Here is a 243,793-nt window from a genome sequence, read left to right as displayed (position 1 = left end):
TTTGCTTCCCCATCTGTATAAAAAGCCTTGTCCCTTGCTTCTGCTGATGGAATGTTCCTAACCAATTGCAGTTTGGCACCACCTAGTTTAAACTGATGTTTGCCCAAATCACCATATTTTGCCACGTTATAATGCGCTCCTGTGTTTACTGTGCATCCACAGTTTTGGCCCAAACTTCCAGGGAAGATCTGGAAATCTTTTGTTTTCATTTTTTAATTCAATTTTTATTTATTTATTTATTTATTTATTTATTTATTTATTTATTTATTAATTATTTGGCCTACAGACATCATTATTGCTTTCTAGAGTTATACTTTTAACACATAAATAGAATTATAAACATTTATATAGATATGGAATCAGTACTGCCGAAGTATAACGTGCATCCTTATTTTTCCCTCAAAAATTTGGGCAAAAAATTGTGCCTTATACATGGCAAAAGACAGTAAATTAACTGTGCCTCAATTGATCTTTTAAGACTACACAGTGTCAGTGATATTAAAGGGACATGGAAGCCATCATGCACTACTAGTGAAAATACACTTAATGTTTTAGTGAGAAATCTGGCGTTACTTGGAGAGTGTTGTGAGCACTCCACTTGGACATGTAAAGATAAAAATGGGAATCAGTCCCTTCAGTCCAGGATCTTTCTTTTTTTTTATGGTTTTATTTTTTAATTAAAATTTTTTTTATTGATTATGCTGTTACAGTTGTTCTATTCCCCCCCTTCATTCCCCTCCACCCTACCCCCCCATCCGCACCGTTACTCCCCCTTTAGTTTATGACCATGTGTCTCAATTCCTTTAGATTCTATATTTCCCATGCTATTCTTGCCCCCCCATCTATTTTCTATCTACTGTCTATGCTACTTATTTTCTGTACCTTCTCCCCCCTTCTCCTCCTCCCACTCCCCCTGTTGCTAACCCTCCTTGAGATCTTCATTTCTATGTTTCCACTCCTGATCTAGCTGTCCTTTTAGTTTGCTTTTGTTTTAGGTGTGGTTGTTAATAACTGTGAGTTTGTTGTCCTTTCACTGTTCATGTTTCTTTAACTTCTTTTTCTTCAATAAGTCCCTTTAACATTTCATATAATAAGGGCTTGGTGATGATGAACTCCTTGAATTTGATCTTATCTGAGAAGCACTTTATCTGCCCTTCCATTCTAAATGAAAGTTTTGCTGGATAGAGCAATCTTGGTTGTAGGTCTTTGGATTTCATGACTTGGAATACCTCTTTCCAGCCCCTTCTTGCCTGTAAGGTCTCTTCTGAGAAATCTGCTGACAGTCTGATGGGGACACCTTTGTAGGTGACTGTCCCCTTAGCTCTTGCTGCTTCTAGGATTCTCTCCTTCATTTTAATCTTGGCGAATGTAATTATGATGTGCCTTGGTGTGTTCCATCTTGGGTCCAACTTCTTTGGGACTCTCTGAGCTTCCTGGATTTCCTGGAAGTGTATTTCCTTTGCCAGATTGGGGAAATTCTCCTTTATTATTTGTTCAAATAAGTTTTCCACTGGTGGCTGTGCCTTTCCCCCCTTCTGGTACCCCTATAATTCGGATGTTGGAGTGTTTCAAGATGTCCTGGAGGTTCCTAAGACTCTCCTCATTTCTTTGAATTCTTGCTTCTTGACTCTTTTCTGTTTGGCCATTATTTGCTTTCTTCTGGTTCACTCCATTGATTTGAGTCCCAGTTTCCTTTTCACTGCTATTGGTGTCCTGTTCAATTCCATTCATTTCAATTAGTTTTGCCTTCATATATTTGTCTAATTTGTGGGTATAATCAACCAGTTCTATGAGGATCCTGATGACCAGTGTTTTAAACTGTGCGTCTGAGAGTTTTGCTATTTCTTCATCGCTTAGATTTATAGGCTCTGGGGCTTTGAGATCTTCTTTAGCCATTTTTGGTCTGTTCTGGCCCTTTAAGTGTGAGGAGTGGAGGCTCGGACTCCCAGGTCGCTGGGTTGTGACGCTATATGTGGGGGCATGGTCAGAGCAGGGAAATGGCGGCCCCCTCTGCTGTTTCTCACAGCTGGGTGAGGAACAGAGGCTTAGGTGATTCACCTGGGTTGGGCCACTCAGAGTCGCTGAGTTATGACGCGGTATGTGGAGGTGGGGTCAGAACAGGGAAATGGCGGTGCCCTCCCTGCCGCTGGCTGCGGGGACCCGCTGGGTCCTGTCCAGTCACCCACTCCCTCGCTTGTCTATCCGCGCACAAATGTGCGACCACAGTCAACCTGCAGCCCTGCTCCTTCGCTGTTTCCCCGGGGTTGCTCGCTTGGTCGCTTGCTCGCTCGGTCGCTCACTAGGTCCAACCCTGCACCTGGATTTCGCGCACCTGAGTCCTCCGACCGAGTTTTCCTATGCAACCCCGCTCCACCAGCTGCTGGTTTCGCCCCTTACCAGTCAGGCTGAAGAATTTGTTGTTAACAGACTTCCGAAAGGGTCAATTTTCTGTGTTCTGGCTATGTTTTCTATTGCTAATATTTAGTTGTCTCTAAACTTGGTTGTGTGAGAAGGCACGGCTTATCCACCTATGCCTCCATCTTGGCGGAAGTCCTCCAGTCCAGGATCTTTCAAGTCAGCAAGGGACAAGAGATCTCTAACAACACGACTCCAGTACCAGATGACTGTAAGAAGTGCCCCATGTTCTCACGTTCCGCGGGACTCCCATAAACAGAGAGTAAGTGCATGACCTTCTCGCTGCTACTCTCTTGCTTTCTTCAACTGCTGTCTTTAGAAGTGAGGCTCATACCAAGAGGGTGGAAACTGAGACTCAGGGAAATGCCTTGGCTGGCTTTCACACACAAGCAGGAGCAACAGAGGCAGTAAGGGTTGTGACATATGTGAATGAAGTCCTTTCTGCTTTTGAAAAATGACCTCTTGTGGCCAGACTTTGCCTTTTGTCATCCGGAGGTTGTGGTGACGTGGCCACAGTCATCTCCTGAATCAGAGGAATTACAAGGGGCAAACAGTGGTTATAAACTTAGTCACAGCCATGGGAGACTCAACATGGCTGCTTGGTTCTTCCAAGCTGTGTGGCAAAACCCCTCTTCTGGTTTTCCCATTCACTGACTCACAGTGGTACAGTAAAGGTGACTCAAATTGGGAATGAATGTAGGTGTGGAGACTGTTACATCCCAAGTTCGCGAGAGAAGGGACGAAGACTTTCAGAGGGTCAAAGATGTTTATTGAGTCAAAGCTTTACCTGCGCAGGGGCGAGCTCTCGGGGTGTCCGAGGACACCGTGCCAAAAATAGCTGCAGATGAGAGTCGCGCCGAACGCCTACAGACTAGGGTTCTTATAGAGGCGAGCAAGCAAGTGATTTCCAGAAGCAAGAGGTGGCAGTTAGCCGTTGGCCAGGGGCTCATGCTAGGGGGTAAAAATTTCCAGGAGGCTATCTGCTTGACCAATTCTTATTGCTTCATGTTCTTTTCTTAACATCCTGGAGTATCTGCCTGGGGTGGGGTGTGCGGTTTCCCGCCTAAGCTTGAGCAAGCTGCTAAGGTCGAACAAACCACTTAGTTTTCTTAAGACTACTTCCCTAAAAACTACTTCCCTAAAGACTACTTCCCTTAGCTCCTATCAGAGACTTCTGTAAAATTGTAAAAACCAATGGCTACCTTTCGTTCTCATCATCCTGGAAAAACGATTTTTGTTTCCAGAGGCCTCAGCCTTCTCCTGGTGGATCATTTGAGCATCTGCAACTGGACTTCATTCAACTGCCACCTGGTATGGCTCACCAACATGTTCTTGTCGTTGCATGTTTTCTGGATTTGGTGAAGCTTTCCCTTGCTGCAAGGCTGACACCCTCACAGTGGCAAAGACACTGTTGGGAAGTGCTTCCCACTTGGGGTACACCCTCCCAAATATCTAGTGACCAAAGCACTCACTTCACTGGGAAAATCATATGAGCTTTAACTAAAAGCTTACTAACTTCTTGGAATTATCACTGATCCTTACCACCCTCAATCATCAGGCAAATTTGAAAGAATAAAGAGAATTCTTAAACTCAGTCTCCAGCCCTGGCTGGTGTAGCTCAGTGGATTGAGTGCCGGTGTGTAAACCAAAGGATCACAGGTTCTATTCCCAGCCAGTGCACATGTGTGTGTTGTGGGCAGGGTCCCCAGTAGAAGGTGTGGGAGAGGCAACCACACATTGATGTTTCTCTTCTTCTCTTCCCTCCTCTCTAAAAATAAATAAATAAAACTTAAAAAAAAAACAAACCCAAACCACCCCAGTCTCTAAAATCCCAGGAACTGCTGGATTTCCTTGACCTAAGGTAGTGCCTCTGGCATTTCTGACTGTCAGAGGACAAAATTCAAAGTTTAAAACTTGAAATTCAGTGATTCATAAAGTGGGCAACATTCAGTCTATCAGATAGAAAGGAGCTTCCAAATACTATACAAGGCAAGGGGCTTTACAGGCAGAAGGGAACAAAATCAAGGCAGTTAAACTAAGCAAAAAGGCAGGTCATTTATTACAAGGTTACTTTCCTTATATGAGATGGATGGCGAGTGTTGATCAGGCTGATTACGGAACTAATGCTCACCATTCCTGATTGATTTACGATTTTGTTTTGGGGACAGCCAGAACTGTAAGTTGAGTGTCAACTTGGTGGCATGGGGCTCAGCAGCTCTGGCGCCTATTGTCTTTAAGAAGTCATTCAAGACCCTGGCCGGGTTGCTCAGTAGGTTAGAGTTTCTGACAGATAAGGAAAGGTTGAGGGTTCCTTTTTTTTTTTTTAATTTTTTTTATTGATTAAGCTGTTACAGTTGTTCTATTCCCCCCTTCATTCCCCTCCACCCTACCCCCGGCATCCGCACCGTTACTCCCCCTTTAGTTTATGACCATGTGTCTCAATTCCTTTAGATTCTATATTTCCCATGCTATTCTTGCCCCCCCCCCATCTATTTTCTATCTACTGTCTATGCTACTTATTTTCTGTACCTTCTCCCCCCTTCTCCTCCTCCCACTCCCCTGTTGCTAACCCTCCTTGAGATCTTCATTTCTATGTTTCCACTCCTGATCTAGCTGTCCTTTTAGTTTGCTTTTGTTTTAGGTGTGGTTGTTAATAACTGTGAGTTTGTTGTCCTTTCACTGTTCATGTTTCTTTAACTTCTTTTTTCTTCAATAAGTCCCTTTAACATTTCATATAATAAGGGCTTGGTGATGATGAACTCCTTGAATTTGATCTTATCTGAGAAGCACTTTATCTGTCCTTCCATTCTAAATGAAAGTTTTGCTGGATAGAGCAATCTTGGTTGTAGGTCTTTGGATTTCATGACTTGGAATACCTCTTTCCAGCCCCTTCTTGCCTGTAAGGTCTCTTCTGAGAAATCTGCTGACAGTCTGATGGGGACACCTTTGTAGGTGACTGTCCCCTTAGCTCTTGCTGCTTCTAGGATTCTCTCCTTCATTTTAATTTTGGCTAATGTAATGATGATGTGCCTTGGTGTGTTCCTTCTTGGGTCCAACTTCTTTGGTACTCTCTGAGCTTCCTGGATTTCCTGGAAGTGTATTTCCTTTGCCAGATTGGGGAAATTCTCCTTTATTATTTGTTCAAATAAGTTTTCCACTGGTGGCTGTGCCTTTCCCCCTTCCGGTACCCCTATAATTCGGATGTTGGAGCGTTTCTAGATGTCCTGGAGGTTCCTAAGACTCTCCTCATTTCTTTGAATTCTTGCTTCTTGACTCTTTTCTGTTTGGCCATTATTTGCTTTCTTCTGGTCCACTCCATTGATTTGAGTCCCAGTTTCCTTTTCATTGCTATTGGTGTCCTGTTCAATTCCATTCATTTCAATTAGTTTCGCCTTCATATATTTGTCTAATTTGTGGGTATAATCAACCAGTTCTGTGAGGATCCTGATCACCAGTGTTTTAAACTGTGCGTCTGAGAGTTTTGCTATTTCTTCATCGCTTAGATCTATGGGCTCTGGGGATTTGAGATCTTGCGACATTTTTGGTCTGTTCTGGCCCTTTAAGTGTGAGGAGTGGAGGCTCGGACTCCCAGGTCGCTGCGTTGTGACGCTGTATGTGGGGGCGTGGTCAGAGGGGGAAATGGCAACCCCCTCTGCTGTTTCTCACAGCTGGGTGAGGAACAGAGGCTTAGGTGATTCACCTGGGCCGGGCCACTTAGAGTCGCTGGGTTATGACGCGGTATGTGGAGGTGGGGTCAGAGCAGGGAAATGGCGGCGCCCTCCACTGCCAACTTGCCGGGGACCCGCCGGGCCCTGGTCCAACGGCCCTCTCCCTCGCCTGTCTGCCCGCGCACAAATGTGCAACCACAGTCAACACACAGCACCACTCCCCCGCTGTCTCCCCCGCGGTCGCTGGCCTGGTGGCTCGCTCGGTCGCTCACTAGGTCCAACCCTGCGCCTGGATTCCGAGCCTGAGTCCGGCTGACCAAGACCTGTGCAATCCCGCTTCACCAGCCGCTGGTTTCGCCCCTTACCAGTCAGGCTGAAGAATTTGTCGTTAACAGACTTCCGAAAAGTTCAATTTTCCGTGTTCTGGCTGTGTTTTCTATTGCTAATATTAAGTTGTCTCTAAACTTGGTTGTGTGAGAAGGCACAGCTTATCCACCTATGCCTCCATCTTGGCGGAAGTTGAGGGTTCCTTTTATCTTCCACCAAGGCACGAACCAGGAGCAACCAATGAGTGCATAAATAATTGGAACTACACACTTCCTCTCCGTCTAAAATCAATTTAAAAACAATGTAATTAAAGAATTTCCTAGTTTGCATTAATTAGGTAATCTGCCTGAATAACACCTGCCATCCTCTATAAGATTTTTAAAATGTACTCAGTTTGTTAGAGGAAATTGGCAGCTATTTTAAAACATAGCACAGCACCCAGAGAATGACTAGGGTTTTTTTTTTTTTTTGCTTCCTACTTCTGTAAACTGCTTGTCGCCTGGGCGCCAGAGATAACTCTCTGCTCCTTATTCTTTAAAAGTACCTGCCTCCTGCTGTTGGGGGCCCAGAATTGGGACACTACCCCCTCTACGTCCGCATGCATCAATAAAGGATCCATTTCGCTTCCTCCGGTGTTCGTGTTCGGTCTGAGTCCTTCCCAGGACTCAGAAGTTTGTTCTTTAATAGGAGAAAACTGCTGGAGAGGTGCGAAGGTGAAGTTTCGCGTGCCACAGGCTGGGAAGAGAAAATACCTTTTCCCCCGCCCCCACGCCCCCCTACCCCCGTTTGTGGTGGTGATGAGGGAAGAAAGGCTAGTCCTGGAAACTAGCATCTGGTTCCCCTCGTTGAAGTGGTCCCCAGCGAGTTCTGAGTGACCCGTTAACAGCTCCTTCCTGCCATGACGGTTGGGCGGTCAGCTAGATCTTACTGATCCTTCCTTTGACCCTGGCTTTGGACCCTATTCTTCCCCGCGGCGGGGTGGTGAGCAGTGGGAGGCCAGGGCAGTCCTGCACACACATTGGGAGGGAAGCGGGAACACAGTCCAAGGCTGATAGAGCTTTGGGGCCCGAGTGGGAATCGGAGGGGCGCCGGCAGGCGTCTTGCGCGGGAGGTGGGGTGTGCAGGGGATGAGAACCCAATGGCCCAGGGGCGGGCCAGCCCTGCCCTGCAACGGGGGAGAAGCCGAGACGTTGGTCCTCCCAATTTCCTAGAGAGGCCGCAGAGGCCCGGGGCGGTGACGCGCATGCGCGACCCATTCGGCCTAGAGACTCGCGCGTGGTGTGCAGGCAGGCGGAGGGCCTAGAGGAGGCGGCGCGGGTGTGGGTGAGTGGCCGGGCCGGGCAAGGGGCGCGCCCGGGACCGCTGTGCGGCGCGGGTGCGGGAGGGCGGGGGCGGGGCGTGCGCGGGGTCGGGCCGCAGCCGGGGCGGGCGCTGGGTGGGCTGGCCCGCGATCCGGTCCCCGCCGCAGCACTGCCAGCCGATCTGGGAGCTGGGAGCGCTTCGCACGCCGCCCGGGGCGCCTGGTGGAGAGAATTTGGAGCAATGGTTTCCGAGTTCTTTCAATTACGCAAACAAAGCGTACTCATTACGGACGATTAGGTGACAACGGTGAGTATAAGAAAAGTAAAAGTAGCTGCAGTCTGCCGATGTTTTCTTCCGGAGGCTTTCTGCTATTTTAAAATTTACTCATAATTGTGCAAACATATACATAATATATCATGAGGTGGGATCATAACATTGCTTATAAAACGTATTGTGGTAAAACATTGCTGCGACGAAATATACATACAACATTTACCGTATGCTACATAAACATTTACTATTTTAACCATTTTAAAATGTATGATTCAGTGGTATTAAGTACATTTATACTGTTGCTTATTGGAATGTTATAATACCTTCAGTTTGCGAAATGCTGGTTAATTTTGGGTGGCATTAAGATACCACTAAAACGTATTTCCAAGTACAGTTAAAAGGAAACATTTGTTTGCTGTTTATTTCCCATTGTACCTATTGCAAGAGGCCATAAGTGCTCAACAAGTGCTGTTTGTGGAGGAAAATATAAAAATCTTGATTATTAGGTTGGTGGTTTTCAGAATGAAAGAGTAGCATGTAAAATGCAGTTTGTCAGACACGAGGTACATCTCTGATCTGACCCCTCTGCACTATCTTCCGATTTGCATAGGCTTCCGAAACCAAGAAGTTTCCTTCCGAAGTTACAAATGGTAGCTAGGAAAGAATACTGGATTTCAAACTGTATTTCAAAAGTGAAGACTCGTTAATATTAGTTGGTTGTTTTACAAGGAAATGTCAGGGAGGTTTTTTTTACTCGTTTTTTGATGAAAGGTTTCAGGGAATTTTCATCTGTTAATACACGCATGTGTCTGTATGCATTCAGGGACTGACCAGTGAAGCTGCTCTTACATGTTATGTTGATGCTGAAGGTATTAGACAAATTTTTGTTTAAAAAGTAATCCTTCCTGTAAGTGGAAAAGATGGGACTGTTTTGAAGATGAACTTCAGAGTGTACTTAAAAGAGGAACTAACAAAAGTATCAAATATACTAAGCTCTCTGTGGTTCCTGATATCCAGGAAGTAGTAGTGTGCAGGTGGTCTTGGACGTCCTAGGGTTGCGTGAGAGCGCAAGTGCATGCAGTGCAGGAAGCATGACTTACTTTACTTGGCAGTCCCCGGTGTTTGTCCATTGGAAACAATCTGAAAGCACTCCCTTGTTTTATTGTACAGGGTAACACCTGCCACCGTCTAACATACCAAACATGTTTGATTTATTTCAGTGTCTGTCTTCCCACTAGGTCCTCAAGGCAGTGCTTTATGTCTGCTGCATTCACTGCTCGGACCTTAGTGCCTGGTACATAGTAGTTGCTTATTAAATATTTGTTAGTGGAAGAATGAACCTCAGTTGAAGATAAGAATTCATTGTATTTAATGTCCTCCACTGCCAAATTAATCCTAAATATCTAAGATAGAAACCAGAAAAACACAGTAAGAACTCAAAATTTCTTCAGTTTTGAATAATTGTAGACTTTAACAGAGGGTTGCAGAACTGTACGGAGTTCGCTTATCCTCTTTACCCAGTTTGCCTTAGGTCAATACATTGTATAACCCCAGTGCAACACCAAACATGAGACGTTAACAGTGGTTCAGTGCCATTGATGAAACTGTGGCTTTAAGCAGAGTTTGTCAGTGTCTGACTGTTGACCCTAGTGTGCCAGGACTCAGTCTGGAGTCCCTCCTGTCCTTAGTTGTCATGTCTCTTTACTCTCCTTCCGTTTGTGCCTTGTTATACCCAGCTAGGAAAATTACAGCTAGGGCATTACCCAAACCTAAATCTGCAGTTCCTGGAACAGGGTAATGAACAAACATCCGGGAACAATTGGGTTTAAAATTCTAGCCAAATAAGGTAACTAACCCGGCCGCCAGAAAGTGCCCGCCAGCAGCAGCACCCACCAATCAGGGACCCTCGCCGTTTTTAAATAAGCCAATAGCTAACCGCCACCTCTGCTTCTGTATGCCTTTGCTTGCTTGCTAGAAAATATAAATACCCAGTAGTCTGTAAGCCAGGTGCGACTTCCATTTTGTAGCTCTGAGTAGCTACGTGACTCCGGTCACAGTTGGGGAAGTTCGCCCCTGCGCAGGAAAATCTTTGGCCATTAAATTTTTTATCAATTCGGTTCCGGACTCCGAGAGTGTGTATTTACCCGCCGATCGTCTACAACATGCCTGTTCCCCCACCGTCCTTGTTTTTCATAACATTGACACTTGGAAGTGTTTTCTATTTGTAGTTTTAGAGTGACCACCCATTTGTTTTTCTGTATGTTCTCTCCTGTTTGGATGGAGAATGATATTGAGTCTAATTACTGGTGATAATGACCTCATCTTGTGGTGTCTGCCAGGTGTCACACTGTAAAGACCGTGTCTTTACCTTTGTAATTGGTGAAGTGTTTTAGGGAAGATAGTTGGAGGCTTTGCATAGGAATATCCCGTGTCTCCCTGACCGCCACCAGTCCATCAGCATTCTGTGGTGGGTCTGGCCCGCAGCAGTTACTACTGCAGTGTTCCGTCCACTCTGATTCCCTGTGATTCTCTGTGAGGAAGAGTGGTGCCACCCCCCTTCATCTATCTGTTTGATTAGCTCTGTCTGTGTGTGATGTTGGACGTGTGATTCTTTCTTTGGCTTACAGTGTAGGGCTAATGTGGTTTATTTTGTTGCCTAATTTATTCTAGCTTTGGCCATTGGGGGCTCTTTGAGGTTGGCTGTGTCCCCGTGCAGTGCCCCCATCCCTTTTTGTGTCTTTCCCTGACTTTCTGGCCTCAGGAACTTCTCCTCTTGTGTCTTCTCCAGCCGGCCCTGGAATCGACCACTTCGCCACGGGCCCTGGTTCTGTTTATTGGAGAATGGTATTCAGGTGTCAAGTTTTGGGCACTAGGTTTAAGCTCCTTTCTCAATGGAGGTATATGTGTAACTGCTATTTTATGATTTTAGACATGTACTGGAAGGGAAATCTCTCTTTATTGGTTACTGAGAAACTTGTTTGCTTATCATCCATGTATAGGATCAACCTAGGTACCCTCACACTGGTAGGAAAACCATGAGGATAAGAAACTTTTTAATAAGGACTTTTAAAAGAAAACAAACAAAATTACATTGGGTGTGAGTTGAGGGAAAAAATGACAAAAAGAAGAAAATGTCCCTGAAAGGTGGCTATATATTGCTTGGGAATTTCTCTGTTTTTTTTCCAAAGCATTTTTTTTCAAGGTGGGAATGAGAGCGGGTTAAGACAGGGGTCTGCAACCTCGGGGCTGGACCGGTACTGGTCCAGGCCTGTTGAGACGATATGTGGTCGACTGTAATGCTCTTGCATCATCCCAAATCTATCCCTCCTGCCCCACAAGTCCGTGGAAAAATTGTCTGTCATGAAACCAGTCTCTGGTGCCAGAAAGGTTGGAGACCGCTGGGTTAAGGTGTGACTGTTGCAGAGGTGAGCCCCAACCCAGGTCACGTTTCCCCAGGTCACATTTCTCTTACAAATGTGGGCTCACATCTGTAAGAGGATCTCAGCACGTTCATCAAGGAAGCTTTTCTCCCGTTGTCCAAAGCTCGTTGGGACTCGAGGGGACCCTGTCACATCAGGATACCTGAATTTAACTGGACAAGTTCACTGGCTCCCATGTTTTTCCTACACTCTGGGTCTTTCATTCAGAGTTTGAAAGGCCCACTCGTGGGCCTTTTGTCCTTAGTTTTATCCAAGTTCACGGTTGTGGAGGGTGGGCTCCCCCTTTCTTTGAAGACCTGGCCTTCTGTGCCACATCAGTAGGTGGTCAGCCTTTCCTGTTTGTCAGTCTTCTGGTCAACAGATATTTCACCGACTTTCTACAGATTTAAACCTTTCTTCATCTGCTCAGGACAGGCCAGTCTGGAGCTTATTTTTGGTGCTAATTTCACTGTAGGTCTCAGTTTCCTGAGACTGGTCATTACCATGTACATTTCTTACTGGTTGCATTTCTTCAAAGTACTTGTCTGGCCTCAAGTTCTTGTCTTTTGCCTCACTGCCAGATTTCTCCTCACCTTTAGCATCACTCTGGGTCTTTTCATTCTTTAGTCTTCTTGGCGTTTCTAGTCTGCCCTGCAGGTTTGGCTGGGAACGTCAGCCTCCTCCTCCCTCTGATTCCAGCTTCCTTCTGAGCAGTGTTCCTGCTTCCTGTCTGTGAGGCTGGACCTCAGCGCGGCTGAGCCCGTCGCTCCTGCCCCAGAAGCACCCTTTCCTCTTCTGCCTGCTTTGGCCAGGGTGTGTCTTTGTGCCTCGTTTGTAGCCATTTACCCCATCATCCCTCTCATTTTCCTTCGCTTTGTTTTCTCTGAGTACTTCCTACCCCACCCCTTTTTTCTCAGGGCAAGGCTGCTTTCTCCTGCAGAGAACCCTTAATGTTCTCCCCTGAGCCCGGCCGGAGTGCAGGAGTTTCTGGTGGCAGCCGGTGGCCTGCTTTCTGGGCCAGCCTTCTTCCTGTCGCAGTTGCAGCCAGCTCTTCCTGGTGGGCCCTGGCAGCACTTGCTGAGTCCAGGGGCCGATGGCCACCTACCGTTTTATACTGAATGTACAAGGGGATGGCTTTTGTTTTGTAGCATGGGTGAAGGTCATGGTTTCTCTACGTTCGTGCCTCAGGGGTGAGGGATGGAGGGTCCCACTCTTTCAGGTGGGATGACCCTCATCTGAGACGTGCGGACTTTGGTGCAGGTGCCTGCTTGTCCATCTCACACTTTGCAGATTTTTGCTTTCTCTTAACATTTTATTTCTTTCTTTTTAAAAATTATTTATTTATATTTAGTGAGAGTGTAAGGGAGGGAGACAGGAAGGGAGAGAAACACCAATATGTGAGAGATAGGGTTGCCTCTCACGCGCCCCTAAGAAGGGACCCAGGCCACAGTCCAGGCGTGTGCCCTCACTGGGATCCCAGCTGGCGGCCCTTCAGTTTGTGGGCTGGCACTCAGTCCCTGAGCCACACTGGCCAGGGACCATAACTATAATTTCTAAAACTTGCCTTTTGCTTTAATTTTTATTTTAGGAAACTTGGAAATGACAAAAATACAGAGAAAATGACAAATATAAAATATGAGGAAAAATAACACAGGAGTAGCACTTCTAATATTTCGGTGTATTTTCATTCCTCATTTTTCTATCTGCACTTGAATAAAAAAAGAAAGGAGAGACCTGGAACATAAATTCCCTGTTAGAAAATTATTTTACTACTGCCCTGGCCTGTGTGGCTCGGTTGGTTGGAGTGTGGTCTTGTAAACTGACAGGTTGCGGGTTCGGTTTTAGTTGGGGCGCATGTGGGGGGCAACTGGTGTCTCTCTCTCTCTCTGTCTCTTCCCTTCCCCTCGCTCTGAAACCAGTAAGCATGTCCTCGGGTGAGGATAAAGATAAATAAATAAAAATAAATCACTACGGGGAAAGTAAAATCTGCTTTAACCGCTCTTCCCAGCCTCTGGCCCGCTGGTCAGTTTATGTGAACCCTTCCAGGCCACATTACATTCCTTTGAGAACTTCTGTGTCCATCAAACATATACACACATGGATGATTTTAGCGTTTTTTTCCCCTACAGTTGTATCTAGGAAGTTCTTTTGAACCCAGCACGCGGTGGTTATTGTTGGCAGAGGCAGTGGAGCGCAGCCTCCAGGGAGTGGCCTTGAGCGGGGAATTCCCTGCAGAGAGGTCAAGAGCCCCCTTGGCCTGTGCCAGCCTTTTCCTTGTGAGGGGACTGTGTTTCTCTGTCCGGTGCTTTTCGTAACCCCTTTGTAGTGCTTGCATGCCTTGCCAGTGGCCCCAGGCCCAGCCTTGCTTGGTGAATTCCAGCCCCACCTGCAGGGGGTCGAGGTCTTTCTAGGGCAGCTCGAATCCATACCACCCGCACTGCATGGGCTGTGAAGGGGATCCGTGCTCTCGGGGACTGTGGATTTCAAGGGGCTGAATCTTGCGTAGTCTTTCTCTCCTCTCTCCCTGCAAGTAAACGCTGTGCCCCGTGAGCCTGGTGCGCTTGTTTCCTGTCTCAACAGCCGTCATGCTCTGATCTCTTCTGTGGGTGGCACTTACCTGTTTGTGAACCTTGGCCTTGCAACCTGACCATTCAGGGAGCAGTGAGACTAGGTCCGCTTTAACTGTTGTGTCGGAGCCATCCTAGGAAGCCCTCCCTTTTGTTTAGCTATGTCGAGGGGAAAGTAGTTATGTCCAGTGTCGTGTTATTATAAAGAGTACTCTGAGGAACACCCACGTGAATGTCTGTGTACCTGTGCAAGTGTTTTTCCAGGGGGAGTCTTAGAAGTGAAACTCCTGGGGCCTAAGTCATGTGCCTTTTTAATTTCACTACACTTTCAAACTGTCCTTCCCGGTGGCTGTATACACTTAGACTTTTAACAGTGGTCCATGCTTTTGTCCTGTTTTGGTCAAGAGGTTTTTAAATACTGATGTAGTCAAGTATCATTCTTTCCTTTTTTTTTTTCTTAAGAAATCCTTGCTTACCCCAGGGTTTGTTCTCCCTCTCTCTCATTTTGAAGTGTTTAAGTGTAATTCATTTTTGTGTTATCTTTCATTTTTATTTGCCTCACCAGTTGTCTGTATGCGAGTTGCCGAATTATCTATTCTTTCCCACTGTCCTACAGTGCTGCCTCCGTCCTATGCCGGGTCTGTACGTGTGCATGAGACTTTGTTAGTGTCCCGTACTGTCCTCTTCATCTGCTGTTTGTTCCTTCAATAATACTCACTGTTTTACTTGCTGTGTTTTTTATATAATAAGCTGTATTAACTGGGAGAACACATCTTGCCACCTTTAAAAAAACAGCCTTGGCTCTTGTTGGTCTTTTATTCATTTGTGTGAATGGTGGAATACGCTTACCTAGTCTGAAGAAAAGTTATATCGGGGTTTTGTTGGCCTTTGTAGACTTTCCGTGTTAGTTTAGGAAGAACTGACATCTTGAATATATGAGTCTTCCTATACTTAAGACTTACTCAGATCTGTTTTGTCTTGTACATTTTTTATTAGCTTTATTTCGGGTATTTTTATGGTTCTTGCTGCTGCTGCTGTTGTGTCGCTTCTTTTTCTCATTGGTCTTTGCTGGTGTATTGGAAAGTTATGGATTATACATTGATTGCCTACTCAGTGACTTCTTATATTAGTTTTTAAATTTATTCTCTTAGATTTTTTAGGTAGATATGTTCATATCTAATTCATGAATAATATTAGCTTTGACCCTTACATCTCTTCCAACAGTTCTCTGAATATTTCTTTTTTATTATTTAGTTGCATAGGCTAGGGTTACATTGTCTGACTGTTCCTGATTTTAATTGCAAGGCTTTTAATGTCTTCCCTGTTTAGTGTTACATTTGTTATAATTTCTTGGGTTTTGTTCCCATCTCAGGTTGGAGAGTTTCCCTTTATTCCTGGATTTCTAAGCATGTATACCAAAAAGGAGACAAAGCTATGGTTCTGGTAGACATTTCCTTCTTTAAAAAAGATTTTATTTATTTATTTTTAGAGAGAGGGGAAGGAAGGGAGACAAAGAGGGAGAGAAACATCATTGTGTGGTTGCCTCTCATGTGGCCCCCACTGGGGGCCTGGCCCACAACCCAGGCATGTGCCCTGACTGGCAATCAAAGCACGACCCTTTGGTTTGCAGCCCACACTCGATCCACTGAGCCACACCAGCCAGGGCAGCCATTTCTTTTGAACTTGAAGAGAGTACCAGTATGTGAAGAGCTGTATGTGAATACATTTGAAATCCTTGCTGAACACTTGGGTCGTTTCCTCCTTTTGACTTCCATGAATGCTGCTGCTGTGGACACTTGTGTACAGGTGTTTTTGTGAGTATTTCAGTTTCACTTTGAGACACACACGTGTGTGTGTGTAGAATTGTGAGCAGTCACAGTGTGTTTAACTGAGGAGGAATTGGCCGATTTACGAAGCGGTCGCACCGGTTTACACGCCCGTTGGCAGTGTGCGAGGGTTCCAGTGTTTCCTGAGTCTCACCAACATGTTGCTTTTCTCTGACTTTCTGATTCTAGCCATCCTAGTGGGTATGAAGTGCTATCACATCAAAACTACAACTAAATATAGAACAGCCATCACTCAGAACTGTCACAAATCGAGTTGAACGGAAGTCTGACAACTATGGAATTAAACCACATCCGTCCAGACTGATAAGAGGGGTGCAGAGTCAGAAAGGGCTGGTCTCACTCCCACGTGTCATGGATAAAAAAATTTGGGAGGGATATCTCAGGAGCGAGGAGTCCCCGCCCCACACTGGGACCCCCAGCCCAGGGTTCCAGTGGCAGGAAGATAAGTCCCCACAACTTCACGGATTGAGTTGGTAGCAGAAACTGCCGGGGCCACAAGTAGTTCCTCTTAAAGAACCCACACATGGTCTCACCCACTGAGACTCACTCCCTCTGAGCCCCAGCAACACCAGGGTAGCAGCTTGAAAGGCGCCAGTGGCGTACAGGGGAAAACTGGAGTGTCTGGCATCATGGTGAGCAGAGCCCGTTGTCTCTTTGCTAAACCGTCCTCCCACAGAACCAGAAAGCTGGTGCCATATCTGAGACTCCATCCACCGGGCTAACACTGTTTGACCTGCCTTTGAGATCCCCAGAGACTCTGCCCCACCCAACTGATAGGCCCATTGAAGCTGCTTTGCCATATGAATGACTGGTCTTGGTGCATGCTTCACAACTTCCTTTTTTTTTTTTTTTTTAAAAAAAAAGATCTTATTTATTTTTAGAGAGAGGGGAAGGGAAGGAGAAAGAGAGGAAGAGAAACATCAGTGTGTGGTTGCCTCTTACACAACCCCCAACTGGGGACCTGGTCCACAACCCAGGCATGTGCCCTGACTGGTAATCAAACCAGTTACCCTTTGGTTCACAGGCCAGCACTCAGTCCGCTGAGCCACACCAGCCAGAGCACAGCTTTCTAAATTCTATCAAACAAAACAACAGCTGGCTTCAGTGAGCCCCAGGCCCAGCACTAGCAACAGCCAGCCTAGATTCACAGCTTGGCTTTGCCTGGGAATCTCCAAGCCCAGCACAAGTAGCAGCCATCTCAGATTGCTTTATAGCTTGGACAGGTGCCCTGGGCAAAACACAGGTGGGGGCTGACTTTCGCACGTACCACCGGGAAACCCTAGGGCCAGCACACCCAGTGGACAGCTACAGACCACGGCAGAGCCCCACCACCCTGCCCCTGCACAGCTGATCCTCCATGGAGGGTGGAGATTGGTGGTGAATGGTCACAGTCCTTGCAGCTGACTGGCCTGCATAAATCTCTCCCATTGATCTGCCAACAGCAATTCAGGCTCAACTACAAGAAGAGGGTGTACTCGGCCCACATGAAGGGTGCACCTTGAGTTCTCGGCTTGGGTGATTGGGGAGGCTGTGTTACAGGAAAACGAAGCAGCCAGACACTGAGGGATTCTGGAGTACGAGGTTTATTAACGTGCATGGGTCCAGAGGAGTCAGCCTCCAAATCTGAGCCCCAAACAAAGGATTCTTGGGGTTTATATAGCCTACGGGGTCTTCCTGTCTACATAGCAAAGCAGGATACAGAAGTGGAATGTGGAAGTCAGTTCTAGCTACGGGGCAGAAGCAGAGTACAAAGGCTAAATGTGAAAGTTAGTTCTATCTGCGGGGGTGCTAGTCCTAGCCCTTGTGAATATCCTGCTGTTTGCTTTTCCCAGATGGCCTTATCGCTCTTCCTAGGGTGCTTGGGGTTTGGGTAAATAAAGGTTCTTTAAAGCTTCCCATATCATTAAAGCTTCCTATATCATTCCCCCCTTTTATGCTAAAGAATACTAGTGCTTGTTTTAGCGTAACAATATTCTTCTTGTAGGAATAAACAAGTCCCCCCTTTTGATGCTTGACAGTGCTGTCGACAGCTCTAGCATCACTTCATGGTTATTCTTGTACGTCAGGGGCTGTTGTAATATCTGATAACGGTATCACTGGAGGGACAGGATCCTGGCAGTTGCCCTGCGGGTAACTGTTCCTTCTAAGTTCTGGACTATGATCCGCAGGATACAGGGGCCGAAGCTTAAACCTAAGAAGATAATAACTAGGGGTCCTAGAAAGGGAAATAGCTACTGGAGCCAGGCTTGAGGATTTATTCCTCAATTTCTCTAATTTTAACTTTCTGTTTCTTTGTTGTGGTGGTTTATATTCTCTCTGACTTCTTTAACTTTCTTAGCTATGATCCTTGACTGATTTACATAGTAGCGACATTCCTCTCCTAGGAACGTACAGGACCCACCTTTCCCTGGATTCAGAGTATTAATGAGGTTTCTTTCCCTTCTGGAATTATATACAGGACAGTGGATGAAGGTCTCATCTTCTTGTAACTGCTTTAGAAATGGATGCTGTCCTACCTACCCCTGGGTCAGGGGTGCCCTGAAAGGGGCGGGGGGGGGGGCATCACGGAGGGAGTCCTCCCTGTAAGGGGAAAGACCTTACAGGGTCCTGGTCAGTTGGCTGTCACCTGGATGTCGCAGGCTTGGTGTCCAAAGGCTGGCATTACTGGACCGTTGGCATTCTGGTCAGGTCATATTCTGGAGGTGACAGATTAGGCAAGAAATTGGAAGCTCAGTTAAATCATAACTATTAATTGACAAAGGCAGACACTTCAGTAAAGAATGGCTTATCTAGTGGAAGGTATACAAGGCATGCTACACCTATATAAAAACTTTTGTGCTTCACTAATTTCACTCAGGCTGAGGGGAATATACCAAGATTTCCCTCCTTTCAGATATCTGGGCCCTTACAGTCTAAGCCATCAAGACAGAAAAGGGAAAATCAGTTCTAAAGTGAAGCCCACAGACCGCCCCAGCCCTTCACCAACCCAACTACTTAGTTCAACCAAACCGTTGAGTCTCAGGGGGGCGATGACGAAGATGGGCTCCTTAAGTGAGGCCTATATTGCAGCTAATTACTCATAGACATAGGCAGGTCATAGGCGTACGCTCTATGAAAACAAAAGAACACACAGGTTAATTTATATAACAATCTCCAAACCAGTCTCTGCGCCTGTGAGACTGTCTTTTGGGAAGACATTTCATTGCAAGGTCCTCTGCACTGGTAAATTGTACATCTTTAGTGATATCACAAACCTGGTTTCAACTCTTTAATAAAAACAAACTTTCAAGACAGTTAGCTGCACCATTCTGATGTCCAGTACTGAGCGTAGTGATTTTCTCTGAACTACAATTTTTCTCCTTAAGATCACCCTTACTGTTATTACAGGGACTCGTTTGGGTCCCGCTTTTGATTTTGACTGTTCGTTTGCATAAACACACCAAGAGCAGCCTGGATCATTTGTGATCCTTAAGTCTGCTTTGCTGGAACTCACACAGGGAACCCTTAGATTGACTTCTCAGTCCGCCCCTCGGGGCACAGAAGCAGAGCCACACATCTGCCATCTGGCTTTGCCTGTACTAGTCATTTCACTCAAATCCTTGAGCCTCCATTGTGCCTACAGGTTCCCTTTTAGCCATCTTTCAGGAAAGCAACCTCCGTTCCTTCCCTGGAAAGACTGGCACGAACCGCACAACTAACCAGAGTACCAGGCTTTTCTTGTGGGCTTTTGCTAGCTTTACAGGTCAATCCCAGTTCCTCAGGGCTTTCTGGTAATGACCAGAACCCATACATGCCTCCTTCAGGCGTGACATTCCAGTCAAAGTCCTGGTTAACAAAACCACTATTAATGACTGGTCTTATTGGTTTTATGCAAAGAAACCTTATGTCATCATTCACTTCTTCAGAGTGCTAAATTCTGGAGGGATCAGGTAGGGAGAAAAATACAAAGCGTGATGGACAATCCTTTTCCTTCTGATACCTACTAAGATTGCATCAACATGCCATATACCTTCCATTACTAACTCCACATAATTCCTTTCCAAAACTTTTGCAAACTTTTACAACCTTTTACACACCCTTTTCTGTTTGCACAGCTTTCCACAGACCTTTAGCAACATCTAAAAAACTTTTACATCCTTTCATATACTTCTTTATTTATATATCTTATACTTTCCCTTATTCACTTTCTTATAGAGTATAAAGTTTCAAACTTTTCTGGAATCCTCAATTTCCTTTCTCAGAGTAGATACAGAGCCAAACCCGAAACACAGAGTTCTGAAACAATACACAGGTAGAGGCATTCTCTTGCATCAATGCATCCACTGGTGCTGGCAGAGACATGCTGCTTTGCCTCAGGCTGAAGTATTTATCAGCCCTAAATGACCCTTCCTGGGTCCCGGGTGGCAAAGGCATCCTCTCCAACCGGCTACAGTGACCTTTCCTAGGTCTTCAGGTACACAGGGTTTCTGATCAGAAACAACCAATGGCAGAGAAATTCGCTCTTTTCCCACAAAACCAGAAAACAAGTAGCTGAGGTTTTCTTTACTCTAGGTTTAAAACTTTCATATCCTTTATACATACATACATACATATATATATGTATATATTCATCTAGATTTAATTATTACTCTCTTTAATTTCAGTTCCTTTCCCACACTGGGAAGGACTATACTTAAACTCAGAGCTTAAACTCAGTATGTGGCAGCTAAAAGTCCCTAGCACTTTAGGTATCTTCTAGTAAAAGTCCCTAGATTCGCAGGGACATTTTGCACCTTTCTGAAGCTTAGACATTGTAAATACCCTATAAATCAGGTGGTCACTCTTGGACCTCAGTACTTGACCTTCAAAACCAGAGCCATTACTATTAGAACCACTTACACAGAGAACCTGACTGCTGCAGTGCCCACACAGCCCATAAATTAGAAGAGAAGCCTTATCTAGTTCCAAGATGGCAGTGCCCACGCCCGTGGGGTCATCCAAGATGGTGGCACCCATGCATGAAGGGCTGTCCAAGAAGGCAACACCCATCCATGCTCTGTCCTCCATGGTGGGGCACTCACGTGGCTCATCCATTTTACCCAAAATGGCAGTACTCCGACTCTGGTTCCACCCACCTGGGAAGGTCTCAGGACTCTGGTTTCAGGAGCCCAGGAAGCCCCCAAGGCCCTTTCCACCGCAGGCCTGGGGGCACCACAGAGCTGCCCTCCACCCACTGGGGGTGGTGCACTGAGGCTGCAGTCACCAGTGCAGGTGGAGAGCAGGCTCCGCCCACCTGTGAAGGTGGGGGCTCTGCAGCTCTGTTTTCGGGAGCCAAAGCAGCTCCTGGCAACCCCTGCTGCGGTGGGTGAGCAGAGCCCACTTGCAGAGGCTGTGAATCCGTGGTGGAGACTTCTCCCACTTGCAGGGCGGGAGAAGCCATAGTGGACCTCACCTCCCCAGAAAGCAGCGTCACCACCCAGAGTTCCTGCTGTCTGGGGTCCCCCATTGTCTATTCTGAGGATGGGAGGAGGTCTCCCAAAGACTAACCTATACGGGGTGTAGCCTGAAGGGTTAGGGGCATTCCTGACTCTAAGTAGTGCCAGCGGCAGCAAGTCAGTCTAAGGCAGTCCAGTCTCCTGGTGGAACTTTGTTAGAGTTTCCTTGAGAGTCTGGTTCGTGCGCTCCACTTTTCCCGAGCTCTGGGGTCAGCATGCAGTGTGCCCACCCTGCCCCGACCTGCGCCCCTTCTTCATGGACACCCAGCACCCTGTCTTCATTAGCAGTTCAAACAGCTGGCAAGGGCCCTCTCAACACCAGTCTCAGGTCGATGTGGCTGAAAGGAGGTTATCTACACACCGATAACACTGGGTCAGTCTCCTTCTCGGTAAATGATTTTAGGTCTCTGGCCAGGGCCTCTCCTAGGAGAGTGGGAGAGTTTCTGAAGCCCTGTGGCAGTCTGGTCTGGGTCTAAGCCAGCTAACGTGAGGACTGTAGGCGCTTGTAACCTTGGTCTTTGTCACCTACCATTTGGCTCCTTCTTTTTCCTTTTGGGGCACTCTCTAGTACCCCTTCTCTCTGTAGTAGGTGCACTGGTCTCTCAACCTTAAATGGCCTTTCTTTCCCTTTTCCTGGACATCTGTAGTTGGGGCTGTTAGGGCAGTTGCGCAGCTTCTGGCTGAGGCAAATCCTGGGGTGGACTATTCACTGTGGATGGAACGGACGGGGGTGGTGCGTCTGGGCCTATCGGCGCCGCTGGCGCCACAGGCAGAGGCCTGAGATATGGGGGAGGGAGCTGCGGTAAGTCATCCTCGGGGGCTGTCCCTGATATATGGGATCTTCGGTCCTTGGGCCACTAGGACACGGGTCTGGGGTCAGGAGGCTCCTTTCCCACAGCCCACTTTGGACTTCTCCTTCTGGCCTGCAGTTTATTTTCTCTTCTTAGGCAATCTGGTGGCTCCCTGCTCCCTGGAGGTATCTGGTTTCCTAAAGGACCCACTGCCAGGGCCGCCAGCACAGGTCCAGGAGGTCTTCACAGCTTGCTCCTGGCTCAATCATGGGGCTTGGCTGGGATAGCCCTGCTTGTCTTCCTGGCAACCCCTTTAGCAGGACTAGGTGCAGGGGGCCATGTGGGCCTCAGTCACCTCTTGTCCCTCCAGCGGAGGGGGCGGTCACTGCCTGCTGCCTCACTGCTCTGTTATACTGGGGCATATTTTAGAGAGGTCGACCCCTTTGAGCAGGGTCTCTACTCTGCCACCAGAGACCAGCAGGAGCCAGAATCTTGGTTGCAGATGAGGGTCTTTGCTTTCCCGGGTCTGGCTGAGAGTCTTAGGCTTCTGACTTGCACCCTGACAGCATGTCCTGCACTAATTCCTGCCAGTGGTCTATATAAACATCCTGGCTTGCCTGTTACTATGAGGTGGACTGCCCTAATTATACCTAAGTTCAGTGTTCCTTCAGGGGGCCAGCCTACTCCAAACGTTGGCTACTCAGAGGTGCAAAAGACCTCTAACTGACTGGCATCTATGCTCGGTTCCTGGCCCCGGAATCAGTCAGAGTTTTGCAGCATGCAATCTAACACAGTGGAAGGTCCCCCGCCCCTGGTGATCCTCCCAGAACGACGCAGACAAACAAAGGGAAGAACAAAGGGAAGGGGGTTTCATTTTGCCTGCCTGGCCTGCTCCCTCGAGGGACGAAGTCGGTCTTGGCTAAGGTTGCCCCAGCAGAATTCGGGGTTAGCTGCCAACCATTATGCCGTGTGACCTGACACAAGAACCGCAGCTTGGGGCCCACTCTTGCTCCGTAGGACCAGCCTGTGGAGCCACAAACACAGTCACTCACACTTTCACTCTCAAGCACTCCGAGTTTAAACAATCCCTCCCCGGGTGAGAGCCTGGCAGCCGGACTCTAACCGACCTAATTTCTGATTTGAGAGGTGATCAGTTTCTCTCTGGACGGTCTCAGGTCCGGTCCCCGAGGCACTTACCGATTTGGCGCCTTCTGTCAGGTCGTAGTCCAAAACCCTCGCTTCTTGCCTGGAGTGTGGGCCGGTGGCCGTCGCCCCAACCGGACAAGGTCTGAGAAATCTCAGGGCCCGTGCACCCCCCCCCCCTTCCCCAGTTGGACCTCCAGCTGCCTCCCTGCTTATCCAGTCGGCGGCAAGTCGTCCCGAATTTGTGTAAGGTCACTTCCCAGTCAGGGAACCAAATATTACAAGAGCTTCCTAGACAAGAAAAAACTAAAAGAGTTCATCAAAGGGGATTTATTTGAGAAAAAGAAGATCAAAAAATAAAATGGCAAAAAATATATATCTGTTAACAATTAATTGTTAAAAACAAAGTAGGCAAACAAGAACAGAGACAGAATCATGGATTTGGAGAGTGTTTTGATGGTTGCCAGATAGGAGGGAACTGGGGGGGGGGGGCGGATAGGTGAAGAGGTGAGGGGATTAAGAAGTACAAATAGCCCTGGCTGGTGTGGCTCAGTGGATTGAACACAGGCCTGCGAATCAAATAGCTGCAGTTCGATCCCCAGTCAGGGCACGTGCCTGGGTTGCAGGCCAGTTCCCAGTGGGGGACACATGAGAGTCAACTATACATTAATACTTCTCTCCCTCTCTCCTTCCCTTCCCTTCTAAGGATAAATAAATAAAATCTTTAAAAAAAAAGTACAAATAGCCTGGGTTGTAGGCCAGGTCCCCATTTAGGGGTGTGTGAGAGACAACCACATATTGATGTTTCTCTCCCTCTCTTACTCCCTCCCTTCTTTCTCTACATATAAGTAAATAAAATCTTTTTAAAAAAAGTACAAGCAGGTAGTTACAGAATGGCCATGGGGATGTGAAGTATAGTATAGGAAATGGAGCAGCCAAAGAATTTACACTGTGTGACCCATGGACATGAACAGTGGTGGGGGATTGCCTCAGGGAGTCAGGAAGACGTTTCCTCTTTCATTTCTGATTTATGTCATTTGAGTCTGTTTTTCCCTTTGTCACACTAGCTAAAGGTTTATCAGTTTTGTTGATTTTTTTTAATGAACCAACTTTTTATTTCATTGGTTTTTCTCTTTTTTAATCTCTCTTTCATTGATTTTCAGTCTGTTCTTGATGATTTCTTTCCTTCTGCTTGTTCTCAGTTTAGTTCCCTCTTTTCTCAATGTTTTAAGGTGGGAGGTTGGGCTCTTGACTTGAGATCTCTCTTTACATGTGTGTATATGAGAGGAGCCCTGGACGTATTTTGCTGTATTCTGGGGTATTTTCTCAGTTTACCCCAACACGTGACAGTGTAGCCCTACTGGATACTGGCTGGCACCACTGTGCAAGTGCTTGCGTGCCTTCCTGTCACATATCCAAAGATGATCTGAACTGATGGCGCCAGGCTCCACCCTTATCCTCACATCCCACCTAAACACTAATATTTGTCATTTCAGTCTCTTGCAGGTGACCTCTGATGTCCTAGCAAATGGCATTGTCCACTGTGGTGCTGAAAAGGTACTCCCGAGGCTCCGGCAGCGACTGGGATACCACAGGCTTGGTTCGCGCCCTGCTGGGTGGAGCCTGAGCGGCGGTGATGCCTCCAGGCAGGTGGTACGCTGTCCACCCAGCTCAGGCCCAGGCTTCCAGGGAGCGAGCGCGCCTTCAGGTGATAAAGAAAGAAGAGGAGGATGAAGGCTACACTTCAGTGCAGACTGCTAGGCCCCAGACACTCAACCGCCCTGGTCAGGAGCTGTTCCGCCAGCTTTTCAGGCAGCTTCGCTACCATGAGTCCTCCGGGCCCCTTGAGACGCTGAGCCGGCTGCGGGAGCTCTGCCGCTGGTGGCTGAGGCCGGACGTTCTCTCCAAGGAGCAGATCCTGGAGCTGCTGGTGCTGGAGCAGTTCCTGAGCATCCTGCCTTGCGAGCTCCGGACCTGGGTGCAGCTGCATCACCCCGAGAGTGGCGGAGAGGCTGCGGCCCTGCTGGAGGAACTGCAGAGAGACTCCCACGGGACACCATGGACGGTGAGTGTGGGCAAGTGTGCAGTGCCCAGTGAACTCCGTCTGTCTGCTGAGGGCCAGCTCTTCCGGGGCAGGCTTGGCCTCTGAGCCTTCAGCCTGGAGGAATGCAGGGGAAGCCTTCCCTTCCCATTCCCGTGACACCTGAGCAGCTGAGCACTAGGTCCCAGAGGACGATCGGCTACAGGAGGAGGGCCTGCCAGTATCCATAAATGACGGCACCACATGCCAGGACTCGGTGACTAAGAGTGTGCTGAGTCCATGGCACACACTATCTACTGGGAGTTGATGCTGGCCTTAAAGTGGGGGTGGTGTCTCTTGCTCAGAAGGGGGAGGATTAGAGTCTGGACCTGTGGCTTCTGTGTACATGTGAAGACCTGGAAGAGCAATCTAGTACCACTTTGCTTTTTCCTCAGTAAGCCTTTTGAGGATTTGTTCCATGAGGGATGAGACTTCCTCCCACAGCCTCGGTGTTCTCGCCTACATTGTCGTCCCTTTCAGAGGCTTTTCAGTTTATTGAAAAGAAAATGCAAAGCTGATCTAACAGTGAGAAATTGTTTGGTGTTTGAGCAGCGCCTACCACGCCCTTGGCCGCAGCCTAGGTGCTGTGTACGGAGCCACCAGCCCCAGCAGGAGAGCAGCGGGTGGGTCGCGGGCACCCTGCCGCTCCCTCGTCCACAGGCGAGCTGCTCAGTGCTTCCTGCATCTCATTTATCACTTGTGGTCTTTTTAAAATTGTTATTTCTATAAAATATGTGCAACTCTATGGATATGATTCATGCACAAATAAAAGTTACTTTTAAGATTTCTGAAACATACTTCCCTGCACATTTAATATAGAATTAAGTCAATCAACATCTGAACATGGCCTACCAGCTGTAAGTGGTAATAAATCAATATGAGGTGTGACTCTTGAAAAGAAAACCTCTTTGTTCATTGTTGGGTACTATTTATAAAAATCTAAAAGAGCAGTTACTATAATTTTTACATCACCATTGTGGCTTGGTGGTCATCAACTCATTTAGACCTAGATGTGAGGGTTTAAAATCCATGGCAACACCACACGAGCAGGACGGCCTAGGTGAAAGCCAGAAATGAGAGACCGGAAACCGGGCCGGGGGAAAGCCTCTCGGAACTGAAGTGCTCACGACGCACGTGAGGTTACGCAGTCACCCCGCGGTTCCTCCGAAGGACCAGAACGGGAGAGACCGGCGTCTGGGAAGGCTGGGCCTCATACCCGCCTGGCTGTGCTTCCGTGGTTGCTGCGTCTCCCTCTCCTCCCTTCGGCAGGTTTGGGAGGGACAGTGGCAGTTGGCCGTTGTTAGTCCGTAGCTTGGTGGCAGGTGCCTCACGGCCTCAGCCCGCGTCAGCGCCCGTGTGAGTGGGGATGTGGTGGCCCCAGGTCCGGGAAGCAGAGGTTCGTTGGCTGGAGTTGCCTGGGCTCATTTTTATACCGGGGTCGCCTTGTCTCGGACAGCAGCACTGTGTGAAGGCCCAGAGCCACGGTGCCTCCTTCGCCTTGGGGGGCACTGCCATTTTTTTTTTTTTGCAGCTGAGGCGTTTTCTTCCGTGGTCCGTGGCTGACCCTCTCTGCGCCGTGGCTTTGCCTCTCTGGTAGCATTACTGTTCCACTCAGACTGCTCTGGTCGGCTTGCGGCCTGGGAGCTGTGCTGCCTCTTTGGAGCCGCTTTGCGTGTGAGGGCGTAGAGCTTGGTAGACATTGTCTATCTGTATCTCTGCATAACTCTCAGGAGTGAATGTCTTTCATTTCTGAGTTCCGGGCCAGGGGTGGGGGCGGAGGGCTAGTGGAGCGGGTGTCACCGAGGCACCCGAGGCCTGACCACTTGCCAGGTACTTTCTGATGTCCAGCTGGACTCTGGCGGCACTGGTCACCCCGATGGCCCACACTGGAGCCCAGGGAGGCTGAGAGATCTGGGGTCCTTCCTGGGCTTCCCTCTCCTCCTCCCTGTAGCTAATGATAAAAGGCCTGGTTCTGAGTTGCGTTCTAATTCCCAAGGGATCCTCTCGCATTTTCTTCTCGCCAGGACCCAGCCCCTGCCCATAGCCCGGATGTGCACTGGATGGGCACAGGAGCCCTGCGCGCCGAGCAGTCATGGCCCTCCACACCGCCTCTCAGGAGCAGCTCCACTCTGGGGGACTGCCTGGAGCCTCCCTCTGAAACAGGAGTGCGTGACTTCCTGGCTGGGCAACCCGGTACTCACTGCCTGGCTCTGAGACCCCAGCCTTGTCCCAACTTCCCAGACTCCTGTGGTGCCCTCATTGCACTGTCTGTCCTCTCCCAAGACCCCCCTGCCCTTCCTTGCCCTTAGCTCTGTGTTTTTCCCTTCTCTTCTGTGACCCGTGTCCGCCCGGCCCCTCCTCCCGTTGTGCCCCCACGCCTCACTCTTCGGCCCCCAGCAAACACTGGGGAAATGTGAACTGGGCGTTTATTGCAGGCCACGCCTGCTCGTGGGTGCAGGAAGGCTCTTGGGGGGCAGAGGGGTTTTGCAGTGGGGGGCCAAGCACTGGCTGCCCTCTCTCATGGTTCTTTCTTCTTCAGATCCTCCAGCTGCCCAGGTGCCTGCCCTTTCCCAGGGAGAGGGGTGCCCAGAAGACAGGGGGGCAGCCCAGCCTCAGGTGAGCCACCGGACCTGCAGTCCTTCTTCACACCCCACTGTGGCTGCCTGATGGAGCCGCCGTGGCGCCCCGGGTCCTGTGTCTGTCCAGTGGCCTCACGCCCGGAGACCAGGCTGTCCCCCGTGGGCCCGGTGCTCTTCTGTGTGATGGTCTTCCCTGTCACCCGTGCCAGATCCCTCCCGGCCCCTCCGAGTGCCAGCCTCACCCCTGCCTCCTGCTGGGTGCTGGGAGGGAGCAGTGCACTGGCTGAGTGTGGGACTGTTTTTTTTTTTTCAGGAGGCTCTGACTTTCAAGGATGTGGAGGTGACCTTCTCTCAGGATGAGTGGGGGTGGCTGGCCCCTGCTCAGAGGAACCTGTACAGGGACGTGATGCTGGAGAACTACGGGAACCTGGCTTCTCTGGGTAAGGCCTTGCTGGCCCCATGCTCCCGCCCACCTTTGCTCCTGCCTCCTCAGCTTTCCTTCCGGTGGCCACGCACCGAGGGCCTGACCGGGGCGGAGATTCCTGCTCTGTGATCTAATGACCAAGCCACTTAATCTGTCATCCAGTCTCTCCTCTTGGAAAAAGGGGGTAAGGGTGCCCAGCATGCTGGGTTGTTAAAGATGAAAAGTCCCATGCATCAAGTTCCTAGTCTGTTTAGGCACCTGAAGTGCATCAGTATGTTTCCCTGAGGGTGTTGTCGCGTGGTTCTCACCTCCAGAGAAGCCCAGTGACCCTTTCGGCTGTGACTCCTCTCAGCCCCTTGTCGCTGCTCAGGGCCGTTGGGAGTGGCTGTCTGGGCCTCCTGCCTCAGCCTCCTCTCCTGCCTCCCCGGCCTTCCCTTCTCCCTCCCAAACCCCAGGCCCAGACGGCCCCGGGGAGGGGTTCTGTGTGATGCCCCTGCCCTCCTCCTCTGCAGTGGGGCCGCTCGCCAAGCCTGCGCTGATCTCCTGGTTGGAGACAAGGGAACCGTGGGGCCTGAACATCCAGGGAGTGCAGCCTAAGGGCGACCCAGGGGCTGCCCCTGCAGGTGAGTCCCAGAGAACCTGCCAGATCCTGCTGCCCTGGCATCTGGTCTTCTCTTTCTATGATCTTTCCCACTGAGAAAATCGTGGGGAGCTCACTCCATGGTTGGCTGGAAGGAAGGTCCTTGTTGGTGTGGCTGAGGAGTGCGGAGCCCTGGGCGTCTCCCATCCAGACTGGCCTGTTTACTGGACACTCGTTTCTGGCCCTGCCCCTTCCCCAGATGGCCTTTCAGTGACATTCTTGTCCATGGGAGGGCCTCGCTGTGCCTCCTCTTTCCATCCATGGGGCTCCTCAGTGCTGTGCTGCCCTCCTGTTGAACCCCCACTGCCTGCTCCTTCCTGCTCTTAGGAGCCCTCCTTCCAGTCCTGCTCCCCTTCTCCAGTCCTGACAGGGCAGCCCACCCTCCTCAAGCCCCACCCGGCGCTGTCTTGTGCTGTGGTTCCTTTCCCCTCTCTCGCACTGAAGTTTCACACTGGCCTTTCCACCCTTTTTCTTTTGTAAAACTGCATGTGATTTCTAGCTTCTCTGCCCTTCTTGCTTCTCCTCCCTCTTCTTTGCCATCTGGGACACCCTTCCATGCTTTGCCTTGTCGCTGTTTTGTAAAGGTGTCGGCAGTCAGGCAAAGGCCACACCATCTAAGTTCATGCCCAGTTTTTGTCCCTCAGTGCTTTCGGCAGCTTCAAGGGTGGGAAAAGAGTACATTCTCTTGTGTTTTATTTTGTGTCAGGAGGTGAGCTCCAGATTAAAACAAACAAGCTCATCTTAAATCAGGAGCCTGTGGAAGAAGCAGAAACCTCGGCTGTGTCGTCAGGATGTCACATGGTGAGGGTGTCGGAGGAGACCGGGCCAGGAGAGCCTTTGGAAGTGCAGAGCAGCCTGCAGGAGCGGTGTGGTGACCCCACGCCAGTGAGTGTTAAGAAAAAGGAGACCAGCTTCAGTCTCAAGACAGAAGAATCGGGGGAACCGGAAGGCAGCAGTGGCCTTGATCTCAAACACGTGGTGTATTTGCGAGTTCCCAGGAGAAAGCGAGCCCTGAAGCGTGGCTGCGGCTGGCACTTCCGGGGTGGCGCCTACCAGCTAGACTGCAGGGAGTACGGCAGGGGCCTCAGGCGCCTGATCGGCGTGTTGGGCCTGCGCCAGAGGCTGCACGCCACGCTGAAGGGGGTTGCGAAGGACATGCACGCGAAGGACTTCCTGAGCTCCTGTCTCCAGTGGAGTCTGCACGGGGTGGGGATGCTGTACAAGTGCAGCGACTGTGGCAGGACCTTCGGTCACCGCTCCCACCTTGCGCACCACCAGAGGCTCCACACGCAGGAGAAGCCCTTTAAGTGTCGGGTGTGTGGGAAAGCCTTCAGGTGGAGCTCGAACCGCGCGCGACACGAGAGAATTCACACTGGGCTGAAGCCTTATAAGTGCGGTTTGTGTGACAAGGCCTTCCAACGTGTGTATGCCTACCATCTGCACCAGGAGACCCATGCGAGTCAGAAACTTCTGGAATCTCCACAGTGTGAGGAAGTGCGCCCGTACGGCTCAAGGTTGGATCATGTGCAGGAGCAGAGCAGGGAGAGTCTCTTCGACTGCAGCCAGTGTCGGAAGTCCTTCCACTGCAAGTCATATATCCTTCAGCATCAAAGGATCCACACCCAGGAGAAACCCTACAAATGCACCAAATGCAGGAAAACCTTTAGGTGGAGGTCCAACTTTTCTCGCCATAAGAGGATGCACCAGGAAGACAAGTTCTGTAACAAAGATACCCGCGGAGAAGACCCCCGGGAGCCCCCTCTTGGCAGCCAGCCCCCGAGCGCCCCCGCGGTGGAGAAAGCGTTCCTCTGTCAGCAGTGCGGGCGAACCTTCCCAGGGAAGAAGTCTCTCCTCAACCACCAGCGGGTCCACGCGGGCCGGGAGCCCTACCGCTGCGGCGAGTGTGCCAAAGACTTCGCCCACAGGTCGGCCTTCCTCGTGCACAAGAAGCAGCACACCCTGAAGAGAGAAGCCACCCTGAAGAGAGAAGCCGAGGCTGCGCCCCCCCTCGCCCCTGAGGGGGGGCTCCTAGGCCATCCCAGCAGCCAGGCCGCAGAGGAGCGCTTCAAGTGCAGCCACTGCGGCAAAGCCTTCCGCAACCACTCGTTCCTCCTCATCCACCAGCGGGTGCACACACGCGAGAAGCCGTACAAGTGCCAGGAGTGCGGGAAGGCCTTCCGGTGGAGCTCCAACCTGTCCCGCCACCAGCGGAGCCACTCGCTGGGCAAGCTGTTCGTGTACCATAACAGCGGTGGCGCCGTGGACGTGCAGCAGCAGGTCCTCATCGGCGAGAAGCCCTTCTGGTGCCAGGAGTGTGGGAAAACCTTCACCCGCAAGAGGAGCCTCATGGACCACAAGGGCATCCACAGTGGGGAGAAGCGCTACAAGTGCAACCTGTGCGAGAAGTCCTACGACAGGAACTACCGCCTCGTCAACCATCAGAGGATCCACACCAAGGAGAAGCCCTTCAAGTGCCAGTGGTGCGGGAAGGACTTCATCGGAAGGCACACCCTCTCCATCCACCAGAGAAAACACACCCGGGCGGCCGAGGCACCACCCTCCCAGGACACAGGGGCGACTTCGCAGGAGTTGAAGCCGAGTGAGGAGACGCCCCTGGAGGCCCGAGAGGGAGTGTGCGAGAGGAGCACCAGTCCTGCCGGCCCCCAGGACACGCCCACGGGGAAGAAGAGTCACAGATGCAGCACCTGTGGGAAGACTTTCAGCAAGACCTCACAGCTCATCAGCCACAAGAGGTTTCACACGCGCGAGAGGCCCTTCAAGTGCTCAGAGTGTGGGAAGACCTTCAGGTGGTCTTCCAATTTGGCCCGGCACATGAAAAGGCACATTGGTGATTAGCCGGGAGCCTGGCGATGGGAGGAAGTTGGCAGGGGAAGCCGCAGTTGTAGGAGGTGCGGGCACAACCTTCACAGAGTGCCCGGCCCTGCCTGTTTCAGAAGTGAGTCACAGAGCCTCTTGAGGGTTCAGAAACTCGGGGTGGCCCCCATCCTACCCACTGGGCGGTGAGATTCTCCTTAGTGACCTTCTAGAGACTCGGGCCCTCGGTAGCGGCCTTCGTTCAATGGCCTGCCCGGAGCTCCCCAAGCTGGGTCTTCTTCCATAGCTGTACCGGGAGAGACCGGCACCCTTTCATCTGACACGGTGTGTGTGGCATGGTGGGAAGGGGCCGGTGGGGTCCTAGGCTCCCCCTGGGTCTGACCTGTTGGCACGGTGCCTGTTCTGTTTGACCTTGTAAGCGTGAAGCAGCTCTAACTCCTGCCAGTGTGGCCCAGGAGCCTCCTGCGGAGTTCTGCCCGTGGCCTCCGCCCTCACAGCCAGCTTTGGATGTCTGCTGTGGGCGGCATGCGGAGGGGAGCAGCGTCCGGGCCTCCTCCCTGCAGAAGGGAGCGTGCTGTGCCTCCTTACCACCTCCCTGCCTCGGGCAGGGCTGTGCCAAGCCCCCCACACTCCAGGGTGTCCTGTGAGCCAGAGGCCCAGCAGGACCAGGACAGAGAAAAAAATTGTGGTCTGGGGTCATGACAGACGATAAACATGTGAGATACATAGAGTGGTTGGTATGTGTGTTGTGGACACATGAACCAGAGGAGAGGGTGTGCTGGATTTTGAGGCGGGTTGCAATTTTAAGTAGTCTGGTTGTGAAGGGCCTCAAAAGAGAAGGTGTAATTGGAGCAAAGACCTGCAGGAGGTCAGGGAGGGAGCCCTGTAGGTGTTAGAACCAGGCACAGGAGGTGGGCTCTTGGCTGGTGTCCTTGGGAGTGACAGGAGGCCCCTGCACCAGGGTGGGGTGAGCCGAGCCGGCCGGGGGAGAGGGGCCCAGGGAGGTGCTGGCCAAGCCTCGTGAGTGTCAGGTGCACTTGAACAGTTTGAGTTGAGGAGTGATGTGCTCCGAATGCGAGTTACCTTTTACAAGAGTTAGCCACAGACCCAAGGACTCGGTGAAATGACAGAGCTGAAAATTTCGTGTGCTGCCAGTTTCCGAGAGTAGACTCCCCGCCCCACCAAGTGTCTGGATGTTCTGCCAGTGCCGCAGCTCTCAGCAGATGTGAGCAGCTGTGGACCGCAGCCTCACGCCCCAGCCCAGGCCCCAGCCCGTCTTTCCCTGAGCCTCCTCTCTGTAAGCCCTCTCCCCCGGCCCCACCTCTCCTGGTACCTGTGTTGTTTGGGTTTGCAAACATTTCACCCCCCACTGCAGTCAGCGAGGCCAGGGTCCAGCGCTTGTTTGTCTGGCTGCCACACAGAAGAGGTTTTGCACAGTTGCCTCTGTGAAGGACTCCAGAGCTGAATTTAGTTTATAGGTAAGTCTTGATTGGAAGTTTTTGAAAGGGCCCCCTACTCCCCAGTGAAATGATGATGGGAGGGTGCCAGTGGATAGTGTCGGGCTGCCCCAGCCTCACTTCTCACCTTGCACCCCACTCTGGTTGGGGGACACCCCTTTTTTCAACCTGCTCCACCTTCTCTCACTCTCAGGAGGAACTGGAGTTTGGGCTGAAGAGAGCCAGGTGGGCGGGGACTGCACTGGGAGCGGGGCGGGCACAGGCCTGTCAGTCAGCTCCTCCCTGCGCGCTCAGCCCCGCCCCTGCTGACCGGGACCAGCTGCTCCGGCCAGTCGCGGTTGCAGGCAGAGGAGAAAGCACAGGAAATGTAAGTTCATACGACCTTCTCACACTCATCCACTTGGCAGATTTTTAAAAGCCCTAGTGTGGGTGTGCACCAGTGGGAACTCATAGCGGTGGGAGTGGAGATTGTGACAATCTTTGTGTGAAGCAATTTGCAAAATCCTGTGAAGTTCTGTGCACTCTGTAACCCAGTGATTCTGCTCCTGGATAAACCATGTGCAGAAAAACTCCATGTGAAGAAGGGGATGTGTGTTAAGGCTCTGTGCGTTGCACTGTTGTTCACTGCAGTATTGTGGAGATTGGGAAAAGCTTCAGTTTCCATCAACAGAAGAACAGAAAAGTGGGCTATTTTTGCTACTTTAAAAAGTGAATATAAAAGCTAGAATTACATCTTTCATGGATCAAAAATGGTGCTGAGAAAGTGGCGGAAGTTACACACAAACACCATTTCTATGAATTTAAACACTGTGTCTCTGGGTTGGTTGTTTCCTTATGTTTCCCTTTTTCTCTAAAATGAACTTGAAGTGCCAGCCTCACGGGGTGACTAGGGGTGGAGGATGGCTGAAGAGGTCATGTGTGTACAGTGATTAGACTAGTGGCTGGCACGCGAGCATTGTTGTTGGCATATAGTAAACCGTGTCGTTACCGTTGGGCGCAGTAATGTATTTCCTGTGGATTCGAGTTACACGACGTCAGCGTGTAGCATCACGTGGTGGAATGATGAGTGAAAGTCCTGCTCTGCTGACGAAGTCGGGGCGGGGGCCTGGAAGCCACAGTCGTGCGATAGGTCTTTTTAAAATAGATGCAGACGGTTCGGCATGTTGATTTATTAACAGCACTGTGTGGTGGGTTCTTTTTTTTTTTAACTGTTTGCTTTAAACACTTAAAAATAAAAACTTTTAAAGCATGAGCTCTGACATCTGATTTTATAGGAATCCTGGACCTGCCTTCTATGTGACGCGACTTAGAATGAGTCACAGTCTCTCCAGGCTCCTCCCTTGCAGAAATTGGGAGCAACACAAACAGCCTGGGTAATGGAAGGGCTAAGCCAGGCCGATACGTATAGATGGAGTACCATGTGCCTTAGACATGGTGTCCCCCACGTGTTGACATGTGATCTCCACAATGTGCAGCTCACAGGAAGGTGTAAGCTCTCTTTCCTTCGTTCCTCCTTTCCCTATAGTAACCAGGAAAGCCAGAAGCCACCGACTCGTTTTAGTGACGAGATGGGCTCTGGACAGAGATGCACAGTCATTCATTCCGCCCTGTTAGGGAAGTGAGGAAAGGTTCGAGTACCCACTACCACAGCTCTTAAGTGTCAGCCAGGTTCTTGTCAGGAGCCAGAAACCATAGCGATAATTTTAAAAGCGTGTACAGAGTTCTTTGTTAGATGCATGTAACTAAAAGGCAGGAAGTGCGAAGGTGGCAGGAGGGTAGTGACTGCGAGAAGCAGCTGGGTGAGCTCATTTTTGATGTTTGACCGTTGGTAACTTTGGTTAACTTTCGAGCGCTGTTCCTTACACCTGGGCAAGCTGATAGAAAGCCAGGTGCTCCTTCTCAGCTCCTGAGAGGGGGTTTATGCAAACTCCAGGACCCCTCCCCTTAACCACAGTGAATACCAGACCTGCTCACCCCTCCTTTCATTCAAGGTAAACCAGCTGGTGTGGGTGTCTGTCCCTTCCCCAGAGAGCCTGGTTATGGGAATAATTCACTTTTCTGTAACCTCTTGATGTGTGTGATGGCCGTAGTCTTGACATCTGAACCAGTCCAGGTGGTGATGGAGTATTCACCCCACCACTACCGTGCAAGCTATAAAGCTTGATAGAAGGGGATAGAAGGAGTTAGAATTGTTCGAAGGTGAGATGTGGGAAGAGAACCCCTGCAGATGCAGACCTGTGAGGAGGAGGGCCTGCCCAAACCTGCAGGGTGGGGCTGGAGGCTTGGGAGAGCCTCTGCTCCAGTCTGAAGCCCGTCTGGGGGAGGCGGCTTTGTCTGGGAGGGCCGGTCTTTTTGTTCTATTCAGGCCTTCAACTGATTGGATGAGGCCCATCCAGATTATGGAGAGTGATGTGCTTTATTCACAGTCCATGAGTTTTAAACATTAATCCAAAAACACCCAGAGAAAAACCCTAACGTCAGGCAGCTCCTGTGGGGGTTTACGGCCCAGGCAAATAGAGGTGAAATTAATTGTTACACTCCCCCAGCATCATAGGCGTCCTCTCCTGTTCTTGGATCACAGCACCATTGGCGCCGCCCAGAGGTGTGTTGCCCAGAGATTTCCAGCCCATCACAGGCACCCACAGAAGGGCACACATTTCAGGCTCTGGAGAGAAGCGGCAGGTGGTGCGGGAGGCTCTGTGCTCCACGTGGGTGGAGGTTTGCTGGGATGTCATGTACCCACACAAACGAAGGTAGAGGCCTGTTGCTTGACTCCAGCTGACTTGTCCACATCTAAAGCAGAGGTGAAGACCTAGGAGAGTTCTCCATCCACCCCTCACCCAGCATGGGTTTCAGGAAACCCCACGGGTGGGCTGCAGTCAACTGGCCCACCTGCCCCGTGGGGGCACAGCTTCCCACAGACACCAGCTTTTCCAGGGCCACGAGAGGCGTAATCTGTCGCAACTTAATTTCAGTAAGAAACACACAGGACATCTCCAAGTGGTCCACTCCCCATGCTCTATGAACTCAGGGGTTCTGCTTCTCTCATAGGTGTGAAGTGATGACCCTGCTGGGTGCGCTCTGGCAGCCCTTGCCTTCTGGCTTAGGGTAGGGTTCAAGGTTTGATACCGGGTGGAGAAGGTGGGTCTGACGGAGCAGCCGAGGGAAGGGTGTGTGCCCCAAGGCCGTGCTCAGTGGATTGAGGAGGGAAGAAGCCGGGTTCACTGGGCTGTGAAGGGAGGAAGCACCAGGAGGAGTGTGTGTGTGTGGGGGGGGGGGCGGCTGCCTGCGCCCTCTCCTTTCATTCTCTGGCAACACCCCCGGCCTTTATGACATCAAAGTCCCCGGCCAATCACAGTGCCTACCCTTGGCTGTCACAGTGGGCCCGCCAAGCAGTGAGTGGACAGAAGTACCTTCCTCACCAGTATAAGAAAGTAGGTCTTGGCTTGTGCCAGTCGGCATGTCTGGGTGGGGGCAGAAGTGGTCTCTATTTTAGTGGTGAATTTACTCCTGGGATATCATTTCAAAACATGCACAAATAAAATTAGGAGCTATCCACGTCGTTAACAAAGCAATTTAAGAGCATACCCGAAGTACTGAGTTAACAACTTAATGACTGAAAGGAACTTTTACTAATTTGGGCATAAAAAAGCCGTTTCCCAGGAGAGACTGCTGGTGTTCCCGACTGGGATGCTGGTCAAGGTAGAAAGGCAGGCGCGGGCGGCAGTTAGCGTCACAGGAGAGGACTCGGGGAGCGGGGAGCGGGTGCCTGGTCTGAAAGAGGTGGCCTCTTAGGTGGGAGGAGCCCGAGACGCTGCCACCGAGAGTCAGGCTGGTACCCGTGTGACTTGGGAGCTTGTCAAAGGCCTGTCGTCATCTGTGGAGTTTTCAGATGGGGGAAAGACAAATCCCTTAGAGCACATTTTTCAAGAGCCTGGGGACACAGCAAGCCGAGTTTCCAGGGTCAGGTGGGACGAAGTGATGGAATGAGGTGATGTTTCATTCCTGGGGACAGAGGTGAAGGTGCTGGGGCAGGGGACCTAGACAAGTAGCAAGGAGGGCCGAACAGAGCCACGCAGGGCGGGACAGAGAGCTTTGCTCTTTGCTCTGTCCTCCGCGGTGGCCTTGTGCTGGGTGGGCACAGGCCCACAGCAGCCCCTGGGAGCTTCAAGGCCACGGGTGCCAGTGGTGGACAGTGGCAGGGAGCAGGCTGCTAGGTGAACAGCAGGGGGCGTGGCGGAGTCCAAAGTGGTACCACCTCGGTGGGCAGTACCGGGCCGGCGAGAACAGCCTCGTCGGATGACCTGGGGCCAATCCAAGAGGATGACCTTTCCATCTCCTGTCAGCACGAGGGGCCAGAACCTCGTGACAGCCGGCAGCTGCTGGGTCTGTACAGGGACCGAGGTGGCCAGGCGGGGAGCCGGTCTGTGAGACTCTCGTCCCCCGAGCCCCGCCCCCCCCTCCGGCCCCCTGCGTCCACCGTGCGGCCGGCCCCTGGTTCGTGCCCCTGGTTCGTGGTTTACCTCCTAGAAAGAGCAGACGCCGCCTGGGAGCCCTGCAGCGAGATGGGCAGAATGAACTGCGGGCAGGGGGGTGCTGCCGGCAGAGACGCAGGCTGTCACGTGCCGTGACTGGCGGCTGCAGGGGGTGGGGGCGGGGCTGTGCCGAGAGGCACTTTGCACAACAAAGGCCAGGTTGCTAGGGGACGCCCCCTCCGCGCCCCGCCCCCTCCCAAGGCCCCTCTGTGAAGCTCCCTCCAATGACTCCCCACCCTAGACCTTCCAGACAGGTGAGCTTCACACTCCTGGTACTTTTCCACCCTCTAACTCCTGGCCGCCTGTTGAATCCGCCGTGCCCTTGCTGGCGCTACCCCAATTGTGGGCATCCCTGCAGGGTGTGCTGACTTCCTCATGACCTTGTGGACCACCAGCGGAGGGTGGGCAGTTTATTTCCTTCTCCTGGCTTGCCCTTGGCCCCTGCCGTCTTCACCAGCAATGGCAGAAGCCTCCTCACACTTAGAAAGGACCTTTCTCATTCCTTCTGCCGTGGCTCGCGGACCCGAGCCTGGGAACGCTCTGTTTCCAGGGCTGAAGCGCTTATATTGGGGCACCGGCTAATGGAGGCTAGTGTCTCTAGTCGAAGTTCTGTGATTTTAATCACATCTGCAAAGTGCCCCTGCCGTGTGATGAAACAGTCCCAGCTTCCGAGGGTGAGGGCATGGCCATTGCTGCCCGCATGCCGTCATGTTTTTGTAAAATTTACAAGAGCGATTTTTTTTTTGGTAAGAAGGCCCAGAATTCCCCATTCTCCTCTTAACCTAAGAAGGGGATTTTCCAGCTGTAGGTCATTACTCATTGTTGCTTCCTTTACAAAATGACTTTGAGGTGTGGCAACCAACATTTGCTTCATGGATGTAGAATTGAACTGCATAGAAAATGTTGCAGTAACCATTTGTGTTCCATGAACTTGTTAGCACCCCTCCCCTGCCCTCAGAATTAGGTCCAGTTGTTAAGTATGCTTCTTAGTCCACTTAAGATTTAAAAATCTGAGAAGGCATTAAGACCCTAGAATTCATATGGAGCCTCCAGTTAGGCATGTGCCTGGTCCTGGGAAGAATTTTTTTAAAAAGATTAATTTATTGATTTTTTTTTTTTAGGGAGAAAGGAAGGAGGCAGAAAGAGGGAGGCACATTGATTTGTTGTTCCACCTATTTATGCATTCCTTAGTTGTTTTTTAAAAAGATTTTATTTTTAGAGAGGGGGGAGGGGAGGGAGAAAGTGGAAACATCAATGTGTGGTTGCCTCTCACATGCCCCCTACTGGGGAACTGGCCTGCAACCCAAGAATGTGCCCTGATTGGGCATCAAACCAGCAACCCTTTGGTTCGCAGGCCGGGCATCCAACCCACTGAGCTACACCAGCCAGGGCTCCTTGGGTGTTTTTTATATGTGCCCTAACTGGGGATCAAACCCACAACCTTGGCATATCCAGATGATGCTCAAACCAACTGAGCCCCCACCCCCGGTCAGGGCTTCTGGAAAGACTTGTGGTGCATCTGGGAGGGGTCTCCCTGACAGAGCCTGAGTGCCCGTGGCTTACAGAAGCCCAGGGGCTGGGGTGGCTCCCTTCCCCGGGCGGTGTAGGTGGAACTGCCGAAGGTGCACCTGTGCAGTCAGTCTTCTCTCTTGTAGCGATGTCTGCGAGCCACTTTGAACAGGGGAGGAAACCTCTGAGTACGTTCTTCTGGGTAAACGAGGTAACTGGAGAAGTCACCTACCCGCCACTGACGGCAGCTGAACCCGCGGCTCCTCTTGAGCAGCCCGGAGAGAATCTTGGTGTGGGAGCACTCACGGGGCTCCGCCAGGGCCTCTCCAGCCCTCCTGAGCCTTGGGCTGACTCTCCATCCCTTCTGACGGCTTCACTGAGATACAGTGGCTCAAGAAACTCCCTCCCACCTACACTGACCCACCACCAGCTGGCTGAAGCTGCAGCCAGGAGCCCCTCGTTGGTCTCCGCGACCCCTGTTACCATCTCACCGCCAGGAGGCGCCCTGTCAACATTAGACCCCGGTGGACATGCCCCTCCACCACTAGCCTCTGCCTTTCCTTCCAGCCCTTCTGTCCTCTGGGCCTACACCTGTAAGCTGAGAAATACCCTTACTGGGAGTAACTGATTTTCCTTTTGAGCTGGAGAGCATTTGCCTGGCCACGCCCCTTAAGAGCCCTGCTGAGCCAGAGGGGCCGGTGGCCTGCACACCAGCATGCCCTGGGAGGACGTGACTGCTTACCGTGCATGCCCGCCTGCAGGCTCTCCGCTACTGTCTTATAGGAATGTGCCGGATGCTTCCAAACTCAATATAAATCTCACTTAGATTTGGACACGCAACGTTTTTTAGACTTCCTTTGCCTCTGAGCCTATTTGGCATTTTACTCCGAACTCCTCAGGGGTTGATAATTCGGCTCCGGTGTTGGTGTCACGGCAGTGTGTCTGGTTCCCCGCTGGGCCCGAGGGGGCCTGAGGGGGCTTTCGTGGTTGAGACACAACAAGCGCAAGCCCAGGTTGCTGCCTGTGCCTCTGACCTACCAGCCACAGGTCAGAGGGTCTCACCCCCCCCCACCTTGGGTTCCATAAATTCACCGGAGTGGCTCACAGAACTCCAAAACATTTTACTTGCGAGACCCCTGGTTCATATAAAAGCACACGACTCAGGAGCAGCCAGACGGAAGAGATGCGCAGGGCGAGGTATGGGGAAGGGGCTCAGGGCTTCCCTGCTCTGAGCGCTCCGCACAGGATCACAGCCCTCCATGTCTCAGAAGCCCCCGTGGGCTTCAGCCTACCTTCCCATTCCTCATTCTGCACCCCCCACCCCGTGGCTTCATGGTGCCCGCCCTCATGTAGCCTGATCAGCCCTCACCTGCCAGTTTGTCCTTAGGCCGGTCCATACTGCGAAGCCCCAACCATGCAGGTAACAGGACCACGGGGCCTCTTCCCTCCAGAACACACCCAGGCTGCCCCGAACAAGGCAGGAGTGGGTCCCAAAGCCTGTGCACTTTACTTTGGGGAAGAGGCAGGCTGCTACCTAGGTTCTAAGGATGGATGCTGCAGTAACTTTTGTGTTTTAAATGAACAAGCGGTTTGCTAGCTTGGGACTCAGCCGGCTGCAGCTCCCAGGGGCCAGCCTGGTCTCTTGCCCTTGCTGGGGGGGGGGCCCTGCTGGGTTGAAGCCTCGGCCTGGGTCCCAGCAGAGGTCAGAAACCATGCAGCAATTTAAATGGGATGCTTAGCATATAAAAACTGGCAAACTTGGGTGAAAGGATGACCATAGGATGGAATAAAGCTTTATGGTACTCTAGGGAGGAGGGCAAACCCCCAAGGAAGAGAAGGCTTGTCAGGGAGTCACCTCCAGAGGACTGGTGGTCAGGCCTCAGTGGAAAAGGGGTGGCTGTGCCCCCTGGATGGCAGGGGAGTCGGCAGTTGCCCTGGCTCCCCCGTCACTGGGTCAGCAGGAAGCAACCCCGGGGCACAAGTGGGGTGCAGGCAGGTCAGTGGAGGGTGGGTCCTGTGGACAAGACCAGTAGCCAGGGTGCTCATGCAGCAGAAGGCCTGAGCTTGAGCGAGTCCAGAGGGCCACCAGGCCCAGCCAGGGCCATGTGTTCTGCACCCACACCTGGAGTGGGTTCCCACTGGAACCGCCACACCCACCCTCTGCCCAACACAGAAGCTTCAGACAGACCGGTAGGGGACCCTCCTCCCACAGGGTCATTGTCGCGCCCTCTCCCGAGAAAGCTTACCATGGGGCTCGCTGGCTCTCGCTGTTCACAGCCGGTGGGCAGGGCAGGTCTGCAGCTCTCATCCTCGGGAGGCTTGGTAGCAGTTCGAGGGCCTGATCCCGTCTGTCTTCCAGGCTGGGGCGGGATGTTCTCTTTTAGGTAAGATTGGGAGAGGAAGTCAGACAAGAATGCACAGGCTGCCCATTTCCTACAATCTCTTATTACGTTGAAATAGTTGTACAACTATTAATAACTGAATAAAGAGAAAACAATAATTTGATTGACATATTATTTATTATGTAACAATCAGTACTGAGACAAATTTCAAAATGTATTACTGAGGGTCTTATATTAGTTGATTTTAGAAATGGCATAATCCAAATGCATTTTTCCAATAAATTTTCTTACGTAACCTGTAAGGAACTTTTTACTCCCGTCATTTGACTCTGGGAACATCTGTTACATTAGAAAAAATGTTAAGTACCACTATTAGGCACGCGCACACACGCACTGTACTAATTACAAAATCAGTATTTCTTTGGAACACACATTTAAAGTTTAAATAATCAGTGTTTTAGACTGATGTAAAACACACATCAAGAATGGTTTTAAACATCTTTCTTCTCTAACAGGCTGGGGCAAGTCCCTGTCTGTTTCAGGACTAAGAGCCGTGGGAATGGTGCCCCACATTAGGACACAGCGTGTCCCCTTCAGAAACAAGCTGAAGGGGTTTCTAACCAGATCCTGCAGAGAGAGGAGTCCTCGCCCCTCCGGGCCGGGCTGTGTGGTGGTGGCCCGCAGGGTTTAACCACTCCGGACGGTGGCGGGCACAGGAAGACAGGCTGAGAGGGGTGACGGAAAACCCGAGTGTTTGGAATCATGTTGCACTTGACCCCATTTGCTGGAACTCTTCGGGAAACAAGAATTTTCCAGTTAGCGTCTTCCATGGCAAGAAACGAGTCACCTCAGGAAATGACTCTGAAAGCCCGCTGTCCCTTGGTTCCATGCTGCAGCCGCACCGCTCCCGTGGGAGGGAGACTTACGGGCTTAACACCAGGTCCTGCCGCTGGAGATGTTTCAACCAACTGGTATCTGACTGCTGAATTCATTGTCAATACCACATACCGTTCGATTGCTTTTTCCCTCTATCTGTTAGGCAACATTCGGTCATCTAGTTTTCGCTGCCCATCAGTCCTCTATCTTGGGCACCAGCTCTCCACGGTGGCTGCAAAGTGCACGTATGTGCTCATGCACGAGATTCCACGTGAGGAATTGACTGAGGATCCATGTGGAATTGGGTCACACACTTACCCACATTTGCTCATATAAAAATAGACATTGTTAGCTCTGTAATTCCTCACATACCGCAAAATGTGTATTTTCCCAACAGCTTTTTACCCAGTCTTGCCAATCCGATAAGACCAGGAGTTAAAACCTTTTGAAAGCAAGTTTCCCAGCAGAAATTAATTTTTTAAAAAAGGTCTACTTTACAGCAGCAGTTAGATGCTTCGTTCTTGGAGTAGGTGAATAATATCGACACAGTGAATCGTGGGTTTAAATACGTTTAACAGTTTCTTATCTCTCTGAAAATAATACAGACTTCTGGGTTATTTGGTGGCTTTTCCATTTTTCCAGTTCCAAGGGATGCAGAGGTCGCCATCCTGCAGGACAGAGTAGAAACTGGAGACACAGAGGCGCATGCCCCGCAGGCAGGGCAGTGGCCGGTCCAGGAGTCTCCTGCAGCAGTCCACCATTTGGACACTTGAGACACTGGGGTCCTTATACAACTTTTCCAGGGCAAACTGCTTCGTGGAAGCCTGTATCAGTTCACTTTCAATAACCTTCAACCTGTTATATTGAAAATAAAAATTTAAATTGCCACAAGCAAATAGAAGAATGTAAAACGTAAATGTATTTTCAGATACGGGGGGCTACACCTTTCTGCTCACAACACTGAAAATGGCGTCCACGAGAGCCAGACCGTATGGTTTGAGAGACACACCTGTGGTTATCATGCAGGACCTGCTATTTCCACACGTATCTCTGAGAGCATTTGTTAAATCTTCTGTAGTGGTAATGGGGTAAAAGTAATTAACACATAATTTAAAAAGCTCTTATCATGTCTCACCTAGCAGCTGTTAGCAACTGAAGAAAGCAGGAAGCTCACTGTGTACCAGACCCGGAGTCTGACCCTCGGGCAGTAACAACTCATAGAGATTCCGGAGTAAGCGCAGGCTCACATCCATCGGCACCTGAGGCCAGGCCCTCTTCACGCTCCCTCTGCTAGGCCCGCCCTCCCAACCCCCATGGCCTTCGCTGGAGGCTGGAGTGTCCGTTCCATCGAGGGCTTGACCTCAAGCCTAGAAAGCGAACAACTCAGGTGGGAGGAGCCCGGTCCACCCTCACCTGCGGACAGCACGCAGAAGCCACGTGGCAGGTGAGTGGAGCCAAGCTGTCAGGGCTCCCGAACTGGTCTAATTTAGGTCCTGTGCTGGCTGAAAAGACCGAACATCCACTTTTACCTGATCTTAAATTCTAATGAAAGAGCAGCCTACGTGTAGTAAAATACCCATAAGCTAGGAAATGTATGGAAACAAGTGGTCGCTGTGGTTGGTCTGCAGTTAGTGGTGCTGGTCTGTGTCACTGAGTCCCTTTCTGCAACAACATCCAGGGCACTTTGGCAGACGCTGCTCCTTTTTTCCGTGAGATGCCTGTTAGACCAGGCTTCCAAAGGTTCCGGAAGGTGGACAGGGTCAGGGCTGGTGGGGCTTTCGGGCTGTCTGCTCTGGGCAGGATTAGATGGGAAAGGTCTCGGGCACCGTCGACAGCAGGGGCGCCGGACATTTCTGCCAGGGCCTTTCTCGAGAGACCCAGTCTGGCTAAGGAACAAACAGCCTGGCAGCACAGCCGTGGCGCTGAGAGGCTCAGCACTGCCCTCCGCATGCTCTGCACAGGGCCCCGGGTCCCCACTGCTTCCCCGAGAAGCCTCTGGCCGCGTCCCAGGGTTTCCCTGACCTCCGGGCCCTGGGGCCCTGAGGGGGTGGCCCTTGCCAAGCTCTCTCTGGGGCTGTGCCTGGGTGCCTCTACTGTTTGTAGCAGACTAATTTTAAACACATTTAAACAATTCTTTTGCCTTTCCTTGTAGTTCTCTGCTTTATTATACTCATGCCGAAAGGAAAAAAACAGGAAAGGGAGGCACCGTACAACTGGGGGGAGCACCCTGCCCTGACTGGTGAGTCTGGCTGGTGGGACATTCGCTCCCTTCTCTAATGCCGAGAAATGGCTGACAGGGCCTGCCTTTGACACAGATTATGTCTATTTTTTAAAATCCTCACCTGAGGGTATCTTGTAATTGGTTTTAGAGAGACAGGAAGTGGGGCAGACGGAGAGAAACATCAGTGTGAAGAGAAACTTCGACTGGCTGCCCCCTCGTGTGCCCTGACCTGGGACTGAACCCACAGCCTTCTGGTGTACAGGACGACACTCCAGCGAACGGGCACCCAGTCAGGGCCCCCAGTCAGGGCCCCCAGTTATTTTTAACAAGCCCTTCTTTTCAAATTGAGGTCCATGGTGTAAATGTAATTTGGGTTATTAGGAATCAGCCAGAGCTAACCCCTGGCAGAACAAGGTGGGGAATAAGTAACTATGGAGCATCCACCCACCAGTCCATTTCCTAAGTTAAGTACAGTGTTACTGTTCCATATTTATGAGTTCTGAATACCTGCATTTTTTAAAAAAGATTTTATTTATTTTTAGAGAGGGAGAGAAACATCAGTGTGTGGTTGCCTCTCACGTGCCCCCCACTGGGGACCTGGCCCGTAACCCAGGCATGTGCCTTGCCTAGGAATTGAACCTGCGACCCGTTGGTTGGCAGGCTGGCACTCAGTCCACTGAGCCACACCAGCCAGGGCTGAATTACCTGCATCGTTAAAAGTTAGACTGAATGACAAGACCTCCCAGAGGGCCGACAGCACTCACTCATCTTTCCTCTTCATGTTCTCTCTTGCCTGCTGGGCTTTGGTGAGAATGAACCACTGTAGGTTTGCGAGATCACAGAGGGTCGGGATGTTAAAATGCCCGAGATCATGCAGGCTTGGAGCGTATCTGTCACTGTAATGAAACACACGGAAGGAAAACCATGGGTCCCCCCCACCCCCCGCTCCACTCCAAGGGAAAACACTGTATGAGGCTGATTAACGGAAGAGGAATTGATCATGGAGACCCACCCTAAAGGTGCAGCTAAACTGACACAGTCTCGCTGCCTCCAAGGAGGCACACTTTACCAGGACGACCACACGCTCCCCAGCCCTGTGACTGTCCCCATCTGTAAAGCGGGGACTGGAACCCGTTTCATGGCGAAGGGGTGGGAGTGAAGGAGAATGCACTTATGCTGCAAGCACAGTGCCTGGGAAACACTGTATGTAGCACATGCGCAGAAAATGCTGGCTACTGATTTAGCATCAGTCTAACCCTGTCATGTTTTCTCAGGATTGACTCACCCTGTAAATGGCCACATATTTATGGAATGTTCTAGAGAGTCAATCCTTCGGTTCTCTCTTGTCAGCTTTTCTAACGTGTAAGGAGCGCTGCTAACAGGGGTAGTGACATTCTTCTCTGTAATTCCTAAGAACCACATGCTGAAATACAAAGCGACTGCATCGGCTGACCTACACAGCCCACCTCAGTGAACAGGTAAGAGTCCTGCTTGTGTTCGGTGTTTACCTGTGGAGGATCATTTGTAAACCACGCAGACTTCGAGGGTGGAAAGGTATTCTGCTCTTCAGTAGTCGGTTATAGAACACATCAAGAAGAGAGTAGTATTCTTCCAGTGTCAATACTGGCTGTAATTCTTCAATATAAACAACTTGTATGCCGCCTAGCAGATAGCTTATTTGGTCTTCTAAAAACATCAGCTTCCTCTGAAGGTCAAAGTAACTTGGTAATCTTTCAAAAAGCTACAGGATTTTTTAAAAAAGGGAAGATATATTTAGTTTTGCATTATAACAACTCAATTTTAGGTTTCCAGAAAAATGGTATTGAGATATTTTAACAAGATAATCTTTTCCTAGAAGGAAAATTCAAGTAAGCAATAACCAAGAGACTTAATGTAATGCCAGCAATATTAATATTCAAGACAAGCCACATTAGAATCTTAGGAATGTGTAGATAGGAAGACATTGCAGAAAAGAACTACGTTCTAAATAAAAGTAAATCCTATGTACTAATAGATATTCAGGAAGAATCTCAGCTTGGTTTAGAGCAGGGGTGTCAAACTCATTTTCACTGGGGGCCACATCAGCCTCGCCTTCAAAGGGCCGAATGTAATGTTAGGATTAAATACAGGTAACTGCTCCTTAACCAGGCAAGGAGCTCGGGGCTGCAGCCAGGTAGAAACAAGGCGCCGGGCGGATAAAACAAGGTTGAAGGCTGGATGCGGCTGCGGGCCTTGTGGTTGCCACCTGTGGTTTAGAGTGGTTAAATGGTATAATGAAGGTTTCATTTCATCTCCAAGTCTATGTCTTCAGAATTTACTTTAACCCACCTAAATGATCACAGTCGGGGGGGACAAGGAGAACAATAAAAATCTGAATTCAGTGCATGAGGTGCCTCAGCAGGATGAAGCAGAGGTTTCTCAGGAGTCCGATGGGGCCAATCAGCCATGAGAAACAGGACTGAGAAAGGACAGAAGTGTACGGGGTGTTAAGGGAAGTCAGAAGGGCCTGGGCAAGCATGGATGCAGGACGGGGCGGCACGCTCACACGTGAGGAGTCTGGTGTGGCCGGACTGTGGCTGCCTGCGAGCGGACAGACAGCGGAAGAGGCAGCGGCGCGAGGTCAGGGGCGTCCTCGTGGGCCATGTTAAGGACTTAGATTTTGGACAGAAAGCTGTGGTACTGCAGCTGTGGAAATGCATCGAACTCTCTGCTATAGTAACAACAACGGCAGAATAAAATCCCCACAAATAATTTATAATGTACTTCTAACACTTTGTGAAAAATAATTTTACTACTTTTTCAATTTTCTTCTGAAGGGGTTATTTACAGATGGTAACGACACTGTAAAAACTTTTTATTCGGAGCTCACTGTAGATTCATAGATCTCTCACCCCACTTCCCCCAGGGTGGCATCTTGGGGAATGGGAATATCCTGTCACAGCCAGGAAACTAAAGTGACACAAGCCACTGACCTCATCAGGTGTCCTCAGTCTCACTGGGACTCGCTGTGTGTTTAACTGCATGCAGTTTCAGGTGGCAGAGCCCCAGTGAAGACACCAAGGAGTCCCACGGCAGGGCCCTTCATGCTGCGCTTGTGTAGTTGCAGACACCTCTTGACTCGACCACCACAGACCTGCTCTTTCTCTAATTTTGTTACTTGAAGACTTATAGATACGGAAACGTGCAGCATGTGACCCTTCGAGGCTGGCTTTCCCACTCAGCACGCGCGTCAGCAGCTCAGGCCCCTCCTTCCTGAGCAGCGCTCCGTGGTGTGGACCTGCCGCGCTTTGTTCACCCAGGCAAACGCTGCGGGGCACCAGGGTTTTCCCCTAGTTGGTCATCACGAACATCTGTGTGCAGGTTTCTGCGTGAACATAATTGTTCATTTCTCTAGTGTAAGTGTCCAAAGGCGCCATGGCTGGGCCCAGTGGGAAGCCTGTGCTGAAGGTGTAAGCGGCTGCCATGCTCTTTCCCAGGGGCTGTGCACCGTTTCACACTCCTGCCAGCAATGACGGAGGGAGGCTGTTTCCTGCATCCCCGTGAACATTTGGTGGAGTCGTTACTTTTCACATTAGCCATGCGTGCAGCGTGACGAGGTGTGCAGCGTGACGGGGTGTGCGGTGACATCTCATCGTAGTTCTAATCTGCGTTCCCCCGGGGCTCGTCGGTTCTGGCATGTGCTTATGTGGCACCCATCTGTCCACCTCTGCGACACGTCTGTTCGTGGCTTCTGCCCATTTTCTAGTTGGATTCTTTCTTTTTTCAGTGTTGAGTTTGGAGAGTTCTTTACATATTTAGATACAATGACCTCGTCAGATAATGCGGTTTGTAGATATTTTCTACTAAATATTTGATCTGAACAGACACTTCACAAAGAAGATACATGGGTGGCAAATAAGCACACGGAAAGACGCTCCCTGTCACTTGTCACTAGTGAACGCCCATTAAACCCACGAGGGGACAGTCCCGCACACGCACGAGAACGGCTCAAATGAGAAAGGTGCTGTGGCGAGTGCCAGCAGCTTCTTCCCAAGTTAAACCACGCCACCTTATTCAGCTGTTCTACTTTCGGGCGTTCATCCAAGAGCGAGGGACATAGATGTCCCGAGAAACATTTGTAGATAATGTTCATAGAAGCTTTATTTCTAACAGCTAAAACCTGATACAACCTAATGTCTGTCAACAGGTGGGCAGATAAACAAGCAGTGGTGGTACATCCACAGGACGAAGTAACACCTGGCAATAAGAAAAAGTCATTTTCTTGATACACCCAATGGCGTGGATGAACCTCAGCATGGTTATGTTAAAGGAAAGAAACCGGACCCCCCCACCCCCAAAACCCTGTACTCTGTGATTCCAATTAGAGGAAACTCCAGAAATACGAGCTATCTACAGTGGCAAAAGCAGACCAGCGCTGGCGGGAAGGTGTGCTGGGACGGGGCGGGTTGATGCAGGGCCAAGAGCACACTTTTGTGGGTGACGACCATGTTCACTATCTTAACTGGTAACAGTTTCACAGATATTCACATATGCCAAATCTCATCAAATTACACACTATATATGCACGGATTATTGTATGTCAATTATTCCACAAGAAATCTGTTAAAGTAAAAAACGACAGATACAGGCCTTTAGGTGATGTTTTGGGAAAGACCATAAAATTTCCAAATAAAAACTGAGTTAGAAATCCAGTCTTCTAAGTAGTATTTTGATTACATGATATTAAGCATCTGAGCTGAACAGACCTGCAACTATGATTAAAAACTTTATTTCACTGACATAACAGCATAGTTTGAAATGAAAGTACATGGAGGACAAATGAGGCTTTTTGCATCTAAGCCCCTCCTTACCTTGGTCCAGTGGTGGTGGACGTCCATCGTCCCCAGCATCACGTGGCCCACTGCGCTCATCCCGGAGCGGTCTGTAAACATCACCGTGCGTCCTGATGGGGAAACACAGACCCTGGGTCACTGCCAGAGCCGCCTCCTTCTGTCAGCACTGCACAGTTACTTTAGTGTGTAAATTCAGGGTGAAATTCAGTAGAAGTCCAAAGGCCAATTTTATGTTGCTGATTTACTCAAAAGAATGGATTTAAAAATTCAGCTGTGATAAAGTCACTTCTGCAAAGACTTCTAACATTTAGTTTTCCTCTACACTTACAGACGTGTATAGCAGCTAAGTAATATTTTAAAAGAAAAGGGAAATTGCTTACCTTTTGCATTTTTAAGTGTTTCCAGGTTCTGCTGTGCCAAGCGGCCCAAACTCTGCAGCTGGCTACAGCGGTGGGCGACGCCCCAGCTCCGTTGCCACCTGGTTGGTGAGAGCACAGCGGCACATCAACACCAGGCACCCTGGAGGTGGGGCACGCGGCTCACCCCCAATGCTCAAGTACGCACACTTTTCCAAACTAGCTCAGTTTTCAAGAAGCAACCAAATGGAAAATGGATTGTTTACTTGGTAAAAATATTACTACCCACGTTCAGGTATCTAAAGATTTAAAACAAGTAAGTAAGTTTCTGTTTTAAAATAAGGTGAAATGGGAAACACTTTGGAAAGATTTTTTTTTCTCCACATTGTTCAACGGTGATGATTTTGCTTTCAATTCAAGTTCCAATTAGGAATTCCAGGTGGGTGTATCAGATCCTTTTTTCTTATTGTTGAAAAAGTGATTTTTATGACACCACGTAATCTGCTCCTTTTATACGTGAACGTTGGATCTTAGTGACCCAGTGGAACCTGACGTTCACGTGATGTCACAGTGGTGCCGCTCTGTAAGAGTAAAGAGGACCAGCCTCATGCAGCACCTCTGAACTCTACTCTGGCATGTACTAGCTCTAGTACAACTAGCTCTACTGACCTTGAACTAGTTGCAAGTTCCTCTAGCCTTCCTATGGTGTCTCTTTCATACACCCAAGTGCGGCCCTGACCTGCACCCTGTGGTCTAACTCAGAGGCGAGCGTAGGATTAAGGCGCTCTGGGAAATGCAGATTCCTCCTTCAGCTGAACACTGAATCCGAGGAATGCCGTTTGTGATCAAGTGAAATTGGTTTAAATTCTTTTTCCTTTAACCCACAAATGAAAAACTTAGATATAATTTTAAAGGATGAACATTGTGATGAAGCTGCTAAATGCTGTTCTTACTAACGAAGGGTCTTTCACACCGGCTGTCTGGCTTTGGAGACCGTGGCATTGGTCACGCGAGGCCTCCGTTTCTGGGAGACTGGCTGGCCTTCCAGGAGGCGGGGAAGCAGCCCCGTCCACGGGCCTCCAACGCTTCGGTCCCCGGGCCTGGCTCTCAGACCCCACGAACCCCAGTGGGTCTCCGTGTGGGGGTGGTGCCTGTCGACATTTACTGCAGTGGGAGTTAAAGCCCAGGAATTTCTTCACAGCATCGTACGATAAAGCTTATTCTTTTTCTGTTTAAGAAATCCTTTCATTTTACTAATCCCAGGCTGCCCTGGCAAACCTTTTAAAACTTCCACTAGGAAGTTATTTTCATGGACACAGAACCAACAATACAACATTCATTTCCTTTCTCCTTTCCTGTTTTAAACTCGAATACCAACCTCACATGATGAAGGGATAATTATTTTTTACATATTATGAGTATATGAAAAAGGGTATTTTTCTTATAAACCCATTATGTAAAAAAGTTCAAACAGCTACAGCTACATCAGTATCTAGATCTGACTTCACTGTTTTAAACAAGAAATTGATAGTAGTTTTCTTACACACCTGAATACTTACTTTCATAAAAAGGTAATAGAGGAATATTTAGTTATCTGAATAATTAGAGTAAGAGATGGAAATATTTAACTGCTGGAAAACTCTGCCGCTAGGTAACGCGTGCTCATTATAACCTGTCAGCTAGGTTCTCTGTGGTACCTGATGTCTGAGAGCTGCAGCTGATGAGAGAGTTCGTCTTTCAGACGATCTAGTTCTTTTCTAAGTGGCAAACTGTTCTCCAGCTTTTTAACTGCACGTTTCCCATTGTTATCTAACCAGGATCTAGAGAGAAGAAAACAGATGTACATATGATAACTGCGATGCGAACACGCCTACTATTAACAGACATATGCATTCTTTTGAAGTAGCCCCATGTTAAACTCCAGTCAAACCTTTACCAAATTACAAGTGAAAAAATAAAGTGTAGACGGAAGTGGCTGAGATGAGACTTCAGCTGGGCACTCAGCTGAGGGGCAGGGAGTGGAGGTGGAGGGGGCTAAGCCTGTCTACACTAAGGTGGCAGACAGCAGCCTGCCAGACGCGGTGGTCTTGGGGACTCGGTGGTAAAGAGACGAGACCGCTAAGGTCTGCTGGACGCAGTGACCTGGATGGACACAAGGGAATACAGGTTGAGAGCTCTGGGCACTCCCGAGCCAGATTAAAATAAAGGAAGAAGCTGGGGTCCACCCAGCTAGAACCCATACAGCAGCCACTGCGAGCTCCTGCCTCAGGACCAGCTGCCCTTTCCGTGTGGCCTGCACCACCAGACGGGCTCCTTTGATGGCCACCCGTGGTCAGGAGTGTTTTAAATGGTGACTCAGTGCACACCCACGCACGCTTACTTATATACAGAAATATAACGGAAACAAGCGTTCTGAAAACAGTATTTAAACTTCTGACAACATATATTCAAGAAATTTTATAAAGGAACAAAGCAAAATGACTTTGCTGGCCCCATGTCAATAAAGTGTGTTATGATTTGCAATTTGAAAAACACTGACTTAGCCTATAATCACGGGGAAAAGCAACCAAATGCATGTATGAGGTAAATTGCGAGTTCCCGAACATGCTACAGAGATCGTTCCAATGGGTGGTTGTCCAGCCCGGCCTTCTGTGGACACCAAGATGGATTCAGAACCTAAGACACTGAAGGCAAAATAGAACTACTTGAGCGAAATTCAAATAGAAAAAATGGAGGCCTCACAGCCACTGGCAGTAGCCACCAGAACAGCATTTCAGTGGGTTTCTGTAGTTCACGGCAAAGACAGAACACACAGGTGATTTTGTTTAGACACAAATGGAGCTTGTTGGCTCCAAATTCAATTTTATATAATTAAAATAGTTTCTGTTATATTATTTGATAATCAGAGAATATTAAAAAAATAAGCAAATGCTAAAATTTATAACATAGAGTAGCATTTACTAATTTTATAAAGACTGGTAAATTCCTTTTATTATAGTATATAATTTAAAAAATTCCTCAGGTATTAACATTTTCATTATATCCTTTTTATACAGTATATAGTAAACTAATTTTGAAGTAAGATAAAGAACAATTTGCTGAGAAATTCAAAATTGCACAGCATGTTAAAAATGTAGATTGGAATGTAATTACCAGATGTATTATGAAAATAGATTAAATTGAGCTTTTGATAATTCTTCTGTTTTGTGTTTTAAGAAATCCAACTGATTTTCAATTTTTTTGTGTTTTATTTCACAATAAGAGACTATTTCAGCTTGCATTTCTCAAAAAGAAAATTATTTAAAAAATTAAAAGTCCACACTAAATAATACTGTTGTTATATTTTCTCACATTGTGTCCTGAAATATTAGAAATACCTTAACAAACTTTCAAGAATAAATTTTGATCAGGTGCATGCAATTTACAAATCATGTAAAGAGCAGTTTGAAGGAAATTTGCAGAATTGTTTTAATACCACTTCTGAAATGTATAATTCAGCACGTGTTCCTTCCTCTTCTATAACCTACATATATAATGAAGATGAATTAAGCAATACAAGAATAAAAATAAAAGCTTAAACTGTATACAGCCAAAATGACCACAGTGGCCACCAAGTGCTGGCCGCGTGGCAGAAACCTTAAACCTCCCGGCTGGGCCGCAGACACCCCTCGGCCTCATTTGGGATTAGTCTAGACATGTGGAGTTCCTGCGTCAGCACAGACAACCCACAGAGTGAATGCTCTGCCAGCATGTAGCTGAGGGGGACTGACCACACTGCAGTGGGCAAGGGTCCCCGGTAAGCCACAGACTCTGTAAGGGCAACTGTGGGGACACATCAGGTGGCTGATCTTCACAGCGTGCCATAAGGACTTACTCAATACACTAAAGACAGTTAATTACAGACAAGACAAACGACAGAGAAATGTTTTACGTGGTTTTTATCATTAAAATTTTTATCAATCTGTTCCGCATAGTGTTTTCAAATGTTGACACCATGTATTTTTACTACGCATTGATTATTACAGCAAAGGACCTTACTACTGAACTCTTCAAAGAAACTGAAAATGACTAACATATGAAGAAGCTTACATTAAAAGTATATAGATATGTTCTTTCTTTATGTGCTAGGGGTAACTTGAGGATAGAGTTTTAAAAACTTAAAATGATCTCCTGTATGTGTTTGGTATGAAAATATAAAAAATTTAATATAATTGGAAGTATTCTGTCAACTTTAAGATCCTTGCAACATCTTTTTCACATCACTACTGTGTTAACTGTACTGATAGAATTATTCTTCCTAAAAAAATAGGACTTTAATATTAAATAGGAACTTCAAACTTATACATACGTTAGGGTGGTTTCCGCTCTCGAGACTTGTTCGAGGTCTTCATCCGGGTCCTTGAATCCAGTAAAGGAGTAATAAGACTTGTCCCATTTGATGGGCCTGTCAGGCACCCTTTTCGCCTCTTTGAGAGGCTGGGGATGCGCACTGCTATTCAAGCTTTGGACATGTTCAACTGACAAACTGCAGGAGTTGAGAATATATAATACTGTGCTTAGCAGATCTCTGGTGTGCAAAGTAAATTTGACTGCTCGAAATCCTAGAGAATATAATTCCCCCAAACAATGAAGATGGTTGATTATTTGATTTATTTTAAATTTTTTTCATACAAAATTCAAAATCAAAACCTTCTAAAACATTCCATCACCGATTCAAATCTATCCACCTGTTGATGGAACACTACTTCCCTCTCCAGATCTGCGCCAGCACCATCTTTACCTCCACTGATCTCTGGGCCAGTTCCCTTCACTGGTTTAGCACCAGTGCCTAGACCCCCCCCCCCCCCCCAGCCCAAGAAGGGGATTTGGAGCATTCCAATGCTGCCCATAAATTTGGTGTCTGGGGTCTAAGAGATGTAACACTTTCACATGAGCAAGGGTCCCCTAAAGGTACTTTCTAAGAAGAAGTGGGAGGGAGGTGGTTGGGCCCCCCCCCCCCCCCGTGACTGGTTCAGAAGAGGAGAGGAGTCAGACAGCCTAGTCTCAGTGGTGACAGAAACCCATCTAGAGTTTTCTCTGTGATTGAAAGAGCTCATCCTCATACTTGCTCACCCACTGGCCCATAACTAGGTATTTTCAGATTGATTTAAAATTCCCTCACTGTTTACTTGTGCTTCACAGTCTGATTCTGATACTGGGTAGTCATTGGGCTAAGGTTCGTCATCTAACTGGTTAAGTCATCAACAGGAAATCCACTGTTCAGCATTTTCCCCCTCCTTTATTGGCGTGGTGCTTAAATGATGTAACTTATGTAACTTTTCAACCATCACTCCCACCAACTGCACCACTGTTCTCTCTCCCTCCAAATAGGAACAAAGACTCGAGGTTGGAAAGGCTGCAGTGAGGGCTTAAATCTAAGCTGACACCAACTCAAATATTTTCTCCACTGCAACATGTTTTTTCTCTTTTAAAGAACTATTGTAATTGGTTTTGAAAACTACATCAGTATTATGTAAGTGCATCCTCACCGTGAAATGAGGGCCACGTATTAGTGCAGACACAGAGCACTCGCACCACGGCAGGAAGCTCTGAGACAGCCCTGCTCTGTGTACTTGTGAGTGTGCAAGTGTGTTTACACAAACACGCCCCTACCATGTGAACTGTCACGCAGCCCTGGTGACCTTTCATCTCTACACAGTTAGAGCAAACTCCTTTGTAGTAGCTCTACACAGGTCCATATAATGAAGGTAGCGTAAGTTACTGAACACTTCTGAAACTGATGGACATAAAAGTTGTAATTAATTTTTCACATTCCGTAAAAAGCTGAAATGTATTTTCTTGTCTTTGCCAATGATGACAGTTATCACAATTTAAATCATTCTTAGGGATACGTATTCTCTTGCCATATACACTTAAGGAATTCAGAACATGCAAACTAAGAAGGATTTTTTTAGTGTAGTCATTCGATGCTATAGTGAGGAGTACAACCATGACCCTAATCAGTGAAGAGGAAAGGAAAACCCAAATGCCTGCGTTCGAGGTTAGGAAGAGACGGTTTATCCTTAGAGGAGCCAAGTCAAGAAATGAATCTGTCTGTATCTTGTCAATTCCATTAGTTATTTCATCCAGTGTCGGGGCTGCTCTGCAGTGAGGAGTGCCCGTATCGGATGGCGCATATTCCTCACTGGAAAACAGTACCTAATTGATTTAGTTTGCGCTTGATTCCTAAAGGAAAATAATTTATGTGTTTATTAGCTATTTATATGCATCATTTCCTGAAGTGTTTAGTCATTGTCTCTGCCCATTTTTGTAACAGAGCTACTGTTTTCTTTTTGACTTCTAAGAACTTTTTATATATTAACTTTATCTTTCTGCCATGTATGCTGTACATTTTCTCCCATTTCCAGTTTTGTTTTTCTAAAATCTATTTTTGTTTAGTGAAGGGTTCAGTTAAACATTAATTGAAAGTAGAATTTTTGTTTTTACTCAGACATAGCTGACTACAACTATTTATTTATGCATTAACTCACAGAAAGCTCTTAGTAAATCTTTAACTTGTTTTACAATTTATTATAATAAAGTTTATTTCTTCATAGACCACCAAAAAAATGGGATGAAGAAATGACTCAAGTCTTTAATTTTAGTAATCAATATCACTAGTAAACATTTTACTTTACTACCATCTCAATTATCAATGAAAAGGTGACTGATAATTTCTAATGTTCTAAAAATGAAAATGTGGAAAGAACCTGGTCTTAATTTTATAATCAGATAAAAAGATTAAAGACATAAAAATATTTTAAATCTTTGTCAAGAGTGCCAATCTTTGTCATAAAGGTAAAGGCAATGATCAATAACAATATTTTAAAAGAAGAAGTAATAGAAAATGTGGTGCACAAACCCAAGCATCAGACTAGGAATTTCTAGTACCAGCTATTATTTCTAGTACCAGCTCTATGCTTAATTTTCTGAGTGAAACTTTCCAAGTTTCCCTGTCTGTTCCTTCCTTCACAAAGCAACTTGGGTTATCCTTGAACTCCACGTGTATTCTGTACTTCAGACAAAGCCAGCTGATGTGGTAGGGAAGTAGCAGCTGAAGCTGTAGAAATGAGCTCAAGTCTCCCAAACATAAAAATAGAAACAGACTAGTGATATTTTTACTTTAAAAATGGTGAAGGGTTTACTTTGCTTTTATAAATCTGTCATGGAAAAATCATAAAATCCCTGTGTAAGCAGGATTTGGTTTTCAATTCCCAGCCTGACCTTGACCCTGAGTATAAGAGAAACATGGGTCTACTTTATGGTACTTACACGTCTTTGGCCTTACCCCAGCGAATGACAGCACCTCGGCTGCTCACGCGATTCTCAGGGCCAAGACCAGCACGGCCAGCATGGTCACTTACACTCTCACACAGAACTGTGCCACTTAGTGATAAAGACGGGTACTCATAATGGTTACTATGAGCATGTACAGCCTTCTCCAGTGGCGCTGTTCCTTTCCTTCACAACAGGGTTGTGAGTTGACGTTTTGTCTCTGAATACTGAAGAACAGGGTCTATTTTAAATAAAACTCCAAATCAGACGGAGATGGAGGAACAGCCGAGGAGAGGACCTTGCGATTCCTGATCTCCCACCTTCAGTCATGGGGGGTAGGCGGTGAGAGGCAGGAGAAGACGTGCTACCAGACTCACGTCCCTGGGAGACTGGGTGGGACGCTGTCTCGGACATAAAGACCCCGTTTTAGTGCTTTTCAGACCGAGCTCCCCGTCACGCCATCCAAGCATGAGGAGTGAGTCAGAGTGTCGGTACTCACACACAGCACTTCACCTCTTTCATTTTAATAGCGAAGGACCGGAAGTGAAGGTCGCACAGCTAGTCGCTGGAAGAGCTAGAAACGGATTGGAGATCTTAAAAGGCCTATCAACGTTTGACTTTCATTAATAGTTTGTTTTTGAAAAATTTTGTGTATTTTCTTTTTTGTCCCTTTTTAAAAAATCCTCACCCAAAGCCACTTTGTTTTTTTAATTGACTTTTTAGGGGGTGAGAGAAACAGATGTGAGAGAGAAGTGTCAATTGGTTGCCTCCTGTACCTGCCCAGACCAGGAATCGAACCCACAAGCTAAGTATGTGCTCTGACTACAGGGATCGAACCTGCAATCCCCCAGCTACGGGATGATGCTCCAATGAACTGAGCCACATGGGCCAGGGCTACTGTGTATTTTCCAATTGTTTTAGTCTTAACTCACCAAAGCTCTTACCAACTCTTTAGGTTGTTTTAAAGTTCACTCTAACAATAAAGTTATTTCCTCAAGGATAACTGAAAAGCTATATATTTGGAGTAATAACAGAACCATATTTGCCCTTAATTTTAAGTATTACTGGTTCATGGATGGCTAAAGCAGTGACAAAGGACCAAAAAGAGGCTGTATATTAGGAATGATTACACTAAAAAAAAACCAGCTTCAGGCTAGAGTTAGAAGACCTGGCTGGTCCCCGACCCAGGTTCTGTCTCCATAGCCCTGGGGATGGCACGGGACGTCGCTAGGTTACAGCCAGGCAAACACTGCCCGCTTGGCAGGGAACACGGAGGAATGAATAAGAGAATGGAAGCTGCATTTTTAAAAAATATGAATTGTTACCTAGTTTGACACTTAAAATAGCACTAAAATAGAAGGGGACAAATAGGAATACTTCAATTTTAAAGACAAAAAAAGCTTACACACACACAAAAATGGCTTATTAAAACACATGTGGCCAGGAATAGAATCTAATTCTGGGAAAACCAATCAATTAAATGGTACCATTTTTCTATGGCCACGGCTTCAATCCAGAGGTATTCTGGCACCATCAGACTGAGTGAGCCTATTTAACACGAAGCTTGCAAAGGACAAACCAGCAACAGGAAAACGTACCGACAGGACTGAAGGTTTCCTGGCCATCAGAGGAATTTTGATCTGTTTCTCTCACATAAAACGTGAGCTGAGTCGGTTTCAAAGACTTGAAGCCCGGTTTCTGGAGGTTTTCTAAGTAGACACTTAGTTTCTGAAGAGAGTTCTCATTAACTTTCTGGAAAAAAAATTATCAAGGGGTATTTACACATAAAATAGAACAAGGAAACAACCTTCTGAACACATGTTGGGAACATTAAGTGAGTCAGTATTAAAAGATGCTGTGGTTTCACAGCCCTGCTAGAGGAAGAAAAAGCATCGCCTACGACTAGGCTTAATGTTTCCATACACACTGGATTTAAAAACTTTAGCCAACGTCGACCAGATATCACAATCAGAGTATTTTCCAAAAGCAAAGAAGCAAAACTGATCTGTTTTTGATTGCACCTGGAAAAATAGTGATGTTCTAATTCTCAAGAGTTTTAAATTCCTTTTCATGTTAAATCAGGCATCAGGGTTAATGAAAAGAAAAGGAACCAATGAAACAATTCCAAAGCATTTAGCTTGGTGACACGTCATCTGATGTCAGGGGCTACTGGCCTTTGTAACTGGGTCCCCAGGGGTTTTCTCGCCAGGCTGCGTTCTCTGAGCGCATGTGCAGCAGCGTGGCAGGGACATGCACTGGTGGGAGGCAACTGGAGGGACAACGGGGCCTTCAGTGTTTTTTCACACCTTCAACTGGACTCGAAATAGAAAAACTGGTATAGGAAACACAATAAAAAATACTCTAAGGAGTTTATAGCTTTATTGCCTGCATAAAGAATGTCAGATTTCATAAAAAACGTTTTCATTTGGTAGTATCTATATTTCAAATGGGCTCAGAGCACCGATTATGTATCACCGTAATAGAACTGCGAATGTATAGAACCCTCTGTATTTCACTGCGACCATGGTAAATAATCTAAACAGAAACGCGGGCTAATGGCTAAGAAAATACTTACCCTTTCTCTGGGGTGCTGGCCAAAGAAATCTGGATGCACTGCAAAATAGAATGGCCTCAAAGCATTGACGGCTTCGGCTCCTGAGAAAGCTCTTGAGTAGGAAAACCAGTGTGGAAATACCTTCTCCAGACATAAGCTTTCAAAGAGATGTGAATTGATTAATTGTGAGGCCCCGATGTACAAGCAGATCCCCAGTGTACAAAGTGAGGGCAACATTAAAGTTACTCTGCACGGAAAACACCACAGAAACAAGATAGCAACCAAAACCCAAGACTTTGTGGTTTTCTGAAATCTACCAAGTTTTAACAAGTAGTGAGTGCCTTGTAGTTTCTAAAAACGGTGAGTATAAATTCCTTTGATACAATATGGGAATATTAATTAAGAATAATACAATTTCCCCTCAAAACCCCACTGAGAAATGTTAACTGGTTTTGCTGCAAATGATGATGATTTTCTGAATCATCTTTTTCTTCAGACGGGTTAAAAGAACCACCAATATCCAACAGTGTCATCTTTTTATAGTGAAAAATACTTTGAGAATTGTAAGTTTAGAAAAGAGATACAGATCTCTCTCCGTTCATTTTCTCATTGCTGGCATACTAATATTATTCTAATTGGATAACTTGACATTTCATTCCTAAAATTTGGCATAACTCATCTGAGAGTGTTTTTTTAAGTATTGTTTTAAATAAAATCATTTGTAATTTTAAAAATATTTTATTTACTTATTTTTAGAGCATTGGGAAAGCAAAAGAAAGAGAGGGAGAGAAATATCAATGTGTGGTTGCCTCTTGTGTGACCCTAGTTGGGGACCTGGCCTGCAACCCAGGCATGTGCCCTGACTGGGAATCGAACTGGTGACCCTTTGGTTCACAGGCCTGTGTTCAATCCACTGAGCTACACAAGCCAGGGCTAATTTGTAATTTTAAGCAAGCACTCCCCTGACATCTTTTTTTGCATGTTATATTTACCTTTTCCATTCTATAACAGACTACATAAAGGAGTTTTTAAATATTGGACACATTTTTATCTCATATGCTATGTATACTGAGTCCTTTGAAGAGCTTTCTATTTTTAAAATGGTAGGACTAGAGAATCATTTCTGCAGATTTTTTCCAACAATCTAAAGACCACCAACCTATTTTCAGATCGCCTTTGGTTTGGTTTGGTTTTGGATATATTTGATAAAGTCAACCAACACACAGGTTGAGCATTAAGGATTAGAATAGGAGTTTGGACAGTGAAGGAAACCATAAGCCCGGTGTAAAGACCCTCAGTGGGAGGCAGTGCAGGTGAATGTGAGTGACAACTCCATTCATTCCCCGTCTGAACTTCGACAGACACTCTGCTATCCGGCCAGCTGCTCAAATTTTATAAATCCTTTAAAAAAAGAAGTAGTGGTCATTATTTTCCTTCTACACTCAGCCTGGATATCGAAGGCGAGGAAGCTGTCAGACACTGCACCCCAGGATTATTTCTGTTACTGGGGTCCCACCTTCCCTGCGCTGCCAGAGCACAAAGCCTCAGACCTACTTGCGCCCGAGCTAGCTCACCCTCCCTGGCCTGTTTTCAGTTAGTCTTGTTTCTTCTCGCCTACAGCGTCCCCTGAAATCATTCCTTCTGCTTCCTGCTACCAAATATCCCCACATAACTGGACGCCATCACCTCATAATCAGTCTACTTTTCCCTAATGATGAATATAGATTAATGTTCCTAAAGTCCCACTATTACCGTATCCCCTACTAAAACACTACTATGGTCTCGCAATTCCTGCGGAATAAAATTCATTCCTCAGTCTAGTGCAGTAAGTCCTCTCTAATCGTTTCCAATCTACCCCTCAAAGTTGATCTCCAAACAGTCCTCACAGAAACCCTCAGCCCAGTGCCCGATGATCCTCGCCTCTTCCTTCAACTTGATGTCTGAGCTCTAATGCATCCTCCCTGCCCTTCACTTCCGTCCGTCCAAACCGTATACCCACTACGTGCCAGGAAGCAAGGTCCCCCAGAACCTTCCCTTTTAAATCCTCATTATAAATAGTCTTTCCCTCTTGCAAATTCAAACAAACAAACAAGCAAACAAAAACCCCCAAACTATTTGGAACATAATACTGTTACATGTAAATAATATATTTTCATTTGTTCTTCTTTCCTTCCACCTACCCACCCTCCACTATTTCTGTATTCTTAAAGGCAGTAAATCCGTTTAGGTATGTCGTCATTTGCTGTGTTAGTTTGCGTTTGCTGAAAGCAGAGGCCAAGACAGGATCGGATGTGCAAGACAATTATTGGGAAAGGAAGGCAAAGGTCAGAGAGCTTTCAGACCCTGATTCAGGTCTGGCACCTGCAGGAGGAGAGCGGGAAGCAGGGGGTGTGGAGCAGGGGGTCTGGGGCGGTGGTGCAGTGCCAGGAAGGGCTCAGCCGTGCCTGGGGGGGGGGGGCGCGGCGGTCCTTGAGCCAAAGTCACCCACTGGAGAGTCCTGTGTCTTGCTGGAATGATTCTGACTTAGGATTTATATTATATACACATGAATAGCAAATATAGCAGTCAAATGACCTTAGTATACACTTTAATTGCAAAGGGTGGTTTTCCAGATGTTAACAGAAGGCTCTTCATACAAATTTGCTTTTTTTGCTCTTGCCCTCCACCACGATATAACTTTAGAATTTGAAAAATGACAACAAATTAAAATTAGCCAAATGCATAACAGATTCTCTTCCCCCACCCAATACTAACTATAGATTGGACCATAAAGCTTACCTCCTTACAGGTCTCAGGTGGCAAAACATTTCTGAATATATGTGTACGTCAACTTCCAGGCATCATTGATTGCTAAAACATTAAGCAGATTATCAGTAATGAACAAGTTAAAAACATTACCACTTACATTAGCCCTTGCCCAAATGAAATACTTAGCTATAAGTCTAACAAAATATGTACAAGATCTATATGAGAAAAACCACAAAACTCTGATAGGAGGAGTCAAAAAGGAACTAAATGGAGAGAAAGTCCATGTTCATGGATAGAAGAATCAACATTGTCAAGAGGTTTGTTCTTTCCAACCTGCTCTGTGGATTCAATGAAGTTCCAATCAAAATCCCAGCAAGTCACATTCCAGGTACCGACAAACTCATTCTAAGGTTTGTGTGGAAAGCAAATGGCCAGACTGGCCAGCTCAGTGCTGGAGAAAAAGGGCTGTGGGGTCAACACCACCTGGCGCCAGGGTCACTGTAAAGCTACAGGGGTCCAGACAGCACGGGACTGGTGAAAGAATGGATACACCGAACTTCATTCAAATTAAAAACTTGTGCTCTCAGGAAGACACTGTAGAGAGAATGAGGGGGAAGGGCACAGACTGGAAGAGAAATATTCGCAGAAGACATGCATATCTGAAAGACTTAACAAATCAAAACCAGACTTAGTTAAGAGAGCACAGGTACAAGGCTCTGAGCTTGCAAAGAGACTGGAAGGACACACATACACGATCTCTAACTAGCTCTCTCTGGTTAGCTGGTGGTAGGATGCTAAGTGCTTTAATGTTTCCTTATTTCCTAGTTTATTAACAATGACCATGTGACATATGTTCTTAAACATTAAAAAACACACATGCTTTTAGCATACAAATTAAACAAAGCAAATGAACCTCACAAAAATGAGCGTCGTTCATTTGGTATGTAAGACAGGTCCCTGGACCAGGGACACCTGTTGGCCCAAAGAGAGTCCTGATATAGCTCAAGAACAGCTCTCCACACTCACACATAATGACAAGGACACTGACAAAGAGACCGGTAAGTGAGCTACAACTGTGGATAAGAAATGTATATAAGAATACTTGGGATGCACATGATCATCCAAGAATACGAGCAGGATGTAGATTAAATACCACGCAGCAAAGCTCCAACCAACATAAAATGATCCTAGAAGCAGCCTTGAAAAGCCAAAATTACTACACAATGCCAAGCACCCAGGCCTTGCAACAACACAACCTGTTTTAACTGTTTTTTTTTAAACAGTAGTATCTTAAAAGTGCATAATGTCAGAATGTCAGCATCTGATGAACAATGTAGGTGATCCAAATGACATGCTTTGTTTGTCATGTGCAAAAGCAAGCTAAATGAACCACTGAAAATAAAGTATTTTGAAATTTGAAAGTTAAAGCATAATAAAAAGATAGTAAGAATTTTGACACCAATTTAGGAAAGACTAGCTGCTTCAAATTTGATTCATCGAGAATTTCAGAGGCAGGCAGTCAAGCCCCTGTTCGGGAGTTCACACATTTGCACATTTAGAGTAGGAATCGATAGAAGCAGCGGCTGATTTAGCCATGAAAACAGCTTGAAGGGTTTGTTTAAAGAGTTCAGAATTAAGTCTTCAAAGAATTATAGCAAAATTGGAAAAACTGGAGAATGTATCCTTAGTGGCTTTCAAACATGGAATGGAGCACAGAGAGTTATTTAGCATGTTTTAGAAGTGTTTCCCTAAAAAATAATCAATGCAGAGCCCTGGCCAGGTGGCTCAGTTGGTTGGAGCCTGTACACCAAAAAGTTGTAGGTTCAATTCCTGGTCAGGGCACATCCCTATGTTGCGGGTTCAATCCCCAGTTGGGGACTATACAGGAGACAACTGATGTTTCTCTCACATCAATGTTTTTCTTTCTAAAATATCCTCAGATGAGAATTAAAAAAATAATAAAGCAGAAAAAAATGTTCCTGTACATAAAGTACTGGTCTTCAGTTGTCCTGAAAAATGATTCATTCACTGTTCCCTTTGTAATCGTAGGGTGTAACTGAACTACTACCGGGCAATGACTAACAAAGGACCTTAAAACTCGGAAATGGGACGGCAGGTTCTCACAATGAAAACAAAATGTTTTCAAATACAAGTATGAACATGAAATCAAAGTTTCTAGACTTAAAAAGCTTAACTCTTAATCACAGGTTAAGAGTTAGGCGTGTCCTGCCTGCTTTTTCTGTGAGTAGACTGTTTCTTAGAAAAGGTTCCCACTGCAGTAGCTTAGAATTATGACCTCGGCCTGTGCTGGATAATAGGGAGCCACTGGCTACATGTGGCTATTAAGCACCTGAAATGAGGTATCTGAAGTGTCCATTAGATTTTAAAGATTTAGTATAAAAAATGCAAAGCATTTCATCAATACTTGTTTATGTTGAGATAACACAGTAAAATTACCTTCACTTGTTTTTGCTTTTTTAAAAGCAAAACACGACCTGGTTTGAATTATTTCTTGCAATTTACTAACTAGAAATGTAAAATGACACCTGTGGCTCATGTTAACTTTCTCTTGGGCTGCGCTGCTCTAAGCCCAGGCAGGGCAGAGCCTCTGAAGTTAACACTCGCTATCAGAGGCGGCTGCCTGCTCGAGGGCTGGGGCTGGGGCAGAGGGCCTGAGATCTGCATTCAAATCCTGCCTGCAGCACTGAGTATCCGAGTGAACAAGGGCACGTTATTTCACCCTCCTGAGTCAACCAGTAAGTAACAGAGATGGTCCAAGATTGGCCTGTTCAGCTACAAAGAAGTTTCTTTGATGTGAATTAGATTAAGTGCAGTTGGTAAATCGGGAAAGATGTATCACATGCAGCTTTTTCCCAGCATGTTAATGATTTGGAGTAATCAGAGGTGGGCTTTCTACAATCATAAATGCTTTAGCTATATGGAAAGACTTAAGGAAAAACCTGAAAACCCCCCAGTAGCTCCTTTCTTTGGTTCAAGAAGCAGATGGTTAGTGGCTTCAGGAATCTCTACACTTCCCACATCAAGCAATCTGGGAAGCTGCTGATCCAGGTGAAAAAGCCAGAGATTTCCTCAGGTCTTGTTCTGAGTGGTATTTTTCCCCACAGACCCAGTTATTTCAGTGTATGTCCTGCAGCGTGTCCAGAGTTCCGAGAACCACAGTGAATGTCCTCTCAGTGGAAACACCTGTGTAACGTGCGTGTACTATCACTCCGAGCTGGCCTTCAGTTTGAAATTTACAAATTTTCATTACATGAGAGAATATACTCAGCTAACACAATGGGACAGTCTGCTGGGCAGGAATTTAGCCAGAAACTATCTTTGTTGTAGAACATGTTTGTACAGTTAGTGAATATTTTATGGAATTTTGTCTTTATTCAGTAGAAAAAGAAAAATTACAATCCTAACACTAGCAATAAGGACTAACAAGTTTAACATAAACGGAACAACAGTAAACATATGTATCATTGGCCCTTAGCTGATATTTCCTAGACTGAAGGCATCTTCACTGTGTGTTTAGGAAAAAATTGTAAAATGTTGAAAATATCCATTAAAGATTTTGTAAAAGGTGAAATGTAATCCAGAACATTATAATTATGTTTTAGCTCTCTGGATATGGAACTCCACATCTCCATGTACAACATAATTGTACATGTTTTTAGGAGTACATTACGTGTGAAAGTAGGGGATATAAGATTTTTGTGAAACTTAAATAATTATGTAGAACATCTGGCAAATAAAAATTCATAAAAGTGGCAAGTGTAATTAATATTATATAATTTCCTCCTAATAAAGGTTTACATGTTGCTAGAACATGCACTAAAATACATTTTTATTGGAAAATTCAGAATTATCAAAATAAAGGATCAATGCCCAAACGTCTTAAATACACTGTGAGGCTATGAAAAGTTTTGCTTGAATTAGTTCTTTGTTTCCTGTATGGTTTGCCCTCTTCTTGAGATAAAAAAAAAAAAATTAAGTGGAAGCGAGGGTAGAGCCCGCCTGGCTGGCAGGCCAAGCTGCTTGGCTCTTCCTGTGGCGCACATCTTGGGTCAGTCCTCATTTTTGCAAGACCAAGGTCCAATTTCATCACTTCTGCTGGAAACAAACAGGTCTTGGGAAAACAAAACTATAAGGGATCTGACTGCCAACTACAATGTCAACTCTTTAATTTACTATGAGAAGTTAATTGCTGAGAAGCCTAGGAGATTTGTATCTGCGGTTCTTTCCCTTGCAGGACTAGCCACACAGGAAATCAAAGACTGTCAGCACACTGAATATACACTGCTTCAGAGCAGAGCTGTGTGCGCTCATCTACTAGTGAGAAACAGCTGGAAAGCCTAGGCGCACCCAGGTCAACTGCAGGTTTCTTGTCTTCAGACAAGTTCTTACATGGGTGGTTCTTGCATGGACTCCATGGAGCCCACTATCCTTCCGTTGGGAAAAATCTCAAGCATGCTGCAAAATAACTAAAAAGCTTACGCTGTCTTATCAGACTTGGAAGGCACTCTGGGCCCCTAATTCACTCAATTCATCAACAGGCATTTACCAAGCACTTATGTGCCAGGTTCTGTGCAAAGTCTTGGGTACAAAAGAGCATTAAGACAATGCCACCTCTACAAAAACTGTATCATAGCCCTAGGAGAGAGGGGAGTGGAAAAACAGACACAAGCAGATAATTACAAAACAATGCAGTAATGAAATAACAGCAGTCTGCAGAGTATTATGGCAAACTCTCAAGTGCTACACCTGGAATTGGGGGCTGTGGAAGGTTTTTTCCAAGGAGATGGCGTCGTCCTCGGTGGCCAAGGGTGGAAGATGGGGAAGGACATGAGTCATTCAGAAAGCCATGCAAGCGTCCGCTATAATCCACTAATAGTGGTATTAGCTTCTATTTCATCAAAGGAAAAATTCTGATTTTAACCTAAATTCTGAGCTGTGATTTGAGGCATTAAATATTCTGTTCAAGTCAAATTTCGTAGAAAGAAATACCTAAGTTGGTGGGCAAGTCAAATTTGGGTGGTTTTAGGAAAACTTTGCTTAAATCGCTTTTGATACAGGAACAGCAACGTGTTTGTGAAAGAGGTCCTACCATGGGTCTTTGGCCATTTGGCACAACTTTTATTTGACAGTAATTTATTTTGACGAAGTTAATACCCCCAGGCTACTTTCATTTAAGCTGTGACTACCTTACTCAGTTTTTAAAAGCAGGTTTTTCCACCAAGGAGGGATAAAAGCAGACTTTTCATTGCTTTTCAGTTGAATGCTTCTTGGGAAAGAAGAAAAAGGGCAAAGAAAAAACAAAAGTGGTAAGTTAATAAACTGTGGTAAGAGCAAAGGATCTAGATTCCCAAGCTTCCTTTTCTAATCTTTTGCTATGAGATTAGAATTATCACAATTTCCTATGATAAGGCAAAGATTTCGGGTAAATAGTATAGTCGGAAACAATGAAGCCTAAATAAATCCTCTTTGGTTTCTCATTAGAAAACAAGTTAAAGCAGATGCGGTGCAGACTCTCCGGCCCCTAGCAATGCCTCAATTCGTGTTAGCACGTCGAGCTAAAGTGACTGCTCGGCCCACACCGACCCCCACCATCTGCCCCGAGTAGTCAGAAGGAACTGGAGCCCCTCCCCTCCTACTCCTTACAGTTCCGGCAAGGGTCCGCCGGGTGGGCTGTCTCCAAACTGTTTCACCTCCGACCCTTTTCACCTCCCACCCGGTACCAGGGGGCGGTGCGGGGGCGGTGCGGGGGCGGGCGCCGCCGGCCCGGGCGCATGCGCACTAGCACGCCGGCCCGGCTCTCTAGCGCGTGCTGGAGGGCCTGGCACTCCCACCCGCCCTCGCCCACTAGACCACAGCTCTGATAGGCTCCTACCCTCCGCAATCCCTGAGCCCCCGCCCTTAATATCTCAGCTGGGCGCGCCCTGCTCCACCCGGCCCAAGGCCTGCCGCTGCGCGTTCCTGGAGGTGAGAAGCAGCGAGGGACTAAGCTGCAGAACGCGCCCTCATTGGCTGAAGCTTGCCAGGCCTTCCAGCCAGGAGCGCCTGCGCGCAGCCGGAGACGTGGGTTCTTAGCCCAGCGGTACCCTGTCCCGCGCTGACGTCAGCGCCCAGGTGATGTCCCTGTCTTCCCCACCTCTTTCAGCACCCCCGCGCGTCTTCCTTCTTACCTGCCAGAGAGAGCCCCGCGCGCCCGCGGAGAGCTTAAGGACGCGCGAGCGAGCACTCCGAAATATGAAGGACCAGGCCGGAGGGAGTCGGATATGATTGGGCAGCAGGTGGCGGGGCCTGGCCCCCGGGTCGGTGGAGCAACTGAGCACGCGCTGGAAGGTGGGGGGGCAGGGCGCGCTGGAGGACGCGCGCATGCGTCCCCTCCCCCATAGTCCCCACCTTCCCAACCGCCAACCCCAGGCGCCCTAAGAGGGGGCGAGGCTGCCTCCGCAGATCCACCCGGGGAGCTTTCGGAGCTGACGGCTTGGGACTACTGTCAGTCCCAGATATAGCTAATTTAAAAAATTTTCTATTCTCCGGTTTGCATTTTCATTTCAGTTTGGTTCTTTCAGTATCTGGCTATTTTCAAACCTTAAGGACCCTGAACCGTCAGCTTGGCTTTTTCCTGTTAGCTGTATTTCGCTCCTATGACTTTGATTTCCCCCTGAAAGGGCCACAGATGAAATTAGGCAAATAACAATAACCCATCTTATTTCCTACCTTTTGGCATTGTTGACTGAAGGAAAGAAAAAAAAAGCCTCCATTTGTTCCAGCCCTAAGGGCTCTTATTAGAAATAATCTGGTCACTTGTGATTCTTTTTACACCCAATCTCATTTTTCTAAAAGCTTAATTTATCAACTCTCACGTCTTCATCCTTTCAAATGCTTCTTTGCTTCAGCATCTTAACAGTCTCATATTTAAATTCCTTTCTTTGGGTTTCAGTGACCTCTTATAGAAGAGACTAATTTATAATTGCCTGTTTACCACTCTTCGCTTGTCCTCAAAGACACTTCAAACTGATGGTAGTAATATCCAAACCTATTTTATTTCATTGGTGCCGCAATTAAATAGTGGCAGTTATAGTAGTCGCCCAGTTTGTTCTCGCTAGAGAACTCGCAGTCTTCGTTGACGTCTCCCATCTCGCTTCCAATACTTCATTCATATTACTATTTATTCATGCCGCATTTCGTCACGGCAGGCCATTATTTCTGAGTGCTAGGGTTTAACGGTTTTAGTTGTGTGAGGTTATAGATTTATCCCAAGGATGCTGCCATTACTATATTTTGGGAACTGCTTTAAGAAGAATTTTTCAGCTCCAGTAATCATGACTTGCTCTTTTATTACTCACCTTTTCAGACTTTTTCTCCGAAAGACTTTATGGTTTAAAGTATCAAATACAAAGTATCAAATTAAGGATTGAGGTGGTTAGGAAGGGACAGTCCTTGTTTAAAATTTTAAGTTCTGGTATATTAGTTTAAAATATTGTTTTCTTTAGTCATACTTAATGTATTTTCAAAATATGTGTAGTATTTTAAGATACACTAAAGGAAAACTACTCACAGGGTAATTTAAAATTTTTTGGTATGGGCTCTGGTCAGGTAGCTGAGTTGCTAGAGCATTGTCTAGATAACACCAAGGTTGTGGGTGTGGGTTCCATCCCGGGTCAGGGAACATACAAGAATCAACCAACAGCCCTGGCTGGTGTGGCTCAGTAGACTGAGCGCCAGCTTGCAAAATAAAGGGTTGCTGGTTGGAGTCCCAATCAGGGCACATGCCTGGGTTGCAGGCCAGGGGTCCAGGAGGGGTCACATGAGAGGAAACCACACATTGATGTTTCTCTCCCTCTCTTTCTCCCTTCCCCTCTCTAAAAATAAATAAAATCTTAAAAAAAAACCCAATCAACCAATGGATGTATCAGTAAGTGGAACAACAAGTTGAAGTTTCTCCCTCCCCCCACCTCTCCTCCTCTTCCTTCCTCTTTAAAATCAACCAATAAAAAAGTTTTGATGTAACTCGGAAAATACTCTGGAATATTAGTGTTTGAGTCACTTTTCAATATTACTTTACTATTGTATATTAGATTTAGAATAAGCTTTAGAAACTGGATTGAAGAAAAAGAAACTGGATTGAGTATATACTCAACCTACTTCATACCCCTGAAGGTTTTCCTGAATACTCCGGTTACCTGCCTGTGTATTTCCTCTTTTATGACTCCCTCTTATTAAATGCTGCACAACATCCAGTTTGTGATTTTTCAATGTTTGAATTTCAGAATAAACAGGGATTTGCCATACTTAGATTTACTTAAAAAGAAGTCAGAGTGATTTGAAAAATCACTTCACTGGGGGTAAAACCATTATATCTTGCATCCGTCAATCAAAATTTTTAGTGTTTGAAAACTAGTAATTTACTGTAAATAAAGGGCAAAGCTGACTATACTGAAAACCATCTTTATTTTTATTGCCTTTTATTTTCAACAATGATTACCTGAACTTAAAGTCCCTTAACTAATGGTTATTGAAAAGCCAAACCTTTCCAGCCCACTTCATGTTCTCTTTCAACCATTTCAGGGCAGAACAATATTCCAAACTGTACACCTGTTCCTTATTAACATTGACGGTCATGTGCTTAATGAAAAGCTTTGGATCTGATAAACGAGCAGCCATCATTAATCTTTCCACTGCAGCTTGATAATCGTCCTTGCTCCGAGATTTGTTTTCTTCACACCTACAAAGAAAAGACCGCACTAAAAAGTCAGAAACTCTAAAAAGAGGGGACTGATTTCTTCAAAAGATAATTACATTTGTTAGTACTAGTTATGACAAACTGTTTACTATATTCTTCTACCAGTGGCCTTCAAACTTTTTTGACCATGACACAGTAAACTATTTAGTATTGGGACCCAGTATGTACCCTCACACATAAAAACTGAAAAGTTTCAGAAAACGAGATGTACCCTATGACGATGTACTTTATTTTCCATTGTCTCATTTTTAGAAATGTGGTTGCAAGCCCCCTAAATTAATTTCACCACACAAATGGGCTATAACCCACAGTTTGGAAAACAGTGACAGAACATAGATAACAGCCTCAATTTTTGTATTTTCAAAGTTAATGATTGCATCATTTTATTATAATGCATAAAGACATACTGAATTTAATCAAGTTTGGGGTTACTTGATATTGGCTATTCTGAATTGTAAAAATATACTTACTGTGTAGGTAACATCTGGTAACAATTTGTAGCTTTATTCCTTTGCTATATTTTTTATTATTTTTCTTTGACTCTGACTTAAGGACTACACAAAGTGCTAGAATGTATTGTTTAATACCTTCTAATGGTCTGTACATTTTATAAAATTCACACCTAATGGCTGTTTTTCCTATGAGATAGGGAGTGGGAGGGCTTGAAATAGAGATGGGGCTGTTACATTAAGCATCACCCTTTCTTTTGTATTCAGTGCATCCTGCTCTTGGCATGTATAGGGTCCAGCAGCAAGGCCCAAGAATGGGCCCACCTGCATGAACAGCACAGTGTGGTCCATAGGGTGGTGGTAGCCAGGACTTCCACTTGGAATAGGAACCGGTGGTCACAGAGAGGAAAGATCAGTCAGGTGCCTTCTAGTACCTTCTGGCTTAGAAATTGGTGCCTAGAACCTGGTAGATTGGGTATGGGCCAACTATGTGCAATTTTTCAAACTGTAAGGATGAATAAAATTCTCTCTATAGAGGTTGTTATAACAAGATATTAGAATTTTTATTGAATGCTAGTAATTTGGTTTTCAGTCTCAGGTTACATTTGTTCTCGATTTAACTGCTACAAAAGTTTGCAAACGTGCACTACAGTATCATATAAATACTGTATACAACAATATTGTTATATAAACATATAAGCATATTTATACATATATAAACATAAATACTATATAAAACATTTACATCCTAGGGCAGGTGTAGGGAGGCATGACCGGCTTTCAGGAGGCAATTAGACATCGTCAACCAACCTTTTCAAAACGACCTGCAGCACCTGCGTGGGAGTGCCGGGACTCTGAATATTGCCAGCGTTCGATACCAGGAAGATTTCCATGGTTAAAAGCATTTCAATCTCAGATAAATAAGAAGGAATTCGTAGAAGTTTTCGATATAAATTTCCTTCTAATGGTGGATAGCAACCCAGTGAAAGAGCACCTGTAAATCAAATAATAGACCAAACTTTACTAAAACCCTAACAGGGGAAAACCTAGACTTCCAAAACATGTGTAAGTGATAATTACTTACAGTGCAGAATAATTCTTCACATTAGAAGCAGATTTATTAAATAAATTATATAGTAGCTTACCCTGGTACATTTAAAATTATTCTTTGTAAACTGTTTTTGGAACATTAAATATGAATTGAGAAATATGTTTAAACAACTATGAAAAATGACTTTGAGTCTCATCATGGCAACCACTTATTTGAAGTTATAGTCAATAGAACATAATATCAGAGTTACTGAAAAACCAGAATAGCTACTTGGATTTTGTTTTCATGGGCATAGCCTAATAGAAACTACATATATTTATAATTATAGCCTATCTTGAATCATGAACCTAAAGTGTAGAAATAAAATAGAAATTACAAGTAGAAGATTTTATTTTCTATCACATTTTTATAGTCTTTTTTATTTATTGGTTTTACAAAGAAAGAGAGAAACACTGATTTTGTTGTTTCATTTATGCATTCAGTGGTTGATTCTTGTATGTGCCCTGACTGCGGATTGAACCCACAACCTTGGCTTATTGGGATGACACTCTTACCAACTGAGCTATGTAACCAGGGTTCCTATTGTAGTACTTTTGAGTACCCTTATTTATAGTGCATTTATAGTAAAGTTTTTGGGGATCCAAAAGTTATCTATAGATTTTTAAAAATTTTGTGTGTGGGGTTGGCACCTCTAACCCCCAAGTTGTTTAAGGACCAACTGTAGTCAATGCAATAAATATTTACTGACATTGAACTAAACACTAGATATAAAAATGAATAAAATATATTTTTATCCTGCTCTGGCTGGTGTAGCTCAGTGGATTGAGCACGGGCCTGCGAACCACATGATCGCGGTTCGATTCCCAGTCAGGGCACATGCCTGGGTTGCAGGCCAGTTCTCAGCAGGGGACTCACCAGAGGCAACCATACATTGATATTTCTCTCCTTCCCTTCCTCTCTATAAATAAATAAGTAAATAAATAAATAAATAAATATCTTTAAAAACAGAATTTGTTTAAAAAAAATATATTTTTATCCTGCTGGTGCTCAGTGTGTTATAACAATCCTCACCAACTCAGGTTCCATACATTTTACGTAAATCAAAAGATGAGATTTAACTTTAAACTGTTTAGGTGCTCATTACAGTGACACAGACATATAGGGGAATCCAAACTGTATACAGACAATATTAATTATATTGCTCTCTCTGCCCAAAACCAACTTAAATCTGTCTGGACAATTTGTTTAAAATGTTTTTTTTTTAATTTTTTTAAATTTTATTTAGTTATTTTTCAAGTACAGTTTTTTGTCTATTTTTGTTTAAAATGTTAAGTTTAAGAAATCTTTCCAATGTGGATGATGGCTGATCTTTGAGAACCTACTACGTGCCAGGTACCTGTGCTGAAGATGTAGGCTTTATCTAATTTTAACCTGGCAGTTTACTACCGTTGAGGTATTGTACAAACACTCCCATATTATAGCTGAGGGGCTGTGGATAAGCACTCTGGCCTTCTGACTACAGATTTTGGATTTCTAACCACTAGGTAGTCTGCCTCCCTAGGTCATTTCCAGGACTAACAAACTATCCAGTGATTAGCTTTCAAAACGTTATTTTTTAAAATATTTATTTATTAGAGAGAGAGGAAGGGAGGGAGGAAGAGAGGGAGAGAAACACTGATGTGAGAGAGGAACATCGATCAGTTGTCCCTCTTACACACCCCAACCAGGGACCAAACTGGTGACTTTTTGCTTTGTAGGATGTTGCCCAACCAAGACACACCAGTCAGGGCCCAAAACTTTCTCTTATTGTAACCTACCATAAGAAATATATTTTACATATTAATGACCCAGTATATATGCATACATGTATATATGTGGCTGAAATGAAAATTTTATCAAATATACTTAAACTTCCTACTTGTAATGCACACTGATACTACATATTTTCTTACCCATTTCATTGGGGAAAAAAGTTACCACCTGCTAAGCTAGTAGTGTGAAAATATTTCCAAGTTCAGAGAGGTTTTTTGTGAAGGTGAGGGTGGCTGCCACAGTGCTGACAAATGTTGAGCATTCAAATGTTTGTTACATAGGTGACAGTGATAGAAATGGAAATATAAGACAAATCACTGCAGGAAGGCAGAAGAGAATTGTTTTCTAGATCTAGATGCTACCTGGAATTACTTTCTAACTGAAACACATGCAAGGTGGCTGGGACTAGAGGAAGCATTAGTTTTCTAGGCTTATTGGTTAGAGAGAAACAGCTACAAATAGATTAACAAAGTCTATTACTAGAAGCCATTTAAAACATGTTATGAATCATGTTCACTGCAATGGTAGCCCCTGGACTTCCTATACGGCCTGCCACAAAATATTGTAGGTTTTAAAAATCAGGGATGTAGCAGGGGTAAATAAAGTATGTAACTATTTCTTAAACTTCAGTCCCCAACTGTTTGACTCCTATATATTTTAAAGATATGCCTAACTGGTTCAAATTCTGTCACTTATTCCCTTTGCGTACCCTTCAGTGGACATACTGATAATGTGCCAAGAAATAAGAGATACGGTAATTGGAAACGAGAAATAACAAGTTTCAAAATGGAGCACAAATCTGTTTAGACCACTACCTTTGCATGTGCATCAACTGCTCTTTGTACGTATTTGAATGTCTAGTCGTAAATATCATACAAAGATTCAGGGTTAGAAAATCAGAGTCAAAACCAATATATCAAATTAAAAAAATTTAAATGTTAACTTACTTTTGTAGTGGACTCTGGCTTTGAGCCATAAACAACTCCTTCCTAAAGAAGTAATTAATCTTCTAAGAAAGGAAAAATCAATAGGGATGTTCTTTGAAATCATGAATTCTGCTACAGAGGATGAAATACCAAGACTGTTGCTTTCTATACAGGCATCTAGGAGTTTGTTAAAAAGGAGGCTATACTGTGAGACCTCCACAGTTTCTGAAAAGAAAAACACAATGGATACAATGAAGTGGCTCTACCTTGGCCCCTCAGACTTCTCTTACTACTTTCCTTCTCCCTCTGCTCCCCTTGGGCATGACTTTTGGAGTCATGGCCACTAAAATGCAATCGATCATCTCAGGTATTCTCTAGGTTAACAACCAAGAGCGAGCAACAGCAGCATATACTGGAGAACAGGAAAGGAAGCCTGGCGGCGATTTCAGAAGCTGCGTTAACACCTCTGTCCATGACCCCCGCCCCAGTGACTCCACTGCACGTCTGAACGGTGGCTCCGTGGGCGTCCTGCCTGTCGGTTATACCTCAAATATGTATTTCCCATGACTAATAAGAAATCATCGCCTCATAAATATTCACTTACAAATAAAAAAAATCCTTCATCAGGTATTTCTATTCCTTTCTATTCTTCACTTAGAAGAAAATGAAGTTACATTGGAGACTCCCAACTGTTTTGTGCCCTATATTTGGTCAGTTCAATCCATAACCCAGGCTTTAGGTTTTTAAAACATTTTTAGGATTTTTTAATGGTCCAGGTCTTATCAGGAAATTAATCTCCTTACCTGTAGTCTCTTCCTAAACATCACCACCAGAGGAAATTTCCCAGCGAACCAACTTTGACTGACAAAGCAATGAGGGGAGGCCCTCAGGTGTTAACCCAGCCCTTTGAACTCACCACCTTGCTTGTTTCCCTGAAGGGAGACTCCTGAGCTTCAGCACTCAAGATACTACCTGCCATTGCCCACATTAGTGATCTTTCCTTGAACTTGTCATCTGCTTAATTTCCTGTACTTAGTCCATGTTCACCTATGTTACAAGGTAGTGGAAACCCGGTTCTGTATTTAAGTAATAAAAAGTATTCACTATTCCAATGCAATGGATTCTCTTAAGGTATAAAGCTTGCTGGGGGCACATAACATCCTGTTGGCTGCTCACTTGACTGAGGGAGGGCAAGGGGAGTGACGAGAAGGCTTCCATTAGGAACCGCTGACAACCCAGAGAGAAGCATCTCTGCTTTTAAAAAAAGAAATCAAGAAAGCATATTCAATTTGTAGAAAACATATTTTACAGAAAACAATGTCTTTAAAAATCTATATTGGAATATAAAATTCAACCAACACAGGTGGAGCACTGTATCTTGTTCATAGTTAAATACCAGATGGGCAAGAGATAATTAAGCTAGACTTAAAAATCATACCTTGGGAATTTTGAAAACCTGGTAGATTTTGCAAAACTTCAAAAGTCTGTCTGTAAAGGCTCTTGGCTAAGATTTCGTGTGCGATTGTACAGAGCAGATTATGCCGATTGAGGACGTCCAGTCTTTCACATGGCCATAGCGGTGTACTGATGATCCACTCTGACTCTTTCAAAAAGAAAAAAGAACTAATACTTTACACTGTGAAAATTATACTCAGTATAATCTCAACTCATGTTTTTAAATATCTTTTGGAAAGGGACAAAACATAAGTATGTGTACTCAGAAAAAGTAACCATGGCTCAAATTTATTAGAGATGTACACAGTGATTATTATGATAACTTATTTCTAATTATTTATTTTTCTTAGCACACTGAACAGTTCTTGATTCAGAGGTTAATGTTTAGCCCTGGCTGCTTGAGATCGGCCACTGCCATGAACAACACAGTAACTATCCGGACCAGGAAGTTCATGGCCAACAGACGACTTCAGCAGAAACAAATGGTCACTGATGTCCTTCACAGAGAAGGCAACAGGACCCAAGACAGAAATTTGGGAAGAGCTAACCAAAATGTGTAAGACCACACCAGTTGTCACCCTCGTGTTCGGGTTCAGAACTCATTTTGGTGGTGCCAGATGCCTGGCTTTGGTGTGATTTATGATTCCCTGGATTATGCAAAGGAAAGTGAACCCAAACATAGACTTGTCAGACGCAGCTGTACGAGAAAAAGACCTCAAGAATACGGGGAGAGGAGCACAGGGTCAGGATGGAGACAGGGGACTGCGAAGGCCAGTGTTGGTGCTGCAAAAAGTCAGCTGGGGACGGACCACAGGAGGAGTCAAGATTCTTCAGTGACTTTATCTGCTGTGGCTGTGCAGATTTTTTTCCTGAGAAAGTTAATAAACTAAGAACTTTAAAAAAGAAGTTAATGTTTCTTTTATATGACAAAAAGGTTCAGATTATAACAAATACTCGTAATAGTGTAAAACAGTATTTGTGTGAACTTCAGTAATTTTACAATAAAGAATATACCATTAGTTTTGGTCTTCTTGAGGGACAGCTTTTCCTCTCAACTTTAAAAGCAATTTTTATTATAAAAATATCTGAGCCCTGGCTGGTGTGGCTCAGTGGATTGCGTACTGGCCTGTGAACCAAAGCCTGGTTCAATTCCCAGTCAGGGCACAAGCCTGGATTGTGGGCCTGGTCCCCAGTAGGGGGCATGTGAGAGGCAACCACACACTGATGTTTCTCTCCCTCTCTTTCTCCCTCCTTCCCTCCCCTACTATTAAAAGATAAATAAAATCTTTAAAAAATATATTTGATATGTAGAGGAGAATAACACATATAAGTTATAAAAATGCATAATAATGAAATGAACTCTGTGTGCCCATCACACAGCTTAAAAAAAGAAAATATTACCAATAATGCTGAAGTTCCTTATTTTTTGTTAGTCATACCTGGTGCATAAATAACACACAAAAATAAACTATGTGGTCATTTTTTTAACAGAAAATTGCATTGTTCTTCTTTATTTAGTACTCATTGTTTAGCATTAAGGTAAAATAATGCATTTTTGAAAGATATATATTTTAGGAGATTTATTTTGAAATTTTGCCCAATCATGTAGCTACATTAAAAATTTGAATAAGTTGATTGTTTTATGTATCAAAGTTAACTGAATCTAACAGTTGGGAGGTCATTTGGAAATTAATAAGCTCAATTCAACAAGTTTACAACTTTATCAACATAAATACTTTAATGAAAATTTTATAAGGACTCTCATTAAATTCTCACAAAGAAAAACCAGTTTACTATGTACTTAATACTAGTTCTATGGTGATAAGTTTTTTTAAATTTTTTAAAATATATTTTATTGATTATGCCATTACTGTTGTCCCATTTCCCCCCCTTCATTCCCCTCCACCCTGCACACCCTCTCCCTCCATTCCCCCTTAAGTTCATGTCCACATGTCACAAGTTCTTTAGCTTCTATATTTCCCATACTATTCTTGCCCTCCCCACTATTTTCTACCTACCAATCTATGCTACTTATTCTCTGTACCTTCTCCCCCCTTCTCCTCTTCCCACTCCCCTGTTGCTAACCCTCCATGTGATCTCCATTTCTATGGTTCTGCTCCTAATCTAGCTGTCCTCTTAGTTTGCTTTTGTTTTAGGTGTGGTTGTTAATAATTGTGAGTTTGCTGTCCTTTCACTGTTCATATTTTTTATCTTTTTTCTTAGATAGGTCCCTTTATTCTAATATATGATAAAAGTGGTGTTTCAAATAAGTAAAGGATAAGTTAGGATATTTGGGGGAAATAGATAATATTAGGTTTCTACCTCATATCAAAATTTTAAATAACAAAAAACCTGAAGACCATAATGGTGAACATATATTTTTGAGATAGCTAAAGGCTGCTGAAAGCAAGATACAAAACAAAAATTATTAAAGGTTTAAAAAGCAGTTTATATTAAACAGAAAATAATGTCAGTTGGGCAAAAGAAGAAAACAAACAAAATTACAATAAAAATTTTCCTAAGTGTGATATGTACATCATTGATAGTACCTGAACTAATTTTAGATGTTACATTATAATTTTAATTATAATGTAATTATAATTTTATCTGTGTATTATAAAATTTAAAAAAATAAAAGGATCAAGTTAAATATAAAAATCACCTCACACCTGTGATTTTATATATATTATTACTCAGGATGAGGCCAAGTTGGTTGACTTAAAATAATCAAGCAACTTTTATACTTTTAAATATAAACTATCACTAACAAATTCAAGCAAAACAGAAAAGCACAAAGAACAAATTAACAAAAATCTAATATTCCATCACTGAAAATGACCAGTGCTCACATTTGGTGAAAATTATTTGGGAAGGAGGTAGTAGCGACGGAAACAGCGGCCACACCTAGATAAAGCAGACAAGTGCAACTGTGGTGGGAAACAGGCTGAGGGTGGACTGGCCTATCGCAACCTTGTGCTGAGGAAAGCCACTTGCACTGACTGAAAACGAAGACAGTAGTTTTAGAAAATATTACAAGTGTTTCTATGCTTCTGTCAGTACTGTAGTGACAGTTGCCACAGTGCAGGTGTTCGAGCTAACCCTTCTATTAAATTTTCTAGTACAGAAAAGTTAACACACACTTAAAAAAACAAAACACACACACGCACGCTTTCAAAAACTCCAGCCTGAGACATGGATGGACTTTGAGAAACAGTATGCTAAGTAAAGTAAGTCAGAGAGAGAAAGACAAATATTATGTGATCTCACTTTTGTATGAACTCTGAATAACAAAACCAAACCAAAAACTCAAACATAAAAAGAGGTCAGATTTGTGGTTACCAGGGGTGGAGGAACTTGATAAATGTGGTCAAAGGCACGGATTCCCAGTCGTAAGATAAATCAGCCCTGGGGATGCGACGTACAACACGTTAATCCTGCTGTGTGGTCCCCCTGAACGTTGTGAAGAGGGGAGATCCTCAGAGTTCTCATCACAAGGGGAAAATGTGTTTTTTCTTTTACTTTTTTATTTTTATATGAAATGACAGATATTAACAAAGCTTACTGTGGTCATCATTTCACAATACATGTAAGTCAAGTCATTATGCTGTATACCTTGAACTTACTCAGTGTCGTATGTCAATTACATCTCACTAACACTACAAAATATAAAAATAAAAAATCCCTCCCTCAAACAGCAATTTCCTCCCTAGGAAAGTACAAAGATAGTTAAGTGAAGCAGATCTGCAGATAATCCGTAACAAAAAAACCCAAAATAAAAATGGTGATGTTTATAGCAGTGGCCAACAAACTGGGGGAGTGACTGGAGGATGCACGGTTTTGGGACACAGGTGAGGCGTGAGTCACTGAGCTGTAGATCAGTGGTCTTCACGGTGAGGTCCTCAGACCAGCAGCATCACTAGCCATGTCTGAGAACTTGTGAGAAATGCAGATTCTCAGGAGTCATCCCAGCTTAATGAATCTGAAAATCCTGGGGTGGTCCATGCAGTCTGTGTTTCCACAAGCCTCCCAGGGTATTCTGGTGGTCAAGTTTGAAAACAAGATCACAATCACCATTTTGCTTGGTAGTTGACTAGCTTAGTCTGAGTCTGTTCATGTGATTTGTGCTTTTGCTCTACTGCAATTTTTAAAAAAGATTTTATTTACTAATCTTTAGAGGAGAAGGGAAGGAGAGAAGGAGAGAAATATCAATGTATGGTTGTCTCTCATGCATCCCCTGCTGGGAACTGGCCTGCAACCCAGGCATGTGCCCTGACTGGGAATCAAACTGCAGTTGTTTGGTTTGCAGGCCCGAGCTCAAGCCACTGAGCTACACCAGCCAAGGGTGGCCTACGGCAATTTTATAAAGGTCATTTAAAGGAAAGACTAGGTAAATAATAATACTAGTATAGGGCTTAAGAATATGGACTTTGTAAATGGAAAGACCTCTACTGGAATTCTTATACCACCCTTACGTGCTGTGTGCTCTTCTCTGAACCTTAGTGTCCTTTCTGTGCAACACCATCATCCCTCTCAGGAGGTCGGTGTCATGTCAATGAGGGGACACAAGTAATAACCTTAGCACAATGCTTGGTGTGTAGTGCCACGTCCTCTTCCAACCATGTTGTCTGACAAGGTCCGGGCACGGAGGATTTGAGTTCAAGGAATTCATCTCCCCGGAGGAGAACGTGGCATCCAAAATGGGTTAACAATTGGCTGTTTTATTTTGATTATTTTACTCTTGCTACTGAATATAGACATTGTACTGTACTTACTTATTCCTGTGAAAATCACCCAGAGGAAGGACTAGTTCAGGGGAAAACATTAGTATTCCCTATGGAACTGCCTGAAAGCATGGAAAAATCTCCACAGATTCCCCTCTGCCTTATACAGGGGAGTACAACAGCCAGGTAATATAATTGTTAACCATAAGAGAAAACATGTCGAGTTGTATAAATTACCCTGGTTTGAGCAACTTAAAGCAATCAGGACCGCCATAGTGTGCCAGAAATAAGAAAAACAAGTTAGATCTCTTAAATCAACAGTTAAGGCCAGTTAATAAAGAACCAGGTTATTGTTGCGAACACAGGTTGTGCTGCCAACAGTTGAGGGAATGGAAGAACAGATTAGAAAGATTTTCCCATGACTGTTCCCTACCCACAGATACAAAAGGTCTTCCAAGAAGACAAGTAAAAACTATACAGGCCCCTACCCACAGCCCAGGGATACGGTCGGGATGGTTGAGATGCATCTGCAAGGCAGAGGCACCTGTGGCTGGATTTCCTGTCTATCTTTCCTTACATGTTTGTTTGGGTGATCAAAAGGTGGTGGGATTGTTAGACACCTGTATTTCAAATTCATTGATTCGCATAATTCCAATGAAGTTCTACAAAATAATTTCTTGACCAGAGAACAAAGTCCCTGTATGTCTAAAAGTTGTTGGAGTAACAGCCCCTCCTTTACCTTGAATAGGAATATGTATCAATTAGACAGGCAAAGAAATAGCTATTACAAACTAAACACGTAGAAACAGTTACTAAGGAGTCAGAGTTTATAGTACGCAGAGAAACATTTTAGACAGAAAAAATAGATAGCTAAGTTAGACATCACAAAGGCCTTATAATAAATTTCCTATTACCTCTACTCAATCTAGCGTATCCTTTTGCCCCATGACAAATTCTGAGAAACTTTAATATACAATAAGACATTCAAACTCTGTACATAGAGCTATTTCAAACTGTCTGATTAATGGCTCTCCTGGTCAAAACAACTTTTAACATAACTGAAACTATGGAAATTCTTGTACTTTTCCTTGTTACCTTTGTATTGATATATTTTTTTTTGCTTAAGTGATCATGCTATGCTGCTAATGTTAATCACTACCTAAAATGAAAATATAAAAACCTGCTTGTACTTGCAATAAACGGAACAGAGCTTCACTGTTTTTTGAGGCGTGTTGTCGTCTGTTACCCAGCGCCAATGCCTTACCCACCTTTGGGAATCCCTGGACCCTGCATGGCAGTGTAGCAAATGCTCACATTATTAAATCAATAATGAAAAGAAATACTATGATGTGGAAACAGACCAAGAAGATGAACTGATAATTCATAAAATAAGGGCAAATGAAAAAAATAGTTAAAATTTCTAATAAGCAATTAAATGCAAAGTAAAGCAGGGAATATCACTTTTGCCCTACAAACTTGCAGAGAGATAAAAAGTAATATTCGACGTTAGCCAGGGTATTTCATAACATGCATTTTCCTGTACTGGTAAGGGGACTATAATCAGTACAACCTTTCTAGAGGTGTATTTTGTTTCTATCCACAGAGACAGGACCTGGAATGGATTATATGGAATAATTGGATTAGGGCTTGCACAAACTGGAGGGCACCAGTCTGTTTACAACTGACGACCAGAAGATTAGACACTAACACTCGGACTGTGTCCATGCACCTCTGATCCCTAAAAGGACGATGTCTGTATGGGATATATACCTACGTACTATTTCACTAAAATTTTTCTCATAGAGAGGCTTTCTAATAAACTCAAAATAACTGTATGCAAATCTGAGTAAGGGCATATTTGCTAACCTTTACTAAAAAACTTTAAACTGCCCTTATCCATTAACCCAGCAATTCCATCAGAATTTATCCTAAGGACATAATAAAGATTTCTATAAAAGGATGTTTATCATGGACACTTGAAAATAAGCTGGTTTAAGAAAAATGGATTCATGGATATAGCTATGTATTTATATTTATATATATTTTATTTATTCATAAGATAGAAAATCATGCAGCCCATTAAGTGATGGTGCAGGGGAATATTCCTTTTCACAGAAGGATGTCCAGAGAAAGACTGTTCCCTGAAAAAAAAAATGCAGGGCACAAAAAGAGCCTGTATAATAGTAACAAATGGATAACAGTCATTTCTGGGTGACTGAATGAAGCATTTTTCATCAGTTTTGCTTATCTGCCTTTTTCTATTTCTTCTATAATGAACATATATTACTTAGATTAAGGCAATAAAAGATATTTTAAAATTCAAGGGCGGTTTCTCACTAAATGGAAGCATAACTTTTCACAAAATTCTAGCGAGTTATTTTTCAGCCTCCAAACTATGAGTTTAAGGCTTTTTGATGTTGGTAAAGGGAAGAAGGCAGGGGACTTTTTTGTTCATTTCCCAGGATACAAGCTACTGGTGCTGAAAGAGCTTTGAATGTCAAATTGAAAGACCAAAACAGTAGATTTCCCTTCATCATAAAGTCCGTCATCCCCCAAAACAGACTTGGGGGAAGCACCCTGGATTTCTGCCTCCCTTCCCTGTCCCCAAGCACTAAATTTCTGTTTCAGAAGCAACCACTGTTACTTGTTTCCTTCTGCAAACATTCTGAGGGTATATAAGCACATTTGTCTGCATCCATCTTGCTTTATTTTTACACAAACAGTATCACACTATATACACTGCTGTGCACATTCCTTTTTCACTTGACAAGAGAACCTGGAAATCATTCCAAATGAGTATCTACAGACCTGCCTCATTCTCCTGCAGCACACAGCTGTCACACAGTTTAATGACCTGCTATTCCCTTCACGAACACTTGAGTTATCCTGAATCCTTTGCTATCATCGGTGACTACATAAAAAAAGATTCCAGGTAACAAGCCATACCTACCCTTGGATACAGCTATACATGTTTGCAGGAGAAATTCCAAGACATGGAATTAATTGATTAAGGGAAATATACATTTTCAATTTTGACAGATATTTTGCCAAAAAACCCGTAAAGACAATGTATGTGAAGGCCCGTTTCTCTATACTCTCACAAAAATCAAATCACCAAACTCTGATCTTTCCTATTCTGACAGGTTTTAGTTATTTTAATGTATACTTAAAAAAAAGACTTTATTTATTTTTTAGACAGGGAAGGAGGGAGGGAGAAAGACAGGGAGAGAAATATCAATGTGTAGTTGCCTCTTGTGCTCCCTGCACAAGGAAACGTGGCCGGCAACCCAGGCATGTGCCCTGACTGGGAATCGAACTGGTGACCCTTTGGTTGGCGTTCAATCCACTGAGCCACACCAGCCAGTGCCTTAATGTTTACTTCTCTTGTGAATATTATTCTTACTACAAGTGGGGCTCAACCATATGTCTTTCCTTTGTTGAGAATGGCCTAGTCACTGTAGAACCCATTCAAGAAAAAAATTCTGGGGAGAATTTGAGTTAATACTTCTGTGGGCCCTTCTTTTGAAGAAATAAAATCTTACTTATGAAAATGACTTTCAATTGGAATGCTCACTGCAAAAGAATCCTGTGCTTATAACTTATAGAAATTTTAAAGATCATCTCAAAATTAAAACATCAAAATTGTAAAGATTTTCGATGTCCTCCGACCATTCCGCACCCGTCCTACAAACTTCCCCTCATTCTGTAAGTTGAGAAAGACTAGTTGTGCCGGACACTTTCAGGCAGAAGTTTCCTGTTAGACAACGACCCCAGCACTATTTTATCAACTATTTTCATCTTTCCACTTCTTGCCACATCACTCCTTTGTAACAGAGCTTGTGAATTCTGGCTTGCATTTTACTGTGTTGTATCTTGGTTATTCTTCCCCACTCAGCAAACCTCCCTGGTTAGGTTAGGCTGAAGAAAACCTTTTCCAACAAGCTTTTGATCACAAAGTCCACCCACAACATCTGTGTCCCACACACTCTCGCACTGAACAAATGCCACTATGAATATGTGTGTGTGTGCCAATACATGTGCCTGAGTGTTAAAGGTCATCTATCTGTGTTAGTTGTGCATATATTCTATCTTCCCATTTAAACTCTTGAGATTCTTGAGTTTTCTTCATTCATATCCCATTTTATCAAACAAAATCTGCCCGATGGTCCACATGGCCAGAGTTACTGTAGATACGGTGCTGTGCTAACACTGTGCTCTCTAAAGCTTCGTTTGCCTCGGACCAAACAAACCTTCGATGCTTCTGCTGACTTAATTTAACTTTTACTAAATGCACTGACTTACTAGGAAAAGTAAGCTTTACTTGTCTTTTTTTGAAGTCATGTTTGCCTATACATACAAATATGGAACTTATGCAGACTGCAATCAGAATTCCCCTGCCTCAGGTTGCAGCCGAAGCCTGGGCTCCAAACCTGTACTGTCTGGGTTTGAATCTGGCCCCCACTCCTTACTTGTTATGCATCTAGGGCAAATTGCTTATTGTCCCTGACAACATTTTTTTAAACCCATAAAATGGGGATGGTAGTAATTCCAAACTCACAGGACTTCTGCAAAGATAAATTGAGATAATCCAGGTAAAGAATTTAGTATGGTGCCTATGCCAAAGTAAGAACTAGCTTTTCAACAAAGTTTCATACAATTTCTTTTTTTTCCCAAAGATTTTATTTATTTATTTTTAGAGAGGGGAAGGGAGGGAGAAAGTGAGGGAGAGAAACATCAGTGTGTGGTTGCATCTCACACTCCTCTTACTGGGGACCTGACCCGCAACCCAGGCACATGCCCTGACTGGGAATTGAACCAGCGACCCTTTGGTTTGCAGGCCGGCACTCAATCCACTGAGCCACACCAACCACAGAAATTTCATACAATTTCTTTTTTTAAAGCTAGGTTAACTTTCTTCTTTCATTTTATACAACTATCTTTCCTACCCACATGACCACTAGGGTTTAGACCAAATTATCACCCACAATTCAATGTCAACTTAAGGCAGCAATTTTCAATGGGTGTGCTGCAAGAATTTTTTAAAAATGTAATACCTCACTATTTAGTCAGGGTCACTGACGTCTTTTCCTTTAGACTGTCAACTAAAAAAATGACAACACCCAATGCAACAAGAGCTGTCTGGTGTGACTGAATAGAAATTATACCTATTTTTGTCAGATCGGCAAACATCTAATATATTTTTTGGTGTGCCATGGAATTTTGGTAATTAGTTTATGTGTGCCATGAGATGAAAAGGTTGAGAATCACTGATTTAAGGTAATTCATTACACAGACAAGAATTTATAACACAAATTATTTTATGCATGCATATATCAGAACTTACCTCTTAATACCCAAATGGCACCATCTAGGCTTCCACTTTTTAGAAAAATTTCTACTGCAACGTTCACAATTTGACATCGTGGTGCTAACTTCTCAGGCCCTGTAAGTCCTTTTAAACTTGTAAAATGTATTTTTAATTCATAGAGTTTATCTAAGACCTTCCTTCCCTAGAGTAAAAATAAAGAGCAGTAATTGAGAATCAATCATGTTGAGTCATACAGAGATACAAAGTCACACTGATAATTACAGAGAAACCAACTATCCAATTGAATCATCATTCTGGATGGAAAGTTCTCAAACTGCTCCAAGAAGAGCAGGCAGGGCTTCACCTCAGGTCACCCGCCCACTCCACTGGGCCCCCTTTCAGCAGTTTCTCCTTCCATGTGTTTTATACATTGTGCTTCCCCTAAAGATTTCATGTGGCAAAAGAATTTCATGCTTTGGTGTGGAAAACTATTGGTTATAAGTTCTTGCACTTTTTCTGTTGATTACCCTGAGATCCAGGAAGGAGAGAAAGTGAAAATGAAGATAATTTAGGTAAAGAGTGACAGTGAAAAAAAGGATAAGACTGTTAGATGAAAACTGTTTCTCTGATTCAACAGATTATTTCATGTGCTTTACATAAAGACTGTCTCTAGTCTGGACATCAGAAATTGGACATATTATTTTACATCAAAGGTCAGCAAACTTTTTCTATAAACAGTCAGAAAGTAAACACGTTAGGCTTTGCAGGTCACATTTGGTCAGTTGAACATTCTTTTTTGATTGTTGTTTTTAATTTCTACCTCTTTAAAAACATAAAAAAACACTCTTAGCTCTTGAGATGTACAAAAACAGGCTGTGGGCAAGACTTGGGCCTTAGTTTGCAGACCTTTGTTTTATATCACATTTTATAGTATTTTGAGTTAGATGCATATAAATAGTGCATTTTCAAGAGTTCCTTTAGTTTAATTGCAATGATTTTATATTAAAAAAAGTAATAGGCTTCATTAAAAATACTGAGATAAAATATTCATTCTAAATAAGATAGTAAATTTTTTTTTATCTTCACCTGAGGACATTTTTTTCCATTGCGTCTAGAGAGTGAGGAAGGGAGAGAGAGAAACATCTGATGCGAGAGAGAAGCACTGACTGGTTGCCTGCTGTATGCACCGGACTGGGGACTGCATGTGCCCAGAGGGGGAGGGGGGATCGAGGATCAAACCTGCAGTGTAGGTATGTGCTTTGGCTGGGAAGTGAACCTACAACCTTTAGGTTACGGGAAATGCTCCAACCAACAGAGCCACACCAGCCAGGATGATAGAGAAAATTTTTAATTAAAATACAAACACAAATTCACCAGCATCTTAAGAAATAATAATAACCTAATAAAATTAAAATATACTCTAAAATTTGAGCAAATTCATCCTTGTTTTAAAAAGGGTCTTCCTGTTAGGTAGTCCTTAATTTCTCAAACATTAAATATCCAAGGTATTAATGCTATGACCAACCTCAAGCTAGATTGTAGGGCCAGGGACAGGGTGCCTTCTGCCCATTCCAGGCCTACCACCCAAAAAGTGCTAAACTCCTTGGAGACCTTAGAGACCAAGGACATTTTGTACAATAATTTTGTTGTTGTTTTTAATTTTAAAAAGTTAATGACTTTTTATGTGTATGAGTGACCATGTACTTAAATGAGTGACCATGTGACTGAATTCATTCAATTTTGAAATAATGCTTTATAAGAAAGTAACAAAAGATACATATTAATAGTTGATTCAATAGTGGCTACACTCTCAACTGTTCCATTTTCTATATTATTCCAGCACTTCCTCCTTATTTTGGATTTTCCTGTCCTCTACTTTACTAAATCCATAACCCCACCCACCACCTCTAAGGGAAATCTAAAGAACGATAGTATAACACGGTCTGGAATCACTAGACCACTTATATGGTGAGCTAAACCTCAAAGGTAGACATCAAGATATACGGTATGTAGTATTCCAGAGCACTTTAGGAAGTAGTGATTTTTTAGAGGGGTTCTATTAATTGTGAGTGTCCTGGATTCATTTTTAAAAAGGTTTCTTGAACTCCTGCAAAATTACAAGGCTACTGATTGATAGGAGCTGGTGAAATAAATTCTGATTTGAAATTTGCTTCAAATAAATATGACTTTTAGCACAGCTTCCTACACTGAAATTCTTCCTAGTAGCCAGTCTGATACCACTTCCTCTCCACATCTGCCTAATACACCACCTAATAATTCACTTACTAATCTGGGACTCATTTTGTCACTTGTGATGATTATTAGCAAATTCCTAACTTAACATATTCTGTTAAAAAATGTAACACTAACACTTTCTACACCAAGCCCAAAAGAAAACGTAATGACGTACCTTGGACCACTGCAACAGCCTATGGTAGAAGTACATAGCACTGATCCCGATCTTCCCCAGCAAAGTTTTATCCACTTCACTGTTCTGTGGGTCTTTGCTAACTGGAACACAAAGCAGGCATATGGAAGAAGGTGAAATGGTCACATAAAACGATGAAAAGGCAAGCTAATATGGAATTATTGATAAGCCATAGACACCAAGTATTGGCAAACTACAGCCCACAGGCCTGTTTTTAGATATAACCTGTGAACTATGATTTAAAAAAAAATTTAAAGGGTTGTTTGAAAAGAAGACAAAACTTTGTGACACAGAATATATGTGATGTGTGCAAAGCCTAAAATATCTAGTTCTTTACAGAAAAAGTTAGCTGACCCCCAATAAAGAATATAGCAGTGAAGAGCTCTTATCAAAAAAAGAAGTCTCAAAAATCCACCAAGTTTAGTGACTTGTAATAGTGAATATTATGGCAACTTTAGTGACTGAAAAATTCAAATGTTTTGGTATAATTTGCTAGCAATGGTTTTACCAATCTGAATAAAAAGAAAAATAAGAACATGAAACATTTGATATTAAAATACCAATATCTGACCTCATATCATTAGTCTAATTTAATAAATGGAAAAATTTAAAAATAGAAGAAGTATCTGCAACCTATAATATTAACTTATTCTCAACATGGAAAATATTAAGAGCTTCACATTCGTCAAGAGCATTATATCACCCTAACACGTAAGACTCAGACCAAAACAGTGTCACTTTACCTGTTTCAGCAAACTCACAAAATGGAACACCTGGTCTCTCTTCTTTATAGTCTTTTGTTAGCGTTTCAGCAATACAAGTACAAAATCTCTGGAAATCTGCAAATTTTTCACAGCCCATTTTTACCTGAAGGTACAAATTTCCCAATTTGGTCCAGTCACTTTTTTCTTTACAATGCTATCAGAATTATTAAAAACAAAACAGAAAGAAGAAAGCAAGCTGTCATTTATGCAAACATATCATGGAGCAGGCACGTGAAGTCATTAGATACACAGGAATTACTAAGACATAATCTCTGCAAAGCTCAGGAACTTATTGACAAGTGTTACATCAGTAACATGCTATTGGTACAGTTTGGTTTTCTGACTATTGCAGAGCAATAAGATCTAGATGGCAACGTAAATTTATTTTATCTAGTTCCTAATGTGCTTATGATGTTGCCCCTGGACCTGAACTAGACAGTGTGAGATAGACTTATGGAATTTCTTCTACAAAAGGGGTTACAAAGTAAATTTCAGTAAACTTACTATCATTTTCTATTATAAACTAAGCAATAGTTTTTCACACCAACCAACCAAAAATTGTTTAAAGGATATAAATACTAATTAAGATTAGAGCAACAAGTATTGTATGAGTATAAAAATGATCTTAGGTTAAAATGTAAAATCATTCTGAAAGTCCTGTATTTCTTACACTCTAAATGCTGGGCGAGTGCACGCTGACCTTGGCTTTCCCTATCATTTCACGTACCACAGCCATTGGTACATCATGAAAACTAAGTCAACTTTCTTGTGCACTGAGTTGAGTGAGTCTGTCCAGTGACAAGAGGTAACATTAATATAAGTTAATTTTGAAACTAACTAATTATTTCCAGAATTATTTTTAGGATAGTCAACAATTCTAGAAATTATGTTTATATTTCAAAGTATTAAAAAAAATTAGCTCTGGCTGGTGTGGCTCAGTGGATTGGGCGCTGGCCTGTGAATCAAAGGGTTGCTGATTCGATTCCCAGTCAGGGCACATGCCTGGGTTGTGGGCCAGGTCCCCAGGTGGGGGCGTGTGAGAGGCAACCACACATTGATGTTTCTCTCCCTTTCTTTCTCCCTCCTCTCCTCTCTGTCTAAAATAAATAAATAAAATCTTTTAAAAAACTAAACTTCTTTTCCTTGATGATTTTTTCTCTGTGTAACAGCCACATCTTTAAAACTTTTCTTAAGATGGATGTATTATTCAAAGTTTCTAAGCGAAGATGCCAGTAATTTGAAAAACAAGTGCCGTACCTCTACTTCATTCAAGGCTGAGTCTAAATCACAGGTCCAGTTCTTTTTAAATGGTCTCATTTGTAACCTTTAACAATAGGAAAGTGTTCATTAATTGAGCACCTCAAAAGTCATTATTGCTCCTAATTAATTTATTTTACAATTTATACCTAAGAGACTGGAGGGAAATGAATGCATTAATATACTATAAACATTCTTTAGAGCTAAAAAAGATAAACTTCTTAAGTACCTAACTCACATTATTTCCTCCCCAAACTATAGGCAACAAGGAGGAAAAAAAGCAAATTCCACACAAAACTGCAGCTTCAAATAATCGTGAATAAAAAGAGAAAAAATATTAAATCACAGCACTTGATCTCTAGTCCCCACTCCACCCTCACTGCTCCAACAAGCGAAGTCAGACCCAAACAAAAATGAAGCAATAAAAAAAGTACATGGGGAAGAACCACAAAAGGAAACTGCCGGAAGGAGCTAACAAAAAACCACTACCAAACTAAGTCCACACTAAGTTTGAAAATGCTAAAAAGAATAAAAGTTTCTGGGTAGGAAGAATGTAGACCACACAGAAGGAACTAAAAAGTTTGTATATTTAAAGAAGGCAATCTGACATGCAAGGCTTGTGGGAGAGAATAAAAGACAGAAATGAAAAAGAAATGCACCATTTGGCAACTGAAAAGAGGAAAAGAAGAAAGAAGGGAAAGAAGAGAGTATAACAGCCAACTACAGGGTCAGTTTTGGTAATTAGCCCCAATGTTCTACAAATTATTACAGATCATTAAAAAGGAAGAACCACTTCTTAATTCCTTTTGTAAAGCAAGTATAACATTGATACCTAAACTAGATAGAGACAGGACAAACTATAGAACAATATTACTCATAATGGTGATGCAAAAATATTGATAAAATATTAACAAACAGATCAGTTTTGTAAGATGTAAGAATTATAAGGATGGTTAATGGTGATAGTTGCAAAAACAATGTGAATGTATTTAATACCGCTGAACTGTACACTTAAAAATGGTTAAGATGGCTTTATCAACATTGTATCAGAAGTTATGAGCCAATGCAATTAGACAAATCATTTAAAGACTAATCATGAAGAGAACATGATGAAAGGATATAGAAACCAAGCTGAGGAATTCCAAAAGGTCAAATCTACAATTTGAGAAGCACGATGATTAATGGCAGTACTAAAATTATATATAATCCATAGAATAAAACATTATAAATACCTACGAGTTCATGCTGATATAGATAACTGAATAAGTAAATAAATGTAGGGCAAGGGACGACTCTTCTTTACTATTGAATTCCAACTAGTAAAATATACAAGAAATGGGGAAGATAAAGAATCACCACTGGGCAAATACCAGAGTAGCAACCTGCAGGAAGGATCCACTGATGAACAGTGAAATTAATGCATGAAGGAGTGATGAGAGGCAGGACACTGGGTAATGCTAAAGTCTCTTCCTTGAAATGCTTATTAACTACAAAGGGACAAACATTAACTGTACAGTGTAGAGACTGGCAGCTAACATTTTTAACTAAGTGTTCAAGGTAAGCTTAACCAGCAACAAGAGACAGTGATACCATGTACCCCTACTGTGATGCAATGAGATCTGTAGTTAATAGATTTGTACCAAAGTGAACTTCCTGGTTTTAATAAGTGCACTATAATAATATGGTGGGTGTTAACATGAAAGGAAGCTAGATGAAGGGTACAGGGGAAGTCTCTATACTAATTTTTGCAACATTTCTGTAAATCAAAAATTATTTTGAAATAAATTTTTAAGCCATTAAATGTATGTTAACAAGTTTTGTAGATTATAGACACACCTATATTCTCACTGATGTCCTCAATATAAATGTTAGAATTTTTTGTAGCAGCTTTATTACTGAGTGAAAGCTTTTCAAATGAACTATAAACTATTTAATTAAAAACTATAATAAAAATCAAAGTATGAGTGTTTATTAAATCTAATTTCCCTAGCCCAGAGAGGATATTTACTTCAAAGTGTGCCAGGGAAATTCAAATATAAAATAATAATACTTTTTTTTTTTTGCCTTGAGGCTGGGTCCACATCCTCAACCATAATCCATACCCTTTAACTAACTACTGTTATTTTCCTACTCTCACCTTCATCAACAGGTCACCAATGTTACTGCCTCTGAAAAAATACTAAACAACTGTTTTGAATCAGGAGCATAGGAAAGGGCAGAGCATATAAGGATACGATTTTCAAAACTAGGGGCTGTAAAATAAACCATAAAAATATTCGTGTGATTGTGTCACTGAAAATTTAAAAACAAAGGCTGGTTTGTTCTGGAGTCTTCCTACACCAAGTCAACCTTTTCCCAGTTACTGCATGAAGGGTGGAGTTATGTAGCTGTCTTGGTCACAAGGGTACTGCTGCTTCACTTCAACTGGGATGCATACAATTCCCTTGTGCCAGCTGCCACTGAATCTGGTAGGGGACTAAGGTCTACCAGTCACCCGAGCTCTCTGCCACAGCAGTCTATGGCTCAGGGGAAGAATAATATAATTTGGAGACTTTTCTCTATGTATGTGTAGTTTAACAAAATTCTTTTGTCAAACCATGGCTTTCCTTTTACTCAATACAGATATATTATGGTATTACTCTTACAATTATCATAGTTTTTTTGAAGGCCTTTGGAGGCCCATAAGTTGAATAGGAAAAGTAAGCAGTGATAGAAAAAATGGAAGGAGAGGAATTAAAATAATTTTAGCTAGCATGACAAAAGAGTGAGAGAGAAAAAAGAATTAAAGTAATTCATACACATAAGAGAATGCGTTAAATGGAATTAAGTTGTGAACCAGAGGATACGAGACATTCCTTTTAATATTGATGGGCACTGAGATGAAATCGGATACTGAGAAAGACACGGTGAGGCTGGCCAGGAGGGCTGGCTAGAGGCAGCCTGACGAACGACAATGTAACTAAGACACAGCCGAGAGATGAAGAGCTTACAGTGAGTAACCAGAGGTCTGGACATGTGAACAGTGATAAGTGCTTTGCCCTCATCCTTTATAAGTCCCCACCAAAAAAATATATTTTTAGCCTTAATTTTAATAACTTTTCTTACCTGGGCTTCATTTTTAGAACTGCAGTTATTTCTTGTTTGGAAGCCTGCACTTGGTACAAAAGCTTAACGATATAGTTAAAGTGTTCTGGGTCAAGTACCATCCCAGCTTTAACAAGCTGCAGAAGAGAAAAAACATTTTTTCTTTAGCCTTACAGTAGTCATTCTCATAAAAATATGAAAGAGTTGAAAACCAGTATGTGTGAAACAACTCATAGACTGATGGAAGTGAAACAGACGAGTAGAATTACAACTCCTTAAAAAATTCAGCTATATTTTCTTTAAAAATTTGAGCACTACAATAAGACACCCTACTTCAAGAATTTAAAGTAAAAATGAAAATAACAGTTTGAATATGAGACTCGAATATCCTTCCTGTTCTCCAAGTTACCCCAACAACTTTGTCACTCTACCTCCTGTTTGGCACTCATTCTGTCTGTTAGTACAGCACTGATGTGCACCTCATCCCTGAGTGAAAACTTCCTGAGAAGCGTACAACTCAGGTCTCTTACAACAAGTACAGGTCATCAGTAATCTCTGACTCAAAAAATTTTCCAGGCAAGTAATTCTGTCAAGTTTTGTCATGTGGAACTAGAGGTGTTCACTGAAATACTTCTTCAACTGCTAGAGTAGTTCCAATGTTGCTTCCTAAAGAAAATGAAGGGTTTTCTTTAGCAGAAACCCCTTTAGCAGGGGTTTACCTGCTATTAGGTTTATTCTGAAATGGATGGCTGGGTAGTACTGAATAACAGGAAGTATTTGACAAAAGTAAAAATTTTAATATTTTTTAGAGAGCCATAATTTTTTGTTTATGCCAAATATAAATTAATTCCTAGCCACCATTTCCTATTAACTTTCTTTGTTTTGGTCAAGGTTTTCTTTCTATTCATATATTTATTTGTGTATTTTTGTTAGAAATGACCTCAAATCTTTTTAAGAGGAAAATTTTCTGTAATCATCCTTAAAGTGTAGATATGAGGATAGTTCATGAATCAGAAAGAAGTCACCTGGAGTGCTTGGAACTATTTAGTTAAGGGAAAGGCCTGTCAGTCACTGGAGCCAGTTTATAAACTCTATTTCAGGAGAAAATAAACATTCCAGAAAATAGGATTCTTTGGTATCAAGAATGTGAATAAAAGGTAGTTTAAGAGTATAAGTGGAAATGATTATTTTCTTGAAAATCATTTCTTTCTAAATCATTATTTTCATTTCATTGATTATTCACTATGAGAGACTAAAAGAGATAAAATAAAATCATACCTTGCAAAGGATATCAATTAAAGCAGGTACAGCTTTCCTTAATTTCATAGTTGCCACATACTCAAATATTTCTAGTAATATTTTCACAGTAGGCTGGATAAAACAAAAAAAAATCACGCTCATTTTCATGTCTTATTTTGTACACTTGAGGTGTACTGCTGAAAACACAAGTGTCCTCTAGGAAGTATTCAACAAACATAGAAATTTAATGGCTAAATTATACAAACTAGAACTATAATCAAGGAATTAACTTAAAATATTGACAATGATACATAACAATGATGTATTTTGGGGTTACTTACCAGCATTTTAACCATTATGCTGAGGCTCACTACCTGAAACACTTCTTTCAATAAACAATGCTTGAGTAAGGAATTCAGAAGGCCATTCAGCACTTGTAAATCAAAGTGTATACCGGGAGGAAACATTTGGTAGTACTCCATAAATATGTTTACTGAAAGTGAAAAAAATATATACACATTAAAGACATTTACTAGTTTTAAGATATTCATCTTTTCTAAATTGGATAATTTTTCTCTATTTAAAGACTGAGTAGTAGAAATTCATTTTCTTAAGGGTACACTTGGATCAGAAATATCTGATGAAAATAATTTAAAGCCAAAGTTAATGACAATGACATTTGAAGTCAACCAGGCATGTTAGGAACTAGAGGGGGAGCTAACTCATGTGCTCTTCACAAAAAGTAGGTCCAAATTGCCTCCTACATCATGGTCTCAATATGAACTCCCAAGAGAGTTCCCTTCAGGCAGTGGCCCAGTCATGTGTGAGAAGCTATACAATTTGGGGATGGATGCAGACTATTTTGACATACATTCTTGTTTTAACCCCACCAACATAGGTATACGTATATATGTTTTATATATAAACTTTTACTGCCTAGGGTCCTATTGTTTCACCATGCAAGTAAATGAACCCTCTCAGCTTTTAGCTGTACTTATCCCTCATTTTTGAAGGGCAGTTTTGCTAGATACAGAGTTCTTTGATGACAGATATTTTCTTTTAGCATTTTGCACATTGACCTACTGCCTTCTGGCCTCCAAAGTTCTGTTGAGAAGCCTGCTTTAATCTTATTAAGGAGCTCTTAAATGTGATGATTTGCTTGTTTTTTTAAGAGTCTTTGCCTCTTAGTTGGTTTTAGTGAGTTTGATTATAATATGTCTCAGTGTGGGTTTCTTTGAGTTCATCTTACTTGGAGTTTAAGCTTGTTGGATATTTATATTCATGACTTTCATCAAATTTGGGACATTTTCAGCAGCTATTTATTCATATATTGTCCCCGCCCCCTTCTCTTTCTTTTCTCCTTCTGGAACTCTCACAATGTGTATATTGGTCTGTTTAATGGTGTCCCACAGATCCCTTAGGCTGTGATCACTTTTCTTCAATGTTTCTTCTTTCTGTTCTCCAGACTAGGTCATTTCCATTGTCTTACCTTCCTGTTTGTTGATTCTTCTGTCTGCTCAAATCCACCTTCAAATCCCTCTAATGACTTTTTCATTTCAATTATTGCACATTTCAGATCTATAATTTTCTTGTTTTCTTTTGGGTTTTTTAAATCTTTTGCTGATATTTCCATTTGGTTCATACTTTGTTTTCTTGACTCTCCATGTCTTCTTTAGTTCTTTAAGCATCTTTAAGACAGGTGTTTTATCTAATATATCTGTTATCAAATTTTTTACAGAGAAAATGCCTGTTGACTCAGGTTTTCCTTTGAATGGGCCACCCTTTTTCTGTTTCTTTGTATCCCTTGTGACTTTTTGTTGAAGTGGGCATTTGAATTTACTGTTCTGGTAACAATAGTGCTCAGATTTTTTTCCCTTCCTCAGGGTTTGCTGGGGTTTTTTTTTTGTTATTCTTTTTGAACTTGAAAAAAATTTTCCATCATTATTGTAGGCTGTCTCTGTAGGAGAATCTGCCTGAAATGTAAACTTAAGGTTTTCTCAGGTCTCTTCTGAGCTTTTCCCTGAGCATGTGTGATCACTTTAAAATTTTCCCCATATGTTCGATTGTTTTGAATGTCCTCATCTTTAACATCTGGTGCTCAAAGGTTAAAAAGAGAAAAATGAAGGGGAAAAAAAAGGTACTAGTTCTTTAAATCCTCTGGAAGTCACTTTAGCAAGTGGGGGAGGCATTTGGTTTTCACACTTAAAAATACTAAACTACTTTCAAACTGTAAGACATAATAGTACATTGTTTGAAACATATTAATGAATTTATAATAATCATTCCATTGTCTCATACCTGCACGTTGTAGCAAACACAGCTCATTGATACTTATGTATTTCTTAAACACATCCATGCAAATCTGCAAAAATGGCAAAAATTACCTTTCTTTCATAAAAATTACACAAATTTCAACCCTATCTTTATGCTTATACCAATTTTCTAAAGTGAACTTAAAGCAATAGACTAAAAAAGCTGATGTTAATTTGAAATGTATACTGAATTTATTACAAAAGCCCTAACTAGAGAAGCTCTGTCAAAGAAAGAGTCAAGGAAACAGAGTCAAAATTACATGCAATTGAAGAAGGGAGGAAAATCCTGGAACATTATAATAAAAACACCTTGCGTGGGCCTGCGAACCACAGTATCACAGTTCGATTCCCAGTCAGGGCACATGCCTGGGTTGCAGGCTAGTTCCCAGCAGGGGACACAAGAGAGGTAACCATACATTGATATTTCTCTCCCACTCCTTCTCCTTCCTTTCCCCTCTCTTGAAAAATAAATAAATAAAATATTTTAAAAAACACCTTATTTAGGTCATTTAAAAAATAACCATTTATTGACTCAAGGATAAACACACTTACCAGTGGGTTAGAACAGAGCAGCCAGAAGTAGATCTATTCATATATTATTGGCTGAATTTATGACATGGTGATACTTGAGGGGAAAAATGGTCTTTTTAGTAATGATGTTAGGTATTCTGGGGATCCACATGGGGAAAAATATTATCTTGACCTCTCATCACAAATAAAAATCACTTCTGAATGGCTTAGAGTAAATGCAAAACATAAAACAATAAAACTTTTATATGAAAAAGAAACATTTTGATGATCTTCGCAAAGATTTCTTCAATAGGATGGGAAAAGTTAACATCACAAAAGAAAAACTGACAAAATTGGGCAAAAAAATTAAGAAATTCTGCTTATCAAACATACCTTTAGGAGAGAGAAAAGGCAACCTTTAAAATAGTAACAGGTATCTTCAATATATTGTACACGTCCAACAAAGAACTTGTATCCAGAATATGTAAAGAATTCTTAAAAGGGTAAGAAAAAGACAATCCCATAGAATATGGGCAAAATATTTAGAATTTCCGAAAAGGGGATATCCACATGTTCAATAAAGATATTTTAATTCTTTAAATTATTTTTTTATCCTAACCCAATGACATTTTTTTCCATTGCTTTTAGAGAGAGAGGAAGGGAGGGAGAGAAATATCAGTGCAAGAGAGAAGCACTGACTGGTTGCCTCTAGTCCATGCCCTGACTGGGGATCAAACATGCCCTGACTGGGGATCAAACGTGCCCAGACTGGTACTGAACCTGCAATACTCTGGTTACAGGACTAGGCTCTGACCAGCTAAACCACACTGTCCAGGGCCAATAAAGATTTTGAAAGCTGCTCAGCTTCGTGGATGACCAGGGAAGGCATCACTTACCACTTATCAGAAAGGCTAAAATTAAAAGGTGGATAATACCAAGAGCTGAGGAGGACGTGAAGCAACCAGAACTCTCAGGCATTGCTAGTGGGAGTATAATCTGGTAAAGTACTCTAGAAATGTGTTGCATTATCTACTAGAGTTGAACCTATGCAGACCCTACAACCCAGCAATTCCAGCTTTAAGTATAAGCCATCACAATGTGTACATATGTACAAAAGACATGACATTGACAGCATTATTGTTGTAATTACCAAATTCAGAAACTGCCCAGATGCCCATCAAACATATATTTACCAACAGACATATTCTGATATACTCACATAACAGAACTTCAATATTATACAGCAATGAGCAAGAAAAGTCCACGATTAAGTTAAAAAAAGATGAATCTCAAAAACACCAAGGCAAAGAAATCAGATACAGCAGAATGCAGGTTGTATGATTTCATTTATGTTAGGCACGAAATCAGGCAAAGCTCCTCTACTAGGTGTCAATGAAAATCTAAATTAAAACATATGATTAGATGGTTATCAAAACATTCTCTACTTCAAAGACTCTACATACTGTACCTTTTCATCCCCTTGCTCAGGCACGTGAGCAAACTTACACTGTGGTCGCTCACAGCCACGTAATGTATTAAAATGAAATTTGCAATATCCAGGGGGTATGATCAACCCAAGGGGCTTCTGAAACACCTAGAAAATAATAAAAATTCCCTTTCTGTGTTAAATGTAAAACGCTTATTATACTCAAGTGAGAAAGCATTTGAGGCAAACAGAAATCTATACCTAAAACAGTATTAAGATAAATTGCTTGCTGACTTTATAAAAAAATAAAACTTCAAACAATTTACATTTTAAAAAATAATGAAGAAATCAAAGTGAGTTGTCTGAATTTTTGCAATTTTCGTTACTGTAAAAAATTCCATCAAAGTTATTATTGTTTGCTTGCATCTTTAACTTTTTTTTAAAAAAGCTTATATATTCCCCCTTCCTTCTGGTGTACCTGTGCCATTTGCTTTCATAAAAAGTTAATTCTGATGCATATTAAAACTTTCATATTTCAAATACATTTATTAGAACCAAAATTTTCCTTAGCTTTTCAAATTAATAGAAAAAGGCAAATGACAAAGTCAAAGATTTTTACAACAAACCTTTCCTACAAACTACTCTACACCACTATTCCCTTTTATCACAGGGAATATTCACCCTGTATTTCCTGTTTTGGATATCCAACCCCTCTTTTGCTTTTAACCTCTTATGTTATTTGTGAATATCCTCTGAATCACTATGTATTCTCTTCCTGTTACCACCCAGCTCAATTGAAAATCCACATAATGACTGAAACTGCTTAAAAACAATAGGGAAATGCAACCAGAAAGGCCCAAAGTATGTACTAAAATTATTATTTTTTTTAAATGGGGTCTTACCCTTACAGTCTTTTCCCTCTTAAATATTTCACAGGTTTCAGGATTCTGCAACTTTAGGACACAGTGTTTTCCTGGAAACCTGAAATCTATAAATGATTGAGAATGACATTACACACAATAGGTTACCACTCATTTCTTTCATACAATGAAACACATGACCACTACTATCTGCTTTAAAGTTTCACTTTGGACTATTTGTGCTCAGTTCACAGACTGTGCCATGGAGTGTTCCTGTGAACTACAGGATGATTAACATATTGGGCGCTCGCCTTAGGCAGTTCCAGTATTAGAAGCTAAGATACTGTCTGACAAGCCTTACACAGCAGCACTGATCACTGCATTCAAAGGACTGTCTGTAAGTTAAACCAACAAGTATTACACACAACAAGCTTTTCTAAGGGAAGAAGACCATGGACACAATCCCAGGTGCTTCGACTAGACTGTGCCCCCTCTTTCAAATTCCTATGTTCAAGCCCTAACCACTAATCTGACTTTATTTGGTAATAGGGTTTTAAAGGAAGTATTAAGGTTTAATGGGGTCACATGGGTGAGGCCCTGTCTGATAGAAAGAGTGTCTTTGTAAGAAGACACACCAGAAAGCTTGCTATGCACATGCATCAAAGGAAAGGCATTGTGAAGACTTAGCAAGAAGGCAACCAAATGCAGTCCAGAAAGAGAGCCAGAAACTGAACCCTGACAGAACTTGATCTTGGACTTCGACCTTCAAATCACGTGAAATAAATTTCTGTTGTTTAAGCACCCACGCCATGGTATTTTGTTATTGCAGCCTGACCTGATGAATATACCAGGTATCATACCCCTTAATGCTGGTCTTTTAAAATGAAAATTAGGACACTGAAACTTTTTTCTAAAGATAAAACAAACTTTTTAAGTAATTTCATTTTTACTTTGGCAGCATCAGATATAATTTGGAGCAAGCTAATGCTTTTGGCTGCATAGCTTTGCAGTCACTTTCATTATGGATTTTCAGGACGTGGCCACCATGGGTTTGCTGCTGTAGTACCCAACAACACCAGGTGGCACGAAGTCAGTGGTGGGGAGGCACAGAAGAGTTAGGTGTGAGCTACACAGAGAGGTTTTATTGTCTCTGAATTCATTCCCCAATCTAGCTTATTTTTATCAAAGCAGTATAGGTTATTAAAAGAACTGATACAAATTCTAAAATACATTCTAAGTACTCAACAAAGATATGAAGCTTTAGGTATAACCTGTAATTTACTTGTATTGTCATTATCACATAAACACAGATTTTCCATCAAAAGTACTAATAAAGGTGCAAAAACCTTTTAATTTTAACATATTCTATGCTTATTTTGATGTTTTTTTACTTTTTTGTTTTTGGTAGAAAAATCTCCTATATAGTTTCTATGTTATCAAAGTCCAACAGAATTTCATTTCATTTTATTTTTTACAAGGTTTTACTTATCTATTTTCAGAGAGGGGAAGGAAGGGAGAATGAGAGAAACACTGATGTATGAGACAAACATCCATTGCTTGCCTCTTGCACACCTGGAACTGGGGGCCTGGCCCGCAACCCAGGCGCGTGCCCTGAGCAGGAATTGAACCAGTGACCCTTTGATCCACAGACCTCTGCTCAATCCACTGAGCCACACTAACCAGGGCCAGAATTTTATTAATAAAACAGTACCATTCATCCACGGCTTCCGTAATGTGTTTTCTTGATAAGCACTTAGATTGAAGTGTGGCAACGATAAGCACAGAGGTTTCGGGCCCAGTGCTGCTAACTGCCATTCACCAACCATGACCTCTGCACTTTTAGAATCTCCGCTGTGTGAATAGAAAAATCAGAGTCAGAATTTAAATTTATTTGAAAAACATCAAAGTAAATGAGAATCAAATTGAGTAGAGACACAACCTAATGCTATGAATATGCTATCTCCTATGCTGTGCACTATGATCATTCTATGATTATTCAGTATTTTTAACAGGTTGCATCTGCCTACGTAACTAGAAAACCAAAGCTTGCTAAATGACTGGGGTATGGGTGGGAATGAAGTGATGGGATTAAAACTAGAGCAAAATATTTTTGAGCATGCCAGACAAAAAGTCTAAGGAATAATTGGCCTAGCATTCCAATTCAGAAAAGACCACTCAATTACTCTATTAATAATTCAATAAAAGAAGTAAATTATAAATTATTCTTTAGGACAAGTATATATAATAAATTTATACATGTACTTGAGAGCTTCCTTTGGGAAGAAGGTAAAAAAATGTATTGTTCTTGTTTGCTGATTTAAACAGCTTTGCCTATATTCTAACATGTGAGATTCTATACAACCAATTTTAGAAAAACTTTACCTGGCAGTTACTTATCTAGAAAAATAAGTAACTTAAGCAAGGGGGAGGATGGGAAGCATATCAGAACTGATAGATAGAAATGAATTTACTTCTTAGAAGATTACTCAGATACTATAATATTTTATCTTGAAAACAATTCTAATAAGCTTTTTCAGCAGGGGTTCCTCAGACCAAAAGAGAATAACAGTAAATAAGAAGAGGGGCCCACATTTAATTAAGCTGAAACTCAGCATCGATAAGAGTTTAATTTTTAAAAAACATACAAAATACTTTCTTTCTCTACCCAACTTGGGACATCACTGATATATGCAATCAACATAATGCTTCTTCAAATAAATCAAAAGCAGTAACATAAAACAAAGAAGTAGGAGTTATGAAATTTTATAGATGGTAAAATGTCTCTAGTCAAATTCTTTTATTTTTGATTGGATGACTGAAGCCCAGGGTAATATAGTGACTTGCCCCATGTCACATTCCTGGTCCTTATGGTAGAGCCAAAGTGAGGATGAAACTTTGTAGGCTCTAATGACGTTTTTTAGTTTGTAAGCAAAATGCTTTCCATAGAAAAAAAAAAAGTTAACCCTGTCACTTTTTCTTTAAGATCTGATCTCTCAATGGTCACGAACCATGCTGGCCTACTGGGCCAATCTAACTTTTACCTAGGCCTTTCCTTAATACAATGGTTCCCAAACTTCAGCATGTGTCCAGTCAGCTGGTGGTCTTGTTAAACACAGCTTCATGGGCCCCAACTCCAGAGTTCAGGATCTGGCAGGTTGGGAGTGAGACACAATAATCCACTTTTCTGACAAGTTCTCCCATGCTGCTGCTCTAAGGGTCACACTTTGAAAACCACTGGCTTAACACAAGACTTGCACACATTCATCACCTGATCTGAGTGTGCTTTGTCTCAACAGCAAAATGGGTGTGGAAGGTGGTTCAGATGGCCTCCACCGCTACATTTGGTATTTGTATATGTTCTAGTAAGTATGCTGGAACTCTCAGTACTGACCACTGCAGTCATGTAAAATACCTGCAAACTGTACTGTTCATCTGATTTCAGTCACTCTGACCTTTAAAAAGTTACATACACATTCTTTATTTTTTTATTTTATCATTATTCCTTATGCTTTCCTCAAAAATATTTTAAGGCCTCAAAAAACTTAGTGATGGCATTAAGATAACTTACAATATCCCTGATATCTAGGTATAATTAGCACATTAATCAAATAATGCCCATGAATGGCTAATGGCATGCTAATCCAGGCACATACAGCAGAGAATGAAAAACACACTCAAGACAAATTATATGAATAATTGTTTGAATGTTACATAAGTAAAATTATGTTACAGACCTTTTGAAAACTTCATGCATATTTTCTTTTTCATCTTTAGCACTCAATTTATCTGAAAATTTATACTGCAAAGATATGGTTAAAAAGTACAAGTGAAAAAATCTGTATTCCATATTAAGCTATTAGACTTACCAAATTTATTACAAGGTATTAAGCATTAATTAAACAACTGGCTTATGGCCAACCCAGAAAACAATTCTACCGTGCATTATTGAAAATACTGAATATTGATTTAAGAATTTCCACCGTTGCTTGAGAGAAAAACTAATATGAATTAATTTTCTCAGTTTTTGATACTGCCTTTAATTGTATAAGCCAACATTTCAAATTATTATGAACAATTCAACTCATGCTTCTTTTCATTAAGAAAAAAAGCTTTGAGTAATTTTTACTTTTAGGTGGTACTCATGAACATAAATTTATTTTTCATTAGAAGTATTTATACGTATTTAGGTCTTAGTTCTGCTTCTGGTCAGATGGAGGCATCTTTGCTGAGGGTCACAGTGAGCTGCAAGCAGCTTCAGGGGTATCTTTGGGAGTTGGCAACATGGTGGAAGATGTCATGACCAAAATCAAGTACTATCAGACCAGCCCTCTTGACAACTGCTTCCCCAACCAGAACCAGACAAGGAACTGTTGGCAGAATGACCTGGACTTCCACTGCTGTGAGCAGGCAATGCCTGCTAAAGGGGGTGAGGTCTCCATGTGCAAATGGTACCAGCATGTGTACAAATCCCTTTGCCCCATATCCTGGGTGTTGGCCTGGGATGATTGCCAGGCAGAAGCACATTTCCTGGGAAGATCTGAACTGGCTGCTGCTTCCCGCCAGTCCTCTATCCTCCATCCTTCTCCCAGGGAGGCGAAGGGAACCTGGGTATCTTCCACTCTGAGATCCTGAATTATGGCTTAACTAATAATAAATACTTGTTGGCAAAGTGTAAGACTATGCATGTAAAAGAGCTAGATGATTGGGCAGGAAGCTGAGTTGAAAACAGTACCTGCACCAGTAAGGACTTCAAAATGAGTTTTTGTCTTGTTTTTAATTTCTATCTTGTCAAAAAATGACCACCTTCTCTGTGTCAGACAGTAGAGTGAATGATTATATGAAATAGCCTCAAGCCCCTCCATGTGCTAAAATTTATCTGTGCTTTCCCTTAATTATCTGTACAATTTTTAAAACTTTTCCTAGGTAATTTCTGAGTCACATGAAAATAGTGCAATAAAAACACATAAAAATAAAAAAGAAATATTTATATGTATTTAAAACAATGCTATACTTGAACCATTTCAAATTAGTGTTTTGGGCATTGTGATTTTCTAACTGGGGTGGGGGAAGTAGTGGCAGGAAAATGGAGACAACTGTACTTGAGCGACAACAACAAAGAAGTTACACACACTCAAATGTTAAACTTTTGAAAAAACAGGTACCAAGAAAATGACCCCCCAAATCACCCATTACTTGAGTAGAGATAACCACTTAATATCTTACTTATATTTTTCTAAAGTCTTTTGAATTTTATTTTTTTACCAACATTTTTTATAGTTTTATTGAGAAACAATTGACACACATCACTGTGTAAGTTTAAGGTGTTCAGCGTCATGTTCTAATTTACATACTGGAGTTGGCAAAAGTAGGTTTATAGTTGTATGAGAAAGTTTATTATTGTATTATGGCTAATTATTGTATTGTTTTCCATATGAACAACTGTAAACCTACTTTTGCCAACCCCTGTGTATCGGGCAATGACTACAATAGGTTCAACTAATATCCATCTTTTGATATAGATACAATAAAAAGAGAAAAAAGGTTTCTCTTTGTGATGAGAATTCATAGGATTTATACTCTTAACAACTAGTCTTTTTTAAGGTACATAATCATATTTTACAATGGTGCATACTGTATATACTATTAGAACCCTTAGAAAAAACTATAAAAGTCATCTGAGAAATATAAATCATTAACAAACAGAAAGACATACCATGTTCCTGGATGAGAATATTAAATGTTAAGCTGTTAATTCCTCCCAAATTAGTTTATACATTTAAATAACTAGAATGAGAGCTTAAAGTACTCTTAGAATATCAGAACAGCCAAGAATATTTTAGATTTATAATACATCTTAGTATCTCTTAAAGTGATAGATCTGACTAAATAAACAGCTTCTTCAAGGTGAAAAGCTTCTAAACCAAGTCGAAACACAAATGAAAAACAGAAAAAAGTACTGCCACGTAAGACAAAGAATAAGTTTAATGAAAAGTTCCTATCAATAAAAAAAGATCATGATCTCAGAAGAAAAATGGGCAAAGGACATAAAAAGAAGTTCATAGAAAAAATATATAAATGGCTTTTAAATATACTAAAAGATACTTAACTAGACTCATTAAGAGGAAAGCAAATTAAAACAAAATCATTTGTAAAAGTAGAAATACAAACAAAACAATTTAACATGGAGTTGGGGAGTGTGCAGGAAGAAAACTGGCATTCTCATTCAATGTTGTTGCAAGTGTAAATCAGAGCAATCTACTGACAATCCTGCTTCCAAGAACTAACCCAAAAATGCTTGCACATATGCAAAACACCTTATGCTCAGAATGCATATTGCAGCAATATGTAAATAGCAAAAAATGGGAACAAACTAGTGTCCATCATGATATAGTGGGGCTTGTTGAATAGAGTAAATCCAAACAGTGGATAATTACGTTATTATACAAAGAAGGCATCATTACATACATTGAGAAAAACAATCCTTATTGTACATTAGGTTTCAAAAAGCAAGACAAAGAATGGTATGGCTAACTTTTGTATAAAATTAAAAATAATACACAATAGGTCCACTCTGAGAAATGGCAGAGTATCTCTTATTGGGCTAGTCCTCCTGAAGGTGACAACTATACACTCTGGATAAAACAGAAAAAAATCTGTCTGAAAAACCTGAAGAGATATGAAAACAGATACAATCTGAAGGGAGGTCTACACCTGGAAATAAGGAATGGCACTGGGTAAATGTTCTGTTTTTATGCCTTTACTCCTGAAGGCACGCCCTAGTTGGTACCATTTGGCAAGGCCAAAACTTTGCCCTACTGACACAAAGAGCCAGAAGACAGAGTTTAGGGCAAAGTCAGAAACTGGGAAGTGAAGCTGGGAATCTGGGAACGGATATAGGAAGCCCTAGAATCTGCTTACAAACTTAGTTCAAATCTCTAACTAACCCTTGAACTACACCCATGTGAGGGAGACTCCAAACAGCCCAGCTTAAAGAGCTGAGCAGATTTTTCAACCATCTGCTACCACAGGGGAGTCATCTGAAGGGTGCGTTCACCCCAGTTAAAACCTAAGCATGCAATTACCACACAGTCCAGCAACTGCAGACCTGGGCATTTATCCCAGAGAAATTAAAAATAAGGTTTACACAAAAAACTCGTACACAATTATTTATCAGTTTTATTTGTAATAGCCCCAAACTGGAAATAACTCAGATATCCTTCAATGAGTGTATAGCTAAATAAACTGTGGTAAGTCATATCACAGACTATTAAGCAATAAAGATGAACGAACTATTGATGCATGCAACAAACTTAATGTAATCTAGAGGATTACACTAGGTGAAAAAAAAAAAACAATCTACAGGTGTTCCATACTGTATGATTCCATTTATATAACATTCTTGAAATGACAAAATAATAGAAATGGAGAACAGATTAGTGGTTGTCAAAAATACCAAAATACCAAAATTACAGAGATGGAAAACATATTGATTAATGTTAGGCATGTAAGGGGTAGTGAGGGAGGTATAACTAAGGGGTAACCTATGGGAGATCTTTGTAATGATGGGATAATTCTCTTGATTGCAGTGGTGGCTACAAAAAATATGCACACTTAATAAAATACACAGAACTAGACATACATACACCCAGTGATTATACTATCAAATTCTTGTTTCTGGTATTATACTTTAAGATGTAATCATGAGGACTTCTGGCCAAGATGGAGGCATAGGTGGAAACACTGTGCCTCCTCACACAACCAAGTTTAAAGACAACAAAATTTTAGTAACAAAAACTCAACCAAAACACAGAAAATTGAACAGTATGGAAGTCTGACAACAATGAAATGTTCAGCCAGATGGGTAAGAGGGGTGAAGTCAGTGGCTGATGGAGTGGGGTTGGGGAGGAAAAATCAGCTGGACCGACCCAGGAACACAGGCGACGGTTGGCAGATCCCAGGCATGAGGTGGCAATGGTTAGACCCAGTGGGGGCGCAAGGTGGCTGGCTGACCGTGGTCACACATTCGCGTGCAGATAAACCAGGCGAAGGAGCGAGCAGTGAGACAGACTGCGCAGGCTAGGGCCCCAGCGAGGGGAATTAAAACCTAAAAGCACCAATTAGAGGTGCCGGGAGAAGCTCACAGGCTCACAGAGAGTTTGTTAGAGAGATCCACAGGGTCCTGGAGGATGCACAGGCCCACACACCCGGGCGCCAGCACCAGCGGGGCCAAGTTTGCTTGTGGGAAGCAGCAGAGGGGACCGAAATCCGAGAGAGAGCTGAACAAACGCCATTGCCCCTCTCTGATCCCACCTCCACATACAGTATCACAACCCAGCGACTTGGGTGGCCCTACCCTGGTGAACACCTGAGGCTCTGCTCCTTATACATAACAGGTACGAACAGACCAAAGCATTATGGCTCAAGGACACTTCAAAGCCCCACAGCCAATAATTCTAAGTGACCAAGAAATAGCCCACCTTTCAGATGCACAGTTCAAAACACTGGTGATCAGGATGCTCACAGAACTGGTTGATTTTAGTCACAAATTAGAGGAACATATGAAGGCTAAGCTAATTGAAATGAAGGGAATTGAACAGGAAACCAATAGTGATGTAAAGGAAACTGGGACTCAAATCAAGGGAGTGGACAAGAAGGAATAAAAAAAATGACCAAACAGAAAAGGATGAAGAAACAAGAATTCAAAAAAATGAGGAGAGACTTAGGAACCTCCAGGACATCTTTAAACGCTCCAACATCTGAATTATAGGGGTACCAGAAAGGGGAAGAGGAACAGCCACCAGTGGAAAACTTATTTGAACAAATAATAAAAGAGAATTTCCCCAATCTGGCAAAGGCAATAGACTTCCAGGAAATCCAGGAAGCTCAGAGAGTCCCAAAGAAGTTGGACCCAAGGAGGAACACACCAAGGCACATCATCGTTACATTAGCCAAGATTAAAATGAAGGAGAGACTCCTAGAAGCAGCAAGAGATAAGGGGACAGTCACCTACAAAGGAGTTCCCATCAGACTGTCAGCTGATTTCTCAAAAGAGACCTTACAGGCAAGAAGGGGCTGGAAAGAGGTATTCCAAGTCATGAAATCCAAAGACCTACAATCAAGATTACTCTATCCAGCAAAACTTTCATTTAGAATGGAAGGACAGATAAAGTGCTTCTCAGATAAGATCAAATTCAAGGAGTTCATCATCACTAAGCCCTTATTATATGAAATGTTAAAGGGACTTAGCTAAGAAAAAGAAGTTAAAGAAACATGAACAGTGAAAGGACAGCAAACTCACAGTTATTAACAACCACACCTAAAACAAAAGCAAACTAAAAGGACAGCTAGATCAGGAGTGGAAACATAGAAATGAAGATCTCAAGGAGGGTTAGCAACAGGGGAGTGGGAGGAGGAGAAGGGAGGAGAAAGTACAGAAAATAAGTAGCATAGATGGTAGGTAGAAAATAGACAGGGGGACAAGAATAGTATGGGAAATATAGAATCTAAAGAACTTGAGACATGGTTATAAACTAAAAGGGGGAATGTGGGGGCGGGGAGGTGCAGGGTGGAGGGGTATGAAGTGGGGAATAGAACAACTGTAATGGCATAGTCAATAAAATAAAAAATAAATAAATGCATATCTGGAAAAGTAAAAAATATTGTGCATTTATTTTTACATGTTTAAACTTCAGTTACTTTCAAGGTACTCTCCGTTTGATGCAATACACCCATCAAAACGTTTTCTTCCACTGATCGAAGCAGTTTTTGAACTCATTGATTTTGATGCCTTTTAGTACTTCTGCTGTTTTTGTTTCACCTCTTCCACATCGGCAAAACATTTCCCTTTGAGGATTTCTTTCATCGAGGAAACAAAAAAAGTCTTGGGGCAAGACTGGGTGAATAGGGAGGGTGGGGCATGGGGTTCATGACATTTTTGGTTAAAAACAGCCGAACAGCGCGGTTTGGGCAGGTGTTTTCATAAATCACCACCTATCATAAAATGGGCAAATGCTCTGAAAGTCTTCAAAAAAGCCAACACAGCCTCTCACAACAACGCCAGCTGACACACTGATACAGATGGGTTCCTTGAACACTCATGTAGCAGGGAAGCCTGTGCTACAAGGGATCCACTCCACAGAAGATAAGTCTGTTTTTTGGGGGGGTTCCCCCTCATATCCATACATAAATATAACACTGGTAAGAAAGCATTTCTAAAAATACACAGAAAACCATATAAAAGCAGAAAAGTAGTAGGTCAGGCCTATGTCCTGTAAATCAACCTATTTATCTTCTGAAGTTCCTAAAACCCTCTCACTGTGCTTATGTAAAACATTAAGCGATATATTTCCTGGCCAAAAGAATATGATTCTTTTAGTCAATAAAAAGCAGTTACACTTGTCATCTGATGACACTTTTAGATGAGTTTCTGTATTACCACTGTTTAAACCAAAAAATAAGAAATGCAAAATATTCCCTAGTACCTTTTCATCCAAGTCTGAACTTTTTATGTGTTCATTGACGTTTCCCAGTTTTTCATTTTGAGAGGTCTTATTAGTAACTTCTCCTAAGGAAATGTTTTCATCTTTAAAATCATATTTTATCTCATCTGCTGAAAAGAAATAATATTCAACTGTAGAAACTACTAACAACAAAATAACCAAGCCATTCAAAGATTATTTTACAAATGAGAAAGAATTCAGATAGTCTTTTAAAGTGCAATGTGAAAAATATGAAGCAAAGTTTTCAGCAAGTTACACAATTATTCCTCTTTATCAAATAACTCTTATTATAGGATATAAAAAGAAGTGGCAGTAAAACAAAATTGAGACATATCAAGATAAATTTAAGAATCCTTCTTGATCATGTCTAGCTATTCTTAATATATTTTTAAAACTTTAAAATCAAAGTAAAATTAACTTTCAAATTAATTATTTCCTTTAAAGACCTAGATATTTAAACTGATAATTAGTTGTTAATTATAAAATTTAAAAAAAACCTCAGATTTAAAATGTGATAAAACTTAAAATATATTTCAATTTCAAAATAAGACAACAAATAATTGCTAAGGTCAATTATTTGTATTTTGTAGATAATGCCTAACAAAGTTATTTATGAAATAATCAAATGAAACTTCTCAAAATCTGATCTGCCAACCAGACAACTAAAATGAGAAAATTTGACAAACTGTAAAACATGTTTTAACAGACTCTAAAATGCAAAGGTTCCTATTTTAATGAATATATTTTAACTAGACCTGAATGGAGGTATGAATAGATACTTCGATACTGAATATACTGAAGATGTGAAACTTTACCTGCTGGTAAGGCAGCACAGATCTCTGACTTTGTCAATCCAGGATCCAGTACAGGGAGTTCTCTATTATAAAGCAAACAGAGCTTAAACATTATAACATACTCTACGCAGAACTATCTACTTCTCCAAACAGGATGTAATACTAGCCTTAGCAGCTGGTGAACATCAGTTCTCCTCCAAGGACAGAGAACTATAGAGGGACTCAGAACCCAGCATTTTCAAGTAGATTCCTAATTTGGTCCTTTAACTCCATGAGCTTCAATTTTTAGGGATGCTGCCATTCAAACTCTGTTACTCAGAGAGAATTTGATGACATATACTAAGCATTTACGTTTTTTTTCAAGTATCACACCAATACAAGATAGTGTTTAACTTCTACTCTCAAGTATGTATATGTATGTCTTGTTGCCAGTATAAAAGGTACAGGGCATGAGAGCAGCTTCAAGTTTTTTTTGTTTGTTTATTATTTTTTTTTGTGGTCACTGAAGACAACATATGGTCCTAAGGTTAAAGCTGTGGAGATCAGAGTTAGACCAACCTGGGTTTAAATACTGTTCTACCACTTTCTGCTAACTGTGGTGAATTTATTTAACTTCTTTGAGTCTAATCATATGTGTAAAGTAAGAATACCATCTACCCGCGAGGTTATTGTGAGGATTAAATGAGATAAAATGTTCTTAAAGCCAAAAGCATAGGCTCAACAATGAAAACCAAATCTATAAGAGTCACTCAAAAACAAATGTCCAAATACCATTCCATTTTTTAAAATTTAGACTAAAATATATTAAATATATAATATATAGTATATAAATAAAATATAAAATATATATTAATACATACAAATATATTATATATTTATATCATACATTTATAAAATATAATATATAAATAAATAAAAAATACAATATGTATTTTACATATAGTAATTAATATACATTACATATTAATATATTTTATGTTATATATTTTATAAAATATATAACATATAAACATATAAATAAAACACATATAATATGCACAAAACATATCACATATTTTATATTATATTAAATAATTTATTATATTATATAATAAATACACAATATATATTATATACAAAAATATATAAAATATATAGAATAAGGTTTAATAGACACTCATAATCCCACCGTTTATTCATTTAATAAATGGGTTTTATTAAACTTATCCTAAATATCCCAGAAAAAGAAAAATTGAATATAACATTTTATATACACCATTCTTTGAGGTCTTTGGAAGACATGAAGTATTCTTCCCCCCAACATACCTTCTTTCCCAACTCGTATCTCCTCAGACTCATATGTCTACTAGAATATTTCCATTTTATTATTTCAAATGCCTTGACAACTCAACATGTCTTAATTTGACCCTGTGACTAGCAAGTACCCTTCCCCAATTCTGTCCCTTTGCATCAGAGAACTGTAATGCTCCTGTTTAAAATGAGAGAAACCAGGTTATCATCCCTAACCCCTATCTCTGGCCTCACTCCCATGTAATTAATCAATCTGTACTTTCTAAAGCTCTCAAATCCACTCTCACTTATGTTTGAAATGATCATGCCCTTTTGATATAAATATTACAATAGCTCCCTGCTAATTTATTCTCCACAGCAGAGCTGTGATTTTTAAAATGTAAATTTAATCAGATTCTCTTGCTACTTGAAAGTCCTTCAGTGAATCCCTATATCTCTCAGGATAAAGTTCAAAGTCCTGGTGAATTCTAGTTTATCTAGGATGGTCTATTCATGCCTGTTTCCTGGCATATTAATTATTAATACTCCCCATTTCCATCTCAAAAGTTTTCCAATTCAGAAGATAAATTCTATGGTCCCTCTATTTGTAAAGGCCTTCACGATGGAGATTTCTGCACATTCTTTAGCTTCAGTTTTTGTTATTTCTGCATTTCAGTTGTGACATGCTCTTCCTTGTGGGCTTTCATATAGGTTATTCCTTTTATGACAAAATTCTAATCACTGTTCTTCACCTATTGGCAAATTCCTACTCATCCTTTAGTGTTCCTCTTAAATGTCACTTTGCGCAGGACACCTTTAGTATCTTGCACTTTTATCATATTTTATTGTAGTTGCTTAATTATTTGCTTTCCTTGATAGACTAAAAGCACTGTGAGAACAAGGCCCATGTCTGTCCAGTTGCTCTGTATATACTCAGTACTTAACCTCCTCCTGGCCAGACATGAGGGACACCCAAATGAAGATGCCTCTCTCCTGTCTAGAAACTCCCAATATTAAGGGGGAGGTTCACATACAAGCAGACAAAATATACAAGAGGACTATTGGAACAAGTCCCTAGAAAAATATCTCAGATGTGATTTGAAGGATAACTGAATGAAGAGAAAGGGACTTCCAGAAAAAGAAACATGCAAAATGATTCAAGTACACTACATACTGTGGAAACAGTGAGCTTCTTGCTGTGTTTATTTTTCATTAGCCTTTCACTCCACTTTTTTTATCCCCACCAACAACTGTTGAAGAGCAAATGGACTCAGATCTACTAAAGAGCCTTAAAAAGCCATACCAAGCAATTTAGACTCTATCCACCAGTGGCTGAAAGCCACAGAAATACTGTGAGCAGTCACTGACAGATCAATATTTATTTCATAGTAACACCATGGAGAGGTTATACTAAAAGAGTTCAGGAAAATTAACCAGGAGCTCATCACAATAATTCAAGGGAAAGATGATTAAGACATCAGCAGTGAAAATTGAGATGAGGAAAAATCAGGAAATAAGGTGACAGCATGAACAGGATTAAGTGATTCAACAAAGAAGAACTAAGGGATGTTTCTGTGGTTTATAATTATCCTGAAAGTTACATTCATAATAGGTATGATCTTCAGACATAGAGGTGGTTATTCCTGGAAAAAAAATAAATAAGTACAGCAAGTGAATTGCTTTCATTTCAAAGTATTAGATTGTATTTTAGTATTGCTGATATAGTTTACAAGTGCAAGTGTGAGAAACTTTTTAGTATGAATAACTAATTTACAAGGAAAGTAAAATTGCATGTGCCACTCTTGTTATAAGCAATTTAATTTTGTTTCCAGTTTGAGAGACATAAGAGGTTAAATTCACCTAAATTAAAAAAATAATAAATTATGCAAAATTATAATCCGCATAAATATTTTACAGTTTTGCATTTGTGGAGTGGAAAGTTATAGCTCTGTCTTGATGGAATGAAAATGGAAACAAAGGGTAGAAGGAGCAAAAGAGGAGCAAACTGAGGTGGCTGAGGCTACAGAACAGAGAATCAAAAGAGAAGATTTGAGCAAACAGGAAAGAACAAGAGAGCCTTCTGAAGAACTACCCAGATTACATCACTTATCTTCTACCAGAGAATTTTTTAAGGGGATGATGAAATTTAATGGGTTACAACCAGGACTATTAAGAAAAAAAAGATTTTATTTACTTATTTTAGAGAGAGGGGAAGGGAGGGAGAAAGAGAGGGAGAGAAACATCAATATGTGGTTGCCTCTCTTGCTCCCCCTACTGGAGACCTAAGCTGGCCCACAACCCAGGCATGCACCCCCCCGACTGGGAATCAAACTGATGGCCCTTTGGGTCGCTGGCTGGCACTCAATCCACTGAGCCACAGCAGCCAGGGCCAGGACCATTGTTTTTTAAAATAAAACTGAATAAAGTACAAAATATGGTACATCACTGGAAGTAAGGAAAATACTGTTTTTGTAAATCTATTATTTCACACATTCATAAGTATGTACTGGATTGTAATGTAAAATGTATCTTTACTATAGGTAATTGACAACATTGTTTAAAGATGACTGCTCAAGAATTATTAGCAGAACAAGTTTGAAACTACTGCCCAAGAAAAGTTCAGAATGTTACTGCTTCTTTTCGAGATACTAAGTAGCTGATTGTGGTTAATGTTCATTTAGGTTCACATATGCTGTTTCCGAATAGGACTCTCAAAATTTATTGGGCAATTAAACATTAGAGTATCTATTTCATTAGGTCAGAGGTTCACTAGCCTGATGCCATGTTGTGAGGTGTTAGGTCTCCTAATATTACAAATACTCCATCAAGTACAATGCCATTTATTTCAGCAAAGACAAGAAACAATGGTATATGTGGCTCCAAAAAGAAAAAAATAAAAATCAGAATTATGCTTCTTTATATTGCCCCACTAGCTACTTTAAAGAGTAGGAAGAGATGAGGGAAAGGATCAAAAGTAAAATAACGTTCTGTGGCAGTCTGTAGAGCAATCAAGTCAAAGTCACAGAACCAAAAATGCCACTCTTTCAAGCATGCTCTTTTATGCAGGGCAGACAAACTTTGGAGCGGGTTGCTCTGGGTCTAGATCCCAGTTCTGACACTAGCTGTGTATCCTTTAGAAAGTTAATCTCTTTGACTCAATGTTAACTGTAGTAGGGCCAGTTTCAACATCCGAATTATCCCACCACATGAAAAAATATAAGTGATATATCTAGCACAGGGTAGACCCCAATCAAGTGTAAAATGTTGCACTATAGTTAAGAGTGCCTCAGAAATTTGGTGGCAAGAATGGAACAAAGTGAACTTCCTGAAAAGCAGGCCCAGGAGTCCAAATACAGGGGTGAGCAAAAGTAGATCTACAGTTGTTCATATGGAATGGCATGTAGGTTATGATTATAATAATATAAGAACAAACTATGTGCTTCATGTACTCACAACTGGCAAACCTACTTTTGCCCACCCCTGTAAATGAGGGAGACAAAGAATGACTTTTACTTCCGGTGGAAACTTTATTCTTGTCATTTGGTATAGTACAACTAGTGATTAGACTACTCTACAAGGCCAATCTCTTGGAGGACAAACTGAGGTTAAATCAGATTCTGAGAAAGCAAGTGGATTTGGTTACCTGGGATGATGTAATCTGCCCAGGATAGATCTATGCTAGGCATGGGTCTAATGGAACTCAAATATTTGGGTAAAAGTGATAGGCCTTTATTTTCTGTGCATTAGTGCTAGGTATTTCCAAAAGAACTTTGTGTTTATTATTTACCAGCTTTAGAAGGTACGATGACTCATTATGGATTTAAGTCTAAGTTGCAAAGGTGGTGTCACTGATCCTCATCAATCATCAGCATCAGTTCTGTACTGAGTTCAAATTTTGATGCCTAAATTTCGAACCTTCTTAATGTAACATCACCCCAGTTATCAAGTTTTATTTCTCACCATTCTTCAACATTTGCATAGAAAGAAAGAATTTGGTCTCAATTTATACGTATTTCAATGCTTGAGAAACAGCCTACAATATAGTAGGAACTGAAATCTTAATTCTCTCCTGTCCCTCAATGTATGAGTGACCGGGCCTATGAAGTTATATGAGACATGAACATTTTCTACCCCAAGAAGTCCAAAGGTTGAGCAGGTGAAAAAGATGTAAATTATATTATTGTGAAATCAGTACCATAAGTGAGGTAGCAAAAGTTGCTGTGGGATTAGAGAGGGGCTGCAACCTCTATCTGAAAAGTCAGGCAAGACTTCATAACCTTCCCATGCAACCATATACATACCTATCTATACCTTTTTGGTCCACATTTTCTTCATCATTTCTCTTCTCACACCAAACTTTTTTCCTTTGTCCCCTTCATTAAGCTAAATCAATCCAAACTTCCTAAGTCAGTACAAATTTTGACTTCCAAGATGTCCTTTCATTGCACTTTTCTAAACTACTAGTGTTCTTGTTACCTCAGTTGATACATCTTTGTTCCAAACATATTAGTTCCCCCCACTACTCTACCTATATAGTAATTCCCTTGACTACTTGGTGGATTCTTAAAATCTCAATAACCCACTGTATAATATCACTCAACTGGTATTTTAGTGCATAATATAATTGTGATTGAAGATAATCCTATGTTCTAGTACAAATTAACTTTCCATCACTGGCTATTACAGACATTCTCAGATCTCCAGCTATACTTACAGGCTAACACAAAAGTTTTACAAATCACATTTCCAAGCTCATCAGTTCAAGTTCTAATGAATTAATTCTAACATGCTTCTAATGCTTTGGGTTTTAATATGAACTTTCCCCACTGTGCTGACTGACAATGAATATGCATTCTAACATAACTTAAGTGTTTAACTTAAACACTTAAACATTCTCCCTAACCAGGTCTGAAAATACTTCTCCCAACAACAAAATCAACTCAAGTTTGTCTACCTGTTTTGCCAGTAACAGGCAGTCTAGATTTCTGAGGCTGTTTGGGCCAAGCCCTCCACCTTTAATTTCTATTTCTGTAAAATAGAAACCCATTCTAAGAGGCTTCAACCTCTTAGGTCTTAGAGTGAGGAAAAGGGAGTATATGAACTAGCAGCTGATTGCTAAAAGGGAGAGAGATACAATCTGGAACTATATTTTAAGCTTCATTTAGTTTTAGAACCATTAACAACTTTTTGCACAACTATTAGCAGACCCACTGGTTCTCATACCTCTATTTTTTTATGTTGAGGTTTATCCTGGAACTATGGTTGACTGTAAAACTCATATTTCCAGTGTAGAAGAAAAGAAAATATTAAAATAACTTCTAAGGAAATTTTCAAGTTTATTTAAAAACCAAAACATCAGAAGCAGATATGAAAGAAAAAGAGGAGCCAATAAAAGTATAATTGGTGTTTTTGAAGTAAAGAAACATGAAACGCTGATTCAAAAGAACATATGCACTCTATGTTCATTGCAATATTATTTACAATAGCCAAGATTTGGAAGCAGCCCCAGTACACATCGGTAGATGACTGGATTAAAAAAAACTGTGGTATCTTTATACAATGGAATACTATTTGGCCATAAAAAGAAGGAAATCTAACCTTTTGTAGTAGCATGGATAGACCTGAAGAATATTATGCTAAGTGAAATAAGCCAGCCAGAGAAAGACAAATACCATATGATTTCACTTACATGTGGAATCTAATGAAAATAGACAAATAAACAAAATAGAAACAGACTCGTAGATATAGAGAACAGACTCTCGGCTGTTAGAGTGGAGGGGGAGTTAGGGGACTGGGTGAAAAAGGTGAAGGGATTAAGCACAACAAAAAAACAAACAAACCCAAAACTAACAGATACAAGAAACAGTATGGTGATTACCAGAGGGAAAGGGGGTTAGGGGAGGTAGAAAAAAGACTTTGGGTAGTGAACACACAGTACAATATACAGATGATGTATTATAGAATTGTGCACCTGAAATCTATAGAATTTTATTAACTAATGTCACCCCAACAAATTCAATAAAAAACTTAAAAGTATATGAAAAAAGAAAAATGAAGTTCAAAGACAACAATAGAAAAATTATCTAAATTAAATTTGAATCAAGCCAAAATGGTTCACCTTGTCTAGGAAAGACCAACACATAATTAGCCATACAAAGAAAGAAGGCAGTTCAGAAAGGATGACAGGGAATTAGTTGGCCTCAGCTTTTCCACTACAATACTCAGAGCCAGAAAGAAAGAATGGCTACATAGTTGAGTAGGAAAAATGTAAACTAATAATTTTATACCCAATCTGCTCTTAGACAACAGTCATTCTATGTACCTAAGATCCTAAAGAACACAGCAAGCATGAACTCTTCTTAAAAGAAAATTGCTCTGAAATCTAGCCAACTAAGAAATGAATAAAAATAGTCAAGATTAGAGGAAAGCCAAAGGATTGGTGGTGAGGACTAAATCAGTTTCAGAGAACTAGGAGTAAGTGTCTTTGGAAACTCAGATTATTGAAGATAATGGAATTGGCACAAAGTTTACCAGTATAAAACAAAAAGTTTTAACAAAAATGTGGGGGACGAGATTGGGAGAAAAAATGAATATGTATTATATGTTTATTTTTCATATCAGGGAAGCAAATGTTGCTGTCTGAAGTTATAATACAATTTTGAAAAGTCATAACAAAAATCAAACTTATAAGGGACTCCTGCCAAGATGGAGGCGTAGGTGGAAACACTGTACCTTCTCACACAACCAAGTTTAAAAACAACAAAGTTTTACCAACAAAAATGCAGCCAAACCACAGAAAATTGAACTATATGGAAGTCCGACAACAATAAACCTTTCAGCCAGACTGGTAAGAGGGGCGAATCCAGCAGTGGAGCTGGGCAGGGCAGAAAAGGTCCACCAGAGTGACCCAGGTGCGCAGGCAGCCATGGGCGGATTCCAGGTGTGGAGTAGCAGCTGCCAGACCCACTGAGGGTGCAAGGTGGCAGGCTGACTGCGGTCACACATTCACACGCAGATAAACCAGCGAAGGAATGAGCAGTGAGACAGACCATGCAGGCCCCAGCAGTGGGAAGCAGCAGAGGGGACCACTATTGTCCCCCTTTGACCCCACCCCCACATACAGGGTCACAACCCAGTGACCTGGTGAACACCTCCCTGGTGGCCCCTCCCTGGTGAACACCTAAGGCTCCACCCCTCATACATAACAGGTGAGAACAGACCAAACCATGGCTCAAGAAGAACTCAAAGCCCCAGAGCCCATAACTCTAAGCGACGAAGAAATAGCAAAAATTTCAGATGCACAGTTCAAAACACTGGTCATCAGGATGCTCACAGAACTGGTTGATTTTAGTCACAAATTAGAGGAACATTTGAAAGCTAAACTACTTGAAATGAAGGGAAATGCACAGGAAACCAACAGTGATGGAAAGGAAACTGGGACTCAAATCAAGGGAGTGGACCAGAAGGAAGAAAAAAAATGACCAAACAGAAAAGGATGAAGAAACAAGAATTCAAAAAAAATGAGGAGAGGCTTAGGAACCTCCAGGACATCTTTAAATGCTCCAACATCCGAATTATAGGGGTACCAGAAAGGGGAAGAGGAACAGCCACCAGTGGAAAACTTATTTGAACAAATAATAAAAGAGAATTTCCCCAATCTGGCAAAAACAATAGACTTCCAGGAAATCCAGGAAGCTCAGAGAGTCCCAAAGAAGTTGGACCCAAGGAGGAACACATCAAGGCACATCATCATTACATTGGCCAAGATTAAAATGAAAGAGAGAATCCTAGAAGCAGCAAGAGATAAGGGGACAGTCACCTACAAAGAAGTTCCCATCAGACTGTCAGCTGATTTCTCAAAAGAGACCTTACAGGCAAGAAGGGGCTGCAAAGAGGTATTCCAAGTCATGAAATCCAAAGACCTACAATCAAGATTACTCTATCCAGCAAAACTTTCATTTAGAATGGAAGGACAGATAAAGTGCTTCTCAGATGAGATCAAATTCAAGGAGTTCATCATCACTAAGCCCTTATTATATGAAATGTTAAAGGGACTTACCTCAGAAAAAGAAGATGAAAAATATGAACAGTGAAAGGACAGCAAACTCACAGTTATTAACAACCACACCTAAAACAAAAGCAAACTAAGAGGACAGCTAGATCAGGAGTGACCCATAGAAATGAAGATCACGTGGAGGGTTAGCAACAGGGGAGTGGGAGAAGGAGAAGGGGGAAAAAGATACAGAAAATAAGTAGCATAGACTGTAGGTAGAAAATAGATAGGGGGAGGGCAAGAATAGTATGGGAAATATAGAATCTAAAGAACTTGAGACATGTGGTCATAAACTAAAGGGGGGGAATGGTGGGGGAGGGGGTGTACAGGGTGGAGGGGAATGAAGGGGGGAATAGAACAACTGTAATGGCATAATCAATAAAATATATTTTAAAAAACCTCAAACTTACAAAGTTTTTTTTATTATGAGCCTTTTATGAACTCATTTCTTGTGGTAAAGAAATATATTGATTCAGCAATTTCTTTAGTTTCATTTCAGTCCCCCCTCCACCCAGTGAAGTGTAAATAAAATTAAATGTTATTACTAAAAAATAGCATGATCCAATTGTTCTAAAATTGTATTCAGATATATGCCTAGACAGATGTCTGGAATGATGCATACAAATTGCTGGCAATTAATTTGCTATTTGGGGTGGTGGAATTCCATCCCTTTTACACTTTGATGTAATGAACATGTACCATTTTTACCAAATCAGTCATTATTGTAAAGCAACAACAAGAGAATAAAAAATAAATTACCTGCCCAATTCACAACATTTTTCTATCTTTGGCAATAGCTCATTGTTGACATCTTGTTAGCTAACAGAACTGTTCGATCTTTATGCAGGATGTGCTCTAATTTCCCTTTGTAATCCTCAAATAAGCATGGTATATAAGAGTTAAAATCATCTTCACTACCTCTTATCGAGCCCTTACTACTTACCCAGCGCCATGCTAAAAACTTTCTCATCCATTCTTTGATTCAGTCTTTATAATCCTGAAGCAAGTTATCCTCCCTTTTTACAGTTAAGGTAAAATAATCTGCCTAAAAGATCACATAGCTATTAAGAAGTGAAAGATTTATAAAATCTGAAGAGAAGCCAGAGTATAAAAAGATCACATAGCTATTAAGTGGCAAGGAAAAAATTGAAAAACCTGGGTGAGACTATAATGGTTAAGCTCTCAACCACTAATTTTTTTTAATCCTCACCCAAGGATATGTTTACTGATTTTAGAGAGACTGAAGGGGTGGTGGAGGGTGGCACAGGAGGAGGGAGAGAAAAGAAGACAGAAAGAAGAGAGAGAGACACAGAGAGAGACATTGATCAGTTGCCTTCTGTCCCAACCTGATATTGAACCCACAACCTAGATATGTACCCTGACTAGGGATCAAACTTTAAACCTTTTGGTGATGAGATGACTCTCCAACCAACTGAGCCACCTGGTCAGGGCTTAACCACTAATTTTAAAGACAGGCCTGGGTTCAAATCCAGATTGTTACTAGCCATGTGACCTTGGGCAAGTAACAACTTGCCATCTTCATTTTTTCCATTTTCAAAATGGGCAGATTACCATTCTACTTTATTACATTGTTAAAATAAATGATAAAGCTCCTAGTCCTCCATCTGACACATAGAAAGTACTGCATGTGGTGATAAATTACAAGTTCTTATAACACCAAGAACATCAAGAAGAATATGGCATCAAAAAAGTAACTAAAATTTATAAATACTAGAGAGATTTAAATCATGTACCACTGAATCTTAGTGGAAAGTATTTTCATGTTTCCTTTTGAGTTTGTTCACAGAACATTATAATATTCTAGTATTGTAACATACAAATATAACTTAGAGCTTGGAGAATTATAGAAGTTTGTGAAATATAACATACCATTAGAGAATATTTGGGCCAACTCAGAGTAGCTCAAGACTACTACTTGCCTCCATTTAAAGTTGCACTAGGCAAACCTGCCCTCATTGGGGCCTAAATCATCATTTAAAGCCATAACCTTAAAATCACCAACAATTTTATTCTCTTTTCTTCTGAAAATTAGTCTATCTTTCTATTTACTTCCTAATTACTTCAAATAAACTTCTCCAAGACTTTTGCAAGACTTCTCTGTTCCCTCAAAAATAAATTTTTTATCTAAAAAAGAAGTCACAGAAAATGGGTTAAAACATACAGCACTATTCTTAATAAGTAACTTGGCTGAAATGAAAGTATATCTGCATATTGACAATAATTAAAGAATACATAAAAATAAATTTAATTGACTTTGAAGGAAGTAATCTCAGTAATTTAAAAAGCCATTTACTAAACCACCATTTTAATTGTTAACAGTCAATCTGCTCCATTAAAATTTCCAACACATATATAATTGTTTTATTTCAATGATAAGTTTTAGCATAATGACATTTCCCTGTCTCAGCAATAGTATATCATATTTAATAAGTGGGTTAAAAATAATGGAGCTTCAATGATTACTGAATAAATTAGTGACATATAAGAGAACAAAGTGCTTTTGAAACTTCAAGTACCAAGAGTCATACTTGAACATGCATACCTTAAGTTATCGCTTGGTTCTTTCTTGGGGGGAAGCTCCACATGCTTGAAGTCTGTTGATTGGTGCTCTTCAGCAACACTGGGCTCCTGGCTTATCATGGGGACCTCTGAAGTAAATGAGAGATCCCCTTCATTGGAGACTCCAAAGAGGTCTGGGTCATCTTGAATTACATCAATTAAGAGGACATCATCTTCATATGCTTTAAGAATATCTGGAATAACTTTAATATCTGAAAAGTTCTTAGTTGTTTTTCTGCCACTAACTTCAGAGGAAACTTGTTTGAATGTTTCTCGTTCATTAGAACAGAAGGCAGGGCTTTTCTCTACACACCCAGCATCACAAAAACAAGTATTATTTTCAATTGTGAGAGAAACAGCTTTCTTATTAGAAACAATATTGCCTAGTTCAGAGATGTAGTTAGAAGGTTTATTAGTATTACCTTGCTTTAGGAAACTTGAAGAGGTACTATAGGAATTCTTACTGCAATATGAGTCAGAACTAGCTTGCCCTGGAATGACACTATTTTGTATGTTCGAAGATTGAGGTCGTGAAGTTATTGTGGAGATGGTCTCTTTACTCTTGTTCTGTCTGACCTCTGCCCCAGATAAATTGTCAAGAAGCTCTAGGGGGCTATATGCTTCTCTCTCTGATAACTTGGCACTTATTTTTCTTTTTTCTGTTTTATTCTTGAGTAAAGGAATTTTAAAATTAGTCAGCCGTCCTGTGTTCAATATTTTAACCAAGTCTGGAACCACAAGTGCTGGTTTAGCAATACATGCTTTTCGGTGAATAGTTTTGCCTGTAGAGTGATTTGCCTCCTGGCCATGCTGGGAAGTCACTGTCGAATTAAGTTTTGTTAAAGTCTCTCTATCTTTTTTTTTACTTCCTACTAAGTTCTGATTCACATTAGTTAGCTGAGTATCTTCAGTTGTATAAGAAACTACCTCTGACCCACTACTGCTTGGTTCCTTGGACTTCATCTTTTTATCATCATTGATTATAGGTTCCTTTGTAACCTTCAAAGTGCATTGTATAGCAGAGACTACTTCAGAGGCTGAAGACAAACCATTTAAATTAGAATCCAATTTTTCTTTACTTGAAGAGTCACTGTTTGTCTCTTTTATGGAACTCTGTAATGATAATCTAGAGTCAGTTAAGTGAATTTGATTTGTTTGGTGTTTAGGACAATCATCCTGCCTAAAATTTTCCCCAGAACCAGGAACAGAGTAATCTGATTTTGGCATGGAAGCCTTTTTCCAACACTGAGGAGATATTCTAGCACATGAATAACAAGGCCAAGTTCTTTTACCTGTCATTGGAATTGTTCTGTGACAGCTGAACTCTGATTCTTCAGTTTCATTTCTTAAGTCTTCCCATGATCTCTTTTCAGTAGAATGGCAATTACTAGGTGATTTCACTGGTGAGCTTTTCACCAGCTTAAAATACTCTTCTGGCTCCATACTTTTACATCCTAAGGGCTCTGACACATTCATTGTTTCTTCTTTCAAAAGTGGCTCAAGGGTTTTATGAAACATAGTATTTACATGATGCTCAGGACTTGTGTCTTTTCCTTCTGTTTCTGGAAGACCTGATAAATGATCCATTGGAGAGAGTATATTATGGTTTACTTTTCTCAAAACGTTTAAAGTTTCTGCTTCTTTACCTTCAGTGCCTATTTCGTTTTCTTGTAACAGCAACTCAGACTTGTTATGTATATTAGGGAAGTTCATCTTGATAACCATTTCATCTCCTTTTTCAAACATCTTCATCCTTTTCCTGGGTTTTCTCCCAACATTGCTTTCCTCTACTGAGTATTTATTTTTTTCACTTTGAAGGCAGGGAAGCAAGCCATTATTTTTACTTTGGTATAAATCAGTTTCTTCAAGCACTAATTTATTTATTCCTATTAAGTTTTCTTCAGTTTTTGAAAGCTGAGGAATATTAATTGTGTCCCTCTTATCTGGAAGACTCCTAAGGTTTTCCTTCTTTAACTCTGAGGAATCCTCTGGTACATGCAGACATCCACCATCAGGTTTACATGTAAGGTTATTTTCATCATTACAATCCTGGGAATGGGGGAAATAACTGCAATCATGTAATTTTAAAATGGAATTATTTTCTGTTGCAGGTGACAAGCTGTTACAAGAATATTTTGAAGTACTCTTGTACAGTTCATCTTGGCATCCAACCTTTATATTTTGTGTAGTGTGATTTTCAGTTATTTTGAAAGGCGGGCTTTCTAAGCTTCTGAGTCTTTTAATTCCAATTCTTCTTTTAATGCCGTCTACCAAAACTTCCTTACCCAAACACTGTAAGACAGCTGTACTTTGAAATTCACCACACTCCACTGTTTGGAAAGATTCCGAACTGGTTAGTGATTCCTTTCTTACCAGGTTAGTCCCTGGCTGTGGATCATCTCTTGAGGCTCCAGTAACTTTTCTTTTTCCCTTGGCTGATCAAAACGACAAAAGATACCAGAAAAGATTTTATGTTCAGGTGGAAAAAGCAATACTATGTCAAATTAAAAATGTGATGCCATCCATTTTTATTTCCCTTGAAATTTCCCTAATTTCTGTTAAGGAACTACATAGGAACCTGTATAAATTCTAAGACAGCTGAATACCCCAAATAACCTAAAGAATCACGGTCATTGCACACTAGCCAAAATGGATTGCTAACAGGAATTCCTTTCATGGGAATTCGGACCAGGAGCTCCTGGTCCGAACAAACACCTGTTATTTACCTCTGCCCTGGTCATCACGAAAGCCCACGCTGTTTCCACACTAGTGGTCAAACAAAGATGGAGGGGCTGAGGTGCAAAGGCTAGAGAGGGAGTGTCCCCTGGCCCTGCTTGCTTGCTTTCTGTTGTCTGGTTTGCAACGGGAGCTCCGCCTCCTTCTCTGCTTCCCTGCCCCACTAGGCCCACAGGTGTGAAGGTCCTACGTGCCCCCCCCCCCCCACTCATCACCTCACGGTGGCCTTCCCAGCCCCAGACTCACCTGCGGCGTCACTTTCCACCTCCACTCCCACACACGCCCGGGCCACCATTCTCCTCGTCTGCCTGGTCTCCTCACGCCACCCGGCTTCAGGGCCGCAGACTTCCGCCTGGCCTGGCTGTGACCGCCGCCCTCGCTTCTTCAGGCCTCGCGCATCGCCCTCACGCATGGAGGACGTCGTGGAGCCTGAGGCCGGTGGCCGCCGCATCAGCTCCCAGCCGCCCGCCCACCTTCCGCGCGAAGGCTGCTCTCAGCGTCAGGGTGTAGTGCCCTCCCGCCGGCCTGCTCCTCGTCGCCCACCACCTTGGGCCGACCGGAAGCGGAAGTGGGCAGCCCGGCCTGGCCGGGGCAGGCGCATGCGGTACAGTGTGTGGAGGAGCCGCTGGCGCCCTCTCGGGCTCCCGTGTAGCGAGGGCTCCCCAAGGTCCCAGCGGTTTGGGAACCAGTCGTGGCTCTCGTCCCTCGTGCTGCGCCTTACGCCTGTCTGCTCATAAACTCCACTGTCAGCTGGTGGCTGCCAGCCTCACCCCGAGCCCCCGGAGGTCCCATTCCGTCTGCCCTCCCGGTATGTCCGATATGTCCACGCAGCCATCCAGCCGAGCGCCCAGCAACCGTGAGAGGTGTGCTTCTTGCCACTTCATCCCTGGCACCCACGTCAGATCTGTCTGACTCCGCTGTCGGTGTTTGTCAGCCCCTCTTCCCCCTTTGCCCTCACTTCGCTCTGGCTCTCAGTCTGACTGACGGACTGCGTTGGCCGCCATCTTTGTGCTGTTTCCGTGGCGCTCCCACCTGCTGCCAGGCCGTGCCCCTCCGAGGAAAGGATCCTGGCATTTCCCCGCACGACCCTTAAGAACCTCCTTTGCCCATAGACCGAAACTAACGAAGTCTAAACTCCTTAGTGTGGTGTTTACTGGTCTGTGACACGGTTTCTGAGTATTTACCTAACTTTGTCTCACGACCATTGTAGGGGGAAAGTCGGGCTTCAGTGGACAGTCTTGTGTAAGAGTTATCCTTTTGCATGAGCCGGTTCTGATTCTGTGGGACCTATTTTACAACTATGTGAGTTGTAAGTGGTAGCAGTGCAAAATAATAATCTATAAACATGCAAATTTTGTCCTATAGAAGTTCAATTGACTTCCCATTCCCACTGTAGGAGAAGCCAGCTTGCATCCATTTGCACATTTCTTTCAATATTCCTGAGTTATAAATGCATCTGTTCTTTGGACTTATCCTTTCGACTGGTGGTTATAAAATCTGCCTGATGAGAGAAATAAAAATCTTTAACACATGTTCATTTATACATCTATATCAGAGTCATGATTTTATCGTTTGGGGGGAGAAAACGATCTTTTAACCCTACACATACCGTGCCTTTAAACCACACTGGATTACTATTGGAGCTCCCCAGATTTCACATGATCTGTCAGGCCTTTGCCTCTCTACATGCTAGTCTTGGACATTCTTCCTTGGCTTATCTGCTTGGAGAACTACATATTTGCTCCCCTTCAATATTCACCACAGTGATCACCCCTCAAGGAAGCTTCTCTGCTACCTTTCTCCTCCCGTTTGGAGGGGTCAGGTGCTCACACCTGCCTTCTACATTGCTTTCAACTGCGTTCGTGTGTCTCCCTCAGGGCAGATACCTTCTGTTAGTCTTTGCATTTCGTGTGCTTAAAGAGGAACTTGTTGGTTTTGAGCACAACGTATGTTATGCATTAAAGAATGGTAGTATGATGCAGTTTGGATGAGCAGTTTAAGTGGAGTATCCTTAAGGAGCTTTTGTAAAATAAAACAGAGCAGGTATAAAGGATCTGGAAACTTTTTTTTCCTGTTTGTAAATTCTCCCTTGAAAAGGGAAATAAGTTTAAGAATAGGAGAATTTAGAAAAAAATGTCTTCAGGATTTCAGGCTACATGTGCATTCCAAGTTCACTTTGAGCCTTGGTTTCCTCATCTGTAGAGTGAAATAAGAGTATCTCCTGAAGGAAACCAGAGTATGTTCTCCCAAAATATGCCTCTTTAACAAAATTATTTTAAGCTGAAAGCTTTCTCTGGCTGATACTAAGTTGGAAGCAGAAACAAAAAATTAGGTAAGTTGTTGGTTATTAATCAAGTCCTGGTCATTTGGGGGATTGTTAAAGAAGTTATTGGTAAACTTCCCGGACTGTTACTAGGTAACAGTCTGACCTCTCACAAGTCTATTTATAGTAGGCTGGCTTCCTGGGCCATCTACTGTGGTAAAGGCTTAGTTTACTGGACAGGTTGCTGCAGGCTGTGAGTCAGAATTCTATTTTCATATTATCATTAGGTTATAGCCTTATTTGCATATTTAGTCTCCTTTTTTCCTGCCTCAGAGAACGAGCCATTCTTCATCTTTTTGTAAGGCTGACCCTACACTGATTATCTCAATATCATATAGCCCTGCTTACCAAATTCTCCTGTACCTTTCTTCCTTTTTCCTGTGAGACACCTCTGAGTCAATCTACTTATGCTTTTGCTCCTTAGTCCTCTAAAAATTGGTTTCCTTCCCAAATGCTTAAATGACGTTTCTATATAAAATGAGATTACAGGTTTAAAAGCTGACAACACAAACACTGCAACATCTATACAAGTAACATAACATCATTATTATATTTAAATTTCTCATATGTCATATTATTATGTTATTATTATGTTTATACTTCCAAACTACCAGTTATGAACAAGTTTAATTGACCACGCTCAAGGAAAGACCAGATTCTTTATTCTTTCTAGAAAAATATTACAAAGCTATTTATTGTCAGATGAAGAGGTAATCAAGTATATAGCCCCCAAAACTTAAGTTATAATAATATAGCATAATAATATATGATCTATAACATGTGACATACATTATTATGTTCCAGGCTTATCTCATACATTTCCTGTCCTGTCCTTGGGATCATCCATTTGGCCAAGAAACCTTGGTTTCTTTTAACAGCAAATAGTGTTTCAAGACCATAGTCTGAGTGCCACGGGTGCTTATTGCTAACAGGTTGATAATTGTTTCTAGGCCTCTTCAGCAGATAGAGTTAGGAAGCTAAATAAAAGTACCTCAAGTTCATACCAACACTTCCATTTCAAATTTATGACTGCAGGATTCCTGCTTGACTTCTTTCATCTTATCCCTGTAGTCTCCTTTCTCCCATATACATAATACTTGTTCTCAAGGAGACAAGGGATGATAGATTAAAATATCTCAGAATTACACATTTGCCCTCCCACGTCACACACACTCTACCCTCAGAGCTACAAAATTAATGCTGCCACCACCACCAAAATGATTACTGAAGACAGCTCACTTTTCCATGTGCTGTCTCTATTTTCTCTGCCTTTAATGGTTTGCTGTAGTATCATATACATTAGTAATGTCAGAGCAAAAAGCTTTTATAGCAGGTGCTCAAATAACCCAGCAACTTGCACCATACTAAGTTCCCCAGGTGTGACCCATGTACAATGAGTATCACGTACTTAACCCATGCTTCCAAGTGCTATTTGGGTGGTAGTTTCACCCCACAGCACCTTAGACTCTAGGAGATGACCCTGTACTTCCCCCAAAACAGCCACTCTAGTTTTCTTAAGAACCCACCTAGCATATTCTTTGTAATCATGGCAGTGTTGATTGCTTAACTCATTTTCACCGAGGGTCACATCAGCCTCTCAGTTGCCTTCAAAGGGTCAAATGTAATTTTAAAACTGTATAAATGTAATTACTCCTTAACTAGGGGCAAGGAGCTCCGTGATGCCATGGGGTAGAAACAAAATGCCAGGCCAGAGAAAACAAGGTGGAGACTGGATTTGGCCCATGGGCCTTGTGTTTGCCACCTGTGGATTATTAGAAATAATGCAGTGTTGCTCACGTGAAGCCTCCCTTGTATGAAGCAGCTGAGTGAAATCATGGATTCCCTTCCTCAGGTTTTCCTAAGCAAGAAATTTGGTCAGAGGTTATAAAGGCTCTCGCTGAGCCAGCAGCCTCTGCCATTGTGGGTCCTGGGGGAATCTAGCCTGTGCCTAAGTCCTTTTTGAAACCTGCTGCTTCAGTAGCTCTGACCAGAGCTTTCTGACTTTTGGAAGGTAAGCCCAGGATAAACAAATGGGTGTATAGAAAAAGCTAAGTGCCTGGGAGTGGAGGGGAGCTAAGGTCAGCAGTGTGTCTTCCTGTCTCCAAAGAAATGAACTCTTCTGCTCACTGAATCTGTTCCCTGGAGAACACAGAGTTCACCCACTGCCCCATTCATCCCAACTTTGCTCTGAAGAACCGTGGTGTCCTGTGCAGTTACCAGGGGAAAGAGCAGGGTCCGAAGACAACTGTCATTTTTCTGTTGGAAAAAGCCTCTCTTTAGGTCTTCGGGAATTTGCAGTTCCCTCTGTGGAGTAACTTTTGGTTCTGAGCTATTTTGTATTTTAGCTTTATGGCTTTTTAAAATTGATAAGGAGTTGTTTTAGCTTCTTTTGAAGTCTTAAATAGGGGGAACTCTGCATCTAACATAAGAATCATCCCTAGAAGGGCACAGGGCCTGGGTTTATTTAAACCAATCTGCCTGCTCAGTATAATGGCCCTTGAAAGGAGGTTGGGCTATTAGTATGTTTCATGGGTCCTTGGGGTTTTGGTTAGAAACAGAAATTTGGAATTGTAATGATTAGAAAAAAGGAAAGTGCAGTGGTATATGACATTCATGGGGACTTTGTCACCCTACCCAAGGGAACAGGCCTGTCTGCAGTCTTAACAACTGAATCACCATGGCAGCACAACCCAGTCATTTTAATTTTGGTCATGGCTATGAAAAGGCCAGATGCTTGCTATTTTAGTTGGTAGTAAGCTCCTGGGTTTCTGTTTTCAGCTCGGTTCAGATGTCGGGTCTTGATTCTGTTTCAAGGCTGTAGTGTATTTGGAGACAAGCCAGGACTGAGACCTGTGAAAATTGAACATTACTAAATAAAAGGTAGTGCTTCTTTGGACACCTGCTCTAGTTTGTTAGCTCTGGCTTCAAGTCACCTCTTACTGGCCACCCAGCCTAAGTCATTAACATAGACTGCCAGTGTACCCAAACCAAAATGATGCAGTGCCTAGTCTAAGCTCTGCCTCAGAGCTCTGTCTATGCATCAAGGCCTCACTGGCTATTTCTCTTTCCCTTCCATGGGAGGCCACTGCTACTCTAAAGACAATTTCCAGTGAGAGAACCCTGTTGACTTTAAATCTGGAGATGTCCTTGTACTTCTTCCCTAGTATTTGGATTGGCTTATGAGGCTGTATCCAACACCAGGAGAGGCAGATGGGAATAAAACAGCCAAGGAACTTGGCTTTTCCCATGTTTACTTGGGATATGCATCAAAAGTCTTTAATGTTAATTTTTATTTTTGATAAAGGGAGTTATGTTTTTGCTATAAATTTTCAGCTACCGTTAACTCCTTTACCGTGATTCCTGTCTCTTCAGATGCAAAACACGTCGACAGTAGAGAGCAAGTCACACATTCCCATAACTCACACTGAGTTAACTCAGTGCTGTCTGTAAGCTATTGGGTTGGCCAAAAAGACCATTTAGGTTTTTTTTGTAAAACGAAAGACGTATTTTTCATTTTTACCAATAACTGTATTGATTTGGATACTTTGAGTATGTTAGCTATCTCCCACTCTTGATGTCTAGTGGGTAGAGGCCGGGGGTGCTGCTAAACATCTTTTTATGTCTATTACAGCCCACAGCAATGAAGTATTTGGCCAAAATGTCAGTAGTACCAAGAAACTTTGCAAACCACTTTTAAAAAAATATTTTATTTATCTTTAGAGGGCAAGGGAAGGAGAGAGGGAGAGATATATCAATGTATGGTTGTTTCTTGTGCATCCCCTGCTGGGAACTGGCCTGCAACCCAGGCATGTGCCCTGACTGGGAATTGAACCGCGATCGTTTGATTCGCAGGCCTGCGCTCAATCCGCTGAGCTACTCCAGCCAGGGCTGCAAAGCATTTTGACACATTCAGTTAGTCACAGTAACTTCTCCATTCACTGCACAAATCTTTTCTTGCATTTTAGTTGCGTTTTTACTTTTCTTGAAATAGTAAAGTATGATATGCCAAAAATGTTGTATTATCTTCTTCCATCTTCAATGTCCATTTTAACATGCACACAATTTTGGTAAGTTTTTTTTAAAATGCATGTTGATATGACAGCTGTCACAATACAGTCTAGCAAAATTATTTTGAATGAAGTTAAAGACAACTAAGTGCTACTGGAGCCATTGTTCAGAAAACACTAAACAAACATTTTGGCCAACCTAATACCTCACACCTTCTTTCAGGAGGTTGCTAGCTTGGACTGAGGCAACAGTCCTCTTTAGATTTTATTTCTAATTCTTAGTGTGTGTGCTCTTATGCTATTTAACAATCCAATGTTTCATGTACAGATATGGCTGGTAGCGACCCAACTGGCTGGTTTATTTCTCCACATCCATAGCCTCCTCTTTCAGAGAGGTAGTCATTTCCTTCTGGCCACTCTCCAGCTGTGGCTCCATCTATCTCTTGTCTCCACCTGGCACAGATTCAGGACACCCTAAGAGAAGATTCCTTTGTGATCCCAAAGGCTACGTTGGTTCAGGAGCCCAGCTTGGCTTGCCCTTCCATGTTGATTAAAATATCATTGCTTTTGGCAGAAAGCATTCGACCACGTTCTTGGCGATGGTCCCCAAGAGCAGTTGGCACACTTAAAGCTAGAGCTTTGAGTGGCACCTCTGTGAAGAGCTGCAATCTACCTCCATCACCTTTTAATTATAACCTTATGAATTATGCATCCATGAAGATGGCAGGCACTGTGTGTGAGATGTACGATTTTTCTCCATCTAATTTTCTGTACCATAGAACTGCTAACAACAGGGCCCCCACCCTTCCTTTAACTGGATGGGTTTTTTTTTTGGTATTTGTTTCTAGATGTTTGAAGGCTATTCTGAGTAGTGGGAGTAATAAGACTATCTGAGAGGCAGTTTGTGGAAGGGCACTCTTTGTTTAGTGCTTACCCTCTGCCAGGACTCTGCTAGACTAGACACAATTTCTTTAATTTTTGCAGCCCAGGCCGAAGTGTATTCTCAATTAAGGCTCATGGAGGTTTAAATTACCCAGAGTCATACATTCTTTTCATTGCGTCCCTTTGGGAACAATGTTTTCTCTAAGTAATAGGATATTTATGTTTTTGTCTACATGTAGTTATTATATTTCTAAAACCAATTATGGGATAATGTTGGGTTATTTCTATAGCACATGAAATGGAAAACAAAATTTCCATTTATGTTCTTTTTCTTTACTCGGGATATATACTGTTAGGGTTTCTGGTTTTAAAGTTGAGTTTCCTGGAGATCTGCCCACCTAAGAGCTGGACTTAAAATCCTTGGCTGTGGCTATGTGGTCCTGCAGTGGAGTTTTGGGACCTGTAAGTTCCATTAAGGTCAAGATTGTAAGCTGGTCAAAACTAGAATCATCTATGTAGGGAGTGGGAGGCACTAGGATTTGTAGCAAATTGTTGAGTTACTGATCCAATCATTATGCACTAGTTGGCTCTTTTATTCAAGCATATACTGAGCTTATACAGGGTGGGGCAAAGGTAGGTTTACAGTTATTCATATGGAAATGATATAATAACTAAGAAATAATAGTACAAGAATAAACTGTTTTGTGTACTCACAACTGTAAACCTACTTTTGCCCCACCCTGTATTTTGTGGCAGAGCCTGAAACTGTGAAATCCAGACTATCTTGCCCCTAAGACTCTCACAGCCTTACAGGAGGTAGATTTATAACCAAGCACACCCCAGAAGTAGTTCGTGTATTCACCTCTCCTCTTCCTTTGTTCTTTCTCCCTTCCCATCTTTTTCCTCTTTTAAGTGGGAGTAGCATACACATCACTTCTTCGGTACCCAGTGAACCTCCAGGATCAAGAGATTTGCTGTAAGGATTCACATACTGCTGGTTCCTCTGTCCTGGAGGAAACCTCAGTGAAGTTTGGCTGCTGATGCCAGGAAGTAGGAAGTCACAGGGCGCAGGCTGTTGAGAATCACAACTAGCCAGCAATCCAGTTGATAAGGAACTTATCAACTGTTTGTGACTTCCTTAAATCTCATCGTATGTCTTAGAAAATGAGACTAAATTTTTGGAGTATCTAAAAGGTATTTGGGAATCTCTCAATGACTGAAATTTTATGTCAACAATATCAGGTTGTTCCTATATGCTTTAGGTTTTTGGATTTTCTTGGTGTTCTTAAAATATAAATTACCTCTTCAGCAAATAGTGTGTGTAGGTATTTATTTTCTGCACTCTGCTGACCACCTACGTACTCAATTTCTCCACTATGAGGCGCTAATCTAAAAAGACAGATTAGAATAAGCATTCTTGTATCTCATCTCCTGTCCCTGTTCTACAATCCTTGCAGACCAACCCTGGGGCCATGGTGGGATGGCCAAGGCTTCATTTTTCTAGATTAAAAAAATATAATTTCACTACCTTTAGGAAATGATGGTGCTTCTTCCCCCTGTAAATTCATGGTGAGGCCTTTTATTTAAGAGTTTATTTAATCATCTAGAGCCAAATCTGTAGGAGTCAAGCAGGTAGCCACCATTGCTTGCCTTAAGAACATTCATCTGTCAAATCCAGGTGAACATTGTGGGCTGTTGGTCTTTCAAGAAAAATCAACCCTAGAGAAGTAAGAAGCAAGAATGGACTCTGTGAATTTATAAAACAATTGAGAACCCGTGGGAGAGGTGGCCCCAGCTATCAAATGTGAGGTAGCTGAGGGTGGTTATAAAAAGAAACCCTCTTGGTTCCATTCATGCTTTCCCTCTACATTGCCTGGGCACAGTCACTACCTGCTCCTTCCCTGTTGGAACTGGGAGCAGCCACCCAGCCCCCAGTGAAGGCCAGAAAACATCAGGGCAGCAGACAGACAAAAATCCCTGCTGGTGTGAGGAGTTGAGGAAGTAAGGGGAGGGCTGACCAGCCACCTATGGGCAGTCCTGTGTCTGTTCTTCCACCTCCAGATCCAGGGGTGGTGCTCTGGTAGCTCTTCCCATGACCATGTCTTTCTATGGGTTTAAAAGTGAGAATTGTCTGGTTTAAAGAGAGGTCAAAGGTGGTTCTGTGGTGCCTGGGGTTCCTCCCCTGCTCAACGTTTAGGCTCATGAGGACCAAATGAGAACCTGACTCTCAGTCCTCTCCTGGACCTATTACAGGTAAGGTAGCAGACACCCTCCAGGGAGTAGCCCATAGTCTCCATGACCAGACACTGGAGGAGTGCCGTTACATAAAAGACCACAAACTGAATGACACAAACCCTCTGAAACAGAACCGTTGGAACAGATGGTTAAGGACCAGCAACAGGGATGATCAGTGAACTGACAAACGGTGTTAGCAGCATGAGGCAAGAGCAGGAACTCAAAGATCCAGGTAGAAACCTGAGAAAAGGACAGATAAAGAGCACATCTATAGAATAAACCAGTAGTGAATATAGCCGAAGAATGAATTGATAAAAGAGCAGATGAAAGGAACAAGTATAAAGAGATCATAAAAGAAAACATCAGATATGAAGGGTGGCTCTGATGTCCAGGAGACAAAAGCGGAAAGGCGGGGACCATGGCTGACTAGAGAGGCGGAGATGCTTAGTGTGTGGCATGATGTCCCCAGAGGCATTATTGGCCTTGCACCTGAGTTAGGAAAATTGAGACCAAAGTTAAAAAATGGAATTTTAGCTCCTCTTGGGGTGGGGGGAGCAAAACACCTCCACCGAAACCAACTTCTTGCTTCATGCTACAGTCCATTGGCTATGTGATGTGTTTGACCAGGGGAGGGCAGACTGTGCATACCCCCATCCAGACCAGATCACGTCTCTCTAAAGTTACTGGACTATAGAAAGCTATATTTAAAGACACCCCTAAAATCACAGTGAGCCACGCACAGCTTTTCAGTTTGGAGAAGGCACATGGCAACCCACCAGCTGCCATGGGCCAGGAGTACTGATGACAAGGTGGGGAAAGCCCTGTGGTTTCTACTGGTCTGCAGCTCCTGTCACCTTTAGTTAGGCAGTTCTTCAGTAGGTGTGGCTTTCAGGAAGATATGGGTAGCAGGCCTGCTGGCAAGCCTGGACAATTGTTCATGTTAGTGTTTAAAATCTGAAATTACCTGACAGGTGGCTGGGGTCTGGCTGTCAGTGTATTTCACAGGTCTTTTATCCCTGGCTTCTAGCTGTCATACTGCCCGAGGGCAGCCCCTGGGCATTGTTTCCTGGTCTGGAGGACGGAGAATCAAGCTTGAAAAAACACCTAAATGGCTACAGCAGCTCAAAGGTGCCCTGTCAGCTTTTCCCAGTGAGTGGCAAGCCCATTTACCTGAGGGCAGAGGGCACATAGCAGCAGGCCCTGCGTTCATCAACACCTCTTCCCCCAGTGCCAGAATCAAGGGGCTTAAAAAAAAGGGACAGAGAGAAAGTCCCCTGTCACCTGTTTCCAAATGAGGCAGTATTAACCTTGGGGTTCATGGGAATAAGTTTGGGGGGCACAGTCAGTGAGCCACTCAAAATCAAATGTAAGATTGTATATGCGTTTCTCTGGTGAATGCTTGTTTTACCTCCCAGACGTATTTGTACAATCAAAAGTGGTTAAAATCATAATTCCGTTTGGAAGTCACAGAAAGAATCATGGTCCTGAAAACGGGAAAGAATGGAAGCTTTTCCTTCATCGACTTTTCACCCTTGCTCCTTGGAGGCGCCGCCTCTGCCCACCACTCTGGCCACCTGCATTTGTGGGTGGTTGTGGAGGGCAGCGGACAAGCCTGGATGGCTAGGTTTAGCTCTAAAGAGTGGCGAGTTGAGTTTTTATGTGTAGGAGTATTTATTATTGGCCATAACACTGGTTGTTGGCAAGGATATTTGAGTGCTTACCCTGCACCAGGCATTGTTATAGCTAGTGTGAGTCACTTCTGTGCTCACAATAAACTTAGGGATAGGTACTAGTATCATCACCTGAGATAATGAAAGGGGGTGGGCCCATGCAAATGAAGGCTGTCTTTGCCATTACTAAAATCCAGTGGAGTGCCCCCTCTTCAGAGAAGGCCTGGAATGCAGAGAAAACAGGTTTGAGGCTACATAAACGTCCCTTCCTCTGCTCGAATGAGCTTAAAAAAAAAATTATTAAAAAAAAAAAATGAGGTTTTTGAGTTCTTCTGGTTGCCACTAGATGGTGGTGTGTCAAAGGCTATTTTATAACAGACTGCTCATGGCCAAGGAATGCAAAGTTTTGCCCTGGAGTGTAAAAATTTGCCTAATAGTTTGAAAGAAAAGTTCTGGGAGTGAGCCGGGGACTTCTCCTAACCTCCTGCTCCTGGCCTCACCCCCATACCCCAGACAGTTCAGTGACTGTTTCACATTTTGGTTCACTCTGTCTCCTGTGTAACGCATCCTGCCTGCCTTTGTCCCCTGGCCTAATTCTGGATTTTCATCTACAGAGTGGGTGTGACGGGTGTGACAATTGCATCCTCAGCAAGCTGAGACAGTTTCACAGTGCCGGTGAGTCATTTTCTCTTGACATCTTTACACAGCTCTTACGCTGCACAGGTTCAATGCATTGAAGTCTCGAGGTGCACAGGAGTGCCAAGACTGCAAGTGTGTGTTGAAACCTTTTATTGCTGGAATTGAAATGAGACAAGAACATTATGGCTTTATAGCTTTTCCTCTATTGTATACTTTGTCTTAGTAACTGAAATCCTGTTTGGGTATTCCCTGATGTTATCAGTAGCTTTCAGACACCTCCCTAAATGTAGGCAAACAATCAAAATGCATTTTATATCACTAGGAGCTGGCCCTTTCCAAACTACACATATGTGAGTACTACAGTGAGACCAAAGCAATCTCATTCAATTAGGAGTTTTTCTTTAAGTAGTAGTAAGTACAATTTTAATGACTGTTGCTATTTCCATGGGGCCTTAAATGTATTTTTATTGCACCCTGTCCAGCAGTTAGATACTGAGATGAGTTTCTAGTCTAAAGAGCCTCATCTAAAATCATATATAATTCACACCCTAAATGGCTAAACTGGAACTGTGCCTCTCCTCTCTTACATAGGAACTTAAAACAGTAGAATTATTAAGTGGTTGGCTCTTCTTCCTTCTCATGTGTGCCTGATAAAAATGTCCTATAGCCTGGAGCTATTTGTTTCTAGAAGAGAGCTAAAGGCCAAGTAGGAATCCCTGCATGCGATGTGTGTTCAGGGCTCTGCAATTCCTTCACAGATCCATAGCAGCGTTTTTGGTTGAATGGAGGACAGTCTCAGTGCTCATGTTCCTGTTTTGAGGCTCCTATTAATAGCCCTTGGGTTATCAGATTACTGTTTCCCGGGAACTTTCTTTTGAAACACATAGACAAGCACTATACTATTGTCTTATGGTATTTTTACATCTACCAGAAAATATATACCATCCCATTTTGCAAATACAATAGATACCAAAGTACTTTCTTTAAGTATATGTCTGTTTTTGCAAAGCAAATTGTGCTATTGGGCTTCCTGTTAAACAGTCCTTAACACTGCCTTTATATGCTGATCACACAGACTCCTAATGGCATCTGCCTTCAGTCTTCCCCATCTTCTAACATGTTGTCTCTTTTGTTTCCTTGCATTTGCTAGGTTGAGTATCATTTTGTGGCCACATATTTTCTCCCCTTGTCCCTAAAACCTACTCCCATTTTACCCCAGCCTTTCTAATGCATCTAAATACATCTTTTTAAAATTTTATTGATTATGCCATTACAGTTATTCTATTCCCCCCTTCATTCCCCTCCACCCTGCACACCCTCATCCCTACCATTATCCCCTTTAGTTTATGACCATGTGTCTCAAGTTCTTTGGATTCTATATTTCCCATACTATTCTTGCCCCCCCATCTATTTTCTACCTACTGTCTATGCTACTTATTTTCTGTACCTTCTCACCCCTTCTCCTCCCACTCCCCTGTTGCTAACCCTCCACATGATCTTCATTTCTATGATTCTCCTGATCTAGCTGTCCTTTTAGCTTGCTTTTGTTTTAGCTGTGGTTGTTAATAACTGTGAGTTTGTTGTCCTTTCACTGTTCATCTTTTTTATCTTCTTTTTCTTAGATAAGTCCCTTTAACATTTCATATAATAAGGGCTTAGTGATGATGAACTCCTTGAATTTGATCTTATCTGAGAAGCACTTTATCTGTCCTTCCATTCTAAATGAAAGTTTTGCTGGATAGAGTAATCTTGATTGTAGGTCTTTGGATTTCATGACTTGGAATACCTCTTTCCAGCCCCTTCTTGCCTGTAAAGTCTCTTTTGACAAATCAGCTGACAGTCTGATGGGAACTCCTTTGTAGGTGACTGTCCCCTTATCTCTTGCTGCTTCTAGGATTCTCTCTTTCATTTTAATTTTGGCTAATGTAATGATGATGTGCCTTGGTGTGTTCCTTCTTGGGTCCAACTTCTTTGGGACTCTCTGAGCTTCCTGCATTTCCTGGAAGTCTATTGTTTTTGCCAGATTGGGGAAGTTCTTTATTATTTGTTCAAATAAGTTTTCCACTGGTGGCTGTTCCTTTCCCCTTTCTGGTACCCCTATAATTCAGATGTTGGAGCATTTAAAGATGTCCTGGAGGTTCCTAAGTCTCTCCTCATTTTTTTGAATTCTTGTTTCTTCAATCTTTTCTGGTTGGTCATTTTTTCCTCCTTCTGGTCCACTCCTTTGATTTGAGTCCCAGTTTCCTTTCCATTACTATTGGTTTCCTGTGCATTGCCATTCATTTCAATTAGTTTAGCTTTCATATGTTCCTCTAATTTGTGACTAAAATCAACCAGTTCTGTGAGCATCCTGATGACCAGTGTTTTGAACTGTGCATCTGAAAGTTTTGCTATTTCTTCGTCACTTAGATTTATGGGCTCTGGGGCTTTGAGATCTTCTTGAGCCATTTTTGGTCTGTTTGTGCCCATTAAGTATGAGGAGTGGAGCCTTAGGGGTGGGGTGGGGCCTCCAGGGCGGGGTTGCTGGGTTGTGATGCTGTAGGTGGGCGCAGGGTCAGAGCCGGGAAATGGTGGCCCTCTCTGCTGCCTCCAGTCACTGGGATCTGCTTGGTCCCATCTCACTGCCCACTCCCTCGCTGGTTTATCTCGGCAGGAATGCGCCAGCACAGTCAACCCACTGCCTTTCACCCTCGCAGGATCCGCCGGTCACTCACTGGGTCTGCCCTTTGCAACCCCACGCCTGGGATCTGCATGCCTGAGTCCATCTGACCGAGTTTTCCTGTGCACCCCCGCTCCGACAGCTGCTGGTTTCACCCCTCTTACTGGTCAGGCTGAAGCATTCGTTGTTATCAGGCTTCCGAAAAGTTCAATTTTCTGTGTTCTGGCTGTGTTTTCTGTTGCTTATATTTTATTGTCTCTAAACTTGGTTGTGTGAGAAAGCATGGCATCTCCACCTATGCCTCCATCTTGGCGGAAGTCCCTAAATACATCTTTATACATGTACAATTCCTTCAGTGTACAGTGGATTGTATCCCAGTTACATAAGTGGTTCCACATCAGTCTTCCTCTCTGCTCAGTGTAGTCTAAGAAGCATGCTCAGCTATGCAGATATATCTTACTCATGGCACTTAATTGTGGCATGGTGCTCTAGAGTATTTATCCATCACACTTGCCTTACTTGACCCCCTGATGATGGTTGCTGAATTACCTTATGGTAATATTAGCTAATGGGTTAAACCTGATACATTTATTATTAGGAATATCAAAATGGTCATTCCTGGTAGCAAGTATCTTTTTTTAAAGCAGGGATGCGGGCACCTATCTTGTACCTCTGTCATCTTCAAGGTTGTCAAGGCTGCCAGTGTTTCTTGTAAAGATAAAGCAGGGGAGAGAGGACTGAGGATTTACATGGGAGGATTTTCTGGGCTGTGCCCAGAATGGCGCAGAACACCTCTCATCCCATTCCGTTGACTGCAGGTTGGTCATAGGCCACACCTAACACCAGGGAGGCTGGGAAGTTATTGCAAATAGTATTGCTTTTTAAAGTTCAGTGTTTAAATTGGTATATAAGTATACAAATTTTTCCATTGTTGACCTTGTTACCTGTTAGCTCTAGTAATTGATATATAGGTTTTTAACACTTTTCTGCGTAAACAATTATGTCATCTGTGAAGTTTGACCTCTTTATTTTTGATCATTTTGGCTTTTCTCTTTTTGCAGCAGCTACCATTTCTAGTACAACACTGGGCAGGAATGGTGAGTGCAGATATCTTTGCTTTTTCACTGTAGGAGGAAAGCATTCAGCATTTCATCATTGGCTATGAGGTGAGCTGTAAGTATTTTGTTGATGCTTTTTATCAGATTGAAAAAATTCCCACCTATTCCTAGTATGTTGAGGTTTTTTAAAATTAGGAATTGGTGTAGAATTTTGGTACATGTTTTTTCTGCATCTATTGAAGCAATCATGTGATTTTCCCCCTTTATTATATTAATATGGGAAATTTGATTGATTAGCTTTCAAATCTTAAACCAACTTTGCATTCTGGGTATAAACCTCATTTGGTCACAGTGTATTGATTTATTAGTATTTTTGTTAAGTACTTTTGCTTTTGTTCATGAGAGAGATTGGTCTGCAGTATTTTTGTATTGCTTTTGTTTTGGTATTAGAGAAATGCTGGCCATAACATAAGTTGGGAAGTGTTTCCTGCTCCTTTTTCTGAAAGAGTTTGTATAAGACTGGTGTTTCTTTCTCTGAATGATTGATAGAATATGCTAATGAACCATCTGGGTCAGGAGTGTTGTGTGTGAGAAGGACTTTGATAATATATTTTTAAAATTTTATTTTTCAGTTACAGTTTACATTCACTATAATCTTGATTAGTTTCAGGTGTACAGCATAGTGGTTAGACAATCATCTACTTTACAAAGTGTTTCCTCAGTGTTTCCAGTCCCCACCTGGCACCATACACAGTTATTGCAACATACATTGCTCATGTTCCCTACGCTGTAATTTACACTCCTGTGACCATTCTGTAACTACCAATTTGTACTTCTTAATCCCTTCACCATTTTTGCCCTCTGGCCACCACCAGTTTTCTCTCTGTGTCTGAGGTTGTTTCAGTTTTGTTTATTTTGTTCTTCAGATTCTACATCAGTGAAATCATATGATATTTATCTTTCTCTGACTGACTTATTTCACTTAGCACAATACCCTCCAGGTCCATTCATGCTGTCACACGTGGTAAGATTTTGTTCTTTTTTATGACCATGTAATATTCCATTGTATAAATGTACCATTGCTTTTTTTATCCACTCAGCTATTGATGGGCACTTGGGTTGCTTCTAGGCATTAGCTATTGTCAATAATGCTGTAGTGAACACTGGGGTACCTATATTCTTTTGAATTAGTGCTTGGGTTTCTTCAGATATATTCTCAGAAGTAGAATTGCTGGATCAGGAGACAGTTTCATTTTTAATTTTTCGAGGAAGTTTCGTACTGTTTTCCACAGTGGCTGCATCAATCTGCATTCCCAACAATGGGCATGAGAGTTCCCTTCTCTCTCCATCCTCACCAGCACTAGCGATTTCTTGTCTTTTTGTTGATAACCAATCTAACAGGAATGAGGTTCTTTTTTTTTTAATATTATTTTATTTAGTTACTTTTCAAGTACATTTTTTTTTAATCTATTTCTCCCATCCCACCGTACCCCCCCGCCCGGTCTCCCCCCCTCCCTCCCATTCCCCCCCCCCCCCCCAGTCCTCATCTCTGTGTCTTTCATACTTGTTCCTCAAAATCCCTCCCCCTTTTTCCCCTTAAGTTCCCTTCCCTCTCCCCTCTGGTCGCTGCCCACTTGTTCTCTATTTCAGTGTCTTTGTTTTTATTCTGTTTGCTTGTTTGTTTTATTCTTTAGCTTCCTGTCAAAGGTGAGATCATATGGTATTTGTCCTTCAATGCCTGGCCTATTTCACTCAGCATAATGCTTTCCAGTTAGCTTTACTGGGGTTTTCGCACCCAGACGAGGTTCTCTAGTCTGCAGAGTGGGGCCGGGGAAGTCGCCCAGGAATGAGGTTCTTTTTAAAGATGTCATTACATTGACTTTTTGCCTCCAGTTTTTTTCTGATGAGAAACCAACTGTAATTCTTTATTTTGGTCCCCTATTTCCTTTTTGTTCCTTTTTCTTCTTTGGTTTTCAGGAGTCAACCATGATGTGCCTGGGTATAGTTTGATTGTATTTATCCTGCTTAGTACTCACTAAGCTTCTTTAATATCTAAATTCACATTTCTCACCAAATTTGGACATTGGGACTATGATTTCTTCATATATTTTATGCCTTATCTCTATCTTCCCTCTTTTTGTGTCTCTAGATACAGCTATGTTAGACCTTTTGATATTTAACCACAGATCATCTTTTTTCCTCTTTCATTTAAAATATGCTATTAAACCAACCTAGTGAAATTCTGAACCCTTCAAATAGCCAAAAGCCTCCTGAAACACTGCTTTTACTATGTAGGTCTTTTAAGAATCTATAATATGTGATTTATTATATATAAATTATGCCTCAAGAAAAAGTAATACAGTGCTTCCCTATCACCTACTAAATGCAGAACAAGTGCCTTATCTTGGCACTCAAGGGTTTTCAAAATAGTTCTGTATATTGCTTAAATATGCAAAAACTTGCTGTCTGGGTAATGTTGGTTTCCTCTAGGGATGGGAATTAGGTGGCTGTGACACAGGCATGGGAGGGAAATATTCCAACATTTACTTTAGAAATTAGAATGTACTTATCCTAAAAAACAACAGCACCCCAAAGTATACAAGTCCTGTCCCCATTCTGCTCAGTCACCTCTTCCACTCCTGGACAGTGCACTGGTTCTCTCAGACTGATCACCCCTGCCCACCCTATGTTTTTTTCCCATAACACACGCCCAAGGGCTTACCCTGCCTTCGAGACCAGTTGGCAGCTTTGTTTATGGAGCCTTCTGTATTAGGGTTCTGTATGGGGCAAGCTTCAGCCTTTGCCCAAGACAGGGAGCAAGTGGGGCTGATCCCAGGGGTGTTAGATGGGGGGACTTGGATGTCGCTGGGACTCCCCAGCTTTTGTACTTACCTCTCCGTATGCTGATTTTCTTTCCTCAGGCTTCCTATACAGAGGAAGCTAGAGCCAGAGTTTCAGGCAGCTCCAGACTTGATTTTTTATAGCCAGCCATATGATGCATTTCCTTAATAATTCAGTCAGAAGAACCCCAGAGAGGGACTGATTGGCCTGAATTTGTCCAGGGCGAGGCCGTGTGACAAACCACTGATCAGCTCAACCTGCCATTGGCAGGCTCACCAGAGCTATGTGGCTGGAGGGGTGGGGGAGCAATCCTCCAAGAGGAGAGGAGAGAGGAGAGGAGAGAGGAGAGAGGAGAGGAGAGAGGAGACTACCTGGACAACATATCAGCACACACTCACTGCTCCTTCCTGGGCACCTGTTACACCGCTGGCCTATCTGTGCTTCCCATATCTGTGCTTGTCTTTGATATGTGTTGGGCTGTTATGCAGAATATGCCTGTATTCTTTAAAGCCTGACACGGGGTAATCTTATCTCCTCCACATTTTAATTTCTGAGAAAACAAGGCTATAAGTGTTGAAAACACCAACAAATCCTGGCACAGACATGAACACGAGGTTTGCCAACATGTCAAAGCTAATGTCGGGTGTTGTAGCATGGCTGCTTGAAGAGTTCTCCAGGCAAAGAAACATTTGGAAGGGAAGCATGTGCTTGGGCTGAAGTTCAGGGTAACCACGGTGGCCAGTTTCTGACTCTAGTGCCAGCTGGGCTGCTTCCTCCAGAGTCAGGGCTGCTATCTGTTGATGGCAGTGCATTCTATGTTGAGACGACCTTATAACTTTTGCATTTATAATGGATATGTGACACCGATATTACACTTTAATAGCCACCATTTTTAATGCCTTCAGTCCCATGAATGCTGTTTGAATCACAAGTCTTGTCCTTGTAGAAAAAAGTACAGCAGGTCCTCAAGCAATGTTGTTTTGTCCAACATTGTTTTATAACATTGATGAGTTAAAAAATGATTCCTAGCCAGGATCTCAGTCTGTGTGGAGCTGGCATGTTCTCCCCATGTCTGCATGGGTTTTCTCTGGGTACCAAGGTGTCCTGAAGATGCACATGGGAGGTAGATTTGCGTGTCTGCATTGTTCAGTCTGAGTGAGTGTGTGGGTTTGACTGGCCCTGTAATGGAAGGGTGTCCTGTCCAGGGTGGGTCCCTGAACTGGAATAAGTGGGTTAGAAAATAATGATCTTACTTGTTTTCATTAATCATTCTTAAATGTACATATAGTTCACATTTATTTCAATGTTTAATACTAGAAGTGTTTTGCATCTTTGTTTAGAAATTTGGTGGCGTTTTTGTGACCAGCATTATGCCATAAGAACTTAACTCTTGTTTATATCAGTTAGCCTATGGTAAAGTTGATTTCATTGTACACCATTTTGTGTCTAGTCCCAGTTTAAGGATCTACCCATTACATTAAGAGGACCTACTGTGTTGTAACAGCTCACCTTCACTCAGTGCAAAGAAATTGGTTAACTGTGTAGCCTTATAGGGAAATCCTTTGCTGCTGATGGAACATGTTTAGTGACAGTAAGAGGCAGTGTTACAGTATCACTGGAGGTGATGAATGAAATTAATATAAATGTAAGCTTGGGAGAAACAAATGAACCTCAAACTCTTCATAATTTACTTTGAAACTTTGTCAATGATAATATATTCAGATATATTGTTACGTAGTTATGGCCAGAATCTGCCCCTGCCCCGGGCTTTCTTTTGCTAGTGCTGTATATGCTAGTGATTCTGATAATGGGCATTCCCCAGAACAGGACGAGGGGATGGTTTTCAAATCTGTTTGGAAATAATAACTTAGGGTCAATAGTTCTGGTAACTAAAAAAGGCTGAAACCTACAAAGAAGAGCTTCAGGTTATCAGGTTATCAGCAGAATGAATGCATCATGCACACTTTTTGCCCAGGTTAATGTCATGGGTGAAGGTTGGCTCTACTGCCATCTAAGTGGTGAAGGACCCTGACTTGTGCCTTGGCTTAGTCCCATCTGACCTGGGAGGTCCTTGCAGGAGCTCTGTTCACAAGGAACAATGGGACATGGGAGAGCAGCATGCCAATTTTGCTGAGTCTGTGCCATAAAGTCTTCAGGACCCAATACAGAGTCTGAAAAGGGCTGGAGCCTGAGACTCATGCTTGAGGCTTAAATAGGGTCTCTCCCCCTAAGCCTTGAGCCCAAAGCTTGGGACCCTGTTCCCTGGGCCCAGCCCCATGATGATGAATCCAAAGCAGTGATGCATAGGGTTAGCCTGTGCACAAGGAGGAGCGGCCAACACCTGGCGGGATCTATGTGTTGCTTCCATTAGAGATGTGGGGCTTGTTCCAGAAAAAAGTGTTGACAGTGACTGAACTTGGGCAACAATCATTTTTAACAGACAAGCACCGTGGTACTCAACCTCGAGAGCCCAAAGTGTTGTGAGAGAGTAGTTCTGGGAGGAATATTGAATGACTTACCCACTGCCTCCCATCTGGGAGCCTAGGTTACAAGTATTGACTTAAACAGAAAAGAAAGTAATTTGCAGGAAAAGATGAAAAGGCAGATTTGGAGATTGCACAGCCAGGAACAATACCCAAAATAACATCTCTGGTCCCCCGAGAGACGCACAGGTGACATCATGTACAACCACTCTCCAGACTCTGAATGTGCTGCCCCTTAACCCCCTGCCATGCTGCCACCATCAGAGGAGCTGTCCCTGCTGGCAATTGTCGTGGTGCCTAGTGGGACCCTAACAGAGCCATGGGGCCCCTATAACTGGCTATCAATCCACAAAAACAGAACAGGCATCACCCTGGGCAGCAAAGAAAAGGGGACCCTTTGGTCTCATTCAGAGATGCCATTTAATGTTATGCCGTGGCTTCTAACTACGTTTGGTGAGCCTCTGGATGCTGTGGACACTCCCTCATTTAATCAAAAGTTTAATCAAAAGTTTAATCCCCTCATTTAATCAAAAGTTTTTGCTTTTACCTGTTCTGCACATTGGGATTCTGATGTTAGTCTAAGTTTAGAAACACTGCTTGTGGAAAAAAACATGTTTTCAGTGTCAGGAGGCCTGGGAATGGGTTTGCAGAAGAGGCTCCAGAAAACATCTATCCAGGTGTGCGGTCTGACCAGGGAGGCCTCTCTGGACACATCCCCTGATATGTTCTTATTAAAACCAGTAAGACGGTCCCTGGCACCTGTTGACAGCAGGCGAAGCCTCAGGCTAACCTAACCATCTCCCGCTCTCTGAAGTGCCCGTGGTAATGTTAGAGAAACAGGTTGCAGACGCCACACCAAGGGACTGAAGGAAATGGACTGTCACCTCACGGCCACAGGCTCACTCTGGTGACACGAAACCTTTCTACTTGTCTTCTCGCACAAGACAGACATGAATCTTTTGCAGTGCCTCTAATTCTGAGTGGAACAGATTCTGACAAGGCCAAAGTGTCCAGCCACAGATTGGATTCCAAGGGAACAGATGGAGTTAGGGATGCAAATGGTTTCGGGAATTCCCCTTCCTTGAGGGATCAGAGCCATGCTCAGCTCTGCTGAGAACGACCTTCTCTGAGCTGTGTCCCACTCTGTTCCCCGGGGCCTCCAAGCAGCTCTGCCTGTGTCCTGAGTGTCATCAAGCTTCTCATGAACTCATTGACCCCTGTGCCCCTCCCCACAGGTGTTCAGACCCTTCCAAGGGGCAGAAGAGCTCTCTCCTTGGCACCCCCAGTCCCTGTCCTGGTCAGCATTCTCTGCACTCCCCCGAACCTGTCCAAACTTCCTCTTATACGTAGGAAGCGAAAGCCCCTACATGTCATCAGATGCAAAGAGAGGCCGAAGGTAGCACAGAGGCTCTGTTCTGGCCATCAGTCCAGCTCAGCCCATCCAAATGCCCAGGATAAAGGTCACTGGCCACTCACTTTGACCTTTTCTTAACACTTGACAGAGGCTGCCCATCAAACTGTTCTTCCCCAGCTACCATGAACTCACAGTCAGTACTTCTCTGCTTTCCAGCTTCCAGATAAATCAGACTCAGTCCTCTGTGAATGGATGCCTTGTCACAAAGTTAAAATTAAGGATTGTTGGGCGAAGGTAATGTGAATGCAACTTCTCGAGAGAAAGCCCTGTGCCAACTTAGAGGAGTCCTTTGAAGCCTCAGGATCCAAAGTGAATTTGTTCAGGCTTGTGCACTTTTGTGGTGAGAACAGTTAGCAGTGGTGGAGCTGCCTATGGTCCGTGCTTTAGGGAGGTCACTGGCACCATTCTGGAAGCACCCTCCTGTGGGATGTCTCCCAAGACAGAAGGGTACCTGTGGGCAAACACATAAGCACTGAAGGAAGGACCATGGAACATCTCTGCAGAGTGGGCTGGATTCCAGGCTTTCTCCCCTCGGCTTCTCTCCTGGGCTCTAGGGTCTCCATTTTGCATCCATTACCTTCATAGGCCACGGAGAACAAGTGTCAGGCATGTCAGGAGATGAGATATTGGATTAACCCTTCAGTGCTTCAGTTTATAACCATTTCTGCCTTGTCATTGGCGTGAGTATGGAGCTAAGTAATTAATGGCTAGCTTGAAAATCAGTAAGTGCCATAATCCTCAATTCACAAATGACAAGGGGGCAGATGCTAAAGTCTCTAGGCAATGAAAAAACAGCAAATGTTCCCCCTTCTGTGTAAAAAATGAGTGGGAGAAAGGAGAAGTGACTTGCAAGGATTTGCTGTTCTTAAAAATTAGTCTTTACCTTAAATCACCCAATGCAAGTTCCTGTGCTGCCCAGCCTGTGAGGTTTTAACTTGAAGCTTCCAGAGAGACAGAGGGGGGAAGAGGAAGGGAGATAGGGAGGGAGAGAGTAATAGCGAGGACCAGGGAGGAAAGAAAGGAAGATAAAAAAATGCAAGAGCATGAAAGAAGCTGCAATCTTTTTATAACCTAGTCCTGGAAGTGGAATGCCCTCACTTCTGCTGTGTGCTATTGGTCGCACACAGCCCAATCCTGGTACAATGTGGAAGGGTGTGAACACCATGAGGTCTGAGTCACTGGGGTGTGAACATCCTGGGGTGGGAATCATTGGGAGCACCTTGGAGACTGCCTACCACAGGGTCTGTTGGTGGAGGAGCTTAGTTAGATTCAAGTTCAAATGGTGCTTCTGACCTATCCACCTTCACCTTTAGCACCTCTGATAGGGAGCCAGTTTGAACCTCAGTCTACAAACCTAGGTGTGTGAAAAAAACCCTTTATTGTGATCCTCCGTTTTACAGGGTCTTCAGAAACTTTAACTTCCCTCTTTTTCAGAGGAGCCAAGATATTGGTAGGGATTTCTGTGGTTATGAAACATTTGTCAACACAAGTTCCTACTGGGATATTCATTTTCCTGAAGGCTCCCTGTGGCTTCCAGACTGTAGCTGGGAATCTATCTGGGAAGTCTTGTAGACTCTCAAGTGCCTGGAAGTATCATGTTCCTTTCCTGTCTGGGGTCTGGCTGCTTCCCAGGTGGTTCTTCCCCGGAAGGGAGGAGCAGGTTGCCTCTGTCATGGGACCCCCAGACTTCTTGACTTGTTTTCACTTTCACAGCCCAGGGAAAGCTTTTCCTATGTTGGTCCCTTCATTATATGGCCAAAAGAACTTGAGAATTCTGTCCTAGAATGAGGGGTTTGGACTTTGATAACATGCTCTGCAGAGCCCAGGCTGCTTGTAACTTCTGCCCTGAGGTAGTGAGCACAGGGCTTTCTGTACAGTTGACCCTTGAACAAGGTGGAGGTTAGGGGTGTCAACTTAGATCATCAATATCCATGGGGGATTGGTTCCAAGACACCCCCTCCTCCACCAAAGATACCAAAATCCACAGATGCTCAAGATCTTCACATAAAGTGGTGTGGACTAAGGTATACAGTGGGCCCTCTGCATCCACAGATCCCCAACTGCTGCTCAAAGACACTACAGGTATTTACTAAAAAAACCAAAAACTCCGTGCAGTTTGAACCCATGTTGTTCAAGGGTGGACTGCGTTTTGAAAGGAAGAAAAAGGAAGGTGACCTATCCTGCCTCCCCAGCATGCTCCCTGGACTGGGCCATGCTTTGCATTGTCCATCTCACATGTGTGCCTTTGGGGGCTGTCCCCAAGTTTGGCAGGTTTACACACACCTGCCTGCAGCTCTGCCTGACCCCCGTTCTCCAGGTGCTTAGACATGCCTTTTTTTCTGAAAACCTTTCCAACCTCAAGCTCAGAGTCACCCCTTTTTATTTTACGGTGTACCCTTGGTCTCGTTCCTTATTTGCTATAATCTTCTCTGTATCGATTTGGAGACCATGGACTGGCAGTCTGTTTGCTGCATTCGTCCCAAAGATGTTGTCTGACCCATGCCACTTTGGGTTTTAATTTGAATAAGCTGCCACATTGAAAAAATGGAGAAATTTCACATAAGTTTGGGTTCTGGGTGGCACAAAAAAGTTGTATCCGGTAGTGCCAGACTTATATTCCCACAGAATACAGTGGGTGGGGTCTGAGCAGCGGCTGCTCCCCGTAGGTGGGTCCTCCCCACCGCAGTGTGCACCTGCCAGCTTCATTCTTCCTTGTCACCTGCTAGACCTGTGTTTGTGACTCCTGCCCTGGTCGCTTGTTTAGCCACCTCACCTCTCACAGGCTGATGGCTCTGGCTGCTCTTCTAATCCATTTAATGATTGCCCAGCACATTGGGCTGAACTGCATACATCAGAAGAAAGTTAAAGCCATGTCATCTATATATTGAAAATTAGGAAGAGCCTTCCCAAATAATTAGCCTTGTCAGCTCATTTCACTCAGAATCCAAGAGCTGAGTAAGCAGAGTCTTTTGTGTGGTTGACAACTCGTACTTTATAATTGGCTTATAGCTAATAATCCCAAAATTATTTCCCTTCTTAGTCTGTCTAGATATATGGTAGTCTCCCCTTATTCATGGAGATATGTTCCGAGACCCCCAGTGGATACCTAAAACCACGGATAGTATGGAATCCTATATAGTTTGTTTTTTCCTCTGCATATATACCCACAATAAAGTTTAAATTATAAATTTGGCACAGTAAGAGATTAATGACAATAGTAAAATAGAACAATTATAATAATATACTTAATAAAAGTTATGTGAATGGCTTTGGGGCTATTATTAAGTAAAATAAAGATTGAACACAAACATTACAATACCAAGATAGTCGATCTGATAACTGAGATGGCTATTAAGTGACTAACGGGAGGGGAGTGTCCACGGCACATGTGTGCTGAACAAACAACAGATTCACGGCGAGGGTGGGATGGAGCAGGATGGAGCAAGACTTCATCACGCTACTTAGAATGGCATGCAACTTAAAACTTATGAGTTCTTTATTTCTGGAACTTCCCATTTAATATTTTTGGATCATGGTCGACTGAGGATAATTAAAACCCTGGAAAGGAAAAAATGGATGAGGGGATTACTCTTTTGTAATTCATTTGCAACAGGGGCTGAAGAGACCCTTATCAGATGGAAATGCTTGTTCTTTCTATGAGTTCAATTTGCTCTCCAATAAAGTTCTCATTTAGGGAAGTAAGTGCAAAGGCCCTGGGGTGAGTGTGTGTGTAGGACAAAATAGAGGCAAGTAGTCGGAAATAAAGCCAGAGAGCCCATAGGAGGCTGGTGTGTGAGTGCAGGTGACAGGAAGTGACAAGGGACTGGCATTTACATTGGCTTAATCTAAATGAGGTTTCCCATTCATTCTGCTGAACAGAGCTCTTGAAGCTTCCCTTTGAGAACACTTCCAGGAAAAGACGCAAACACACCTTTAATTTCCTGTGTTTTCCTGTCACCCTCTTGCAGAGCCTGTAATCTGAGGCCTCAGGAAGCTCATCAACTTGCTCAAGGTCATAGCAGTGCCTAGCTCCAGGCCTTCACATCCAAAATGCAGAACTTCTGCACTTTTTTGGGATGCCCTTTGCCCCAGTGGCTTCCAGCCTTGTCAGAGAAATGCAGAGCCTCTGGGAGCCCAGGGGGCTCTTCCCATGTCCCTCATGGGCTATTCAAAGCAAACTGGCAATTGCACAGTAACCCATTTCCTTCATTCACAACCCTACATTTCCTTCTGCCCTGCTCTTTCTGTGCCTTCTTCTGGTTTCTGCTGTGATGACCATTTGTCTAGAATGGCTCCAGTACAGAGCTGTTTTGACTTTGGAGGCTGTTTTGCAAAATTAAGAGCCTGCTTTGACATGGCTTCAAGAAACACCCCACAAGCCTCAGCAGTGGTTTCATTCAATCCTGGGATATAACAAATGCTCCAAATAGGGCCACGCATGCCTAGCATTGCACAGCCACCCAGCAAGTGGCCATTTAATCTCAATTGCTCCCCACAGTGTGGGCCAATTAAAGAGGAAGCCAGCGGGGCCAGGATCACTGGTGAATCTTTTGAGGGAAGGAGACCCCAGAGCTGCCAAAGGCTCTCCCTCTCCATTCATGTGTGAGAGTGCAAACCATGGGCTGCTAGTCGGATGGAGGGCTGCCCCAGAAACAGAGCCGGAGCTGAGATGCAGTACAGATGGCAGAGAGAGTGGCAGCGACGCAGAATAGTATCCCCAGGGCTCGAAACTTCCAAAATGAGATTTACAGTTCTGGCCCGCCCTCGTTCGGGAGGAAACACCTGCTCCAGCAGCTTTGGGAACGGCCTCTGATTATCAGCTTCTGTGCTGGGATCAGATTTTTGCAGCTAACTAGTGCCTGGTGTGAAATAAAAGCTATTTTGAGGTGGGAGGAGTTCTCAACCTTTTCCTCTTTGCATTTTGGGTCCTGATTAATTTCTCTCTCATCCTTTATTCTCAAGTCCCCTTTCTGGCACAATTCTTCCATCTCTAGCTTGCTTTCTACCCTGTTCTCCTCTCTAAATATTTACAGCCTGTGCTTTGGAGACCAGGCCAGGGCTTACGAGGGGTTCACAGCTCTGTCTGTCCATCAGAGTTGCCTGAGGCCCCAGAATAGTTACTCCTGGGCCACTTTCCAGGCTGTTTTAGTAAGAATCTCTAGGGCTGGGCTGTCAAACTCATTTTTACTGGGGTCCATATCAGCCTCACCTTCAAAGGGCCGAATGTAATTTTAGGACTGTTTAAATGTAACTGCTCCTTAACAGTTAAGTGAGAGCTCTGCTCTGCCCCCCGGTAGGAACAAGGGGCCTGGCGGATAAAATGAGGTGGACCCTGGCATAGGAATGTAAATTCCCCAGTTGATTTCGATGTGCAGCCAAGGTTCAGAACCATGGGCTATAGAAATGCTAAGGAAAAAGGTAGATTTGACTGTCCTGATTCACTGGGGTTAGCTTAATGCCCATACATGAGTTTCCAGAAGCAGGATTTAGTCCTAAAGATGAGCTGTAAGGAATCCGAATCTCTTTTTATAGTTGTTCTATTACACGAATGATATATGCTCATTGAAGAAGATTTAGAAAATGGAGAGAAAAGACTCTATAATCTAGCCACTTAGAACCACCATTAATATTTTAATGTATATTTTAGTATATATTTCTTTTATGCACATGTACAGAGAATTTCTTGAATAAAAATGGGATTATACTACATCATAATGCTTTTCCCTTAATATCATGAACCTCTTTCCATGTAAGCAAATATTGGATAGAACACAAATTTTAATTGATGGCATAATATTGTCTAATCAGTCTCCTACTAATGAATTTTGGGCTACTTTTGTTCTCATATAGTAAACACCATGATGTCCATGACTATAGCTGAATCTTTGCCCTTATCTGCAGAACTGGTCTGATCTTTTCTCTGTACTCATGCTTGTCTAGTCCCGTGCTTTCAGTTAAACCCCAAATACTAACCCTCCAAAGTTTATGTGCATTTCAAGTCACTTTTGTTCCTAAGGAGCTCTTATGATTCCCCTCTGTTTACCCAGATCTCAATTCCTATCTGTGTCTTGTATATTTGTTTTTCTTCAAGCCAGAAATTTAGACATCACCTTCAAATTTTCCTTCACCCCATTGGCATGGAGCCTCTCCCCACTGATCCATATACAAGACGTGTTTGTTCAAGCTCCATCTTGTCTTGAATCTACCTGTATCTTTCCTATCACCTTCAAATCCAACCATCTTCGTTTGAACTAAACTTTTCAGTCTTGACCTTCTCTTCGCATTGCAGCCAGAATGGTCCCCTTCGGGCATAAATCAGATGATGGCACTCCTTTGAGGAGTTGCATGGATCCCTATCTTCAAGAACAAAATTCAGGACTTGTTACTGTGATCCACAGGCCTGCCAATATGGGTCCTGCTTACCTTGCTTGTCTCTTCATCCTAATTCTCCCCCTGAGGACCAGGCTCTGGGCACACTTGTATGCTTTGTGTTCTTAGTGTAAGCTGTTCCCACCTGAGGGCTTTGACGTGCGCAGTACAGCCTGCCCCTGGTACAAGGGGAATGATGCAAACATGCAGCTTATGTTTCTTGTTCAATGAATAATAAGGTCCTTTGATCCAAGAGTCTCTTATCTTCTACCATGAAACTGTAGTGGGCTAATTTGTTAGCTTGCAAGTAGGGTAAAAACCTCAGACCCTTCACGGTTGGTGGCACTCACCACTCCAGTGTGCTTGGGAAGAAACCCTGCCTCAGGGGAGATCAAATGTGTGTGTCTGCTTATTGGATACACTGCCACCAGGCAGACGTGACACACATGTGCTATAGTTTCCCCCTCCCCACCATATACACTTTAAACTGAATGTTGAACAGTACTACCTCATGGAAGGGCATTAAGAAATTTCAGCTGTGAGAAAATGGGTAGAAGAAACAGGAATGATAATCTCTCCAATTTTCTAATTGTCCTATTTGACCTATGAGTAAAGCAGGCGGCTCCCAGAGACTAAATATCGGCTGTTGTGGGTTTTCACCACACCAGACACAAGAAAACTGTTCAGGAAGTCAGACAGGCTCCAATGAACTAAAGCTTGCTTTTCTATATGAATTTTGGAAGGAAGCCAGGCACAATTCATTTTCTTTTTTTAAATTATGTTTTATTGTTTATGCTATTACAGTTGTCTCAGATTTCCCCCCTTCCCCCTCCCCCTAGTCTGCCCCCCACTCCTGTACTGTAGTCAGTCCTCACACCGTTGCCCATGTCCATGTGTCCTTCATACTTGCTCTTCGACTAATCCCTCCACCGTCTTTGAATGACTCACCCCATTTCTCCTCCCCTCTCACCACTGTCAGTCCACTCTATGATTCTATGCTTCTGACTCCACTATGCTCATTAGTTGTTTCATTCATTTTCTTAGGAACAAGTGCAGTGCGCATTCACTGTCTTCCTGCAAGGGTACCTGAAGTCTCCAGTGTGTGCTCACAACTGGGTCAGCAGAGATTTGGATTTGATTGCCCTCAACAGTGTTGTAGACTGCTCTGCCTGGTTTTAGGAATTGTATCTCAACCCCTTGTGGCTAAGGGCAAGGGACAACCTCTGGAATACGAGCCGCGGGAGACAAAGCTTGTCTCTGGTAGCAAACGCTGCCTCAGTTTCCTCTCCCTGACCCCAAAGCTTGGTTGGAAGTCAATGACGGGTAAGACCCCTCACAGAGGGGGGCAGCCTAAGCCAGACTCGATCACTTGGGAGGCCTTTGTGGAAGGACTCAGGGGGCTGCAACAAAGAGCAATGGACTCTCGCTGCCCCTCCCCCGCCACCAGCTTTGACATAGCTGAGTCCCCATGTTCTCTGGGAGAAGTGCTTCCTGGCTCTAATCCCCTTAAGCCTGAATACCTGTTGGGGAGAGGTGCAGCTCCTTGCCTTGCTAGAGCGTGTCCTGGGGAAAAATCTGGCATCACAAAGACTTCCTGATAAACCTGTGAAATCTGCTCTGCTAAGAATGCTTTCATTCATATGTTAAGGGTTCGAGCAGGAAACCCTAAAACTCTGTTCCTGATAGACTCAGACTCATAGTAAGCCCTCAGATTTCTTTGAAATGTTATCTACTGTTTGATCCTTGCCGCCCTGTATTCCTGTGTATTAGAACCTAATAAAAGGCTCTGGAGGAGGGGGCTCGAGGCCTTTTTCTCCTTGGAGAAACTGGCCACAGCTGGCCTTTGTCTCCCCTGAGAAACTGGCCACTGCCCACTTCTCCTCCCTAAGCAGATCACATCATGTCTTGGTCATATTCACTCTCATCTGTGGCACTCGAGGGGACTCACGAGGAAGTCGCTCCCACACAACAGTCAGCTGGTTTTCAAACTGATGATACTATGATGGGCTCCTTTTCAGAAGCAGCAGTCAGGGAGGGTCGGGGAACTCCAGTAGCACACTTGACCAGCTAATGATGGTTAATTCATCTGGCCAAAATGCGGGGCCTAGTCAGTTTAATTCTTAGAATATGTGCTTTTTTTCCTAAGGCAACAAGTGCTAGATGGTGACTTTATTTCATGAGTCTAAACTAGGACGACTCTAGAGGCTGCCCAGCTGCCTGTTGGTGTGCTTCCCTCAGCCGTTCCTAATCATACTCCTCCCTCCTGGGTACGGACCGAAGGGCGAGTGACAGCAAGGCTCGCCTTGCTATGTGTCCTGTAGGTGGCCAGTACGGCTGAATCCAGAGATTCGGGCTCGTGATCTGATTTGAGACAGGTAAGTGAATAGAAAAAGGGGGAAACTGTGGCAGATGGAGGTGGAGCACACGAATGGATAATGATGCTGGGAAAGGATAGTGTCTTCCTTTCCCAAGGTTGCACCTTGGAGCAAGAGAATAATGCTTTTAGGTGTTTGTGGTGCCAAATTATGGCAGATGCTGGAAGAAACCTCTAGATTTGCTTTCCCTCGTGAAGGAGATTTGGACTGAAGCCAGAATACAAGATATATTTTAGAATTCTACTGGGTTGATTTAGGAAAATGGCATCACTCAGCACGCCCTGATGACCAGCTTAAATAACAGCAGGCTAGATGGGGTGGCGGTTGTTTTGTTTGTATGCTTGGGTTATATTTGTGATATTGGTTCGTTTTTAGCCTTGAGAGAAATCCTGTCTTTGAACTGGGTTGGACACGCTGTCTTACTGTGTCTGGCAGAGGACGTGTTGTACAGTTGTGAGCCAGGATGGCATCGTGTTGAGGGCACAGGAGGAACTGCATCTTGCTACTCACACAGTGTCTCTGAATCTGCTTTGCCTTTTGACTACACGAGATGTGACTGTGGATAAAAACCAGACAAGCAGCATTCATGGAGTCAGAATGGTGTTCAGGGGGTGAATATCTGTGCGATGCGGTGGCCACCTGGCGTTGAACCCCACTGGATTCGGATTAGTGGTGCTGCACAGTGAAACCTGGAAGCCTGTGTTAGTGAGAACTTCTTTCCTGGTGTCTGGGATACGGCCATGCTCTAGACTAGAAGCGACCCTGAGTTTCCCAAGCCAGTGGCCTCTAGTGACCACCTGGGTTAAGGAAATAAGTGGTATGTAAGAAAACGGGTGTTTTTGTTTGGAAAGTTGGGAAAATGATACCATAATATTAACTGGTGTGTGTCTTATACATCATTTTAATCTCTGCCATAGTTATAGACTATAGTAAAAGACCTTTAGCTTCACAGATAGAGCTAAATAAAAACCAAACCAATGTAGAAGATCATATCTAGGTTAAGAAGGTGTTTTGGGAAGTTGACTTAAGCCCTCTCCATTGATGTAAGTTCATGGGAACTTGCTGGAGGACACTATGGTGTTGAGTGCTTTTGTCAACACCTATAAAGGGGGCAACCAGTGGAGGGAGGAGGGAGAAATGGAGCAGTTGGTGAAGGAATATGTATCAGGAAACTTGTGATTGGCACAGGGTCTTGTTAACTTGTTTTGTGGAGAGAATTCCAAAGCCTCATTACAGGATACAAGTCTTGGTGATTGTCTGTATTTCAGCATATTTATTTTTTTGTACAACAAATATTGTAGAAATTGCTGTGCTAAGAGTAAGATAAGGCCTCAGGTGTGCATCGAGAAAGTTTTAATGGGGATCAGGAGGTGAACTGAAAGCAAAGGGTTAATAGCTGGCTCTGTGCTCTTTCCTCTAGCCTTGGGGATATCTGACGGTTTGGCTTCTGGTCTTTTCTTTTTGCAACATTACATAATTGTTGGGATGATATACTATTGATTACGTAGAATCTGGCTGAGGATTATGTACAGGTGCTTTGTCTGTACATGCACAACATCAAAATTGGTCACTGAGTAAAGAGTAATTGGCATTGATGAGATGCAGCGGCTCTGAAAAGAGAGGGTATTCATATGCCTGAGGGCCAACCTGGCCAGTGGGCACAAAGCAGAAGGGGCTCAGAGCTGATGGCTTCAGGGCTGAGGGCATCTGCACTCAGTTTTGTCCCATGTTCAGAATGACTGTGCGTGACAGTCTCAGGACCTCTGCTGTGCCATTGCCATGAGTGCCAGGACGTTGCATGTCCTCTATCCTTTAGTGAAGCTGAGTAAACTTGATACTGGGTGGGGCCCATTGTGTCCCCTGTTTGGTTGTCTGTCTGAACCCGGGTCCACTGTGGCCAGTAGAGCAGAGTAGACACTGCAATTGCCTTAATAATTATGAGAATAAACTGCATTTTGTACACTCAGGACTGTATACCTACTTTTGCCTACCTCTGTATTTTAAAATGTTTTATTCTCAGTCATAGTGTTTAATTCACAGCCATAAGAACATGTGATAGAAGGTAGGAACCATGAGAAACATTGATGTTGAAATATATGTTTAAGAAGATAAATGACAATACCTCAAATTTGCCTCAAGATGTTCTCAGATCTCTCAGTTGCATTTATTTGCTTGAGGTCTTTATATAGCAGATAATGTCTCCCCTACTTAAGCAACCAGTGCTAAAGAGAAAATGTTCAAATTACTCCAACTTGGCTTTGTACTTATTAGAAATAAATACTACCCAGATCTGTATGTGTTATTTGTAGAGAAATGCTTGCAAATAGCAGCCTAAAATTTGGTCTCTAAATTTGTCATTTAAAAAGAAGCCGGTTGATTTTTATCTCAAACGCAAGAATTCTAACCATTTAATACACTGACTTCAATTTGTGCCTAATCCAAAAGCACTCAAAGCATAGGACATTAGAGAGGGACATTGTGAGATAGCAAAAGCAATCTCATTCAGATTCGAGCTTAACTGTCCTCTCTTCAGGAGTCTGCCTGAACGACTCTCTGTCTGATGTCTGCCCCGGGGGGCCTTCCCTTGGGGCATTTTCCACCCTACGGGTCAGGGGTTTCCATCTGACTGCCGTGCTGCATTATTTTGCACCTGGTACTACCTTTCCCTCTGCAATGTAAGCTCCCTGTGGGCAGCCTGTCTTGTTTTACCGCTGTGTCTGCCCAGTGCCTAAGAACATTGGAACATAGTAGTCATTTGATTTGAACATACGATTTTCCCTGAGGTGTAAAAAGCAGTTATTTTGTGACAACTGACAAAAAAAGGAGAGTAGATAGCATGTTTTGCGATTAGACACCACTGACGGTTCTGTTCTGGTGATTAAAATATGTGTTGCATGTTAAAACCAAAGGTGGAAATGCGCTGCTCAGGTCTCCTGCCAAGGGGAATGTAGTAGACTGAATCTACCTGCTGCTTCTCTGGATTCAGGAAGGTGTTTGAACTGAAGTCATGCTTCCCCTGGGCTACTCCCAGGCACAGTGGGCATCTTGGTGGCATGTGAGACTCCTCTGACAGCTCTTGCTTGAGGACTCCCCGCTGGCTGGGTTGACACTTTCTTGGTATTACACTGCAGTATTAGACTCTTTCTCCTCAATGCTCCTCTTTTCCTTCCTCCTGGGAGGTCCAGTCAATGAGAGGCATTGGCAAAAGATTGGAGAATGGGAGGAGAGGGAAAAAACTTAGGCCCTCCTTCTCCTCTCTCCTTTCAGTGGCACCTCCAGCAACATCTGTCCGTCCCCTCCACATCTTCATCTCCCTTCATATGATATATCCCCTCCCTCTGCGGTGCGGTCTCCTCTGGGCTGCCCCCGCTGAGCCTCTAGCCTCACCCACTAGCCCCTGTAATCAAATCATTTCTATTGGCTTAGGGATTTGCAAACACACAAATTCTCTCTGTTTTGGGAGAAAATTCAGAAAGAGTTCCTCATTCCATAAAATTTAATATTGCAAAGAGTTCTTAGATTTACAATAGGTTATATAGTAAGTGGTGCTTATATAGAAAAAGTCTATAGACTCGTGCATGGCACAGTAAAGTTAATAGATAAGAAAAAGCTTGAGAAAATGTAGTGCAGATAAGGGTAAATCTCTCCAATATGTAAAGATCTTGTAAAATGTGACAAGAAGGAGACAACCTACTAGACAAATAGGCAGAGGATATTGAATCAGTAAGGACTTTTGTTTGACTGCTGGTGACAGACCCGCCTGTAGTGGCTCAGAGACTTGAGGGTTGGTTTGCTTCTGTAAAAGGTCCAGAGGGGGAGGTTGCTGGAATTGGGTCATGGCTGAAGTGTCTCCATTTGCTTGACCTTTCTCTTATGGTGACAAATGGCTGCTGGAGTTTCAGACAAGGCACACACATTTTCAGTCTCAGGAAGAAGAGACAGCAGGAAAAGGACAAAGAGGGGTTGTCACTGGTATTAGCCAATGACTTCTATTTACATCCTACCCCCAAACTACTAAAAAACAAATAAGATAACCCACTGTATCAGGATGATTTTTCATCTAAACAACACAAGATCCAACTGAAAGAAAATTTTTTAAAATGAGGAAAGATCTTTACATACAAGTCCCAAGGCTGGACAGTTCCAGGATTAATTCAGTGGTTCAGTGTTATCAGGTATCCAGATTATTTCCATCTTTTGGCTTTGCCTCCCATAGAGCATCTGCTGTTTGCTGTTACTGCATGGTTACAAGATGGTACAGCTACATGTATCACTATCTACACAACAGTGATCAGAGGCTAGAAAAGGCAACTTTGTCTTTCATACCAAAACAGCCACGACCAGGGGGATGGAGTTATCAGGACTGAATGACTGACTTGGACCAGAGTCTTCACCCTGAGCCTGTGCCAAAAGTGGGAGGCAGTTCCGGGCAGTTCTTAGGGCAGCCTGGGTGGGACCTGGGGTGCCTAGCTCCTCTGGGGATAAATGGGAATACTGGAAAGGGCTACATAAAAAGCATATCTGGTGTGGGCTTTGATATGAAAACACATGGGAAGCAATGACTAAGTAATTCACCTTCTCCTCCTTGAGCTACTGGCCGTCAGAAACCTGAACAACATTCTGGTTCTACCAGCAAAGTCAGGGAGGAGTCATCAGAATATTTGCCACAAGTGTAAAAGAAATAGAATCAGATCAAATTAAAATTCTAATATGAGGGGGAGTTTCAACCCCTTCTAATATGAAGGGATTGAAAAGTACAGATTGGTGATTACACAGTGGTCACAGGGATGTAAAGTGCAGCATAGGAAATATAGTCAATAATATTGAAATAACTGTATATGGTGCCAGGTGGGTTCTGGAAATATCAGGAGAAACACTTTGTAATGTATAGGATGGTCTAACTACTATACTATACACCTGAAACTAATACAAAATAATGAATATAAACTAGGATTGAAAAAATTAAAAATAAAAAATCAGTGTCTCTACAAATAAAACAATAGGATCACTGCTTTAAAATGTTGAAGAAAAGAACTTTAACATAGAGCTTTATATTCAATAAGACTACCAATAATGATTGTCTGGTGGAAGAATACAGTATTCCACAGAGAAAGGAACTAGAACAAAGGCATAGGGTAACGTGGCACCTGCCTGCTCCTGTTAGAAGGACAGGGAGGAGAGGCTGGAGTATGTCAGGATGTGCGAGTGGCCAGTGCTGTCCATGGCCCCTAGAGGAGGGGGCAGCGGGTGGTGCCAGCATTTGAGTAAATCAGGAGCCATTGCATGGTTTTAATCAGAGGAGGGACCTTCAAAAACATGGTTTAAACTCAAACTTTTCAAATATAGGGATTTAAAGCATACCACTGCAGACTGTCTCTGATAAAAAGCTACTAGAGTCATAATTCAGCAAGAAGAAAAATCAGTTCAGGAGGCAGTGGAGAGGCATGATGCTGAGTGAAATCCAGAGCCGTCTAAATGAGTGCTCGTTGAGGAGCTGCTCTGCAAGAATGGTCTGCAACTAGAAGTCCAGGTGATTTCATCATGGAGGTAGGGCAGTGGAGGGCGGGTGGAGGAACAGAGAGGAGAAAACACACTACATTTCCTGCCCTGTCTCAGGGGAGAAGATGAGGAGATGGGCCTTATTAGAAAATGCATGTGAATTAAACATTTCAATCTTAAGGTTAAAAGTTTAAGGGCAAGTCATTAAAAAATGAATATAGAATATATAACTTTTTAACTAGTAGAAGAAAAAACAGGAACTAAGGAGACTTAATTTAATTCAACAAAAGACAAGAAAAAGGTGTGTAGGTGGTAGTACTGGTATAAGAAACCGAGAGCTTGGGAAAGAAAACCCACAATTAGATAGCAGGAATATGTTACACAGAGAATTACCATTTGACTCAGCAATTTTCCTGGGGATCTACCCGAGGGAACTGAATGTGTGTGTCCACACAAAGCTCTCTACTCACTATTTATAGCAGCATTATTTATAATTGCTAAAAAGGGGGAACAACCCACATGTCCAACAACAAACGGATGGATAAACTATACCCACACACTGAAATGGGATTCAGCCACAGGAAGGAATAAAGTGCGTCTACCTGCTGTAGCGTGGGTGAAGCTTGAAAGCATCATCATAAGTGAAAGAAGGCAGTCACAAAAGACCATATTACGTGATTCTGTTTATGTGAAATGCTCAGAATAGGCAAATCTATAGATACAGAAATAGATTAAAGATTGGAGAGGAGGTTGGGGATAGGATGAAATGTGAGTGGTAGCTAAAGGACAGAACTACAGAGAGAAATTGACAGATGTCCAAGGCACAGAATGACCAGTTTCTCATGGGCTCTCTCGTTGCTGGGTGCAGTGGGCTCCGCTGCATCTCTCACAGAGCCTGGTACAGGGTTGGCGTTTTGCTAACTGGTTTGTCAGACATCGATGGGCACTGGTGATACAACAGTAATGTGGTGGACCCAGGCCTGGCCTCACGAAACACAGGATGACCACGGCCACTAGGGTAGTGTTGAGGAGCCTGGGGAAATATATTAAATCAGAATGGACCTCCCATGAACAGGGTGTGGGCAGTGACCTTGAGCAGAGAGAAAGCCAAGCTTCCACTTTAATTATGCATTCGGTGCTGGTGAAACGGAATTAATTATCTTTATTGTCTTTGGAAATGCTGCAGTGCACTTCCTATCTTTTGTTTCACATTCCTTGAGTTACAGGCATTCTCATAATTACTTTAAAAATGTTTCAAAACAAGGATGCAATGCAGTCAGTGGGGAGACAATGATGGTGAAGATTTACTGAGTGTGATTAGAGCTGTACTTAGCCAATATTTGGTATATATATGTACTTTTTCTTACTGTATTGCTTTTTATTTTTCCCAGCTTTATCAAGATATTTTTGACATATATGTAAGTATATGTACATATTATGAAATGATTATAGGTTTGATATATTTTGATTTCTGCTTTGAAATGTGAACTCAGGTGTCTGTAGACTCAGTCCTGACTCTATCTCTGATTTAATTTCCATGACTTCGCAAAGGTCTTTTAGTCACTCCTGGGTGCTGAAGGCTGTATCGGCTTCCAATACCTTTCACATCCAGCTGGCATGCACAAGGGGATGCCTTCATCCTTCAAACGCACCTCCATCCTACCTGCATTGTGTGGTGAAGCTCCCCCGACCCACGGCAAAGCCATTCACTTCTCATCAGGGCTGGGTCTTCATCACAGCACATTGCCACCCATGGTGGTAGTTTGGTCATAGTTGTCTCCTTTATCTGATAAGCTTCTTGGGACAGGATTCTCACGTCTGCCCCACTCCCATCTTCTAAGAGCAAAATGGGCCAAGCACAGAGAGCATTGTTTTAGGTTTGTCTTGCCCCACCCCTCTTCCACGAATAGTCTCTGAGACAGGGAATGCAGTTCAAGTAGTTTATCTGGGAGGTGAACCCAGGAGGCAGGCACCAGGCGGGGACCTGGGGAGGGAGTCGGTGCAGAGTGTGCCATCAAGCTAGTGATCACGTGGGTACCTGGAGTTAATCCTGCTGGGAAGCTAGGGGGACAGTGCAGACTGCCATAATGGCTGATTTTATGTGTCAACATGGCTAGGCTATGGTACCCAGATATTTGATCAAAAATTATTTAGGAGATGTTTCTGTCACGGTATGTTTTATTTATGGATTGATTGTGGTGAAAGAGAGAGAGAGAAACAGTGATATGTTGTTCCTCTTATTTATGCATTCATTGGTTGCTTTTGACCAGGGATCGAACCTGCAACCTTGGCGCATATGGACGACTCTCTGACCAATTGAGCCACCTGGCCAGGGCCTGTCAAGGTATCTTTTTTAGATGAGATTACTATTTAAATCAGCAGATTTTGACTAAAGCAGATTCCCCTCCGTGATGTGAGGACCTGAATAGAGAGAGACTGATCTCTCCTAAGCAAGAAGAAATTCTGTCAGCAGTCTGCTTTTGAACCTGAGCTATACCATTAACTTTTCTCTGGGTCTCCAGCCTGCCAGCTGACCTGCCTACCTTATAGATTTTGGACTCACCAGCCTCCACAATCCTGTGACCCAGTTCCTTTAAAATTTTGCCTCCCCCCTCTCTCTCACTACATACACACACACACACACACACACTCTCTCTCTCTCTCTCTCTCTCTCTCTCTCTCTCTCTCTCTCTCACGTACAAACAAATCTCATTAGTTCTGTTTCTCTGGAGACCCCTGACTGTTGTTACAAACACTCACCTCAGAGTTGGTCACTCATTGGGAATTAATTTCCCAGCACTTCCAGCGTACTGCCCACAAGGACAGAGGGGCTCTGGTGGCCAAAGAAGGCCCTTAGGGAGAGACTTTAAGGTGCTGGCAGTGGGCAATCTGGCCATGAGCTTGGAAAGCTGCTTATGGAGTCTGGGTGGAGCTCTGACAGCTCCCGCCAGGAGCTTGTGTGATCACTGAGTGGAGCTTGCTCACTGAGTGGAGAGCTGCAACAGGACGCTCCTTCGTTGTCTCGTGGGAAGCCATGATTAATTCTGTGCCTGACTCTATTTTTTTGGTTGGTTCACATCATTTATTATTAAAAGGGAAAAATCAGTATTTTAAAAAACCAAAATACTGAAATAGAAATAAATAACTAAATAATTTACTTGTAGGTAGTTTTGCTGCATTGCACACTACCATGCAAAATTCTAAAGCTGATTTTTTTTAAAGCTTGAAAAACACATTTGCCTTTCTGAGTTTCTGGCTAAGTGATGCATGCTTTGCATAAGGAAAACTATTCTATGTATATGCCCTTACTCTTGAATGTTGAGCAAGACACCCAACCTCTCTTCCCTATAGCTTTACCACTGCTAGAACAGAACAATAGCTCACAGGACTGTTGGCGAGAGTGGTGATATAATACATGCAAACTTCATGCGCTGTGTTTAGTGTATACAGCACATTCCATAAGTGATAGCTAGTATTATCAGCCACTGGAGCATCTAAACCCTTCCTTCAGAGTGTGGTCTCCAACGCTGATGCTGGAACACTGGACACTCACTGCTCTCCATTCCCTGTCATTCCTCCTGTGACATGGAGACATAGACACAGCACAAGTTTGGACACAGCACTAACATGACCACTGAAAAGCCCTGTCCTTGCATCTGGGCAGCTCCTCTGTTAATTAAAGGGCTTCTCATAAAATTCAGTCCTTCCTGATAGTCTTCAGCCTTGCCATTTCCATGAGCAATAAACATCAATGAAAGGTCATATGCTCTTTGTTGGAAATAGATGGCTTTCTGATCAGTGTGTGTGTAGTGGGGTGGGGAAGCAGACTCAGGAAATAACAATAAATCAGGAGGAGTGACATGGCCGGCGTTTGCATCAGGTTGATGTGAGCTGGAATCCTCAAAGCTTCTGTGCTTGCATCTGTGTGAGTCTGCTGGGCAGGAGGGCATTCGGCCATTCCTCAGGCACTGGAAGGGATATGCGTGTTCTTCTGCTGGGGAGTACTAATCTCAGCCTCTCCCAATATATAACATATGATTGGAGTACAGGGCCAGCATCTCAGTAAGTGAACTGTAGGACTTAAAGATGTTTTGAAAATGCCTTTTGAAAAAGAGAAAACAACACTCATTACTCCAGGAAATCAGGAGTCACCATTTCACTCACCCCCAGATTCTCAGCTGTGGGTTATTTTGTAGCTGTACTGTGTGACCCTTCCTATGAATAGACCTGGTTTGTCCTCAGCTGCAAGTGTGGTGAGGCCAGTGGAGCAGGAACACGCTTGGCTCTGGATGGACATCGACTGGCAGGTGTGAGGGAGGCTCCCCCAGGGAGTTCTACTTTCTTTCCTTCAGACAACTTAGGGTTTGTACAAATGGAAGGCAGATAAAACCCTCAGTATTACACGAAAGTCATTAGACTCCAAGGCTGGCTGGCATAGTTGACATCAAATGAGAAACTGTAAAAACCATAAAGATCAGGTCCACAAACCTATTTAAACTCATGAAAATGAATTGCTTTTTTTTTTTTTTAACTTTGAAGGAGAGATAATATCTAAGACATTATGGACTTTCAGCAATTCCTGTTTGGGACATCAATGTAAATCAAGACAAGTTGGATGGAAATGAATGTTCTTGGACTATTGATGGAAACATTTATTTCCATCCCACACATTTTAGATAATTTAGTTTGCAGCATAGTCTGCCTGTGTTTGGGAGGCAATAATTTAAGTAGCAGTAACATAAATTATCTACCTCATTTACAATGTTCAGCCTTGACATTGCTTGGTGCTGCTGCTCACACACTTTGCATTTCATAAACGCCTCTGAAAATATTGGAAAGCGTTGTGACTTCCCATCTACAGAAAAATCAAAATGCCAGGCCAGCCCTGGCTGGTGAGGCTCAGTGGATTGAGCATGGGCCTGTGAAGCAAAGGGTCACTGGTTTGATTCCCAGTCAGGGCACATGCCTGGGTTGCAGGCCAGGTCCCCAGTGGGGGACACATGAGAGGCAACCACACATTGATGTTTTTCTTCCTCTCTTTCTCCTTCCTGTCTCCTCTCTCCTCTCTCTAACAATAAATAAAGTATTAAAAATAAATAAATAAAAATGCCAGGCTAGCATGTCATTGCTTCTCTGAATTATAGGTGGTCTTCTGACCCCAAGCATGTGAGCAGTGAAGCCCCACTTTCTACAGTATAATTACTGCAAGCCAATCAAGTTGTTTTGTGTTTTTCTCATTCACTCCAAAAAGATTTTAAGCCAAATGTTGAAAACTACAAAGGGAAAGATCAATCTGTATTGGTTTCCACTTATATGGCTTGATGATTCCCTATGCAGACTTTTCTAGGCATATGGAGAGAGAAAAGGTTGGTAGTCATTTAATCAGACCAACAGCCCTGTGGGTAGGTGGTAGTATTTATGTTTTATGATAAGAAGGAAGTTTCTGAGAGGTTAAACACCTTGCCTAAAATCACTCAGCAATTAACTAACAAAGGCAGGACTCAAACCCAGAACTTTCTGACTAAAGTCCATCAGTTTTTCACTCCATACCTGTGTGGCCTCACTCTAGTCCACACTCAACTAACTGTGTGAGCACTTTTGCACTCCAAAGCAAATATGCAGGTCTTTATTTCCTGGGAGGTGTATAACTCTGAGCAAAAGACAAGCTTGACAATCTATTACTTAGCTTGGTTAACTAAAGAGAACTGTTTGAAGTAGGAAATGCATGTGGACTAGACATTACGGGACAGGGATGAAAGTTCTCCATATTGTATATGATGTTTTCAAGTGTGTTCTAAAGGAATTGTTATGGATCTCTGGGGAGGCCTGATGTTTTGAGGCAAGGCTGGTTCAAAGAGAACCTACACATTGCTCCTGCAGTTGGAATAAGAAAACCCATTGGTTGGGAGGGAGAATCCAGTAGCTATAGCAGGAGCTGTGGCTGCCAGCCTGACCTCCACCCCATCCCTCCCCCCACTCCCTTTGTTTCCAAATATCTCCTAATGCTCATCCATCCTGGGTTTCAGAGGAGGTTGACTTGCTCTGTCCCCAGGGGTGGGTTTGATTGGTGTCACCAGAGAATTCCTATTCCTTTGCAGGTAGGTAATTAGATTAGGCAAGGGTAAGGTGACACAATGAATATGAGAAATAGGCAGCTGGAGTTTCTCCTGAAAGGTAGCCTCATTCTTTAGTTGCAAGAAGGAGGTAGAATCCTTTCTGCCTTTAGCCCTCTGACTGCATGTGCTGCCTGGAATGGTCACGGCAACTGTAGGGGGAGAATCAGAGTTTGATGGAATGAGCTAGAGTGGTTGAAAAGACCATGTCCCTGTCACCTTTGAGCCTATCCAGGGGCTGTCCTACTCATTTTGAATTCTTCTATGTGAAATAATTTCCTTGCAGTTGAAGCAAATTGAGTTGGTTTTCTGTTACCAATGGCTTTAGGTGACCTACTTGGGAGGGTGGGTGAGGGTGAATCCTGGCATTTCGGAAGAGCCTTGAGGCAACCTCAAAGCTTTAAAATGCAGAGGGTCCAATTCATCCAAGAAATACTCCTGGACAAAACTACGGCAATTTGTGGCTGATTTCTAGGAGGCCTTGGGACCCTGCAGGTCAGTCCAGTGGTGCTGTCTTGGTGGTCCTACAAGGACTGTCAGTTCCGAGAGCACGTTGTCTTCTACGCACTTGCCACTTATTGGTGGTTTGTGTCTTCTGATCGTACACGCTTTACATGTTAATGGTAGAGAACAACAAAAGGATACAAACATACTACTTGTAATCTTAGCCTTTGACTATTTTGTGTATATACTGTATTTGTGTTTCTGATTAATTTTTTACCTTTCAAACATGCTCATCATATTGTATATATAGCTTTATATCCCATTATTTAAACTAAAAACTGTAACGTGTCATTTTCCACATATCATTAAATATATATATATTTTTAAGATTTTATTTATTTATCTTTAGAGGGGAAGGGAAGAAGAGAGAGAGAGAAATATCAATGTATGGTTGCTTCTGGTGCACCCCCTGCTGGGAACTGGCCCCTGCTGGGAACTGGCCTGCAACCCACGAATGTGCTCTGACTGGGAATCGAACCATGATCGTCTGGTTCGCAGGCCTGCGCTCAATCCACTGAGCTACACCAATTTTTAAATATATTTTAAAACTTCATTTTAAATATATTTTAATATATTTAAGCCAGGGCTTCATTAAATATATTTTAAAACTTGCTTGATGATTGTACATTAGTACGTGAATATGTAATAAACTATAAACTGGCTATATTTTACATGAAGGATGCATAATTCAAACTTTGTACAATTCAGGACTCTTCTTTTTTTTTTTAAGATTTTATTTATCTTTAGAGGGGAAGGGAAGAAGAGAGGAAGAGAAATATCAATGTATGGTTGCCTCTCATGTGTCCCCTGCCGGGAACTGGCCTGCAAGCCAGGCATGTGCCCTGACTGGGAATTGAACCCTCGATCCTTTGTTTTGCAGGCCCATGCTCAATCCACTGAGCTACACCAGCCAGGGCCAGGACTCTTTTTCATAAACAGAAATTCTCAAGTAGCTTTTCTCTGTATTAATAGCAAATACCACTAATAGTCCACTCACCAGCTTTGGACCATGATTCTGGAAGAACTTAAAACTTGAAGGTGATTTACATTATTTCAGAATTTGTCAGCGAATGTTAGAATACCTACTCATGCTGGCCTCCTGCCTAGGCTTTTGAGACTCTGAATAGGAATTACATTTCTAGTTGGAGACAGGCAATAGACACAATCAGACTTACCTGTGTGTCAGGTTTATTATATTTAAAGATGATAAGGGTTATGAGAAAAAGAAAAAATGAAGGCAGTGCGTGGGAGATTGGAAGTGGCAGCCTCTGAGCTATGGTGTGGAGTCAGGATGGCCTGGACTGGCCGGCCGCTGGGAAAACCCGATCAGTCTTTCCCAGGAGCATAGTGTTTTGCTTCATGGCTGATGAAGCCATTGACTTGGGGGGATTAATTTATCGTGATGGTTGGTTGAAGAGCTTGGCAAGAGAGGTGCTCAACTGATGTTTCCTTAATCAGGACAGAGTCTGTCTGTCCAAGGAAGTTGTGTCCTTACTACTCCCAAAGCACCCAGTCTCACATTGTCCAACCTTCTGCCATCTAGCTCTTTGCTGATCCAAGGCCCCCAAATCGAAGAACATTACTGCGGAAGGGCCCTGAGAGGTATAATTGTGCTCTTACCAAAATGAAAGTGTAAAGAGATGAGATGATTTGTCTGAAGACGTTGGAGGCCTGCCCTTCTCTTTGCCAGGCTCCTCCTCCAGAACCACTGAATATCGGGTCTTCTCGGCTCTGACCAGGGACCTCTTCTGGCCTCCATCTGTCCTCTTCCTTGGATTTTAGTACTAATTGTTGATTGTTCCCAAATGTTCCCTTTCCTTCAACATTTTGTCTGAGGTATTGTCCTCAAATTAATCACCTGTGTAACATTTCTGCTTAGATGTCAACAGGCAGAACTCTTGATTTTTCTCCCCTCAACCTTCTTCTCTGTCCAATTTCAACAAATATCTCCACTCACTTCCTATATCCAAAAATCAGTCATCCTTCTACAATCCATTCATTAAGAAGCAGGGTAATATTTTAAAGATTTAAAAGGTATACAAATTGGAAATGAAGAAATAAAACAGTTCTTATTTGCAAATGACATGTTTTTCTATGGGGAAAAAAATCCCAAAGTATCTATAAAACTCCCAGACTAAGAAGTGATTTCATCAAGGCTGCATGGTACAAGAGAAGCATACAGATTAATTGTATTTCTGTACAATAACTACAGACATATAGAGACTAAAATTAAAAACAATACCATTTACAATCACTTCAAAGAAAATAAAGTACTTAGGTATTAATCTGACAAAACATGCACAGAATCTGTGCTGAAAATTACAAACAGCTGATGCAAGAAACCAGAGATCTAAATAAATGGAAGATGCGCTGTGTTTGTGGGTTAGAAGACTCAGCATAGGAAAGGTATCTGTTCTGCCCAAACTAATCTATAGGTATAGTGCAATTCCTATTAAAATTCCAGTAAGATTTTGTTATTTTTTTGTGGTCATATACAAACTTACTCTAAAATTTTACATGAAATGACAAAGGCACTGGAATAGCTAAAACAGCTGGCAGGGAACACCAAAGCGGGAGAAATCAGCCTACCTGACTTCAGGACTTGTGTACCTATAATAATCAAGACAGTGTGGTATTGCAGAGGAGTAGATACGTAGAACAATGGAGCAGAACAAAGGTGCAAAAGCAATTTAGTGTGGGCGATGGAGGGAACCCCAACACATGGTGCTAGAATAAACAGACCTGCATAGCCATACCTTGCCCTTCAAAAGAAAAAAAATCCTAAACCAAGCTAACCCTCTCAGCTTCTACAAAAAATAATTTCAAATGGATCACAAACTTAAAGTTATAAAACTTCTAGAAAGAAATAGGGAAAAACTTCAGGGCCCAGCACTAGGTAGAGTTGATTTGACATCCAAAGCCCAAATTATGAAAGGAAAACCATAAATCAGAGCTCATGAAAATGAAAACTGTTGCTCCATGAAAGGCCTTGTTAAGAGGATGAAAATACAAGCTACAGATGGGGAGAAAATTTTTTCAAAGCACAGATCTGATAAAGGATTTATATATAGGATATATGAAGCACTCTCAAAAGTGAACAATAAGAAAGAAGACAGTCCAATTAGAAATGGGTAAAAGACATGAGCAGATGCAAAGATGCAGTAAACTCATGCAAAGATGTTCGACATCGTTATCCCTTGGGAAATGCAAATGAAATCCACAAGGAGATATCACTGCAAAAATCAGAATAGCTAAAGTGAAAATAGTGACAACACCGAATGTGGGTGAAGATGTCGAGAAGACTGGGTCACTTACTCATACATTGCTGGTAGGACTGTAAAATGGTACAACACTCTTATGTTCACACAGAAGACTTAGGTTCACAGAAAAACCTGTACATGGATGTTCATAGCAGCTTTATTTGTAGAGCCAGAAACTGGAAATGACCCTAGTGTCATTCAGTAGATAAAGGGTTAATCAGTTTTTGGTACATTTATATCATGGAATACTAGTCAGCAATAAAAAGAATTGACTGATGATACTAGCAACAACTTAAATGGGCCTTGAGGGTATTGCATTGGGGAAAAAAAGCCTATATCATCAAGTTGCATTCTTTATGTTTCCATTTAGATAGAGTTCTTGAGACAATAATGTTAGCTGGAAAGAGGATGCCTGTGGCTATAAAGGGGGGGGTTTAAGGGAGTCCCTTGGGGGATGAAATGGTTTTGTATGTTGATCGTGGTGGTGGTTACACGAATTTACAAACATGGCAAAATTGCATAGAATTATATAACACACACAGAAATAAATATATCTAAAACTAGTAAAATTTGTATAAGTTCTGCAGATTGTACCAGTGTCAATATCCTGGTTTTAAAATTGTGCTATAGTTATGCCAGATTTTCCTACTGGGGGAAATTGGATGAAGGGTATGTGGGGCTTCTTGTATTTTTTTTTAAATTTTTACAACTTTCTGGGAGTCTATAATTATTTCAAAATAAGTTAAAAAACAATAATGTGAAATATAGACAAGATCACAACACTCTTCTGTTTCTAATCTCTTTAGTATCTTTCCATTACTCTCAAGAATAATTTCTTACAAGGCCTGCAGGATTTAGGAGTGCCTATGCCTCCCCCCTTGCTTTCTACTCTCTGGTGGGCAAGCCATTTGTCAAATCCTAGACCATGCCAACAGCTCTTTCCAGCCACAGAACCTGGCTTTTCCTGTCCCCTTTGCACACATCCTTCACAGGGTTTCTCTCTCTCTCAAATAGATTTCAACTTAAACATCATCTCCTCAGGTGGAGATGACCATCATATTTCTTATGGCACCATGATGTTAATTTCCTTCATTGTGCTTATTACTATTTGGATTATTTATATTTTCATTGGCTTTTCATCTGCCCTCTAACTACACTGCAAATTTCTCAAGAGCTGAAAATTTCCTTGTCTTGTTCTCTGTTGTACTCCAGCATCCAGCACTCTGCCTAGCACATGGCTCCAATTGAATGAATAAGTCTATGAATTAATGACAGAGTTGGAATAGACACACTGGTTAGCTTTCCTTTACTGCAACACACCTTCTCCAGTTCCCTCTGCTTTACTCCCCACCCAGTAAGAACATTGGCAGCAACAGCCAGTAGTTCCCATAAACTTAGTGACTTATAACACAAGTTTATTATCTTGTATTTGTGGTGGTCAATGATCCAAAATGGGTATCACTAGGCTCGAATCAAAGGGTCAGTAGGATTGTGTTCCTTCCTCAAGGCTCTCAAGGAGAATCCATTTTACCCCCTTTTCCAGTTTCTAGAGGCTGCTTGTAGTTCCTTGCTCACGGCCTGTCTCATCTTTAGAGTCAGTGGTGGCTGGTCAAATCTGTCACATTGCATCCCTCGACACTTACTCTCCAGACTCCTGCACGCACATTTAGGGACCTTTGTGACTGCGTTGGTCCGTGACCTTTAGGACCCATCAGGAGGCCTTTACTCTGCCTATCATACCACTGGACTCTACCTTTCCTAAAGAAAGTAACTCCTCTGTTTGTAGTTGGCTCCCCAGGGCATGGCATCTAGTATCACTCAACATGAAAATTGTTGAAACAAACTTAACTAAAGCCATAGACAGCACCAGTGTCTAGAATGTGGCAGACACTCTTACCTTTACCTACTAAAGGTCCTTCTTCCCAGCCCAGCTCCACGCAATGAAGTCAGTATCTTCTTCAGGGACTTGCTTAAATCCCCTTCTTATATGAAGCCTCCACGAAGTGTGAACCAGGGTTTTTCTGCTCATCTGTGGGGGCTTGGCTGACACAGGTTTTATTAACCTTTTTCCTTTACTAGGTTCTATACTGTCAGGATAGCAACAGTGTCACTCATTTCTGAGCTCTTCACAGTTGCTAGTGTGCAGGGGACTCTTAACTAGTGAAGAGAAAGGTGACAGCACTAGGGAAAGGTCCCAGAGAGTCAGGAGGTGGGGTGTGTGAGAGTCAAGGAGAAATCTCTCCCAGGGGCTTCTGTTTCCTCCACTGGGGGGAAAATCTTCATTGCAAGGTGGCTAGAGGGCTGGCATTGGTGACCAAGTTCGTAGTAAGGTGTTGGAATCGGATTCTCTCTCCATCAATCCCTGTGGGAACGTTCAATTCCCATGAATGCCATCCGAGCCAGGACCTGCAGCCCACCAGGCATCTGCCTCTTTGCGGACAGGGCAAGCAGGCCTTTGCAGTTCTGATCCATGGCCATGGCTCTGCCTCCTGATCTGGCTATTTGCTCTCTGGTCTCTCCAGTATTTGGGGGCATCTGTCGTCCTCCTTTCCTGCCATGTTGCCGCCACCATCTTCTTGGTATCTGGAGCGCTGCCCCTTGCCTGTTTTGAAAGTCATGCCTTAAAGTCTACACCTTGGCCAATAGCTTTTCTTTTCCAGAAAGTGCAGAAGGTGACTCCCGTGAAGTTTTTAAAAAAATGGATATGCTTTTATTTTTCTTTTTTCTTCAAAGACACTTTAAACTCTTTGGTCAACATTTTTCATCATTTTCCTTTTAGCTACCCAAGGTCAAGTACTATTTTTAGCCATTGTTCTCCCCAATGGGGTTCTCCTCAGAGCAGCCTGGCTACTGGGGCTGTACTTTTATAAGCTTCTTCAAGGGATAATACACAGGTAGCCACATCTCAGTTCTCCCCTTTTAAGTAGGTTAAATCTTCCATGGATCATTTGCTTGTTGCACATCTAGTTATTCATAAATAAGAATAACTTGAATAAGAATAACTGGAAGGATGAGAAGAAAACCACATAACTGGGTTTGCTTTGAGAGAATGTATTATTTACCAAATGTTCTCTTGGGGAGAGCCTTGAATGTGTTTGAAAGAAGTGCTTTGTTAAGCTTTTCGAAAGCAAGTGAGACCCAGAGGGGCTTGGGTGAGAACAGAGAAAGAAGGGATTTGTGAGTTGGTTTGGGTTTGGAGAAGGGGGCAGTGGAGATGAATGGGGGAAGTGGAGAGAGAGAGAAAGAGGGAATAGCCAGCAAAGTGGCTGAAGGCCATGTGTTCCAAGGTGTGACCCTTTCCGATAAAGTGATGTGACCCTTTACCTTCCTTGGTAAAGTACAGATAAGTCACAAAATACTTGACATGAGTAGATTCCTGTGTGAATGGTGAAGCCAGGTTGATGCAGTGCAAACAGGTTGACTTCTGCTGCCAGGTTGAAAGCTCTGAGAAATGGAAGGATGCGAACCACAGGAACTCACAGAAACTGTGAAAAGGGCACAATTAAAAATCAGGAGTAGAAATTCCTCAGCTGGTGCCAAGTCTGTGCATGAGAAGTACTGTTTAAGGATCGTTTATTTCCCTCAGCTGTGCAGCCATGGCTGATTACACAACCCCCCTCCTGAGATCACACTGCTCCTGCTCTGCTGAAAGCCTTCTCCCCTACAACTCGTGTTCTCAGCCATGGCCCCTAGGATGCTGCTGCCTTTATCACCTGTGGTACATAATTGAGTGCTTACAGTTAACATCTTGTACTAGTAAAAAGAAATGAAAAAACACAAAGCCACAGTGGCCTTGTGGAATGTTAGAGAAGAGACACAATGGGTCAGAGGGATACGAACCAGTGGGAAGAGCAGAGAACTGTCTTTGGTGATAGTGGCAGAGGCAGAAAAATGACTTTTCTGGTGACCAGAGTCCAGTGCAATTCAGTGTCCAAAGCTAGACTGTTGGAGCCCAAGAGGCCTGTGAGGGGTCGAGGATAGGGTCTAGCACCGCGGGTGTGGTGACTGGGCCTGGTTTCCGGCCTCGGGGCTATCTTGGGTTGTAACAGTTCTCTGACCCTTTGAGAAACTAGCCGCCTCTCCTTTCCCATCAACTCATATCTTTGGACTGTGCATCATGTACCCGGAAAGTATGTTACCTTGGGAACGTCCGGACTCTAAGGGAAGAGATAAACTTTGTAGGTCAAGGAAGTGAGCTACGTGCCAGAAGTCTTCTCCTTTGTCCTCTATGTACTCAAGATTATATATAAGCCAGAAGACTGCTCAATAAACTTGCCTTATGCCAGCAGAGCATTTGGTCCTCTCCTTTATTCAGTCCCTCGCTCAGCCTCACGACCACCCTTGCTGCAGCTGGCTGCGGGCTGCGGCACTAGACAGTGTTGCTTTGAGGTAGACACAAGTGGCTTGACTTTGAGCATTGTTCCAGCTAACCTTACCTGATAGGCTAGTTTCTCATCCCCCTTGGCATTTTTTAAGCCACTCAATATCCCTTTAAAGGTGTATGTTCTACTTAAATCAGCCAGATTTAAGTTAAAGCAACCAAATTTTGTTGCTTCCAAAGAAGAACACAGAGTATATAGCTGTCATCAACACTGCTATGATGGAAGTCCCTGAATACATGTTCTTGGCGCACATCTTTGATGAGTCACCTAGCGTAAATTCCTAAACCTGATTTTCAGGTTCTGGGTAAGAGGGAGAAGCACACCACCCCTGACTTCTATGGGATGAGACTTTAAAACCTGGACAGAGTGCATGGGGTAGCTATTTGAGGACTTTGAGAAATTATTAGCAGGTGGATTGGAGAAGACAACCAGAAACCAAAGTATAATACCACCAACCTGGCAGGGAGTGGACCTTTTTTTCCTGTGGCATCTCCCAGTCTAACTTCATGCAGCCAGAAACTCAGGTGAGCACTGTACCACAGAGGAGCCCCAGGAGAATCCCTCAGCCCTTCTAGCTTGAGGAATTAGAAAGTGAACACCTAATACAGACACTCTCACTGATTTGGGTGGGGGGAAGAGAGAGAGAATGAGAGGTTTCCTGGATTTAATCTCTTTTCTCTGTCCTCTCAAACCCCAGTCTCTAGTCAATCCTGTAGAGTAGGGGCCAGAGGGTGGAGCCTGCCTCTGCTGAATTTCTGTGTCTTCCCACCGCTTGGCTCAAATGCAAACCCATTCATGGAAGTGTGTGGCAGAGAGTGATGACCACATCCCATGCTTCTGGCCAGAAGGCTGAAAAGGGGCGATCTAAGAAATCAGAACGTACCAGGGAGACTGCCGAGAAGGAGGCGCTCAGGGGAAAAAACCTTCTCCCCTACAACTCCTGTTCTCAGTGGCGGCCCCTAAAATGCCTGGCAATGTTTGTGAACAGTTGTAATTTTGTGAACTGGTAAGATTGGTGAACAGGTGTCTTTGAGCTCCAGGGCTCACTCCTGAGCTGTGCAGTGTGCATGGTATCCTAAGTAGCATATCAAAGATTCTGAGAGCTAAAATAATGGGTAGATTGCCCACGTAGCCCTTGGTGTCAGACTGAGTGGTACACATCCATGACAGAGATGAAGAGCATTGCAAAGGTGTCACAACTGAACTGACGTTGGAAACACAGCCTCCCATTGGAACTTTCAACTTGAACCCAACCAGGTCCTTTGCCCGCCAAAACAAAAACATCAACATTCTCCATAGCATTTAAACAAGACCCAGAGTTTAGTAGTATAATACTTAAAATGTCATGATTATAATCCAAATCTTTGGATTATAATTATTCATATGAAGAACCACAACAATTTCAACTTCCCTGTGAAAGGACTACACACAGATGCCAGTGCAATGATGATAAATGATTACCTGACAATGACTTTGTCAGCTGTTATAAAAATGCTCAAGCAAGCACTCATTAATTCTTTTGAAACAAATGCTAAAAAATAGAAAGTCTCAGCAAAGAAATAAAGAATTAAATTTTAGAACTGAAAATTACAATACCTAAAAAAAAAACCCTCACTGAATGGACTCCATAGCAAACAGGAAAATAAACTTTGACATAGATCGAGAGAATTTATCCAATCCGAAAAAACAGAAAAGATAGGAAAAAAAAAGTGAACAGAGCCTCAGGCACCTGTGAGATAACAATAAAAGGCCACCAGAAAGATCAGAAATTAGTGAGATGGGAACAAAAAAAAAACACAATAGAAAAAAATCAATGAAACCAAAGGTTTGTATTTTGAAAAGATTAGGAAAATTATAAACCTCTAGGAAGACTAAGAGCAAAGAAGGGAGGAGACACAAATTACCAATGTTAGGAATGAACAAAAAAGGAAATATCACTACAGCCCTCACAGGCTTTGAAAGAAATACTACAAATGACTCAGCTGTTGGAGTACTTAGAGGAGATGGATCACTTCCTCAAAATACACAAATTATCAAACCTTACCTGAGATAAAATAGAGAACCTGCATTGTGCTGTAACTATTAAAGAGATTGAATGTGTAAGATGTAATCCTTTAAAAAAGAAGGCCTCAGTCCCTGATGGTTTCACAGGAAAATTCTACTAAATGCCAATTCTGAACACTTTCTTTCAGAAAGTAAAAGGGAAGACTCATTCCCTACTCATTTTATGAGTCCAGCATTATTACCCTGATATTGAAACCAGGCAAAGACAATATAAAAATGAAAAGTACATGCCAACTAAGTTAAGTCCTTGTGTAATAAACTGGTAATCTAGTAAGTGAAATGTTTCTCTGAGTTCTATGAGTTGCACAAGCAAACTAATCAAACTCAAAGCTCAGGTAGTGTCAGACTTGAGTTGAATCATAGGATATCCAGCTGGCGTAGGAGAATTGCTTGGTGGTGTGGAAAAAACGCACACATCAGAATTGGGTGCAGTATTGTAGAAGGGAATCTCTTCACCCTGAAGTAGGACACCTACATAGAAAAACAAAAACAAAACACAGCAGCTACCATCATGCTTACTGGTAAAAGATTAAATGATTTCTCTCTAACACTAGAAATGAGGCAAGGATGTCCACTCTCACCACCACTATTCAGCATCACACTGGAAGTTGTAGCTAGCACACTCCATTATCTTATACCGGAATTTGTACCTTTGGACAACCTTCCTACAATTCTCCTCTACTAACCACAAATCTTATCTTTTTCTATGAGTTTAGTGGATTTTTTGTTTTGTCTTTGATTAATATGTAAGTGAGATCATATGGTATTTGTCTTTTCTGTATGACTTGTTTCTCAGCATAATGCCTTCAAGGTCCATCCATGTTGTTGCAAATGACAGGATTTCCTTTTTTTATGGCTGAATAATATTCCATCTCACGTGTCCAGAAAGTATCCAGCCACGTAATATGCAAAAGAGACATTAAAGCAGATGCAAGATACAAAATATAAAAAACATTGTACATAGGACAATGATGCCTCAGCCACCTTCAAAGTAGGTACCTTGGGACTTCACACAGTTCTCCCGATTGCCATCAGCTGCCCCATCATATTTTCTTGAATCTCATTAATGGTCTGAAATCTCTTCCCTTTCAAAGGTGATTTTAGTTTTGGGAAAAGCCAGGAGTTGCAGGGCACCAAATCTGGGCTGTAGCGGGGGCTGAGTCACCTGGGTGACTTAATGTTTTGCAAAAAAACTGTACAAGATGTGATGTATGAGCTAGCATATTGTCATGATGAAGCTGTCAATCACCCATTGCCCATAGCTGCGGCCTTCTGAATTATCCATATAGTTTCCACAAAGGGAATGTTCAAATTTAATGCAAAGATTAATGCAGATTTGTTGCTCTACTCAGTAATTTTTAATGCAGTGGCCACACAGTAAACATACTCACTCAAGGATGTCTATTGCCCCCACTGACTAGTACAGTGATGTAATCATTTTTCACATATACTCATTCCAGTCCACTCTCCTTGGCTGCCAGGTTATATCAGTGTTGCGCAAACCATTCTCACTTTATTAATAATAGCTGGACTTTTTCTAGATAGACCTTGTATATATTACAACTTCTTTATTTATCCTTTGACGGACAATTTGGTTGCTTCCATGCCTTGGCTATTATAAATAATGCTGATATAAACATGAGGGTACAGGTATTTTTTAAGTTAGTGTTTTTATTTCCTTTGGCTGTATTCCCACAAATAAAACTGCTGGATCATGTGGTAGTTCTATTTTTAATTTTTTGAGGATCCTCCACACTGTCTTCCATTACGGGCGTATCAGTTTATAATCCCAGCACCAGTGCATGAGGGCTCCCTTTTCTCTACATCCCTGCGGCATTTGTTCTTGCTTGTCTTTCTGATTCTTGGCCCTCTAACAGGTGTGCACTAATATCTCATTATGGTTTTAATTTGAATTTCCCTAATGACTAGTGATATTAAGCCTCTTTTCATGTACCCATTGGCCATTTGTATATCTTCTTTGAAAAAATGTCTATTTTGGTCTTTTGCCCATTTAAAAAGTTAGTTATGATTATTATTTTGCTATTGAGTTGTAAGAGTTCTTTACATATTTTGAATATCAACCCTTTATCAGGTATATGGTTTAAATATTGTTTCCCATTCCGTTGGTTGTTTTTTCACTTTGTCGATGGTTTCTTTTGCTGGGCAGAAGCCTCTTAGTTTGACATACTCTCATTTGCTTATTTTTGTTGCTGCTGCTCATTTTTATGTGTGATTTGTGCTCTTCTAGGGGCAGCCCTTCCCTGGCAAGTGGCGGGTGGATATGTACATTCTCCAGCTCTCTCACCTGTAGTCATAAGTTATACTGTCCCTGGAACCACTGTGAGCCATGGTTATCTTTCATGGGGCTTTATGGGATATCACACCCTTGCTTGCTGTCTTCTTGTTCCCAACCCCCACTTCCATACACACACTAGTCTTTCTTGGTTGTTTCCCAGTAAATCTTGTCATTTTGACATGGATCCTCATTTCAAAGTCTTATGTGAGAAATCCAACTTAAAACAGATAGATTATTTTTCCTCTATTTGTGACATAGTTTGAAATTTATAATCTTACTGTACTCTAAAAGTTATATTATTGAGAATATTGATTTGATTGCTCTACCAGGAACCCCACATGACTTGGTTTACATGAATAGATTTTTGTGGTTGTTGTTCATGAAACAGTGTAGGCAACGCCACAATGTTGGGAACCAGGATCATTCCACTGTTTTTCCTCCATTCCTCAGGTGGACAGGGGCATTCACATGGTCTCTGGTGGCTTTCCAGCATGTCCGCACAGCGGGTGGGGAAAGGGAGGCATGCCTCGGAAGTTGTACAGATCCCTTATGTTCATACCCCATTGGCTGCAACTTAGCTACATGGCCACTCTGTGCAGACCTAGGTGACAAATAATGAGATCACCTGCGGGATAGCTAATCTTCCAGCAAGTAGGCCCTTCTAGAAGTCCAGAGGATTTACTTGAGGTTCACTATCTCCAGGTATAACATGTACCTTCTATACTGAGATCTTAAAACCTTTGGTATGGTCTTCGGTGGGATAACCCAGAAATAATTTTTTAAGAAATATTTTTATTTTTTAGAGAGAGGGGAAGGGAGGGGGAAAGAGAGAAAAATATCCATTAGTTGCCTCTCACATGCACCCTAACCGACCAGGCCCACAACCCAGGCATGTGCCCCAACAAGAAATTGAACAGGTGACCTTTCGCTCTGCAGGATAATAACCAACCAACTGAGCCATACCAGTCAGGGCCATAAGTGGTTTTTTAAAAGGATGAACTCCCAGGAGAGATCAGTAAAGGAGTGTGAAAAGAGTTGACAGAGAAGGAGCAGCAGCTTAGAAAAAGGGGATTTCAGGCAAAGTCACAACTTTGACCTGATTCCATAGAGGTGCTGGGGGAAGGGGAGCAAATTATGTTTGGGTCGGAGGCAGGAGCTGAGCTTCCATACTCTTGCACTGGGTCCGGGTTGGCTCAGGGGACAAACTCCCAGTGCCTGCGGACAAAGCTGTGCCGGGAGCCCCAGCATAACCTTTCCAAGAGAGTTATGTGTACAGGCAGTGAGACTCTCAAGGAGGGTCACAGAGAACCAGTGGAAGGGATCTGAGGGGATCTGGGAAGATCCCTACCACAGGGAACAGTGTCTATCACAGGTGAGGTCTACCAGTGAGCCCAGTAGCTGCTTTTACGGGTCTGCCTTCTTGGAAAGGGTGGCCTTCTAGAATGATGGGGATGGGGCTCAAGCTTTGTGGCAGCTCCTGGATAGTTGTTCTGGTTCCAGGTCAGGGTCTTCTCTCTGGGGCTCTTTCCTTACTTGGAAGAAGTAAATTAGGATGGATTTATGAGAACCAGAGCCCCACAGATTACAGGGAATGGTGACTTCCTTCTCTACCCACAGAGATGAAGCAAATGTCATGACATTTGGGGCTCCCAACCCAGGCATATTCCGTCAAATGAAGCGGGTGGCTGGTGCATCTTAAGTGATTCTCCTATGTGGCTGTTTCTAGGTATATCTTTTCAAATGAGTTGTGCTTAAATTAGCAGTACTTTACTTTTAATATTCCTCTCTTGAAGCAGCTAGCACAGTCTCAATCAGGAGCCTGATTAATATGCAAAAAATGATTTGTTTTGATTTCAGTCTAGGGTTTTTTTCCCCTTCCCCAGGCAACTCCTTTATCAAATTCCTTAGCTTTCAAAGGATGAGAAGAAATGTATCTCCTTAAAGTCAGAGGGCACAGTTTCCTTGAAATTGGAGATAGGAGGCCTCCGTGGGAACTGGTCTGAAATCTTAACAGTATACATTTTCCAGTGACAAAGACTCTCTTCATAATGTTCAGTCTACCTTCTAGGCTCATCAGCTCCCTGACTATGCCTTGCCAAGTCTTGTCTAGTGGAAGTCAAAATCAATATAGTTGTTCTATCAAAGTATTTGTTTTGCTGGTCATTATGTGACTTCAGGCAAGCTATTTAACATCTCTAAATCTGTTTTATTATCCTTAAAATGAAGATAAGACGTGCCCCTTGGGATTTCACATAAGGTTAGTCTGTAATCTCTTATCCAAAACCCTCGATGTGTTTCAGAGTTTAAGATTTTTTTTTTTAGTTTTATTTTTAGGAAGGTAATTCAACATAAATATCATGTTATTTAGCAACCCAGTGGATCTTGGGGAAGCACCCCATAATCAAACACATTAGTATGTCTGCAGCCAAATCCATGAATATTCACACTAAGTAGCATAAAGACTATAAATAGCCTCTCATCAGTCCAGGGCAGGTTTGTAACTGAGTGAGTTACAAAGAAATCTTCCCGTTTTTCAGAGCTCTGTGGATTGGGAGGTTGGGGATGAGGCTGTGGTCCTGTGATAAGACAGTCTCTGTGTCCATCCACCCATTTCCCAAGTGGCTCCAGAAAGGACTGAAAACAGTGCAGTGATGTGCGTGGCAAGCCTGGCTCCCTGAATGGTTGTTTCCTTCCCTACTTGTGAGGCGGGTAGGCTCTTGTGAATTTTCCTTTCTTCTTTGACATTTTAAACCCTGATCTTCTCCCTGGGGTCTGATTTCAGGCAGAGCTCTACCCTTTTGACACAATTAGAAGACTTGCTTTTTTTAAAAAAGGTTCTAGACAGGGAAAAACAATAATGCCAACACTTAATTGGTAGGCTCATTAAGCAATAAATCAAATTGTCTAAAAATTGGTAGGAAGTTCTAAGAAATTCTTCAGGTGGCAAGTTTCAGGAAGTTCAGAACTAAATATACAGCAAGAGCTTGTCAGTATACACCAGGAGCTGGAAGCCTGAGGCAAACTCCCCAAACTACCATGGTCCCCCTCCTGCTCTTCACAACCGCATCAGTTCCGGCTTAACTGTGCTGTGACAATGTTTAATTTTTACTCACTCTGCCAAAATGCAAAATATCTAATACTTGTGATGATAAACCTAACAAAATAAATCTACAAAATTTATTTTCACCATATATACTGGAATTTTCTTGAGAAAATTTATTTTGGGTTAAACTTTTCTAAAGGGGTGTTAAATATGTGGCCTTGATAACTTTTGGGGGGTGTTGTCTTCTTTCACTACATTTATCTTTATCTCAGTAGAAAATAATAATAGTTTGTATTTATTAAGCAATTACTGTCTGCTAGGAACTGTTGTTAGTACCTATATTTATAGCCCACAATCCCTGATCCCCAGGTCTAGATGTGTTTGGGGGCTTTAGAAAGCCAAAGTGGGGTCAATGCTAATTATACTCTTATAGCCCAGAGTGGCTTGCAGCATCATCCTTAAATCACACACAGTAGTATTTCTGCAGGAAATTGTATAAAAATTCCTACTAACTGGCATAAAACTATGTAAACAACTGCGTGTAAGTTTTGCCACTAAATGATTTATGAGGACATTCCAGTTTTCAGAGCATTTGGGATTTTAGAATTGCATACATGGGATGGTAGGCTTGTGTTATCTCACTCAGTTCTCTCTGTGATGCTGTGGAATAGGAACTATTATTATCCTCTGTATTATAAAGAATTCACTTTAACCAAAGAGTGGTCTGGCTTTGCCTTGGCTTCTGGAAGCTGATCTCTAGCTCCCAGGAATGCCCCACTTGACAAGAGTGTCTTCATTTGCTGGGGCTTTGGCCACCAGAGAGTCTACCAATGTGATTTATGATGGGGATTTGGGGCCATCCATAATCAGTTCTGACTTCTGGAGGAACCAGAGATTAAAGGTATTAGCTTGACTGAGTTGTGCCAAAGACTGAAGATAAGCTACCTGGTCAGGATGTGATCAAGCCCCAGTAAATACACTGGATACCAAAGGCACAGGTGACCTTCCCTGATTGGCAACACTCTGTGTATATTGTCACACACTGGGGCTAAGAAAGCCAACACCATCCAGGACAACCAAAAAGCTCTGCATTTGGACCCCTCCTAGACTCTACCCTATGAGTCTCTTTTTTTGGTCTAATTTTAACCTGCATCTTTTCCCTGTAGTGAAGCGAGAGTATAATTACTTTCAGTGGGTTCTCCCAGTGAATTATTGAACCTGAGAATGTTTTGTGGAATCCCCTCGACTTTTAATTGGTGCCAGAAGTGAGAAAAGTCTTTTGTGGAGGATCATTCCCTCAAACTGTTCAGCTGGCTAAACTCATTGCATCTCCATTTGTCAGATGAGCAAACTGAGGCCAAGAATATGAGTAACTCACTCCAGGCCATAAATGGAGTGGCTAATTCAAACCCAGGCCATGTAGCTTTAGAGCTAAATCTGTTCTTAACCTGTGTCACACTTGTATCAGGAAAATGGCCAAGACCCATGGTGCATGGGGAGGCAGGGCTCAGTGGGCCAGGAGTGGTTCCTGAACTGAATCCAGAAAAAAAGGATGGATAAGGAGTATAGATCCTGTTGGCTAATAACCAGAGAGATTTTTTAACATGATATATACTGTGGTAGGGAGTTAAGTTCACTTGTGTGAAAAGTAATCAGCTCTAAAATAGGGTAACAATTCTTTTTGTTTACATCATGATTTGTATTTCTGTAAAATATTTTTGAATTCATAATTTCATTTCTTCCTTGTGCCATTCTAAAGTGGGCAGGCAGTAGAGCTGAAAACAGATATTGGAGGCTGGGGGATATCAAGTCATTTGCTGGCTGAGTGATGTGTGCTTCTCAGCCTCTCTGAGCCTCAGCTGCATTTGCTTCAGAATGGAGATACTGTTGGTAGCTCTCTTGGAGGGGGATAGGAGTGGAATAAGGATGTCTGAAAACCAACTGACATCACATGTATCCATTTAGTGATGACTTCATCATTTCACAGAGAAGAGTGAGTGTTAGGTGGATTCCCAAGTTTACACTTATACAAGGCAGAGAACCCAGATTTGACTCCATAACTTACAAAAGATAAGAATAAGAAGGGCCTTAAAGATCATCTGGGTGTAAAGTTCTAACTTCAAGCTTTAAAGAAAGTCCTGGAACACCATAAAGTGGGAGTCAGATAAGGGTGGGGTTACTCTAACTCAGGTAGACCTAGACTTCCTTCCCCTCCCAAATTATTCCTTAATAGTGTGGTACCCTAGGGTTCCTTGGAGCACTGTTTAAAGAGTCTTTGGTCTAGTCCTACCTCTGCTTTACAACTGAGGATGAAGAGGCTCAGAGAGGTCATGTTCCTTGCCCAAGGTCACACAGTTGATTTCTTAATAGTAAGTATGAGACTTAAGCCTTGTTGACGGAATCCAAGTTTAGTACCCTCTCTATGTTACCATCTCAATGGGCCAAGACATCTGACCCCACATGAGACAGTGCCATCTGATGGCACTAAGGTGCACATTGCTCTCTACCCCAGGGATTGTCTGTGGGCCCTTTGTCTCATTCATATTCTCCCACGCTCACTTTGCAGTCTGCACTGTGAAGGCTGAGAGCGTGGATCTGCATTTTTAGTTAATCTTGCCAATTGTGTTCTTGTCAGGCATTGCCATTGTGAGGTATTTACAGGAGGCTAGAAAGCAGACAGGGTAGAAGCCATGGGTGCTGCTCCTGGCTCTGGGCTGTGAACAGCTGACAGTGACTTTGCAGATTTTAGCAGCATCCATGTTTTTAGGATCAGCACCCATGCAAACTATTCTGTGTGGTGTGGCAATCTCCTTGCTTCCTCCCCCCACCACCCTGCAACACTGTGGCATTTAAAAAAGTCCTTTGAAAGCACCAGCTGCTTCCATTGGGTAAGGAGACCCAAGGGAATGTTCAGCACATTTAATGGTTACCCAGTTATGGAGGGGGCACCCAGATATAATATATTTTGTTCCTGTATCACATCTCCTTGACCTAGTTCTAATTATCAGCACCAAAGTGGTGGACAGCTCCAAACCAACTGTTAGTCTGCAAAATGTGTGTCATTTCAGGTGCTTCTAGAGGCAGAAGCTAATGCTGAATTAGATGAACAAGAGGTTTTATAAGGGGAAACTCCTGTGAGGGGTGAAGGGGAGGAATGAAAAGCAGGCAGGGAAAGCCTCAGACCACAGTGTAGTTCTCAAACAGTCTTGGCCAGCCCAAGTGGGGCATCCTGAGCAGGGATTGCCTTTTAGAGGAGCCCCTCACTGGGGAGAATGGTCTGGTTCCAGTGCCCCTGTTGAGCTCTCATTGGCTGGGTGGTCTTAGGGCAAGTGCTGTGACAGATCTGAGGGTGCAGCAGCAGACGTCCGCATCTGAGGAGATCTGAGTGTGGATCCTCCCTGTCTGCCACAAGTGGGCCCCAGAGTTGCTCTCTGCTTTCCCACCTTGGAGCTTTCTCCAAGCTGATGAGGCCCATTGGGCTGTCACACACACTCAGCCCAGAAGTGCAAGGGAGGTGTGCAAGGAAATGCCACTGGGAGATGAGGATCTATGGATGAGTGTGCAGCTTCTCATTGGAGTCAGCTTGTATGTGGTTCCTCAGAAGGTCCGCAGCAGGGCTGAGACCAGTTGCCCTCAGTAGTAACCTGCTCATTAACATACCCTTGATTGTCATTTTCTCCATTCCCCACTACCCACCTCCTGCTTCATGAGATCATCACTCTACAAGTGAGCTACCCTCCCATAGACCTTATTTCATATCTCCTTTTGGGGTAGCTCCAAAGAACACATCTGAGAAGCTGAACACTCTTGTGGGGTCAGTGGCAGTGCTGAGAATGAGAACACCCTGTGAGGGGGTGACATTCCAGGGTACAGAGCTGGGGTTCTCCGAGGTAACACTTACATAGTGTCAGACTTATTTTTTCAAAGGAAGGATGGGTTTCTCAACACACTCTATTTTAAAGTGCCTCATCTTTTTAAATCACAAGGTGGCTTTCATCCACTTCCCCAGGTCTCTGGTCACTTGGTGTGTATTTAGCCTCACTTACTGACAGCGTTTCTGACCTTGTAAGACCCATGCCGCTGCTCTTCGGTAACTACCAAACCTGCAGGATCTGCCGCCTGCCCCCAGAGCCTGTTGTATAAGGCTCATCAATTGGGAGATCCCTGCTCCATTTTCTGTGTATTGCAAACAGTGAGATCTCCTGAACTTTTCTTTCTGTATTTGTGTTCTATAAAAGCAATGCACTCCAGACCCTTGTAGAATTATATATCAGTGTTTTCCTACCAGTTGTCTTCCCTTAGAGATCACTTTTCCCCTTCCTTCATCTTGAGAATCTTCCTGAATCTTTGTCTTGAGGGTTGATACTTTAGAAATACACTGGTGAGGGTGGATTTCCTCCCTTTTGCTCCCTTCCTTCTTCCCTTCCATTAGTCTCACCACTGATAGGAAGTGGTCTTTGATAAGACAGAAAGACAGAATTCTTGTACGCTAAGAATTTGTAGCTCTCTCTGCAGGTACTCTCATCCCCTTGCCCTTACCACCCTGTGGTCAGACTTCCATACATCTGCATATTGTCACCCGAGGACTTATTCTGGCAGCAGAAGGCAATTTTCCTAACCATGTGCAGGTCTGAAACTCTAGAATTAATTACCAACTCCTGGGAATAAGCTTTGACTGAGGAATACCCCAGGTCTTGGAGGTGTTTGTTCTCCACTAGCTCCCAGAGTGTCCCTGTGGGTGGCACTAAGCTCCAGTGGCTCCCATAAGTCACTGGCTTGATAAAGAACTCTTCCCATCCTACTTTTCTATTCTCCTAACAATGTTTCCCCAGGGTCACTTCCCAAGCAAAATTTCTTGCACTCAAATTCTTATCCTGGGACCTGCTTCTGACAGAACCCAATATAAGATATAATTCATCCAATCTCTGCTCTGAAGGGAGATTAGTAGTCAATGGGAAAGTTTTTTTTTTTAATGCTACACAGAACCAGAGCTTCCTCCAACATAGCCATGCTGTCTCTCCAGGTAGAGCAGGAGCCTGGGCAGGAAGGAGGAGATGGGCTTGGGAAAGCGAAGGTGGGAGGAAGGGAGCCAGTGGAAACATGTGGTGCTCCTGGGCACCCACCTGGTGGGAACTGATGGAGACATGGTGGAGAGGTAGAATGATGTGCTCAAACCTAGTCATTGGAATGTTCTCTTCCTGGAAATGGGCTGGACATAACCTTCCTTTGGGACTAAGCAGTTTCAGAGAAGTTATTTTCCAGATCTGTGTGGGTCTATGGCTCTCTCCATACCTGTGACAGATTTGGTTGTTGAGGATGGGAACATATTAGATATCTATCTCTAACTGGAATTGCAGGGCTTCCTGTCTCCAGGCCCTTCCCTTTTTATTAGTTAAATTTGCAACAGTCTGAGACAAATGTCCAGAACAGGAGGCTTCTTCCTGTCCCCACTCTCATGTGATCCAGTGTGAAATAGCAGGCATTTGCTTAGGTCTTATTGGAGCTGGTGGAGTGGCCTCTCTGGATGGTGGTGCGGGGCCGACTCAGGCTGACAGGTGATGACTGCATCACTGTGGGTCTGTCTAGTAAATCTTATTGAAGAAATTATTTTATCATTATCTATTTAGATGTTTGTATTCTTAGTTTTTGTGACTCTTGATCCAAATGGAGGTGATTGTGTATGAAACAAGAAGCCCAGGGAGTGTGCCAGTGGGATAGTTCTGAGCAGAATTAACCATGGCTATTGGACCCAAGTGGAGATGTTCCCTTTTAGATATCAGGAACCCCCCAAGGACTTCTATTTGCATAACACCTACCTGCCCTGTGGATGCCAAACCCCTGCAAGGGGGAGCCTGTGTGTTTCTTTTGTTACTATTTGATGTAATAAATGTTCTCTTTAGGGGGTATGCATTACAGCTAGCTCAGAGTCCTGGAATAGCTATAAATAATCATGGATTATAAAAAATCACATTCATGCAATAGAACAGAACAGAAATGAACTTGTTCATTCGTGGGCTTTCAATCCTCAAGGTACATGATTCTTTGTGAAGCATCAGATTTGCGAGCTGTTGGTGGCTTTTGACAGGCAAAGCAGCAGCATTCTCTGATCCACTGGAGAATCTCTGGGCACTTAGGGCAGAAGTAGGCACAGGGGTGTTCTAGGGACACCTCTCTTAGGGAAACACTGATTTAAAGAAACAGTGAGAATCCAAAGACAATCCTTATTGGAATGACCGGCATCCCAGCTTGAAAAAGGATGTCAGACCCTAAAATCAGCCTCCTTCCCCATGACTCTCATCTACACTAAAGTGTGAGGTTCTGCTTGAAATAGGACAGGGTGCTGTGGGTGGAGGAGGCAAGCCACTTTAATTTTCTAATTCAAATATTCTGTCGCACGTGTTCTGACTTTTTTCTTTCTGAAAATGCACATAAAGGCCTGTGGAATTAAAGGACACAAAAGCTAACAGATTAAACAAAGTTGGGGGATTCCTATTAGAGGTCAGGAAATGTTGGTGGGCGTGTAGCCCCGTTCCATTTTTCTAAGATAGGGACACATTATGGAGAGAATTCAAAACACATATGAAAGTTTCAGCTGAAACAAGATATTTAAAGGGAACACTAAGCCTGGTAGAAGTGTATGTGAAGAGGGAGGACCGGTTACCCCCTGGACAGCCAGGGCGCGTGCTGCCTCTGGTCCTTGATTTGATCTGAGGTTCTTACTGCAGTGGGACACAGCAGTCACACCTCAGCACAAACCTGTTTATTTCTGGTGGCTGATGTGAGTTAGAATGACTGAGCACTGGGCTCTCCGTTGCTGGTGTGGCTCTCTCTTTGGGCAACAGGCAGGCACCTTGAGCCTGAAGGGTGAGTAGAAGAGGGTGCCAACTGCTTGCTTTGATCTAAGGCTTTATCTGCTCCATGCAACCTTTTAGAGGCTACAGAGGAGTTTAATTAGGGGAAAAAGTGATCTAGAAGGTAGAATTCTTCTCAATGATCAATGTGAAGATCAAGAATTTGGTGGACGATCATTCATGGCCCAAACAAACACCAGGTTAGAAGCTTCCCAGCTCAGGGAATGTAGAGCCCCCAGATGTACAAAGCAGCCCCACAGCCAAACCCTACTCCAGCTCCAAGTATGTGTCATCTATGACAGGAGGGATTAGGTGTTATTAAAGTGTTCACCGTGCTGAGGGCTTGGCGTGCATCCTCATGCAGTCTTCCTGGCTCATGTGAGGTGGTATCCTCTCCAAAGCAGGCCCTGAGAAAAAGACCCAGGTGGCTGATTCAGGAGGTGGCTTCAAGAAGCATGGGGACAGAGAGGGAAAGTGAGAGAGAGAAGGGAGGACACACAGTACAGGGTGCCTGACTGATGGTGCAGGTTACACACTTAGTGGGCACCCAGAGCTCTGGCTGCTTGGTGCCCCTCTGAAAGACCATGTGGACTCCTCAGAACCATCTCTCGCTGGGGCAAGGAAGCTGGGGTGCCTCTCCACCAACCCTCTGCCTCAGTGGTTGAGGCTGGTTTTGGAGCATTGACTCTTGGGCACTTGTGACCTGCCCCCCACACACAGTTGAGCTTGTGTGGTTGTGGCCCAAGGAAGCGATGGACTTTGTGAAACTGTCCCTAGGCAGCTTCCTGAGGAAGCCAAGTGGCTATGAGTGATACCCCAATAGCATCTGCTACTACAGGTACACGTCACTTCCACTCAAAACATGGGACAACAGAGACTTTCAGGAGCTCCCCAATGCAAACAGCTCAGATCTGTTGATAAGCAGGACAGATGTCTGACCCAGGACAGATGTCTTGGCTGTCTCAAAACATATTAACACCATCTCATCTATGCTTTCATTCCTCCCTTCTCCAGGTCCCAAAACACTGACAGTCTGAAGGGGTTGTCACAGCTGCCAAACCAGCCTGGGATGGGGTGGGGTGAAGAGGCAGTAACAGGAGCAGGCAAAGATCTGAGACTCGCAGACAAGCAGCCAGCGCTAATACTCTCCGACCCTGTCATCACCCACAAAGCCAGAGTTGGCCCTTCCATTTCCACACGCCCCTCCAGCTGCTCTTCTGTCATGGTCTTCCTGGGCAAGGCAATCCCGCTGATCATGTTCATAGTGTGATGGCTCAAGGTGCACACTCAGGAGCCAGCCAGACGTCACAGCTCCATGGCATACCTGCTGCTGGTGCAGGTTACCCGCCCTCAGTGATGATGAGGAGGCTGGAGTCTCTCATTTGCAGACTGTGCATGACAAGGACCCCTTGAAGAATCATTGTGAGGATCAGATGACTCAGGTACTCACATGTATTATGTTCAATAATGTGTGAGCTGTTGTTATAATTACTGTCTTTGAATTACCTGGGGGAGAGGAAAGGTGCAGTATGATTTGTCCAGTTGGGACTCTTTGAGGGTGGTTCATGCCCCTCAATAATGTTAATACTTATTTACTAATAATGCTAAACTAGTATAGCCACATGACCTCTGTTCAGGCCCCCTGCAGGTCTGGTGGGGACACTCGGGTCCTCTGGGGACCTTAGATGTTAATATTACCAGCCCTGGGCTCCATGCTAATGGGGAAGTAAAGAAACCATTGAAGGTGTGCACACACTGAAATCAGGGATGAGGCCTGGTTCAGGGCCCCGTGATCTCCCTGCATCCTGAGCATCCTGTGGAGCACTGAGCAGGACTGGGAGCAGGTCTTCCTGTCGGCTCACCAGCCTGTGCCTGGGACCAACTTCCTAGCACCCGTCTTAGTCACTCCAGAGGAATCTTCTAGCCGCCAGGGGCAGCTAAGCTTGCAAAATCACAAGGGGCAGAAATCGCAGCCCTCTCCACAGGCTTTTAAATGTTTTCATTGATTGCAGAGACAAGGCCTGGGAGGACTGGTGCAGGAGCTCAAGACATGGGGCTGGTGTGGCCTTGTTCCCAGGAGCTGCCCTTGCTTCTTGATCCTGGGGCTGCACTGCATGCTCACGGGCTTCTCTCTCCCCCTTCCCAAGGGTACGTTCTGTGTGACTTAGAATAAGTATTGGGTCATGTGGATGTTACTATGGCAACTGGTGTTTTAAATAAAAATAGGCCTACACCCCCGGTAGCCTGTCAGTGTGAAATGTGCCTACAGGCAGTGAAAGGCTGTTGGCACCTGCATCCCTTCCGTTCCCAGCGGCAGCCCCCTGGCAGCCCCCAGGCCCACAGGGCAGAACCTGCAGCTCTGCACGCAGGGTGGGGCTCCTCCCTGTTCAGGGGAGCAGACAGGGAGCTGGCATGGGCAGGTTTCCCCCAACTGGCCAGGGGGCTCTGCCTGGCCCTTCCTTCCTGCTGCAGAGGGGTGCTGCAAATTCTTAAAGTCTTTTTGGAGAAAAACTTTACCTGACTCAAGATGAGCTTTGTCTTGAAGTCTGCTTCTGGAGGAACACAGTGAGTGAGTCAAAGACTTAGGTGCAAATAATTTATTTGGGAGTCATCCAAGAAAGTGCCAGTACAGTAGGGAAGGTAGGCAGGGAAGGGAAGGTAGCTAGTTTAGGTGCATTTTCAAAAGCAATGCTATGGACAGGGGGAGCTCTGGAAGACTGTATTATGTTTCCAAGGGGCAAGGAAGCTGGTGGATTTGTCTAGCAGATCTCCCTCTGTCTTTGGGTGAGGGCTCCGGCCTGGGGATTTAACTCCCTACACTCCTGGCTTGTGAGTAATCAGAAAACAAACCAACCCTACAACAGTCTTAGGCAGAGAGTGGCAGGTGTTGGCAGACAGCAGCCTTCAGCATTTGAAGGTGAATGCCTACCTAGAGGACGTGGGCAGGGTACCACATCACCTGCTGTGGGCCTCCTGGTCAACCTGTCAGCCTTCTCTGCATGTTAATGAATCTCCCCAACTATCAAAAGTGCTTTGCAGTGGGATAAGGAGCTTAATCTGAAAAGTTAAAGGAATGCGAAATAGCCTTTAAAGATGTTGAAAAGCTGCCAAAATTCCAAAGCCTGATGATGAAACTGGTACCATTAAGGCCCACTGTTCTCCCTCCCAGTGGAGAGTGGACACAGGGCTGGGCGAGGGAGGGGTGGAGGACAGGAGGCACTCTGCCACCCCCAAACCAGCGTTTTTGAGGATGTCCTTGAATAAACATCTCATACTCTGGGAGATGAAAAACATTAAGGTGAAGCATTATGATATTGAACCCAAGAAACTCAAATCGAACACTTAGGGGAGGAATGGGTGGTGGCCCAGGCAGGGGCGAACAGAGGGAAATGCACCAGAGATACATCGCTTTGAGCTTTTGGCACAAACTGGGGCAGGACGGCGTTTTCCCATCTGGAAGATCCATTCGCTTCTAATGACAGGCAGCTCGGACTCACTTGTTTTGGGTCTGGAGTCAGTGGTTCTGCCCACCAGTGAGGAAGAGCTGTCTCCTAAACTGCCCGGTCGCATCCTGGGCCAGAATGCCTCTTCCTGGGATGTGAGCCCTGAGTGGGCTGGTTGGAGGACTCAAATTTGGATTACTGACAGTTAACAGTGGTGTCCTGGACAAAGCAGAACAGAACAAAATGGCTCACTACTCCCGGGAGGCTGGGAGCTGTCAGGTCCCTATTTTTTAGGAGCCTGGTTCTTTACCTTTTCCTCCAATTCTGAGTGTGCCACAGCATGCCAGTGAATTCCGGTCCCTTTGCCTGCACGTTCACTGGAGTCTATTTCTGTTGTTTGCACTGGGAAAGCCCCGGCTGATCCCTGTTCCTCGAGAGGGATCCCACTGGGACTAAAAGCCTGGAGACTCTCAAATGAAGCCATATGGAAACCTCTCTCGGTTGCTGCCATTTCACGCGGAAATAAAAAGAAAAAGATGTCTTAGCATCATCTTTTCAGAGGACCCCAGTGAGCGTGAAGTGGGAGTGAAAGGGGTCTGTTTTGGGGGCGGGGGAGGGCAACTGGAGGGCTGGGGTGCCTGTGAAAGGTAGAAAGGGGAGCACGCAGGCAGCTAGCTACATGGGTGTGAGGAAGTCTCAGGGGGCCCGGGGACAGTTCCTCAGCTGGGGGCTGCCTGCAAGGAGTGTGGCCTCTGCTCTATAGCTCGGGCACACCCCTGCCCCAGGCAGACAGGGCAGCCTTCTGCAGAGCACACACCATCAGCCAGACTCTTTCTCCATTTCATCTCGCTGGAGCCTCTCATCAACCCTGTGAGGTCAGTGTTTTTCCACTTGAAATGAAAACAAAATGAAGACCTGGCAGGTTATTCACCCCAAGACTGCTCTGCTAGTGAGTGGTAGAGCTGAGATTTGATTCTCGGCCTGGACGGACCATTCCTGCTCTGATGTCCTATGACAGTGGCCACTACCTCAGCCACCATCACCCATATGATAAGGCCTTAGGTTCTGCAGCTTCAGTGTTGCTCACTGCCCACGGAGAACATGTTCTGTCTGGGTGGCGTGTATGCATCTGCCCCCAGGTCTGGTCTGTCTTGGGTTCAGAGCACAGCTCTCTCCTGTGCCCTCAAAGACAGATGCTGGGACAAGTAGTTTATTTGAGAAGAGATCCCAGGAAGCAGGAGTTAAGGTGGAGGAGTCAGTGAGGGGAGGAGTATGAACCAGTCCAGGGGCATCAGGGGACCGGTCAAGAGGGTGAGTCAGGCCTGAACCTGCTGAGGACCACTGGAGGAGCTGTGCAGAAAACTGGGACAGTTTCGACTTACATTCCTCCTCGGTGGAAGACAGCCCCAGGGGCACTGGCTCCCCAGCACTTCTGGGCAGATTTGCAGAGGCTGAGTTGCAGAAAGAGTGTCGGGTGCAGAGCCTGAGAGGAGATGCAGTCAGCATGCGGGGAACTGCCCATCAGGGCTGTGGGAAACCAGAGCTGGCCTGGATGATGGGTGTCCACAGCATCTGCCACCCCAAACATTCCAGGCTGTGGACAGTACCTGCCTCCAGTTCAGAGTACTGGATGCTTGCAGCTCGGGATGCAGGAGTAGCAGCCCTGGCCCCCACACCTGCTAGGGCATCACAGTGGTCAGGTTGGGCTGCCGTGACAAAATATACAGACCTGGTGGCAGGAACAACGCAAGTTTATGTGCTCATGGTTCTGGAGGCTGGAAGTCTAAGATCAAGGGGATGGCAGGTGTTGTTTCTTCTGAGGCCTTTTTCTTTAGTTTCCAGGTGGCTGCCTTCTAGCTGTGTCCTCTCATGGGCTTTCATCTGTGTGTGTGCCTCCCTGGCCTCTCTTCCTCTTCTTGCAAGGACATCAGTCCTTTTAGATTAGGGCCCCATCCTTATGACCTCATTTAACCCAGTTACCTCCTTCAAGTTCGTATCTCTAAATATAGTCACAGTCTAAGGCACTGGAGGCAAGAGCTTCAATATAATGAATTTTAGGGAAGACACAATTCAGTTCCTAAACAGGCATGAGTGGCTGGCAAGAGGACCTGGATTTGAGTTCTATTTCCTCATTTTACTGGTCCCAGGGACAGAACAATGAGAAGTTTAGGGTTCCACAGGTTGAGTAGCAATGTAGTGCTAAGTCAGAAGCAAATCTCTGCCCAGGGTGCCCACCCTCCACGGTGTTCTGTATAGCATGTCCCCAAGGTCTCCTGGGCTTGGCCCTAGCTTCTTGACAATCCCTGGCATTAATCCTGCCTTCCAATGCCCCCTACACTCTCCTGCTTTCTGGGGCTTCTCTCTATTCTATTGGCGTCCAGGAGGGGGCCAGGCCTATAGTCCTGAGGACCACATTTTAGGGCTGGCCCAGCAGTGTGTCCTCATGCAAGGGCTTCCTTCCGTCCTCTCATATGGGAAAAGGGGGCTGGGATGAGCTACCATTCTTGTTCCCCAGTCTAAATATTTTTTCAGTTCTGCTGAAAATTTTGGCGGGAAATAGGCACTGTACCGGCTGGAAGGACTGCACATGGGCACAGTCTATCTGGGAAGGTGACGTGGTAGGATATTTCTGAAGCTCTGAGCAATGTGCATATCCAAGATTGTTTCCTTAAGATACACTCTGAGAAGGCAAATGGCTGGGCCAACGTCTTAGCTACAAGGAGGCACTACTGTTGGGTTCTCACATTCTACTCTAATAAACGTCGGAACACCAACACAAATAAACCATAACACATCATGGTGCCTTATTTAATGGAACACACAGACATAAAATGTGATTCTGTAAAGAACATTTAATGATTTGGAATGATTTACCATATCAAGTGAAAAGGCTAATTACACAGCAACCCATAGTGTGGTTTCATTCATGCTAAAAATACAAAGGCCTGGAAGGATAATAAATTAGGAATGAACAGCGGTGATGTCTGTGGAAAATTTCAAATCCTTGTTTTCTAAAGGAACAATGTATATTTATTGCTTTTATAATAACAAACCCCACAAAAACAGTTATATTAAACAATAACTTACATAGTTTTGACAGATGCTGCTGGCTGGCTAATTCTATAGCTATTACTGACCCACTCATCCCTTGCTGCATCAGCTTTCCACTCTGGTTGAGTCCTCACCTTTCTAGCTCTTCTAACTGCCAGGGTGGAGCTCCAGCCTGTGAGAAGCAAGTGGAAGTCTGGTGGGCAGAGGTGGAGGGTCTTGGGAAAGCTATGTCTCCTGATAAAAAGAAGGAATCTTACTGGCTTCCATTTCTTCTTCCTAAAATGTGAAGGTGATGGCTTGAGTAGCAGCAGCCCTCTTATGACCATGAGGTCATAAGGGTGGTGGAACAGAAAGGTAAAGCCTGAAGTTTTAATGGCACTCTTGAATCACTGCATCAGTTTTGGAATCCCCACTGCCGGGCTTCTTGTTATGGATATTTCAGCTATAACAATTCTAGTTAGATTAGTTATCAATGCTTTTGGCTGCAAGTAACAGAGTGTAAATTTTTCCTCTAGATGTCAGATCACTCACTCCTACTATTCCACACTGACCTTGGGGGTGGAAATAGGGGCACTTTCACCAAGACACTCTCTTCCCAACTGGTGATGCCAACTATTTGGTGTTAGTCTCTGAATTTGTTTGGTGGCTCTGGAAGGAGAGGGGCACTGAGTCTTACAGGATAGGGGATGCTAAGCATCCCTATGTGCTGGAACAGAGTAGGGCACTGCATGAGACAGCAAGTCAGCTCTCCCTTGAAATAACTGCTGTGTGCCAGACACTGTGCCAGGTGCTGGGCTGACCAAAGAGCAAAAGGGACCCTGACCCTGTGCTTCTGAACCTTACTGCGAGAGGGAGATTTAGGGTACTGCGAAGTCATAGTTCTTTGCCTAGTTAAGAGTGTGCAGTGCTTTGAAGTACAGGGTACTATGCAAGTAACGGGAAGTCTGACCTGGTATTGACCTCAGGACTGGCAGCCCAGAAGCTCTTTTCTGTGTCCTTAGCCTCAGCAACATGCTCAAATTCCTGGGCTCATCTGTGACGGCCTCTGGTCACAATGCTCCATGGTGGCATTCTCCCCTTTGGCAAAAGCACTCACCTGGGGGTTTTATTATCCTTATCAGTAATATGAGGAGACTGGACTCAAACTTTTAGCTCCCAGAGCTTAAATGACATGTGAACACAGATGAGAGGAAACCACCCAAGGGAAGAGTGGGGATGCGGGCTGGGGTGGCAAAGCTGTTAGGAAAGAAGACATTTACTGCCCAGCCTTGGCAAAGATGGGTCCCTTGTGCGATCATTCAACAAACACATACTGAGCACCTCCTGTGCACCGAGCTACTGTGGGAACTGGGGATAGATCAGTGATCAAAGCGACAGTGCTCCCTACCCTTGGAGGTCATGGTCTGATGGGAGGAGACCAGATCCCAAGTACTTTCCGAGGCAGCCTAAAGGTGGTGTGTGCTGTGAAGACAAGGCAGGGTAGGGAGAGGCTGAGCTGTGGACCATGGCACACAGGGAGGTCAGGGTGGCTCTCACTGAGGGGAGGGGAGGAGTCAAGCCGACCCCGAGGAAGAGAAGCCTTAGCAGGGGACAGTGTGTGAGGGCAGCCGGGACAGCTGGTGAGGAGCAGCAGGAAGGTGAAGTGTGGCTGGGCGGCAGGGTCGGACCCCGAGGGGCCATGGGCAGTAGAGGTCAGAGCCCTATAATCCAACTTGTATTCCAAAGGGTTGCAGGTCAGCCCTTGCCTATTACGTTTAATGGGAGTCAAAAAGCAGGGGGTCCATGGTAGGGAGGCCTGGTAATCCACATGGTGAGCTGCGTTGATGGAGGTGGTCTCCGACCCCTGTGCCTGCTGAGGAAGCATTTATTTCCTTTCAGTTTGTTCTGATATATCTTTAAATGTGTGTGGCTTTTGTAATCACACACACACACACACACACACACACACAGAAATTCAGATCACTAAAGAGTGGTTATCGCTGGGACAGGATAATAAGGGACCTTCACATTCTATCTTATACATCTGTAATCCTTTTGACTTTTGCATGGTTTGGTCCTTGAATGGTGTATTTTTTGTTGTTCCTGTTATTGTTCTGTGCCTCTAAACATTGCAGGGATTGCTCTAGGACATGTAGCAGAAGAAACAGTACAGGCCAAGGTCAGAGAGAGTTAACTGAGTTTTACAGTCATGAAGTCAATTACACACACACACCCTCTTCCACTGAGTCAGGCCCCAAGGGAATAACCTTGGAGATTCACACTGTGAGGGAATGGCAGTGTTTTCTCTCCCCAAGTGCCAGTGTTTCCGGCTGAATGCAGGTGTCAGTCACACCAGTGCGGCTTGCTGGTGGGTGACGGGAACAGCTGCCCCGGAAGGAGGGAGGAGGAGGCCCCTCAGAGGTTAGAAGCAGACATCTTTGGAGCCTGATAGCCTACTCACTGGCCAGGAGACCTTGAGAAATTTCATGACCTTTGTGAGCCTGTTCCTCACCTGGAAGTGGGAATGGCAACACTGCTTCCCTTCCCAGGGCTGCTGCACCTAAATGAGATGGCACGGGCCAAGTGCTGGGCACTCGGTAAATACCAGCAGGGTAGTAGGCTCATTGTCTTCATTCTGGAGCACAGAGGCTTCTGGCTCTGGAAATGATGGGTGAGGCTATGTGTCCTAAGGCAGGTACTTGACCTCTCTGAGCCTTTGCTTCAATTATAAATGGAGTTGCTAGGGGTAGGCATTTCCATAGCAGGTCACAGTATCCTTCATAGCCATGACAGCAGCTCTCCCACCCCTATGGCCCCCACATCGATTCCATTCACCCGAGATCGTAACAGACAGCTGGCAGGTGCCCAGCAGTGGGCTCTCCTGTGCCTGGGCCTGCTCTTGTCCCCAACCCCCCTTTTTTCCCCCTCTCCTTTCGTAGTTCTCAAGCTTGAGGCCCTTCAGAATCTCCTGGAAGGCTTGTTAGCACCCAGGTTCCTGGTTCAGAGTGGGGGGTGACCTGGAGAGTTTGCATTTCTAACAAGCTCCCAGCTGATGGCCCAGGGACCCCACTCTGAGAAACACTGCTCTACTGGACATTAAATATCAACTCAGGGAGCTTCCTTTCCAAATCCAGCTTTCCCCAGAAGCACTGACTGGGTCAGCCGGTGGTGACCAGTTTGAGAGAACGGGATGGAAGATGTAACAGCATGTGCCTGACTAGCTCCCCGCAGCACCCCACCTTCTGGTGGTCTGCACTGGGGCCTCTCGAGAGAATCTTGTGATTTGGAGTGTGGCTGGCTGCAAATGTGGGACTCCACAGTAGTTACAATATTGATACAAGATTCTGAACATGGAGCTTCAGAATCTTCACTCAACCTAGGTTTCAGAGGAGGGGCGGTGGTGGACACTCGAGTTCTCCTCTGGCCAGGCAGCACCAAGTCTACCAAAGTGGAGGGCCTGCAATGTCCTGGAGGAGGGCAGGCTGCTCCTGGTGAGGCAGAGTGCGCTGGGAAAAGCGGCCACACTGTGGGCAGAGGTGGGGGGACCAGGTGTGGGACTTCAGCTAAGAACTGGGAAGGCAGGCCAGGTCGGCTCTCGGCAGCAAGCAGTTCTGGGGGTGGGGCATGCATTTGTCTTTGCAGCCTCTGACCTCTGCAGGGGACTGTGCAAACTCCCAGTGACTTCACTAGCTTCACAGCAAAATTACGTAGAGCTCCCTCTGGTTCTTAAACAGTTCTTCTCTCGTTCTCTCTCTGGAGGTGACCCCATTTAAAAATTGTATTAGGTTTTTAATCAGATTCCATGATGCAGTGTTTTAAACAAGGTTAGAATCTAGCTGTTTAGAAAGGTGCAAACAAGGAGACTACATAGCCTTATGCAGGGGGGATACGTTTCAAACCCCCCCATGGATGCCTGAAACTGCTGATGGTATGGAACCCTGCATGCACCAGGTTTTTCCTGTACATACACACCCATGATAAAGTTTAACTTACAAATGGGGCACAGTAAGATGACAGAAAAACAATTATACAGTACAAGTTACATAAATATGCTCTCCCAGGATGTTTCATTTACTGTACTCACCCTTGTGAGGATGTGAGACCGTGCAGGCCTGTGTGATGAGACCAAGTGAGGCGACTGACACTGCGCTGAGTAGAACGAGGGTCACTGGGACACAAGTGCTGCGAGACCACAGTCCACGTGACAACTGAGTGGCTAGTGGGGGGGGCAGTGTGCAGTGGGGACACACTGGACAGAGGGACGGAGTGGGACCAAACGAGAATTCATCGTGCTGCTCAGAATGGTGCACAATTTAAGACCTATGGACTGTGTATTTCTGGAATTTTCTACATAATATTTTTGGACTGTGGGTAACAGGAAGCGAAACCGTGGGTAAAGGTTAGGGGCGGCTGCACTGCCTGATCCACCTGGTTCAGGAAGGGAGCAGGTGTGCAGAGGCCCTGGGGGCTTCTACACTCAGCTTCGCCTCTGCTCCGGCTCCTGGGCAGGGGCACAGGGTGGGGACTGGGAGGTGGCTGGGGAGTGCAGGGCCACTCCTCCTGGGCAGTCAGGGTGAGGCCAGCCCTTTAAGGCAGGGGTGGAGGGATTTGTGTGGTGTTGGTGTACATTCTGAAAAGAACATTCTGGCTGTTATGTGCAGGCGAGATGGGGCTGAAATGGAAGCTGGAGAGAATGTGGGGAGACCGACAGCAGGTATAATTCTGAGGAATCCCTGGGGGCCAGCTGACACACAGTCCCTGCGCGTGTCCTCAGCACCAACACCCCCATCCCTGCCCCTTGTAGCAGGCTGATGCTGCCACTGCGGGCCACACAGTGGCACTAGGCAGGGCTTTGTCGGTGGCAGGGGAGCTGGCAAGTGGCTAGCTTCCCACAGACATGCAGCTCATACATCTTGAGAAGGCAGGAAGACCCTTCCGAAAAAAATGTAACTCTCTTTAGCCTGAAGATTCTTGTCCCCAAGCATAACCTGGTACAGAGTTCAGGGATGCCTCAGTGATTTGGGGATGAGGTGAGGGGTGGAGCTTCACAGAAGCAGACAGAGCCCTGGGGCCCCCTGATTAACCCAGGACATCAGTGTGACCTTGATGTTTGCCCCGGGCTTTTGTCCATCCCTCTGTCTTTCTATGGGGCAGCAGCACAGCACTGAGGGGACACAGAAGCTGGGTTATTAGAGTGGCCTTGGGTCTCTCTGTCCCATAGCAAGCCAGACAGATGGACATCCCCCTCCACCTCAGTGTGCCAGAAAGGATACAAGTCAACCCAGGCACTTCAGAATCGTTTATTTTTGGAATTTCCTACTTAATATTTTTTCGAGGTCTTTAACCTGCTCTCTCAGATCTGAACAATGGTGGTGTCACATGTAAGACTTGTTACGTGTAAAAACTCTCAGACTCTGGAGACCCCCGTTCCAATTCTGCCAGGCCCTGGGTTGGGAGGCCCCAGGGAAAGGAAGGCCACATGTCAACACGGGTGACAGGTCTCATCACCTAGCATGGGAGTGTCTGACAGGTGGAGCCCTAGGAAGGTTCTCTTGGCTCTCCTCTAGTGGGGGCACATGCCTGATGGAGAGCCGTGGGAGGCCCACCCTCAAAGGAAGGTGGAGGTAGATGTGCTTCCCGGCCTCTCAAGGATTGACTGCTCCCTGCACCCCCACCATCCTGTGACTAGGACACCCTTCCCTCCACTTTGCTCGATTCAAAGCTATCACTGCCACTCCACAAAACAGAGGCCCAGGTCACCACTGGGTGTTCCCAGCACCTCGCAGGAAATGTTTAGTTTGCTGTCGTTTAACCCTTCTGAGGGCCCCTAACACCATTTTGCTGGTGGCACCAGTGTCTGTGTAGGAAGTTAATGCTGCCAGGAGTAGCTTTTCCAGAAAAGGGAGGGTGTGGGTGTTGGGGGAACCAGCAGCCTTGGGGCACCTGTGTGGAGCTCCTACTGGAGGACCAACCTTGTGCTGGGCTTCTGGAGGGCTGGGCTTCTGGAGGGCTGGGCGGTGTCCCGGCAATGCCAAGCCATTGCGGGGGTGGGGCTTGGCTGGGGCTGGAGCCTGGCGCGCTGCCCGTGGTGGGGTGTGACCCTGGTGTTGTGAAGTAGCCGTTCTCTGGTTGGCAACGGCCTGATTCACAACACCAGCTGCCCCACCGCACCGTGCTGGGGAAGTCTTGGGGTGGCTGGCGGTCATGGGCCCCTCCTCGCTGCTGCTCCTGGATGTGGAGGGGAGAGAGAGAGAGCAGCCACAGGTTAGAACCAGGATGCAGAAGATTCCACATTTCATCTCCCTCTCTACTTCCATCTGATGGGCTTCTTTTTGGTGTGTCTTTTGCCAGCCTTCCTATCCCTGGGATCATGGGTGGGGATCAGTGGCCCTTAGGAGCCCTGGACCCTAGACCCACTTATCTGTGTGTTGGTGCTTCTCTGGGAAGAATCTCCTGCCTTTAATAAATCCTCAGAGGGGAACACAAGCCCCTACAGCTTCCAGATCTCTGCCCTGGCAGGTGTAATAACAACCGGGTATTTTTTTAAGGCCCATTAGTGACAGTTTCCCCTCACTGATACTTGTGCGGGAGGAACAGGAACCCAAGGTTCCTGGACTAGACACCCTTCTCACCTCCTGTCCTGAGCAGTGACCCTGCCCAGCCCTCCAAGTGGACTCCTTCTAGGGTGGAGAGCAGCTCCCTGGTGCAATGCTCCAAAGGTTGCAAACATGTTCCAATCACAAAATAAGGCCAGTCGCTGAGGATGTGGGCAGTCAGTCACGCAACCAACAAAAACAGATAAGCTGAGAAGAAACCAGGTGGTTAACGTGAGAACAAAACTGTGCCCCGCTTCTCAGCCGGTGCCCAGGGGGCTCATGCTTCAGCTGGGAGGAACCCAGCTGTAGAATGACGACGGCGCTTTCCTTTTGGTGTCTGCCTGGCGTTTATCTCCATTATGAAATCATGTAACATAAACTGATGTGGAAACAGCACTTGAAGTTTAGTCCCTATTTCCGGGTGTCATTAAACACTTTTAAATGAACAGCTTTTTGGCCTCACACGGCTCCTGTCTGCTGCATGGTTCTTAGTTACCACCCAATCAAGAAAAAGGACATTTTCCTCTCTCTGCCATCTATCTTGGACTCGGCTTTAAGGACACAAAGTTGGCAGGTTCCTAGTACTGGATGTGGCACAGAAGTTCTGCCAAAGTTCTTGCCGGAGTCGGGGGAGGCAGAAGCACTGAGTAATTCATCAATCATAGCTTACCACTGTGCCATGTTAACTGCTGAGGCCCCGGCGTTTTCAGAGATGTCTGTTTTTTTATGTCTACAATCAAAGACTCCCTGCAGGGACATCAGGCCATACTCTCTGGACTGGGGCCTCTGTGGTCCCCAGCACCATCAAGCTGGGGATTGCTGCCACCCATGCGTGCTTCCCAGGCAGGGCACAGGCCAGCTGTGCACTCACTGTGCACTAGGACTGAAGGACGCGGACGTCCAGGCCAGGCGCTGTTCTAAATACTTCAAACCTGAGGGGGTCATGCTCCATCACTGTGCCCACTTGGTTGGCAATGTGAGTTTCAGTGCAACGAAGGATTTCTGCAGTCAAGGAATAGTGGGAGGAGCCAGGGTGCAGAGGGCGCTCAGCTTCAGCTCAGCTGCCAACTTCCCTGGGTGCACACGGCTCCGTCTGGGTGCCTCTCCCTATCCAGAGTCCTCGTGGTTGAAGGGGGCCCAGAGGAGAGAGTCTCTAGGCACCTGCAGCTCTGCAGGCTGGGATGTGGTGTGGACTGGAGGGTGGCTGTGTAACACGGCGGTTGAGCTCCGGGACTTTGTCATTCAGCCACACAGAGTGGCCTTGCTAGAGCATAACCAGTTCCCTCTGACCTTTTTACCTGCTGTCACATCCCTAAGATTGCCACCACCCCACTCAGGACCACAGCCATCCTGGGGTCATTGCAAGGGAATGCAAGATTTCTGCTGTTCCAAAATTCTGCACCGGTTTTAACCAAAGCCTTTCATTTCTTCATTTTCTACTCTGCCCTACTTATATTAGTTCTTCGCTACTCACTGGGGAGGGCTGAGCCGGCTAATTCTGTGAGTGCATGTATATTAATGTCACATAATGATCACTTGGTGTAGGCAGTCCCAAGGACATGGCATTTATCTACACTTCATGCTGTCAGAGGCGTCAGACCAACAGACCATTTTTCTGCTGGTTACTTCTGGAAAAAGGTGATGCAACAGAAGCTTAGGTTGGCCTCCTCACCGACCACCTCCCAGGTTGACCATGGGTCAGTGCAGGTCAGTGCTGGACATCTGCCCCAATCTGGCTGGATGCAAGGCTCCACCCTGACTCCAAGATCCTGCTTTGGTTGGTTTGGAAGTGAAGCCAGGAATCCACCCCCCACCCCAGGGATTCTGATTTTGGAACGGCTGCTCTAAATCTAGGCTCTGTTAAAAACCCATGTTCCTAATGAGCCTCAGCGCAGTGGGAGCCTCGTACGGCTTGAACATCTTCAGAAGAAAATTAGATGTTGCCCTTGTGACAGGCACTGTTCCTGTGCACAGGATAAACTCAGTCTGGGGCTTCCTTGGATGAGGACCAGGAGCACGAGTGGGGTCAGGCTGCACACAGGTGGCTGGGGACAGGGACTTAACATTCTGGAGCAGCCCTCACCAGTGACACACTGGGGCCAGTGGACGAAGACCCCTTGCTCTTGCCCCACGCAGGCTCACTCACAGCAGTGACCGGGTGGCTAACACCATCTTCACTGACTCCCTCCCCCTCACAGTCTTGCGCAGTGCTTTCTGGCCCCGGCTCCCAACACTCAACTGTGTGTTCGTGTCCATGTTAGGTGTATTTAAGTTCACCCATGTTTCGGATGGGTGGGTCTGAAGTCGTTCCTGTGGTCACTCTCAGAAGGGGGGAACCTGGGTGTGAGGCGGGAGGCACTCACTGCCAGCGCCTGACCTGCTTTTTCACCTGCGGGGCTGAGAGCAACACCGGCAATTTTGCATCCTGGGCGGTCTCGCTTGCTCACTTTGGTCCAGTGCTGACTTTCAGGGAATCAGGCAAAACCACCCACGGATTGCAAGGAGGTATTTTCTCAAGTGTGTTGTACCTAGGTTTCTTTATTGCTTTTTCATAGACAATATCCCTGAAATGGAAGGCCTTTTGGCACTGAAACTGAGGTATTAGGATCACTCTGCACAGTAAGTTACACGTGCTGTCACAGGCATTTAAGACAGCACGTCTGTTCCAAGGCAGTGGTGAAAATAAACCCAAAGGCAGCCCGTGACGTCCACCCACTCTTACCCGACTTGGCCGATCCTCCCAGGTAGGCTTTGAGAGAAAAACTCCTGGCTCAGAGAAGACTGCCCGGCCTGGCACACCCAGCCCAGAGTTTATTAGCACAGTTAATATTGCATGCAAATAGATTTCCCCGCTTCAGTCATGCCAGTCCATTAATTCAGCCCCTTGTCTGCAACATCTTTATCCTTGGCAGGTTACTCCTGCCAAATGCCTTTGCTGCGGCACATGTCACGCTGCGCCTGTGTGCAGCAATGCAATTTGCTAATCCTGTTGTATCAGCTTTGTGGCCCTGTCTGGTCAATCCAGTGGCGGAAAAGTGCATGTAAGGTTTTTGCCAAGAACTTCCTCCTCCTCTGGTACCCATGCCTCCCCTTTAAAAAAAAAAAAGGTTTCAATTAAATGGTTTGAAAGTCAGCCACAGTGTTTGGACAGCTGCCATGCCAGTGTCTCTCAGACAAGAATGTCAAGGCTCTCAGCAGGCTCCAAGCTCTTTCCCGCAGCCTCACCCAGCCTTGGGCCGTCTATGCCTAAAGGGGAAGGGTTACAACAGGAAAATCCGCTAACTCCTTGTCTTAGGCTTTCCTCACATGAAGGGCTTGAAGATGACGGAACGGATGGCATATGTATCACCCTTTACCTTTGGTGCCAACCTCTCTCCAGCTTAGTGGACTCATTAACATGAGTTATTGGAAGAGGTGTGTCCCTTCCTGCAGTCATCTTTGTCACACAGCCACCAAACACAGGGTGGAGATGTGTCCCCAGGACCCATGGTATACTGCTTCTCCAGTCTGTAGCCCGGTGGGGTTAAAAGCATGAGCCTTGTAACCAGATGCAACTCTCAGCTGGCCACTCTCTACCTCTGTGACCTCAGGCAAGTTGCTTTGCCTCTCCGGCCTTGCTTTCCTCATCTGTAAAATGGGCACAACCACAGCACCTGCCACGTGGGACTGCTGCAGGGACTCAGTGAGTTAGCACATGTTAATCACTCAGAACAGGGCTGGTACGCATATAGCAGGCACTGGGTAAATGAGAGCTAATATCAGCCTGGACTGTGGAATGTGTTAAAACTCACTGTCCTTTGCAGCTTGCCTAGCACACGTACAGTGTCATGGTAAAATGGCACGGGGCATGTCTTTTAGGGTAAACTCCACTCTCTTGCCTGCTAATTACAGAAGTATGGCTGAGGATCTCTGTCTGGTCTCCCTGCCCCTGGTGTCTGAGTTACCTGTGGCAGTCTCTTGTGGATGTGAGACGTGTGCCAAGTTGGGTCCGTCTGTCTGCCTCCTCATTTCCCCACAGCCTGAGCAAAGACAGTGAGTGTTACGTGGGGTCACGTAAGGAAAGCTGCCGGCACAGGGCTCCAGAGAAGGAGCCACACTCTCACTGCTGTTAAACCATAGTTCGGCTGGCTTGTTGCTCACCCCAAACATCCTCAGTGCCCCACGGTCCCTTTTGCATTAATCTGAGCATTAGTCTCTAGTCTGAGCCCAGCTAAGACCTGTGAGTGGCCTTTAAATGATGGTGTGTGTGTGTGTAGGTATAAAGCTGCCTTTGTGTTCTGATGTGAGCTGACTGTGCATTCTGAACTGAGCACTTAGGTATTTTTATGATAACCTTGAGGGTGGAGGATTCAGCCTACTAGGTATTGGATGTATCAAGTCAGAGTTCTTGCCCTCATGGTAAGGGGAGTATTTTGCTACTGGGAAGAGCTGTATGCTGCCCTTGGCAACCCACCCACCGAACACCACCTACTTCCCCTGGTCTCATGCTAGATCTCGCCTTTCAAACATTTTTATCAATTACCATTGACATACCATGTTACATTAGTTTCCTGTGTGCAGCACAGTCATTAGACATTTATAGAACTTAGGATCACTCCAGTAAATCTAGTGTCCACAGGACACCATACTTAGTCATTACAATATTATTGACTGTATTCCCCCTGACTATTTTTATAACTAGCAATTTGTACTTAATCCCTTCACCTCTTCCACCCATCCTCCCAACTCCTCTCACATATGGCAACCATCAAATTGTTCTCTTAGTCTATAAATTTATTTTATTTTGATTTTTAGATTCCAATACTAAGTGAACTCATGGTATTTGTCTTTTTCTGACTTATTTCACTTAGCATAATACCTTCTAGGTTCACCCATGCTGTTGCAATGGCAAGATTTCATTCTTTCTATGGCTGAGTAATATTCTATTGTATTGTACGAATGTACCACATCTTCTTTATCCATTTGTCTATTATTGGGCACTTGGGTTGCTTCAGTGCTGCAATGAACATAGGGGTGCGTATATGTTTTTGACTTAGTGTTTTGGATTTATTTGGACACCCAGAAGTGGAATCTCTGGATCATATGGTAGTTCTATTTTTAATATCTCGAGGAACCTCCATACTGTTTTCCACAGTGGCTGCAGCAATTTTCAATCCTACCAACAGTACACAAGGGTTCCCTTTTCTTCACATTCTCGCCAACACTTGTTTGTTGATTTATTGATGATAGCCATTCTGACAGGCGTGAAGTGATGTCTCACTGTGCTTTTAATTTGCATTTCCCTGATGATTAGTGATGCTGAGCATCTTTTCATATGTCTATTGGCCATCTGTATGTCTTCTTTGGAGAAATGTCTATTCAGGTCCTCTGCCCATTTATTAATCAGATTGTGTGTGTGGGTTTTTTGATAATAAGTTACATGAGTTCCTAACATATTTTGTATTTTAACCCCTTGTTGGATGTGTCATTGGCAAATATCTTCTCTCATTCAGTAGGATGTCTTTTTGATTTGTTGAAGATTTCCTTCATTATGCGAAAAAGTTTTAGTTTGATGTAGTCTGATTTGTCTGTTTTTCCTCTTTTGTTTTCCCTGCCCAAGGAGACAGACAAATCAAAAAATATTACTAACAGCAATGTCAGAGAGTTTACTGCTTATGATTGCTTCTAGAATTTTAATGGTTTGGGGTCTTTAAGTCTTTAATATGTTTTGAGTTTGTGTAAGAAAGTCTAGTTTCATTTTTTTTCACATGTATGCCCAATTTCCCCAATGCCCTTTATTTTAGAAACTGTTTTTACCCCATTGTATATTCTTGCCTCCTTTGTCAAAGATTAATTGGCCACATAGGCATGGGTTTATTTCTGGACTCCGTTTTTTTTCCATGATCTATGTGTCTGTTTTTATGTCAGTACCATGCTGTTTTGATTACTTTAGCCTTGTAGTAGTATAGTTTGATATCAGATAGTGTGATATCTCCACCCTTGTTCTTCTTTCTCAAATTGTTTTGCCTACATGAGGTCTTTTATGGTTCCATATAAATTTAAGGATTATTTGTTCTTGTTCTTTGAAAAATGCCATTGGTATTTTAATGGAGACTGCACTAGCTGTGTAGATAGCTTTGGATAGTATAGATACTTTAATGGTGTCAATTTTTCCTATCCATGAGCACAGTTTATCCTTCCATTTATCCATTTATTTGTATCACCCTTAATTTGTTTCTTCAGTGTCTGATATAGTTTTCCCAGTACAGGTCTTTGACCTCCTTGGTTAAATTTATTTCTAGGTGTTTCATTATTTTTGATGCAGAAGCACCATTTATAATTGCATGGGGTGAGCATTTATAAATGTTACGTCCTTTTGTTGGATTGATCCCTTGATTATGAAATACCCTTCTTTATCTCTTGTTATAGCCTTTGTTTTAAAGTCTGTTTTGTCTAATATAAGTATTGCTACCCCAGCTTACTTTTTCATTTTTACTTGCATGAAATATCTTTTTCATTCCTTTCAGTCTGTCTTTTGCTGTGAAGCAGGTCTCTTGTAGGCAGCATATGTATGAGTTGTTTTTTTAAATCCATTTAGCCATCATATGTCTTTCAATTGAAGCATTTAGTCCCTTTACATTTAAAAGTTATTGATAGGTATGTAGTTATTGCCATTTCATTTTCTGATTGTTTTTGTAATTCTCTTTTCCTTTCTTATTCTCTTGCTCTCTTGTATGTTGATGATTTCCTATATTGTTGTGTTTGAATACCTTTCTCTTTATTTCTTACATATCTTTTGTAGATTTTTGGTTTGGGGTTATCTTGTGCTTCATACAAGGTAAGGCAAAAGTAGGTTTACAGTTCATATGGAATATAATTAATATAAGAACAAACTGTATTTCATGGACCCACAACTGCAAACCTTTTTCCCCATCCTGTGTGTACCAAACTATGCTTACAGCACTCTTTCAACTTGATGGTCACTTAAGTTTGAACACATTAAAAAAATTGCTGTAATTTTTACTGACCCCCTGCATATTTATGTTTTTGTCATTTTTTTACTTCTTTTGGGTGTGGCATTAATTTATTGTTGTAGTTACACATGATCTTTCTACTTTTACCTTCTAACCTTTCTACCAGATTTATAGTTGGCAGATCCAATGCTTTCACCAAGCGTTTGCCTTCGTCAGTGAGAATTTTTTCTTTCCTTATTCCAATTTTGGATTTTTTTTCTTATAGAAGTCCCTTTAACATTTCTTGTACTACTGGCTTAGTGGTGATGGCCGCCTTTTAGTTTTTTCTTGTTGAAGAAACTATTTCTCCTTTGATTCTAAATGATAGCCTTGCCGGGTAACCTTGGCTGTAGGTCACTGCTTTTCATTACTTTTAATATTTCATGCTAATCCCTTCTGGCCTACAAAATTTGTTGAGAAGTTAGGTGGCAGTCTTATGGGAGCTCTCTTGTGGGTAACTGCTTTTCTCTTGCTGCTTTTAAAATTCTTTCTCTTTAACTTTTTGCATTGTAATTATGATGTACCTTGGTGTGGGCCTCTTTGGGTTCCTCTTGTTTGGGACTCTGTACTTTCTGGATTTGCATGTCTATTTCCTTCACTAGGTTAGGGAAGTTTTCTGTCACTATTTCTTCAAATAGGTTTTCAGTCCCTTGCTCTCTCTTCCCTCTGGCACCCCTATGATGCGAATGTTGTCCCCCAAAGGTTCCTTAAACTATCCTCATTTTTTAAGATGCTCTTTTTTTAATGTTCCAATTCAGTGTTTTGGCTACCTTGTTTTTTCAAATTGATTTGATCCTCTGTTTCATTTGATCTGCTGTTGATTCCATCTAAGATCTTCGTTTTGGTTATTGTATATTCATTTCTGACTGGCTCTAATTTATGGTTCATATCTCTTTATGTTAAGTTCTGAGTTCATCTATTCTTCCCCTAAGTTCCTAAGCATCCTTATAACCAGTGCTTTGAACCCTGTATCTGGTAGACTGTTTGCCTGCCTCCATTTTGTTCTGTTTTTTCCCTGGGGTTTTGTCCTGTTATTTCATCTGGGACATTTTTGTCTCATTTTGGCTGCCTCCCTGTGTTTGTTTCTATGTATCAGGTAGATCTGCTATGACCCCCAGGCCTGCCAGGGTGGCCTAATATAGTAGGTATTCTGTGGGGCCCAGTGGTGCAGTCTCCCTGGTCACCTGAGCTTAGAGTCTTGATCACTGTCAGCATCACAGTGGGTGCGACTGACCCACAGTTTGGCTTGCTGTGCCTGCGCTGGATGGGCTGTTGTGTGGTGGCTAACCCTGCAGAACAGGAGTTGCTTGAGTGGGGTTCCGGTGCCCACTGAGTCTGTCCTTCAAGTTTGTGGAGCTGGTCAGGCGGTGCCAGCACACCGAGGCACACCTGTGTGCTGCTTTGGTGAGAATTCCTGCCTAGAGGGCAGTCCATGGGGTTGGGTCTTGAGAGAGCCGTGCTTACCTAGCAGAACGCAAACATCTCTGAACTTTGCTTTCTGGATAAAAGGCAGCATTAGCCTCCCGCTGCATTTTCTTCAGCAGGATCAATCCCGCACCCCAGCCTGACACTTCGCCCTGCTTGTGATTAATCTTGCAGAGGCGAGGCTCCTGCAATGGATGGATTTCTGGATCTGAGTGCAGCCTTGTTGGGGGGGGGGCGGAGGATGGGAGGAAAAGAAAGGCTGGGAGCAGAATAATAAGCAGGAGGTTTGAGAAGCCTGCTCTGTGCCATGTGCTGCAGGAAGCTTTTTTTAGTGGTTGATTTACTGTCAGAAAATTCGCTTTTGCCATGAATGCTACTTGAGCATCATGGAGGGGTTTCTGATTTCATTTTCTATGGTGTGAATTTGGTGCCTTAGCTGTGTGTGTGTGTTTTCTGTTCTTTTTCAGCCAAATCAGAATTGTCTAAATCCGGTCTTGTTGGTGGATCAGGATGTGCTCAGCACTTATGTCCTGCCAGAGGGATAGCAAGTGCTTGGGTTTCTCTGTTCAGAGGGATGTGGCCGACAATTTCACACCAGCGAGAGAGACCTGCCTCTGACTTTGCTCTGGGCCTCTGAGTCTTTGTCGGATTTTTTTTCTCCTTTCACTGTGGACTTCTTGGCTCCCAGGCATGTTGAAGGGGAGTGTGTGGGAGGGGGGTGATTACAGGGAAGTGAAAACCCCACGTGTTCATCAGAGGGGGCTGAGACCTGAGGTGCTAAGAGCTTCCAAAAGGGTTGTCAGCTCCTTGCCTTTCCTGAATAATTCTGTCTGTTACTATTTTAAGAACAAAACAAGATGCAGGAAAACCTTGCTTTAAAGAAACTCAACACTTGGCAGCCTCTATTTATACGAGCTAAGGAGCAACTTCTTCAAGAGATCTAGGACCCTGTTAAAAAGCAAATTTACTTGCTACCCTTGACTATTGCAAGACACACCTGGTTTTAGGCACAGGCCCTTTTGTACAGCGAGGCATATCTGTATTTCTCCCCGGAAAAGGACTTCTTTTGAAAAAGCCCCTCTGCCCTCTGTAAGCCCAGATGACATATTGACCATAGAAGAATTACTGCTTAACCTGGTGTGTGACAAGTGGCTATTACTAAATTAACCATACAGTGTTGTCTCCATTTTCCTCCCAAACACAAAGCCCCATCGTCCACAGCCCAGAGCTGAGGTGTCTAGGAGGTAACTGACCTCTCCCGTCCTGTTGCCTGCCCAGGACCCGGGAAGGGACCTCCTGGACAAGCCTGACTCTCAGCCCAGACCCAGGTGGCCATGCAGGGGGCCCGGGGCTCCACCCGCAGGACAGGTGAGCCGCTTGCCCTTCCTCCTGGCCTGCCGCTCTTGCTTTGGTTCCTTGGCATTTCTGTTGCCAGAGGACAAAAATGCTCTCTTGCTAGACAACACATCCATTTGGGAAGTTTGACCAAGCAGTTTTTCTCAGGGAGGAAAAGGAGTTGTTTGAAAACAACTGAGGCCCGGCTGGGCATTCTGGGTCATCAGCAGAGCCCTGTGTAGTTTTTTAAAGTCCTGTTCCCTCCCACAGTTCCTGGCGCGGAGCCCAGAGTTGTTTCCCCTGCAAGGTTCTGAGGCCTCTGTCACAACAGGGCTGCACTCTCCTCTTTCCAGGATTTCTCCCAAGAAATCATCTTTTTAAAAATACAGTCACGAATGTAATCTTGGAGGAAGAAGACCTTTTAAAGAAACGTGGCTTCACACATGGGCAAGAGGAGGTTCTGCTCTGAACAGAATGAGTTACTATACCACAAAGCCCTCAGGAAAAGCTAGCGGGGGAACAGGCTTCAGAGAATGCAGGAATCGCCGCCTGGCGCGGTCCCAAAGCCCTGAGCAGGGGAGACACTGCGCGCTCACACACCTGCCATGGCTGGCTACAGTCTCCCGGTCACGGTCTATTAGACTGTGTGGCCGTGGTTCAGACAGGTCACAAGTCCAAACCTTTCTGTGGTTATGAACCAGTCACCGCAAGCAGGGGCCTCTCCCAAGACTCCAGATGTAGGCCCACGGCTGACATGACTTTTATGTCTTGTCATCGTGGAAAGGCTCAAGCAACCCCCTCCCACCTTCTGTTCACCCGCAAGGAGGCCCAGGCCAGCCGGAGCAAGTGAACCCCCCTGGCTCTGTGTGCATCTCAGACCACCTGAGTCCTGGGGGCTGTGTGCCTGGGGCAGGGGGTCATTCAGTCGCGTGGGTGGAGGAACTGGCAGAGGGTAGAATTCAGGGGTCCAGCAGCTGCCTTGGAAACACTATTTAAGAACAGTTCTTTCTGTAGTTAGTTATGAAGAAATTGAATGAGGAATACTTAGATAAATACCCCTAAGACTTGCTCAAAGTAAAGTATTTTTGAAGTTATGAAGAAATTGAATGAGGAATACTTAGATAAATACCCCTAAGACTTGCTCAAAGTAAAGTATTTTTTGAAGCCCTAGATATTTTTATGTATTATTTAAAAATATTTTGTTTATTTTTAGAGAAAGAGAAGGGAGAAAAACATCAATGTGTGGTTGCCTGTCATGTGCCTCCTACTGGGAATCTGGCCTGCAACATATGTGCCCTGACTGGGAATCCAACCAGCAACCTTTTGGTTTGCAGGCTGGCACTCAATCCACTGAGCCACATCATCCAGGGCTATTTCAATGTATTTTAATGGTGAGAGGTGGTCCATAACACAGAAAGGATCAAGGACACCTTCCCCAGGTGGATGCAGATGCCTTGGAAGGGCGGAGATCAGCATGGTATGGAGACAAGCTCCACCCACAGGGCTCACACCCCATCTGACCTTGGAGTCCTGCCCACATGCTCCAGCTCACTGTCTCAGTTTCCTTATTGCAAAAATGGCAATGACACCACCCCTGGGTCTCAAAACCACACGTCACCTGCTGGCCTGTGGCTGTAGCCAACTTAGAACCCCGTCACATGGCACAGAAAAAACCTACTGACCTGTGGGTCCTGCTGAGCCTCTCCCTCCCTGATGTCCAGCCTCATTCTTCACTCTGCAAGAAATTTCCAGAAAACAGTCACCCTCGTAGTCACTCTAACTTCAGACTCAGCAAAGGCAACCCCTGGGACTCAGGTGAGTTCCATGGGGCCATTCTGGCCCAAAGAAAGATCCCTTATCGTGACCTGCTCTCCTAACTCTGGGCTGGAAATCTTTGGGGTGGGGAATTCCACCGGCCTGGGTTCACCACTGGATTCTCCCTTGCAAGCGTGTATTGTTTAAAGACAAAGTGACAGGGCACAGCTAACACTGTCACGGCCCCCTCATGTGCCTCTTAGCTCTCGTCTGGTGCGGCGTGCTTTGCTGGGTCTTGGGCACAGGCGCTAAGGAGGAAGAATTTCCTGTTTTAGGGCTGGGCGCTCTCCCCTTCTCTCCTTGCCCCATTCCACAGCCTGAGAGAGAAGAAAACGGGTCGGACGAAGTGCCGAGCCTGCAACCATGCTGACATCGTTGCTTCGTCCCCTCACTCCCGACCCAGGGGGCTCCGGTTAAGGGGGGACTTTCAGGGGAAGCTGAAGGGAAAGGGGTAGAGGGAGAAGACCCTTTGTAAAGCTTGTCTTCTCAGCTGAGGATACACCTAACCCCTGTCCCCTTGTCCTTGACAGGCACTAAAATGGGATGTGAGAAGATGGGGCAAGGTTGTGTCGCCATTTTGCACATAAGGAAAACTGAGGCACTGGGGCTTAAAGCAAACTTTTCTGGGGGCAGCCTGTAAACCTTTACGAAAGCCACAGGTTGGTAGGGGCCTTACATATTTTATAAAGGTCTTTAATGTTTGGAATGTTTCATAGTTAATGCTTTTTATTTTTTTACTCCTACAATGGGTTCAGACCAGCAGAGTGAGGGAGAGGTGACAGAGGATGAGGCAGCTGGCCCACGTTCACTCAGGCGAGTTGTCCAGGAGTCAGGTGAGCAGGCTGCACACCAGGAGGGCCTGGAGGGAGGGCTCATTGCGGCAGTGTCCAGGTGCCCAGAGACACTTCCCAACCCCACCTGTGCTGCCTTTTTCAGTGTGAACAACCTGGCAACAGAATGTGGGTGGCTTATGGACATACACGAGATCACAACTGGCTGCTTCTTGGGGAGTCCTGGAGTCAGGAGAGACTCTGGGCCACTCACCTGTCTTATTCCACCCTTCAGCTGCGTCACATAGAACAGGGAAGTGGGTTGTCATCAGCGAACAAGACAATGTGTCCATGTAGGGCTTTGTCATTGGCAAAATATTCTCCCCACCCCCTGCCAAGCACATTTAACTATAAAACACTGCTCACCTCTCGTGGCTGCTTCTGAGTGTCTAGTACTCATCAGAGTGGGCTGGCGGGAAGTTCTGTGGGAAGAAGGTCTGAGAGGACTCCCACGGAGACACCCGGGTACCTGGGTGGAAGGGTAAATAAAGGTCAGTGAGACAGACTGCCAATGATTAGCTGACAGTTTCCTCATCCATAAAACAGGGACACTTATCCTCCTTGGCATTACTGGGAATAAAAGAGGTAATCCTTGGGCTTAATATATGCTTCCAGCCATCATTGTCATGGTTAGTGGCTCACCAGTAGGTGCCCGAACACCCCAAAGGGGGGTCCCTACGTCTGTCTCTGTCTCTCGGGGAGCCCTGGAGGACTGCTACAAACTTGGAACGTTCCTTCTAAATAGCATCTCTGGGCTCAGACTTCATTTTGCCAAAGGGTGGCATGTTGGTAGAACCCATCAAGTTCTTTGAAGTGATTTTCTCTAATATCAGAGATTACGAAGAAAAATGAAAAAGATCCAAGTAGAGGATTGTGGATTCACAGCCAAGGCAGACTACACGGTGGTCAGGCATGCCCAGTGGCGGCAAGGAAGCATGGTACAGCTCGCGTAGGCAGGAGAGCTGGACAACAGTACTGAGCAAAGTGTGATGCACAGTAGGTGGCTATGCCCACCTTGTCCCTGGGCTCTGCCCTGCAGTGACCCCACCCTCCCCACTGAAATCTGAGAGCCCATCTTCACAGCTGGGGCCCCCTCCCTAGCACATTTCTCAGGGGCTTAGTGGGGAGTGTCCTCTGAGCCTGCTCCGGGGACAGGGCGAGGAAGTGGGTGTGCAGTGGGTAGGTGATAAATTCACTCCAGCATCCCAGCCTTCCTAAGCCTTTGATGCTTGCCTTCTCCATCAAGCCAGGGAAATCTTAGAACCTCAATGAATGTAGAACCATTGAGTCCAACTTTCAGCCAGTCAGCAAAGCAATCTCTCAGAGGTTAGCTTGAGCTAACCTGTTAAATTGAGACTCTCTTTTGTCCTTGCCAGTGACTATCCTTAGAGTCCACTCTTACACACATCCCTCAGGTTTTCACCAATACATCCACAGATTAGCAAAACATCACAACCCTTTTTGCAGAAATGCCCCTCCTACTTCTGTGCCCTGAGGCCCAGTTGCCATCCTGTGCACCCAGGGGGTGGAGTCTAGCCCCCAATCTCAGCTCCCCTAGTTACCGCCAGTGATTCTGCCGGGGGAACAATTCTTTGGGAAGTCAAAACTTGCTGACAGAGATGCTCAGCTCTATTTTGGTGTTTTGCCAGAGATTTAACTTTGATTTTGAAATAGAAGCATCCTAGTCCTGAAAGGGTCCCAGTGGAACGAGCCCGAGGCCATGCCCTGGAGTCAGACAGCGCTGCTTTTCTTCGCTGCAGGCAGGGAAGGAGTCACCTGCCCTGCACTGTGGACTCCCACCATTATGCTCCTTCCCACCGTCCGGAAGATCATGAATTGTTATCAAAGACAGACCGTGAACCGGGCCGGCTGAGGAGGGACGGGGACGAGCTGGCGGCTTCTGGAATGCCTCTGCGGCAGGAGCCACCTTTCACCAAGCCTGACCGTGCAGATGATCCAGGTGACCCCACGCCTCCTCTCCCAGCCCCGTGGGGAGGCAGGTAGCACTGCCCCCTTCATGCTGAGGAAATGGAGACTCAGCCTCACCTATGTGCCTTCAGTGGGAGTGATGTCAAGACAGGGAGGTTGTGCGTTTTCCCCAAAGAGGAGATGAGGCTGCCCCTGGGTCACAGAGGCAGTGAGGGTGGAGAGTGGCCTTCCAGGTCAGTCATGGGGACATGGTGTGGGCTCTGGCCACGGTCCTCCAGCCCCCCGGTGTCATCAGGAAGCCTCACGCCTCCTTTCCTCGCAGGTGGTCAGGCTGCCTACTTGCTTTTGCTCTTCCAGGTTCCCTGACGCAGGGGGGAGGCCAACCCAAGCTGTTCCATTTCACTGCCTTAGAAGCACCTCCTTCAATGTTAGTGTTGAAATGCCTGGAACTGGCAGCAAAATGGACGTTTCAGATTATGTAAGATTGCAAACAGGTACGCTGCTTCTAAACGGACGGACTCGGCTCTCAGAAGCCATGGTTGGGGCTTTGAGGCTGATCACTGACCCACAGGGTGCAGAGTGAAAAGACCTTAGACAGCAGTGCACCCTGCAACAAGAACTACTTCCTTTCCAACCATGTTGCAGCAAGTAAGTTCGATTCCTGAGTTAGAAAGAGGAGGCTTCAGCGAGAGCTGGGGTGTGGGCTCAGAAAAACTGTGGCTCTGTGGGTCTTGGGAAAGGCATGTGAGCTCAGGCTCCTCATGGTAAAAGGGGGATGGTACCCCCCTCAGAGGGTCACTGTGGGGCTCAAACCGGGTGGACGTGGGCACAGATGCTGTTAACTAACAGTGGGGACAACTGGGCTGGACGCACCTCAGTTCTTTTCTTTCTGCCCTTGAAACGCTCCTTCTCGTCACAGGAAGAGACCTTCCCACGCCCGAGGCATTCCTGCAGTATTTCTTTCCGATTCAATGGCTGAGAAAACTGGATTGACATGACAAAGTCTGGTAACCAAAAACCTCCAAGGAAACATGTAAGCACCAAAGTCAAGGTAACAGGTTGGTCTGCTCGTTGCTACCCTGAAGAGAAGGCCAACAGAACTGACTAGACTTGAACCACGGAGACTTTTCTCACAAGACTGCAGCACAGAAGTGTTAGCTGTCGCCTACTCTACTGTAAAATTAGCCACCACTTCCAGTAAAAGCTCCTTTAAACAATAAGAGAACAAGTGAAAACCACATGCTCCCAGCCAAGCTTCAGAACTGGGTGAGTGAATGAGGACATGGCACGTGCCAGCCACGAGAAGGTGAGGATTTCAATCCCTGGGTGACGGAGTTCTGCGGGCACTTGCATTTTCATCCTGCTTTTCTGTGACCCCACCCAAGGAGTCTGGAATGCAAAGGCAGTGATGTGGGGGCTGAGGTCAAGTGGGGTTCACAGCGTGGGCTCTCTGTCAGAACAGAAGCGGGGCGGGCAGACTGCATGGTTGACACTTGCTGTGGCCATCCCAGCTGAACCAGAGGCTCGGACCCCAGCTACCCCCTTTCCTTCCATGGAAACAGAATCTACCTGACAAAGCCTCTGAAATGCAAAGAAATCCTCCTCCCAGTGGACTCAGCTCTCCGAGATCACGTTTTATGCTTTCAGCCTAATTAACAACCAAGGGCCATCTTATCTTGCCGTCCTGGTTTCATCGTTGGTTGGCTTTGCATTTGGGTTATTATGGACTGATCTGCCCTCCTGGTCCCTCCTCTTCACTCACGGATACCACCCCACCCCATCCCCTCCTTAGTCTCTGCTGCTAGGACTAAGTCTACAAGCGTGCAAGTGCCATTAACTGACATTCATCAAAACACTCTCCATTGTTCACAGACACGAGTGGCTGAGAGGTGGGAATTACTTGGCATTTCATTTTAATCTGTATTGAAGACTCGCCTGACAAAACACATTAAGGGTAAGAATTACCGGCTTGGGAACGGAGCTATGTTTATGGCTTGCCCATATTTTTCTTTCCTAAAGAAACAAAATGACACTTCCCCTCTGCAGCTCCCGCCCCACCAGCCTCATCCACAAAGTGGTTAACATTTCATTTTCCTCCCTGAGTGGAGCTTTTGTTAGCGGTGTCTATAAAATTTTAACAAACATTCTGGGCTTCTGCACCAATATCTGAGATTTAAAAAAGGAAAACAACAAAAACCCAACAAGCTCTGCCTTTAACAAGGTGTTAGCAGCGGGATCTCCCTCTCGGAGGTAGGGGGTGGCCACCAAATGCGGCCACATGAGCTGTGTGCTTCGCTGGAGAGAGACTGCTACCAAAGGCTTCTGACAAAGGATGGATGCCGCGCTAATGAACGCACACAAGTAGCACGGGCCACTGCTTCTCCTGCTGAATCCTGACAGTCTCCCAGGGCAATCCTGTACCGATAGCCCTTGCCACCACACTTTTTCCCTTTGGATTCTCAAGCTTACACTTTTATCTTTCAGGCTGCTTTTACGTTGTATCAAAAAGTAGAAGTGACTACAGGAGCTCACAGATGGAAGATTGCTTTTTGCCGCCTTCTTTCGGCCTGCCTCCGGTTCAGGAGGCTGCTCCGGGGAGCAGGTGGGCACAGTGTGCGTGGGCCACACTTTCTGTGCTGCAGCTGGCCAAGTTCAGGGACAGGGGTCCTGGTGGGGAAGCTCCTACAGGTCAATGGGGACTCCCAGGGCCATGTGAGCTCTGCCTGTTGGGGGCTTCCTTTGCTTAGGCTCCAAGGTTCCACACTTGTGCTGGGTGTGGGCAGGGCTCAGAAGCCCTGTCCGCTCCTGCACTGTATTGTGATTAAGATCTGTGAGCTGGGGCCACTCAGGAGGTCTGCTTCTTGGTGAACGTTCTATGCCTAGGCTTTGAAGTGTCACAAGGCCCTGAAGGTAGGCAGTTTGGCCTTGCTCTGTTGAACTTGATGAGGGTTATACAGACCATAGTCTCGCAGGGGAGGCCTCTGTTGTCCCCCATCTTGACTGAAGATACAGACCAGCTGTCCATTGCAGCCCTTTCTTTGGGCCTTTGCCAGTTCCAGGGTTTGGGGGAATGAGCTGAGCAGAGGAAAGGGAAAAAGAGAGGTGCCTTGTGTCCTCGCCAGGAAGGGTGTGGGCATCATGGTCTGGCCAGCACTCCCCGGAGGGGCTCTCTCACCCCTCCCCATGGGGAACCTGGGGGCGTCTGGCCAGGGCTGCCTGTGTAGCCCCAGGCATCCTGAGGCTCATGTTGGGGAGGGACTAGAAAAACCTGCTTCAGAGTGAGGTGACGCCCTGCCTCAGGGACAGCTGAGGGCTGGTGGCCTGACTGGCTGCAGAGGTTCCGCCCCAGCAGACGGGCCTGGCTTCCTTACCAGGCCAGTGTCTCAGGTAGAGTTTTGGTGAAAGCATATATATTTTCTGGAGGGCGTGTGTGCACTTTTCCGTGATGCACGATGTAACACTGCTCACAGCCAGTCACAACACAGCTGTCTCAGGCCGACCCTGGGCGGGGGATTTGCTGTGATGTCCGGGAGGCTTGTCACCAGCCGAGCCCTGAGCTCCTCCTCCCTCTCATGCCCAATCCAGGCCACCTTCGTGCACCCCCAAAATTCACACCTTAGTAGCCCCAAGACATGACCTTTTGAAAAGAAGTGGACAAAATAACACCTACCCTGTTTCAAGTCGTAACTTCAGTCTGGTACTGTTTGAATTGAAAGCTATAGGGTATAAGAGAGACTTGTGTGTGGCCTGATTTTTAGGGGCAAATGTGAAATAAGTGTAATTGTCAAGAGTCACAGAAAATCATTGGAGTTGACTACATGGTATAGTCCCATCATATCCAGAAAGCAGAAGCAAGATGATATCATTTCTAAACCTGTTGTATGCACTTCTGATGTTTTTCATATAAAATCAGGTTAAACACATGCTAATGCCCTATTAGCTTCCCCTTGAACAGACTGGCTCACTTTCTGTCGGAAGGAATTTCTCAGATTATCACACGGACTCTTCTTCAGTTCCTCGACCCCAGGTTCGGCTTGTCTGGTGCACACAAGCCTGCTTTGTCTCCAAGAAATCCCACGTGACTGAGCGTCTGGTAGAGATCATTGCGAAGAAGCCCCCAGGGCCCTGGTCCCATCTCCCCACCTCTGCACCCTGGATCCAGCCCCAGGGAAAGACGGCGCAGGCAGCCTGGGCCCAGAAGGACCAGGGCAAAGCTCACCATCAATGGCCGCCAGCTGGGGCAGCAGGGTGGGGAGTCGGGGAGCCAGGCTGAGTGCCCTAACCATTTCCCACTGCCTTCCACGTTAGCCTGCTCAATTCCCATGACAACACTTATTGGCACCTGCAACTAGGTTCTTTGTTTGGGCATATTTACTGGCGTATCACTTGACTGTCCCCTGGACACAAGTTCTGTGAGGAAGGCATCTGGTCTGACCTGTTCACTTCTGTATCTCTAGCTTCAAGAAGAGTGCCTGGCATATAGGAGATGCTCAATACAGGCTTGTTGAATGAACGAATGAGATGTACCATCTTGGTTCCACAGAGCTTCCCACTCTCTGGCTGACCTCTGGGCTTTGCACAGAGTAGGGCAGTATGGAAGCAATTCAGAAGATTCGTGTAGAAGATGGAGAGCAGGTGAGAAGGTAAGCTCAGAATCAGGGCTAAGAGCTATAAACCAGAAGGACGCGCTAAGTACCATGGTTAGAAGTCCCGAGACTCTGGCACCACAGCCTGGAGATGACTGCTCTGCTGTTTCCGGTCTGCATTTTCAAGGCCAGAAGTCACTGCAGAAAAATAGGAAGGGGACGAGCAGAAGGAAAGAATGAACCATCAGCAGCTCGCGCAGAGGCTGACGGAACTGTGATGCTGTTCAGAATCTATGATGTGCCGTGGGCATGGGTGAAACTGGCCCACGTCAGTGGGAGACTTAGGCCCTGGAAGATGTACACACCCACCTCATCGGTTCCAAGGACAAGAAAGAGCTTATTGAATATTTCTTCTTCCAGATACGGCCACATGTGAACATAAATTCTGACACACACACTTCTCGTGAAAATGGTTCTTAAGCTAATTATTGTTTAGATAGCCTAAGTATTTTTGCTAGTGTATTCGGCCTTCTGTTTTACAAGCTTTTTACATCTCTAAAACACAACAAACAGGAAGATGGGTTTCAGGCTGGAACGGTTGCTCTTCTATTTCAGAATGAGTAACTTCGTGAGAAAATGACTGCTCTGTGCTGAATGGGGACACACAGAGCCCTTGGCACATGGTGTCTGGGCCAGGCCTGACCCAGACACGCTTTGGGGTGAGGTTTGCTAACTGTCTTTTGCTGGACTATCCTCTTAAGGACTCAGGTTACTCAAAAGAATATTGCAATTCATGACTGAAAAATGTGTCTTCATCTAATCATGAGGGAACATTCTCTCATGTTCCCTGAAAAGTATAAATGTCATGAAAGACCAGAGAGGCCGTGGAACTGTTTTGCGTGACGGAAGATCAAAGAGACATAACCAAATGCAATGAACACAACTGGACTGGATCCCTGACCAAGGGAAGATGAAGCCAGTTTAAAGGATATCATTGAGACAAACGGCGACATTTGAATACAGACCATGGCTACACAGTACTAGCACAGTTGTATCGACGCAACAATATTACATCAATGTCAAAGCTCCTGAATTGGATCATTGCCTTTGGTTATGCTTTCTGGAAATACAAGCTGAAATATTTAAAGATGAATCCTCAAATGGCTTAGCAAAAAATGTATGTATACGGTATGCCCATATGTGTGTTGTATATATATGTGTGTATGAGATAAAGCAATTAATCTAAGAATTCATTGAAAGAAAACTTACATTCTAATGACACTTACAAATCTTTTTTAAGTTTTAAATTATTTAATTATGAGGGAATAATTTTTCATTTTCTTTTACTTTCTATTCTGAAATATGTCATCTGTGAATACATGCAATAGATTTTTTCCCTAATTTTTTCAGAGGAGGTAGTAAAAATATTTGAAGTAACTGACATCACATTTAATGTTAATTTGCTATGGTATTTCTTTGAACTCCAATAGTCTATAATCCCCATGATTCATGTACTGCATAATTTTAAAATGATTTGTAATTTTCTGAATCTCACTGAAAAGCTGATTTGGGAGGGGAAAATAGTTTTATTTTATACAAAAAATGGGTAAAACAGAGGGTTTATACTTTTAACAATGTAATGTGGCTTAAATCATAACATGCCCTTTGGCTTTTTAATTAAGTCAGAAAAATAAATTCCTAGCAGTTGATCAGAGCACCTTCCTGCTCCTGCCCCTTGCTGGTGACTTTGGGGGCTGGCGTGGACAGAGGCCCTTGGGGGGCCTGCGGACCCCTCGTCACACTCAGTCCTCGAGGGTGTCCCTCAGCCGGCAGTGTCGGCACAAATGGTGCCCATTTGACACCATCACACCCTTTCTTTATTCAAATGGCAGATGATCAAAAGCTAGAATATTTTGTTTGGCAAGTGGCCTAAAATTTCTAAATTTATGTATTCTATTTTTGCTTCATTCTCAGATTGAATTAGTTACCAGGCAACTGAAGTAGTTAATTTCATTTGCTAATAGTTACACTTCAATAGAGGCAGCTCGGTCCGTGACCAGTGGTGGCCCTGCCACAGCCCGACGCCAGCCTCGGCGGGCGGCAGTGTGTCCTGCTTCCTTCCGGCTCTTAACACTCCTCATACTCTTATGTTTGGCTTCCATGCACAGGAAAAGGGGTGCCTCTTTGGGATTTATTATAGAAAAAATATTTTAGTGATTTGTTTTCCTCCCCCCAAAAGCTATCTGTTTGGGGTATCCTAAATCCTCTTTCAGACTTCTGGTTCAAGGTGGCAAGCCAAGCACGTATGTTTTCTTCCTCTCACCAAGAAAGAAAGCTTAATAGCATCAAAAGAGCACCGTCAGTACCCCAGCTATACTGATGAATTTCTTCTGGAAGATGGAGCAGGTGGGGCAGCTTGATGGGAAAACTGCTACCCAAAGCTAGCCCAGCAGGGGGCTTGGCGGAGGTCAGGTCTTCCTAGTGGTGGGCGGGGGACCCGGACTAGAGAGAGCAGTGGATGGGGCACATGTGAGGGAAATGAGCCACACCTGGACCCTTCCCCAGCGGGTGGAAGGCTGGATGTGTATGCTGTGGGAGTCGCTCTTAAAGAACACCAGTCAGAGAAAAGTGTGAGGTGCCTGGCAGATGGAGTAGGGATAAGGAGAGGAGAGGGACACAGCTCTTCCCAGAAGGGAGCGCTGGGAGACTGCTCCACCTCAGGGCAACGCTTCCCCGGGGAGCGGCCCCAGAGGGTTCTCCTGCTCTCCTTGCAGGGGCCCCGAAGGCTGGCAGGCCACCCACTAACTGGCCAGGGTCTCAGCCATCCCTCCTGTTCAGGAGAGCGCGCTGCAGTGGAAACCCAGGCATAGGCTTGCCGAGGGGACACAGGGCAGCCACCAACTCCACATGTCCGCACTTTACAAGTGGACATGAAAGAATGATGGGACTTTGAGGAAAATCATTTTCACAACAAAGAAGAATAACCTGAACTGGATTCCCAGGCAGAAAACAGCACACACACACACTTGCTACCTTCAGGGGGAGACTACAGCGATAAAATGAGAACAGTCTACAGTGAGAACGAAGCTTCCAGAGAGCCAGTTTTCCTGTGGGGAGGGCAGGTTACAAGTTCTGACTGAAACTGTATTTCCCTACCAATGATAGGAATGCTCAGCTTTAACAACCAAAGAAGGATCAGATGCAGAGATTCCAAAGCACCAAAGGAAAAGAAGAAAAACATTATGAGGACAGCAATAAAGGAAAGTGAGTCGGGGAGAGAAACGAGGAATGTATGCAGTAAAAAATGAAAATAAATGACAGGGACAAGTCCAAACATACCAATATTTACAATAAATACCAACAGTTTAACTCCCCTATTAAATGAGAGACTTTCAGAAGGGAAATGTATAGAACTGTGCTATATATGTACAAAAGACTTAAAATGACATAAAATAAAAATGATTAGAGATAAACAGTGTCAGCAAAAAGAAAGCAAAAATGCAGTATTAATAATAGACAGAAATGGAATTCAAGGCCAAAAGGGAGTATTTTATATATGGATTAAAGGGACAATCTGGAAGATAATAATCACCTACCTTTTCACTGAACAACGTAACATGAACTACATAACAAGTGTTAGAAATGCAAGCAGAAGTGATTGGGTTTGCCACAAAGTCTGTTTTGTTTTTTCCATAAAACACATTTTTTATTTTCACCAATAACACCAATAACTTCATTGGTTTGGATATTCTGCGTATGTTGGCTCTCTCCTGTGTAGTATAACCCTGATTGTTCTCAACATCTCGATTTGATCGCTGTCAACTTCAGCTGGTCTGCCGGACTGTGGAGCATCGTCCAGCGAGAAATCTCCAGCAGGAAACTTCTCAAACCACTTCTGACACGTTCGATCAGTCACAGCCCCTTCTCTACACACCTCACAGATCTTTGAGTTTCCGCAAAACAAAGCATAGTAAATAAACAAATAATAAAGCACAGTATGATGAAAATGTTGCCTATTTTCTTCCATCTTCAATATTAAAATGGCTACAGAAAATTTCACCAATTTTGTTCAGTATTTTTTTAATGCACTAACAAAACTGTTTCAAATAAAGTTAAAGACAATAAGCACTCCTAGAGCCACCTGACAAGAAAAAAACCAAGCAAACTTTTTGGCCAACCCAGTATTAAATCCATGACCACAGTGGGAAACGTTAGTACATCTTTCTCAGAAATTGACAGGTCAGCTTGATAAAAAAGTAGGTAAGAATTATAGATGATTTGAATAGACAATCACCATGCTAGATGAATTTTGTATTTAAATTCAGTTTTCAGCTATCAGAAAACATTGGGTTTTTATGTATCACTTAAAAAACCTGACCAAATATGTGGCTCTCAGTAAAACCCTCAAAAGACAGATGCTACAGGCTGCTTGGTCCTCTAACCAAAGAGTAATTTATAAAAGGAAATCAAAGCTGAAATTAGCCGAGACCGGGCGCGTTCAGGGTGGTGTGGCCACAGACGCAAAGCTGACATTAGAGACGGCGGAGCAAAGAGTGATGACGGGAGCACTCCGCTCAAAACCCACAGGGCGCATCGAAGAGGGACTCCAGTCTGACGCGTATTTGGAAAACAGAGACTGAAGATGCAGTAAACAATGATCTCTAGAAAGTTTTTTAAAGAGGTAAAGTAGAAGAAAAGATGTCAATAAAGATAACAGAAACTGATAAAATAGGAAAGTTGGTTTGAACATTATAACCAAAAGATGTTTAAAAACCAGTAAGAGAACAATCTGATGAAAAAAGGATAAATAAAATTAGACAACTACAGATCTGGATTTGATTTCAAAATTAGTAGAGATGTGTACAAATTCTAAAAAATTTGAGAAAATATTTGAATATGGAAATAAAATGATTTGCTAGGAACACGTAAACTACTACTAAAATGAGTCAACGGGGGGGGGGGGCAGAAAACCTGGAAAGACCAGTAATTACAGGGAAAGAAAATTGAAAAGAGTCACAGCTCCCCCCCCACCTCTAACCCCTTCAACTGGTCCCAGGTCCAGATGGCTTTACTATTCACTACCTTTTTTTTTCTTTTAACCACCTTTGAAATTTAAAGAACACATTAATTTGTGTGCCAGACTAGTATAGAACATAGAAAATATGGAAAGATTGTCAATTATTCTGCACAGCTAGTATAACTGTGATACTGAACATGGGCAGGATGGGACAAAAACAGTGAAGCACAAACCAGAGTTCAGCCACGTGAAACACCTACCCAAACCCAACAGAACATTTAAAAGGAGGAAATACAGTATGTAACAGGAAATTTAGTATGAGTTTAAGAGATCACAGGGAGTGGTCCAGGGCAGCAGGGTGAACATATGCATTAACGTTTGGTACACAGCAGCACAGGTTAGAAGCATAATCTTATTAATACGTGCAAAAGCAAAACTCCTAAATATGATGAGTCCAACTTAGGAGTGTCTTAAAAAGAATAACATACCATGACCTAGGAAGTTTATCCTGTGAATGCATTAGAAAAATTTATTACTACGATTCAACTCATTAATAGATAGGAAGAGAAAAACCACATGGTTATCTTGGATAAATACAGTAAAAGCATTTAACAAAACTGCGCATCCATTCCTAATAAAAATTCTTAGTAAGCTAAGCTCAGAAAAAACATTGATAAAAGAAAGAGAAGGAATCTCAGAACATTAGGAGGAAGAAAAATGGAAAAAATAAGAATATGGGTAAATATATTATCCCTCTCCCTTTGATTTATAAATTATATCTGATATTTGAAACATTATAATACTGTCTGATGTGGTTCTAAATGTAGGTGAAAAAATATTTAAGACAATTATAAGCTGGAGAGGGTAAAAAGATGTAAAGGGAAGTAAGCTTTTTAAACTTACTCGAACTGGTAAAATGTTGATACCAAAAGACTGTTGTAAACTACAGACATGTACACATGTACATAGGCACATACATTTACGTATATACACACTTATAATGTGGTACCTAGACAAACCACTAAAATATTTGCAAAGAGACACTCAAAACCACTATAGATAAATCAAAATGGAATTCTAAACATGTTCACGTAACTCACAGGAAGATGAGAAAAAGAAAATAGAGAAATGAAAAAAAAAAGAGTACAAACAGAAAAAAATAAAATAGCCAACTTATGTGCTAATATGTCAATAATTATACTAAGTGTACATGATCTAACTACACCTATTCAGTTTTTTTTTTTGTAAAAAACATGACCCGACTATCTGCTGTCTACAGGAAACTCATTTCAAATATAATGACAAAGATATATTAAAAGTAAGAGGACAGAAAAAGATGTGTCATGCAACCATTAATCGGAAGCCAGCAGGAGTGACTGTACTGATACCAGACAAAGTAGGCTTCACAGCCAAGAAAATTCCCAGAGACCGAGATGGCTATTCCATGATGCCAGAAAGGCCAGCCTGTGAGGAAAGCACGGCAAGTCCTAAACATGTGTGCACCCAACCACAGAGGTGCAAACATGAGACGCACACACGGGTGGGACTGAAAGGAGAAACGGAAATTCACAATTCCAGCTGGAGACTTCAACATCCCTATCTCAGAAGGTGTTGGAAAGAGTAGACAGAAAATGGTGAGGATGTATAGAGAACCAACAAGAGCTAATCGACATTTATAAAACATCCCACCGGATGACAGCAGCATACACAGTCTTTTCAAATGCCCATAGAACACACACAAAGAATGACTATGTACAGCCAGACTTCAACAAACCAAAACCATACAGTGTATGTCTCTGACCACAATGGAATCACACTAGAAATCAGAAAAATAACTAAATATTCTCCAAACGCCTGGAAACTAAACAAAAGATTTCTAAGTGATTGATGGACGAAACAGGAAGTCTCGGGGGAAATAAAATATATTAAACAGAAGTAAAATGCAAATCCAACATATCAAAATCTGAGACACAGCTAAAGCAGTGCTAAGTGGGAGATTTATCCCACCAAATGCTTATTTTAGAAAGGAGGCAAAGTCCCAAGTAATAATAATCTAAGCTCCTGCCTGAAGAACCTAGTGAAAGATGAGCAAAATAAACCCCAAATAAACACTTTTCCTCATAGCTTATGAAGCCAACATTACCCTAATGTCAAAACTAGAAGGCACTACACAAAAAAGAAAATTACAGATAATGATGATGAAAGCAGATGCAAAACTCCTTAACAAGACATTAATAGGAAAAAGGATATACTAAAGGGCAGAAACCAGTGAATTTGATACAGAATAAAAGAAATGAGAAACAAAAATCTGATTCTTTGAAAAAGATCAAGAAAGTCGACAAATCTCTAGCAAGACTACACAAAAAAGAAAGAATATACAAATTACCATATCGTGAAGTAAACCAGTATCACTCATACCCCACAGACATCAAAAGGGTAATAAGGGGCTACTGTGAACAATTCTATACACATAAATTCGAGAACTTAGATGAAATGGACCAATTCCTCCGAAACTACAAACTACCTCAAACTCCAACAACAAATAGATAATTTGACTAGCCCTATAAGTATTAAGGAAATTGAATTTGTCATTTTAAATCTCCCAAAACAGAAATCTCCTGGCCCAAGTAGTTTCCTAGGAGAATTTTACTAAAGAAGAATTTTTTTTTTTAACATTGCACAATTTATTCTGTGGTCCATGCAACAGAGATATGGTTTGGTCACGGAGAATAATTCCGCCCATCTGCCAATGTTAGCTTCTTTTAAAGTACAGTTTACATTCAGCATCATTTTGCATTAGTTTAGGTGCACACAGAGCAGTGGCCAGACAGCCACATACCTGCAGAACGTGCCCCTGATGTTTCCAGCACCCACAGGTGCCGTGCAGAGCCATCTCAGCTTTGCTGACTACATTTCCCATGCTGCCCTTCACACCCCATGACTGTTTTGTAACCACCAATCTGTATTTCCCAATCCCTCCACCTTTTTCACTTAGTGCCCTTGTATATATATTCAGAAATATATAGGAGAAATTATATGCCACAACCAACTGGGGTTTATTCTAGGGATACAAGCTGGTTCAATATTCAGGTATCAATCCATATAACCTACCACATTAACAGGCTAAAGAAGAAAATTACACAATCATACCAATTAATGCATTAAAGCCTTTGATGAAATCCAACACCCATTTATAATGAAAACACTCAGAAAAACAGGAATAGAGGGGAACTTCCTCAACTTGATTAAAGCATCTAGATTGTTGTAATGTTGATATTATAGTTCATGTTGAATGTTTTCCTCATAAAACACGACAAGGCAAGGTTGTCTGCTTTCACCACTCCCATTTCACCACAGAACTGAAAGTTCTAGCCATTGCAATAAGAGAAGAAAAAGATAAAAAGGCATAAAGAACAAAGAGAAAGAAATCAATAAAACTGTCTATATTTCTAAATAACATGAGATTATGAGGAAAATCTATACAACAAAAATAACTAGAACTCATAAAGAAGTTCAGCAAGGTCACTGAACTCTAGACAAATGAAACAAGCAGAGAAATCAATTGTATTTTTATATGCTAGCAATGAACACATGAATGCCCAACTTAAAAAAAACAGTGACATTTAAAACTGCTCAAAAAACAAAAAGAAAAATACATGTAAATCCAATGAGACTTGTACAGAAATTGGATGGTGAAAACCACAATATGCTAACAAGAGAAATGAAAGATCTAAATACATGCAGAGACGGTCTGTGTTCATGGACTTGAAAACTCAAAATAGTAGTCAATTCACCCCACATAGATAGTTGAACACAATTCCTAACAGAATCCCTCTATTTTATAGATATAGACAAGATTGCCCTAAAAGTTTTAATGTGAAGACAAAGATATTAGAATTGCTGCAACAATTTTGAAAAACAACGAGGTAGGGGAAATCAATCTGCTCAATTTCAAAACTTATCACAGAGAGGGAGCAACCAAGACTGTGCAGTGGCAGCAGGAGAGACGTACAGATAAATGGAAAGAAGAGAGAACTCAGAAACAATTCCACGTTACCGCCCAGCTGAGTTTTTGACAAATGTGCAAAAGAAATTCAGTAGAGGAAGGATAAACTCTTCAACAAGTGGTGCTAGAACTTGCCAGTAGACCCCCCCCCAAAAAATAAATAAAATAAAATAAATGCATAAGTAAATAAACTTCAACTTAAATCTCACATCTTATATAAAAATAACTCAAAATGCATTACAGACTTACATGTAAAACTATAAGACTTAGACAAAAACGTAGGAGGGAGACTGTCTTTGGATTTGGGGTTAGGCAAAGGATCCTTAGATATGACATGACACCATACAGGGGGGAAACGTTAATAGTGGGACACTCACAAAATAAAAACCCTTTTGCTATACAGACTGAGAGACAATACTTGGAAGCCGTACATCCCACGATGGATTATTATCTGAAATATACAGGGAACTCTCTAAACTCATTAGTAAAATAAACAATCCAATTGGAAAATGGCAAAAGACATGAACAGACGGACGTTTGGTTGAAAAGGAAATACGGATGGCAGAGAAGCACATGAAAAAATGTTCAACACCACATCCATGAGGGAAATGCAAACTGAGACCATCAGGCGATGTCACTACACACCTGTTTGTACAGATAAAATTAAAAACAGGGACAGCACAAGGTGCTGGAGAGGATGTGGAAAAGCTGTACTCTGCCTGTGGGGATGCGAAGGGGACAGCCACTCAGGAAAGCTGTTTGGCCGTTTCTTCAAAAAATAAACACACGCCTGCTGTATGACCCAGCAACTGTGCTCCTGCGCATCTGTCCCAGAAAAACTGAAATTTGTGTTTACCTGAAAAACTATATATAGTTGTTCATAGTGGCCTTCCCTGTAATAGCCCCAAAATGAACTAACCGAAATATCCTTCCATGGGTCGATGGTTAAACAAACCGGGGCACACTCACACCATAGAATACTAGTCTACAGTAACGAGGGAAGAAGAACTTACTGATGCAACAACTTCGAGGAGTCACAAGGGCGCTGAGCTGAGTAAAAAAGGTCAATGAGAAAAGGTCACAGACTGTATGATTCCATATGTAACACCCCCCAAGTGAGGAAATGACGGAGATGGAGGACGGCTGAGTGGTTGCCGGTGGTTAAGATGGTGAAGGGGAGTGTGTGTGTGTGTGTGTGTGTGTGTGAGTGTGAGTGTGTGTGTGTGTGTTGACTACGAAGGGGCAGCTCAGAGCAGATCTTTGTGGCAATGGCTCACTTTCCCTCTCAGCTGTGCTGACAGCTGCACAAATGTACACATGCGATTTGCCCGGCTGGATTTGATGATGTACTATAGTTATGTAGGATATGATTGCAGAGGGGGACTGGGTGAAGGATGCCCTTGACCTCTCTGTGCCACCTCTGTGACTTTAAGTGATTCTGTAATTACTCTGAAATTTAAAAAAAAATTTTAAGTTACTAAAGGTTACAATATAAGCTCTCTAAGATCAGGAACTTTACCAGTTCTTTGGTGTTGGGTCCTGAGCACATAAACAGTGCCTCACCCATAGTAGGTGCTCAGCTAATATGTGGAAGCTGATGACTACTTATGGAACAGGAGTCTCATTTTCCGTTTTTTGTTCTTAAAGGTGCATGGTTGTAAATGCTGAATGTTTGAAAACATAAAACACCACAGGATGAATGGTGATGATTTCCAGAGATGGGGACGAAGGTGGGGAGAGGTGACAAGTATCTTATAAACAACAATGCAGAGATTCCCAGAGGAACAGGCTCGGTTTTCCACTCTCGTCTACTTCCATCATTCTAAAGGAGAGTCTTCCCCATGTTAATGATTTTTAAGAAACACTAATAGATGCTTATTCTAGAATAAGCGAACACATACATATATAAGGGAATACCCCACCTGTCTTTGTTCTACTGCCCTGGAAGGCAGCGAGGAGGAGTCTTGTGGCCGAAACCCACAGGTAACAGGGCAGCCAGCCCATGGGGTGTCCTGCTTTCCAGCTGTGGGGTCACCCTGCTGGCCAGCTTGTCTCTGAACAGACACACTGGTCAGCCTCAGGGTGGAAAATGCATGTTACCTATGAAACAAGTCTGGCTTGTTTTAAAAAACTCTTAAAGTAACTTATAAAAATCGTTATATAAATAGTATTTACCCCTCTTTGCGAATCTGTGTCTTCCCGATCCCCTTGCCTTTCCGTCACAGTGTGAGACCTTGTTAAAGCCTTCTCTTAAATCAGTCACTTTCAGCATTGCCATCTTACACATGAACTACTAAAATTCTGCCACACACCAAGAAATGTATATATATTTGTACAGATCTGACAAAGAAAGTAGGTACAATGCTGATTCGCTCACAACAGGTGGCTACTGTGGTGTTGGCTCTTGACATTTTTTATTTGACAATCTAAGGGAAAGGAGGTCAGTGCCCCTGACTAAATAGTCAGGTACTGCATGTTTTAAAAACTCTTGTGGCACATGGGTGGAAAATCGCTGTCTTAAGTGACAGCGGTCTTTTAACCATTTACTGCCTTTGGCAGGTGGTGATGTAAACTCCCTTTGCCATTAGGACAAAAACACTTAAAATTTATCCATTATACCCTTAGTTCCCCTTTAACTCTGTTCCTCTGTTAATCATAGCTCAAAAGTGTCTGGGGGTGGGGCACGGCAGCCTGCACCCCCGCATGAAAAGGCCACGGCGGACAGGGAAACCTTGGCGCATCACATTTTCCTCTGACGTGAGGTCACACGGCACTTTAGCCTTTCCCTGAAACACCCGCACTTCTCTGGAACCGTGTAACAGCCCTCGGGGCAGGTGGCACAGAAACAAACAAGGAATGAAACGCGATACCTAATGCTCACGTCGACAGCGGGTGAGCCAGAACCGAAAGGGAGGTTGCAGCATTCCACCAGGCGCTCCTGTGTTCCAGGAGGCACACGGCGGGAAATGAAACGGTACTCGTTACAGTCCGATTAAAAGATGACGATGAGTGCCTCATGGTGACGATGATGACTATGTTTCACTTTGTCCGCCCTGCCTTACATGACACCCCGACCTGGCACCTGGTCTCCTTCCATGTGAATCGGCAGATACCCCGGCAGCCCCACTGCTGTCGTTCGGAGAGCCAGCAGGCTGGTCGTGGAAGAAAAACGGCTTTCTAAAGAAATATGGCTGGGAAAACTTGTGAATAAAACGCTTCTGCTACCCCCACACCACCCTTAATTTTTTTAAATGGTATTTTTTTTTTAACAAAGCAGAGCCAAAACACATGCTTGCTTTCAACAAAAACCTGGTGAAGTACAACGAAATACCTGCCCAAGGACCATGCAGCCTGTGTCGCCTCGCCAAGACCACCGGACTGACTGACTGGACAGAGTGCAAGGCCGCACCACTACTTAACGGGCTCAACCATTTTCTCGGTGAGAAACACGACTATTAAAGGTTGTGCTGGTTGTGGAGGGAAAATGGAACTGCAGTATGAAATGTGTCAAAAAAAAAATCACTGGGAAAAGGATGGAAAAACTGGAGTTTACTGAGTAAGTGGGGACCAGGATGCGGGCAGGCATTATTCTGAATGAAACCTTCCGTAAAGCTGTTCTGAGATCTGCAGTTCTCAAACTTAGCTGCACAGTGAATTCACGCGGGCTCTTTAAAAACTTACCCATTGTACCCTTATAGGGAACGTCCAAGGTCTGGTCCCTCTCCCAGGGACTCCGTTTAACTGGTGTGGGGCCAGTCTGGGAAGAGGGTTCCTAAAAGCCCCCCTCCCCTGGTAATTCTAATGCATGTCACAGCTTGAGCCCCCCCAACCTCTAGACGATACTACAGATCTGGGGTGCCCTGAGGTGGCTGCAAACCTGGGGCCGCAGAGAGTTTAACACATGGGAGCCAGAGGGCTGGCCTTCCGACCCTCTGAGGGAAACATGTGGAGAAGCGTTTTGGGGAGCCCAGCACACTTGGAGCTCCAGGGTTCAGCCTTCCCAGAGGGGTGATAACTCAGTGACCGTGAGACAAGGCAGAAAACTTTGCGTCTCGCAGGCATCAGTCACCTGGAAGAAAATGTGCTGAAAACAAGATCCTTATGGAAATGGCATCTCTAGGCGCCCTATCACTTTCTTTTTCTAGAAAAAGAAAAGGCTAGTTTACCATGGTTGGCAGTTCATCACTACCCAATCTGGATTTGGGAAAATCGGCCTGGTAGATAATTGCCAAGATGTACATTTTCTGCCCGGGCTGGTGTGGCTCGGTGGACTGAGTGCTGGCCTGTGAACCAAAAGGTTGCCAGTTTGATTCCGAGTCAGGGCATGTGCCGGGGTTGTGGGCCAGGCCCCCGGTGCGGGGGCACGTGAGAGACAGCCACTCAACTGTTTCTCTACTTCTCTTCCTCCCTCCCTCCCCCTCTGTCTAATAGTAAATAAATAAAATAAAAGACGACAACTGCTTCTTAATTAAAAAAAGAATTGCATTTTCCCACACTGGTCTGGTGGGAAAGAAAGACACCTTTTTTTCAAAAATCAAGTAAATTAGGATTAAGGGAGAAAACCAGTCCTTTCTCCTGTTATCACTGCAGATGAATGCTGACCCTTTGGTCAAAGAAGCAAAAGGGGCATCGCCCTCGAACTAAATGAGGTCCAGTTTGCTGACGGGGCTGGAAGAGACCGGAAAGGCACGGGGAGGAAGGTGGTCGGACCGGCCCGGCTATCCACCGAAGGCCACTGGAGAACGCTGCCTCTGGGGGGGGCAACGTCACACTTCGTAGGCCTGGCCCCAGGGGAGCAGGACATGAAGGCCAGGCGCAGACTCGAGCAAGAGCTGGGCACAGTCACCTGAGATCGGCAGCATCTGACTTAATTATCTAAGAGGGAGAAACGAGGCTCGTGATTAGGACCTTCAGATACAAAGGCAGCAATCTCCAAGGCTCTCAGCCCTCACCTGCTTTGTTTCCCTCCTCTCCTTCCTGCAGTCAATAGGAGACAGACAAGTGGATAAATGGAGGCAGCCTGTGATCCTGTCACCATTTCGGCTGGTGACGTGGGAGCCACACGCACCTCCGATTGGTGTAGGGCCCACGGAGCCTTCCAGAACCTGCATCTAGAAGCAGATGCGTGCACTGCGTGACTGTTCAGTTCACCTCTTCCAACTAAATACAGTTGTTGTAGTTTCTGTCCCTGGTGCATTATTCTCTGAGCAATAATCCCCTTAAAATTGGTCTTTGCAGAGAAACTTTGCTTTTTGAAAATCAGGACATATTTCATAAAAGGAGCTGGCCCTGGCTTTGCCGCGGGCCTCCCGGCCCCTCTTCACCTGCGCCCCGGCCCCCATCCCTGCCACTCAGTGAGATACATTGTCTGCCTCTCTCGGCTAATAGACTCTCTTCAGAAAGGGAAGTTAATCCTCGGGCGGCGCAATGTTAAACCGCCCGAGGAAGAATTGAATATTTCAGAAGAGAATGGGATAAAAAATGGCCACTGCTATTTTAGAGTCTTTGAAAATTTAAGTGGAGGAGCAAAAAATAGAAAGCAGCTTGTACTTGGCACAACGGATCCAAGTTCACTTTTGTGAGATTCTCAGTAACGTGCAGGCAGAAGCAGCAACGCGCATGAACCCAAAGACAATATCGGACCACTCAGTTGTGCGGAGCACACGCTTGAGTTTCAGGGGCCCAGCGACTGTTCTGATCCCTTCGGTGCGAAAAGAAAATGCACGTTCAAAAAATTACAACTGACCTACTTGTCTTCCCCGCACTGTATCGCAGTGAAAAGCAAAACTTCCAGCTCAGGAGGAGCCAGCTCTGGAGTCTGCTGCCTTGGGTGGGGCCCTGCCACACAGTCACTAGCCTGGCCCGTGGCCTCAGCTGCCTCCTGTGAAAGGGGAGGCGCAGGAGAGCCTGCAGGTGGGGCAGGTGTGAGGGCTAAACGTGGCGCCCTGTGTCTCGGGGAGTGGCGAGCATCGGGAATGTGGGATGGTGATGACATAATCGTGAAACAGACTTAACCTGCATGCATTTTTTTATTGCAGAAGTACAAAGAGAAAGCTCTCTCCTCTGTGGACCAGGGAAAACCAGGTAATTGTGAAAATGTGGCAATCATTTTTCTATCCCGTGCTCTTACAATCCAATTTATGGCTCTGCTCCTCACAGCTGCTTTCCAGAGTGCACACACTGTGGTTAAATGTATTAGCGGGAGTCGGAATAGCAGGCTCGAGTATTTATGTATTTATGGCTCGCCTTGGAGAGGTACAAGTGATGTGACTTCAATTGTTTTAATTTGCTACACCTTCTCTCCCTCTGCCTGGGGCTCTGCACACCCACGCAGCTGGTGGGGACAGAGGGGCTGTGGTGAGCACGCCCAGGGCCACGGTGGGGCTGTTCTACCCTGGAGACTTGTGTCACGCAGACAGGGGCCTGCCTAGGTCTCGAAAGTGCTTCTACCTCCAACACCACGCAGGGGGTGGGGTTCAGAGCCTGGCCCGGCCTGGAGACGCCACCATTCACACATGATGAGAGTCAGCTCGAGCCACTTCTGGCCTCTGCAGTTCTGCAACCAGCTTTGGTTCCCCATGGCAGGGGCTGACCATGGGGAGGCAGAAAGCCCAGGTAAGGAGCATGGCCCCCCGAGAGTGCCTGCTGGGCTTTCATTCCTCCCATGGCCTTGAGCCAGATGCTTAGCTCCTCTGGGCCTTGGTCTCAGGCGGCTGTGAAATGGAGGTTATAAAACCTGCCTTGAGGGTGAGGGGAGGAATTAAATGAGGACACATCCAAAGTCCTCAGTGATTTAAGACTCTAGATGTTGGCTCTGTTATTAGTGGATTTAGATGTCCAGTTCTCTCAAAGCCCATGTGGCAACACAGCACCAGGCCTTCAGAGGCTGCCCCCTCCCCACTGCATGCCTGGTACTCTTCACAGTCCTGTGGGGGTCTTTCTGCTTCAACCAGCAATATCCCCATGCCGCCAGCAGGCTGGGTTCCATTGTCTCATTCCAGTCTTGTGTTGAATGCCACCTCCTCCAGGAGGCCTCTCCGGCTCCCTGCCAGCCAGCTCTCTCCTTCCTTCTCCCCTGGCACATGACTTGTGTTAAAAAGCCACAGTGGTGTGTTATGACTGACACATGTCATCCCTTCCAGTGTCCTTGAGGCCCTAGAGACAGGGTTGTGTCTTAGTTATCCCTTGACCTGGCCTGGCCACTCACCCCACCCACGGCGTGCACTTAGTAGGTGGACAACACACTTCGGCTGAACTCTAAGCTGGTTCATGGAAACTAAATAACCCAGCTTCTTGAAATCCTATGTCAGGGCCTGGCAGTTTGCTGTGTGAGGTGCCCGACGCAATCAGACAGAAGCGACACAGACCCTCCCAGAACCTGAGATAAGTCCTGATGCTCCGGGCACCGGGAAGGCGCCTCACCAAGAAGCCCGCCGGCCCTAGGTGCAGCAGGCCCAGCCAGGGCAGCACTGGGACTTCCCAGGGAAGGAGTGTGCCTTGGCAAAGCCCTGGATCTGCTTGCGCCTGGTTCTACACTGGCACTTGCCGCTGTTACAGTGCAGGGCCCCAAGGGTGCCCTGTTCAAACCTGGGCCTCTTGAACTTCCCCTGAGCACGTCTGGTTAGGGGGGAAGGGGGTTAGGCGCTTGGGTGCTGGGGCGGGGCCTAAAACCACTGTTCCCTACTGGGTGTCCCTCTCCAAGGTCCTGATCCGCAGATGCCCAGTCTCCCTCTCTGTGAGTTGATGTGCCCCCACCTCCCAAGGGCGGGCGAGCGTCTGGCGGCTAACAGCAGCTCCTGCGTGCAGAGTTTTGGTGCAGCTCCTGGCACCCCGGCGGTGCGCGGTAACACCCACTATGACCAGGATGCTGCTGCAGATGCTCTTGCTCTTCCGTGGAGTGGATTATGTCTCCACAGTCTCATACGAGCCAGAGATGATGGGTGAACCTGTTTTGCTTGCCGAGTCTCAGTGGGTATGAAGGAATCGGGGAAGCGAAGAAAATGAGTGGACTCAGGTAGATCCTGACCGTGTGTGCCGACAAATGCAAAATCTGCTCTTTGAGTTTAAAAAGGCAGTGAAGTGGGGTGGGCCTGGAGGGAGAAAATTAAATGTGTTTTTCTACCTCACTGACCTTAATTTACAAAATAAACTGTCTCAGGACAACAATGACTTCCCAAGCTCTCAGCTTGTCCCTTAAAGATTAGAAGTAAATAATATAGGTAACAAGTGAAAGGCGGAGTCCACTTCCTAGCCCCCCAGGAGCTGAGAAGCCAGGACGCTGGCTGTCCAAACATCAGCTTCCCCTTAGTCCAGGAGGGCCCTGAGTGAAGGTCTGAGAAATCACCATCCTCAAGAAGCTTTGTGCTTTTCAGGTCCAGTCGATCACAGCGGATCTCCTCAGCTAATGACCCAGTCGGACACTGGGGGCCTGCCTTTCCTGAAACTGACTGGCACTGTCAGAGGGAAGGGGGACTGGCCTCCAGGGCAGTGCTGTTTAAGGAGCCATTTAAAGGAGCACATCAACTAGGCGCCTCCATCCATGGGCCCAGATCACTCCGAGAGGCTGCAGAAAACCACTTCCAGCCTGGGGAAGGGGGGTAGGGAGAGAAGAGTGGGGGTGAAAAAAAAACCACCTAGCATCTGAGCTAGAGAACTGTTTCCAGAAGAAGGAAATCAGCAAACCACTCAAGCCAATCTATTTATGGTGCTACTGCTATTAACAGGTAATTTACAACGTGCATGAGAGGTTTTGCTTCCAGGAGCATCTGCTTTTAAGCAGCACACACTGAATACCACAGAGGTGGCACCTCCTGGAGATCCGGGGCTTAATGTATCAGCAGGGTGGCGAGGCCTTGTGCTGGGTGGCAGCGAGCTCCTTGCTTTGAAAAACACTGTGTGTGCGTGTGTCCTTGTTAAACGATCATCTGGTTCTCATTCCTGTGACCACCTAGCTCCTGCTTCCTTTTCTCCCCCTACTCTCATCATCAGTCAAGGCTTCCCAGGACCTCGAAAGTCACAGTGGCTTTGGGGAGCAACGGCACCTCCCTGGGAAGCTGGTGGAAATGCAGGTCCTTGGACCACCTTCGACCTGCTGCGCCCAAATCAGCACCTAATAAGCTCCGCGGTGCGCGTGGGAAAGCTCGGCGAGCCTGGCTCCGGGGAAAACCTCGCCGACGCGCAGACCCTGACGACATGAACACGAGTGGAAAGGGCTCCTTCGTCCCAGCTTACTCGATCAAGAGCATTACTCTCAAGCACTGGCTGGGTCAGACTCTCAGGGAAAAGAAATAAGGTGGAGTCTGGAAATTCTGCTTTCTGCAAATTTCATAAAAGCAAATCACAGGATGCACAGTCATTGCTGGGAGCTCACCCAGCAATGGGAAGCTGTGGTCTTCGCCAGCATTACTCAGTCTTCATGGGTACGAACGGGTATGAACACTTCTTTTCTCTTAATTATGCTTTTTCTGGACTGACCTGGTTATTAGACTCCAGACCCCCACCCCCACCATGCCACCATGGGTGCCCTCAAGTTGTCTTCCATCAACCCCCCCCAATGCCCGCACACAGCTCTGTCCCCCTGACACACCTCTCATTCTCGAAGAGCCCAGAGCCTTCAAAGACAAACCCAACAATGGTTTCTCCACCCTCACCCCCGTGTCCTGAGTCTGACAGCTCCCTCTGGGTTCCCCCCACCCCACATGACACATCACATCCAGAATGTCTGAAACAACTCATTTTGCTCCCAAGTCTGCCCCCTCTGCCCTGTTCCAGGGCCATCAGCACTTGCCCTGCCTAGGCTTCCACCCTGCTGTCACCTCAGCCACGTCCCCGTTCAACCCTTATCACTGTCTCGGAATCACTGAGGTGGGGGGAGGCGGAGGAAGTCCCGCTCTGACCAGCGTGGGCCCTGGAGCTCAGCGGGCAGCCTGCCTGAGGTGACTGCCTGCTTTAGGACGTGGGTCCTCAGGGGAAGCTTCTGGCCCTTTCCGCCTCCCCGCCCACTTTCCCGACGCTGTGGGTGCACATGCCTGCCCCGACCATCCCTCTGCCCCTGCCCATCCTCTAGTTCTCCATTATCCCCAAACATCCTCTCTCATCACCTCCTTGACGGCTCTCCATTCCAGTCTCTCTCACTCTAAGTCATTCCCCCCACAGGGACAATTAAATCATCTTAAAAATGCTGCCTGAACATTACCGGCCACTAGCCTCCAACTGCTCTCGGCGTCCTGTTCGCCCAAGCTCCTTCCCCTGATGTCCTGCCGCCTGGCGGGCCCCAGGACGGCCCGCAGCCTCTTCTCTGCTCACGCTGCTGCCTGCGTCCTTCTAGGGTTCAGATCTGGCTCCAAAACCCGAGAGGGCTCCCCTCCCTCTCGTTTCCTACAGCCCCTTATTTTCTGTCCCATTTATCATTAAACAATTAATCATGTCCTACTTTTGGCTGCTTTGATCGGCTGTGAAAGACACATGTTTAACTCTCCAGCTGCCCCTCCACTTGCACCCCGCCCAGCAGGGTGCAAGACAGACAGCAGGCCGGAGACACAGCCCGACATTCACGTACGGCACATGAGCGAAAGATGGCAAAGGCCTTTTTGGGGTCTCTCAGTGCCCTGGGAACCAGGGAAGGCGCAGGGACAATTGTTTCAGCCTGTGTCGTCCTCCACAGTGCCCCAAATGAAGCTTCCAGTTTCTCTTTTCTATAGAAATCTGGCCTCTTTACAACTGATTAAAATTTTTGCAAATCCTGTTTAACTATCGATTACGACTAAGGGTGCTTTCCTCCAAGGAGGCTGAAATGTTTCTATATCCTGACCCTGACGCGCCACCCGTGTGAGGCCAGTACCGCGACCCCTGCTCGGGTGCAAACCCTGTCACATGTCACCTGCAAAGTTCTCGTCGCTTCCCATGAAATGGCCGCCTCGCCTTATCCTCGCCCAGTCTGATCCGCTCCCCCACGGCAAAACGGAGATTTCACAAGAGCAAAGTTGAGCCTGTCATGTCTCTATCCC

The 243,793-nt window shown here is 44.1% G+C and overlaps 3 protein-coding genes across 10 annotated transcripts; 1 reads left to right on the top strand and 2 right to left on the bottom strand.

The window, feature by feature from the left end:
• Nucleotides 1-7,666: 7,666 nt before the first annotated feature.
• Nucleotides 7,667-40,760, top strand: ZNF445 (zinc finger protein 445). 5 transcript variants are annotated; one of them, XR_008392380.1, is made up of 8 exons: nt 7,845-8,018; nt 24,723-25,291; nt 27,331-27,499; nt 27,846-27,922; nt 28,199-28,325; nt 28,822-28,932; nt 29,656-33,608; nt 39,432-40,760. XR_008392380.1 is itself a non-coding variant. In XM_037148234.2 (7 exons), exons 2-7 carry the CDS (start codon nt 24,863-24,865, stop codon nt 31,803-31,805), a joined length of 3,063 nt encoding a protein of 1,020 aa, XP_037004129.2. In that variant the 5' UTR covers nt 7,667-7,733; nt 24,723-24,862; the 3' UTR covers nt 31,806-34,493. The 5 variants fall into 5 exon arrangements, 2 of the variants coding, with proteins under 2 accessions (XP_037004129.2, XP_037004130.2); XR_008392381.1 differs by lacking the exon at nt 39,432-40,760 and adding an exon at nt 34,516-36,510; XR_008392382.1 differs by lacking the exon at nt 39,432-40,760 and having other exon boundaries at nt 29,656-33,262; nt 33,435-34,493.
• Nucleotides 40,761-43,117: 2,357 nt separating this feature from the next.
• TCAIM (T cell activation inhibitor, mitochondrial) lies at nt 43,118-68,870 on the bottom strand. 4 transcript variants are annotated; one of them, XM_037148213.2, is made up of 11 exons: nt 68,717-68,870; nt 62,559-62,630; nt 59,802-59,937; nt 58,825-58,978; nt 54,261-54,513; nt 51,610-51,732; nt 49,937-50,034; nt 49,575-49,666; nt 46,233-46,465; nt 45,489-45,620; nt 43,118-43,358 (listed from the first exon to the last, which is right to left on the bottom strand). In XM_037148213.2, the coding sequence occupies exons 2-11, from the start codon at nt 62,585-62,587 to the stop codon at nt 43,118-43,120; spliced, it is 1,491 nt and encodes a 496-aa protein (XP_037004108.2). In that variant the 5' UTR covers nt 62,588-62,630; nt 68,717-68,870. The 4 variants fall into 4 exon arrangements, 3 of the variants coding, with proteins under 3 accessions (XP_037004108.2, XP_037004109.2, XP_053525549.1); XM_037148214.2 differs by lacking the exon at nt 68,717-68,870 and adding an exon at nt 68,193-68,299; XM_053669574.1 differs by lacking the exon at nt 68,717-68,870 and adding an exon at nt 67,736-67,754.
• Nucleotides 68,871-71,045: 2,175 nt separating this feature from the next.
• Nucleotides 71,046-127,267, bottom strand: TOPAZ1 (testis and ovary specific TOPAZ 1). The gene is given in 20 exon segments (XM_037148212.2): nt 71,046-71,265; nt 72,543-72,726; nt 75,543-75,746; nt 76,960-77,124; nt 87,042-87,207; nt 89,416-89,516; nt 90,177-90,351; nt 91,455-91,521; nt 94,560-94,675; nt 95,817-95,909; nt 96,119-96,270; nt 98,076-98,139; nt 100,068-100,193; nt 100,928-101,013; nt 102,597-102,736; nt 104,620-104,684; nt 111,367-111,494; nt 112,200-112,261; nt 124,064-126,515; nt 126,919-127,267. Coding segments are annotated over 20 exon segments (5,115 nt in total).
• Between the last annotated feature and the right edge of the window lie 116,526 nt (nt 127,268-243,793).

Source organism: Artibeus jamaicensis, unplaced genomic scaffold, assembly GCF_021234435.1.
Source record: "Artibeus jamaicensis isolate MK-2021 breed Jamaican fruit bat unplaced genomic scaffold, CSHL_Jam_final contig_519, whole genome shotgun sequence".
NCBI lineage: Eukaryota > Metazoa > Chordata > Mammalia > Chiroptera > Phyllostomidae > Artibeus > Artibeus jamaicensis.
This window is presented reverse-complemented; position numbering and strand designations above follow the sequence as displayed.

What these genes read in the sequence shown, in the direction of transcription:
- TCAIM (XM_037148213.2), bottom strand. Translation starts at nt 62,587, where the DNA reads ATGTTTTGCCACCTGAGACCTGTAAGGAG. An exon ending in CTGCAGCTCTCAGACATCAG is followed by an intron (nt 50,035 to 51,609) that starts GTACCACAGAGA and finishes CTCACCAACCAG; the next exon opens with GTGGCAACGGAGCTGGGGCG. An exon ending in AACACTTAAAAATGCAAAAG is followed by an intron (nt 49,667 to 49,936) that starts GTAAGCAATTTC and finishes TTTCCCCATCAG; the next exon opens with GACGCACGGTGATGTTTACA.
- ZNF445 (XM_037148234.2), top strand. Translation starts at nt 24,863, where the DNA reads ATGCCTCCAGGCAGGTGGTACGCTGTCCACCCAGCTCAGGCCCAGGCT. An exon ending in CTTCCTGGCTGGGCAACCCG is followed by an intron (nt 27,500 to 27,845) that starts GTACTCACTGCC and finishes TTTCTTCTTCAG; the next exon opens with ATCCTCCAGCTGCCCAGGTG. An exon ending in CCCAGGGGCTGCCCCTGCAG is followed by an intron (nt 28,933 to 29,655) that starts GTGAGTCCCAGA and finishes ATTTTGTGTCAG; the next exon opens with GAGGTGAGCTCCAGATTAAA.